The sequence below is a fragment of the Girardinichthys multiradiatus genome, chromosome 4, assembly GCF_021462225.1.
Source record: "Girardinichthys multiradiatus isolate DD_20200921_A chromosome 4, DD_fGirMul_XY1, whole genome shotgun sequence".
In the NCBI taxonomy this organism is placed as follows: Eukaryota; Metazoa; Chordata; class Actinopteri; order Cyprinodontiformes; family Goodeidae; genus Girardinichthys; species Girardinichthys multiradiatus.
This window is the reverse complement of record NC_061797.1, coordinates 44,151,263-44,439,620: the sequence shown is the minus strand read 5'-3', so window position 1 is coordinate 44,439,620 and position 288,358 is coordinate 44,151,263. Positions and strand designations below refer to the sequence as shown.

General features: G+C 40.3%; 1 protein-coding gene, 2 long non-coding RNA genes and 2 other non-coding genes across 5 annotated transcripts; 4 read left to right on the top strand and 1 right to left on the bottom strand.

Moving 5' to 3' along the window:
* Positions 1-42,335: 42,335 nt before the first annotated feature.
* On the bottom strand, positions 42,336-42,932 carry LOC124866518. The gene is made up of 2 exons (XR_007037850.1): positions 42,485-42,932; positions 42,336-42,408 (listed from the first exon to the last, which is right to left on the bottom strand). It is a non-coding gene; the product is annotated as an uncharacterized LOC124866518 (long non-coding RNA).
* A 93,821-nt stretch (positions 42,933-136,753) lies between these two features.
* Positions 136,754-277,089, top strand: lrp4 (low density lipoprotein receptor-related protein 4). The gene is made up of 38 exons (XM_047362906.1): positions 136,754-137,071; positions 197,453-197,599; positions 221,151-221,267; positions 228,949-229,062; positions 229,149-229,265; positions 230,898-231,026; positions 238,562-238,681; positions 238,766-238,891; positions 239,416-239,541; positions 240,641-240,775; positions 241,898-242,023; positions 242,409-242,639; positions 243,630-243,786; positions 244,242-244,459; positions 252,509-252,685; positions 258,880-259,005; positions 260,671-260,879; positions 261,557-261,638; positions 261,742-261,847; positions 261,932-262,133; positions 262,260-262,449; positions 263,161-263,292; positions 263,430-263,570; positions 263,659-263,745; positions 263,823-263,994; positions 264,126-264,288; positions 264,434-264,659; positions 265,028-265,331; positions 265,528-265,746; positions 266,059-266,193; positions 267,260-267,368; positions 267,727-267,871; positions 269,880-269,993; positions 271,255-271,366; positions 271,879-271,940; positions 272,416-272,503; positions 272,607-272,748; positions 274,469-277,089. The coding sequence occupies exons 1-38, from the start codon at positions 137,011-137,013 to the stop codon at positions 274,808-274,810; spliced, it is 5,709 nt and encodes a 1,902-aa protein (XP_047218862.1). The 5' UTR covers positions 136,754-137,010; the 3' UTR covers positions 274,811-277,089.
* A 2,532-nt stretch (positions 277,090-279,621) lies between these two features.
* LOC124866485 lies at positions 279,622-285,637 on the top strand. The gene is made up of 6 exons (XR_007037837.1): positions 279,622-280,650; positions 281,018-281,134; positions 281,961-282,034; positions 282,962-283,060; positions 284,204-284,302; positions 284,437-285,637. It is a non-coding gene; the product is annotated as an uncharacterized LOC124866485 (long non-coding RNA).
* On the top strand, positions 281,196-281,310 carry LOC124867659. The gene has a single exon (XR_007038122.1). It is a non-coding gene; the product is annotated as a small nucleolar RNA SNORD67 (small nucleolar RNA).
* LOC124867660 lies at positions 282,748-282,860 on the top strand. The gene has a single exon (XR_007038123.1). It is a non-coding gene; the product is annotated as a small nucleolar RNA SNORD67 (small nucleolar RNA).
* Positions 285,638-288,358: the final 2,721 nt, after the last annotated feature.

Below are 288,358 nucleotides of genomic sequence, written 5' to 3'. Positions count from 1 at the left end.
CAAATTTAAAGGACACAAAGGAGACACCAAAAAAGAGTGTTTTAACTGCACTCCCTGTGGAGTGGAATACTTTAGAGGAACCGAAAAACTTTCCCTAACTGTTTCACCCGAAGCAGAGACAGAATGAACATAACGACCACTCAGTTTTGGCTGCTCTTTGATACATTTAGCTGATAAAACAGAGTGTGTCGCTCCTGAATCTACAACAAAAGAAATTTCTTCATCCATCACCATCATAGAAAACATAGGCATTCTTTTAAAAGCAGGGTTCTGTGTATGGAGATACGTCCCTGATAAAACTACGGAGGCACCTTCTAAGTGTAATATGGCCTCTGTAAGCAACCTATGTGAATCAGTATCATCATGCAACTGTGTGTGTTTTTGTGAAACCTCACGCTCCTTAAGAGACCCCTCCTCAATACGAGTGACAGCCAGATCCAGGATCCCGTCCTCCCCCCGTCAGTTACCGGTGTCCGGCCACTGCAGTTTCTCTGGACATTCATTCCTCCAGTGTCCCAACTTTCCACAGTTATGGCAAGCATCGGAGCGGGACCACTGTCCCCTTCCCCAACCTCTGCCCCGGCGTCCCCGGCCTCGTTCTCGAGGAAAAGAACCACGTTGATTTGTACTGTAGTACAGGGTCAAGGCAGCATTATGCAAATCAGTCTCTCTTTTGTCCACTTTTTTCTTCTTCCTGTCGTTGATGACATCATCGCTGTGTAAAGCATGTCTTTTCAGCTCCTCAAAATGCACCCCATGTCTCCAACCAACATAAAGAGTCTTAGTTTGTGCTGCGATCTCAGGGAGAAGTCCTTCCATAATATATCCACACAGCATCTTTTCCCAAGGGCCCAAAACAGTAAAGTCAGCGGGGCGCTCCATACCTGAATGTTTATTGAACGCTTCTTCCATCCAGTAAAGAAAATCAGCGACAGTCTCATCAGGACGTTGTTTGACTTGTTGTAGCACGGCACAATCACTCCTCTGTGGAAATTTTGTGATCAAGTCAGTGCACAAATGTTCTATGGCATTATACCATGGCCCATTACGATGATTTAAATCACCATTTTCACCTCCAGTTGTCACGACAAGGCGCACTGCAGGATCTGGTAATCTCAGACCAACTAACTCTCCAGGTTTGATTTTTGTTGCAAGGAGCCGGCGAATTTCTGTGCCGGTAGGTCTCATTTCATGGCATAAAGCTTTAAATTCCGTAGCAAACTTTCTTCCGTCTTCTAAGGGATCTGGAAGTAACGCGGCGCTGGCTTGGATGTCTGCTGCAGTCCACGGTCGAAACACCAACTGAGGCTCATTTGTTCCGGCTACTTCCAACATAGGGCATTGATATTCTCCTTCCTCTTTTTTATCTTCTCCTCGTTGTCTTCCACTTCGTAGCCATGTAAACTCATGAAAGCTAACAGGAGAGGAGAGGAAAGGTATTTTCTGGTCCTTTGATGATCCCAGTTGCTGCTCATCTGTAGGCTGGTGCATAATCACACCTTCCGCTCCGCTGGGGCCGCTGTGCTCGGTGAGGTCAGCCTGCACTGCAGGTGGATGTGAGTTGACTCACGGGCTGATGCTGAAGCGGACTGGCGAGTTGTCTTGGCTGACTTGCGGGCAGATTTGCTGGTTGGCCCGATGCTGGTTGGCCCGCTACTGGAGGAGGACGGGAGTCTAGATCGAGGTCTGCCATCTGGAGGGCCCATAACTCCGTCTGTAAAGATGGATATAGACAGGAGGGTGAAGCATCACTAGGTCTATATGGAGGTGGAAACGTGGGGTCATCAACGGCACGACCAGCATTGTCATACCTGTTTCCCACGTCCCCGGACAAATCTTTTCCCCCTGCCATCTGTTTCAATTCGGACTTTCTTTCCCTACGCATAGCCTCCGTAATCCATTCATTCCAACATTTTACCCATTTTTCTCTCTGGTCGAAATCTTGTTTTTTAATCCTTTTTTTATTTTTTATTTTCTCCCAATCACCATCCATCAACTGTTTTATTTTATTCAACTGATTTACACTCAAACTTCCACCTTGTGGAAAACCAAACTTGTCCTCCCAAATTAAAGCACATTTAACACAATCATCCCCACCTTTTTCTTTCATTATTTTATAAATCGCAGAGTCTGGAAAAGGAGGCACCCCTGATGCCTTTGAGGTTCCAGAACCCATTTTTTTCCTTTTTACCCGTTCAGCGGCACATCTGCCGTCTGGCCTTTCTCCTTTATGAGGTGTAGAAAATTGCAAAAAACCACCCGTAAAACCCTCTGTTCTGCTTTATGTTATTGTTACCAATAACAACCCCCCTGTTATTCCTTAACAGGGTGACCCGGCCCTCAGCTGATGTCCTCCCACTCGCAACTCCGGAACCTAATTAATTAGTTAGGAGATGATGGTTAATGTGTAATAAAAAAAAATTATATACATTATATCATACAGAGCAACTTCTCACCCAGATATATTTGAGACAAAAAGTTCAGATCCAATCGGCCAGAAGCCGCAGGCGGGCACCCGGACTCCACTACCGTAATATGGAGGTGGACTGAGGACAATGTCTCCAGGCTGGCCAGGCGTCCGTGCCCCCCTCCTGCGGTCTCCTCTGGCACGTTGGTGACGCTAAAATTGTTGTGGAATTTTCTTATCAAAGTGGGCAGACATTGACTCACAAGAAAAGAAAATCCGGACTTTGTCTTTATAAGTTTTATTCAAAGGCATTCAGCATTTGAATGACTCTGTCACCGAGCAAGTCAGTTAAGCAGAGCCCCAAACGCCATTTACACACAGTATTTATACCAGAACATGACAGTGTTATCTCAACTTCAAAGAGTCTGTGTTTTATGACCCTAGACCCTTCTCGGGTTCAGAGGTGACAAAGTTACCTAGGAACAACCATCTGCTCTTCCCGAGACATCACCCTAACAAATGGGTTTTAACCATTAAACTTCTGATAATGGCTTTTACAGCTTCCTCCTCTAACACAGATGCTCATAGGAGTGAGGTAACCTAAAGGTCATACACTTTGGAACACTTACAAGAATTTCCATCACATTACCGATCTGTGTATCGGTGTGTGAGTGTTAGGGAGTGTGATTCTGTGAATGTGGCTGTAGTGTAAAGCGCTTTGAGTGGTGAGTATGACTGGAAAGGCGCTATATACAGTACTTCCAGATCTGAGCTAACTCTTGCCTCTTTCTTCAGTGGACCCGAAGTACCTTCCAACCTTCGTTCCAGTAGAACTCTCCTTGTGTGTTTTAAATAAACCTTTGAAACTTGTCTGGTCTCCTGAGTGAGTTTTGTATGTGGGTCAAAATAATTCCTAAAACAATGACAGAAAGTATTTCATTATGGCTGGCTACAAGCAGTTATCAACAGTATCCACACTAATAGAGGCGACTGTGGCTCAGTAGGAAGAGTAGTCATCTTGCAATCGGAATCTTCAACCTCTCCTGGAAGTTATGTAAACATGACGCTCTGCTCCATCTGCCCCCTCCCTTCCCTGAGGACATCTGTGGACCTGCTCAGAACTTTGTGGTCGTTTGATAAACATTCCAACGTATCATCAAGGACAATGGCCTCTGTGACAGTGCTTCATGGACTTACTTGGATACACTCACTTGCACACACACACATGCTCAAGATAAACATATGCACCCCTCACACCACCTTCAACGTTCCCGGCATGATGTTGTTTTGTAAACTTGTTGCTTCTTTGTGCTGAGGTTTTTTGCAATCTCAAACTGTATCCTGCTAAGGATAAAGTGTGAAATATGATTTTTTTCCCTCTACTTACCTAATGTGGCCTCTTTTCTCATCTAACAAGGGCAGCGCCTGTGAGTGGGCAGCAAAGCCTCGGTGACCCGCCCTCCCCTTGTCTTGTGTCATGATGTATGTTTGGATGGGTTGTACTGGAATTCTAATTTCCCCTCGGGGATCAATAAAGTATCTTTGAATTGAATTGAATTGAATTGAATTAAGGTAAATTTGACTGAGCCAGTATATTGAAATATGAGGGTCATCCACAAAAATCGCGCTTGGGTACAATTTGAGGACAGTGACACAATGTGAAACAAACTAACTCTAGCTGCTTTTGTGTTCAGATTAACTGCATTTGGCTGCTAAACAATGTTGACACAAACATTTAATTGGTCTGCCTTTTCTTTTTCTATCATTACTGTGGTTGACTGTGATTGACACAAGGTTTCCAAAGAGCAGACTATAATTTATTAAGTCAGGTCAAGTTCTTATTTTTATTGTGTTCACTATGCTTTGTACTATGGTGTCACCAAAAATGAACAACAATTGCATGTGGTTAAACAAATTACTTCTCCATATGTTGGACCATTTATTTGCTGAATATTGGACCATTTGCACGTTACTGGACGCCACCAGGCCTCCTGGCGTTGTCGGCCATTTTGTATCCAGGACAGTCCGCTCCTACAAATCCCGTCAGACACTACGACTGATATGACGGGGCATCCCAAGTCTGACGTCACAAGATGCTATATAGGAGGGCCTCCATTTTGAACACTCGCCTTCAGCTGGAGACCGTGTCCGGTTACCAACATCTGAAGCATCACCTGGAGAAGAGTCCCGAGTGGATCTCATTTATTTTCTCTCGTTGGCCAACGAACAATTCATAACTGAGGTTTTTGGACTAAGAAGGCCAGAAATTTCACTTTGCCGATCGAAGATGTGAGTTTAACACGTAACTAAAAACACGGAGTTTCGAGGAGACGAACCGCCACCGTGTTTTATCCTAAGTCGACTTTGATGGTCAGATCATATTTTCCCTTTCGCCAAGGAGGCCAGAGGACGAACATTGACCGTTTTTCTTTAAGTTAACTGTGGACGCACAGTAACTTCCAACTCCCCCTCCATTTGCTCTTAACGCCGCTGAGAAAGAAGGCTTCAACAAAGTAATAGACATCCTTTTATTAATTTTATTTCTTTATTAGGAATAGCCGGGCAGGTTAGAGGAGATTTTTAGTGCGATGAGATTCGCTATTTAATCTAATGTGTTCTGAATGATATGTGCATGTAACCTTTTTATTGAAACTTTGATGTGCCGTGTTTGACGTCTGGAGGCCGCTGCGCTCCCCATCTTTGTGTGTGTTTTGCGGGGTTATTGAACACCTGAGAGCAAGCACAGGTGCGCTGTGAGACTGGACTGTTAAAATAACTTCATGGTGAAATTCCCCATTTTCTTTGTCTTCAACTTCACTGCTTGCTAGCTTGCCGCCAAAAGTTTTATAACCCTTTGTCTGCTCACCTCGCAGAGTTGGGGGAAGTTTTATGACTGAGTATAACTGAGTTACAGTGGAACTGCGCCCCAACATCCTCACCACCACCCCCCTTTCGTCATATTATCAATTTTGCCATAACTGCTGGTTTGATCCCATTCGCACCCACTGCTGTTTCGCTTTATGTTTGTTTAGTTAGATATTTTACTCCTTTTGTGTAGAACTTTGCATGTTTGAGTAGGTGAAGATTATTAAATCAGAAGAACGGATTGTATCAGGCTGTGATTTAATAAATATTCACATAGATAAAGAGAAGGCGTTTCTGGTTTTATTTTGTGTAAGAGTGATTCGTCAGTCAAGATAAGGTTAAACGTTCCACACGTTTCGGCAGAAACGGTCGATTAAACAGTGACATCTCCGGTAATAGTTATTAATTATTACTGAGTATTTAATGGTTGTAATTATCAAAGGCGTTGAGCCACAATTACAATACCAGATGACATCTCTGGTCTCGATTCATAAATGAGGATTTTGGTTAAGAAATTAATTTTGTCAAATTATGATTTTTTATTATAATTATTGATAAGGATTAATCAATCAATAATCATACTTCCAACAACATATAAAAACAAATTGCATTTGTGCGTATGAAACTCTAAATTCATTCAATAACTGCATGCTAAAAATGAAGGCCCATACTGAAAACCTTCTGTTTGGATACGTGTACTATTACAGTTCTTTCAATTATATTACAAGATGTATTTTTTTTTTATTTTAAGTAAAAAAAAATCTGCAGTGGAAACAAATGTAGAATGTATGAGAAAATAACCTTAAATTATCTAGTTTATTTTCTAATTCTTAAACACAAACAAGAAAACATGAACACGAATACTTCTCTGAGACCCAAATATAAATGAGACAAATGTAACTTCTTTTATTTTAGTGACTGCTGGCAAACACCACATATATTGTGTATATTAATGGTATACATGAAGCTAAAACAGCCAGGTTGTGCTGCAAGCCACAAATAAAAATTAAAACATAGGCCATATTTCAAGTCAGGTATTGTGTCTAAAAAACAAACAAAAATACAGGACAGTTTTTGTGACTGGAAAAGTCATAATATTAGCAAAAAATAGGTATCCCATATACAATACGTTCACACCACAAAGGCCGGTTTTGGCTAGAGTAGATCGCACAGCAGAATCCAATCTATGCCTTGTCCTGTAAAAGGTGTGTGTGATCAGCTGGCACTTGCCTAAAGGGTTGAATGTACTGAAGTCCATCACATGGTGAGGTATTTATTCACACTTCAGACCATAATCTGTGACATCAGTAACATCAGTATATTTGTCCTGCGGAGACAAAGACAAAACTTTTGGAGAAAAGCTGGAGAAAATTAATAGCCACATGTCCAAATAAAATAGGAGAATTTTAAGTGATTCCCACTATGGATAGTATTTATTAATAATAATTATTAATAAATGTAATTGTGAATGTGAGCAGAAGAGAACTATCTGTGCCAAAAGAAACAATTGGGGTTAAATGTATGTCCTAACCCCAGTTAGACATTGGTGAGAAACTACAGGGTTTTTAGTATTGCTTGAACAAACACATTTAGGAACTAGGAACACAATGTTTACGCACATATTGAAACAATAACAAGCTAAGTATTGCATTATTTCATGGCTAAAATCCACAACTGTGGACTAAATTGTGAATTGTGAAGAAACTTAAACACATTTGGAAAATACTGTATTTTTAAATACTTTTTTAAGACTTGAGCTACATATTAAATGAGATAAATGTGAGATATCTTTTGTATTAGAGACCGCTGTCATACATAACATGCGTAACAGTTACAGGGGTTGGACAATGAAACTGAAACACCTGGTTTTAGACCACAATAATTTATTAGTATGGTGTAGGGCCTCATTTTGCGGCCAATACAGCGTCAATTCATCTTGGGAATGACATATACAACTCCTGCACAGTGGTCAGAGGGATTTTAAGCCATTCTTCTTGCAGGATAGTGGCCAGGTCACTACGTGATACTGGTGGAGGAAAACGTTTCCTGACTCGCTCCTCCAAAACACCCCAAAGTGGCTCAATAATATTTAGATCTGGTGACTGTGCAGGCCATGGGAGATGTTCAACTTCACTTTCATGTTCATCAAACCAATCTTTCACCAGTCTTGCTGTGTGTATTGGTGCACTGTCATCCTGATACACGGCACCCCCTTCAGGATACAATGTTTGAACCATTGGATGAACATGGTCCTCAAGAATGGTCCGGTAGTCCTTGGCAGTGACGCGCCCATCTAGCACAAGTATTGGGCCAAGGGAATGCCACCCCCATGCTTCACTCTGGGCATGCAACAGTCTGGGTGGTACGCTTCTTTGGGGCTTCTCCACACTGTAACTCTCCCGGATGTGGGGAAAACAATAAAGGTGGACTCATCAGAGAACAATACATGTTTCACACTGTCCACAGCCCAAGATTTGCGCTCCTTGCACCATTGAAACCGACATTTGGCATTGGCATGAGTGACCAAAGGTTTGGCTTTAGCAGCCCGGCCGTGTATATTGACCCTGTGGAGCTCCCGACGGACAGTTCTGGTGGAAACAGGAGAGTTGAGGTGCACATTTAATTCTGCCGTGATTTGGTCAGCCGTGGTTTTATGTTTTTTGGATACAATCCGGGTTAGCACCCGAACATCCCTTTCAGACAGCCTCCTCTTGCGTCCACAGTTAATCCTGTTGGATGTGGATCCTTCTTGGTGGTATGCTGACATTACCCTGGATACCGTGGCTCTTGATACATCACAAAGACTTGCTGTTTTGGTCACAGATGCGCCAGCAAGACGTGCACCAACAACTTGTCCTCCTTTGAACTCTGGTATGTTACCCATAATGTTGTGTGCATTTCAATATTTTGAGCAAAACTGTGCTCTTATCCTGCTAATTGAACCTTCACACTCTGCTCTTACTGGTGCAATGTGCAATCAATGAAGACTGGCTACCAGGCTGGTCCAATTTAGCCATAAAACCTCCCACACTAAAATGACAGGTGTTTCAGTTTCATTGTCCAACCCCTGTACATTATTGATATACAATATAGAGTTTATACAGTTAAGTTGTGCTGCCAACCACCAACAAATTTAAAGAATAGGCCACATTTTAAGTCTGTGGAGCATAGATTGTGTTCGACAATGAAGCACTGTTTTTGGTTGTTTTTTTGGTTTAGATATTCTAGAACAGGATAGAACATCCATCCATCCTTCTGTCCGTCCGTCCCACACACCAATTCATACCTAAGGGCAATAAGGAGAGACCTATTAATATAACAGTCATGTTTTTGGACTGTGAGAGGAGGCCGGAGTACCCAAAAAGAGCCCACAAATGCACGGAGAGAACATGCAAACTCCATGCAGAAAGACCCCAGGCTGGAATTCAAACCCAGGACCTTCTTGCTGCAAGGCAATAGTGATACCAATTGTGCCACTGTGCAACCCACCATAGAACATATATTGTATATATCTTCAAATATAGTTTGCTGTTTTCATATTTCTACAGCTTAATTTATATAGCCCTTCTGAGTACCTAAGATATGACACAGTAAAAAAGTAACTGAGATAAGAAAAACTCAGCTAATTTATATTGTGTATTTGTATTGCATAGAGTATTAATGTACAGAAAAATCCAAAGAATTACTAATTAATTAATGGCAATCCCTGCAAACAGAGAGAACAATGGACTTTATAAAGTTTGTGTAGTACATTAACCAAGCTGTCACACCTGTGGCACCATGCATGTTCACAGATGTGGCGGAGAGAACAAACGAGCTGAATTATTACTCTTCATACAGCATGTTGGAGAAACATTAGAAACGTATTTTTGCCTTTTCATATTTGCACAGCTCTTTTTATATGAAGTATAGACAGAGAAATTGGTAAAAACATCATTTGAAGTATAAAACACTCAAATGAGCAGCATAAAATCAAAAACACAGTAAATATGTTTGTTTTTCCATAAGCTCTTGCATCTTTTTGATTTAAATGTAAACCAGAGGAGGAGGGCATCATGTGTTCCGGAGTACACATGAAAAAAAGACCATGAATAATTGTGACAATATAAACTCAAATTGAAATGCATTAATCCAGGTAAACAAAGGTACGACTGTGCCTTTTACAGGAACGAGGGGCCTGCTGAGAAATATTACACCATTTAATTGAGGCACTTGATTTAGGCTGATGATCAGTGTGTCCATATTGGGGCTTAATGGATTCACTTATAATCAAAAGAGCTAACATCGCAAAACAAAGAGGCTCTCAGTTAAAAAGCCTTTACTGTGATGATGTAACGGAGTGCTGTTGATACATAAACCTTTTCAGTACTGGATGCTAATGATATTGGAGCTTTGTGCTTAATCATGTATGACTATTCCTGCATGTAAAGCTGGGATGATGATGAAGTGGCTGCTCACAAAGAGAAGCCTGTCCTAAAGCTAAATTTGAATAAATAATAATCAACCCTAATTCCAATGAAGATGGGACGTTGTGAAAACCTAAATGAAAATAATTAAAAGAATAAAATAATACAATGATAAAAGAATGCAATGATCTGCAAATCCTGTTCAACCTACATGAAATTGAATAAACTACAAAGACAAGATATTTAGTGTTCAAACTGATAATCACTTTCTTTTCTTTTTTTTTGCAAATATTCGCAAATATTCGCATCCACATTTTTAATTTGATGCTAGCAACACATTTCAAAAAACTTGGGACAGGGGCATGTTTACCACTATGTTACATTACCTTTCCTTTTAGCAACATTCAAAAAGCATTTGGAAACTGAGGACACTAATTGTTGAAGCTATGTAGGTGGAATTATTTCCTATACTTGTTCAATATACAGCTTTAGTTGCTCACCAGTTAAGGGTCTCCGTTGTCCTATTTTGCATTTCAAAATGAGCCACACATTTTAAATAGGTGACAGATTTGGACTGCAGGCCTGTCTGAGACCTGAACTCTTTTACTATCAGGCCACACTGGTGTGCAGAATGTGGCTTGGCATTTTCTTGCTGAAATAGGCAGGAACGTCCCTGAATGATACTTTGCTTGCATGGCAGCAAATGTTGCTCCAAAACCTGTATGCACCTTTCAACATTAATGGTGCCTTCACAGATTTGCAGGTTTCCCATGCTATGGGCACTAACACACCCCCATACTATCACAGATTCTGGCTTTGTGCTGATAACAGTCCGGATGGTCCTTTTTCTCCTAGGCCTGGAGGAAAACGTAATCCATGATTTCAAAAACCTACCAGACTGAATTGGTAAGGCATCTTCGTCACTCCCTGTTTTCGCTGTTGCACTTGGTGAATTGTTTGGTGTGTGAAGGCTCTCTCGTTTGATCTGATTTCTGTCTACTATGACATCTCTTACTTGTTCTAATACATAAGCACGTTAAAACACATACTTTCTGTTGCTGTATTTAAGGTTTGGGGACTCTCCGTGTTTTACACGGTTTTTCTAGTAGTGGTAAGGGGTCGCTAGCTCAGTGTTGGCTTTAGCTCCACCATGGGTACCCGTTCTGCTGTTTCTCTCTCTGAGTCTCCTCCTCTCTCCTACTCTCTCTGTCAGATGTTCAGTTACTCCTCTGCCTCCTTTAGTGATAATGGTACGTGTAATATATGTAGCATTTTTGTAGCTTTGAAGGCAAGGGTGTTGGAATTGGAGGCCCGGCTCTGCGATGTTGAAAAACCAGCAGATAGCCGAGGCCCCTTAGCCAGCGCAGAGCCACTGAGGGTAACTCCCCGTAGCAGTCCTTTAGCAGAGCCCGTGCAGCCGGGGCCTCAGGCCGGCTGGGTGACGGTACGTAGAAAGCATAGTCCTAGATCCCAGCCCACAGGTCACTACCAACCCGTCTGCATTTCTAACAGATTTTCTCCGCGCAGCGACACACCCGCTGAGAAGCCAACTCTGGTAATTGGCAGCTCCATAGTCAGAATCGTGGCACTAGAGACACCAGGGACCATAGTCAAATGTCTGCCAGGGGCCAGAACAGGCGACATCAAATCCTACCTGAAACTGCTGGCTAAGGATCAGCGTAAATACAGTAAGATTGTTATTCACGCTGGCAGTAATGACACCCGGTTACGTCAATCGGAGGTCACCAAAGTTAGTGTTGCTTCGGTGTGAAAGTTTGCCAAAACAATGTCGGACTCCGTCCTTTCTCTGGTCCCCTCCCCGATCTGACCACTGACGACATGTTTAGCCACATGCTGTCATTCAACCGCTGGCTGTCTAGGTGGTGTCCAGAAAACAATGTGGGCTACAGTGATAATTGGCAAACATGTTGGGGAAAACCTGGTCTGATCTGGAGAGACGGCATCCATCCCACGTTGGATGGAGTAGCTCTTCTTTCTAGGAATCTGGCCGAATTTATTAGTTCTCCAAACCTCTGACAACCCAGGGTTCAGACCAGGAAGCAGGGTCATAGTTTAACACTCCTCTCTGCAGCTTCTGTACTGCTACCCACCCATTACCCTATTAAGACAGTGTCTCGCCCATGGCCAAAATTGAATATATTAAAAAATAATCTAAAGAGGAAATTAGGAAAATCTCATAAAAATAAACACAACTCAGACCGAAAAGAAAAATAAAACAATTAAATGTGGCCTACTGAACATAAGATCTCTCTCTTCAAAGACATTGCTTGTTAGTGACCTGATTTGTGACAATCAGATTGATTTATTTTGCCCCACAGAAACCTGGCTGCAGCAAGAGGATTATGTTACTATAAATGAGTCAAATCCTACTAATTATTTAAATTTTCACATTTCTCAAAATACTGGGTGAGGAGGAGGAGTAGCAACCATCTTTCAGTCCGATTTATTGATTAGTCCCAGACCAATCAATAGCTACAACTCTTTTGAATATTTAATCCTTAGTTTTCCTCATCCAAATTGCAAAGCACTAAAACCTCTTCTGTTTGTTGTTTTGTACCGTCCACCAGGCCCTTACTCTCAATTTTTAGATCAGTTTTCAGACCTTTCATCTGATTTAGTGTTAAATACAGATAAAGTTATTATAGTGGGGGATTATAACATTCATATTGACACTGAAAGTGATAACTTAAATTTAGCCTTTAATGCTATCTTAGAATCAATTGGCTTTGCTCAAAACATTAAAACACCTACCCACCTTTGTCTTCATTCTGTGGACTTTGTGCTGACATATGGCATTGAGTGTTAAGACATAATATTTTCTCATAACCCTGTCCTGTCTGATCATTTTTTAATAACCTTTGAGTTTGATTTGGCCGAGTGCTCCACACCTGAAAGAAAATTTCATTATTTAGATCATTATCAGACAATGCTGTAACAACCTTTAAAGAATCTGTTCCACTTTTGATTTCCTCATTATCACAGAAAAACAAAGTGGAGGGCAATAATTTGGTTTCTTCCCCTTCACAAATTGATTCTCTTGTTGATAGTGTTTCTTCATCATTGCGTGGTGCATTAGACAATGCAGCCCCGTGAAAAAGAAGGTAATTATTCATAGGAGGCTAACTCCCTGGTTTAATTCAGAGCTGCGTACTTTAAAGCACATTGTTAGAAAATTGGACAGAAAATGGCGCTCTACACACCTAGAGGATTCCTACTTAATCTGGAAAAATAGCCTACTGTTGTATAAAAAGACGCTTCACCAAGCTGGAATAGCTTATTTCTCATCATTAATAGAAGAGAACAAGAATAATCCTAGGTTTCTCTTTAGTACAGTTGCTAACCTTACACAGAGTCATAGCTCTGTTGAGCCATCCATTCCCTTAGCTCTCAGCAGTCATGACTTTATGGGACTCTTCCTAAGTAAAATTGATTCTAAGAAAAAGAAAATCTTTGACATACTCCCGAAGATGATTACTTTATCCTCAGCAAGTGAGACAACATTGGAAGTAACTGTAGAACCTGATCTGTGTTTGGACTGCTTTGATCCTGTGGAGCTTCCTGAGTTATCAGAAATTTTAGCTTCATCTAAACCTTCAACTTGTATGTTAGACCCAATCTCAACTAAATTATTTAAGGAAGTGTTTCCTCTGATTACCAGCCCCATTTTAGATATGATTAATTTATTCTTAGTAAATGGATATGTCCCACAAGCTTTTCAGAATCAGAATCAGAATCAGAATCAGCTTTATTGCCAAGTTCGTACATACAAACAAGGAATTTGCCTCCGGTACACTTTGCTCTTTTGTTCTGTTTTTGCATTACAGAATATACAAATTTACTCGTACTCGTACTCGTCGTCTTCCGCTTATCCGGCAGAGATGCCCAGACGTCCCTCTCTCCAGACACCTCCTCCAGTTCCTCCAGGGGGAGCCCAAGGCGTTCCCAGGCCAGCCGAGAGACATAGTCTCTCCAGCGTGTCCTGGGCCGTCCCCTGGGCCTCCTCCCGGTGGGACGTGCCTGGAACACCTCCCGAGGAATCTATACCGGATGCCTCCAGGAGGCATCCGGTATAGATGCCCGAGCCACCTCAACTGGCTCCTCTCGATGTGGAGGAGCAGCGGCTCTACTCCGAGCCCCTCCCGGATGGCCGAGCTCCTCACCCTATCTCTAAGGGAGTGCCCGGCCACCCTACGGAGGAAGCTCATTTCAGCCGCTTGTATCCGGGATCTCGTTCTTTCGGTCATGACCCAATGTTCATGGCCATAGGTGAGGGTAGGAACGTAGACCAACCAGTAAATTGAGAGCTTTGCTTTTCGGCTCAACTCTCTCTTCACCACAATGGACCGGCACAGCGCCCCCATTACTGTAGCAGCCGCACCGATCCATCTGTCAATCTCCCGCTCCATTCTTCCCTCACTCGTGAACAAGACCCCGAGATACTTAAACTCCTCCACTTGAGGCAGGAACTCCCCTCCAACCTGAAGAGGACAACCCTTTTCCGGTCGAGTACCATGGCCTCGGACTTGGAGGAGCTGATCCTCATCCCAGCCGCTTCACACTCCCCAAACCAGACCCCCTCTGGCCCTTGGCTGCGTCTAGAAATCCTGTCCATAAAAGTTATGAACAGGACCGGTGACAAAGGGCAGCCCTGCCGGAGTCCAACATGCACTGGGAACAGGTCCGACTTAGTGCCGGCAATGCGGACCAAACTCCTGCTCCGCTCGTACAGGGACCGTATGGCCCCTAATAAAGGGCCCCCGATTCCATACTCCTGGAGGACCATATACAATGTACAATGCAATATTCTGCATTACAGAATATACAAATTTACAATTTACAATGTACAATATACACATATCTAATAAAAAAGGTGCGTTTGCAACATCTGTATGCTGTTGTTTGGTACTCTATTCATCAGAGTTACAGCCTGGGGGAAGAAACTGTCTCTGTGGCGGCTGGTTTTAGTAAACAGTGCTCTGTAGCGGCGGCCTGAAGGTAAAACTCTAAACAGTTTATGTGCAGGGTGTGTGGGGTCTGCAGAGATTTTAGCAGCTCTTTTCCTGACCCTAGACCTGTATAAGTCCTGGATGGAGGGAAGGTCAGCCCTGATTATTCTCTCTGCATTCCTGATTATTCATTGCAGTCTGGACCTGTCCTGTTTTGTGGATGAGCCAAACCACGCTGAGATGGATGAAGACAGGACAGACTGAATGATGGCAGTGTAGAAGATGACCAACAGCTCCTGTGGAAGGTTGAACTTCTTGAGTTGCCTCAGGAAGTAAAGTCTCTGCTGGGCCTTCTTTCGAACAGTGTCTATGTGTGAAGACCATCTCAGGTCCTCAGAGATGGTGGTTCCTAAGAACCTGAAGTGGTCCACGGCCGATACAGTGTTGTTGAGGATGGTGAGGGGGGTGTATGGGGGTGGTGTTCTCCGAAAGTCCACCACCATTTCCACAGTCTTTAGTGGGTTCAGTTCAAGGTAGTTCTGACCGCACCAGTGTACCAGCAGATCCACCTGCAGGGGGTCCAGCAGGGGGCCTGTGATGTCTTTCAGGTGCTTCAACACCAGCCGCTCAAAGGGGTTCACGATCACAGACGTCAGGGCTACAGGCCTGTAGTCATTTAATCCTACGATGGTAGCTGTAATTAATCCGTTGCTTAAGAAACCTTCGCTTGATCGAGATGACTTAATAAATTACAGACCTATATCCAATCTTCCATTCTTATCTAAAATTCTTGAGAAAATAGTTGCTAATCAATGTGTGGGCATTTACACAGCAATGACCTGTTCAAAGAGTTTCAGTCAGGCTTCCCAGCTCATCATAGCACTGAAACAGCTCTCCTGAAAGTCACTAATGATATTCTTCTAGCCTCAGATAATGGACTTGTGTCTGTACTTGTCCTGTTAGATCTCAGTGCTGCATTTGATATAGTCGATCACAATATTCCCTTAAAAAGTCTGGAATATGCTGTAGGGATTAGAGGCTGACATTTTTTCGGGAGTCCCACGGGTCACGGGATTCCCACGGGAAACCCGCGGGACGGGAGACAGCATCAGTAAAAATCCCGTGATTGGGACGGTACAGGATAAAAAAATAACGGGAGCGGGAGCTAACTAATAGGAGGGAAAATAAACTAGGATCAATTGTCCTTGGAAATGTAAACTGAGACTTTGTTATAAACTTTAAGAAAAAAAAACTTGAATCGACGCCGCCATTGTGTAGTTTTTTTCCAAGAAGCCTATACTATAATGTGAGTCAAACGAACTACATGACCCACAAGCCAACAGTGCTTCTGATCGATGTTTTCCACCTGCGTTCAGAATGGAGGGAGCAAACGCAGGTGGAGAACTGGACGCGGTAAAATTGGATTTGTAACGTAAAGTCAGAAATAAGGACTTATCTATTAAACTCATAGAGCTGACAGGAAAGTCGCAAATATGACCGAACTTCAGGAGAGTTGAATGTAGCGGTGTTAACCCGCAGTCTGCTGCTTGTAAAACGTGTTTAGTTGTAATCAAGTTCAAAAGTGATTAAGGGACACTTGTAAAACAGATTCTGGATTAAATCAGCCCTGCATCTGTTGGGACCACACAGCCATGGGTTTTCAACACTAAAACTCCGGTACATACTTTCCTGGAACCTTTCAAAATAAAGTGCATTAACCTTCTTCCAGCACAGCCAGGAAAGGGGATAACTGCGGACTTCCTGTGGCGCCAATACCCAAATAAAAGCCCCACCTTTCCACAAGTCTTTCTCTTCCACGCGGCTCTCCATAGGAACCGGATAGGAGGGGAAAGCGCGCAGAATGTCTTTTGCTGGTAAAAAGACATGAATTCAACTGGATCCAAGGACCGATCATTGCAAAAGTTAAGTAGAATGAAATACTGTCTGTGTATCCGGTATTTTCATTCATGAACGGGGAAATTAAGGTGTAAGAGTTGCTTACATTTTCTCTTCGAGGCCCCACAGAAGCAAACGGTGTTCCAAGAGAAGCCGGTGGAGAAGCTGTTTCGACAAGCCGAGTCTGGAGGAAAGACGACGGCCGCAACCGTGTTTACGGTAACGAACAGCTGGTCACCTTCTGATCGGGAGAAACTGAGGAAGTTAGCGGGAAGCTAACCTTTGTTCACAGAACAAACGCACCTTCGGATCGGAAGAAACTGAAGAAGTTAGCGGGAAGCTAACCTTTGTTCACAGAACAAACGCACCTTCGGATCGGAAGAAACTGAAGAAGTTAGCGGGAAGCTAACTCTTAGTTCACGACGGATATCGTCTTCAAACTTCGCCTTTGGACAACATTCCCTCAACAGGTTCAGAGGTTGGGTTTTGGGCAGATTAACAGATTGGTTTAGGATGAAATGATCTAAACGTTTTCATGTTCTGAAGTTTGTTTTGTGGAACTCGGCTATCTTGGTGCTAGCATGCTACCTGTAGCACACAGGCCGGTTCGTGTTCTTTGTATGTTTTGAAGCTAAGATAAACTTTATTTAAAGGGTGGTTTTAACCAGAACATTGCTCATAACGCGCCGTCAGCGCTTATGCATTTTAACCCTGGTATTTTAAAGGTATGTGTTAATTCTGGCGCTAAGCTATCTCTAGCTTAGCACTTTAGCTAGCTTCTTTGTTAGCCCAACGGCCAGCCGGTAAGAACCCGTGTGCTAGCATTAAGGCTAGTCAACAGAAAGGTTGTTAGTTTTCAAGCTAGTGAATAATAGTTCCTGAACATCATTTGAGTTGATAACTAAGTAAACACCATTAAGCCACATTTCTCCAGAAAGATTTGGCTCTTTTCCAAAATAAATAATATTTCTTCAAATATTATTTTAATAAATAAAGGCAGTTAATTAGACACCGTTGAGAATTAGTCATCCAGGAGGTTGGTTTTATTCAGCAGATCATTATTTAAAACATTATTTTATTAAAATAATATTTAATCTGATCTTGCATTGTGAAGGGTTGTCTAAAGGTTGCTGATTATTTTCTAAGTTAGTTCCAAAACTAACTTAACTTCACTTCCAGATTCTTCAAGATAATCCTTGGTTCTCAAACATAAACATTGCATGGTAATGTTGCATCACTCTTTTTGGTCATGATTTCTAATCATCTTTAATCAACTTGTTTATATTGTACATAGTCCATTAGTCTTCATTATTCTTTAATTCTGCTTGGTAGTTTAGTTGGATTGTTTTAGCATAGTAAAGAGTTTGTTGATTGAAATATGTTTGACTTTGAGTTGACTTATTTTTGTTAATAAATTCTTGTATTTTAAGAAATTGTGTGAATTAATTCCATATGTGTGCAGAGTTTATGCTGTTCAATAATGCCTGAGCTCGTCTCACACCTTTCTATTCTGTCCTAATACCATCGCCGTAATGGGGCTGGTATTCACAGGACAATCCTTAAGAGACCGGAATATTATTTGGTAAAATATTAAAATATTAATATTAAATATTAAATAATATTCTCAGATTCATATTTACAACACATCTCTTCATTCATCAAACCAAAAGTACCAACATGTGTCAAGTCTCATCTGACCAACAAAATTGCTGCATGTGCTCTAAAGATTTAAGAGGTAAGGTATGGAAGCCCGTGAGGGGACATGGGGAAATTTATTACTTTTGCGTCTCCACGCAATACTTTTGCATTCGGCATTTTGGAGCAACAGCACAGATGATAAACTGCTCATAAAATAAACACTGATATGTCATTGATATGGTTTATTTGTCATATGCAGGTTAACACGCAGTAAACAATGCGATAAAATGCTTAGGATAAGAAGAACCGCTCAAATCACGATAAAAACAAAAACACTAATGGCGTACAAAAAAAAAGTACACATCATGCAGCAGTAATAAGGAAATAAAGTGTCACAGATGTGGTTTCGTGCAGTTTTATGGTCCAGAGTTCAGTAGTTTGTTTGACAGCTTGTGGATAAAACCTGTCTTTTAGTCTGATTTGGAGATAATTTTATTTAATGCTGATTTCAAAATAAAACTCAATAAATCTCAAAGCGGGTGTAGTGTTTGTTTCAATTTTGCAGTTATCTGGTTTGGAAACTATCCCACAAAGTATTGCGAAATAACGCAAAGACTATTGCGTGGGGACACAAAAGAGAAAAAATTTCCCATGTCCCATCGCGGACCTCGTAGAAAGGCTTCATCAAGGGAAGATATTAAATAAATATGTTGTGAAATAGAAAAAAATTGAATGTACCATTAAATGTACAATTTATTTAATACATCATTAAATATTAAGTGTACCACTAATTACGTCATGTCGTCTTTAAAATTATACTTAATTATTCAGTGGCATATTTAATTGCATTATAGTCCATTTCATGATATAATGGTACATTTATTGTTTCTAATGATGTATTAAATAAATAAATGATACCTTTAATTTAATGGTACATTTAATGTTACATTTCTTTCATGTTACATTTACTTCACTTATGGGACATTCACATCATTTATTTATTTAATGATGATTTTATAGTATTAATTTTGTCCAGTTTGACCCTCCATTCTTGATGCCTGTATAGGAGGTCATGTCAGAATTTAAATCAGGTGTTCTGGAGCAGACACATCTAAAACTTGCAGAGAAGGGGTCCCTGAGGACCAGGGCTGTGAACCATTGAGGTACAGTTTCTAAATTGTGAAGGTAATGCCTTTTTGGCCTTTTGTTCACCAAGTACAGTTGTCTTACTAGGTGCATTTTTCTTTCGTTTCAGCAACTTGAAACATAAAAGTAATGTCATTGTTCAAAGGAAACAGTCACTTAATAAATAAGTAAAATACAACTATGTGCATTTTGTTTATTCAACTAAGATAGGCATGGTCTGTTTCCTTGTTTAATATTTTATTATTTCTTCATTATTATTCTTTTTACTTTAACTGGCCTTTACTACAGCTAAAAACAGGGACCTAACTGGTCCTTCAAAGAAAGAAATTGCCAAAAGACTAAATGAAGAAAACAAAAATGGGAGTTGCACAGGAGTGGGAGTCGTTCTGAATGGGAGCGGGACGGGAGTGGGAGTCAATTTACCAGGAGTGGGACGGGACAGAATTTTTTTTGTTATGCTGGCCTGGGATTGGGATGGGACAAGACATTTTTCTGTGGGAGCGGGATGGGACAGGAGAGAAAATCCACTCCCGTGTCACCCTCTAGTAGGGATCAGGGGAACAGCGCTAGGCTGGTTTAAATCTTATCTGTCTGACAGATTCCGGTTTGTTCATGTAAATGATAAATCATCTTTAAACTCCAGGGTTAATTGTGGAGTACCACAGGGTTCAGTACTTGGGCCAATTCTCTTTTCTATATATATGCTTCCAATAGGTAAAATTATCAGGCAGCATAGAATCAATTTTTACTGTTACACTGATGATACTCAGCTTTACTTATCCATAAATCCTGATGAGCCCAACCAGTTAGATAGACTACAAGTCTGTCTTGAAGACATAAAAACATGGATGAGTTTAAATTTTCTGCTTCTAAATTCAGACAAAACAGAAGTTGTCATCTTTAGACCGGAGTCTTTAAAAAAGAAACTGCTTAGTCAATCACTTAACCTGGATGGTATTAAATTGACCTCTGATAATAAAGTAAAAAACCTTGGTGTTATTTTTGACCAGGACATGTCATTTAAATCCCATATTAAACAGGTTTCTAGGATTTCCTTCTTTCATCTCCTGAACATTGCCAAAATTAGAAATATCCTATCTAGGAGTGACGCCAAAAAACTAGTCCATGCATCTGTTACTTCAAGGCTGGACTATTGTAATTCGTTACTATTAGGATGTCCACAAAATGCAGTTAAAAGCCTTCAGCTGATTCAAAATGCTGCAGCAAGAGTTCTGATGAAAATTAAAAAGAGAGATCATATTTCTCCTATTTTAGCTTCCCTTCATTGGCTTCCTGTTAAATCCAGAATAGAATTTAAAATTCTCCTCCTCACATATAAAGCCCTTAATGATCTAGCTCCATCATACATCAGAGATCTGATTTAGGGATGGCGTGATTATCGATTGGATCGTCTATTGGCGATTGAAGGGTTGGATCATGATTTATTTTTTCAAAGGGCGATCTTTATTAATTAATTTAATGCCCTGGGGATGTAAAATCAATTTTATATGCGTGCTTCTCTGTAATTTAAAATGTTTTAATCATCATCCCCGTGATCTGTGCAATAGAGGGAATAAAATGCATCTTTCTCTTTTTTCCTTTCACTTTTCTCGGAGTAAGCGCCAACGCGACTCCTCTTCGTATCTCCGCTCGTCATCTTCTTGCGCTATACTCTGTGCGCCACAAGTGGTGCCGATAGTGCTGTATTATCACGTATAGTCACAAAACGAATAAACCATGACAGGCATACATTTGAACAAGTAACTTTATTACAAATCGAGAGTTACAGTGTGAAATAAACTGGCTTTAATAAATAATGTGTACAAACAAAAAAGCTTAGTTAATCGGTAGAATTTCTTAAAAAATTTGAATTTTACCACAAAATAAAATCACTTCAAATATGACGCCTACTTAGGTTTGCCTTTCATAAGAATTTATTTCGAACGAACTTAAAGCTTAAAACATTAAACAATAGAACATTGCAGCCTGCGTATGATAAACAAATGAAAATAAATATATGACCTACTTTTACAAATTATTTGACAAAAAAACAAGCATGTTAAATTTATCTGGCTTTAGCAGACTGCGGTACCGGGTTACAACATTCCCTGCTTTACTGAAAATGCGTTCCGATGGCGTGCTGGTCGCAGGAATGCACAAATATTTCTGTGCAATTTTTGCCATTAAGGGTAAGCGGCTTTCGTTCCTTTTCCACCATTCAAGAGCGTTGGTTTCTCCATCAACTACCTCTTCTTGGAGATAATTCGCCATTTCCGCCAGCGCTCGCTGCTCAGGAGTTGCAACAGCAGCAGGTCTTATTGTGCCAAGGAGACTGCCAAGTGTTTTCTTCTTTTTGCTTGGCTGGGACTGGGAGAAAGGAGGTGTATCCTCGTCATCCGTAGAGTCCCGCACAGTCACAGGTGGTCCGGAAGTAGTCTGCTTCCAGAACAGCACCATCTCATCCTCCACCTGGGTTCTGATGTAGTCCAGGTCAATACTGCCCACGTGAGTAGCTTTGTACCATGGGTCAAGGAGGGCAGCTGTGCGCATTAACTGGATGATCTTGTCGTTGTCATATCTACTGTCAAGTTGCTCCAGGATCGTTTGTTTAATGGCTGCAGTCAGTTTGGCATTGGTCTCTTTTTCCTTGAGAGTATCTTTAATCAAGTGAAGCAGAGGCAGCAGCGATGAGATGGTGACGTCACGCTCACTTGACAAGATGTCTGTAAATGCAGATACAGACTTCAGGCCTTCTGTGACAGCCTCCAGCACGCTTACATCTTGCCAGCTAATGGTTGGTAGTGTGCGCCGAGTTCTGTCATCAGCAAAAACCCTTCTGATGTGAGGCAGCAGGGTGAGGATCCTCTCTGTCATGGCATATTTGCTGCCCCACCGCGTTGCACAATCCTGTTTTATAAGAGAAAATATAATGGGCAAAGGGCAGTTATAGGCTGAGTAAAAGCAATGTGGGTATTGTTACTTTCTAAATGCGCTGTCTTCTGTGCGTATGTTTGTATGCAGACACCGATAAAACTAGCCTCCAATCTATGTTATGTTATTATTGGTAATAATACAGTGGCAACACTAAGCTAGTGATGAAATTGTACATTTTTAACAGAAAACATATGATTAAAACTGAGTTTGTTATCGCTTGGTGGGATAACGGATATATGTTAATACTTACAGTTATTAAAGAAAGTGGTTTCTTTATCCCCTGTTGCTCTTGCTCTTTCCTGAGTTGCTGTCGCCTTTGCCAACTGTGTGAAAAGGCTCCATTTATTTGGCGACACACTCCGAAAGCCTGGTCCGTTTTGTTTTTTTCTTTATTCAAGGCATTGTTGACGGCTAAGTTCAAATTATGCCCGAAACAACTGATCCATGGCCACTTCAGATCACGAACAGCTGCAACGATGTTGGCTCCGTTGTCGCTTGTAATGCAGACGACTTTCTCTTCTCCTATTCCCCATACTGGCAACCCATCCTGGAGTGCTTCAGCCAGCACCACCGCGGTGTGACTCTCTGGGGTAAAAGCTGTCTCGAGACATTTGGATTTTAATGTCCAGTCTTTTGAGACATAGTGCGCAGTTATGGACATATAAGGAGACATGTTAATGCTTGACCACATATCCGTAGTCAAAGCAATGAAGTTGGCCTCTTTTAATTCATTAACTATTTCCCCTCTCAGCTGTTCATACAGTTTTGGCACAGCAGTCTCCGAGAAATATTTCCTCCCAGGCGGTTCATACTGCGCATCCAGTGTAGTCAACATTTTTTTGAAACTTTCTCTTTCAACCGCCTGAAATGGGACGCACTCCTTCACCAGAAATCTTGCAACAGCTGTTGTACACTTGGTCCATCTTTTGCTGCCTGGCATGTATTTAGTTGATTTAGCAAAAGCTGCTGATATTGTGGGCTGCCCCCGTGGCTGTCCCCCAGAAGCACCTGCAGCGCTGCTGTGGAGGCAGTTTTGCGGCCTCGGCGGGATGATGGACTCGAATGTGCGCGAATAAATTTGTGGTTTGCCTATCCTTCGCAGGCACACATAATTTGCATAATGTGCAAATAGGCTGTGTTAGGTCTTGAGGCTCACCGTCAGTATTTGGATAGAACCTAAAATATGCCCAAATAACCGACTTAGCATTCTTTTTGGGCACCAAATTGCTGTCTGATTCTGCCATGTTTTCGGCACCAAGATTCTTTTTTTGATGACATAATTGCGCCCGCCCCATCAGCCGATTGGATCGTCTATCGGCGACAGCCAGTGACCTCGATCTTACGATCAGAAAATAAGGCGATTTCCCATCCCTAATCTGATTGTTCCATACGTTCCTAACAGAGCACATCGTTCTCAGACTGCAGGTTTACTGTGGTTCCTAGAGTCTCTAGAAGTAGAATGGGAGGCAGATCCTTTAGTTATCAGGCTCCTCTCCTGTGGAACCAGCTCCCAGTTTTAGTCTGTGAGGCAGACACCCTGTCTACTTTTAAGGCTAGGCTTAAAACTTTCCTTTTTGATAAAGCTTATAGTTAGAGTGGCTTAGGTTATCCTGAGCTATCTTCCTTATTTTCACCTCCGTCTTCTTCCCTCCCTGTTGGATGGAGTAAAGGGGAGTCAGGTTTAGCCTAAACCGGCTCAGTTATGGTTGAGGTGCAAACACACCCTCCATTTCTGCTACCTGTATGACCCCTTCTCTTTTCCAATGGTTATGGTCAATCAGACAGAGAGAGATATCCCAATCGTTGTGGTTTTTAGTATAACAATGGCCATCAGTGGGCTCTAGATGGACAAACTGTCTACTTTTAAGGCTAGGCTTAAAACTTTCCTTTTTGATAAAGCTTATAGTTAGAGTGGCTTAGGTTATCCTGAGCTATCTCTGTAGTTATGTTGCTATAGGCTTAGGATGCTGGAGGACATAATGACCACTTTCACCCTCTTCGCTACATTCTCACACTACTCTCCGATTTTGCATTATTTGCTGTTATTTCAGCTGTAAACTTTGTTCTCTCTTTTCTCTTCCTAGAAGCTACACCTGGCCTGGCTCTGTGTCTACCTGTGACACCTTTCTGGAAAGGGGAATCGTCCGAGCTTCTGCTGGCAACAACTTAATGCTCACCCTCTACCGATGATCCACATGGCCCTGTCTTTTAGTATTTAACCCTTTCTCTCTCCTAGACATGGCGATTGACTGAGCTTAACTGTAACTAACTGTATGTGCTCTCTTTCAGACTCTAACCTTGAAAACTGGCTCAGAGTTTATCGGTTCTTTCTTTCTAGGTGAAACGACTAGGTGAAACGACTAAAGGAGCTACATTTAACATTTAACATTTACTTTTCCTTCCCATAGAACATACTCCTGGATCAGTGCTTCTTTGTTCTCTTTGTGTCTCTGCTCTGTTCTGTCTAACCCCCATTCGGTCGTGGCAGATGGCCGCTCACACTGAGCCCAGTTCTGCTGGAGGTTTTTTCCTGTTAAAAGGGATTTTTTTCCTCTCCACTCTCGCTACATGCATGCTCAGTATGAGGGATTACTGCAAAGTCAACACCAGTGACTGTCCACTGTCTCTACATGCTCATCCAGGAGGAGGGAATGCTACAAGTCTCTGACTAGATGCAATCTGCTGGGTTTCCTTAGATAGAAAAACTGTTTAACCAATATGAATAAATAACTGAATCTGACTGCACTGTTCAATGATTAGGATTAATTGGAATCTATTGTACCTGACTTCAAATCTGTATGATTCGACTGAATTGACTTTGTGAAGTGCCTTGAGACATGTTGTGAACTGGCACTATATAAATAAAACTGAATTGAATTTTAAGAAGATTGAACACTTTAAGATTACTATCACAATTTGGAAACTGTAAACGGTAAAGTGTTTATTTACAACTGGGTGAATAATGCAAGGAACTGGAACCAGGATGCAAACTGTAGAAATAAACAAGAAGATAACTCTGGGCTGAACTCATGAAAATAATAAATGTGTCTTACAAAGAATGGTGGAGGAATCCGCCATGCGGGGAGTGGAGAAACCAAGTGGTTGTTTGCCGGTGAGACTAAAGTTGGTGGATATGGTAAGCCAGGAGAGTTTGTAATCCACGAGGTACGATGGAGGGAGGAGGGTGGACAGGGTTCGCAGATGGAGGTCCGAGGTACGCAGGAATCAGGAGGCTGCCAGCCGGCGTGATCCAACGAAGTCAAGAGAGACTTGAGTCTTTGTTCATGAAACTGGATTGCTTCCTTCCAGAAGACGGTTTATCCAGGCAGGATTCAATGCAAGGCAAAATCAAGTTCAGGAAACCTGCAGGATACAAAGACAAAGTTACGTGGTGAACAAGGCAAGGTCAAAGGCGAAGGTAACGTGGGTGAGTAGTACCACTAAGGGCAACATTCTGGCAGTGAGTTGCTCGCAGCCTCCTCCTTAAATAGTCCTCTGCAGAATAATCAGGGGAATAGCGAACACCTGTCACCTCTCCTCCAGATTCCACGCCATCTAGGGGCTGAGCACAGTAAAACCACCAACAGACACACAAAGCACAGATCCTGACACTCACCCTTTTGGCTGGATGGGACAAGAGGCAATGTAGTGATCTGTGGATCCGCAGTAGATGTATCGATTAGCCTCCCTATGGTGTTGTCATTTGCTCGGGGATAAGACGAGTGCGTCTGATCTGCATGGGTTCTGGAGTAAATGGGTTGGAAAGTGGCTGGGAAGGGTTTGAGTTATTGGCAGGTAACTTTGGTCTCACATTAGGTCTCTCTAGTCTAGCCGTTCTTCTCTCCCTCATTCTGTTATCTATTCTAGTGTCAAGAGCCTTTAGTTCATTTAGAGTCTTACGCTCATCTCTGAGAGCTAGATCATCTTTTAAAGATTCATCAACGGAATGAAAAAATGCAGCCTTAAGGGCACAGGAATCCCAACCTGAGGCGGCTGCTAATGTGTGAAACTCGATTGAAAATTCAGAATCTGATCGATTCCTCTGTCTGAGAGACCACAGACAGCGAGCTATGCTCATCTGACCCTTTTCAGTTGAAAGATTTTGCTTGAATTCTTGCACGAATTCATCATAAGTACAACCAAGCTGGTTATACAGGTCCTTCTCAAAATATTAGCATATTGTGATAAAGTTCATTATTTTCCATAATGTCATGATGAAAATTTAACATTCATATATTTTAGATTCATTGCATACTAACTGGAATATTTCAGGTCTTTCATTGTCGTAATACGGATGATTTTGGCATACAGCTCATGAAAACCCAAAATTCCTATCTCACAAAATTAGCATATTTCATCCGACCAATAAAAGAAAGGTGTTTTTAATACAAAAAACGTCAACCTTCAAATAATCATGTACAGTTATGCACTGAACACTTGGTCGGGAATCCTTTTGCACAAATCACTGCTTCAATGCGGCGTGGCATGGAGGCAATCAGCCTGTGGCACTGAGGTCTTATGGAGGCCCAGGATGCTACGATAGTGGCCTTTAGCTCATCCAGAGTGTTGGGTCTTGAGTCTCTCAACGTTCTCTTCACAATATCCCACAGATTCTCTATGGGGTTCAGGTCAGGAGAGTTGGCAGGCCAATTGAGCACAGTGATACCATGGTCAGTAAACCATTTACCAGTGGTTTTGGCACTGTGAGCAGGTGCCAGGTCGTGCTGAAAAATGAAATCTTCATCTCCATAAAGCTTTTCAGCAGATGGAAGCATGAAGTGCTCCAAAATGTCCTGATAGCTAGCTGCATTGACCCTGCCCTTGATAAAACACAGTGGACCAACACCAGCAGCTGACACGGCACCCCGGACCATCACTGACTGTGGGTACTTGACACTGGACTTCTGGCATTTTGGCATTTCCTTCTCCCCAGTCTTCATCCAGACTCTGGCACCTTGATTTCCGAAAGACATGCAGAATTTGCTTTCATCCGAAAAAAGTACTTTGGACCACAGAGCAACAGTCCAGTGCACCTTCTCTGTAGCCCAGGACTGGGGAATGCGGCACCTGTAGCCCATTTCCTGCACACGCCTGTGCACGGTGGCTCTGGATGTTTCTACTCCAGACTCAGTCCACTGGTTCCGCAGGTCTCCCAAGGTCTGGAATCGGCCCTTCTCCACAATCTTCCTCAGGGTCCAGTCACCTCTTCTCGTTGTGCAGTGTTTTCTGCCACATTTTTTCCTTCCCACAGACTTCCCACTGAGGTGCCTTGATACAGCACTCTGGGAACAGCCTATTCGTTCAGAAATGTCTTTCTGTGTCTTACCCTCTTGCTTGAGGGTGTCAATAGTGGCCTTCTGGACAGCAGTCAGGTCGGCAGTCTTACCCATGATTGGGGTTTTGAGTGATGAACCTTTTGCAGGTGTTCAGAGTTAACTCATTGATTCAGATGATTAGGTTCATAGCTCGTTTAGAGACCCTTTTAATGATATGCTACTTTTGTGAGATAGGAATTTTGGGTTTTTATGAGCTGTATGCCAAAATCATCCGTATTAAGACGATGAAAGACCTGAAATATTTCAGTTAGTGTGCAATGAATCTAAAATATATGAATGTGAAATTTTCATCATTACATTATAGAAAATAATGAACTTTATCACAATATGCTAATTTTTTGAGAAGGACCTGTAATCTGTGAAGCGGGCTTCTGCCCGTTTTAACACTTTGCCAGTTAGCAGACCAAGAATAAATTAAATTTTGACATCATCATGGGGAAAAGATTGAGGTGAGCGATTGAAAACGAGTGAACACTGAAGGAGAAAACCTCCACAACTATCAACCTCACCAGAAAACGTCTGGTGAGGTTGGTGGAAGTGATGCCACGGGAGTGAGAGAGCTGATGTGAGACTGCTGCTGTGAGACCGCTGAAGCTGTAGCGTCAGCTGGAGTAGAGGTGAGTTCGACGGTGAGAGCATGTTGTAGGAGAGAAGCCATCTGTTCAAGATGTTGGTTTGTGTTTCTTTGTTGATCCATTAATGCACACAGGGTGGAGCCATGGGATTGGATCTGATGTCCAAAGTCTGAAATGACCCTCCTGAGTGGCTCTGCTGGGTCAGACATGCCTGAGTGTTCTGTCATAGTTTTTGCTGCTTTGAGCCAAAGCAGAACACACTCAGGAGGCAGAAGAAGGTTTAACAGGTTTATTGTGAGAAAATGTTTGCTGAAATCTGGAACCAGGAACACATCAACTGTGCAGGAAGGAGGACAGGACAGTTAGGACAAGTCTGAGATGATTATGAAGATTTCAATGGATATAGTGCTTACAGTTGATGAGAGGATTAACCACCATGGGGGGAGACGATGTGGGTCTGGGAGTGGAGAGTTAGTCTGAAAGTTGTGATATTGATCCGGAGCTGTCAACTGCTTGCTGGGGGTAAGTGGATTCCAGGAGGGTAATCAGAGCGGCACAGGATGAGGGTCAGTGGTGAGAACAGTGGAGGGTGAGCAGGATTCGCTTACTTGCCCTTGGAGTAAGAGAAGCCAGAATACTGTCAGCTGGAGTCTTGTCCGAGAGGGTGTCTGAATCAGAGAAGGAGGTTTGGAATCAGATGGTGAACTGGAAGAGAATCCAGTACAAACGAGCAACCTCAGGAGGAGCACAAAGAAGGGTAAGAATCTTCTAGATTAAAGTTTGCAGAGTCTCTGAAGACTCTGCAGGGTCTTACCACTGTTGGTTAACACTCAGGCATCATAGTACTGACAGCAGGCTCATCTTATACTGCTCATGAGATGAGGCTTGATAGGAAACACCTGTCACACCTCCAGTACCCGTGTTCTGGTGCCATCTGAAGGACAACAAAGGAAGCAGCAGGCAGAAAGGAGACAGAGTCTCCCAGACCCTGACATTTAGACTTAGGTTGCTTTATATAATTTAGGGGGAACATTTTTTTATGTACAGTTAAAACCAAAACTGTTCATACATCTACCCAATTTAGATATGAAATTATTTTAATTCAGCCAAGAAAAAGAGGGAGGGATCCCTCATAATAGACTAAAATAGTGTAAAATACTTATTCAAACTAAACATATTATTCCAGTAAAAGACAAATTACGATTCAATACAATTTATTTCAGTTAATTTATATAGCACCAATTCACAACACGTCGTCTCAAGACACTTTACAAAGTCAATTCTTTCAAATCATACAGATTTCAAGTCAGGTACTTGCATTCCAATTAATCCTAACAAACAGTCCAGTCGGATTCAGTTTATTATGCATATTGGTCAAAAGGTTTTCTGTCTAAGGTAAGGTAAGGTAAGTTTCTTTATATAGTGCTTTTCAGCAACGAGACACTCAAAGCGCTGTACATAAAATTACAATACAATCACAAAGCAAATAAACACAGATACAGACACAGAAAAACAAATCAAATAATAAAATCAAACAACAGAGGTAATTTAAAAAAGTAAAATAAAATAAAGAGAATAGAATGATGGACAAGAAAATGAAAAGAAAATTGGACTGAAAACGCAACTAATCATGCCTAGATGGCACAGTCAAAAGCCACTATAAACAAATACGTTTTTAATCTTGATTTAAAACAACTTAGGGTTTCAGCGCTTTTACAGTTTTCTGGCAGTTTATTCCAGATTAGTGGAGCATAAGAACTAAAAGCTGCTTCTCCATGTTTGGTTCTGGTTCTGGGTATGCAGAGTAGATTTGAGCGAGGTGACCTGAGAGGTCTGGGTGGTTGATACACAGACAACAAGTCTAAAGTATTTTGGTGCTAAGCCATTCAGTGATTTATAGACTAACAGAAGTATTTTAAAGTCTATTCTCTGAGCTACAGGGAGCCAGTGTAAGGACTTTAGAACCGGGGTGATGTGCTCCACTTTCTTAGTTCTAGTGAGGACGCGGGCAGCAGCGTTCTGGATCAACTGCAGTTGTCTGATCGACTTTTTAGGCAGGCCTGGGAAGACACCGTTGCAGTAATCAATTCTACTGAAGATGAACGCATGAATTAGTTTTTTAAGGTCCTGCTGAGACATTAGTCCTTTAATCCTGGAAATAGTCTTTAGGCGATACAAGGCCGACCTAGTTACTACCTTTAGGTGCCTCTGAAGGTTCAGGTCTGAGTCCATCACTACACCCAGGTTTCGAGCCTGATTGGTGGTTTCTAGCTGTATAAACTGAAGCTGTGTGGTAACTTTTAAACGCTCTTCCTTTCGTCCAAAGATTATTACTTCAGTTTTGTTTTGATTCAGCTGAAGAAAATTTAGGCCCATCCATGCATTGATTTCTTCTAAGCATTTACCCAGCGCTTGAATGGGTTCATAGTCACCTGGTGACATCGTAACGTATAGCTGTGTGTCGCCTGCATAGTTATGATAACTTACGTTGTTGTTTATTTAAATTTGAGTTAGGGGGAGTATGTAGATATTGAATAGGAGGGGCCCTAAGATGGACCCTTGGGGAACGCCACATGTGATTTTTGCACTCTCTGATGTAAAGTTACCTACTGACACACAAAAGTCCCTGTCCTTCAAGTGGGATTTAAACCAGTTGAGTGCTGTACCAGAAAGGCCGACCCAGTTTTCCAAGCGCTCTAATAAAATGGAGTGATCAACAGTGTCGAATGCTGCACTAAGGTCCAATAATACCAGCACTGTGGTTCTTCCACAGTTTGCATTTATACGGATGTCATTGAACACCTTGACAAGAGCAGTCTCTGTACTGTGGTGAGCACGGAAGCCTGACTGGAAGACATCGAAGCCGTTGGTCATTGTTAGGAAGTTGTTTAACTGTTGAAACAAAGCTTTTTCAATTACCTTACTGATGAAGGGGAGGTTTGATATAGGCCTGTAGTTCTGTAGTAGCAGCTTGTCCAAGTTGCTCTTTTTCAATAGAGGTTTGATAATTGCTGTTTTTAGGGCCTGGGGGAAAACACCTGACAAAAGGGACGTGTTTATTATTTGAGTTAAATCAGATGTTATGACAGGCAAAGCTTTCTTAAGGAAAGCTGTGGGTAAAACATCAAGACAGCAGGAAGAAGAGCTTAGTTTCCGTACGATTTCTTCTAAGATTTTGCAGTTTATTTGGTGAAATTGGGAAATTTTGTCAAAATCAGTTCTAGTTGGAGACAACATTGTTACTGGAGTTGATGTGGATGTGCTGACTGCCTCTCTGATCTTTTGGGTTTTTTCAGTAAAGAATTTAGCAAATTCATTGCAGGCCCTGGTAGAGTGGAGTTCAGATGCTACAGTTACAGGAGGGTTTGTTAACCTGTCGACCGTGGCAAATAATGAACGAGCATTGTTAATGTTTTTGCTGATGATCTCAGAAAAGAAAGATTCCCTTGCATTTTTCAGTTGTAGGTTATATCTGTATAGTCTCTCTTTATAGATAATATAGTGAACTTGGAGTCCAGTCTTTCGCCACCTGCGTTCAGCTTTTCGACTCTCCTGTTTTTCACTTCTGACTAGTGGAGCACTTCTCCATGGAGACATTTTGTTTCCCAGAAACGACTTTCACTTTAATTGGAGCAATTGAATCAATGATGTCCGAGATTTTAGAATGAAAGTTATCTACCAGCTCATCTACAGTGTTACAGGGCAAAGTGGAGGTAGAAGAGTAAATCTGGTTGAAGGTTTCAGCAGCACTGTCCTTAAAGATGTGTTTTCTTATCATGACTTTTTGGCAAACTGAGTCATTGCAGATGATGCTTTCAAAAATAACAGAAAAGTGGTCAGATAGAGCAACATCAGTTACAGACACCTTGGAAATGTTTAGACCCTTAGTGATGATCAAGTCCAAAATATGTCCCTGTTTGTGCATTTGCTGTTTAACATGTTGAGTCAAACCAAAATGTCTAAGAGTGTCACATAGATCTATTGCACTTCTGTCTTCAGGTTTGTCCATGTGAATGTTGAAGTCTCCCACAATAATTAAACAGTCATAATCAACACATATCACGGATAAAGGTTCATTAAAATCACTGAAAAAGTTTGTTTTGGACTTAGGAGGCCTGTAAATATTCAAGAACATTGTTCGGACCGGGCTCTTTACCTGGAGAGCCAAATATTCAAAAGAGTCAAATTTGCCCAGAAATACTTTTTTACACTCTAATAAATCTTTAAACAAAGCGGCCACCCCTCCACCTTTTCTTTGCTGTCTGCTCTCACAAAGGAAATTGTAGTTCAGAGGCGTCGCCTCTATCAGAATGGGAGCTTCATTAAATTCATGTAACCATGTTTCTGTTAAAAACATAACATCAAGATTGTGGTCAGTAACGAAGTCATTGATTAAAAATGATTTTCCTGACAGAGATCTGTACAGTGGCGCAGTTGGTAGCACTGTTGCCTTGCAGCAAGAAGGTCCTGGGTTCGATTCCCGGCCTGGGGTCTTTCTGCATGGAGTTTGCATGTTCTCCCTGTGCACGTGTGGGTTCTCACCAGGTACTCTGGCTTCCTCCCACAGTCCAAAGACATGCCTGTTAGGTTAATTGGTCACTCTAAATTTCCCTTAGGTGTATGAATGAGTGTGTGCATGGTTGTTTGTGTGTTGCCCTGCGATGGACTGGCGACCTGTCCAGGGTGTACCCCGCCTCTTGCCCATTGACTGCTGGAGATAGGCACCAGCTCCCTGTGACCCACTATGGAATATACGGTAGAAAATGACTGACTGACTGAGATCTAATTTTCAGTAAAGCCAGTTTATATGACTTAGTTGCTGATATTAAGTCTATGTCTGGTTGTACCTGACAGTTTATGGCTTTCGTTGATTGTTTATTACTGTCTCTTATCCTTTTGGCTTTGTTCTTTCTGTCACGTATAAGCACAGAGATTTTACAACTATCTCCTATTAGGGGCCCAAGTTTTTCCTGGACATGCTCATTTCTGATAGAGTTACCACTGGGGCCCAGACTGTTTCACAGAGAAGTGATTTGAAGGTCCTGATTAGGAGGAGATAGATTATGAGGTGGTGGAGGTCTGTGGCGTTTGGAAGATGTTGGTTTAGTAGCAGGGCCTCGGCCACGGGGGGTGTTGAATGGAGAAGATGTCAGAGCCATTTGGGTCCCGATTTTAAGAGCTCCTTTCATGTTATCAGAATCCAGTAAAGCAAAAAGCGGTCTCAGTGGGGAGATGGGAGAGTTTTGTGGGGTCTGGGGTGAGGGGGGTTTACCAGGGGTGTCGGTCTGGGTCTGGGTTTGGGGGGATGGGGGTATAATGGGGGGGTCCACTTCTCCTGTGGATTTCGACGGGGAGACTGGCTGATTGTTTCTGCTGGAGCTGTTGGAGGCAGCGTTATCATTGTTGTTGATACTCCATGTTCTCTGCTGAAGGTCGAAGCTGCTGGCGGATTATTTACTGAATAGAAGAGATTAGATGTGAGACGTCTGGCTCCTGGCTTGTTCAAACAGAATTCATCTTGCTTGAAGAGTTGTCTTTTTTCCCAAAAAATATTAAAGTTGTCGATGAATTTCACAGATGTGGTGGCACATGTTTTTTTCAACCACTTATTAATCATTAGAAGTCTGGAAAAAATCTCATCTCCATAGAAAATCGGTGCAAAGGGTCCGCTGAGAAACACCTTGATATTGAGACCTCCAACAATATTCAGAAGACGAGTGAAATCCTCCTTCAATCCTTCTGATTTTTTCTTAGCCACGTCATCCATGGCTCCACAGTGTATAATAAGGTTTTCTAGAGACGGGCACTTTTCTGTGATTGCAAGAATATTATCTGAGATATAACACACCACGTTACTGGTACCAGTCATAACTTCTGTGTTTTTCTTGTTGCAGAAGTTTTTAATCCCATCCACAGCTGTGTTGCGCATTATTAGGGTTCTTGGTCTGGTGGGGCGCTTTTTCTCTGGCAATTTAGGAGAAGACTGTTTAGAATGAAGGTTGTTCTCAAACCTTTTATTGTTCTCAGAATATGGATCATTTTCCTGGTTTTCATTCTGTAGTGGAGCAAATCTGTTCTGGAGGGGAATTCCATGATTTCCAGCTGTCTCACTCCTATCAGTTGTTGTGACAGCAGCTCGCTGTCGAAGTCTCCTTTTCCCAGGGGAAACGGGGACATTGCTCTGTAATTCTGGCCATTCTAATTTATTTATTTGCTGAGGTCTTCCAGTGAGTCGTCCACCTTGATTTTTTGGGCATGGGTTAAGGTTAAAACTTGCCAGGGGGGTCTGCCGGTAGGTTTATTCTCAGTGTTCTGATTGCCGGCTGAGTTGTTGAGGTGGCTGTCTCTGTTTGGGATCCCAGGCAGTTCAATCATCGTTGTACCCCATATTCACCTCCACATTCATTTCTAGTCGGTGGATTTTCATTTCCAAAACAGCCAATTTCTGTAAAAGTTTGTCGAAGTCCTCTGTGGTGAAGGGAGGCTTTTTGTGCCGATTAGCTGGCGTCAACTTGTCCTGCTTTCGAGTTCGATTATAAAAACATCAAAGTCCTTAAAAAAAAAAAAAAAAAGGAAACCCAGCAGATTGCATTGAGTCAGTGACTTGCAGCTTTCACTTCTCCTAGATGATCACGTAGCAACAATGGACAGTCGCTTGCATTGACTTTGCAGCAATCCATCATACTGAGCATGCATGTAGCGAAAGTGGAAAGGAGAACTACCTTTTAACAGGAAGAAACCTCCAGCAGAACAAGGCAGAGTGTGAGCAGCCATCTGGCATGGCCAAATTGGGGTTTGAGAGAATGGATCAGACACAAAAAGAGCACAAAAGCACTAACCCAGTACTACTATCTATAGGAAAGTAATTGAAACAATCCTCCTAATTTTGTATTTTATGTAATATGCAAAAGGAAGAAGTACACTTACCGGCCACTTTATTGGGTTCACCTTGCTAGTACCGGGTTGGACCCCCTCTTGCCTTCAGAACTGCCTTAATCCTTCGTGGCATAGATTCAACAAGGTAATGGAAACAGTTTGGTCCATATTGACATGATAGCATCATACAGATGCTGCAGATTTGTTGGCTGCACATCCATAATGCAAATCTCCCATTCCACCACATCCCAAAGATGCTCTATTGGATTGAGATCTGGTGACTGTGGAGGCCATTTGAGTACAGTCAACTCATTGTCATGTTCAATAAACCAGTCTGAGATGATTAGTGCTTTATGATATGGTGCCTTATCCTGGAGGAAGTAACCATCGGAAGATGGGTACACTGTGGTCATAAAGGGATGGACATGGTCAGCAACAATACTCAGGTAGGTTGTGGCATTGACACGATGCTCAATTTGTACTAAGGGGCTCAAAGTGTGCCAAGAAAATATCCCCCACACCATTACACAACCACCACCAGCCTGTACTGTTGGTACAAGGCAGGATGGATCCATGTTTTCATGTTGACGCCAAATTCTGACCCTACCATCCGAATGTTGCAGCAACAATTGGGACTCATCAGACCAGGCAACGTTTTTCTAATCTTCTACTGTCCAATTTTGGTGAGCCTGTGCGAATTGTAGCCTCAGTTTCCTGTTCTTAGCTGACAGGAGTGGCATTCGGTGTGGCCTTCTGCTGTAGCCCATCCACCTCAAGGTACAACGTGTTGTGCGTTCAGAGATGCTCTTCTGCATGCCTTGGTTGTAACGAGTAGTTATTTGAGTTACTGTTGCCTTTCTATCAGCTCGAACCAGTCTGGCCATTCTCCTCTGACCTCTGGCATCAACAAGGCATTTGCGCCCACAGAACTGCCACTCACTGGATATTTTCTCTTTTTCGGACCATTCTTTGTAAACCCTAGAGATGGTAGTGCACGAAAATCCCAGTAGATCAGCAGTTTCTGAAATACTCAGACAACCTTGCCATGTTCAAAGTAACTTAAATCACCTTTCTTCCCCATTCTGATGCTCGGTTTGAACTGCAGCAGATCGTCTTGACCATGTCTTCATGCCTAAATGCATTGAGTTGGTGCCATGTGATTGGCTGATTAGAAATTTGCGTTAACGAGCAGTTGGACAAGTGTACCTAATAAAGTGGCTGGTGAGTGTATATTTCTCAATTGGCTTTCATTACCTGCATACAGTGCCTTGTTGAAGTCATCATACCCCTTAATCATTTTTACGTTTTGCTACTCTACAACCACAGTCTTTAGCATATTTTATTGTGATTTAATTGAAGAAAAAAAAAACAACACAAAGTAATGTATAATAGTAAAGTAATAGAAACACTGTTGGTCAGACAGGAAAGTTGAAATGAACAAGAGACAGGGTAATCCAGAAGAAAACCTGTTGGAGGCTGCAAAAGACTTGAGAATGGAGCAGGGGTTCACTTTCCAGCAGGAAAACAGCAGCAACCATACCACCAGAGCTACAATAGTATCACTTGGATGTGTTAAAGAACACAATTATAGTCCAGTCTTAAATCTAATTGAGAATCTGTGGCAATATGTACAAAATGCTGTTCACAGACACTCACCCATCCGGACTGAGCTTGATCTATTTTGCAATGAAGAATTTAAAAAGATTATCTGTGTGCAGTTTATTTCAATACAGAGTTTATTTCAATACAATGCAACGTTTTGACTCAAGAGGGGTGACTATGAATGCATGCCACACCTTTCAGACTTTAATTTGTAAGACATTTTTAAAACCATGTATCATTTTTTTACTTCTCAGTTGATCATTACTTTGTCAGTCTATCACACCAAAGCACAATAAAATACAAAATATGAAATCATTTATGGTGTGTGAATACATTGGCAAGGCATTGTATAATGTCGGTTCTATGTTGGTGAAGGTGTATAAAACTAATTTAAGATTTTCTAGCAGATGCTTTCCTGTTAAATTTCATTTTCTCTCAAGATAGATAGATGAATTTCATAAAATAAGCTTTTTCCCTTGTCCAAAGTTGGAAAGCTATTTGGTGAATTAAAGCTCCACTGTTCATCAACCCACACACAAGACTGTATATCACACTGTTATCATAAAAGCAAATGTTAAGGACTAAACATAAGACATATATGCATCGATGGAGTGGTGCACTGACTGTATACCCTGAGAAGAAAACTTAAAACCCACACCCTTGGAAGTCACTTATCAGCTGTTTATTTGACTGCAGTACTAATGAGAATATAAAAAAATATGTCCACCCATCAACTGCAGTTCTTTTTTTTGACAATTGCTAAATATCTAAATTATTTCTCTACATCCCCTCTTTTGTCTTTGGATATCCCTTTCTAATGTTTTTTTTTTTCTCTGAGGTTCAGAGTTTTTTAGTAAGGCCTCTCTCAGTAGGTGGTGTTGACAGAATTGAAATGCCCCCTCATTGAGGGTTACTGGCAGTGTCAAGCTGAAAGCCAGAGACTAAAGAGGACTCCAGGTCTCGCATTAGCAACCCTATAGATGCACTCACACACTTTTGTCCCATATGCTCATCACTATTCATCACCAGTTATCTGCATGTCCTCATAAGCTGACAGGAGGTTGGATGAGACAGAAAGAAAGAGAGAACAGGAGGAAGTTCTGAAGTAACAAATATTTTAATGATTTTGTTCTTGGTTGATTTATACCTTATACCTTAATGATTATTTTTATTATTGTGAATAAAAATTCTGAATTTGATACTTTTTAGGATATTTTGTTACATCAAGATGGTGCCACTGATGGCAGCCTCAGAGCTTTGCTCTCTCGTTGACTGATCCCACATTGTGTTCTATTGTAAAGTCAATTGTGTATATATGTACACTAAAAATATATTTTCTATTTTCATTATATGTATTAAAATAAAATCCTTAATGAGAGCAAATTGTACTGGAGTCATTCCTACATTTCAATTGATAAAATGTAAGCAGTCTTGTCTTTTATTATTTCAATTCTTTTGAAGTTGTACAAAAATAACTTGCTTAATGTTGGTATTTAGAAATATTTATTGAATTTGAAATCAGGAACATTTTGCATCAGCAGAAAGTTGATGAAACGGGACAAATAACTAAAAGTAGAGGAAGGTTTTTGAGAAAACTATTATAAACATCATTTGGTTTATTTGCAATCGGTATTTAATTTTTATCATTATTATTATTGAATTGCAGTAGCGCAGTATTAGTAAAAATAGAAGTACTTTTTAGGCTGAGCAACTTGTTTTCCTTATTTCAGATTGATGCTATTCTTTCATAAAGTTTGTCATTGTCTTACAGAAAAAGTAAAACTTCACCTTAAAAAGAATATACCTTACCTTGTCCCATGCCCCAATTTATTGAAACGTTCATAAAATATTTCAGCTTAGGGAATTATTACCAATATTTTCTTTGCAATTTTTAATTAAATAAGGGATAAAAATGTATCAAAATATAATTACTTTCTATCTCTGTTTACATTTCATCATCTAAATGCCTCTTGGAAAATATTTGGGTGCATCTATTTTGATTCACCATTATAGGAGAAATTTGTTTCAGGATGCATGGTTCTTTAATGTTCCTGTTTAATTTAATTAAAATCAACAACTTCATGGATTTCACCTCTTAATTGAGGGGAAAACATATTGTTTCTCTATTTGAGTCAGTCTCAAGCTGTGCTAGAGTGATGATACATTATACCTTCTAGCTGTGTAAACCTTGGACTTAACAAACCTGAGTAAAAAAAAAAAAAAAAAAGGATTCAACAAGTAGTTGTCGTACTTGTTGAACTTTTAGTTGGAGATGGTCAGGCGATCTTTAAATATTGATAAAGACAAAATACTGTGGTACCATGGAAAAAAAATTACGCAGCACAATAGCATGCTGTAAATATTACTTACCTTTCATCTAAATACTCAAACACACATAGTTCACATACATGACAGAACTAGGATCCCCCCAAATTAAGTTTATTTGTTAAGGCTTGGACCCCTGTAAAATTTGATATGCAAAAATATGCTAGCAAGGTAAGAAATAGTATGACAGCAACTTAAGCTTCGCCATATGACTGGATTATGAATGAAAACCTGAAAGTATGCATTATTTAAAGACATGTATTAACAAGATAAGAAAATATTGAGCAATATAAATCACATACAGGTTTTTATTGCTGTATGTTCACCAAGCAACGAGCCAAAGCGAGGTTTCTACAATTTTTTTAAGACTCCCATTTCTCTCTTTTCCCTTTGATGCTTGGGTGATTGGTTACTGGTGGATTACTTTGAACTTAATCCTTTGTGGATCAGTCAACAGATGTTGTGTTGATATGTTCTTATAAAAATATTACTGACTTAAATAGAACCAGCTTCTATTTATGTAGAGCCAATCCTTTTACAATGTAACAGCCACAAAACATCTGATAATAAGCGTAAAAGTGACAAAAAAATGTAAAATGTGAAGTGAAAAACTGACATTAAGAAACAAACAAAAGGAGGAAAATTAGAAAAAGTATTAACTTTTCAACAATTTTATCAATGATGATGTATGCATGACTGTTTACAGTAGGGGATAGGTGATCCTGCTGAAGCTTGCTACTTTACTCATGTCTTTAGCTTTATCTCTCCTCTTTTACCATCGGCAAACAGAGTCTAGTGGACCATAAAATGAATAAAGCAGCAGCCCCATGAATAAAATAAATTTTTTTGAGTGGAGTTTTGTCTTTCACAGAGAAATAGATGGGAAATTGTATACTAAGCCAAGGTTTTTTAGCTTGCTTGACCTGTGTTATGCTTATTTTCAAGAGACCTGCAGTTCTGTTGTCTTGTGTGACTTTAGATACTGTGTGTAAATCAAACTTACTCATGAGCACATATAGTGTTTATGCATGCCCCTGTCTCACTTAAGATTGAAACATCTTGAGTGGTTAAAAAAATAAAAGATTGAAAAATCTCAGAAACATTTAGTGGTTTTGTTTTAAAGGGATCATTTGAAAGTCTAGACTAAAACTGTTTGCTAATACTACTTGGCAATGACAAATGCGCACTGACATAAGTTTTTACTGAATGCATCAATTTGTATATAGCTTAATCTGTTTTGTCAAAAAACAGCTGCAGTAAAAAAAAAAGGCAAGAGTCATCAAGGACATCAAAGCATTCTGAAATGAAAAGGAGGTCAAGTGATGTGAAGGCATGAAAGAAAAACAAGGAACAGCTGTCACTTATTATTATGATAGACATTTATAAGGTGCCTAAAATAAAGGTAGTATGACACCAGGTAGTTGTGCAGAGACATGAAAACAAGTTTAAAACTGTTTGAAAGGATGGGGACATAGAGCAGCTTAACTCCAGTGTGCATAAACTTACTTCAACTGTTCAAGGATGCTGTCAAAAATGGCATTCAATAATTTCTTTAGCATAAAGAAAGGACTGCCCTGTGAAAATATGTTCCTTTTTTGTCTCTTATCAAGGGTTACAAAGCCTTATTAGTCATCCTCAGCACTATCTGGGCACCTTTAGAACTCTCTGATCCTTTGCTTTCTGGCTGTCTTGGCTTTTATTTTCTTTTTAAACTTTGGGCTTTGGTTATGAAGAACCACAACACCTACATAGGTCCACAGAAGCAAGATGTATAGAGTTGGATATAAGCCAAACCATTTGCAGCTCAGAAAAGAAAAAACAAAAAAACAATAGAATTGGTTTACAAGTGATGGAAATCTAGAAGCCCTGCAACTTTTTCACCATTTGTTTAGCATCTTTTGTAAATTAACAAATCTAAAAAAACCAGAAAAAAAACATGTGAAAACGAGAGAGGTTTTAAAACCCATATTTTATTGAAAAAACTAAAAACATCTGAGGTCTATACAGTTGAATGATCAATGCTGTTTTGTTGCTTTTGTTCAAATAGTGACTAAAGATAGTGTTTGGATGTAAAATCAATCACTGCTTAATTTACTGCAGCTGAGCAAGACTAGCAGGGGCCTCACTGAAAAGCCACAGTCTGGAGTGTAACAGCTGAAAGTATCCCCACCACAGTCACCTTCCCCACGCCAGCCTCCCACTGGGCTGCACTTATTATGATAAATTGCTGCATTGATGGGATTGAAATACATCAATACATTTCATAAAATGTCTCCCTTGTGGACTGTTCCTCAGATGCACACCCTCATTCCTAACGTCAGTCACACTACTCTGTCTTGTCTCCACCTACCATCATCCGAGCACTCCCACCCACCACCATCTGCAGTCACCCTTCTTCCATTTCTTCATCTTCCTGTCTGCAGACGGCAGCTTTCCTGAGCTAAAATCAATATTATATAGAGTGTGGCTACATGTCCTCAACTAAAATCTCCTCTATTTAATTTAGCTACAAAAGAAATAGGTAAGTGGTGTGTGCTTTTTTCTGATTGGAGAAAAAGTAAAAGAACCATAATAAAAAAACAAAAAAACCTACATGACTGATACAGATGTTTTGTGACATTAATAATACATATCTATAAGAATCAAATGCACAACAAATCTGAAATGAGAGCAAACTTCGATGAATCAATTATTCTTTGGTTTGTATACAGCAATACACACTCAAATTTTAGTTCAGCTTGATGGATGAAGAACTGCTTTTCAGTGACTGTTAAAAATTTTCACAGAACAAGGAACAACAGAGAGAGCTATAACATAGGCATAATTCTAGGCTACATAAACATTAAAGGGCTCTAACTACAGATGAATGGGAGTTGCTGGAGTCAACAAACATTACATAAATTGTAATGTTTCCTTGGGAACTGTCAAACTAGTTTTTGGACATTTTTTAAAAATTTGTGTCTGATTTATTTAATCATAATCACAATATAAACAAAATAAAAAGATGTCCATTAAACTTATACGTTCAGATCATACAATCATACAACATATGTTGCTTGAGATGGCTATTGAAACACATCAGGTGGTTACTGTGTTTGGTAAAAGTAGTGATAGTAATTAGGACAGAGACACTTGTCTAAAGAATGTCTCACAACAGAAATCTCAATAAAAGACAAGTGATGAAAAAGTTATATTTAAAGTATTTAAAAACACATCAGTCTCCAACAATATAAAATAAACAGAAGTTTCAAACCACCAACAAACTTCTTCTCTCTGTGTTTTGGTTTACTGAACAACATCAATTCATTATCAATGTAAGGGATTACTGTGAGGACCCCGAAATTTCAACAGGACACAACAGGTAAGATTTAAAAGTTTATTAAAAGCTCTGGAGGTTGTCTCTCAGGAAACTATCAACAGCAGACTCAGGAACCTCTGAAGACAGAGAGGTAGGTTAGTGGCTGAGCATAGAACTGAGAGTGACGTAAAACTCAGGGAAAAAGCCACTAACCTTCTCAGAATCCGTAATGGAATCAGGAAGCTGAGTTCTGGTTCCTCACAGTATAGATGGGGTAACAGCTGGAAAGTACCCCACAGATTCTCGGGGTTATAAACCTGATGACTGAGCAGGTTGTGGTGGTAAGGGGACATGAACTGGGTCAGAGTTGTTAGAGCAGACTAGGGCAGCAGGATTCGTGGGCGAAGCTTGTATCTTTGTCCGAGGTACAGAAACGAAGTCTAGCATGGGAAGGCAGATACAGGCTGATAGATCGAGGGGTTAGGCAGGGAGGGTTAGTCAGGAGGCAAAAACAAGTTAATAGTCCAGAAAACAGAAGCCAGTGAGGTATATGATGAGGGCAAGGCAGAGCAGCGAAATCCCTGAGGCAAAAAATGAGATCAGATCAGACAGACAGGCAAAGAAGGAAGGAACCCTGGACACTACTCACACAAAGGCTTTCAAAAATCTGCTGCTGTTTGTCTGTAGACAAGTTGCTTATAAAGCCAGTGGCACAGGTGAAGCGGGTGAGATCTGATTAGGAGCAGGCTGAGAAGGAGCAGGTGAATGTAATCACTGTGATAAGACCAGCAGACAGAGAAGACACAGACAAATAGCCTAGAATAATGACAATTAAGGCATCAAAAATACAAAAGTCATTATTCTGAACTGTGTCAACTTAAATTAATGTTGGAATTATGATTATCAATTAATTAATATTTATCAAGAATTATAATTATCAATCATAATTTGACAAAATTAATTTCTTAACCACAATCCTCATTTATGAATCGAAGACCAGGGATGTCTTCTGGTGTTGTAACTGTGGCTCAACACCTTTGATAATTATAACCATTAAATACTCAGTAATAATTGATAACTCTTACCAGAGATGTCACTGTTTAATCAACCGTTTCTCCCGAAACGTGGGGAACTTTTAACCTTATTTTGACTGACGAATCACTCTTGCACAAAATAAACACAAAACGCCTTCTCTTTATCTATGTGAATATTTATTAAATCACAGCCTGATACAATCCACTCTTCCGATTTAATAATCTTCACCTAATCAAACATGCAAAATTCTACACAAAAAGGGGGTAAAATATCTAACTAAAAAAAATAAAGCAAAACAGCAGTGGAATCAACCAGCAGTTATGGCCAAAGTGATAATATGACAAGGGAATATGGTGTTGAACGAAGCTTTGGGAGCACAGCCCACCAGAAAGTGTAGCTCAGTGAGATGCACAGTCATAAAACATCCCCCAACTCTGGGCGGGGGTGAGCACACAGAGAGTTATACAACTTTTGGTGGCAAGCTAGTAAGCAGTAAAGTTGAAGACAAAGAAAATGGTGAATTTCCCCAAGAGGTTATTATAACAGTCCAGCTTCACAGCGCACCTGCGCGCAGGTGTTTGGCCTCCTTGGCAAAAAGGAAAAATATGATCTGACCATCAGCAGTCGACTAGAACCAAGCAAGGAGGGAAAGTTGCGCCTCCTTGAAACTCCATGGTTTTGCTTACGTGTTAAACTCACGTCTTCGATCGGCAAAGTGAAATTTCTGGCCTTCTTATTCCAGAAACCTCGTTCATGAATTTTTTGTTGGCCAACGAAGGAGTATAAATGAAATCCACTTGGGACTCTTCTCTGGAAATTGATGCGCTTCAGTTGCTGGTCCGGCTTCCAGCATGAAAAGCAAAGCTTCTTTCAAATGTCAGACAGGTCATGGGGGAGCTGGTGCCTATCTCCAGCAGTCTATGGGCGAGAGGCGGGGTACACCCTTGACAGGTCGCCAGTCCATCACAGGGCAACACACAAACAACCATGCACACACTCATTCATACACCTAAGGGCAATTTAGAGTTACCAATTAACCTAACCCACGCATGCACGGGGAGAACATGCAAACTCCATGCAGAAAGACCTCTGGCTGGGAATCAAACCCAGGACCTTCTTGCTGCAAGGCAACAGTGCTACCAACTGCACCACTGTGCAGCCTTCTTTCAAATGTTCCTTCCTTGCCTCCTGTGACATCAGACCTGGGACGGCCCCGTCATATCAGCCACAGTGGCTGCTGGGTTTTGTAGGACAGACTATCCTGCGGTACAAAATGGCCGATGACGTTGGAAAGCCATAGTGGCATCCAGCAACGTGCAAATGGTCCAATATTCAGCAAACAAGTGGTCCAACATTCCCCACTAGGTTCAAAGGGTGAGATGAATCGCAGTTTTTGAAGCTACTGGGACCATTCTGTCCTTTTCTGACCAATCAGTGATCCTTGGCGAAGCAGAACAAAACATACTGTCTCTGTGTTCCTCAAAAACCTATAACTGGGCAGTATAGAGGTTAGCCTGGGCAGGACTAAACTCTGACTAACTCATACCTTTCTAGGTTGTTCAATGAGAAAATACAGGACAATACATTCATATCATCATTACATTCCTCTGGTCATCAGCTTTTGGTAACCCTGAGACAAATGAAACAACAACAAAAGATACAGTACACATATGTATATATATATAAAAAACAAAAACAAATTCATGGTTCATAGCTTATTCGTCCAACTTCCATTAGGCACTGGAACCTGGCTGTGTCATTGGCAAAGGTGGTGCTATGAACAGTGGGGGAATGAATGTGAGGGAATCAATCCTGTCCTGTAAACGCTTAACCTGCCTGTATGCGGTGTGTTATCTTAAAAAAAAAAAAAAAAAAGTTTAAAACAGGTTTAGGCTTAAACCATTAGCTCCTCCAAATGATGATGGGTTTTAATATGACTCCTGTCTCTAAACTATCTAGATGCGAAAAGAGGGAGAAAAAGAATAATTGTATTGCAGTACCTAGGCCATAAGCCAGGTGTGTTTGTGGAGGTTGCAAGGTGTCTGCTGTGGTGGACTTAGGATTTCTCTACTAAGTTCAGCAGAACTAGGCCAATGGGTATCTGTGCCTCGGTGGGACTGTCTACAGATGAACCAACCTCCTTTAATAAGATTTTGCATGAAATCTCTGGCAATGTGTGTGTCCATTACATCATTCTTAATCACTTTTGTGAGGGTCTGCTGTGCATGCAGAGTGTTATGGAAAATTATCGTGCCAACTTACAGTTTAACACTGTGCTCTAGGAGGTAGTTATATTTTTAACTGTTTCTGTTGAAGAAAGTTGTTAGTGATTAGTGCATGTTAGTGTGAGTTTATGAAACATGCACCTGTTTAACCTAGTCCTACGCACTGGTCTCTCCTTTCCTGGACATGGAGACAAACTCTGTTCTTGGGGAGGAGAGTTCGATGTAGAACTCCATCCGGTTTAGCAAAACAGCAGCAGCTGGGATGACGGTGTCAATCATTTCTGACAAGCATCCAACCCACTTAATGAATTTGCATGTCACAGTTAGGAGGAATTTGTTACCTCCTGCGAATTTTGGAGCTGGTTCGACACAGTTGGTCTGAAAATGGAACCAAGGTAATTTAACCCCCCTTCGCTGAAGGGGAGGTTGACTGATTGGCTGGGATGGCTGAAACTGGCAGCAGGTTAAACATCCTTTGAAGTAGACCTGGGTGTCGTGAGACGTTGGAGGCCATTGCGCCATCTGTTGGAGGGTGTGGAGTGTGGCTTTGTAGCTCCCTATGGCCCCCTACAGGAGAGTAATGGGCGTAGGATAATGTGACCCCCCTTTGGTCTGTTGGAACAATGCTCAAAGCATGGGAGAGCTGTTTGATGCCAATCTGCACACTGGAGGTGCACACTCAGGCTGTCTTGAGGAGAGGGCGGAGCCCGTCTGCTAAAAGGTGTGTGTGGCTGTGTTGTGCCTCAGTTAATAGGGGTCTTTTTGGCACAAGCGGTTATACAGCTCTCTACTGGTTGATGAATTTTCCAGCCAGAATGCTAGAAACATTTCTGGTATGAACATGGATTCCAGATGTACACCTTCCAACACTTTGGGGTTGTGTGTTTTCACACCTGGGTTCTTTAAAGAGCAAAGAAATGATGCATGATTGCATCTGGGAGGAGTTTTTTGGGTTGCTCAGTGCAGCTGTGTCCCAGAGGTGCCCATGTCTGGCACCGACGAGGACCTGAGAGGCTCTTTGGGCTCCTCTAAGCTGGTGACCTGATTGGTCACAACAGATAGTTCACTGCTTGCACCCAGTGAGTTTGGCACCTCCGCCTGGACCCAGAGTTGGTCCTGGTGGCAGTCAATGAGTGGGGCCAGCCTGTCCAGCAGGTCCTGGCCACCAAGAAAAAGCTCTTTGTTTAATGTGCACACATAGATGGGGTGCACCAGAGTTATGTCTCTGAGTGTGATGTCCAGCTCCACCCAACTAGTGATACATGGTCGGTTTTGGGTGCGGCTGGTGATGCTTACATCACAAGCATCGGCCTGAAATGGTTCATTGATGGAGAGCATGGCTTTACTCACCTCCTCAAACATGATTGAGCACATCAGGTTGATTTCTGATCCTATTTTAAAATGGAAACTCAGTTGGAAACGTCCTCCTCTCATGACCAGACAGTATAGATGACGTGCATGTCCATTTTGGTTCAGTTTACCTGAGAACCTTGGAAAGATGGTTTGTGGTGTTTCTCCTGGGGAGGTCCCAAGAGGTACTTGGAGTTTCCCAGGTTTGTCTCCGCATCCGATCAGGTAGACTCTGATGGCTGTGGAGACTGGGTCCACGCCTAGTCATGCTGACGGGAAGTTTGGGTCTGGTTTAACTGGAGGGTCGGCTTCCTTTTTCAAGGGTTGTGGGGGTGTGGTGACCTGATGCACCACTTCTGTCACCATCTTACGTAAGGCCTCCTCCATCTCTTTCCCGATAATCCCTTCTGCGTGTCGGTTCCATCCTTTACCATCAGGTTTACCTTTAGGCTTCGCGTGATGGTCAGGTCGTCTGTTCGACCAGAAATGGTCCGGCAACTTTGACTGTGGTTGGTATTCAGTACCACCTCCCCGGTCCAGCTGACCAAACCTACATTGTTCCCTGAACCTGTTCTTACCATGGGTTCTGGTTGAAGGCATTTCCTGATCTTCCAACGCAAGGCTGTTCCTTTCTGCCTGTATCTGTAAAACCCTTGCCTCGCCCTCTGATCCCTTGGTCGGGCGAGCACGTGTTTCCCACGCCATCTGAGCATATTTGCGGACTCTCTTGCATGCTCATGGTCTTTCTTCTGCAATACATAGTAACATCGTATCGCACACTTTAATGAAGGTTGTGGAGGGTCAGGGATTTAAAAGCATGTTCCTCCTCAATGCCGGGCACATTGCGTCCTTGGAAGTAAACGGCTCTCAAGCGCCGGTAATACTCCCTGGGTGCTTCGCTTTTCTTTTGCTGGATAGTGAAAGCACCAAGTGTGGCGGAGGCCCGGTCCATGTACACAGAATATTCTTCCCTTAAAGCTTCGTAAAGGGTTGAATAACGGTCTCAGACTGCAGGGGTCAGGCTCTCCATGAAAACATGGATGTTGTTTTCCAGATAAGCTTCAACTTTTCCCGTGCTGATGGACAGTACAAATCTAAAAGACAGCGTTCAACTTCCCTAAGATAATCATCAATGTCATGATTCTGCATTATTAGGGTCGAAACGCTCTATGTCTTTGGCCAGAGACTCAAGCTGGTGGGTGCGCAATCCCCTCTCAGGGATTGGTCCCAGCCCATCTGAGTCATCATCGGAGAGTTCACTCCGGCTGCACTCAGGGGGTATCAGTGCATCACGCCTCATCCTCGGAGGAGGCAGTGGAGGCTGCTCACGGTACAACGGTGGGCCCTGTGCTTCCCGGACTCGGGTCCTGGGCAGCGGTTGAGGGCGGTAGGAACCACCTGAATCCCAGGGGCGGCTTTCCTGTCGCCTTGGCGGAGGTGAGGGATCATAGAGGACCGTACTGCGAGTCAAGTTTGAAGGCTGCTCCCCTCTAAGCCTTGAACTATTTACACCTGCTGGATCTCCAGCCAGGTATTGTTCATGGCTGCTGATTACTGTGGGGTGGGGCACCGCACCACTGAACCTATTCTGACTACTTACACCTGTTCTTGCCTCGGTGGATGTATGGGGAATCCCATGCGCCTGGAAAGGTAATCTCTGGAGAGCAGCTTCTACATCCTCCAGATCTGACCTGCAGGTTCTCTCAGGGTATTGCAGGTATGGCTCACCTTCAAAGGTTTCAACCTGTGAGGTGGGTTTCTGTTCGCCCCCCCATTCCTCCAGGGATGGGGGAGTGGCCTGGCTACCCTCAATTGTCTCCAACCTATTTCCAACTTCTGTTAGTTCACCTCTAAGGACATCCACCGTCTGCAAAGTATCATTCAGCCCGGACTGCAGTTTAACACGCTGGTCAATTTCCAACATTAACCTTCGCTGATACAACAGAGTGAGCTGTCCTAACACATCTGAGACCCGTCTGTCCTTTGGTGGGTTTTTAATGACTTGGAACAACTCCTGAATCCTGGCTTCACATTGCTCAATGCCATAATCATTGAGACCTTTACGCTGCTCTGGGGACAACAGAATCAACGACCCAATCGCCACTTGTGCCTGCATTCCTATGAGATCCTCTAACCTACATGCATCTCCAGCTGCAGTCTGAGATGTTCCCTCCATCTTTGGCCCAAAATGCACAATGCAAACACCCAAAACTGTTTAGCTATGAACCACCACTAAAGAAATTAGCAGCAACGCAAACAGGCTAAGCTGTTTATTGACCAATGATTGCTAAATTAATTAGCAGCAACCCAAACCGGCTAAGCTGTTCAGCTAGATGTCTGATTCATATATGTATCTTCCAGGTGTATGGGTTTGCTTAAAATGAGCACACGGGTTTGACCGTTCAAACTGTGGCTTACCCAAGTCTATGCTTTAGTGGGAGTAATCAAGCAAACACACACACACAAAGGGAACGAGGGAAGAAGATAAATAATTTTGAAATAACCCAAAACCAAATTCAAAATAAAATTTAAAAAATGGGAAAACGAAACTAAAACATTCAATGCTGTTCTTAGCTTGAGATAAATGTTAGTGCTCTCTACTATGGATCACCTACCTTCTTGTTAGACAACTAAGTTAGTTTTATGAGTCAGATCAAAACATGCTTCACACAATAAAACCCAGCAAAAACGCTTAGATTTTATCCAAAAGTGGTAATGAATGATCTGTAAATTCAACTTTCAAATTTAGGTTATGCCCTTTTGATCATAGTTGATGGAATTATCTGTCTGTGTTAATGAATTGAGTGATTAAAATTAAAGTAGGAAATGCAATTCGCACTAGTGACCACCAGATGGTACCGAGTGCAGGTCTGAAGTTTGGGAAATCCAGCTGCAACTGCAATTCTATTAAATGGCCACCAGATGTAGGTGTTGTTCTCTACCTGACTGGGAGAATGTTGGTCACAACTGTAATTACGCCCAGGAGACACTGGAGGCAGGTCTGCTGCTTATCAGCGCTGGTTTTCTGCAGCTGATGCAGCAGGCTGGCGGCTGGAAATTAACTTTACATTTTCCACAAGTTAAACCAACTTTCACCTTGCATCCACAACAAACACCTCTGAAAGATTATTTTATCCTCTGCAGCAGAACTGAGCAAACTCTAGTCAAAATATCCCCTAATTCACAAACGTTCTGTTCGAAACTCAAAAATCTCACACTAAAACGTCTAGATTCAACGGAGATCACAATTGTTTAGTATGTGCAACAGTGATGTGATGTCTGTATTTTTAAGGCCCGTCAAGGAACGCGATATGTTGGAATTATGATTATCGATTAATTAATATTTATCAAGAATTATAATTAACAATCATAATTTGACAATATTAATTTCTTAACCACAATCCTCATTTATGAATCGAAGACCAAGGATGTCTTCTGGTGTTGTAACTGTGGCTCAACGCCTCTGATAATTACAACTGTTAAATACTCGGTAATAATTGATAACTATTACCAGAGAGGTCACTGTTTAATCAATCGTTTCTACTGAAACGTGGGCAACTTTTAACCTTATTTTGACTGACAAATCACTCTTGCACAAAATAAACACAAAACGCCTTCTCTTTATCTATGTGACTATTTATTAAATCACAGCCTGATACAATCCACTCTTCCGATTTAATAATATTCACCTACTCCAACATGCAAAGTTCTACACAAAAAGGGGGTAAAATATCTAAATAAACAAAAATAAAGAAAAACAGCAGTGGGTGCATATGGAATCAACCAGCAGTTATGGCCAAAGTGATAATATGACAAGGGAATATGGTGTTGAACAAAGCTTTGGGAGCGCAGCCCGCCAGAAAGTGTACCTCAGTGAGATGCACAGTCATAAAACATCCCCCAACTCTGGGTGGGGGTGAGCACACAAAGAGTTATAAAACTTTTGGCGGCAAGCTAGTAAGCAGTAAAGTTGAAGACAAAGAAAATGGTGAATTTCCCCATGAGGTCACTATAACAGTTCACTTTCACAGCGCACCTGCGCGCAGGTGTTTGCACGGTAAAGACACACTTGCGAGACACGGCGGTCTCCAAAAGTACCAGCAAGTTTCAAAACAATGGCATGCACATACAATTCAGAACACATTAGACTGTAAATGGCGACACTAATCGCACTAAAATTTCCTACCCTATCCTGCCCACGCTATCTTTAATAACGAAATAAAAGAGAAATAAAAAAGGATGGGTTTTACTTTGTTGAAGTCTTCCTTCTGAGCAGAGGGAGAGAGGAAGAGGGGGGGAGTTGGAAGTTAATGTGCGTTGTAGAATATAAACTATCTATGTGTGTAACCTGTGTGCAGATATAGGGGAGTCAAGCTTAGGGAGTGAAGCATTGAAAGTCCAAGGTCATAAATTGGTGAATGACAAGGGATTACCGGATGGGGGTGAAGAAGATACGGGAGGACAAGCCCACTAGAAGAAAATAACCAGAAACACTCCTTATTTGGACATGAGGAACGGTTATACTGTTGCTGGGAGACATCCACAGACAGAATGATTGTGTATGTGTACTGCATAGCAGCAAGGGGTATATAAAGGTATTGTGGCGCACCTCCAAAGGAGACAACACACAGACGTTTCCAGGTACCCGTGTAAGTGTGATGTCTCCTCTCTGAATTCAGATTGGTTTTAATAAACTTGTAGAAACGTACAACTGATCTCTGACTGAGGATTGTCCTTTGGGGTGCCAAATAAAAAGAGTCGATGAGAGGTGAGGAGTAATGTAAGAGTTAACGGACGGCCAGTAAAGTTTTCCTACCTCGACAGTTGGTGCCGTGACCCAGATTTGGCACTAACTAAAGGATAATTAATTGACTACAAGGCAGACGTCGTTCTACAACACCACAGGGTCGACCCAAAACAAAAGGTAAGGAGATCTATATTTATTCTCCTTTTGCCTGCTAATAGTATAGGTGGTGTTGTGGAATAGATATCTGTTTTCTCTTAAATTTACAGTCTGGATCAGTTTTGGGTAAAATATTTGTTGGTTGAAATAATGTATTACAGTAAAGAAATGATATAGTGCGTAAAAATATTTGTTGATTGACACAAGATAAATTTTAGCTGAGATACTTGAATGTTGAGGCTGTAACATACTTTTCACTGAAGATACTTGAATGGTGACGGTGTTGAAGTAAATAAGTTCCGGATTTGGCAATCCAAACTCAGTCCTGACGAGGACTGGGGTATTTAGGCTGGGGTTAGTAAGAGCCTCCCCGAGGGACTGAGGACGCCTCAAAGTGGCCAGGGATAGGACCCCGAGACCCTGAATTAGCAGGTGAGGGAAGCCAGTTGAGATACTTAAATGGTGAAACTGTAATAATAAGATTAAGTAAAAGGAATTCCAGGGAGTCAACGGAGGGTTGATTCCTAGGTGTCAAACCGGGTTTAGCATCATCAGACTCTAAACTTGAAAACTGGCTCAGAGTTTATCTGTTCTTTCTTTCTAGGTGAAATGACTAAAGGAGCTACATCCATTAACATTTACTTTTCCTTCCCATAGAAAGTACTTCTGGATCAGTGCTTCTGTGTTCTCTTTGTGTCTCTGCTCTGTTCTCTCAAACCCCCAGTCGGTCGTGGCAGATGGCCGCTCATACTGAGCCTGGTTCTGCTGGAGGTTTCTTCCTGTTAAAAGGGAGTTTTTCCTCTCCGCTGTCGCTACATGCATGCTCAGTATGAGGGATTGCTGCAAAGTCAACGCCAGTGACTGTCCACTGTTTCTACATGTTCATCCGGGAGGAGGGAATGCTGCAAGTCACTGACTGGATGCAATCTGCTGGGTTTCCTTAGATAGAAAAACGTTTTATCCAATTTGAATAAAAAGCTAACTCCGACTGCATGTTCAATTGTTAGGATTAATTGGAATGTATGTACCTGACTGTTGTGAAGTGCCTTGAGACAACATGTGTTGTGAATTGGCGCTATATAAATAAAACTGAATTGAATTGAATTGAATCACAGCGGTTGGACCAGGAGAGATTGAAAAAATCCCGCTGAGTGGAAGGGTTAAAGGCCCTCCGCGCGCGCAAGCTATATATCCTGTTGTGTTTTCATATTTGTCTAACTGGATTTTACTATGTATATGAGTGAGAAGAGAATACAAATGAGTGGCTGCGAATGGCTGCACTTGAGTGTGAGTGACTGTAGAAGCGGTGATTATATTACAAACTTTATTGCCATAGAGTAAAAAAAAAAAAAAGACAAGTTGTTCAACATGGCAGGAGAGATTGATTGTCGAAGGAGGAGTAGGAATGGATGACAAGGAACCGTTAGGTAGATGGTTGAACCGAGAATATAAGAGGTATCTGAAGGATAAAGAAAGTTGGTTGATTAAAGCTGATGAGAAAGGGCGACTTGGTGGAATAAAGTGTAAAGTTGAAGCAAAAGAGCTGAAGTAGGGCCTAAGAGAGACAGAAGCACAAGAAACGCTTAGACTTTTAAGAGGGGTTACACTATTGGAATCAAAAGTGCATGATTTATATGAGAAAGCTTCTCAACAGATGACAGAAAAACAGTTTAAAGATTCTGGAAGAACACACACCATGACTACTCGTAGACAGATCGGTCCATCCAGATTTCAATGTTTGTTGTTGACCTTATCAGTTGGAATGACAAAATATGTCCCTTTTTCATTGGGAGATGTACAGGCATTAGTGGATAAGTTGCCACCTATTGCAGGATGCGGACGTGTCTGGTTACAGGAATTAGATACATTGACTAAAGGCATGACACTGGCCTTGGGTGACTTTAGAGCAATTTTGGGACGATCTGTGCGTCCCTCGGTGGCTAGGGAGATAGAACAGAATGCTGATTGCAGTAAGGACCCTGATGACACACCCCTGACACGTGTAATGACAACCCTAGGGAAGGCCATAAGAAATCAGTATCCGCCCCCGTTGCAGTCCCTCAATTCGATTGGGACCCTAATCAGCATCCTAAAGAGCACATTAGTGCTGCAGTGGACACGTGGATGAGACACACAGGAGTTAATCCTAAGGGTGACGGGACAGGAATGGGACAGCTGTTTAAAAAGCCATATTAAAAGGAGTTCCTGTTGACATGTGTCAAAAGGTGAAAAATAATCCTGATTTGCAGGGAGCAGACTTCACAAAGTAGGAAAAACATTTAATTCACCATTTATATACAGCTCAGGAGGCAGAGAAAAAGAAAAGAGAAAGATAATTTATAGAATCAGCTCCTTAAAATGCTGCTTAAAGAGACCAAAGACAAATTAAATAAGATAAAAATGTATATAACTGAAAAATGTAATGTTAGCTGCAGCTCAAACTGTTCTTCCGGCTGCATCTGCATCTCCTGCTGCACACACCCCAATGTCTGTGACTGATCAGTGGCCAGGAGGGGGATTCCCCCCCCTCCACCATATCCATTTAATAATTACAGGTACAGTGTCCCCGGTCATGGAGGAGGATGGCATATTGGTGGTCAGCTGGTCGTAGTAGATGGTGTTGAGCACCCAGAGGAAGGGGTGGAGCCATCAGGGCACTGGGAGATGTGTGCTACAACTGCAGTCAGTCTGGACATTGGGCACGCACCTGCCCCACCTGGGGGTAACAGCAGGGAGTAACGGTCCCTCCTAATGCATGTATGGCACCTCTACCACCCCAGCAGGGCCAGTATCCACAGATGGGTGGACACCCATCTTACAGCCCATACTGACGCCCCTGAGGAGGACCAAGGCAGCATGGGCACAGCAGACCCCATGTTGCCTGCAAAGGTGGGAGAGAACTGTCTGAATTTTTTAGTGGACACTGGAGCTACTTATTCCACCATAACACAGCAACCTCCTAAACCACACCTCTCTACCAAGTCTGTTTCTGTGATGGGCTTCTCAGGGGCTGCACAAATTCTGCCTGTGACAGTACCATTTCCTGTTCGGATTGGTGGGACTCAGAGAGTAATTTACCCTTTTGTGTGTTCACCCAGCACACCTGTTAATTTGCTGGGCAGAGACTTATTAGTGAAGCTGGGAGCATCAGTGCTGTGTGTTACTGATGGGTTAACGGTAACTTTTCCAGATGGTTCCTCTTTGGCATGTGGACAAATGCTTCAGCATGGACAATATTTTTTACAGCCAGTTGCAGGGGAATATGCTGACATCTACTGGACACTGTTGACCGAACCTCCAAGCAGCATCTTCTCTGTGTATCAGCTGTGGAAACCCTGGATTCAAAGTCTCTGACCCTACACCTCTCCGCCTGACCCGCCCCATGTCACTCTGTTCTACGACCGTTGTCACACTGAATGGTACCAGGATTTGTTTGATGAAACAGTAGAAGGTAGGACATGGTTTATTTCATCCAAAATATTTATGTGGCTCCTGAGGGTGTGGCTGCAACAGTTGATTTAACACCTGACAAAGCAGAATGGTATTTACTGTCAGATGAAGCTGTTCCTCATGTTTCTCTTTCTTTGCTTCCTGAGCATTAAGCTAAGGAATTGGGAGGAGTGGTAAAGCGCCCTATGGCAGGTTACTAGTTTGTTTACCTTATCACTATCTGAAGGATTTCTGTTCTTTATTTGGGTTGTTTCTTTACACAAAGTTTCAGCCATGCTTTAAGTAAAGTTTTAAGGCCATTTTCAAGATACAGCCTTTGTCCCAAGAAAGGGCAGTCATGATTGGGCAAATGTCATTGGTCCTAAGACTATTCTTGATCAGTACTGCAGTTAATTCTTTATCGCACATGAATATACATGCTTGTAATGATAACAACATAGCATGGCCAACAAATACACTATTTATGTGCTTTTACTGTATTTTATTTTATTTGACTTTTACAACAATCTAATTTAGAAAATTGGACATTGGTTCTGGGAAACACGCCTTTTGACTATCCAGCTGAATAATACAGCTGTCAGTGAAGACTGGTGGTTTTACTACAGTGCCTTCAGTGGCAGAGCCAAGTATTACAAGAACACAGAAAAATATGCCTCTCAGTTTTTAACATGTAAAGTCAGAGAAATTATATAGAAAAAGATCATTTGGTCATACTTAGAAAGTAAGCCTTGATTTGTTTTCACTTTTCTTTCGGGGCTTTCGTATACAAGATTTGGCTCTATAGAAGAAAAAAAAACTATCTTCTAAAGGAAAAGAGATGTAAATGCCACAAATGTAATAATACGGTATTTATACAAACAGACACTCTTAGGTGGTTTAAAAGGAAATAATATATCCATTCGTCTATTGTCTGTACACACTCATCCTTGCAGGGCTGGTGCCTATGTGGTGGTCATTGGGTAAGAGGCAGTGCAACACAGAGACACACAGGAAAAACGACTGTGCACACACACTCATATTTAAAGACATTTGGATTGTGGGAGGAAGCAGTAGAAAACCCATACATTCACGGTGAAAGTAAGCAAACTGCATGCAGAAAGAGCCCAGGATGAGATTCAAACCCAGGACCTGTCTTCTGCAAAACAACTGTGCTAACTGCTTTAAAAACCTTGTGCTCTAGTTTGCATTGGGATCTGTTGTTATTTTTGCTTTTATCTGTTTCCAAGCACACTGAGTTTATGCCTGGGGTATGTTTTGTGTCATGCAAATAAATGTAACTTTATTGGGACTTTGCTTCAGGTATGGTTAGGTTAATCACAAAGGCTTTATTGCAATCCTAGATGAATCGCTATGCATCAATGTGATTCTGTATCTTGGGCTGTGTCAATCTTGTTTTGTAACTGGGTTCTCCATAATAAAAACCAAGCATGGTCTGTGTATTAGTCATGTTTTCTCTGGATTCCCAGCTTATTTAGCCTTTGTAAGTTAAATGCTGCAGAACTAAATTCAACAAACCCGACTTATTCCCAAAACTGGCAGATTTATCTGAGTGGAATGTGGTTTCCGTATAAAATTCCAAACCAGAATGAAGTTGTTTACTATGTTTACTAAGTTTACCAATGAAGCACTGAACATAGAAGTAGAAAGTCCAAATAGAACGAAAAACCATCCCGCTGAATGACTCAATGTCCTTATTATCAAAGTTTTAAGATTGTTTTTTTTTACATTTGTAACATTTTTTAAAGTAAAATGAAATGGATTCTGCACAGAGGAGTAAGATTTTGTCACGGAGTGACATTTTGGACTTTGTTTTATGGTTTCTTGTGATGGTTTCTAGATGTTTCTATTAAGTTTATTAGTTTGTTTTGCTCCCTCTACTGCCTCCTGGTGTTTTGTTGTTCTCCTCCCTCATTAAGTTATTTTATGGTTGTTTTCTTATTACTTGGTATGGTTTATTATTATTTTTATTATTGTAATTATTATAGTTCTTGGTCTTCCCTGGATTCTCTACTTTTATTTCTCTTTAGTATCTTTGCATTTAATTGTGTTTTACTATTTGTTCCTTTGCACTCTTCTTGTTTACTAGTTTATTTTATGTTTTCTTTCCAGTTAATTCAGTCAGTGTGATTAGGTTTGTATACTTTTGTATTCAAGTTTTCTTTATGGGTTCTTTGTTTGTTCTCAGGTTGTTATTGTTGTTCCTATGTTCCCTCTAGTTTCTCTGTTTACTTTAGTCATGATTATTCTAGTTTTCTTATTCCCCATTCGATTATTTATCTTTGTCTATAGGTTTGGTTGGTCTGTGTTTCTGTTTATTGTTTATTAGTTACTTTGCCCATCCTCAGCCTTTGTATTTGTTTCACCTGTTCCTTCTGCTTCCCTGCCTCCTTGCCGCACCTGTTCCCTGTTCCGTTGATTATCTGCCTTTGTTATCTCACAGTATATAAGTTAATTTTGTGTCTTTGTTCGTTGCTGGTTCCTTGTGTTTGTCATACTTCGTTCTCGCCCATGTTCATGCTACGCCTTGCCTCGCCTTGGAAAACCTATGCTACATCTTGCCTTGTTACCTGCAGTGATTTTGTGAGTTTTTTTGTAATTGGACTCTGGTTCAGTCCTGCAGTGTTTTTTTTTTTTTGCTACGTTTTTGAATCTTGTAAATAAACCGATGAATCATAAAGATGATCCAGCCGAGCTCTTGTCTGCAATTTGGTCCGATCTAAAACCACTCCGTGACAGATTTCTGTTCAGTAGTTTTGACTCTTGTGGATTTTTCTGCTACTTTCTAATCAACACTAACAGTGAACTATTAAATATTTTATAAACAAAAACATTTTACGAGCAACATAAATTTTTCTTTCTGTCCACATTCATATAAAACTGTTGCTTTAACACAACTGCTTCAAGAGTAATCATTAAAGCCATCCTGTTTTTCCATCCCTCTGTCCCCACAAAGCTTTGGCTTTAATTAAAGTTGATGGAATTACAGTAAAAATATTGATCTGTTGTCACCTGAAACACTGAGCAGGTCTCCATTTGGCTGCCAGCTCTCCCCTGGGTTTAAAGCCTACTTTTTATTGAAAAAGGGAAAGACAGACATTGAGTCAAAATACAATAACATTATACTAAAACACAAAACACTGATACATGACACTCTGATAGCTTGCAGAATAATTTGAATGATTTAAATTTGAATTTTAAAAGCTTAGGTTTAAAAGGAAATTAAATGAGGGCTTTAGTACAAACATAGTTCAACTTTAGATGAACTGATACAAAACATGCAAAATCTAAATTCTTTACACATATTTTAGCCAAAGAACCAGGCTGGCAGGAGGGTATATAGATAAGATTTTGCAGAACATTAATGAGCAAATTGCGTTTCGAAGACCAAGGAACATACCAGACAAGTCGGTAATGAAACAATATCCAAAGGACAATCTCATTAAGCAATTTTAAATCCATCACCGGAAAACACAGCTGCAAACCTTCCAGGACCTATTTGTTTTCAAGCAAAGCAAAGAGAGCATTGATTAGAGAAGCAGCCAAATGCTAAAGGTAACTCTGGAGAAGATGCAGATCCAAAGCTCAGGTAAAAAGCCTGCTTACTGCACTCCACTAATCTGGCCTTTATGGAAGAGTGGCAAGAAGAAAGCCATTTTTGGATAAACCATAAAAGGTCATGTAATCATGTAGGAAATACATTCAACTCAGGCTTGCTCTACTAAGCACGAAACCTGTTTTGTTTCCACTGACCCACTAATGGCTGAAGCTATGGCAGGAAGCCTGACCTCAAGCCGGCAGTGTAGTGTGCTGTGTTGCTATTAACGTTCCTGGTAATGAACAGAAATAAACAAAATACAAAGGTTTGTATTATTGTATATGCAACAATGTCTTGTATATGTTTTTCATATTCAAAATGATCCACTGGGATACAGATCAGCCAGCCTAGCCAGAATAAAATAAGGCTCGGGGGTTTCGGTCTGAGGGAGGGGGTGGTTGGAGAAGCAGTCTGCTGTCTGTACTGGTAAAGCTCCAAAGTTTGTCAAGAAGTTGCAATTTTGGTCTTTATTACAGGTCCTTCTCAAAATATTAGCATATTGTGATGAAGTTCATTATTTTCCATAATGTCATGATGAAAATTTAACATTCATATATTTTAGATTCATTGCACACTAACTGAAATATTTCAGGTCTTTTATTGTCTTAATACGGATGATTTTGGCATACAGCTCATGAAAACCCCAAACTCCTATCTCACAAAATTAGCATATCATTAAAAGGGTCTCTAAATGAGCTATGAACCTAATCATCTGAATCAACGAGTTAACTCTAAACACCTGCAAAAGATTCCTGAGGCCTTTAAAACTCCCAGCCTGGTTCATCACTCAAAACCCCAATCATGGGTAAGACTGCCGACCTGACTGCTGTCCAGAAGGCCACTATTGACACCCTCAAGCAAGAGGTTAAGACACAGAAAGACATTTCTGAACGAATAGGCTGTTCCCAGAGTGCTGTATCAAGGCACCTCAGTGGGAAGTCTGTGGGAAGGAAAAAGTGTGGCAGAAAACGCTGCACAACGAGAAGAGGTGACCGGACCCTGAGGAAGATTGTGGAGAAGGACCGATTCCAGACCTTGGCGGACCTGCGGAAGCAGTGGACTGAGTCTGGAGTAGAAACCTCCAGAGCCACCGTGCACAGGCGTGTGCAGGAAATGGGCTACAGGTGCCGCATTCCCCAGGTCAAGCCACTTTTGAACCAGAAACAGCGGCAGAAGCGTCTGACCTGGGCTCCACAGAAGCAGCACTGGATTGTTGCTCAGTGGTCCAAAGTACTTTTTTCGGATGAAACAAATTCTGCATGTCATTTGGAAATCAAGGTGCCAGAGTCTGGAGGAAGACTGGGGAGAAGGAAATGCCAAAATGCCAGAAGTCCAGTGTCAAGTACCCACAGTCAGTGATGGTCTGGGGTGCTGTGTCAGCTGCTGGTGTTGGTCCACTGTGTTTTATCAAGGGCAGGGTCAATGCAGCTAGCTATCAGGAGATTTTGGAGCACTTCATGCTTCCATCTGCTGAAAAGCTTTATGGAGATGAAGATTTCATTTTTCAGCACGACCTGGCACCTGCTCACAGTGCCAAAACCACTGGTAAATGGTTTACTGACCATGGTATCACTGTGCTCAATTGGCCTGCCAACTCTCCTGACCTGAACCCCATAGAGAATCTGTGGGATATTGTGAAGAGAACGTTGAGAGACTCAAGACCCAAAACTCTGGATGAGCTAAAGGCTGCTATCGAAGCATCCTGGGCCTCCATAAGACCTCAGCAGTGCCACAGGCTGATTGCCTCCATGCCACGCCGCATTGAAGCAGTCATTTCTGCCAAAGGATTCCCGACCAAGTATTGAGTGCATAACTGTACATGATTATTTGAAGGTTGAAGTTTTTTGTATTAAAAACACTTTTTTTTTATTGGTCGGATGAAATATTCTAATTTTGTGAGATAGGAATTTTGGGTTTTCATGAGCTGTATGCCAAAATCATCCGTATTAAGACAATAAAAGACCTGAAATATTTCAGTTAGTGTACAATGAATCTAAAATATATGAATGTTAAATTTTCATCATGACATTATGGAAAATAATTAACTTTATCACAATATGCTAATATTTTGAGAAGGACCTGTAGGACATTTTTGTCTCAGCCATGGCAATAACAAGAACAAGGACTTTAAAGCACAAAACAGCTGACTTTTGACTGCGGCTAAATTAGTTTTAGGTTGGATATTAGATATTTGTGCTTCACAGATTCAGCACAATCTTCCTCTCCTCTGATGCAGGCAGTCTGATTACAGACAGCTGCTTTCTACCTGTTCCCTCTGCATGTAGACGGTGGTTCACTTAGGGATCATCAATAATTTCCAAAGCAAACATGCTGTTTTATGGTGGTATTTTGTGTGTTTTGGGGGAAATGTTTGTGTGTCTGAACTGCTGATTTTATGTGTGATCAGCTGATTTAGGATGTTATTAAATACAGTATGCCCCAGCTGTGTGTAATTCAGAGAGCTGATGTATCCTTTTTTTTCTTTCAGCCTTTAGGCATGGTTTATGACTTGTGAATAATAAAATTACACTTTGATTTGACCCACTTCGGCTATTATTGTCCTATACTTTTATAGTCGCTCGAAAACCTTCTCAGGTCTGGTCTCATGGTCAATCAGGTAGTCCCCACTCAGCACCGCTTGTATCTGCTCAGGAGCAGGGACTAAAACTCTAGGTACCAATGTGGAAAAACAGTAATGGAAACGCTCACAAACCGGGACGATTGGAGAGGAGCCAGGATAAATAGACCCAGCGGAAAAAGGGCATTAGAGGCAGCAAAAAACAAGACCAGGGTGGAAGTTCACCCACCAGTATGACATTAACAATAAACATACAGCCAGAGCTCCAGTTTAATAATGTACTGTAGATCAAAGCATGTTTACATGTTAGATTGGGCCAAAGTACAGATCCAACTCTAATTGAGAATCTTTGGTAAAACTGACAATAGAAGTTAACAAAAACCGACATTATTGCCACCTTTCAGACTGGACTGTGAAACTGTAGAACAAGGAGTCACTCTCCAAGGCATTGTGTTAAACTCATAGGTTCACAGTATCCTCAGAATGGTATTATTATAATGCTTTGTACTGGCAAGGTTTCTTAACTGATGCATAAAAGTGAGTGTGGAGTGTTTGCTGCTTTTCAAAAGAGCTCTGATTATTGTACCTATAAAGTCATTTTATAGTTCCTATAAAAGGAACACACACTGACACATCTCTTGATTGGATATATATTATCTGGGTTTAGAATCTCATTGAATTCAAACTGTTCCAGCAGGTTTTTTTAGGTTTAGCCCAAACTAAGAACTTTTACTGTTGTGAGTGTTCAGTCAGGAGGTTGCTCTTTTCCTTTCTGCCAGTGTGAGACGATATAATTGATTGAGGTATAAAGAAGGGCTTTGTTCATTCGTTGTTCCAGGATACTTTTCTAATCTTCCAGGAGATGAGTCTGGGATCACTTTCTCCCTCTGACTGAACTAATCTGATTGTGTTCTTATCCTGCTGTTTTTAACTCTGTTTCTTTAACTCTGTTTACCGTGATTTTATTTATTTTTTTCTGACATCAAGATTGCTGTCAATTTTCCCTTCAGAAAAATGTTTTGTCTTTCTTTGTTTTACTTTTATAACTACTGAATTCATGGGCTGCATAAATATGAATTATTGATTGTTTATATTATTGCAAAATAAAGCAGTGAAGCAGAAAGGTGCATGCATTTTGAGAAGCAGCTGGCATCCCAGCAGATTTAAAAAGCAGACATCATTGCACAATATAGGTGATGCATTGCATAATACAGTTTGACAATTGTCTGTTAATATCAAAATTAATTTCATGAAATGTTTTTGTGTGGTTATTAGCAAAACATTTCAACGATTAAACTACAATGACTAATGTTGGAGGCTACCACTTCAAGTGCACCAGTTTTTAGTTACCAGTGTGAAGAATTTAGCAGCAATATTAGTCTCTTTAGAATGGAAATTTGCAGAAACCATTGTAGAGACTCGGGTTTTGGAACAGCATCAGTAGAAAAAGGGCCTTTAAAAAACCAGAACTGGTTGGTTCATGGATCACCTGAGTTAATGACTTCAATCATTGCAATCTCAAGTACGAGGTCTTCATTGACCAGGATCAAATGAGTCCTAATGCTGGCTACTGCTAAAAAACTTCACTCACACTACTTTTTGTGCAGTCACAATACAACCTTCGGTCAAAGGGTTGCACCACACGCAGTCAGAGCAGGAGTAGAAGTAGAAGAAAAATAACAATGATGCTTGTTTTTGTAAAACATGGTGTTGCAAGATCTGCTGTTTTCCAATGTGGACCATTTATCAGGGACAACAAATAAACTGAAACTGCAACGATTTGCAGGTAATAAAATCCCTCCATTTTTTCCTTTCAGTTCACTTTCTAATTCCTCACTTCCAAGTAGAAAGTTTACAAACCAGTGCAATTTTAGTCCCTGAACCCACAGCAACAGTGTTTGTTCTTGCCCTTTTGTGAACCAGAACACTTTAGTGAAGGACATTGAACTATGTTATAACACATATTCAACACTAACTACAGTCATGCTTCATGTGATGGGCAATCAGTAATGTGCTTCAAGATCTGGGGTCAGGTGGGCAGACACAGATTGTGCCACTATTTATATAGGAGCACCAAAAGCAGCACATTAGATCTTATGTTAAAACTTGAGCTCATACTGGACATATTTGTTCATATTAATTTGCACACATACAACAGTCTCAACTATGTGACGGAAATATAACTTCATTAAATGGTAAAAGGAAATATCAAAATAAATGTGCTTCCCAAGACTACTCAACAACCACTGTTACATCTCAGAATACTATCTAAAAAGCATAGACACGGGGATGGGTGAGAAATTATAGTTTGCAGAGCTCTATGTAAATGTCCAACACTCTTCCTCTTAACTGATTCCATCTATATATTTCTTGTCTTAATACCTGTTGTGACCAACAAATTCTCACCAGCACACAAAGCAGGCTGCAGCCACTGAGAAAAAAGTTCAAAATTGCCATCACAATGTCCTTCTTTTTCTTTTATGGTCAAGACACTTAAGAGCATGCCGTTTTTTTATTCCTTTTTGAGACTAAGTCTTTTAGAGAATACGCCTGCTGATATTTATAGTGAATTTTTTTGGACCAGAAATAGTTTAGTTGTCCAAGGATATTTTTGACATTTTGTCTTTTGCATCATTTTGCTCAAGCTACAATTTTTAGTGAAGTTACAAAATATCAAAATGATCTCACTGTACAAGCATAGCACCACAAGAACACCATATCCACAGTGAAGAATGGCAGTGGTAGCATCATGATCTGGGCTTACTTTTCCACAGAGAACAGAGGACTGTGGAAAATAGATGTTCTCGCAATGCAGTAGATTTGGGAAATTTTGCAAGGCAGTGCGGGCAAATATTGCAGATTCAAAATGCAGATAGACTTCTACAAAATACAAATGAATGCAGAAATTGAATAAAATTGAGGTTCTACTGAGTATTGTTTTAAGGGTGTGCACACTTACGCAAATGGGTTGCTGCACTTTTTCATTTTGAACACATTGCTTTCTCACAGATTTGTTAGATTTTCAGTTAAATTGATATGTTTAATTGATAAATGCCATTTTTGGGAAGAAAGGTTTTAAAAGGATTTATCATTGTCTGAAGTTTTTTTACATCACTAAAACCTAGTATTTTAACAGGGGTGTGTACACTTTTGAAAGCCACTGTATGCTGAAATTATGTACTTTTAAAAAGTACATAATTGACTGACTTCAACCATGAGGAAATACTATATAAAGAATAATTAAATTCTGGGCTTGCTTTTGGATAAGAAGTTCAGTTTTTTTTTTAGGACCTAATACTAACAATTGTTGCTTATTTTTGTTATATCTTACTGACATATATGCTTTTGAAAGGGTCGTTTGGTATACAACCAGTCACCATAAAGTAACGTCAGCTGAACCAGTCATCATGCACATAGGGTCACAGAGGGTTCTGTTCATGTCGTGTAAACTCTTGCTCTGCTGCAGGAGCGCTCAGAGTTGTTGACATGAAAAAAAGGTTGACATAAAAAGATTCCTTCGGTCCAGAAACACCTCCTTAGAGCAACCTGACCTGGAACAGCAAGATCAAAGAGGACACGCAAGAGCTTGAAACACAAAGAGAAAGATCTTAAGCACATGGAAATTATTCATTTCATTGAATTAATAAAAACACTGGGTATTCATTACACTTGCCCATGACTGAATGAGTCAGAAAAAACAGTGCCTGAGGCAAAAACAATGAGGTAATTCTTGCTTCTGCATCTTCCTTCCACGCTGAGCTATTTGCTGTGGAAGACATCTCACGACCTTCTTTACAATAAAGAAAAAAATTTGCAAAGCAACAGGTGCTTTTCTGGCAATATTTGACTTTTATTGAATGTTCAATTTAATAGGAAAATGTTTATATAGCTTTTATTAATGGCACACAAACAAATCTGAGTACATGATTAGCTACTGGTCAAAGTGTGGATAAATAAAACAACATGTGAACAGCATAATTTGTAAACATTTTTACTGTACTGTGCAAATTCATTTAATTACTTCAGTTTGTGGAATCAATTTAGGCACATGATAGTGATTGTAAATATACAAATATTTTAAGGTAGAATAAGTGTTTCTATATTTTTCCAAAGAGAAAAAAGTGGATTTGATGCAAGACACACATACATACAGTGCAAACTAATTAAACGGCAACAAAGATGAATTTAAAAAATGTTTATTTTGGACTTTAGCAGAGGAATTGGAAACCTCTGAAACTAAAACGTCACAGAATTTTCACCAGTACAGCAGGAATGCATTGTTATTGGGTGCGCCAGTGGAGCAGAGGTAAAGCGTGCAACCCACAGAGGCTACAGTCCTCGACACAACCGTTACGAGTTTGAGTCCTGGCCGATTGAGCTTTGCTGCATGTTTTCTCCTCTCTCTACCCCGTTTCTTGTCACGCAACTTACAAAATAAAGGGTACTTGTAGCACAAAAGGGAAAAATAATAATAATAATTATCTCAAACTGGTTTCTCGAACATAACAATGAGTTTGCTGTATTCCAGTGGCCTCCATTGCCAGCAGATCTCAATCAAATAGAGCACCTATGGGATGTGGTGGAACGAAATATTTGCATTATAGATTTGCAGTTGAAATCTAACCCAACCCAAATGATTTTAGTGCAGACAATTTATATACGCAATCAATATTCATTATTATCATTATCATTATTCTTGTTTTTTTTAATGCTCCCTGTCTAAGCATAGATAGACAATGAGCTCATTTTGTTAGTCCTGATTTAATTTATTATTTCTTATGCAGGTCATTGGTTTATTGTTCCATCCTAATTTTAGCTGACTAAAGGGGTACTAAGTTAGGGAACCTAGACATTGGTCTCTTCTCGAGTCTCTGGCAAAAGCATTTTGCTCTGACCCAGTGAAGAGCTGGTGCTGTATTTGAATGGGTTTTACAGTTAGTGTTTCTGGCAGTGGAAACAGATAAAACTAATGCCAAAGCACTGGCCCTGCATTTGTACAGGCACTGACCAGGTAGCAAAAAACCCCTAAAAGCCCAAGACACATGCACTGCTTTAATATCAGTGAGTACTGGATATTTTGTGGAGGGCTGTACAGTTTTTGATAGTGCTGCTTTGCAGCAACAAGGTTCTGGGTTCAAATCTTACCCTGTGGTCTTTCTGCATTGAGATGCAGGTTATCCCTGTGCATGCATGGGTTCTCTCCAGGTACTCTGGGTATTCTTCTACAGTTCAAAGGTATACATGTTAGGTTAATTTGTCTCTCACTAAGTTCTGGATGGATGGATGGATGGATGTAGATAGATAGATAGAGAGAGAGAGAGAGAGAGAGAGAGAGAGAGGCAGGCAGGCAGGCAGGCAGGCAGACAGACACAGATAGATAGATAGATAGATAGATAGATAGATAGATAGATAGATAGATAGATAGATAGATAGATAGATAGATAGATAGATAGATAGATAGATAGATAGATAGATAGATAGATAGATAGATAGATAGATAGATAGATAGATAGATAGATAGATAGATAGATAGATAGATAGATAGATAGATAGATAGATAGATAGATAGATAGATAGATAGATAGATAGATAGATAGATAGATAGATAGATAGATAGATAGATAGATAGATAGATAGATAGATAGATAGATAGATAGATAGATAGATAGATAGATAGATAGATAGATAGATAGATAGATAGATAGATAGATGGATAGATCAGTTATGACTTGGGGGTAATGCAAAGTTCTAAAAAGATTTAGGGTTTTTCAAATAAATCCTATATAGAGTACAATCAATCACTTTACTCTGATCATACTTCACAAGCTCTAATAATGTTTTTGCCAAGTTCCAGCCACAAATTATGTGAAGACAATAAATCTCATTGTGTTCTTGGGTTTCTGTACATTCCTTCTCTAGAGTTTAGATGAAGTGAAAACTACTATGATGATGTATCCCACCTTTCTTGTGCAACGATGTAGGGCGGAAAATGTACTTTTGTTTTTGTTTTTTCATACTAAATCATACATGCAACTCAAAAAACTAATGCTCAACATCTGGTTAAAGTTTGATAGTACTGTGGAAATTTTTTTTTTGAATCCACACTAGCTTTGTTTAATCTGAAAAGGAGGTTTTTGACTGTCTGAAGGAGATTTTATATGAATTTACCAATAGCATAATTTTTTTTTTGTCTTGTTTAACTATTGTAAACTAAAAGGTGACGTTTTTGTAACCCAGGTTTTTAGGAAAGGTAGGTTTCTATGAGACACAAGTGTACATCATCATCTTGACTTGACATATTTTGTTTCACAGCATCTTATTTTGACACCTTTAAAGCAAATCCTACACGGCAGATATGCACATTTCAGTTTCTGCTATTTCCCTAGTTTGTGTGGAAAACATTCCCTTCAGCGTTTTCCAAATCAAAAAATGTCGTTAACTCTGAGATGGATATTGAAGAGAAATCACTGTGTGAATATGGAGAAACATAGAACTTTTCTTTGGAGGAGAGGGATCTAACTTGACCCACCAATAATAATATAATATTAGTGCAGAACACCTGTTGCTAAGGGCATTATAATAAACTCTCGCAAAATATGTCAAAGTTACTAAACCAAGTGAAAATAAAGTTGTTGAAAGCTGTTATGAGTGAATAAATCAATTTGTACCCTTGAGGGATAATAAGCCACTTTTATAATCACTCAAACTAGCCAAAACTCTTTTAAAATGGTAATTATTTAAATGACCTGATTAGAGAGGCATGGAAAAGATTTCAAGATTTCTACAGTACATGCTATATATTTTAATTTACTTTCTTTTTGCTTTTTTGAAGGTTTTTATTTATTTATTTATTTTTTGTCTTAGTTCAGTCAGTATTGCAGATCAGGCTGTTTTTTTGTTTAAGCAAATTTGGTCTATAGTAATTTTTACTTGTGTCCCATGAAACAGAATGTCAGATTCTCTGCAAACAGAATGAATAAAACATTTTAATTCTGTATTGTACAATATTTTTAACCGAGTGATATTGTACGGTTTTAAGACCAATAAAACAGATGATTTGTGTCTCTTTTCTATCAATCAGTTCCTGTTCAGTTTTGAGTGTTATTTTTTCCGTAAACATGAGTAAAATCAGTAAAGTCAGTCTTGCCCACATTTGCAGCACAAAAGATTCAGCTCTTGAGTACAGCACAATGTTTGCACAGCTCACTACTGAACTAGACAGAACTGCAGCAAGTAAATATGACTGCAGCCAAGTCATTTGACATACACTGATTTCTGATTTTCCTTTTGCAGACAATGGCTAATAGCTTGTGTGGGATTTTCCCAGCTAAGAGGGGCTTTTATCTTTTTATTTGTTGTAGGACTCACTACAGTAAGTTCCTCTGCTTTTTACCACAGTTGCAAACAAACAGACTTGCAAGGTGAAATCAATACCTGCTTCACCATAGTGACTGGTAATGATCCTCACAGCTTTTCTTCTGTCTGCCATACTGCTGACTCGGGGAGCAAGATAACAAATGCATCACACACCTGTCTTGGCCACCACACAATGTATTGTATCGATTTCGGTATTGTGAAACTAGTGTTTTACAGGACTTGCAAGACTCTGTGCCATACAACATATCAGGTTGTCAAAATGACCGTGCTGTTTATAACTCCACCAAAAAGAGAACCCTTTGTTGTCTGCTAGCAATAAATAGTCATAAAGAGGCCACTTGTTTATCTATTGACTGGCAAGGACTGGAGCCAGTGGTACAATTGTTTCTGCTGAAGTCTGGCTGGCACCTGAAAAACCCCTGCCAAGCTACTGGTGATTTGATTATTTATAGAAGAGTAATAATTAGAGAACATTTCCCTTTGAGCTTTTCCTAGTACTAATACCATGTTTATATCTCGTGGATGGTCACAAGAGGCAGACACAGGGGCGGAAAGATGTGCTTGTCTCCAAGCCATGTAACATTTCTTGGAATTCAGCTCAACCACTTTCTACAGATTCAGATGGTTTTGCACACAATTGCTTGCTGGAGGAATGCCTTATGGGAATGCAATTTCTATACTTAGGTTAGAAGTGGATTTTGGGATAGAGAAAATAACGAAATCTGTAGATCATAAGTTAGATCCATACTAGATGACCAAATTTCGTTCAGATTCTGTCTGTTCAAATCACACATAGATATAACTTGGTGTCCTTGAATCCAGCTTTTACAGACACTCAGATGAGAGCACACAACTCTTTTGAAGTGTTACAAGCATGTCATGTCCAAAAAAATGCTAAATAATGATGGTATTGCTGGACCTGAAAGAAAATGTATTGGTTGATTTCAATGAGTCTTACAAACTTATGTTCACAAGTTATACAAATTCAAAATGTTCAGTAGCCTAGACTGCAGTCGACCTACATTTAAAAACCTCCTCTGTCTGCTTCAAATTGTAACAATGTGTTTTACAGTGTAGAAATAATATATTGCTAAATGTAGTCACTCATCCGCCTTCACACACATATGAATTTGAGTGACATCCTATCCTAATCCATAGGATTTGATATGATGATTATCCACCTGATGCAGGTTTAGCTTTCCGGCAAGGAATATCACACGTTTACGGAGTGTGTTTAGGGGAATTTTGACCATTCTTCCATGAGAGTATTTGTGAGGTCAGACACTGATGTTAAAAGAGAAAGCCAGGCTCCCATTATCCTCTGTAATTCATCCTGAATGTGTAGTATCAGGTGAATGTCATCCCTCTGTGGAGGCCATTCAAGTTCTCTCACACCAAACTCACTCATGCATGTCTGTATGGACCTTGATTTGTGTAGTGGTGCACAGTTGGAACAGGGGGGGGGGGCATCCCCAAACATTTCCCACAAAGTTGGAAGCACATACATTAATTGTCCAAAATGTTTTGGTATGTTGAAGAATTAAGAGTTTATTTTACTGTAACTAAAGGGCCTAGCACAACTTTTCAAAAACAGCCCCACACATACCGTCAGGCCAGTAGCATTCTCCTGGCAATTGCCAAACCCAAATTTGTCCATTGAACCCCAGAAAAGACAGCTAAAGGATTCATCAATTACTTGAACACCTCTGCTGTAGAGTCCACTAGGAGCATACTTTACTCCTCTGCATCCTATGCTTTGCATTGCACCTAGGAATGTAAGGCTTGGATGCAGCTACCTGACCAAGGAAATGCATTCCATAAAGCTCGCTGCTTAATCTTGTGCCAGGCTTAGGATCACATGAAGTTTAAGGGCCTGAATATCTTGACTCTGCAAGTAGTTGGCAACCTCAAATCATTACGTGCAGTAGGATCTGTTGACCCTGCTCTCTGACTTTACGTCGCCTAGCACTTTGTGGCTGTGTTGCAGTCATTCCCAGTTGCTTACTCTTTATTATAATATCATTATAATACCAACAGTCCTATCATGGTATCATACTGGAATTCACCGACCTCCTGAGGTTGACCCTGTTATGGTCTATAGGTGTTTTGGTTTCCTTTATGTACCTGTTCTCATCATTTTCTTGTTGTTTATGTTCTTTATGTTATGCTATGTTAAGTTCATTCTTTTGTGTCTAATTTCTCAGTTTGTTCTGTTCTTTTTACATGTGGTATTATTTCTGTTTGAGTTCTGTTAGATTGTTCCCTTTGGTTTGATAGTTTCTTTGTGTCTCAGTTCACAACTATCTATGTTAATTAGTCTCCCTCGCTGAGCATCCCTGCTTTCATTCTGCCTTAGCTGCTCCAAATTTCCCCTGATTAGCTCATCTGGTTCCACTGTCATCTTCCACCCCTGCCTCAGTATTTAAGCTCTTGACTTCTCATTGTTCACTGCCGGATTCTTCCATTAAACTGCCTCATATTCTGTTCCCTCCATTTCTCTGCCTGTTTCTCAATTTGTGCTCCATGTCCCATTTGCCCTGTTGTTTATCTGTAAGTTCTCTGTTGTTTATGAAGAGCAGACTGTTTACCAATTGGGTCCTTCACAACATAGCAAACATCACAGACCCATTCTTTCACAGACGTTTGTAACAGCAATCTGCAAGCCTAGATGATGGATTTTTCCACCCACTTTAATGGCCTGTGTCTATTAAAGTGGATGGAACACCTAAATTCAAAGATTTCAAAATGAGAACAAACACTTTTGGCCACATAGTGTATAACAGCGTATTCCAGTGCAATGGCAAAGACATTGTGTTCTGTATGAGTGTGCATTTTGCCCTACATGCTAACAATTTTTCTGTTCTATCACAGAGCCCTATAATATATCTTAGATATCCCCTCGGAGCAGCGCACAGCTGTGAGTTAAATATATGAAGTATCCTTCATCCTGGACAGGTACTCCGGTCTCTCCTGTGGAACTCCTTCATGGCTACGTTTAGTCACTGTGTTGCCTTTCTGATTAATTCCTCGGTCTGTGAGTTTTAGTGGGCGGCCCTCTGTTGGCAGGTTTGTTGTGGTATAATGTGCTTTCCATTTGAATCAGAATCAGAATCAGCTTTATTGCCAAGTTCGTACATACAAACAAGGAATTTAACTCCAGTACACTTGAAGACAATCGATTTGAGGGTGTTCTGTGTAACTTCAAAGATTTGGAAATTTTTTTGTAACCCCACCCTGACTTGTACTTCTTGTAAGGATTGTGATTATTAATTAATGAATATTTATCAAAAATTATAATTAAAAATCATAATTCAGGAAAATAGTTTTCTCTATCAAAAATCATTGCTTACGAATAGAAATCACAAATGTCCTCTGGTGTTGTGATTATGGGCTCAAAGTATTTAATAATTACAATTTGTTAATTATCATTCTTAATTGGGCTGCACGGTGGCGCAGTTGGTAGCACTGTTGCCTTGCAGCAAGAAGGTCCTGGGTTCGATTCCCAGCCAGGGGTCTTTCTGCATGGAGTTTGCATGTTCTCCCTGTGCATGCGTGGGTTCTCACCAGGTACTCCGGCTTCCTCCCACAGTCCAAAGACATGCCTGTTAGGTTAATTGGTAACTCTAAAATTGCCCTTAGGTGTATGAATGAGTGTGTGCATGGTTGTTTGTGTGTTGCCCTGCGATGGACTGGCGACCTGTCCAGGGTGTACCCCGCCTCTCACCCATAGACTGCTGGAGATAGGCACCAGCTCCCCCACGACCCACTATGGAATAAGTGGTAGACAATGACTGACTGACTGACTCCTTATTTATTGATCATTATGAAACAAAACCATGATAAATGTCTTTTTTTAATCAGCTGCTCCACCAATCGATGTGGGAACTTTGACCTTATTTTGACAGATAAATCACTCTTGCACGAAATTAACACAAATGCTTCTCTTTATATATGTGGACATTTATTGACCACAGAGCAATACAATTACTATTCTGGTCCAAAAATCTTTACCTAACTGACTATGCACTATTCTACAGAATACACAATATTAAAATAAAATATATGCGCATTGAGTGTGTATGAAGATCATACCAGACGTTTTATGGACAAAATGTGCAATTTGGGTTAACTTGTAAAGAGAAGCAGAACCACTGTATAGGGCAGCCTTCTTGGTGCGCTGATGCGGCAATCAGCTGGTAGAACACATGATGTTTTAAAGCCACGCCTCCAGGAGATGTTCCCTTCAGTGGAACGAAAGCAGGTCTGTGGAAATGCAACACACAACATGCAGAGTCGTGCAGGGCTATTCTGGGCTGGCCAAATCGAGCCAGTGGTAAAGGGGCATAAGTGTGAGAACCACTTCAGGTCGTGAAAAAGGGTGGTTCCTAGGAATCGGAAGAAATCCACAGTAGACCCAGCGTTGATGATGATGGGGAGGGGAGGCAGGGTGGAGGGAGTTCTCTGGAGATCCACTGTCATCTTCACAGTCTTGAGCGGGTTAAGCACCGGTTTGTTCCAATGGCACTAGTGGACCAGCCAATCCACCTCCTGTCTGTATGCAGACTCGTCAATGTCCTGGATCAGGCCAAAAACAGTGGAGTCATCTTAAAAACTTCATGTGTTTGGAAACAGGTCCCCTGAGGTGCCGCCATTTGTTTACACAGGGAAGAGGAGTGGAGAGCCAAACATGATAGAGCCAAATACTGTAAAAACTGTCCATAGGCCTCTTGTATAAAACACACACCTGCTACCAAGGTTCTTCCAGAAGCAGGAGGATCAAATGTGACAGGCTTTAAAAAAGGAGAAAGGATGACAAGGGTGTGCAACCACAAGAGAAAACCTTGTTTGTTTACCCAAGTGATGTTTCAGTTTGAGCTGCAGGCCTTAACTTGATTTCTTTCTTCGATTCTTTTAGCTTAAAAAGACTTTTTCTTTTCCCGCAATTGAACCGGGGACCTTAAGACAACATTGACTTTGGCACAAGGGCAATGACTCTGAAAGTGACAGGAATCCTAAAGAAGTTTCCTTCTTCCACAGCATGCAACTCTGATCACTGTTAGCTCACGCTTGACATTCCCAACGAGGAGGCCCACTGGCTTCTGTCCCCTGGCGTCTTTTTGTTATACCGACGAGGTCACTGATCTCTGCAAAGGTCAGAGCTATAAAGCAGAAGAGACTGCCTCCTGAAATCAACACTGAAGAAATCAAACAAGTCTTTAAGAATATGAAGCACAAAGCATTATTTCTAAACATCTTACATTACAATTTCCTATCCCTTTTACAAAATCAAGAAAAGTTGTGGGTTTTATAGCTAATTCTTCAATTTCAAATTATATTATGTTGAAATTTCTATAAATCTAACTTTTTCTATTCATTTTGCAATTACAGAATAACAAAATAAGTCAGAACCTAAATTTTCTCCGGCCTTCATGCTTATAACCTGCTCACTGGAATGTGGTCAAATGGGAGTCCATTCATTAGTCCAGTTTGTTAAATTTGTATCCATTTTTGTTCTAAAAATACACTAATTCATTAAAATTATTGGGCTATCCAGCACTTTACAGTTACTTCCATTGACTTGCATGCATTTTCCTTGATTTCTAGGGCCTAACCCTGACACTAAACTCATCCTAACCCTAACCAGGTCTTACCTAACCTTAACCCTAACTAATATAACTAATTTCATTCCCTAGTCATAAACCTAACCCCTGTCCCAAGAATGGAATTTGGAAAAGTGAGAACCAGGTACTCACTTTTCCAAGGTACTTGGGTGCCAAGGGAATTGATTGAAACTGATTATCTTTGGATATCTGACAATCTGTTCCATCACATTTGGAATCACAACCTTTAATTTGTCTTATCTTGTGGACATTTTGTCCTGAGAGTGCTGCTTGAGGAAATGTAATTTTATCAAGAAAACTTTACATTATTTCTTTGGACATCCAGCTTGGGAGCAATATATATATAATTATTCCTAAGTGTATGCAAAAACATCTGAGTTATTTAGGTTTATTGTTGTCTTAATTTTAATTATGCAATATCTCTGTTGTATTTAAAAAATAATATTTATTGTTTGCAATAAACACTATTACAGTTGTTATTTATTAATTTACTTCATTGGCTATTTTCTACACTTTTTTGTTGTCATTTGTAATTTGATTTGATCTCCAACAACTCCAAAATAAAACACCAGCATTCATAAAGCTGCATGTTCTGGGAAGTATGCCTCAGACCTTTCCATTGTTATTACACATCTTTTTATATCCACCTTTGGGTCATTTCATACTTAGTTTGACAACCAATGACATGTTAAGGATTTGTTATTGTTATTATTATTATTATCTACTCATACAATAATTTGGAAATTTGGTTACCTGACTCTAGTTCATGCTGCAGAAGCTAAATGTAGATAATTTGGTTTGATCAGGGGACAGAATCTTCTATATTTCATGACTCAACTAATCCATTTTGGAATTAGAATAACAATTTATGGAAAATGGTATAATATAACATTTTGAGGAAAAACAAGCAATCAAGTCCAAATTTTAACTTAGAACTGGAAAATCTTCTGATTATGTATCTCCATAATGTATCCCAGAAGAAGAAATTGATGTAAAATGACTACATACATGGCTGTAAAGCAGCTGCTGTTGACTCTGGTGATGTCATTTAATAAAGGGTTTGAAAGGAATTGCTTGTTATTAAAATGCAATAAATTCTATCCCAGGTGGAGTCCGTAGTTTTTGTGGGTACAGGGTATTATTGTTGTTAAGGAACAGTCTTCTGGCAGGATGATTTTTATTATTGTTTCGTTCCTTAAGCGGAGGTCTATTATCACTCAGACACTGCCATCTAGAACAAACTAAAGGAAACCAGCTGATGAGTACCAGACAGTAGAAGCTACTCCCCTGTGGTGAGCAGAGATTGAGGCCTTCACGCAGACTAATCATCCTCTGTCTTTACGGCACCCAAGGGTAAGATTCAATGATGCTAATGGTTGTCTGACTAAACATCCTGCAGCCGTCATCCGTCAGGAGAGCAGCAGGTCACAGGCTTTTGATGGCTGTCTGTGTGACAGAAGAAGTAGAAGTTGTTTGCATGTCCTTTCATACGACTTTGCTGTCTCACTTTTGAATTGGGAATATACAGTAAAATGCCAAAAAGAGGAGTGCTCGGGCTTGAAAATGTCAGAGTTACTGAAGGTTCTTGTAGTAAATCTAAAAGAGATTTGTGTTAGGCAGAATAGGGGCCTTCTTGTAAAAAAATAAAAACAAATAAAAACAAAGCCAATCTAACAGTATGTTAGGGTTTTACGTAGTCTAGCCATCAACATGACCAAGTATTCACTAAAATAGTTCTGTTCCAGTTGTTTCTATACCAATCATCAGGTCTTCACTGATGTTGTCATTTTATTATTTGCTGTACCAGAACCAACTGGTCCAAAGATATTCATACCACTGGAAGATTTAGATTTAAAATAAAAAGAAACACTTTTTTGAAAATGAAAACCCTTTTTTCTTAAAAAAATGTTTGTGTAATTTCCTAACAGAACCAAACTTATTGGCTGAATGAAAATTATTTTACATCTAAATATACCAGGCATGTGATACTTTTCGGCATTAAGGTTTTAAGCTTGTCATTTCCGACCATTGTTCTTGTATTGCTAGGAACCTTACTAGTGCTTTCACGGTCTTGTGATCGAGAGTGGCTAATGCCAACAGACTTAAACTGATCTAAAGGGTCATCTTCTAGAGTGGTATCAATGACTTGAGGATGTTGCCTAAAACTGATTAGGGTTGGTGGTATATCCATAAAAGAAAAACATATTTAAGGCACTAATTTGATTTGGTAAGGATAAAAGTTTAATTGTTGCATGTTGAAACTAGGAGCCTTCAAATCATAACCAAGTGTGCAAGCATGGCTGTGTGAAAAATCCAATTATGCATGTACAGGATGATTTCTCATCCAGGTTGACTCTCAGACAGACATTATCTCCTCCTTTCACAGAATTTTCTCTTGTTTCTGCAGCCCAGTCCAACAAGGTCACTTGGTGTTTTAAAGAAATCCCAACAGCAGCATAAAACTGTAGTACTTGATTTGACTACTTTGTTGTCACAGCACTGATACACTGATTACTGATACAGCCCATTATAGAAGTAATTTATGTATTGAATTGTATCACATCGCTTGAGGAAACGATGCAATAACATAATGTTGCCTCTTGCAGAAATAAAGTTAATAGAAGATCGTGTTATATTGCAATTGTCCAAAATTAGTGGTTGTTATACAATAAATAAAATAAATAGCATATTTACAATTGAAATTATATATCAAAAGTAAACTGATGTTAGAAATCTACAGGTAAGTCTAAAGAAATGTATTGTGACATGTGACATGGAAAACAAAGAAAGTACCTTACTTGTTTTATGCTGAGTGTACAAAATGTTTTGCTTGGAAGAAGGCTTTCCAGCTTTCATATTATTTACCATGTTCTTTGAGGCAAAAAATGTTCCTTATAAGGATGATTTTCTTGACACAGAGTCTGCTTAGAGCACTCATATCTCATGGTTGCACCTGGTGTTCATGGATGAAGCATCAGAGACTAATTAAACACAACGAAATTGGGTCCCCATGCCTGAGAGAGCTGCTAATCCTGATGTTTTGCAAGTCTACATTATGATTAGCATTTTAAGGTGCCACAAATGTCCAGAAAAACTTTCAGACAAGCCGTTGTTACTTTTGTTAAGATTCTGATCCATAGTATGTATTATCTTTATTTTCCGTTTTCCAAATCTAACACTGAAAACTATAGTACATATACATATTTTGGATCTGTCTCCTTGCTGTCTTCTTCCATTACAAGGTTGGTGTCCTGGACTCAAGGCTAATTCATTCAATGTTTTGAAGGGGGCAGAGGCATTGAAGGGTGACAGACCTTCCAAAGTAAGCCAACCTTGGGGAAGAGGACAAAGATGGTTGACACATCACAGCACCAATGAATATGAATGCTCTGTGACTGCAGGAGCTTCTTTCCAAGAAGCCAGAAAAAACACTGACTGAAGGTCATACAGATGATTTAGTTTGTATGAATATATGCTATAAATATATATAAAACATTCTAATAATGTATTCAGTTTCAATTCAATTCATTTTATTTATATAGCGCCAATTCACAACACATGTCGTCTCAAGGCACTTCACAAAGGTAAGGTACATACATTCCAATTAATCCTAATCATTGAACAGTGCAGTCAGATTCAGTTATTTATTCAAATTGGAAAAAACGTTTTTCTATCTAAGGAAACCCAGCAGATTGCATCCAGTCAGTGACTTCCAGCATTCCCTCCTCCCAGATGAGCATGTAGAGACAGTGGACAGTCACTGGCGTTGACTTTGCAGCAATCCCTCATACTGAGCATGCATGTAGCGACAGTGGAGAGGAAAAACTCCCTTTTAACAGGAAGAAACCTCCAGCAGAACCAGGCTCAGTGTGAGCGGCCATCTGCCATGACCGACTGGGTGTTTGAGAGAACAGAGCAGAGACACACAAAGAATACAGAAGCACTGATCTATGAGTACTTTCTATGGGAAGGAAAAGTAAATGTTAATGGATGTAGCTCCTTTAGTCATTTCACCTAGAAAGAAAGAACAGATAAACTCTGAGCCAGTTTTCAAGGTTAGAGTCTGAAAGAGAGCACATAGAGTTAGTTACAGTAGAAGCTCAGTCAATCGCCATGTCTAGGAGAGAGAAAGGGTTAAACACTGAAAGACAGGGCCATGTGGATCATCGGTAGAGGGTGAGCATTAAGTTGTTGCCAGCAGAAGCTTGGACGATGCCCCTCTCCAGAAAGGTGTCATAGGTAGACACAGAGCCAGGCCAGGTGTAGCTTCTAGGAAGAGAAAAGACAGAGAACATAAAGTTAAAAACTGAAATAACAGCAAATAATGCAAAATTGGAGAGTAGTGTGAGAATGTAGCGAAGAGGGGGAAAGTGGTCATTATGTCCTCCAGCAGCCTACGCCTATAGCAACATAACTACAGAGATAGCTCAGGATAACCTAAGCCACTCTAACTATAAGCTTTATCAAAAAGGAACGTTTTAAGCCTAGCCTTAAAAGTAGACAGTTTGTCCATCTAGAGCTCACTGATGGCCATTGTTATACTAAAAGCCACAACGATTGGGATACCTCTCTCTGGCACATTGACCATAACCATTGGAAAAGAGAGGGGGTCATACAGGTAGCAGAAATGGAGGGTGTGTTTGCACCTCAAGCTTAACTGAGCTGGTTTAGGCTAAACCTGACTCCCCCTATAAATGGCATTCATTAAAATTGGCTTTTTTAACCCTCTTATAGGAGAATGTTTTACATGCATGAATGTTTTGAAAAAAAATAATTAAATGAAATTAATTAAATTGTGACTAAGTAGAGGTTTGCACGAATATTTAACTGAACTTAAAAATGCATCTATTATTAGCATTTGACATGCTCAGGTAAACACAATCGCATTTACATGAAGAGCTGCTCTGGCAGAGGTTATGTTAATGAATCAAAATCAGATCAGTTCTGTGTTCCATAGAGGTTTTTTCTTTTGATGTGAAGTGTGTGCATCAACCCCAGAACATAAGCAAAAGACCTTGTGAAAACGCTAAATGCAGAGAGTTTCAATATCCACAATGTAACAAGTCCTAAAAGGCCATTCAGTGAGGAAGAAGCCATTATTTGAAAATCAAAAAAAAAAAAGCCAAATTATACTCTCTGCACATGCTCACAGGGAGAAAGAGTTTAAAACATGGATACATGTAATAAGGTTAAGATGAAACTGAAACTTAAATGTTTGGCCATTACAACCATGATATGAAGCTTAGCTCCTTTTAATGTTTGCAGCAAGATTTTGCAGATCTTCTATTAGACTGCTGTGGTGAGAGCAACCTGTTCTACAGTCATTTGGGGGGTAGAAACATTATACTCTGGTGACTGCTCTAGTCTCCAGAAATGTTGCTGCTAAGAAGGATGCATCATAAAATGAAAAACATAATTGACAGCAATGAACATCCTCTTCATGAGAGTTTAATACAACAACAGAGTGTCTTCAGTCTGAGGCTTCTTCATATCTGCTGTTGATAAAGACCGCTACAAGAGATCCTTCCTGTCCGCAGCCCTCACCATCTACAGTGACTCTCTGAAGAAACTTCTGTGGTTCAAGTTAAAACAAAATGTAATTATCCTTTTGGATTAATGAAGTATTTTTGAATTGAGTTGAACTGAATTACATCTGAAGGAAATGATTCAAAACATCCACCAGGAAGTTAAAGCTTTAGCACAAATAGGTTTCCAAATTGAAAATAGTCCTAATAAAACTGCTATATTAGTTACAAAATGGTGTAAGTACAACAAAGTCAACGTTAAAGAGTCGCATTTGGAAAGCCCTGATCTCAGTCCTATAAAATCTTTGTGGGCAGAGATAAAACCATGACTCAATCACATTAGTTCTGTCAGAAACAATGGACCAAAATTTCAGGAAACTATTGGGAGAAGCTTGCAAAAGGATATCCAAAGCATTACCCAAAACAATTTTCTAAATTTGAAAAAAATATTAGCAAAACCTTTAGAATTACCTTCTCAAGTAAAATTTTGACACTGTTCTAGGTGATGGTTTTTCATGTTGAATCCAGTTCAATGTGATCTGTACTATTTATTATAAGAATTCTGAAGAATATAAGAAAAAAACTCACACTTGAAGACGAATTGTTCTTGGAATGCCCTGTCTGTGTATTATGCAATTTGAACAGGTTTTAGTAGTATTAATGTGAAAATATATCACAATGATTTTATAGTAATGACTGGAGCACAATTCAAATGTTTTAAACCAGTCCACTTAGACAGGAAGGTCTAAGTGGACCTCAGGGATTCAGTCTATATCAAACTGACATTTATTTATTAATGTTTTTTTGCCTTTTGAAATCCCTAGAATATAAACTAGGACTGATCAATTTCATTCCTGGAAATACTTTCCTCCGTAATGTTTGTCCTGAACTTAAAGGCAGACTGAGAAGGGGCAGGTTAATTAAGTTTCATCAAAATTTGTCTATATAATTTCACAGTAAACCACCAGACTCAACCTCTGCCTTTGTTCAGTTTTATCTCCTCAGGTGCCTAACACTCTCCTTCTTACCCTGACCAAATCATCTCCTTGCTCATTTTTCTATGTCTGATAGCAGAAGACTATTAGCTGTGACTGGTTACAGTTTACAGCCATGAAATGATCCTTGGAGCAAAAACATCTAAACCTAAAAAAACCTCATTTTGGGGATAAATCTGGACAGTAACAGGAACGTTATCTGATGGAATCACATCAAGCCTCACAAAAATCTTTGCTATATTTGCTGTCTGGAACCAAGGTGGTATGGGCGAGAAATTAATTGAAAATAGCCATCCTGGACAGAGCATGTATCACATCAAGTGTTGTTGGGGGAAAAAATTAACTCATTTTCAGTGAGTTGTCTGAAGCTTTGTTACAATGATTAGGTCAGCAGTTTTGCAAAAAATTAAGTCAAGGCCATATGTATAGCAAATACACAAAATAATTAAAAGGGATTTACAGAAAAAAGAAAATGGTCATGATGTAGGGTTGTTTGGTTTTTGGTTTCGGGGTTTTTTCCTTATGTTTTTTACTGTTCAAGTTTTGAATCATGTTTCTGTTTATTTTCCAGGTTATGCTTTTGTTTTGTCGTCTTGTTCATGTTTTGTCAAGTTTGGTTTTCGGATCTGGTTATGCTTTTGCTTCATGTTTTTCTAGTTTGTGTTCAAGAGTCTCTGTTTTGCTCCAGTCACGTTTTGTTCTGTTAATTAAGTTTATTCAGTTCACCTGCTTCAAGTTAATCTGTCTCCTTACTCCACCTGGTTTTCACGCCATATATTCACACCTGTTCTGTTAGTCTTCACGGAAACATCTTTCATTTTCATGCTCATGTCTTGTTCTAAAACCAAGTCTTGTCTTTTTGATCTTGCCATGCCTGTCTTGCCTGCCCGTTTGTTTTGTTCCTACCTCCTGCTGTGACTGAGTTTTTGTTATTAAACCTTTTTTTTCACTTACCATCACGCTGCCTGCTCGTCTGCATTCTGGGGTCCAATATCAAGTAAACCGTGACAAAAATACTTCAAAAGGAAACAATTCATTGAAATACATCTAATGAAATACAGTACATTGATACTGAATATTATTGATTTGAAATCCATTTCTAACATACATTACTGTAATAATTGTCCTGATGGGAATACATGTAGTCTTATAATGTTATCAAATGGTAGAAGGTTGATTAAATAACAGAGTTTAAGTGATTGATAGGATTCTCTGTAGTTTATAGTCTCATTGAATCTATTTGATTGTAATTATTTCTGTCTTTTCTGCTTTAAATTGGAAAAGATTCAGCCCTATTCACTCATTGACATCATGGAAACATTTTCTCATTGACTGTGAACTAGGACTGATCACACAGTTGTCTGTAATCAGCATAGGAATGGTAAGAGATGTTGTAAAACTGTAAAATCTGAGCTAGGTGGACCTTTTATTGTATATTAAGTAAAAATAAAGCCTTGAGGAACTCCACATGTGATCTTTGCTTACTCAGAATTTTTAATTGACACAAATAAGTCTAAGACTGCACAGTAAGACAACTTTGCCAAGTACGATTTGACCCAATTTAGAACAGTAGCGGAAAACCCCACCAACTTTTCACCTCTTTCAAACAATAAATGAAATTTAAAAGTCTAAGAATTATGCAAAATGTTTTTCCGTTACTGTTTCCTAATTTCTAATGTGAAGTGTTAGTCAGGGAATGACAAGAGCAGAGGCAGGGCAGGCTGACCTCTGGAGGGCATGTTTGCTGTAGTATCTTAACAATCAGAAACATGTGGGAAGACATTTAAAGACACAGGAAACTTAAATAACTATAAGTCTGTTTTAAGAGTGAGCAAAAAAACATAAACAAAAGTTGAAAATAGTTTTCGGCCACAAAATGTGTTAGTTGTTTAATATAAAAGATATAAAAACATTTTTTTTTTATTAGAACTGTTCCAGCCCTGACCTTGACAATACTGCCTTTTTCTTCTAGTTTAAAGTCCTAAAAGCCAATAAAAAAAGTATTTTAGCAAATTGATTTTAACTTCTTTTATGACACCACTCACTGAGCTATCTGTATAACGGATATTCTGAATTTGTATCTATTTTAAATTGTATGTCCCCTGTACTCACGGTTTAATCTGTGTGTGTAAATTAAATACGGAATGTTTATGAGTAAAAGAGAGCATGCAATCACTCCTGAGGGCGGAGTGCCAGTTTTCCTAAGGCTCAAAGCTCTTAGCAGAAGTGGGTTACGGTCACAAACACACACTCTCACACACACCTAAAACTCACACAACCACAACTGAATTTCTCAGCGCCTACAGAGCACCGATAATAAAATGCAGACTGAAAAGCATTTGATGTGAGAACCTGGCAATTATATTCACTCACACCTACTGTACATTTACAAGCCCATGTGCTGTAAATTTACTGTATGCAGCCTTTCTAGTTGTGGAATATCACAAGCAGATCATGGCATGCCCTAGACTAAAAAAGGCAGAGCTAACAGTGATGACAAATTTACTGGAGTGAAAGGATGCTTAACTTTTCCACTCTAAGTATCTGTTAGTGCCTTCATATCCTCCTCCCTCAGGAACTAATCTCCTATGTGTTTCCATCTGTAATCACTGAAACAACAGTGCCAGTGGTCTTCTTGGCCTTTTGAGGGGAAAATCCATAAACACGAATGTCTACAACTGAGTTTCATAGGAGCAAATGTTCCATGTTTTGAAATGTTTGTGGTGAAGTTAATGTCAAGCTGGCTTTTCAGATGATCTGTGCATGTGTCACTTTTAAGTTGAAGGACTTTACCACTACAGGTTGTAGGCTGGTGCTGTAGCATGCAATTAGCTATTTTAAATAGCACATACAGACATATTTTCATCACCTTTGTTATTTGTGTGGTCCAAAACCCTTCAGTTTTTCCTGGTTTGATTTAGACGTAGGTGTATGATTTCTTCATGCTGTCTTTACCTATGTAAGTAAAGCATCACCAAGCCCTCTGATCAACCACTAATAATAAAGTTTTTGAAATGTCATTTTCAAAGAGAAAAACTGAGGTGTGGTCTTGTTTTTGTTCTTTTGATTACTGCTCATTCACTAATGTGATCAGGCTCTGGATAACATTGTAAACACAAAAGCAATGCATCAATGAATGATGCATTGCTTTTTTGCTTGTCCAGTCAATTAGGAGTGGAGGCCCCTGTCATGAGCTCAATGTAATACCTGTAACAAAACATTGCTGCACTCCTCGGATGCTTCATTATGCTGAAGTTAGCATCTAATTCAAAGCTTACAACTCTGCACTAAATTAAATTGCTATTTCACTCTTTTAAGAAATTCTACCTTTGCTTGTCTTGACTTAAATAGAGCCCTTAGGTATGAGTGTGTGCCCATGGTTGCTTGTCATGTCTGTGTCTGTGTTGCCCTGTGATAGACTAATGACCTGTCCAGGATGTACCCTGCCTCTCGCTGAATGGCCACTGTAGACAGAAACCCGCCCACATGCGACTCTCCAACAACAAGCGGGTATAAACAGTGGATGGATGGAAGAACTGTTCAATCAGATTCAATTATTTATTCAAATTGGTTAAAAAGTTTAGCGACAGTGAATAGTAATCTGTGTGGACTTTGCAGCAATCCCTCATTCTGAGCATGCATGTAGCGACAGTGGAGAGGAAAAACTCCCTTTTAACAGGAAAAAACCTCCAGCAGAACCTAATGGATGACTTTAATGCATATTACTGCTTAGTTGGGTCATATTAAAAAAAGAATTTACCCCCAACACAAGATCAAGCTTAATGGATCTATTGATATGGTGGTTTAGTCCGAGGTTTGGTCCGATTAACAGACATAACTTCTAGGCCAATCAGCAGTGTTGCTTTGTGAGACACGTATTAAAGTAGAACCTTGTCACATAAAGTAGCTGGTGGAAAATCACCTTCAGGTTATGTTTTTCAATTAGAGCCCAGATGTAAAGTAGGGCAAAAAAAAATGTACTCTTAACTATATCCTTTGTAATTTAAACTACTGGTAAAATATTATTGTATAGTGCAAAACGCACAAATATTCCAATAATTTGTAGACTTTTCAGATAACTGGAGACAGACCCATCACGGACATGGGGCTGCTGATGTAAAACATGTAATAGACGGCATTCATAGAACACTTTTCATAGAACACTTTTCTACTCTCTTTGGACCTTTTAAGCACCAAACACTGCAAGCCAAATTCATCCATCAACACCCATTCAGTTCAGGGCTTTTTATGGTGTGCATTAGGCATATCTCTCTGTCATAGACACACTCACACACCAATGAACACAGTGGGGTCATCTGCAGGAAATACATCAACATCTTTCCAATTAGTAGATGATCTGCTCTGCTATCCATGCCATAGCCCTTCATACACTCACCCCCTTCATCACCACTACGTATATTGGGCAAGAGTAAAATGAATATCTCCACATAAAGCAATAAAAAGCTACTTTTGTTGAAATATGGACTCTGTTCTGTTTTTAGCGCTGGATGTGGTTTCTTCTACATCTCAGTGTTATGAGAATAAACACAATTGTGAAATATTTCAGTTTAAATATTGGCTGCCATTCTCCTACTGGTAATTTAAAGTAATTTCCTGTAGACAACTCTCCAAAGTAGACTCAGTCTTGACTTGCTGTAGAATTTATACATTATACCACGGATAGGCCTAGAATTGCAGCGACTTGTGTTAGATGAAAACACATTGTCAAATTTAAAATAATCATAATAACTTATTTAAAAGTGTTCAAGAGAGTATAGTAAAACACATTTCTAAATGTTACCTTGAACACATTACCTGAGCTTGTAGAAGGTCTCCTAACCATATATAAAAACAATAATAATAATAATAACATACTACACAAAATACTACAACAGATAAAATTGTTTACGTACGTTTATTAACACCATCTTTATAGGGAAAAATGTTAGTGCATTAGTCTGCTTTCCACTTGACACAGCTGTTAGTGTTCCACATAATATAAAAATAAACAAAAAACATAGAGGAATAAGATATCTCTGTGGAGAAGTACAAAGTAAGTTGCTGGCCCTTGTCATTTTGATTAAAAGCAGCTCGTTGTGTCAGGTAAAATCCCACCTAATACAACATGCTGACATCCAGTAAAATGGTCTGTGACAGATAATGGCTGTAGATGAGATTAAACTGCATTTGATGTAATTTATTAAGCTTTAAAGTGCATTAAAGAGTACATAATTGAACAGATCAAGGGATGACCGCTTCTTGCTTCTTTGATGTTCCTCCCCACCTCTCCTCACAATGTGGATTTATGAATCCCGAAGACTGGGAAGAAAAGCTTAATATCTCTTTATTGTCTCTCTGACTATTCGTCTTTTACAAGAAAATGCCTACTTTGAGGCAGGTTCAGGCTCGGGTCTGGTGTAGCCTCCAGCAGGGTTGGCTCTTGTGTGTGGGGCAATCAACTGACTATGAGGGGGGTTGGATGGCATGGGAGAATGCTCATAAATGTGTGCGTGCAGAGTCGTGGGAGTGGGGAACTGGTTGTTCTAGACATTGCAATGTGTAATTCATCAGTGGTAGAAGAAAATGAGCCTGCAGGGTTTGTAAGATTTCAATAAATTTATACATTTCAACAAAAGGCAATAGCAGCAAACCTAATCATACACCAACATTGCAAAATGAGTAGAAAGCAGCAATTAAAAATGACAAGAATAAAAGTATCTCTTCACATGTGGCAGACATCTGAGTAATCCTGGGTAATGCTATTAAAGTAACTGAACCTTCTCATTATTTAGACATGAGGATGTTACAGGTTGGGCCAAGTCACAATTATATTTATTTATTTAAAAACATTTTGATAAGGTCAGTCTCAAAACACTCACCATAAGATAAGAAAATATGAATTAGAAAAGAAGATTTGTCAGAATTTGTCAAGAATTTTGCAATGACTTAATTTCGACAGGTATACTTAATATCAACAAGAATGAAAGCCAAATAAATTTGTTCTACAATGAAGTTCTACTTATGAAGTTTGCTTTTCATCTACTAATCAACAATTTTCAGACAATTATATTTTTGTTTATATGCACAAGGCTCCATATTTGTCAAGTCCAATCCTTTTTTAGCTTAAAAGGGAAGTTAGATAAATATCATTTAAATTTCTGTTTTTATGTTTTTTAACAGAATCCGCAATTTTTTCTAGAAATATATTGAATCTCATTTTTAAATTTTTTAAGTGGTATATGTTTGAAACCAATACACATTATTATAAATAAAATTCCTATTAAAATATTATATATTGCAAGCTAGCAGATAAACTGTTGGAGGGTTTAATACCTAGGAAATTTTAATATGAGATTTATCTTCATCTTCAAAGATGCATTTAGAAAAGCCCATTTGCATGCAATACGTAAACATGAGGCTAAATCAATCAGATTCAAATGCCAAGAATATTGTTTGTTCTCTTTGTAGCACTTGCTTGAAATGTTTTGCAAATGTGCTTTTTGGTCTTTAAATTGCATGGCAGACATTTTTTCACCTCTGGAGATTTTCTAAGTATTAGTCTTCTTTCTAGAGCCACCATGAGGTCACAACCTGAGCTGTTTATAAAGAAAACTGTCAAATTAATTGTAATTGCAACCCAGAGAAGGTTCAAAACTGTCAGCTAAATAAATATAGGAAGAGGTTCAACATGAGGAGGCAATCAGCAAAGCAACAAAACAAGTATCGACCTCTGGTAATGGCAACACCCCCAAAGAACCGCCAAAACATGCCCAACCTCCTCCAGATGGGGACAGGGGTTGTTGGGGGTTGGGTTTGGAGCGGGGTTCGGGGTCTGGGCCAGGGTAGTTTGGCTTCAGGCGGGGTTGTTGTTGTCTCGGCTGTGGTCCTTCTGAGGTTCCCATGTTCTGGGGGGCCTTTGAATGTCTGTGGCTCAGATCTCTTCTTTGTCTGTCTCAAGTCTAGGGGGGGCAGGTCTGTGGCTCCTCACACCCACTTTTGCATATTTTTATGGATAAACCTTATATACACAACCACGATCACACTTTTCAATTTCCTTTTAAACACTACAGCAGCTTTTCTAAGAATTTTTAAATATATATATTAAGTATATTTTTGTAAATCACCGTGCTTGAAACCTCACCAAGTTAAATAAAACACGAGGTTGACATTCACAGGAGGTGCCTGAAGCAAGAAATAATTCCTCCCCCAGCTTACATTGCCCTATTATTTTTAACAAATAATGGGCACTCTTATGTGGTCCTTTAAAAACACAAAGCTCGAACACCCTAATGAGCTATGAGTCCTAATATGCTGCTATCTGTAGCTATTTCAACACTGTAGACAGAGCAGCTGGACAAGAGACCCCAAGTCAGCTGGTTCTCAGAGTCGCCTTTGCCTCACCAATCAGCCCAATTTGTAGGCATTCATTTCCTCCAATCTGTCAGGGTGTCGTAGTGGGAGCAAGGCCGAGCTGTTAGGAAAAATAATGCCAAATGAGACTCTGGGGAATTGGAGACAGCAGAGGAGCTTGCTGTGGCCCTGTCTTTTCCAAAATTGGTTTCTATAACATTCTCCTTTTACTTTCCAAGATAAGCATTCAAACACTAATAGCTGTGCCCTTGAGATCTGCAGGGCTAACCAACACTCCTGTAGGCAAAGCTGAGCTTGTTCTTCTCTTTCTTTTTGTTTCAGAGGCCACATACTCTAGAGACATCGTTAGGAGTATTGGGTGTTGCTGAATATGTCGCTGGCTTTGTTTCTAATAAATGTGCCCTCCAACAGGAATAGTGAAACTCTGGAAATGTTTTGTGAACTCACAAAATGCTGTCGTGATATGCAAACATTTGATTAACCCCATCTGTTTCATTTGAAATTAATAGTAATATTAATTTCTAGATGAATAAAAAAAATCAGCAAAACATTTATCTTACTTACCAATGTCCTGAAGAATTTACCCTCAAATCAATTTTATTTTTCCTCTGCTGGAAATGTTTCTCAAGCTACCAGCTGCTCTACAAACTGAAAGCAAAATCAATATGTTCCCAGCTTGTTTAAGTTGTCCTTTGGAGCAACAATTACAGTGCACTGCCTAAGCATTCATATTTCTTAGACTTTTTCACATGTCACAATACAACCGCAAACATAATTTAATTGTATTGAGATTTTATGTACTATACAACACAGTCCACAACTCTGAAGTGTATTGTACATGTTTTTGAAAGTTTTTTTGCAAATAAAATGCCAAAAAGTGTGGCACACATTTGTAATCCAGCCCAGCAAAAGCCACATTAATATTGAAGAGAATTCACCCCACATGAACACAATCATGGTAAAGCAGGAGAATTGTCTGCATCATGCTGTGGGAATTCTTTTCATCAGCAGGGACAGGGATGCTGGTCAGAGTAGATGGGAAGACAAAACGAACTACAGACAGACAAATCCCGATAGAAAACTTGTTACAGGTTGGAAAGGACTCAAGACTGGGGCAAAGGTTCACCTTCAAGCTATACAATGACCCTAAATATACAACCACAGGTAAAAATGGAATGGTTTAGATCAAAGCATATCAGTCTGTCAGACTGGCCCAAGTCCAGACTGAAATCTTATTTAAAAATCTATGGCAAGACTTAAAAACTGCTACGCACAAATGCCCTCTGTCCAGTCTGGCTGCACTGGAACTATTTTAAAAAGAAAAATGGGCTAACCTTTAGGGTTTAGATGTGCAAAACCTGTAGAGACATACCATGAAAAACATGCTGCATTCATTTTTATTATCTTGATGGGTTTTTGTGTGTGAGTGTTTTTGTGTGGAGTCAGAGTTCTCTCCAGAAATGAGGATCTTTTGCTGGTGAGAGTGACTGCACGCTCCTAAAAACACATCTCATCTAATCTTGGCTGCTGGAGATTTAAGGAGCTGTTTGCCAACTAGGCTTCGCCCGATGGTCAATCCTGCTGGTAGACTCAAGCCTTCGATTCCTTGGACAAAACAAACAGCTCCTCCTTCCTCAGCCACAACCTGCCTGTCCACTCTCAGACTCTGTGCAAGAAACACATGAAACTCAAAAGACCACTTGGCTCCCACACCTTCAAACACACTAATCAATTACCACCAGGATCATTAGTCTCCCTTTCAGCCTTAGCCTGCCCCTGAACAGATTACTCTTGGGGACTGAATAAAGATGCATGCCACACTTTTCAGATTTTTCGTTTGTAGAAGCTTACAAAAACCTTGCACAATTTTATTTCTATTTAACAATTCTATCAATCTTTACATAAAATCATAATAAAATACATTCAACATTTATGATGATCAAGACTAACATATTCATAGCATCTTAATATTTATCTAACTTGGAACTTGGTCACTCTTCTACAGTGCTCAGAGTTTAGGTCAAAAAGATTTTGACCTATGTTGCAGGAACCTTTTCAGGAATTCTAGAATTGCGCCGCTCAAGGTGGCCGCAGGTTGGAGTAGCTCTGTTACTTTTGATTCTGATTGATTCTTTTTTGGGAACTCTTCCTCTTGTGGTGGATACAGTTGGTGCTGTCTACTCCAGTGTCGGATGTTGTGCAGCATGGAGGATTTTTCCTAATACTTTTCTACTTTTGGACATTTGTTATGCTTCACTGCCATGGCAACGGGGTTGTTTCTTACAACCGGGAGCAGCTGATTAATATCTCAAAAGCTCAAATAATTCTTCAACTACAACCCCAAATCCCTGATGAGTTGAAAAGGAGACGCCATGAATGCAGAGCAGGAGCAAAGAGAAGAGAGAGAAGGAGGAAGTTCAAACCATCTCTTCTATCGATTATGATGGGCAATGTGAGATCGTTGGGAAACAAGTTGGATGAACTCCAAGCCCAACAAAGGACCTAGCCAGAGTACTGAGAATGCAGTATTATGTGTTTTACTGAGACATGGCTGCAGGATTATATCCCCAACTCCAGCGTCTCTCTGCGGGGCTTTTTAACCATACGAGCAGACAGAGATTTAAAGAGGAGTGGCAAATGTAAAGGAGGTGGATTGGCAGTACTTGTGAACAACAGATGGTGTCATCCAAGAAATGTTACTGTGAAGTGTAGTCTCTGAAGTCCAGATATTGAACTGTTGGCAGTAAGTTTTTGCCCTTATTATTTACCCAAAGAGTTCACCAGTGTTATTTTGGCAACAGTTTACGTTCCACCTTCCGCTGTTGCCAGCACTGCATGTGATGCCATCAGCTCAGATGTTGCTAAGCTACAGACAATTTCAGAAAAGCTACAGACGTTTGTGACAATATCTGGTGATTTTGACCATGCCTCACTCTCAGCTACACTTCCAACGTTTCAACAGTTTGTCAGCTGCTCTAACAGAGAAAACAAAATGTTGTTTGTTTTATGCAAATGTCAAGGACTCATACATCTCTACAGCAAGACCTCCTCTAAGCAAATCAGATCAGAATTCTGTTTTTCTCTGCTCAAAATATCAGAATCAGAATCAGCTTTATTGCCAAGTTCATACATACAAACAAGGAATTTGTCTCCGGTACACTTTGCTCTTTTGTTTTGTTTTTGCATTACAGAATATACATATTTACAATGTACAATATACACATCTATAATAAAAAGGTGCATTTGCAACATCTGTATGCTGTTGTTTTGTACTCTATTGAATGTTCAACAGAGAAACAGCCTGGGGGAAGAAACTGTCTCTCGGGTGGCTCGTTTTAGTGAACAGTGCTCTGTAGCGGCGGCCTGAAGGTAAAGCTCTGAACAGTTTATGTGCAGGGTGTGTGGGGTCTGCAGAGATTTAAGCAGCTCCTTTCCTGACCCTAGACCTGTATAAGTCCTCGATGGAGGGAAGGTCAGCCCTGATTATTCTCTCTGCATTCCTGATTATTCGTTGCAGTCTGCACTTGTCCTGTTTTGTGGATGAGCCAAACCACACTGAGATGGATGAAGACAGGACAGATTGAATGATGGCAGTGTAGAAGATGACCAGCAGCTCCTGTGGAAGGTTGTACTTCTTGAGTTGCCTCAGGAAGTACAGTCTCTGCTGGGCCTTCTTTCGAACAGTGTCTATGTGTGAAGACCATCTCAGGTCCTCAGAGATGGTGGTTCCTAAGAACCTGAAGTGGTCCACGGCCGATACAGTGTTGTTGAGGATGGTGAGGGGGGTGTATGGGGGTGGTGTTCTCCGAAAGTCCACCACCATTTCCACAGTCTTGAGTGGGTTCAGTTCAAGGTAGTTCTGACTGCACCAGTGTACCAGCCGATCCACCTGCTGTCTGTATGCAAACTCATCACAGTCCTGGATCAGTCCAATGACAGCGGTGTCATCTGCAAACTTCAGGAGTTTCACGGATGAGTCCGATGAGGTGCAGTCATTTGTGTACAGGGAGAAGAGGAGTGGGGATAGAACACACCCGTGGGGGGCACCAGTACTTATTGATCTGGATCGGGAGAAGATGCTCCCCAGTCTCACCTGCTGCTGTTGGTCCGTCAGGAAGCTGTTGATCCACTGACAGATGGAGGCTGGGACGTTGAGCTGGGTGAGCTTCTGGTGGAGGATGTCTGGTATGATGGTGTTGAAGGCCGAGCTGAAGTCTACAAACAGGATCCTGGCGTACGTCCCTGGGTGGTCGATGTGTTGCAGGATGAAGTGTAGACCTAAGTTAACAGGATCATCTGCTGACCTGTTTGCTCGGTAAGCAAATTGCAGGGGATCCAGCAGGGGGCCTGTGATATCTTTCAGGTGCTTCAACACCAGCCGCTCAAAGGATTTCATGACCACAGACGTCAGGGCTACAGGCCTGTAGTCATTTAATCCTAGGATGGTGGGTTTCTTGGGAACCGGGATGATGGTGGATCATTTGAGGCAGGAGGGGACCTCACATTTCTCCAGTGATTTCTTGAAGATCCTTGTGAAGATTGGAGCGAGTTGATTTGCACAGGGTTTCAGGCATGACGGGGAGACGTTATCAGGTCCTCCAGCTTTCTTTGTTTTCATGCGCTGAAAGAGCCTGTTTACATCTTCCTCTGAGATCTTTAGTGCAGGCAGAGGATCTATAAGCCCCTTGTTCAGAGACAACCTGTAATAAACAGGACTGTGAAATGTAAAATGGTCACAGGAAGCTGAAGAAGCCCTGCAAGGTTGCTTTGAGGCTACAGACTGGGACGCACTTTGCCAGCCACAGGGAGTGGACATCAATGCCATGACTGAATGTGTAACCGACTATATAAACGTCTGTGTGGATAACATCATCCCCACCAGAACCCTGAGATGCTTCTCCAATAACAAACCCTGGATCACCGGTGACTTGAAGGACCTGCTTGACAAGAAAAAAAGAGCCTTCAGAGAGGGAGACAGGGAATTATTGAGGAGTTTACAGAAGCAACTTAAAGTCAAAATAAGAGACAGCAAGGAGGTGTACAAGAGTAAGCTGGAGAGCAAGCTCCAGCAAAACAATATCAGAGATGTGTGGTCAGGGATGAAGAAGATCATGGGCTTCAAGCAGAAGGTTGATTAGACTGATGGATGTCTGGACAGAGCCAATGAACTGAACACATTCTTCAATAGGTTCAGTTCAGAAACAAGCTCAGCATCCTCCTCCCCTGCTCACAGCCAAACAGACATCCCACCCTCCTTTGACCCACAGGACCCACAGCTGTCCAGTAACACCTCAAATATTTTATCTTCCACCTCAGCCATGGACCCTTCTGCTTCTACATGTTTACCTTCAACCATATCAGAAGATGCTGATGCTCCCTTTGCCTCCCCTTTCCACCTGTGTGTCTCAAGAAGTCAGTTGAAGATGCAACTGGAGAGACTGAATCGGAATAAGACTGCAGGTCCAGATCATGTCAGCCCTAGAGTCCTGAAGGCCTGTGCAGAGCAGCTCTGTGGGATTCTGCAGCACCTCTTCAATCTTAGCCTGGCCCAGAAGAAGGTTCCAGTGTTGTGGAAGACCTCCTGTCTTGTTCCGGTACCAAACAAAACTCACCCATCAGTCCTCAATGACTATAGATCTGTTGTCCTGACATCCCATATCATGAAGGTCCTAGAGAGACTCCTGTTGGCCCACCTGAGTAAGCAAACAATAAACTATCAGGACTCCCTTCAGTTTGCTTCTCGCTGTGGAGTTGGAGTTGAAGATGCCATCATACACCTGCTTCAACGAACCCACTGTCATCTGGACAAAGCCAGCAGCACTGTGAGGATCATGTTCTTTGATTTCTCCAGTGCATTTAACAAAATCCAACCTGATCTGCATTGTCAGAGACTCCAGGAGACTCAGGTGGAGGCATCAACAATCTCCTGGATCAAAGACTACCTGACAAACAGACCACAGTTTATGAGACTGAAGGGTTGTGTGTCTAACCAGGTAGTCAGCAGCACAGGAGCTCCACAGGGGACTGTACTCTCACCATTCCTTTTCATTCTGTACAGCTCAGACTTCCAGTACAAGACACACTCCTGTCATCTGCAGAAATACTTGGATGATTCTGCAGTCGTGGGGTGGATCAGAGATGGACAAGAAGATGAGTACAGGAAGGTGGTGGACCGCTGTGTGGCATGGTGAATCATCTCATCTTGAACGTGACTAAAACAAAGGAGATTATTGTAGATTTTAAGAGAAACAGGAATAAGTCAAAAACTATTTCCATCATTGGAGAAGAGGTGGAGGTGGTGGAGGAGTATAAATACCTCGGTGTTCACCTGGACAACAGACTGGAGTGGAGATGCAACTGTGAAGCCGTCTACAAGAAGGGACAGAGCAGACTGTACTTCTTGAGGAAACTTAGGTCTTTCGGTGTTTGCAGCAAGATGCTGCATATCTTCTATAAGTCTGTTGTGGAAAGTGTGATCTCTTCTGCCATCATCTGCTGGGGAAGCAGCATCAGAGCCAGGGACTTAAAAAAGCTCAACAAGCTGATAAAGAAGGCTGGCTCTGTTCTGGGGATTCCTCTAAAACCTCTGTAGATCATTATGCAAAGACGGATTCTTGATAAAATGAAGAACATTATGGAGAACCCTGAACATCCTCTTCATCAAACTGTCCTACAACAACGGAGTTTCTTCAGTCAGAGGCTTTTTCAGGAGTGCTATAGGAGATCCTTCCTCCCCACCTCCATCAGCATCTACAACGGCTCTTTGAAGAAACCTATATAATATGAGCTACAACAACATTTAATTTCCCTTTGGGATTAATAAAGTATTTTTGAAAGCAAAGTATGACATCTTTACATTTGGTGTATTTAAAGGAATATAAGAACAGGATGTTTTAACTCTATGTCCATGTGACTGACAGCTAACCCCCAACATGCTCCCTCAGTTGGGATGCATCAACCTAATGAAACATGAAGCTCTGCCAGCTACAGTTTTGCTTCTTGTGCTTCTCTGCAGATTCCGAGAAATTCCTGAGAGGAAAATTTAAAGTAATTACACACTGTCTGCAATGTCTAATACTGCAAATTGGTTCACTAAATACCTGAACGTTTCATCAGCATGCACTCTGGCCTGCAGCATTTGTCTAGCCTGTTGCATTTAATGTGGAATTATTAAAGCTAATCTGTGTCGAGCACTCCGGACCAATACAGTCATGTTTTCAAATTTGAAGTGTGGTAAGGGTCTGCCGAACTGTCTGGCGCCATCATCTTTCTAAGCATGTCATTACTGTAACCACGAGAACAGCACATCGCAACCCTCCATACAAACACACCCGTACAAACATGCTCACATATCTGAGCTACCAGTCAATCCTGCCACTTTACTGAAACAAGAAATATGTTAATATAAGCTATGTGAAGCTGACATATGTGTAATGAATAGTTTTTATCATACCAATCTGTATCATACAAGTCAGCAAGGATGCAAATTGTTGTTACACATTGCAAAGACATGAAAAGGATTGTCCCTCTTTGTAGCCCGTACTATAAAAATGTGTTTTGTTTTCACTGGGTTTGACTGAACATTTATCTGTTGTGCTCTTCCTCTGTCTGCTCTTTACGCCAAAGGATGAAGTATGACATTAAGCCACACCAGCCTAATATGTATACTGTACCAACTCAGTGGCTAGAATTGGTGCCAGAACATCAACAATATCTTTACTGGCTATTAGGTTATTTGTCTTAGTTTAAAAAAAAGAAACATCAATAAAACTTAAGGTGAATTTTCACATAGCCTTTTAGAATATTTCACTTTCCTATATATGTGTCATTCACTTATACAGCTAAAGAAGAAAGGATTATTATTGTACCCAAAAGGGTTCCAATGATTGCTTTCTATCCAAGTTAAGAAAACTTAAGCATTATCATTACAGTAATTATCTTTAGTTTCACCATTTAGGTATTTTTTACATATTATGTTTTCTGTACAAAGGGGAAAAGTTCATATAATAAAAGAGAACATTTTTAAATCAATAATGTCTTTGTGCAAATCTGAATATTTTTGTAAGAACTCAATAAACTGACAAGATAGGTTAAGAAATATGAAAGGTTATTGCCACAACTACCATGAACAATATGGCAACCCCTGCTGGTCATCTTATACTGTGGTTAGATGCTCTGGAAGAATGCTTCACATTTCTGACAAGGCAACATAAAAGGCAGACAAAGATGTGTACTTTGAGAGCAATATTAAAAGCCAGAAAAGAAAAGTCTTTCCTTTATTCAGTAAGACACCTGCCAACCATATTCTGCACACGCTGACACATGGCTGAATGAAAAAAAATTATTCAAGCCTGAGAGCAGTCCAGTCCTGAATACTGTATGAAAAACGTCATCATATACACATTATTACATTTTTTGCTTTTACGACAATAACTTTCTCCTACCCTGGAATCAAATCAGGGTCTTTTCAAAATAACTTTGTATTATAATGGCAAACATCATGGGGGCATTTCACAAGTGAAAGATTCCTGTCAGTTTTCCTCACCTCCGTTCTCCAATATTTTAATATCATAAGAGCATGACATGTTGGAACAATGTAATACTTGCTTTTATTGCCGAAACTAAATATAGTTCATTTTATATTTTGCTAATTTAATGCAACAACGTCCCTAATATACTACGGTAGATGAAAAAAGCTATTAAATTAAAAATTTTCTTTAAATCTTAAAACGTATATGGTTACACATGTTGAGATAACGTTATTTTAAAAAAGTTGTGGATATGACTTTATAAAGTAAACCTTTTCAACATCCGCATGGATTGTTGAATGTTCTTCTTCTTCCACTACCGTTCCGATCAAACCATGAGTACCAGAGATAAGACTTTAGAGAAATCACTGGGTCCTTTCTCACCAAACAGGTGTTCCTCATCACTCAACTCGTGCACATACACACCTTCACACCAAGCGCTGTCCACGCCTCCCTCTCCAAGCGCAGGTGTCGTTCTTTATAGAAAGAGCAAAGTGTAAACAGGTTGGTCTTTTAAACTAAAGGAGAACATAAAAGGCAGTTTGCAGGCTTTTGAGGCTGCTTTAGGTTTGCTTGGTAGCCTATTGACACAGCTGCTGGCCCCACCCTCTGCCCGTATCGCCTAAAGAAAAGAAGCTTGCATGGCAGCCTACATGCTCTGCAATCTGTTATTCTGAAAGCTAAAAGAAAACCCTGACGTGCAGAAAATGTTGTTAAGAAACCAAACAAAACCCTGACAAGCCTTTATAAGCTCCAGAGGATTCTGTGCTTTTGTTAGTCGAAAAATTGGGATTCTGTGTGTTCACATGCATGCCCGGGCAGATTCTTACATACATGCTGATGTATATACTGTAGCTGTGTGGTTTCGATTTTGTGTGTGATCTTTGAGTGTGCTGTCACTGCCCAGCTGTTTAAAAAAAAAAAGGTTGTTGCCCCAGAAAAGAAGTGGCACACAATTACAAGTTCTAGTTGGAGGAGCACAAAGAGACGGCAGCGGCAGATTGGCCGATAAAAAGGACCCTATTTATAGGGAACTCCTGGGCATTTCAGAGATGGCCAGCTTTGTGTTTGTGATGGAACATGTACATGAAGGAAATTGTCATATAATTACACCCTGTTAAGTATGTGACCTATCATTTTGTTGGAAAGTGGAAGGCTTGATTTGGTTAGAGCTTTGTTGTAAAGATTACAGAGATTTTCAAAAAGAAAGAAAAGAGGGTTTGAATCAAATGCATGTCAATCAGTGTGTGTTAGTGGGTGAGCATTTCTGAACAAAAAAGATGGAATCTGAAGTGCGTAAAAAAAAGTCAATGGAGGTATAAAATTGATCTCAAACCCACAAAGAGATTGGCCCTCTTAAACCTTTCCATATTTTCTTATGCCATAACGACACAATTATATGCATATTATTGAGATTTTATTTGATAAACCAACACATACTATTGTTTAACCGGGTAGTGGAAGGAAAATTCAGTGCAGCCAACAGAAGTTACTTAGGCCGTAAATAAGTTCAAATGTTTAATTTGATTTCTGTATAAGTACAGCATTTTGTAAAGGTGTCAGAGAGTGAGAGAACATTAGTGAACAAATAACGTCATGAAGACCCAGAAACACCCCAGCGTGGTCAGGAATAAAGTTGTGGAGAAGTTTGAAGCATAGTTCAATTACAGTCTCTGTTCAGTCCATAATCCAAAAAAAGAGTATGGTACAACCGCAAACCTACGAAGACATGGCCGTCCATTTAAACTGAATGGCTTGGCAGAGAGAGCATTCATTAGACGCTGCCAAGAGGCCCATGGTAACTCTGGAGGAGCTACAGTGATCCTCAGTTTACCGCAAGCTGTGTAGACAACGCAAACATGTGGAAGAAGGTGCTTTGATCAGATGAAACCGAAATCAACTATTTTGATATGCAAAATGTAAACATCAACCTGAGAACACCATCCATGTGGTGAAACATGGTAGTAGTGGCATCAAAACATGGGAATTATTTTCTTCACCAGGGACAGGAGAGCTGATCAGAGTTGAATGGAAGGTGGAGTTAAATGTAGGACAATCCTGGAATAAAACCTGTTAGAGGCTGCAATCGAGTTGAAACTAGGGTGGAGGTTCACCTCACAATAGGTACAGCCCCCTAAATGTAGAGCAAGATCAAAGCATTTTCATGAGTCAGAATAGCCTTGACATAAATCTAATGGAGAATATGTGGTAAGACTTAAAACTACTGTCCAGAGAGGCTCTCTATGTACTCTAAATGAAATGCAGCTTTTTTAGCAAAGAATGGACCAGTTTTGGACCAGTTTTGTCTGATTTGGTGAAATTGGGAGAGACACACTCCAAGACAAGTGCAGCTGTGATTATACCAAAAGGTGGTCTTGGGAATAACGACTTAATAGGGTTAAATTCAAATGCACACGAAAGTTTTTAGATTTTTATTTAAAAAACATGAAAAAACTCACTTTGTGTTGATCCATCAAATGTATCCCAATATAATATATTGTTGTAAAGTTGGTGCTTTCATGTTACAAAATGCGAAGACATTTACGAGGTGCGAATGCTTTTGCAAGGCAATGTACTGTAGATTAAAAACAAATCTTTTTTCTCTCTGCTGAACTCAGCTTTCATTTACACATAAATTAATCATAAAACACATTAAATTAAGTGGTGCATCATGTGAACACACATTCTGTAACAAAAGGAAAAACTTTTTCACAAACTGGCAAGAGAGAAAAGCAGAGAAAATGTTTTTAAAGGCCCTTTCTTTTAACTCTAAGAATTTTGATGCTTCACAGCTCAATATTAGTAAGATATAATGGATATCACATTCAAGTAGGTCTGACACCATCACACAATAAAAGGTTTGTGAAAATAAGTTTCGCTTTTGGTTAAGTTGAAGTGATAAGTGATAGGATGCTGAAAGTCTAACTTAATAATAAAAGAAGTATGATTTTTAGCAGTGTGGTAATTAAAATGTCAAAATTCAATAAAATGCTGTACATTGACTTTCTAAATTACAGCTGAATCTGTCCTGATTTGTGCTCATTTATGGTTAATATTCTGTTGTATTTCTGCAGTCAAAGAGCTGAGCTCATTGAAGTGTTAAGGCTTGTGAGATATGGGATCCCAGAATGCAGACAACAAAGCAGCATGATGGTAAGTGCAAAAAGGTTTAATAACAAATATTCACTCACAGCAGGAGGCAGGAACAAAACAACAAAAGGGCAGGCGAGACAGGCATGGCATTATCAAAAACCAACAAGACTTGGTTTGAGAAACGTTTCCGCGCCGAATGACAGAACAGGTGTGTATTTATGGAGTGTAAACCAGGTGGAGCTAGGAGACAGATTAACTTTGAGTAGGTGAACCAAATAAACTTAATTGACAGACAGAACAAAACGTGGCTGAGGCAAAAACAGAGACTCTAATATACAAACTAACAGAAACTAGAAAAACATGAAGCAAAAGCGTAACCAGATCCGAAAACCAAACTTGACAAAACATGAACAAGATGACAAAACTAAAGCATGACCAGGAAAATAAACAGAAACATGATTCAAAACTTGAACTGTGAAAAACATAAGAAAAAACCCAAAACCAAAAATCAAACAACCCCAAATCATAACATGAAGTTAGTTTCAGTGTTGTGCGTCATAGCATTTACATTTACATCACATTCAAATCTTTAGTAAATTTGACTGAATCAAGAATTCGTACTCGTACTCGTCGTCTTCCGCTTTATCCGGGACCGGGTCGCGGAGGCAACAGACTCAGCAGAGACGCCCAGACGTCCCTCTCCCCAGACACCTCCTCCAGCTCCTCCGGGGGGAGCCCAAGGCGTTCCCAGGCCAGCCGAGAGACATAGTCCCTCCAGCGTGTCCTGGGCTGTCCCCTGGGCCTCCTCCCGGTGGGACGTGCCTGGAACACCTCCCGAGGAAGGCGTCCAGGAGGCATCCGGTATAGATGCCCGAGCCAGCTCAACTGGCTCCTCTCGATGTGGAGGAGTAGCGGCCCTACTCCGATCCCCTCCCGGATGGCCGAGCTCCTCACCCTATCTCTAAGGGACTGCCACCCTACAGAAGAATCTCATTTCAGCCGCTTGTATCCGGGATCTCGTTCTTTCAGTCATGACCCAAAGTTCATGGCCATAGGTGAGGGTAGGAACGTAGACCGACCGGTAAATCGAGAGCTTTGCTTTTCAGCTCAGCTCTCTCTGTTATGATTCTGGCACGTCTGTTCTACCGTCTCCCTGGCTGCAATCAGCAGATTAGATGCACCTGGTGGCTGATGCGGTGTAGTGCAATCTGTGGAATCGCCAAGCACCTGTGTCTTCCCTGATATATACTGACTCTGACAAGCAGATGGTGCCAGATTTTTGAAAGCCATTGTGTGAGTAGATATCCAGCGTTCCTTCCTGTCTGATCATTTGTTCTTGACCTTGCCTTGCCTTTTGGATTTATACCTCTGCCTGCTTCCTGTCAGACTATTTCGATTTTGGTTGTCAACCTTGTTTCCTGCATCTGGTTTATGCCTCTGCTTGCCCCTTGCCTGACGCCTCTTGTTCCGATCGTTGACCCTGTTTCTGTCCTTGGATTATTGAGCCAGCCTAGCCCTCGGATTATTCAGCCAGGAGTCACTTCTTACCTGTGCTGTGGAGATCACCGCCTGCCGCCCACTGAGGTTTCCCCTCTGGGTTTCAAGTTCCACTCAAGACAAAAGCAGGTTAGTGACTTTTCTGATCCCTGCAAAATCTGGAGAGACTACAAGTCACTAATCTCTCTTTCTGCCTCAGTGATTCCTGGAAGCTGTGAGGAGTGTTACCTGTGTGACGTTTTCCTGTGGCTGAATAAACCTTTTAAACTTTCAGTACTGTGTCTGGCTGAATCTTGGGTCCGCCTTTTTCTGATTCATAGCAGAAAAATCTGGCCAAAAATGGACCCATCGCCAGCACAACAGTGGCGTATCCACGTTGATGAAACCCTTTCCTGGTTGGGTTCCGGCATGGAGGAAATAATTTCCATATTATGTTCTGGCAATCTTGTCTTCGAGCCGCCACCGTCACAAAGAAACCACGCCGAAGTAACATGGGCAACAGCAGAGGTAAGGGAGCCACGCCTCTCTCCGCCTGAGATGTTCAGGGAGACTCAGACCAATGTCGAGCTTTTCTAACTCAGTGTGAAATTCATTTTGAGCTTCAGCCGTCATCCTTTCCCACTGAACGTTCCAAGGTGGCGTTTGTTATATCTCTGCTGGCAGGAAAGGCAAAACAGTGGGGAACTGCTGAATGGCATAACAGGTGTGCATCTTGTAATATTTCTGAAACTTTTTCCAAGGAACTCATTCGAGTTTTTGACCCAGTCATTCCACGTCTTGAGGCCGCAAGAGGATTTTTGTCCCTCAAACGGGGTGATCAGCCTGTCTCGACCTATATAATTGACTTTTATTTGTTGGCTGCAGAGAGCCGTTGGAATGAGGCAGCACAAATGGATGCATTCCTGAAAGGATTAAACGAAGAAATCAAGGATGAGCTAGCGAACCGTGACTATCCTTCTTCCCTGAAACAACTCGAGGATTTGGCTGCTCGCATTGATATTCGGCTGGCAGAGAGAAGGAAGGAGAAGCGCCATGAGAAGGGTCACTCATCATTAACTCAGGTTTCTGCACACCGGTATGAGAGAAGGAGTCGGTCACCTCTCACTGAGGAAAATGATAATTGTGAGTCCAATGGGGACAATGGGGCAGAACCAAGATTACCCCTGAGGAGAAAGATTGTCGGAGAAGATTCAAGCTCTGTTTTTATTGTGGAGAGAAGGGACATTTAGCACTCAAGTGTCCACTAAAAGGACAGGCTCATCAGAGGAAGGGAGGTCTCCACTGAGCCGAAGTCAACTATCTGCCTCCTCCTTCTTGTTTCCTGCCCATTTTCAAACCTCTTCTTTGTCTCTCCAGGGGGCCGTGTTTATTGATTCAGGAGCAGATACTGAATTCATGGACGAAACATTTGCAAATAAGAACGGCATAAAACTTATTTCGTCAGCTGACACAAGAAACGTGCTAGCTTTGGATGGTCACAGCATGAACAATTCACATCTCAGGACGGAGGAGATTACCTTAACAGTTGGAAGTACTCATCAAGAAAAAGTAACTTTCATGATCATTAATTCACCTGAACGTCCTGTAGTCCTAGGGGCCTCCTGGTTGCAGAAACACAACCCTCACATCAACTGGAAGAAAAAAGAAGTTCTGGGTTGGTCTGAGTCATGTTCCGCTGACTGTCTTTTGTCTGCTGCTACGGAGGTCAGAGATCAGACCTATCCGGATTTATCCAAGGTACCGCAAGAATGCCATGATTTAAAGGAGGTTTTTAATAAAATCAAGGCCACAGCTCTGCCACCCCATAGACCTTATGATTGTGCTATTGATTTGCTTCCTGGCACATCACCCCCTAAAGGCAGAACCTATTCATTGTCTGGTCCAGAGCACAGGGCCATGTAGAGTTATGTTGATGAGGCATTAAAGGCAGGGCACATTCAACCCTCTTCCTCTCCTGCAGGTGCTGGTTTCTTTTTTGTTGGGAAGAAGGATGGTTCATTGAGACCATGCATTGATTATAGAGGCCTTAATGAGATAACAGTTAAAAATCGATATCCCTTACCACTCATGAACACAGCTTTTTATCAGATCCAGGGAGCCAAGATATTTTCTAAACTGGATCTAAGGAATGCATATCATCTGGTCCGAATCAGAGAAGGAGATGAGTGGAAAACGGCTTTCAACACGCCTACGAGCCATTATGAATACAAGGTCATGCCATTTGGACTTACTAATGCTCCTGCAGTTTTTCAGTCATTGGTCAATGACGTTCTAAGAGACATGGTGGGTCAATTCGTATTTGTTTATCTTGATGACATACTGATTTATTCTCAAGATCTGGAAACCCACAGAAAACATGTCAGAGCTGTTCTCCTGCGTCTTCTCCAAAACCAGTTGTTCGTCAAGGCAGAGAAATGTGAGTTCCACATAACTACCACTTCCTTTTTGGGCTTCATCATTTCCCCAGATCAAGTGCTTGTCGACCCCTCCAAAGTTAAGGCCGTATTGGAATGGCCTGTTCCAACTGATCGCAAGCAGCTTCAAAGATTTCTGGGCTTCGCAAACTTCTATAGGTGGTTTATTAGAAATTACAGCCTGGTTGCTACTCCCCTAAACTCTCTTACCTCTTCCAAGGTGAAATTTGTGTGGAATAAGGATGCAGAGAAGGCCTTCAATAGGTTAAAGGAACTCTTCACGTCAGCTCCAGTGTTACGGTCTCCTGACCCAGAGAGACAGTTTATTGTGGAGGTGGATGCCTCAAGCACTGGGGTCGGAGCTGTATTAAGCCAAAGAGGTGAGGATGATCGTGTTCACCCATGTGCCTTCTTTTCAAGGACTCTGTCACAGGCTGAGCGGAATTACGACGTGGGAGACAGAGAGTTATTGGCCGTCAAGTTGCCATTGACAGAGTGGAGACATTGGCTGGAGGGGACTAAGGAGCCGTTTATGGTGTGGACTGACCATAAGAACTCGGAGATCCTGAAATCAGCAAAACGGCTAAACCCCAGACAGGCTAGGTGGGCTCTGTTTTTCGGTCGTTTTAATTTCTCCCTGTCTTACAGGCCAGGGAGTAAAAATGGCAAACCTAATGCCCTATCCCGGATTCAAGAGCCTGAAGAATCTCAGTCTGCGGGTGAAGAGTTTATTCTTCCTGAAACCGTCAGGTTGTCTGTGGAGGTGGAGGTGGAAAGGGAGGTCCAGGAAGCCATTAGGGATCTGCCTATCCCACCATCATGTCCACCTGACCGCTGTTTTTTCCCTGAACGCCTTGTGCCTAAGGTACTGGAGTCTTGTCATTGCTCTCGTTTAGTTGTCATCCAGGAATCAGCAGAACCATTCAGACAGTTCGAACTCAGTTTTGGTGGCCATCGCAGGTCAAGGATGTCAAAGACTTTGTTGCTGAATGCACTCAATGTTGTCGAGCCAAGCCTTCTCGTCACCCCCCTGCGGGGTTGTTGCACCCTTTGCCAATTCCCCCTTGCCCATGGTCACACATTGCGATGGATTTTGTGACAGTTCTACCGGTTTCTAATGGTCACTCTGTACTACTAACCGTAATTGACAGATTTTCTAAGATGGTTCATCTGGTGCCGTTGGAGAAGCTTCCATCTGCTAAGGAGATGGGTGAGATATTGACCCGAGAAGTTTTCAGGCTCCATGGAATCACAAATGACATTGTTTCCGATAGAGGACCCCAATTTGTGTCACGTTTCTGGAAGGAGTTTTGTTCTTTGTTGGGAATTTCTGTTAGTCTTTCCTCAGGGTTTCATCCTCAGTCTGATGGCCAAACCGAGAGAGCCAACCAAGAAGCTGAAACCAAACTTCGTATCTTATGTGAGTCTGACCCAACCAAGTGGTCACAAAATTGGCCCTGGGTTGAATACGCCGTGAACTCTATGCAATCAAGTGCCACTGGTTTGTCCCCTTTTCATGTTGTGTTTGGTTTCCAGCCACCCGTGTTTTCAGTTTAGGACAGAGAAGCTAATGTTCCGTCCGCCCAAGCAGCTGCCCTAAAGTGCCAAAGAATATGGAGAAAGGCCAGGATATCGATGATCAGAATGTCACTGGTTCAGTCAAGAACAGCCAACCGGAGACGGATCCCTGCCCCTAAGTACCAGGTGGGGCAGAAAGTTTGGCTCTCCGCCAAGGACCTCCCATTAAGGGTAGAATCCCTGAAATTGGCACCCCGATTTGATGGACTTTTCCCGATCTCTAAGATCATCAACCCTGTCGCTGTACGACTGAGATTATCCAACTCCATGAGGATTCACCCCACGTTCCACGTTTCTCAGGTCAAGCCCTTCGTGGAGCCCCGACTTGGCTGCGCCTAGAAATCCTGTCCATAAAAGTTATGAACAGGACCGGTGACAAAGGGCAGCCCTGCCGGACGGAGTCCAACATGCACCGGGAACAGGTCCGACATAGTGCCGGCAATGCGAACCAAACTCCTGCTCCGCTTATACAGAGATCGGATGGCCCCTAGTAAAGGGCCCCCAATTCCATACTCCTGGAACATTCCCCAAAGGGCATCACGAGGGACACAGTCGAATGCTTTCTCCAGGTCCACAAAACACATGTGGACGGGTTGGGCAAACTCCCGTGAACCCTCGAGTACCCTGTAGAGGGTATAGAGCTGGTCCAGTGTTCCACGGCCGGGACAAAAACCACACTGTGAGAGTTGAATACATCCCTGGCCAAAGGGTCCGCCAGACGTTCCCAGCAGACCCTCACAATGCGCTTGGGCCTGCCAAGTCTGTCCGGCTTTTTCCTCCCCCAGCGGATCCAACTCACCACCAGGTGGTGATCAGTGGACAGCTCAGCCCATCTCTTCACCCAAGTGTCCAAAACATGCGGCCAAAGGTCTGATGATACGACAACAAAGTCGATCATTGACCTCCTGCCTAGGGTATCCTGGTGCCAAGTGCACTGATGGACACCCTTATGTTTGAACATGGTGTTCATTATGGACAATCCGGGACTAGCACAGAAGTCCAATAACAAAACACCGCTCGGATTCAGATCGGGGAGGCCATTCCTCCCTATCACGCCTCTCGAGGTGTCACTGTCATTTCCCACGTGGGCGTTGAAGTCCCCCAGCAGAATAATGGAGTCCCCGGGAGGGGCACTATCCAGCACCCCCGACAGGGACGCCAAGAAGGTCGGGTACTCCGCACTACCACTTGGCCCGTAGGCTGAAATGATAGTCAGAGACCTCTCCCCAACCCGAAGGCGCAGGGATGCGACCCTCTCATCCACTGGGGTAAACCCCTACACGAGACGGCTGAGCTGGGGGGCGACAAGGAAATCCACCCCAGCCTGCCGCCTCTTCCCGTCGGCCACTCCAGAGTAGAAGAGAGTCCAACCCCTCTCGAGGAGATGGGTTCCAGAGCCCACGCTGTGTGTGGAGGCGAGCCCGACTATTTCTAGTCGATATCTCGCGACCTCCCGCACCAGCTCAGGCTCCTTGCCCCCAGCGAGGTGACATTCCACGTCCCTAGAGCCAGCCTAAGCATCCGGGGATCGGGCAGCCGAGGTCTCCACCTTCGTCCGCTGCCCAATCCTCTTTGCACCGGTCCCTGACGGTTCCTCCTGCAGGTGGTGAAACCACTGGGGGATGGTCTCGCGTGTCTCGTTCGGGCTTGGCCCGGCCGGGTCCCGCGAGGAGCAACCCAGCCACCAGGCGCTCTCCGACGAGTCCCGACCCCAGGCCTGGCTCCAGGGTGGGACCCCGGCTCCGCCGTACCAGGCAACGTCACATGCCTCGATTTTGTAGTCGTCATGAGAGTTCTTGAACCACTCTTTGCCTGACCCGTCACCTAGAGCCTGTTTGCCATGGGAGACCCTACCAGGGGCATTTAAGCCCCAGACAACATAGCCTCTAGGATCATTCGGGCACTCAAACCCCTCCACCACGTTAAGGTGGCTGTTCAATCATTTTTAGAGCTCTTCTAATTGTGAAATTCTTGGCAGAATAATGTGTTTTGCATCTATGACTATTGTTTGATGAGTTCTGAAAATTTTGCTAAAAAAGAGAGATGACTTTTAAATCATAATTGTACTTTAGTAATTTTGCAGTAATTACTAGATTTTCTATTTTGTATTTAATGTTACAGATGTTCTGCCAGATTTAGTTCCAGACTTATTTCTTTTTTACCAGGAAACTCTTCATCTCTAACTAGCAGACGCCTGACAGTGTTGTGTAATGGTCTTTGGAACTGCTCCCTAATTGACACATTTACATTTACATAAACCCTAAGTGCATCTGAAGAAAAATAACCCCACATCACGATGGTGTCACCAGTGTGTTTACCTGGGTATCTGGGGAGCTTTTTTCATGATGCATAGTTTCTGTGCCAAACATACCTTTTGTAATTGTGGCCCAAAGGTTTCAGTTTGGTTTCATCTGAGCAAAACAGATTCTTCCATAAGGTACTAGGACATTTTATCCAAGCCTGATTGTTTTCCTTTAAAGAAAAGGCTTCTGTCTTGAAACATTTCTCCTTAGTGCAGACATATGGAGAATAAAGCAAATCAATGTCACAACACAACTAGTAAATGTTGGGAATTTGCTTCAACTCCCTCAGCGTTGTTATCAAGCTCTTGGAAGCATTTCGGGATGGTTTCTGTCTGAGGTTTTCATGACTTTTTGAAAAACAGATGGTTTTTGTTATTGTAGTTTCATATTTTCAGCAAGCAACATTGACTGTCTTCATTGTTCAATGGAGTGCTAAATGAATAAAGCTGAGTATTTCCTTGTATTCTTCTGCTGAGTAACAGCTTTGGACCATGAGATCATTGTAATCTTTGGAATCTCTCTGCAACCTGTGACTTTATGTAAAGAATATACAGAGGTTGGACAATGAAACTGAAACACCTAGTTTTAGACTACAATAATTTATTAGTATGGTGTAGGGCCTCCTTTTGCGGCCAATACAGCGTCAATTCGTCTTGGGAATGACATATACAAGTCCTGCACAGTGGTCAGAGGGATTTTAAGCCATTCTTCTTGCAGGATAGTGGCCAGGTCACTACGTGATACTGGTGGAGGAAAACGTTTCCTGACTCGCTCCTCCAAAACACCCCAAAGTGGCTCAATAATATTTAGATTTAGCAAAACTGTGCTCTTACCCTGCTAATTGAACCTTCACACTCTGCTCTTACTGGTGCAATGTGCAATGAATGAAGACTGGCTACCAGGCTGGTCCAATTTAGCCATGAAACCTGCCACACTAAAATGACAGGTGTTTCAGTTTCATTGTCCAACCCCTGTAAATGACCAAATGTCAGGACAGTCCTACTTAAATAGCAGACCTTTATTTTTAGGGTTAATTACTTACTACAATCAACAGCAGGTGTGAACTCAAGAAGATTGAACACTAAAATTAAATCAAAATAGGTTTTAACAGAGTATTAGTTTCAGGGCATACTTACTCAGCTAGGTTATTGCATCACAAAACAAAACGAAACAAAGCGAAACGAATGAAACGTACATGATTTACATCACAATTGATGTGGAAAAAGTTTTTCATTTATCTTGATCTAAAGTTTTAGGTCTCAAAGCCTTGAAATTCTAGCAGGGGTACACTTTTGAGACCCACTGTAAATCATAAAACTTTATATGTCACAAAGGTGCTTTAAAATATACACTTTGATCAGCATCTAGGTTGTGAAATGAATCATTGTAAAGATTGATACAGGGTTTTTGGCTTCCATGGGGGAACCCAGTGGTTCTGGTAAACATGAGAGTTCTGTAGCAGCTCTGGCTCACAGTATGGGATGTTAATATTTGGTACCATTCCCTGTGGTCAGGACTGCGATGCATTCATACCGAGTTGGATTTGAAATGCAGCTCCTCACAGAACCTCCAATCAGCAGAAAAATAAACTGCTGTGCTGTGCCTAAATACACATTTCAAGAACAAACAATCATTATCATCTTATTGTTTCAGAACAGCTATTCTGAAAATGGTTATGTGCCAAACTTTTATCTTTGTTATCTGTAGAAAACTGGGTTAGCATATGTTGGAAACATTTAAAATACTTAATAGGGTCTGAATTGCTATGCTCAAGTTATGTTTAATAATGTGTGAAATAAAATGTATTGTGTAACTTAGTGGCCTGGCTAACAGGCCTCTATGTGTGTTTGACTTAGATATAATTTGCCCGGCAACAGTGAAGATATGGAAACAGACAGTTCAACTGACATCTGATAAAGTGTATGTTTTTTCTTTGCATGTACACACCTTGCTTTTGAATAAAAACTGCTGAAGCTGGGGAGGAGAGCAGAAGCGTTTGTGGTGAGCAGCAACGGGGCTGCAGCGTTTCTCCTGGCTGGCCAGAAAAACTTGACTGCGCAGTCTTTGTGTTTTTATTTTTACTATGAAGTATAGGATAGCTTTTGCAAAACAAACCAACACGCAGGAATTCTAGGTGACAAACTCCAACAATTTGGTGACCCCGACGTGATCTTGGGAAAAGCAGAGAGATTCGGATAAAACAGAGATCCACCAACGAACATCTGACACCGGGTGCCCATCTAAACTACAAAATAAGGTAAGCAGAACCTGTTTAATCAAACTCTGCTTTTGGCATTTTTCGATAGGCCTAAATTAAATGGTGTCTTATGTCCAAGTAAGTGGAAAACTCTGCTAAATTTATTAATAAGAGGAAATGTAACAAAAAGTGAATGAGGTCAATAATAACAATAATGTTCTAAAAGAGGTTGAAGATTTTTTCCTGAGTTTGGCAACTCCACAAGTTTTTTGACGAAAATTCACGATTGTGCTGGGTCTGAGGCCCGTAGTCTGGGAAGCTACAAATGCTGTGTGAAATATAAGTCAAGATTATACGCTGAGACCAGGCAAAAACAAAAGGGTGTGAATGCTGTGTTTTATGCGAGTTCTGCCTCGATAAAACCAGATTACAGATGTAAAAATACCCAAAGCACATACTATAAGTCCTGTGAAGCGATGAATTACTGTGAACAGATCATATGAATCTGTGAGACCAGTAATAGTGAGAGCATGACTGTGAGTTATAAATGACATTTATAACAAGACCAGCATAAGAGAACTATGAGCTGAAAATAGGATGATTCAGTAAGACTAGTCATAACTGGACGGCATTTAGTGCATTCCAGAAAAAATAGAAGTTTCACAAAACACAAACACATAAAAATACATGAGCTGTTCACGGAAAATATAATCTGTGATACGGACGTTGTCAGGAGAAGTGAGTGAGAAATAGTGTGAGTGGAGAGGAGCGCTCCGGTCAGCAAAACTCTCATAAGCAGGTGACTGAATGCAGCTGTCTGTCTGGCAACCTCACGGTGTTAACAAGGACAGATAACTGATTGCTGTTTTGTATGAATGACTGAAACACTTGTGGTGTCTTGAGAATTGATTAGAATAATTCTCAATTAGACCGGAAACTCGGGACATAGCGTGCCATACGTTCCGGTTGGCCACAAGTGTGTGAAAGATGGACGGAGAGTTTGACAGGGAGATTGATGACTCAGGTTGGGGTGCAGAGGCACCGGTTTGGAAAACGTTTAAGGAACAGGTGTATGTTGTCAGGCAGCTGGTGCAGCAGACTCAGGAGGAAAAACAGGCTGAAAAGTTAATTAAGAAAATGAACCAGAAAATACAGGAGGAAGTGGAGAGAGATGGCACAGATAAAAAGAGTAGAAAGAGTGTGGGAAGATGGTTTTGGCTGAACATGAAGAAAGCTAAAAAAAGAAAAGGAGTTGGTAGAAAAGAAACGCAAGGAAAGTAGATGGTTTAAAGGCAAGTGGAAAGATTTAAGAGACAAAGCAGCAAAAGATGATACTTTCTGGTCTCAGATGGTGTTAATATGGCAGGGAGGAAAACATGCAATGTTTGATAAACCTGACACCACACATACAGAACCACACACTGACAGGAATAAGGAAGTAGCTGACAAGCCACCACCCTATGCACCTCCCACTGGTTCTGCCCAGTCTCCTCCCCCTCCTACATCTCCTCCCACAGGGCTGTACTCTGTACTTGATGTCAAATAAGGGCATGTAACTGTTCGTGGCTTGCCCAGCCCACAGACTGCTCTCACCGACTGTCCCGCCCCTACAGCTCCACAAGAGGAACAAAAGGACTTAATTTCTTTCTTATCTGAATCACAAGACTCTCTGTCTGTAACTGACCCAGCTTGCTCTGAAACACTCTCTGTTGGCTCTTATACTCCAATAAGCCCAGATGGGTTTAAGCTAAGAAAAATGCGAGAAATCTTGGATGGTGTAACAATTCCCATCCCAACTTTAACTCCATCTCAGCACCATCCCTCACCCCATTCACCCTGCACAGATTATTCACCCCAAAGCATGACCATGGCAACACCTGCCCCATCTAAGCAAGTAGGCTCAGTGACTGTTGCTGTGTATGGTGACTGGCGGCCTGATACCACACTTCCTCATAGATTACTTACCACGGACATCTACTCCTTGGGCTCCACCCACTCCTAGTGTAGAATGTGAGGCTTAGGAAAATGATGAAGCCGTCTCAACCCTGCATGAACCACCAGAAGACACACCTGAGCGCAGTGCCCCCCAACCAGAAACTCAAACCATGCAACCACGCGTCCTCCGTAAGGTGGCATCAAGAGGGGAGCCTGGGTTCTTTAAAAAGCAGCTGCCCCTCCTTCATCAACCTGGTTCAGGGGGGCAGCGGAAATATAAAACCTTTTTCCTGGGGGATCTTACCACACTCTGCGACAAGCTCCCACCCGTAACTGAGGGTGCTTCTATTTGGTTACAAACATTAGATTCTCTTACTGCAGGCACCACTTTAGTTCTAGGGGATAACCGGGCTATTGCAGCGCATTGTATGAAACCACACAGCTGTAGAGAGGTTGAAGCGAGTGCTCGCTCCCTTCTCTTCCCAGACACAGATAATTTCTCTCTCCATGCCCAAGACATAGGGGATGCGCTGAGGGAGCTATACCCTGTAACCAGGGGGCGCACCATTCCTAAGTTCGAATGGAATCCCAACACTAACCCCAGAGAATATTTGGACCAATGTAAATCCATGTGGCAAACGCAAACAGGAACCAATCCAGATAGAGAAGGGTCACAGAGAGATTGGTTTAGGGATGCTAAGCCACTCAGGTTAAAACCAACATGGAAGATAATCCTGACTTGCCAGGATCTGACACTGGAACGTGGGACCGTCATTTAATTCACCATTTATCTAAAATAAGAGAGGAAAATAAGAAAGATGAGGAAGAGCTCAAAACATTACAAACTCAATTACTAAAAATGCAGCTAGCAGAGGCTAAGCAGAAAGCAGGAGACAAGAAAAAGAAAATAAACCTACCAAAATAATGTATGAAGGTGCTGTGTCTCACCCACCCCAAGCTCCTCCATTTCCTGGACATCAGGACACGTTTGCACAGTGGCCACTGGCCTCTGGTCCTCCTCAGGGACATGCTGGTCGCTTCCGGGGGCGGGGTAGGCCCAGGGGACGTGGATTCCAGCGAGGACCACGACGGAGGTCAAGTAATGCTGATGTATGTTATTACTGCGAGGAACCAGGTCATTGGGCTCGCAAATGTCCTTACAGGACTCCTCAGGGCAGACATGGACAGCTCGCCCTTACAGAGGGAGAGGTGGTCAACCACGTGGAGGTCAGCAGCAGCAGCCTTCACTCCAACTGCCAGCCTGGGAGGAACCCGGTGTCTGGCCGGACCACCACTGAGGGTCCCCACAGAACCCCCGGACAGAGGGACTGAGGACCCCTTACTGTCCATGACGGTGTATGGACAAAGTCTTCCTTTTGTAGTGGACACTGGGGCTACATGCTCAACCATCAAACAAGCCCCTCCCAACACTCTTTCCACAAGGACTACCACTGTCATGGGGTTTTCTGGGGCTAAACAGGTCCTACCTTACACCAAGCCCCTAAGAACTGAAATAGGAGGGCAAAATTTGAACCACAGTTACTTAGTGTCTGCAGACACACCAGTAAATTTACTGGGCAGAGACATATTGATCAAAATGGGCGCAACTATTCTGTGTGGTTCTGATGGACTACAGGTGAACTTCCCTAATGGCACCCAACTTTCCTGTGGCAGCAGCACCTCCTTCTCATCTGGACAGTATTTAATCCAGCCCTTGCCCGATCCTATGGCTGACATTTACTGGGTCCTGTTACACCCAGAATCCACAGCATGCAGAGGCGTTCTCTCTTCTTTCCTTCGGTGGAAATCCTGGATCTCCACCCTGGCACCCTACATCCCTCCTCCTGACCCCCCACATGTCACCCTGTTTTATGACAGAAATAACTGCGAATGCTACCAGGAAAGCTTTGCTGACGAGCTGGAGTGTAAGATGTGGGACATTGTCACCACTGACATTTATGTAGCTCCAGAGGGCATTGTCGCCTCTGTAAAGTTATCCAAAGAACAGGGAGGGTGGTTTAAAATGTGGTCTGATGGTGTTCCGCACGTTTCTTTAGCCCTTCATCCAGGACATGAAGCACGTGAGTTAGGGGGGGTGTTAAAACGCTCCCTCTCGCTACAGGATTGGCACCTCTCTTCCACTCCTAACCTCTCCTATTCACCTTCAGGGAACACTTATCGCATTCTTAATCATTCCACAGAAGTAGGCACCCTGGAACATGTACAGTTAGACAGACATCATGGTAGAGAAAAATCAGATCACCCACTGGCAGTTGCAGTTGTACAAAACATGTCCTCCATACTCTGGGCACAAGGTCCCACGGACGTGGGCCTCATATACTGTACTCCCATTACTTTTCAGCTTACTTCTGATCAACCAATCTGGAGGTCCCAATACCCTCATAAACCCGCTGCTGAACTGGGCATCAAGGACACAATTGAGGGTCTGTGTAATGCCGGTGTATTAGAGTCGGCTGACTCCTCCCCGTGGAATACACCTATTTTACCAGTTGAGAAAAAAGGAACAGGGAAATCAGAATCAGAATCAGAAAAGCTTTATTGCCAAGTACGTTTTTGGACATACAAGGAATTTGTTTTGGTGTAGTCAGTGCAATACAATACAAATTAAACAGTATAAACATATCTACAATATAATATAAATATATGTGCACAGGTTTAAGTGAGTGAGAGTAAATATAGAGCATTATTGGATGTTAGAGCAATACAACAGTGCAGGTGATCATTGTGCAAGTATGGCATTGCCAGTAAAGCAAGAGTCCAAGCTGAGCGTTAATGTAACGCATAGAGTTACAAGTTACAAGTGTCCTGTCAGCAAAAAAGGGGGGGTGTGGGGGAAAGGGAGAATGTCAAGGTGGTTTCCGGGCTTTGTTAACAATGGAGAATGGCACACGATTTGAGGGCCGTTAATGCAGCACTGTCCACTCCTGCTGTTCCTCTTCCAAATCCTTTTGTTGTTCTCACTAATCTTACTCCTGAACATGCATGGTTTACATGCATTGACCTGGCAAATGCTTTCTTTCTCCTGCCTTTAGCTGAAGAATGCAGGGATATTTTTGCTTTCACCTATAGATCACATAGGTACCGATACACTCGTTTGCCATGGGGTTTTGCTCTCTCCCCAGGAATCTTTAACCAAGTTCTTAAAGACTCCTTACAGGACTGCCCACTTCCACCGCATACTACACTCATCCAGTATGTTGATGACGTTCTTTTGGCCACACCTACTGTAACTGAATGTTTGGAGGCTACTGCTGTTGTTCTTTCACATTTGGCCAAGACAGGCTATAAAGTCAGTAAAGCTAAACTTCAAATCTGCAGAAGACAGGTGGACTTCTTGGGCAGGGTGGTCTCCCAGCCAGGGACCGGTATGTCCCCTGCACATCAATCTGCAGTACTTTCTCATCCCAAACCATTACTCGTGAAAAACATGCTGTCATTTCTGGGCCTTACGGGTTACAGCAGATCATTTGTCCCCAGTTACACTGATCTCACAGCTCCCCTTAGAGACCTAGTGAAAAAACAGGGCATGAGAAATCTCACTGCCCCCTTGGAATGGACCAGAGAAGCTGAAGAAGCTTTTATCACTCTCAAAACAAGCTTATCCCAAGCTGCACACTTGGCACACCCTGACTACATGTTGCCATTTTATTTGGATGTTTCTGTAACAGCACACACAGCCAATGGGGTGCTGTTTCAGGAAAAAGGGGGTAGTAGGACTGTCCTTATGTACATAAATTTAATGCTGGACAACATGGAACAAAGACATCATGAATGCACCAGACATGCAGCAGGGATGGCTAAAATAATCCAGAAAACAGCCCATGTAGTTATGGGACACTCTCTTCATATTCTCACATCACATGGAGTAGTGGCTTTTGTGAACTCAAAAACATTCATACTATCACCACTGAGACAACAGAGACTGAGTAAGCTGCTGGAAGCTCCTAACATCACATACACACATGAAGGCATAAACATGGCAGACAGAATGACGTCAGGAGAACCACATGTCTGTGCAGAAAAAGTTGAGTTTAATGAAAAAATCAGACCAGACCTACAAAGCACATCTCTGACAGATGCTAGAAATCTGTATACAGATGGTTGCTGTTTCAGACATGACACAGAAGGACTTAAAGCAGCTTATGCAGTGGTGCAGGACACAGGGTCGGACTTTGTGACAGTGAAAGCGGAAAGACTGACACACACACAATCAGCACAGAGCAGAAGTTTTGGCAGTGATAGCGGCCCTAGAATTAGGAGAAGGACAGAAAGTAAACATTTACACAGAATCAGCATATGCCACAGGAGCAGTGCATGTGGAACTAAAGCAATGGTTGAGAACAGGGTTTAGAACAGCAGGACAGAAACCCATCAAGCATGATCAAGAAATGAGAAGGTTGGCTGAAGCATTGTTACTACCACAGGAGGTGGCGGTTATTAAATGCAAAGGACACGACAATAGTAACACCAGAATAGCACAGGGCAACCAGACGGCAAAGCAGTGTGCTGGTTACCAACCTAGAAACATATTGTTGTGTTCAGAGGTAGGGTGGACACCAGAACCCACCCTGGAGGAAGTGGGGAAACTACAAAAGGGGGCCTCACCAGAAGAAAAGTCAGTTTGGAAGGCGAGAGGAGGCAGTGAGGACCAAAATGGACTTTGGAGGAGTCCAGACGGACGTCCAATCCTGCCACCAGGGCTCACTACAGCAGCCTTGGAAGAAGCCCATGGCATGGGGCATGTAGGGACCACACAAATGATAAAAAATCTCGAACACTGGTGGCATCCTTATTTAAAACCAATGGCAGTGCATTGGATAAACTCATGTGAAATTTGCAGACAGTTCAGTGCCAAACCTACCCTAAAGCCAGCGCCAGGGAAATTCCCAGGGAATCCTATTGCAGGGAAAGAAATCATCATTGACTATACAGATATGACTGCAAGAGTGAATGGGTTCAGATATCTGTTGGTGTGTGTGGATGCATTTACAGGCTGGTCAGAAGCCTGGTCCACAAAGAAAGAAGACAGCAAGTCTGTGGTAAAGTGTTTGATAAATCATTACATTCCCAGACATGGTTTTTCCGCCAAGATAAGATCAGACAATGGCACCCACTTTAAAAACGAGGAGCTCAGAGAAGTGGAAATGTTTTTGGGGCTCAAACATTCCTTTGGGACGGTGTATCATCCACAGTCCCAGGGAAAGGTGGAAAGAATGAATCAAATGCTCAAAACCAAATTGGCTAAAATCTGTGCACAGACCAAAATGAAGCTCTGTGAATCAGAGGCATGGTCTGAATCCACATGAACTGCAGACAGGGAGACCATTTCCAGGTCCCCAAACCAGGCTACCTTTTCTAAATGAATGTGAACAGTCTATGTTTCATCGTGATTATTACAGATCTCTCCACAGTCTTGTTGCAGCATTCTCCAAACAGATTCCAGCGGAACCAGAGACCAGAGCCGGCACCACCACATCAGAAGCTGAGTGGGTCCTGCTGAAGGTGATCAAAAGGAAGTGGTCGGAACCCAGGTGGACCGGTCCATTCCAGGTCACAGAAAGAACCTCACACGCGGTGAGACTCAAGGGTAAAGGTGACACCTGGTACCACTGGAGTCAGTGTGCGACAACAGAAGCTCCACAGAGATCCCTCGCTGAGGTCCAGGAAAACCTAAGAGAAAACACCGGGAAGGAAGATCAAATTTCTCACACAACAGAAGGGGCAGAATAATCCCCAGGTGTGAGAACGCAAAACTCTAGGTCAGTCTAACCTGAGAGCTGAAGAGAAGAAAGAACATCAGGAGAAGAGGTGGTAGTGATTGAGTTTCCCTCTCACTGACAGTGGTAGAGTTTTCCCTCCCACTTGTAAAATACTGAATTAAAAAAAAAACTGAACTAAAACTTTTGTATCTCTATTAATTTCTTTTTTACAGGTATCAAAGATTATATTACTCACAAGTATTACCAGGAATAATCGTGAGGAGCAGGAAGGCATGTTGAAGATTTAAAGTTGCTTAAAATATAATCTGCGGGCATTTTAGGGTGAAGTCTTATTAAGACTTCAAAAGGGGGTAATGTTGGAAACATTTAAATAGGATCTGAATTGCTATGCTCAAGTTATGTTTAATAATGTGTGAAATAAAATGTATTGTGTAACTTAGTGGCCTAGCCAACCGGCCTCTATGTGTGTTTGACTTAGATATAATTTGCCCGGCAACAGTGAAGATATGGAAACAGACAGTTCAACTGACATCTGATAAAGTGTATGTTTTTTCTTTGCATGTACACACCTTGCTTTTGAATAAAAACTGCTGAAGCTGGGGAGGAGAACAGAAGCGTTTGTGGTGAGCAGCAACGGGGCTGCAGCGTTTCTCCTGGCTGGCTAGAAAAACTTGACTGCACAGTCTTTGTGTTTTTATTTTTACTATAAAGTATAGGATAGCTTTTCCAAAACAAACCAACCAAGGAGTTCTAGATGACAAACTCCAACACATATTAAGCATATTAGCTAAGGGAAAATTCAGTCTGAGGTCTATTATGTAAAACACACTTACATTTAGTTTCCCAAAGACATACAGTGGAAAATATAATTTCAGTACACTAGATAAGGCTTTCTGGAACCTGTTTAACTCTTTACTTTTAATATAAATGTTTTATTGCGCTGAACTCTCAACAAACATTTAAGCAAGTGGAAATGTAAAGTTTCTCAAAAAGAATGCAAAACTAGTTGTTAGCTTTGGATTTTACCAATATGTGGGTGGTTCTATGTGGAAACCAGGAAGAACTCCGATTTCTACATCTCACCAGATTTTATTTTTTGTTTAATCATAGACAGGCAAGAGACAAAAATTTGATATGATCATGACTTTGAGATGAAAAGCTGCTACGTTCATATTTTTAGGTCCAAGTTATACATGCATTCGTTCATTTTCAGCTAGTAAAGCCCAATTGTTATTTTATGCCTAGCATGTTGCAAAAATACTCCAGCTGAACAGAGCAAGGTGAGAAAAGCAGCCCCAGAAACTCATGCAAAAAGTAAAACACGGGCTCAGATGAGACTTTCTCCTAAATACATTGACATACCACTAATCCCATGTTGCTAAATGCTGTTGGTTGATCATCAATAAATGGAAACTCTGAAAAGAGGGCCTTGCCATGCTAGTTAAATGAGTAGAGCACTTTAAATCTGAAGTTTTTAGACTGATTGGTTCAGAGAACTTCAAGGTTTTAAAACTTTTACATTGAAATGAATCATGTTTTGCAAAAACATGGCTGTAATAATACATACACCAAATCCTATTATAACTATCTGCCTAACAGTGGTTTGCTCTTGCTGCCAATACAGCTCTAATGTACTGTATCGTGGTCTAGGCACAGTGGCATGGTCTAGGCATCTGAAGATAGGTACCAGGTTCTTAACAGCACATACCTCAGATCCGGTAAAGTGATATGTGGGGTCTCCATGGTTCAGCATATCTAACAGATGCTTGATTAGATCAAGATCTGTGGAATTTTGAGGCCTAGCCTACACCCCAAATTGTTTTGTGTGCTCCTCAAACCACCCCAGGCATCTGTTCAACGCCTCACGTGGTTATTCTTGACCACAAGGGCCACCCTTTGCTCCTCCTGTGCATTAGTGAGCCTAGGCCACCAATGGCCATGTCAACAATTCACCACTGTTTCCCTCTTGGAATACCTTGACAGATAATTACTACTGCAAATCACAAAAGCTGCCATTTTGGAGATAGTCTGACCCAGTCTACTAGCCAATACAATTTCACCTTTTTCAAACACAATCAGATCGTCTAACACATCAACTTTAGGGACAAAATGTTCACTTGATGTTTATTATCCCCTACCCACTAACATATGTCATGATAAGGACAAAATCTGTGTAATTAATCTAACCGGTCATAATGTTATGCCCAATCAGTGTCTATGATAATGTTTTATTTACATCTAAATTGATATAAACCCAAAATCGCATCACTGCTAGCCCACAAAGGTTTTTGAGTTTCTTAAATTTCATTAAGCTCTGTAATTTTTAGCTAATGCTCATCTGTTGTATACAGTGTAAATCATTTGCCGAAGAAGGAAAATCTATTCAAAATATTTTGGGGAATTTTCTGTTGATCATAGTTTTGTGTAGAAATACTTCTTGTTCACTAGAATAAAGTTGCTGCTGTTTAAATTATGGCATTATTAAAATAATAACTGATTTCAGTACATTGATTTAAAAAGTTTAGCATGGCTTCATGACACAAATGTCACACATGAGATTAATGTCACAATGCTACAAAGCATTTATTTATGCTAATGATGATGATTAAAGACAGCTAATGAAAATTCCAAATTCAGTTTCTCAGAAAACTGAAAAATTTCATCAGACCATTAAATCAAACTTATTCTTAATAAAGCAATGTTGCGCTATGGCATTTTATGGCCTATACATTCATTGGGAAGACTGCTGACTTGACAGATGTTCAGCAGACACTCACCGACATTATACCAAGGCTAAGTGACAAAAGCTTATTGCTAAAGCAGCTGCCTGTTTAAAGAGTGCTGTACCCATGCATATTGTCAGAAAGTTGGGTGGAAGAAAAAACTCTAGCAGAATGAGTTTGACACATAACAGCCTTCAAAAGCCCATTGAAGAGTTTGGGGAGATTCTCAAGGCTACAGCTAGAGTCAGAGCCACCATACACAGAAGTATCCAGGAAATGGGCTGCACTCTTGTAGTCATTTTGTTAATCTACTTCGAAGCAACAGACAATATCAACAGTGTCTTGCCTGGGATATAGAACAAAAAGACTGAACTATTACTCAGTTGTCCAAAGTAATGTGACTGCACTGTTTGACAGTTAGGATTAATTGGAAGGTATGTACCTGACATGAAATCTGTATGATTCGATTGAACTGACTTTATAAAGAGCCTTGAGACGACCTGTGTTGTGAATTGACGCTATATAAATAAACCTGAATTTAAGTAAATTAATCTCTTCAAATGAACCTAAATGTTGTATTTCATTCGGACATCAAAGTTTTAGAGTCTGGAGGAAGTGTGGAGAGCCACAGAATCCAGGTTGTTTGACCTACAATGTGAAGTTTCCAAAGTCACTGATGATTTCAGATTCCATGTCATCTGCCGTTGTGGATGATACTGGTTTTATCAAGGCCATGCAGACTGCTACCTTTAACTTTAAGGTAGAAAAAATTGGACCAAAAAAGCACAGAGTGCATCAATGAATTGGGGTCGTTCAGCCCTAAAATATAAAAATGTATATATTTTAGTGTGTAGTCCAACTTTTCTTTACCTTTTACTGTCCATCATGCAACTTCAATGCATGTTTTATGTTTTTCTTTTTCTGTCACTGTGAAGTATTTTTTTCATAATGCAAAGCACCTTGAATTGTCTTGTTGCTGAAATGTGTTATATAAATAAACTTGCCTTGCCTTGCCTTGCCTGTAAATTTTGAGCTGGAGTTGGTATCTGCCTAAAATACCAATGCCTGTTTTAATAGGCATTGTCATTGATTGGCTGGCAAACTCTCCTGACTGAAACCCCACATAGATTCTGAGAATCATTGTCAAAAGAAAACAAGAGACACCAGAGCCAACAAACAATCCAGACAAGCTGAAGCCTGTTATTAAAGCAATGGGGGCTTCCTTAACATCTCAGCAGTGCCACAGGCTGGTTGCCTCTATGCCCAAAGCTGCTGACACAGTAATTCATGCAAAAGGAGACCTGATCAAGCATTGAGTGGATATAAAGTACAGCTTACAGACAAGCTTTTCTTTGGTCCGACATTTCTGTTTTAAAAATCATCTTTTATTGGTCTTATGTAGCTTTCCAATCCTCTAAGAAACTAAGTTTTTGGTATTTATCATCTCTAAGTCATAATCAACTAAATTAACAGAACAACCTGGGAAATATATCATTTTGCGTGTACTGAATCTGTAATAATATTTGAGTTGCACATTCTGAATTGAATTACCGAAATAAATGAACTTTCATTGATATTCTAATTTATTGAGATGCATCTTTATGTCTTCTGGTTGATCGAACACATTTTAAATGTGGTATAAAAAAAATTTTAAAAAGAACTTTCAAATCTCCAGTGGAAGCAGTTTGTTGGTAAAAAGAAATCTGTAACCACATCCAAGTTGCTTTTATGCTTGAACATAATCCGTTGCTGAAAACATGTACACAACCACAATACCTAATTTAAATTCATAAATAAAATAGTTTAAAAAAAAACTCCAACTGAGATACAGTATAAATGAGGTAGTCATAGACAAAAAGCATATCAAATATCAAAGCATGGTATTATTTATTAATGAGGCCAAATTAAAAAAGAAAACCCAACATGCTTGCATCAGCTGATTAAACTACCTCCTCAGTATGTCATTAAGTTCTGCAGAGGCCTGAGGTAATGAGGTAATCTGTTCATCTGATTCAGATGTACTGGAACAAGGATACATCTAACAATTGCAGGACAGTAACACTGCCCTATCAAAATCATTGGGTCAAGGCAGAATTTTCTCTACAACATTCTCTCAACATTTCTTAACCTGGTGTTTAAAACTTTCATCCGTTTAAATATCAAACCTAAGAACTGTCGTTGTAGTTCGCATGCCTCTGGAATCATATATTATAAGTACTTTGATTCTTGTCTTTAATAACTTTACTTCTAAATGGTATCCAGAGCACATCATGTGTGCATGCGTGTGCGCTTTGAATAGCAGTAGGATGATTAGCACCATCCCAGTCCAAAGCCACACAAGTTTCAGCCTCACCCACTCCACCATACACAGGTCTAAATGCATGCCCTTCAGCATTTGAGTGTTAAAGACTCTATGGTAGTATCTGGGCCTCCACTTTCTGAATTATATAGAAGATTTGACGGCTTTTGTATCAGGATTTAAAACAGGCCAGGTGTGTCCGCCAATGTACGTTGGTTTGCAGGTGTGTGTGGATTTTGCAAGAATGTGCATGTATTTACTTGAGCATCACCAAAGAGATCATCTCTCATGTACACCTGCAGGAACAAGTGTCTGTGTTTGCTCGAGTACTAGAGGTGATGAATGTAAACCAACATGTTTAAATCTCTCAAGCAACAACTGATAATATTAATGACCGATAACTCATGCTGAAATATTAAGAGTAATCCTGTTGCCATGAGAAAAAATCTGTTTTCTGTTTGCTTAAAACTCAGTTAAAACCATCCAAACTTATGCAAGAGATGTTTTAAAAGGTTAAAGTAAAGCTTCAAGTAAGTGGGCGACTGTGATATTGGGTTTACTTTTTATCACTGGAGGTTTAGTCCAGTACTTTGTAGAATCCCCTTATCTGTGTATTTACAGCGACAGTAATTGTGGCATAAATTCACTTAATTTATATAGCAATTTTCTAGTCATACGGATCGGATCACTCAGACTCTTTATACTAGAGCCACTTTCACCCAGTCACACTCACAGCTACAGTACACACACATTCACGCATCATTACACAGATCAGTAGGCAACATGGTGTTTAGCAACTTTCCCAGGGGAACATCAACATGTGGCAGGAAAGGATGGTAGTAACCGACAACCTGGTTCTATCCACCAATCCAAAGCAGCTCCATTTCTCTCTTTGCACATCTACAGACTGACAGTGTCACCTGCTCTTGTTTGCCAATTCATTCGAGGTTTTGAATAAATTTGATATTTGGATTTACAGATATTTATTTGAATTTTCATCTGGACTTTGACTAGGCCGTTGTAAAACATTAACATGCTTTGATCAAAAAATTCCATTGTAGCTCTGGTTATAAGCGGTCGGTGTCATACTGGAAGGTGAACCTACTTTTGCAGGTTTTCTTCCATTACTGCTGTGGATTCATGATCACCATAACTTTCACTAGCTTCCTTGCTCCTGCTGAAGAAAATAATCTTCACAGCATGAAGCTGCCACCATAATTTTCCCTAAGAGTCCAATGGTAAAGGTGGTGTGCGGTGTTTTGCATATTTGCCAAAATAATCAATATTGGTCTAATTTGAACAGAGTATGTTCATCCGCATGTTTGCTTTGTCCCCTACCTGACTTACTGCAACCTTTAAACAGACATTCATATGTCTTACTTTCAACAATTGCTCTGTTCTCGTCAGCCTTCCAAGAAGACCAGATTTGTGGAGTGCAAAACAAATATTTGTCCTTGTTTCTTGTCATCAGCTTATTCTACCTTAGTTTGGATCTCTGCAGTTCCTCTTGTCTGATTAGCATACTTTCTGTCAGTTTAGGTGGATGGCCATGCCTTTGCAGGTTTAGAGTTGCAGTATACTCTTTCCATTTATACATGATAGATTGAACAGTGGTCTATGTGATGTTGGGATATTGTTTTAAACCTTAACTTTGCTTTTCACGTCTCCACAACTCTGACCTGTCTGCTGTGTTTGTTGGTCTCCATGATGCTGTATGCATACTAAAGTTCCCTAAAAAACATCTGGGGCCTAGGTTGCACTAACTTTATATTCATATTTGTAAAAGAAATGATTGAATATACCTTTTTAATAAAAGATATAAAAAAGGAGCAACCACCAAAAACGTAACCTGATTACCAGCTTGATTCTTTAAAACCAGACAGTTGGTGATTGGACCTAAAATTACAGTGAATTCCCTTTTAGGAAAGAAGACCTTCCTCTTTGGAAATTGTGGTCAAAACCCAAGTCTCCACACTATGAAAGGTCAACAGCAATGCAAATGCCTACATGTGTAGAGCCCATTGTACAAGAAGAACAAGAAGAGAGCAGAGCATCCACAAAAATAAACCATACACAGAAAAGCCCTGTAGTTATCCAGGCCACAGAACAGGCTGCTAGGCTCCAAACCACACCGCAGCAGGATGGAGTGTGTGTGTGTGTGTGTGTGTGTGTGTGTGTGTGTTTGTGTGTGTGTGGTGCAGCAGTCCCAGCCATGTGCACTATGGTGTGGTTGGGTTCCCCAGCTGAATTTAATAAGGGTGCCTCTGGTTACATCATGACCAGAAAAACCAAAAGATAGAGAAAGAAAGTGGGGAAAAGAATCCCTTCATCAACTCTGACATTTGTGAAGAACCACTCGGTGTATTTAAAAGTTCCAGCTGCAGACTAAAGCTGCGATCATCTGTTTCAGTCTCTCATGGGTAAAAAACAACGCTTTGTTCACAAAGGCTTTTTAGATATTGCATCTTCTCTGGATAAATAACATTGATTTCTTGTTTATCAGAGACAACAATGTCTATTTGCTCTCTTTTTCATGAAACTCAGTGAATTTTGTGGCAGTTTTAGTGCTGTCCTCTTCGCAAGGAGGAATCAATTTTAGCTACTTTAACTCCAGAGCAAGTACATCAAATCTTCCCAGATTATCCTACCAGGTTCCCAAGCCAGGATAATCTCTTTTAAATACAGTTTGTTTCCAGCTGCACACTTCATGAACTACGGGAGTGGAAAAAAAGTGAAAGGAATATGTGTAATATCTAAGGACTGTCACAATATCTCAATGAGTTAAGACTAACACCATGCATCCTGCTAACAGGGACTGGTTGCATGTGAGAGTCACACCCTGCTGAGCTATCTAGAAGAAAGTTTTATGGTATATTAACCAAAACAGCCAAAAGTAACTTGGAGGAGCACTATCAGTCAAGACAGTTTGATGACACATCCAGAAGCCTCTTTGGATAATATGCAAAGAGTGCATGCAAGGAAAAATACATTGACAAATCATTTTGATAGTCATTCTAAAGAGTCTAGCTTGTAATTACCTAATAACTGTGCAATATAATCAAACTAAACACTGCTTTTTGTGTGCTTTGGATAAGAACTCGCTTTGCAAACTGATAGAAATATAACGCACAGGGGTCATAACCTGACCTCAGAGAACTGGTGGGATTTTGCCAGTGTGAATGTGCTGTACATTTGTTTAGACATGTGATACCTTGTTTAATTTACCCATCCACATTCATTATCTTGATAGGCATATGTGAAAGAGGGAATGTTTGTGAGAGCAGGAAAAATGATACTCAGAAAATTAATCAAATCATGTGTCAATCTCATTTGATCAGGTAAGTGGTGAGGGAAGATCATGCCTTTGTTCCAAACTCCTCCCCCCCCCCCCCCCCCCCCCCACACACACACACACACACATACACACACACATGCACACAGTACATTTACTTTGATAACCATATTTTGCACTGGCCAAAGGGTGTCAGAGCCCAGCAGTGTCCTAATGTTACAGAGAATACACAAGTTGTGATAGAAAATTACCCAGGTCAGCAAATGAGAGCATTATTTCACAAAAAGTTTCTAGCCCAAGTTGTTTATTTTTAATAACATTGCTCAAATTTATTTACAATGTAATGGCACATTAGACAGCAATGTTGACATATTTTTATAATATGTGCTTTCACGCTGTGCTTATTTGGTTATGCAGTGATTAGGCAATTTGATATCTCTATGCCTTAAAATAGGCTCTTGCTCCTTCATTCAGAATTAGTTGATTCTCACTACTTCAGCTTTAATGTTAAAGTGACTATGGGCAGTACACACAGTGGAGGGCTGCACACATCTGCTATCTCTGCAGTACCTTAAATTGACTTACTGTGAGCAGTAGGGCTTTGAAAAGCTCAATCAGCAGCTCTACCATATGAAGTACCAAATATCTAATTTGGTCATTGCAGCATCCAAACCAGTGCAGAAACCAAGCATTCTTTAAGAAAATGATTTGTCTGACATTAGCTTATATTAAAGAAAATCTGAAAAATAAAAAAAACAAAATGTAAGACCAAAAATGTGATTGCTTACCTGCAACAGGCTGCAGCATCAGTATGAAACCGACCTGACAGTTTATTTCAGCAAACCGGTTTAATGCAAAGTGTAATTTTCCAAGCTATGGACTGAAAATTCCACGAAAAACATTTTAGGCTGAATTTGTCTTATACATTTGGTCTGCTGTAAACGGTTGTGTTTATATACACTGCTCAAAAAATAAAGGGAACACTCAAATACATCCTAGATCTGAATGAATGAAATATTCTCATTGAATACTTTGTTCTGTACAAAGTGCTGACAACAAAATCACACAACAATCATCTATGGAAATCAAATTTATTAACCAATGGAGGCCTGGATTTGGAGTCACACACAAAATTAAAGTGGAAAAACACACTACAGGCTGATCCAACATTGATGTAATGTCTTTAAAACTAGTCAAAATGAGGCTCAGTATTGTGTGTGGCCTCCACGTGCCTGTATGACTTCCCTACAACACCTGGGCATGCTCCTGATGAGATGGCGGACAGTCTGTGGTGCAACGTGACGTTGGTGGATGGAGCGAGACATGATGTCCCAGATGTCCTCAATCGGATTCAGGTCTGGGGAACGGGCGGGCCAGTCCATAGCTTCAATGTCTTCATCTTGCAGGAACTGCTGACACACTCCAGCCACATGAGGTCTAGCATTGTCCTGCATTAGGAGGAACCCAGGGCCAACCGCACCAGCATATGGTCTCACAAGGGGTCTGAGGATCTCATCTCGGTTCGTAATGGCAGTCAGGCTACCTCTGGCGAGCACATGGAGGGCCGTATGGCCCTCCAAAGAAATGCCACCCCACACCATTACTGACCCACTGCCAAACCGGTCATGCTGAAGGATGTTGCAGGCAGCAGATCGCTCTCCACGGTGTCTCCAGACTCTGTCACGTCTGTCACATGTGCTCAATGTGAACCTGCTTTCATCTGTGAAGAACACAGGGCGCCAGTGACGAATTTGCCAATCCTGGTGTTCTCTGGCAAATGCCAAGTGTCCTGCACGGTGTTGGGCTGTGAGCACAAGCCCCATTTGTGGACGTCGGGCCCTCATACCATCCTCATGGAGTTGATTTCTAACTGTTTGTGCAGACACTTGCATATTTGTGGCCTGCTGGAGGTCATTTTGCCAGGCTCTGGCAGTGCTCCTCCTGTTCCTCCTTGCATAAAGGCGGAGGTAGCGGTCCTGCTGCTGGGTTGTTGCCCTCCTACAGCCTCCTCCACGTCTCCTGGTGTACTGGCCTGTCTCCTGGTAGCGCCTCCAGGCTCTGGACACTGGACTACCTGAGCCATTTGTGTGGGTTGTAGAGTCCGTCTCATGCTACCACGAGTGTGAAAGCAACACCAACATTCAAAAGTGACCAAAACATCAACCAGAAAACATAAGTACTGAGAAGTGGTCTGTGGTCCCCACCTGCAGAACCACTCCTTTATTGAGTGTGTCTTGCTAATCGCCAAAGATTTCCCCCTGTTCCATTTGCACAACAGGATGTAAAATTGATTGTCAATCAGTGTTGCTTCCTAAGTGGACAGTTTGATTTCACAGAAGTTTGATTTACTTGGAGTTATATTGTGTTGTTTAAGTGTTCCCTTTATTTTTTTGAGCATTGTATATTCGTTCTGGTTTATACTTAAGTAAAGTTATCTAAAATCTCATCTTCTGTGTCCACAGCAAGTCTCTTCTTTTTATTAGCAGAGGATTAATTATTTATTTTACAGATAAACCTATTCACTTCAGACACCATAGACAGCAAGGACCAGTCTACAAACAGTTTATTGGACTGTAGAATAGTATACAATTTAATACAATATTAATTAAATTTGGACTTACTATTCCATTTCTCAAACTGAAAAATAAACTGTTACAAAATGTTCTATGAAGCTCTGGAACAGAAGGTCTTATTGCTCATCATTATTTAAGCAAAACATGCCTGGTGTGCGTTTTTTAATTGGCCACATTTTAACTTGACAGCTGGATGGAAACTCAGCTAAAGAGTGAAGTTTCCACATGTAGATCCTCATTGTCACTCTCTTGCACAGTAATCTTTCTGCAACAAATAACGCTGAGCTGCATGTCTTAATTATAATAGAGTAATATTGTGCGGCTCTGCAAGGTGAAAAATATGCTGTTGCAGTCATTTTCAGAGAAATTGAGCAAAATGAAGCAAAAATGAAGCAAAAAGTTTTAAAAAACATGCTTTATGAAGCATAAATTAAAGCTGAATCCTACACTCACTAAAGAGCAAAAATCAGATAGAAAAGTTCTTGATTTTTTTTATATTGAACTTGAATAGAAACTACTATAGCTTTAAATTTCAGTATATTTGAGTGATGATAGAAGACAATTAAATTGATTTTTCTCTTTCCAGCAATTAAGCAAACAACCCCCCTCTCAGAAAAACAACAAAACAATATTTTGCACTGTATGTGATTAGGTTCTTCTTGTCTCTAAATGATATAAAAGCAAATCTGTCACGGTGTGGTTTTGGATCGGACCAAAGTGCAGACAAGAGCTCGGCAGGATCATCTTTGTAATTCAAAGATTTATTTATAAGGTCAAAAACGTAACAAAATCACTGCAGGTTTCCCAAGGCAAGACGTGGCAAAAAACAAAGCATAATCATGGACGAGAACGAGGTGTGACGAACACAAGGAACCAGCACCGAACAAAGACACAAAACCAACTTATATACTGTGAGATAACAAAGGCAGATAATCAACGGAACAGGGAACAGGTGTGACAAGGAGGCAGGGAAGCAGAAGGAACAGGTGAAACAAATACAAAGACTGAGGATGGGCAAAGTAACTAATAAACAGAAACACAGACCAAGCAAACCTATAGACAAAGATAAATAATTCAATTCAATTCAGTTTTATTTATATAGCGCTAATTCACAACACATGTTGTCTCAAGGCACTTCACAACAGTCATATCAATAATCAAATGGGGATTAAGAAAACTAGAATAATCATGACTAAAGTAAACAGAGAAACTAGAGGGAACATAGGAACAACAATAACAACCTGAGAACAAACAAAGAACCCATAAAGAAAACCTGAATACAAAAGTATACAAACCTAACCACACTGACTGAATTAACTGGAAAGGAAACAGAAAATAAACTAGTAAACAAGAAGAGTGCAAAGGAACAAATAAAACACAATTAACCACAAAGATACTAAAGAGAAATAAAACTAGAGAATCCAGGGAAGACCAAGAACTATAATAATTACAATAATAATAAACCATACAAAGTAATAAGAAAACAACCATAAAATAACTTAAGTAGTAAACACTAGGAGGCGGAAGAGGGAGAAAAGAAAAACATGATACAAAAACCAAAATAGAAAAATCAAAGCAAAAGGTGAACAAACACAAAGCCACAGAGTCCAAAAATGTCACTCCGTGACAAAATCCCACAATTGCTCCTTTGATTTTGTTGAGGAAGACTATATCCCTTTGGTCATGGCACTGTTCGTTAGAATGCTCTGCATTCAATGTGGAATATGTGCCGGCACAGACCACTTCTGTTGGGATGAAATGTAATTCTCTGATGGATGCTCCAAAGGAAAGTGGAGGAGAGGCGTGTGCGGAATGATGATGGCATGTTTAGGATCGTGGAAGCTCATGTCCCAGCTAAAGCTGGCCTATAATTAGATAGTGGGGTCTATGGCTTTCTTTCCACTGAAAAAGAAAAGCAGGAATACGTAGACTGTGGACTGTACATGTTTTATATAAAGTATAAACAATGTAGGCCTCACTCAGAGTTACCACACTGAAGTTATTCACCATTATTTTTAAAGATTTCCAGAGATAAAATTACAACACAGTTTTTGTTTTCAGATTTTTGGAAAACCGTGAAAAAATAAAGTGGGAAAAATAACAATGTAAAGCAAAATACATGAAAACGTACTTTACGGATTTAGTTTACACTTTTGAAAAGGAGTTGAAAAAGTGTATACTTATTTAATCCCATTCCTTCTCCATAAATCATCAGTTTTTATATTAATTAAAGATGATTCATTTCAAAATTGTGTTAAGCTCAGTTTAACACTGTAAATGTATAAAATGTGAGCCAAATGTATTTCTGCAGTTATTATACCAGACCTTTGAGCAATGGTAAAACAGGTTAGCCATCTCATACTTAAATAGGGCAATGTCTAAGAAACTGATAAAACAAATGGTCAGTATTTACTCGTACTCGTCGTCTTCCGCTTTATCCGGGACCGGGTCGCGGGGGCAGCAGACTCAGCAGAGATGCCCAGACGTCCCTCTCCCCAGACACCTCCTCCAGCTCCTCCGGAGCCCAAGGTGTTCCCAGGCCAGCCGAGAGACATAGTCCCTCCAGCGTGTCCTGGGCCGTCCCGTGGTCCTCCTCCCGGTGGAACGTGCCTGGAACACCTCCCAGGAGGCATCCGGTATAGATGCCCGAGCCACCTCAAATGGCTCCTCTCGATGTGGAGGAGTAGCGGCTCTACTCCGAGCCCCTCCTGGATGGCCGAGCTCCTCACCCTATCTCTAAGGGAGTGCCCGGCCACCCTACGGAGAAAACTCATTTCCGCCGCTTGTATCCAGGATCTCGTTCTTTCGGTCATGACCCAAAGTTCATGGCCATAGGTGAGGGTAGGAACGTAGACCGACCGGTAAATCGGGAGCTTCGCTTTGCGGCTCAGCTCTCTCTTCACCACAACGGACTGGCACAGCGCCCCCACTACTGTGGCAGCCGCACCGATCCATCTGTCGATCTCCCGCTCCATTCTTCCCTCACTTGTGAACAAGACCCCGAGATACTTAAACTCCTCCACTTGAGGCAGGAACTCCCCTCCAACCTGAAGAGGACAAGCCACCCTTTTCCGGTCGAGAACCATGGCCTCGGACTTGGAGGAGCTGATCTTCATCCCAGCCGCTTCACACTCGGCTGCGAACCGCCACAGTGCATGCTGTAGGTCTTGGCTAGAGGGGGCCAGCAGGACCACGTCATCTGCAAAAAGAAGAGACGAAATCCTCTGGTCCCCAAACCAGACCCCCTCCGGCCATTGGCTGCGCCTAGAAATCCTGTCCATAAAAGTTATGAACAGGACCGGTGACAAAGGGCAGCCCTGCCGGAGTCCAACATGCACCGGGAACAGGTCCGACTTAGTGCCGGCAATGCAAAGCAAACTCCTGCTCTGCTTGTACAGAGATCGGATGGCCCCTAGCTGGTTTAAATCTTATCTGTCTGACAGATTCCAGTTTGTTCATGTAAATTATAAATCATCTTTAAACTCCAGGGTTAATTGTGGAGTACCACAGGGTTCAGTACTTGGGCCAATTCTCTTTACTATATATATACTTCCAATAGGTCAAATTATCAGGCAGCATGGGATACATTTTCACTGTTACGCTGATGATACTCAGCTTTACTTGTCCATAAATCCTGATGAGCCCAACCAGTTAGATAGACTACAAGCATGTCTTGAAGATATAAAAACTTGGATGACGTTAAATTTTTTGCTTCTAAATTCAGACAAGACAGAAGTTGTCGTCTGTGGACCGGAGTCTTTAAAAAAGAAACTGCTTAGTCAATCACTTAACCTGGATGGCATTAAATTGACCTCTGATAACAAAGTAAAAAACCTTGGTGTTATTTTGACCAGGACATGTCATTTAAATCCCATATTAAACAGGTTTCTAGGATGTCCTTCTTTCATCTCCGGAACATTGCCAAAATTAGAAATATCCTATCCAGGAGTGACGCTGAAAAACTAGTCCATGCATTTGTTACTTCAAGGCTGGACTATTGTAATTCGTTACTATCAGGATGTCCACAAAATGCAGTTAAAAGCCTTCAGCTGATTCAAAATGCTGCAGCAAGAGTTCCAGCATCGACAATAGATGCGGAGAACATGGTCCACTCGGACTCTATGTCTCCAACATCCCTCGGAATCTGGTCAAAGCTCTCCCGGAGGTGAGAGTTGAATACATCCCTGGCCAAGGGGTCCGCCAGACGTTCCCAGCAGACCCTCACTATGCGCTTGGGCCTGCCAAGTCTGTCCGGCTTTCTCCTCCCCCAGCGAATCCAACTCACCACCAGGTGGTGATCAGTGGACAGCTCAGCCCCTCTCTTCACCCGAGTGTCCAAAACATGTGGCCGAAGGTCTGATGATACGACAACAAAGTCGATCATTGACCTCCTGCCTAGGGTATCCTGGTGCCAAGTGCACTGATGGACACCCTTATGTTTGAACATGGTGTTCATTATGGACAATACGTGACTAGCACAGAAGTCCAATAACAAAGCACCACTCGAATTCAGATCGGGGAGGCCATTCCTCCCGATCACGCCTCTCCAGGTGTCACTGTCGTTTCCCACGTGGGCGTTGAGGTCCCCCAGCAGAATAATGGAGTCCCCAAGAGGGGCACTATCCAGCACCCCCGACAGGGACGCCAAGAAGGTCGGTTACTCCGTACTACCACTTGGCCCATAGGCTGAAATTATAGTCAGAGACCTCTCCCCAACCCGAAGGCGCAGGGATGCGACCCTCTCATCCACTGGGGTAAACCCCAACGCGAGACGGCTGAGCTGGGGGGCGACAAGCAAATCCACCCCTGCCCGCCGCCTCTTCCCGTGGGCCACTCCAGAGTAGAAGAGAGTCCGACCCCTCTCGAGGAGATGGGTTCCAGAGCCCACGCTGTGTGTGGAGGCGAGCCCGACTATTTCTAGTCAATATCTCTCGACCTCCCGTACCAGCTCAGGCTCCTTGCCCCCAGCGAGGTGACATTCCATGTCCCTAGAGCCAGCCTAAACATCCGGGGATCGGGCAGCCGAGGTCTCCACCTTCGTCCGCCGCCCAATCCTCTTTGCACCGGTCCCTCACGGTTCCTCCTACAGGTGGTGAGCCCACTGGGGGATGGTCTCGCGTGTCTCGTTCGGGCTTGGCCCGGCCGGGTCCCGCGAGGAGCAACCCAGCCACCAGGCGCTCTCCGACGAGTCCCGACCCCAGGCCTGGCTCCAGGGTGGGACCCCGGGCTCCGCCGTACCGGGCGACGTCACGTGCCTCGATTTTGTGGTTGTCATGAGGGGTTCTTGAACCGCTCTTTGTCTGACCTGTCACCTAGAGCCTGTTTGCCATGGGAGACCCTACCAGGGGCATTTAAGCTCCAGACAATAGCCTCTAGGATCATTCGAGCACTCAAACCCCTCCACCATGTTAAGGTGGCAGTTCAAGGAGGGTATTTAATCAATGCAATTTGTAGAACGGTCTAACATTTCATTTGGAGAGATTTTGATCATTATGTTTTGAGTAGAATATTCCAATTGTTTGCCAGCTTAAAGACACCTAAACAAATCAGTTACATTTTAACCGATGTTAAATTGTACTTCCTGAGTTAAATTAGCAGAATTCTAAAAATTCTAGGGTCAGTTTGGCGATCTGGTTCATGCTGCTATGTTAAAAGAAAAGAAAACATAAGAATTTGTTTTTGATGAAGGTTAAAAAATTTTATGAAAATGAAATACGTTTTTGAAATCTATTCTTACAATATGGCATGTCAACCCTGACAACCACAGTTAACATGTGCTGTACATTTGTGTACCATCTCATCAAACTCAGGTTGCGAGCAAGTTTTACTTTACCTTTAGCTCTGACACTAAACCAGTTAAAGCTGGATACAAGCTCAAATTCTTGCTCCAACACTGAAACGTGCTCAATCACAAGTTAAAGTACAGCTCTTAACTTTTTCTGTGTTGACGCATGCATACATAATATAACCCATATACAGTTGGAAAAAAATGCATTTCTTTATTACACTTATGCACATGACTCAGATCATCAAACAAATTTCAGTATCAGACAGAGATAAAATGAGTTAATATAAAATGTAGCTTTCAACTAAACATTTAATTTACCAAGGGGAAAAAGTCATTCAAACCAATCTGGTCCTGAAGTAGCAAAGCAGATCAGTACACACTCACCACTATGTTTTACTGTTGGTATATTGTTCTTTTTCAGGATTATTGTGTCCATTTAAAATAAAGCACCAAATATTTCCCAAAGGTTTGGGATATTATCAACTAGTTTTTTTTATGTGAGACAGGCTTGTGTTCTTTTGAGTCAGCAGAGATTTTTGCCTTTCTTTCTTTTTGTTGAAATACAAACACTAACCTTAACTTAGGCAAGTGAAGCTTGTTGTTTTAGACGTTGATCAGAGACCTCCTGGATGAGTTACTGGTTCACTCTCGTTATTTTGATAGGCCAGTCTTTCCTTGGGACCACCACTTTCATGTTCTCTCCATTTGTAAATAATGGCTTACAGGGTGGTTTGTTGGAGTGCCAAAACCTCAGAAATGCTTTTATTGCCCTTATAAGACAGAAAGATGTCAGTGAGTAAGAGAGCAAACAATCTTTCCACGCACTGCAACTTTATCCTTGATTACTTTTGATTTACCAGCTCATCTATGTTTCAGTGCTTATCTATGATCAAGACATATGTATTGTGAGATCCTGGACATAAGCAGCTGAAATCCATTGTAGGGTGGCTGTGCCCAACCTTAGAGATCGGGTGAGGAGCTCCAGGGAGCTCAGAGTAGAGCTGCTGTACCTCCACATGGAAAGAAGTCAGTTTAGATAATTTGGAAGTCTAACCAGGATGTCTTCCGTTGGATTTATTGGTTAATTGGGCACACCAGTAATGGGAGAAGACCGCAGGGCAGACCTAGAACTCAGTGGAGGGACTATAGGGCTCTTTATGTCTAGGAATGACAAAGGATCCACCAGAATGAGCTGGAAATTTTAGTTGGGGAAAAAAGATGGCTGGATTTCCCTTCTGGACCTGGTCCCCTCTTGAACTGCTTTCAGGTAAGTGATGATGCAGGGATGGGAGGATGTTGGAATTTAACCATTACTAAATAATACATTCACAAACTAATATGCCTAACTGAAATTCCAATTAATCAAAGGCCAATGCATGATATGAGCTGCAAGGTGGCACCCTTTGTAGTACTGTTACCTCGCAGAAAGATCATGGGTTTGAATTCCAGCCTGGAGTCTTTCTGTGTGGAGTTTGCATGCTTTTGCTATGCCTGTGTGATTGCTCTCTAGGTAGTCTGGCCTTCTATCGACATCTAAAAACATTCCTGTTATTTGGTCTCACTAAATTGCCCTTTGCTATGAATGGGTGCATAGTTGTTTGTTTTGGGTGTCTCTGTGTTGCCCTCTAAAGGACTAGTGACCTGTCCAGGGTGTGCCCTGCCTCTCGCCCAATGACTGCTGGATATAGGTACCAGCTCCAGCCTCAAACTTACTTACATGGGAGCTTTTAGTATGATGGATTCACTGATTTGAAGCAGAGTGTGCAGCACGATCTTCTGGACCTCATTGTCAGGCACAGATTTGTGGTACAATTATGTAATTCTCATCCTATGGAAAGTTGAGAAATTCTAGGAAAGCAAACCAAGCATCTGCTACAACATTGTTGGAATTAAATAGATTTCAATTTTATCATACGATCCCTTAAGTAGCTTTCTGTAAATCTGTGGGATTAATGACTGTGTAATGACCTCATCTTTCGGTCATTATTCTCCACTATTAAAACCGCCACTCTGTCATTTGATTCCAAGTACTTAAGTGAGAACAGAAAAGTTTTTTATGCTGTACTTCTTCTCCTCTTCAACCTTCGCTGCGTAAAACAAGAACGTTTTTACTTGCAGGACGGAAAGGCTGATTATTCGTGCCTCTGATGTTGCGCTGTTTTCTGCGAACCACCAGCCGTTTAAAAGACGTAATTTAACAAATGACACACGAGCAGAGATTTTGGACGAGCCCATTTACGAAGGCATAGGGGAAAACAGACAGGCATGAGAAGCGACACGATGTAGAAAAATATTACACTAAGCAACGTTCACATATATTCCTCTATTTCACAACATTTAAAAGGTAACCACTCCCTACTGTTGCCAATTTATCCCAATGTTAACTTGTATTTACTGCATTAGATATTGCAACAACCCTCCCAGCTCCACTGTGGAACAGCCCTCGGCTCCTATTGGTATCCACACCATCAGGAGCTGCTGCACAACATGCTGGAGACCGTGTCTGTGTTGCTCCTCTTAGAGTTAACTTTTTAATCCCGGTTTTGTTGCTTTATCACCAGAGAGGAGGAGGCGGAGGACGTCGGGGAGAAAAAGTCAGTCATGCCAAGAGGTTAGGGTGAGAGCCGGGTGAGCGTCTTCTTGTAAAAGAAGCCCGTCGGTATTTGTTTGTGTTGAGGGGGAGAATAAAGACAGGAGGGGAAAACAGGGGGTTGAAAAGCCCGGAGAAGAGCGAGAGAAAAGTGTGGTGCAAGATGCAGCTGGCCGCGGTGCTGTGGGGCGTCCTGGCAACTTTGTCACTCAGCCAGAGTCCAGGTAAGAGCAAGACTGAGAGACGACGCAGCGAGTCGGGGTTGAAACTGCATGTGAGCGTGTTTTGGAAGAAGTGGAAAGAAATTGATATTTTTAAAACGATCAATATTTGCCCGTTTGAATTGGATTGTTTGAGACACTTTCAGACAAGTAGACCCAACAACAGCTAACTTTCCTCCTTACTGGGGACACTGGGTTGGTGATTAAGACTGTGGTGACAGATGGCTTTAATTTCCCTTTATAAACAAATTTTAAAAACATCCCTACACAAAGCTTAAGGTCGGTGGTCTGATCAGCGTATTTTGGTTTATGAAACTTGCAAGCCTTTGATCTATTGTAACGTTTTTGCCTAGATGCTGCCTGCTCTGTAACGTTAGACTCCAAGTTTGCACCGAATTTCATGTGAGCGCCTTATAGAGTGATAAAATCTGTTCAAGTGTGTCAAGACTGCATTTAGACTACTTCACCATGGGAGGTGTGTGCATATGCCAGTGTGCTGTCAGAACTTCGCCTTCAGGCTGATTTTCACCAGCACAAGCTGATGTAGGAATAAACAATCCGTCCCTAAATCGGACCAAATGCCTTTGCTTGTCTTACTTCCATAGATGTTGGAAAGGAGGCGTCAGATGCATGAAATCTCAGATTTTTGTTTTGTGTTTCTATAAGCTAGGAAGTTCTAAGCTCTACAATGAAAAACCTTCTCCATGCGGTTTGGGGGCCAACTCACGGGGTCTCAGAAAGAAATTGCAGGATTAATCTCTTCACATGAAGCCTTTTGTGCTGTCATTGCAGGTGGAGAGAGGTGTTTATCAATGATAGCTAAGATCCTGTGCCCCCACCCCGATCCCCTTCAGCAGCACTTGTCATAAGTATGAGGGTTTTCCACCACCCCTGGTCCAATGTTTCACCAACACCTTGTGTTTACAACATGTTGGAACAGCCGCTGGAATGTGAAGACTCACTGAAGCCTTTCCCAAACACACACACACATACACACGCACAGACGGGGCTTAGCATTATTATACACATGGATGCCCAGTGCCGTGCTCTCCGACATGTCTTCAAGATTTACCTGACAGCTAAGTCAAAATTACATCTGTAATTATCTGGTCGGATCGCAAAGGGAGGTTGGTGCAAGTGTGACATCTAAATGTCACCAGAAGGCTGTCTTCAAAATGTCACCCAGATTTGAGTCAATATCTCTACTTAAAACAAAAGCCACAATGGATGATCCACATCCTATTAATGGTAGGGCTTTTCATATGTAGCTATCACCCCCCCCCCAACAGATCCCCACACACCCACCGACCCCTTGTTATCTGGTGCTGGGGGCCATAATGGTTTGATAACGGACTTGTTCTGTCATAAAGCAATTAAGTCTGCTGGGCATGTGTCATGTCTAAAACACATCTTTGCCTGCTGTCTCTGATTGCAATAGGCCACCACTGGCATTTTAAGTGGAGGATGGAGGATAAATTGTATGGCTCTACTAAATGTCTTTGTACGTGTGATCATGCTGCTGACGGATGGTGTTCACCTTTAATTTTCAAATTAGGATCTTGAAATTTGACACGTTTATCCGCCAGGTTATACACATTGTTTTTCTTTAGTATGAGGTACTTTCTACGTATTTAACCTAATAAGGAAAATGTTGTGTTTGGTTGAAAGGATGAAGAACAAGGGTAATGCCATAATTTTAGAGTCGCCTTCCCTAAATGGCACCATTAAAGTCAGCTGCTGGTTCCATTTGACTGGAGGTAGCCTGGGGCTATAATGTATTAAACTCTGTTTATGTGTGTGTGTTTGTGTGGTGTTCATGTTTAATATGTGTGTGAGGTCAAAATGCCTTCTCAGCCAAGTCCACTGGCCTTGAAGTAATAGGCTGAGTTGGACTAATGGCATGTTGGCAAGTGTGTTACACAGTTTAATGGTGTGGTGTGGGACGGCACTTCTCTTCACTCATTCCTGCAATTCCCACAGGGGCCCCTTTTCATTCACTGATCAGCTATTGATTAGAAGTGCAGGTTGTTTTTGTCCCAAAGAAGACATTCCATTCTTAGCAAAAAGCCCGATGGGAATTACTTTTGATTTCTTGGGAAAGGTAACGAAGGTTCAATTTGCACCATAATGTTTCAACCGTAGAAGAAGACTCCTGTATGATTGACAGCTGTTAAAACATCCAAAATTGATTTTTTTCAGTGAGGGTGATTGTTCTTTGCAGCTGTTGTCAAACAAAAAAGAAAAATAAGAAAAATAGAAATGTGCTGTTTATTTTAAATGCAAAATTTATCTCTCACTGATCTAAGGGTTATTGGAATAGGACATTTGGCAAGTCCAAACGCAGCTCACCATAAAAAAGAACATCTTTGCATAAAACATTTTTGTTAATGTCCTCTTACAGAACTTTCTGCTGAACATTTTGGCAGTGATTGCTGGTTACCAGCAAGACCCAGAGTCTTTTTGTAAGGTCAAAAATGGCTAGGTTTCTAAAGAACAGGTTACCAGTTCACTCAAGGAAACATAACTTGCATGAAAGGATGCAAGTTAAGTTAAATGGGATGGAGAAACTGATTTGATATATTTTGCAACCATTTCTACACTAGATCTCAATTAACTTTAGTGAAAAAGATGTGACAAGTTTAAAGCAGGGGACACTGACAGTTTGATCTTAGGTTCAGGTTGCTTCCACCCACTGTGTCTTTTCCTACTTCTTATATCCCCCTCATTGGACTGATTTGTCCCCTGTCAATAGATATTTTAAAACAGACTCTCACCAATGGTTTTTACAGGACTTCCAGGCATGGTGGTGCATACCCAGCATAGTGGTGGTGCATACCCAGCATAGTGGTGCTGCATACTTCAGAATGTAAATTTATGATATTGTCTTGCAGAACTGCTCCAAACCACATTTAATTAGGTGTCCCAGAGTAATTGTGTTGATATTAATAGTGTTGCAAGGTTGATTTTTATGACAAACCCAGCCCACAGATATTTGTGGCACTCTGTGTTGTTTTTGGTCCAGATTCCTCTTCAGGATCATCTGGAGGATGTGGCAATGGATTGTTTCTATAAAACAAGACTTCATTTTTTATTTAGTTGTATGTATTATTTATTTTTTGCTTAATTCTGATTGTTTTGGCACATGTACACATTTACCTTTTGTTCCTGTTCTATAGTCTATTTTAAAGGCTTTTGGGCAGTTGCGGTTCCATGCAATATTTTCCAGTGCGGCCAGTAGTTTTTTTTATGGGGGCACAGAAAAAAGAATGAAACAAAATAGGGCAATATTTCTTAAAGGAGATGAATCCATACCATACAGTCCACACAGTGGTTTGAAAGTGTCTGTCCCCTTCCTGATTCTTATTTCTCATAAGTGTTTCAGATAATCACACTAATAAAATATTAGTCAAACACAACACAGGGAAACACAAAATGCAGTTTTTAAATGAAGATTTATATTATTATGGGAGAAAGAAAATCAAGCCTACATGGCCCTCTGTGAAAAAGAGATCCCCCCCCCCCCCCCCTTAATAAGAGTATTAAGGTCTAAATTATTCTAGAAAACATCTTGACGATCCCCAAGACTTTTAGTGAAATACTCTGTGGACTGTTGAGACCATAGTTGAACTTGTTGGACGGTGTGTGTCCCATTACATCTGCCGTAAAAATTACACCACATTTTAGAAAAGAACATCATACCAACAGTAAAATATGGTGGTGGCACTGTCATGGTCTGGGGCTGTTTTGCTGCTTCAGGACCTGGAAGACTTTATGTGATAAATGGAGTCCTGCTGTCTACCAAAACATCCTGAGGGAGAATTTCTCTGGCCATCTGTTTATGATCTCTAGCTGAAAATTGGGTTCTGCAGCAAGACAGTGATCCAAGACATACCAGCAAGTCCACCTCTGAAGAAAACCAAATGGTCTAGTCTAGTGGTCTAGTCAAAGTCCTGACATGAATCCTGTTGAGAAGCTATTGCATGATCTTAAAAAGGTCGTTTATGCTCACAAACCCTCCAGTGTGGCTGAATTACAAAAATTCTGCAAAGCTCTTTTCATGACCACTGATGTTCCCAGTGCTGCGAGATAGTAATTGATAAGGTGTAATAGGTGAAAACTATGATCCTATCTCAATATGGCTAAGGCTAAAAGTGGAACAACTTCATCTTTAATTTCCTGTTAAAATAATATGAAGGAGAAAAAAATGAAATCATTTCCTAACCCTGTAAGAACTGGATTAAGCGCATGTTAAAACAATGAACCAGGATTTCATTGCAGTAAACAACAACAGTAACGTGCGACTACAGGTCCTTCTCAAAATATTAGCATATTGTGATCAAGTTCATTATTTTCCATAATGTCATGATGAAAATTTAACATTCATATATTTTAGATTCATTGCACACTAACTGAAATATCTAACTGAAATATTTCAGGTCTTTTATTGTCTTAATACGGATGATTGTGGCATACAGCTCATGAAAATCCAAAATTCCTATCTCACAAAATTAGCATATTTCATCCAACCAATAAAAGAAAAGTGTTTTTAATACAAAAAACGTCAACCTTCAAATAATCATGTACAGTTATGCACTCAATACTTGGTCGGGAATCCTTTTGCACAAATGACTGTTTCAATGCGGCGTGGCATGGAGGCAATCAGCCTGTGGCACTGCTGAGGTCTTATGGAGGCCCAGGATGCTTCGATAGCGGCCTTTAGCTCATCCAGAGTGTTGGGTCTTGAGTCTCTCAACGTTCTCTTCACAATATCCCACAGATTCTCTATGGGGTTCAGGTCAGGAGAGTTGGCAGGCCAATTGAGCACAGTGATACCATGGTCAGTAAACCATTTACCAGTGGTTTTGGCACTGTGAGCAGGTGCCAGGTCGTGCTGAAAAATGAAATCTTCATCTCCATAAAGCTTTTCAGCAGATGGAAGCATGAAGTGCTCCAAAATCTCCTGATAGCTAGCTGCATTGACCCTGCCCTTGATAAAACACAGTGGACCAACACCAGCAGCCGACACGGCACCCCAGACCATCACTGACTGTGGGTACTTGACACTGGACTTCTGGCATTTTGGCATTTCCTTTTCCCCAGTCTTCCTCCAGACTCTGGCACCTTGATTTCCGAATGACATGCAGAATTTGCTTTCATCCGAAAAAAGTACTTTGGACCACTGAGCAACAGTCCAGTGCTGCTTCTCTGTAGCCCAGGTCAGGCGCTTCTGCCGCTGTTTCTGGTTCAAAAGTGGCTTGACCTGGGGAATGCGGCACCTGTAGCCCATTTCCTGCACACGCCTGTGCACAATGGCTCTGGATGTTTCTACTCCAGATTCAGTCCACTGCTTCCGCAGGTCCGCCAAGGTCTGGAATCGGCCCTTCTCCACAATCTTCCTCAGGGTCCGGTCACCTCTTCTCGTTGTGCAGCGTTTTCTGCCACACTTTTTCCTTCCCACAGACTTCCCACTGAGGTGCCTTGATACAGCACTCTGGGAACAGCCTATCCGTTCAGAAATTTCTTTCTGTGTCTTACCCTCTTGCTTGAGGGTGTCAATAGTGGCCTTCTGGACAGCAGTCAGGTCGGCAGTCTTACCCATGATTGGGGTTCTGAGTGATGAACCAGGCTAGGAGTTTTAAAGGCCTCAGGAATCTTTTGCTGGTGTTTAGAGTTAACTCGTTGATTCAGATGATTAGGTTCATAGCTCGTTTAGAGACCCTTTTAATGATATGCTAATTTTGTGAGATAGGAATTTTGGGTTTTCATGAGCTGTATGCCAAAATCATCCGTATTAAGACAATAAAAGACCTGAAATATTTCAGTTAGTGTGCAATGAAACTAAAATATATGAATGTTAAATTTTCATCATGACATTATGGGAAATAATGAACTTTATCACAATATGCTAATATTTTGAGAAGGACCTGTATATGCCACACATTGCCATCGTGAAAAGAAATCATATTGCTTACCTCAGTCTCTTTATGTCTTTTCCATTAGTTGTCTTTAACAATTTGTAGTGGTGGTCTTTTTTACCCTTTCTCCCTCTTCTTATTCAGAATGCGCCGGCTAAACAGCTCAGTTCAATAAGTGAGCATACAGCGCTCTAAAGACTACATGTGCGACGGTGCAGTGTAGTAGTTGCAGTTTCCGTGTCAACGCGTATGAAATTACGAAATTATCTCTTCAGCACAGGGACAACGGACTAGGGCCAGTTCTACAGGGGCTCTGGCTCCTGTGTAAAACCGCCCATGCTTTTGGGAGATTTAGGAGGTGGAAAGAACTCTAAGAATTATTGCCATGTCTAAGACTAAAGCTCCTGTGTTGGGTGAGTGCATATGTTTTGTACTCTCCTCAAGTCAAGATGGTTACCCCCCCCTTGCTTGGGGTGTCACTTCAGAAGGAATAGAATTGCACCTCCAAGGTAAAAATGAAGATAACCAATGTTTACTTGATTTCCAACACCCCTTTATCCAGCATTCTTTGGTGGATAATTGCCAGACCTCAGACCTCTGCTGTACTTGTGTTTCTCTAAATCACCTGGAAGTCAGGCCTCTGTAAGAGACCCCTGGGTGTGATTTCGTCTTCTGGATTGTTTCTGGTTTCAGAACATAAGTCTGCGGCCCCAGGGCATATTTAAATTATGTTCATTGCTCTAATATATGTTACAGATGCACACAGACAAAGACAACCACCATTGGTTTGTAGTGTGGAGAACAGTTGTTCTCATTGTAACAGCAGATATGAGCCACTAGTGAAAATGCATGCCAAAGTTTAATTTTATCATCCTCCTTAGGCTAGTTACAACAAAAATGAAAACATGTTTTTTCCTATTTATTCTGCCTTCCATGGTAATTATATGTGAAGGGAAATTTAAAATGTTAAGCTTCTTAATCTTTGTCAAAAGTAAGTCATGGTGTGTTTTTAAATGGCTGTTTAGGGGCAACAAATGAAAACGACTCCCCTGGGAAATCCCATTATTATTTTTTCCTTAGATTACATGAAATTTTGTTCATTGGTCATTCTAGCTGAGGTTATTTGGTAGGTTGCAGTTGCTCCAAGAGGTGGTTCAAGTGTGCATGACAGACAATGTGATGCATGGGTGTCTTTGAGCTTGTTAAACCAACAACATAATTCGTGTTAGAGTCTTCATTTAAACTTAAGTTTTGGATTAATTAAAACAAGGTAAAGGTTTCACATAATTCCTATGGTTTACTAGTTGTCATCCAGCATACTGGTGGCCAATCAAAGGATTGGTACTGAAGGAGACTCCTGCCCTTTTTCCACACCAAGCACTGTGACTCTGAGCTCCTTGGGGGTTGCAGATTATTGGAAACTGTAATAAACTCTGGTTCTCTGTCTCAGCGGGGGCCTGCTGTGGAGGACAGAAAGATAAGCAGGCCTGGAGACTCACTGTCTGAGTACACCAGCAAAGGGGGGAGGGGGAAGCAGGGACACAAAGGCATTTTGAAGGACACAGTCAGGTAGAGGTCTATAGTAACTTAATTGTTCATTAGGTTTTCTTCTCACCTATGTCTAAGGAGAAAAGCTTCTGCTGGGACATTTCTTAAAATCGGGCCATATCTGGTAGAAGACATATTTGGGGGGGCTGATCAGGGGATTGTTAAAATAAAGGGCCTCTATCCATCCCCACTGTCAATTTTATTTATTAAAAAATAAGCCACAGTTTGTCTATATTTGAAATAAAGACATCACCGGAACGTCCTTCCAGACCATGATGAGACAGTTGTTTAATGCCAGTGTCTGAATGGTTTCAGTTTTTACTGAAGGACAAGGGAAATTTGCAACATACTCAACTTTTGCTTTTAGAGATGACTTATGTTGGCAACAGAAACTTAAGAATATTACTTTTGTTTGCATTTGGGTAGAGACAGTTTATTTTCCTGTTTTGGGGATCACTGTTTACAATACTACCTTTTTTGTAAGTAAATAAACATTTGACTTTTTCTGTAACAATGCAGAAAAATTGTTTGGTATGCCCTATGTCTTGAAATGTCCTTTCAGTACGGATACGTTAAGGGAAACAATCAAGTGTTTCTAATTTTTTTTTTTTTTACATTATTCAGAAGTGAACAACATATACAAAAACGTTTTTTAATTATATAAAAGCTGTCTGAACATAAATATTCTCAAATAAAAAAAAAAACATCTCTGGTGAGAGAGCACATTTGGAACAAAAGGCCTACCTGACCAATACTGCTCTTTTATCAGAGTATCTTTGCCATTAGTAGTACAGTGCAGAAGCTTTGAACACCTCATTAGCAAGTTCAAATTTGTTGGTATCCCAATGGTGAAACATGGTGATGACGGCATCATTCTGTGGGGATGCTTCTCCTTATCTGTTGCAGGGTAACTGGTCAGAGTTGACAGGAAGATGGGTGGCGATAAATATAGCTTGCAAACAGACTGCCAATAGACGGACTCTCTTTGCAGAGAGGGTATCAGATTATTTTCTGCTAATTAATGTCAGAACTGTTGCTCTAGTTTTTGTTTATCTGAAGATCATTACACTTAGCCTTACGATTAGTAGTTGGGGCTATGGGATTTTTAAAACTGCTTTAATATTCTGGCTCAAATGCTGTCAAGATGGGACTACCCAAATGACTCCATTTTGTTCAGCATTTGCTGAAAGCCAGTGTTTTTGACTGTGAAACATGGTTTCATGTCTGCTGCTATAAAGACTCCTGTGGAGTTTTTTTTTTACCCATTCTGAATTGCTAGCAAGGAACTCCTTCAATGCCACACAGAGCTGAGTTGCATTTTAGCTTATTTTTTCTTGAATCAAGTTATGTTTAAGTTTGATGCACTGCCAGCTATGTAACTTAAAACCTTTAAACAATGGTGATATAATTTTAGTTTGATATGCCTATTTTTCTCTATAATATCTGTAGTCATCATAAAAACCGTAATATCCCTAAAACGCAGAGTTTAGAGATTGTTTGGGATCTTCAAGCTCTTTGCTCTCCATCCTGACTTGCTTTGGTATGCCTTCATGTGTTGCCCTTTTAAAAGCTGTGAATTGGAATATGAAGGTGTTCTCTTCAATGCTGCACATCAACCTTCTGCCGTTTGTAAGTGTAAAATAACGCTCCAAACCAAAAGGCCCGTACCCCCACTTTTTGTTATGAACACATGTACTTTAATCTAATAAAGTTTTGTTCTGCCTAGTTCACTTCAGCACATTTATTGCATTTCAAAATCATGACCTTTAAAAAAAGAAAAAAGAACATCATCATAATGCAAAGCCAGAATTCCCAATTCCCTAAAGGGTTTTGTGAATATAATAATAATAATAATAATACATTTTATTTAATAGGCGCCTTTCTGGCACTCAATGTCACCTTACAATGAATACAAATCAATATTAAAAACAAGAACAAATAAAAAATAAAATAAAAATATAAACACAGCGATCAAGCAGTTAAGATGTAACAGTGCGAAACAATCAAGTGCAGAAGGTAGTCCTAAACAAGTGAGTCTTTAGTGAAGATTTGAATTGAGAAAGTGAATTTATTTTCCTTAAATCGGTCGGTAGAGAGTTCCAGAGCCGAGGAGCAGAGCGGCTGAAAGCTCTACCCCCCATGGTGGTGAGACGGGCAAAGGGAACAATCAGGTGAATAGACGAGGACGATCTGAGAGTGCGAGAGGGAGTAGCAATGTTGAGAAGATGGGATAGATAAGGTGGAGCTAGATTATGGACAACCTTGAAAGTGAGAAGAATGATTTTAAAGTCTATACGGAACTTGATGGGGAGTCAGCGGAGCTCTGACAGAACAGGAGTGATGTGATGGAAAGAAGGGGTTCTAGAGATGATACGGGCAGCTGAGTTTTGAACTAGTTGAAGCTTATGAAGAGATTTGTGTGGAAGACCGAACAGGAAGGAATTGCAGTAATCAAGACGGGAAGTGACAAGGCTATGAACGAGGATGGCAGTAGTATGTGAAGTGAGGGAGGGGCGAAGACGACTGATATTTCGCAGATGAAAATAGGCGGACCGGGTCATGTTATTGATGTGAGATTGGAAAGAGAGAGTGCTGTCGAGGATGACACCCAAACTCTTTACCTGAGGCGAAGGGGAAACAGAGCATTTGTCAATATCAATGGGAAAACGGTTTGTTTTGGATAATGTGGTTTTTGTGCCAATTAGGAGAACCTCAGTTTTTTCACTGTTTAATTTGAGTAGATTGGTGGAAAACCATGATTTTATTTCAGCCATCCAGTCAGTAAGGGAGATTAAGGGAATGTTGGGAATGGGTTTGCAGGAAAAATAGAGCTGGGGATCATCTGCGTAACAGTGGAAACTAATATAGTGTTTCTGAAAGATATGGCCTAGGGGGAGGAGATAGATTATGAAAAGAAGGGGACCCAGGACAGAGCCTTGGGGCACACCGGAAATGACAGAAGAAGGCTGAGAAGAAAGCTGAAGAAATTGAGAGCGATGGGAAAGATATGATTTAAACCACTTTAGAGGGGTCTGAGTAATACCAATAGAGGAAAGTCTATTGAGGAGGGTGGCGTGTCAAATGTTGCACTTAGGTCAAGGAGGATAAGGATGGAAAGTAAGCCTGAGTCAGCTGCCATGAGGAGGTCATTGGTGACTTTTATGAGAGCAGTTTCTGTACTATGGAGAAGGCAGAAACCAGATTGGAACTGTTCATACAGGTTATTATGAGATAAGTATGTGTGAAATTGAGTTGCTACTACTTTTTCTAGAATTGTGGAGATGAAGGGTAGATGAGAAATTGGTCGAAGATTATTGAAGTTAGTGGGATCTGCACCAGGTTTTTTCAGAATAGGACTGATCACTGCAGTTTTGAATGAAGCAGGAACAGTTCCAGTGGAAAGAGAGGAATTTTTAATAGTAGAAAGGATAGAAACCAATGAGGGAAGACAGGCTTTAACTAGCACTGAGGGGAGAGGGTCTAACTGACAGGTGGATGGTTTAAGCTTCTGGATGATATCTGAGATTCCTGGGATGGAAGGGAGATGAAAGAAAGAAATGAAATAAGTGGGAGGAAAGTTTAGAGGTAACTTTGGAAGTTGGTTGTAAACTAAGATGATGGTGAATTTTCTGGATTTTTTCATTAAAACGTTAGTTGAGTACAGATGAGGAGGAAAAAAGTCTGGGGCTTGAGTCATATAATCACACTTAGTTTTGGAAAATGTTATTTTAGCACCACTAACTCTTTACCTGAGAGGTAAATTGCTGCTAAATCTTACAGGCACAATTTTTCTAAAATATTCAAAAATCACAGCTTTTAACATGTTATTGCAAATAAGCACAAGTACATTAAAGATATATAAAAAATGTTCAGTGGTTTTGGTAAATTCATGGTGGAGAGAGAGTATGGGGAGACTAGATCCTCTTCACTATAAAAGCAAAAGACAAGCAACATTTGCTAAATCTGCTGGCACTGTTTGCTGTTAACGACTTTGTTCTCATCCCAGATTGTCAAGTGTTGACAGAAACAGATTTGCAGAGAGTTCAAGATTCAAATAACTGCAGTCAGAGAAAGACTCATTTCTTTCATTAATTTGATAAAGTTTCATTCTGTACACTGAGGTCATAGAAAAAATGTGTTTGTATGTGTGCATACATGTTTTTTCTTACCTTGCATGGCACCTTGCAAACAGCCTGCCATTAGTGAAGCCTCGTTGGAGGGAGGAGATTAGGCTTTTTTCTGCTAATTAATGTCAGATCTGTTAGTCTGTTTTTTGTTTGTTTCCAGAAGAGTCTTCCTAAACCCACCAATGCTGAATTAATACCACACACATAAACATGTTCTGGCCTCTGTGTAAATGATAATCTATACTTAAGTGGCTCACACCTAAGCATGTGATCATGCCAAAAAGGCATCAAAAGAATGAGTCAGACCAATTTTAGCATCTGTTCCAAAGAAAATATTTAACAATGTTCAAGGGTTACTCACACTTTTTACTTGATAAACCTTGAGATGTGGTGTGGAGTGTTTTTGGGTTCAGGGTAGCTGATATGAGTCAGCTGAGTGTTTTTCTTCTGAATTTTGAGTGTTGTGACTCATAGGAAAAGCCATTCTCAGTGGAGCTCGGATGCTACACACAGTTCACCATGGCAACTGGTGAGGAAAAGAAGGTCGTCCTACTTCAGCCTGCTAGTGTTAGAAGTTGTGATACATGCTTATGGCGAGTATCATCACAGTTTCCAAAGGAGGGAGGAATAAGGGGGAATTGAAGCAAGAAGGCTGGCGTGGCAAATTAAAGACTTTTGATGTGGCAACGAGCTGCATCCCAAGTTTGAAATCAGTGGTCTATTTATAAAACATTTACCCAACTGGCCTTTGCTTGGGATTCTACCGCACTCTGGTTTTAAACATACTTGATGATTGTGACTAAGGCCTAAAATCTGCTCTAAACATCGAAGACATAGCTTTAGTTTTGTTATGCATTTGCATGTCTAATTGGCACAGTAAGAGATAACCAAACACATCTTTAAGTTGTTTACATGAAGTTGGGTTGACTATAAAATAATGAATAAGGTAATACAAGAGAGCCCTTGACAACAGAACAGGACAGATCTTAACAATGCTAAACAGTGTCCCTGTTCCTGCAGTTTTCTTGCAACTTTCCCACATTTTGGCACTATTTTATTTGCTTTTTATGTAATAGACCTTCACAAAGTAGCACATAGTTGTGAAGTGAAAGAATCTCACCACCAGTCGAATATTTGTTCCTGAAGTTTGGACACATTTTCTCATTTAATTCAATTTGTAGTGTACAAAGGTTGTTAACCTTTTTTATTGTACAAGTGTGGAATGCAGTTGTTACAGCATATTGAAATGCACACAACATTATGGGTGACATACCAGAGTTCAAAAGAGGACAAATTGTTGGTGCACGTCTTGCTGGCGCATCTGTGACCAAGACAGCAAGTCTTTGTGATGTATCAAGAGCCACGGTATCCAGGGTAATGTCAACATACCATCAAGAAGGACGAACCACATCCAACAGGATTAACTGTGGACGCAAGAGGAAGCTGTATGAAAGCGATGTTCGGGTGCTAACCCGGATTGTATCCAAAAAACATAAAACCACGGCTGCCCAAATCACGGGAGAATTAAATGTGCACCTCAACTCTCCTGTTTCCACCAGAACTGTCCATCGGGAGCTCCACAGGGTCAATATACACGGCCGGGCTGCTATAGTCAAACCTTTGGTCACTCATGCCAATGCCAAACGTCGGTTTCAATGGTGCAAGGAGTGCAAATCTTGGGCTGTGGACAATGTGAAACATGTATTGTTCTCTGATGAGTCCACCTTTACTGTTTTCCCCACATCTGGGAGAGTTACGGTGTGGAGAAGCCCCAAAGAAGCGTACCACCCAGACTGTTGGATGCCCAGAGTGAAACATGGGGGTGGATCATTGATGGTTTGGGCTGCCATATCATGGCATTCCCTTGGCCTAATACTTGTGCTAGATGGGCGCGTCACTGCCAAGGACTACCGAACCATTCTTGAGGACCATGTGCATCCAATGGTTCAAACATTGTATCCTGAAGGCGGTGCCGTGTATCAGGATGACAATGCACCAATACACACAGCAAGACTGGTGAAAGATTGGTTTGATGAACATGAAAGTGAAGTTGAACATCTCCCATGGCCTGCACAGTCACCAGATCTAAATATTATTGAGCCACTTTGGGGTGTTTTGGAGGAGCGAGTCAGGAAACGTTTTCCTCCACCAGTATCACGTAGTGACCTGGCCACTATCCTGCAAGAAGAATGGCTTAAAATCCCTCTGACCACTGTGCAGGACTTGTATATGTCATTCCCAAGACGAATTGATGCTGTATTGGCCGCAAAAGGAGGCCCTACACCATACTAATAAATTATTGTGGTCTAAAATCAGGTGTTTCAGTTTCATTGTCCAACACCTGTATGTTAGACGATCACTGCTAAGGTTCAGACATAAATCCAGGTTCATTGTTAAAAATAATTTGATTCCCCCTCTATAACATAAGACATGTTATATCTTTTTAAATGTAATAAACTCTGGTTTCAAAAAACCTTCTTTGTAAACAGCTTTTCGTATTTTGTTAATGTTGACCCACAAACTCAGATTGTCTTGCTGTCTGTGGAAATCAATGCCTAATTGTGGAACATTTTTTTCATGCAGCCGCTCCTACTCTTTACAGGTTTTTGTTTTATTTTCACAATCTCTTTCCTCTTCTGCTCAGCTCTTTAAACCTTTATATATCAGTCGAGGTGGCCTTCTTAAACCAGCCAGGCCACCTTCTCTGATCAGTGGGGGTCTTTCACATTGCAGCTGTCTCCTAGATTACCTCCAAAAGGTGACTGAATGACGGCTTTCAACATGCCTGCATGAACAAACAGCCTGCGCAGCCACAGGCCAGGGTTAGGAACACATACTCACAGCTTCCATCTCGAGCTCCAGATAAGATTAGAATGTGATATGATTTGAAAGAGACCCCACACACTCTTGGATTTCTGCACTTGCTTGCAAGCACACGTGAGCCTCAAGCCTTGCACTAAATTAAATAACTGTCTGTGTGCGCCGTAGCATGAAATGAATTTTCCTTGTTGTCCTATATATACAAATCTGTTAGGTCAGAATGTTTAAGAAAAAACAAGATCAAATTTAATTCTAATCTGATGTTAAGCTGCTAATACTTTTTTTTTTTTTTTTTTTTGGTGCATTGCACAGCTCTCATGCAACAGCTGAAAGGACTTGGGGGGACTTTTTGATCTTTGTCTGTGTGTGTTGGATCAGTGTCAAGTTTCCCTCCTACACCTCACCAGGGTTCTACAACTGCAGGGAAGCACCTGTTGGAGATCTGATGTCCCCCTGGCTGTTGAAACCAGTAGGAGGTATGCTGGAGCACTGTAGAATTAAATTCACATCACCGAAATGTAATATCATGCCCACAAACATATTCCTGAATGTGACTGATGTCCAAAGGTTACAGTGTCTCTTGTACATGTTTGGCAATGCTGATAACAACGTTGGAGAGGATAACCGAGAACTTTTAGTTATAATTTAGCCCAGATGTTGTTCAGCATTCCTAAGTACAACGGCAGATCAGTTGTATGTAATGCATTCATTATGTTGCCACAAAAATTTACAATGTATGTTTAAAGCCTGTAGTTGACATTTTATCTTCTATATTATTTTGAAATTGAATGACTTTTTTTCATTTAATATCACTCAAACAAATGGATGTAAGTAAAGTATGGTGTGCTGGTTGATGATTGTACAAATGTCTTGGATTCAGTTACTGCTCAAATGGGGTATTGTCTAAACAGAGATCGCTGATTTTGATTTTTCTTATTTGGTTCTGTCCTTTTGCTTATTGCTGTCAATTCAAATCATTTCCACTCTACAGACATTTCTAATTGTAAATTGCCTCTTTTCTAATGAAAAAGTGAATTTGCTTCTTTATGATAAAATAATCAATTTGTAGCGCATTTTTAATGGTCTCACAAAAAGAAATAAATTGGCATCTTGGACAAAAAACCTCCACTAGCATCACCATAAGGACACATGCGGGAATATTGGAGAAAGCCAGTATTAAAATGGTTATTAAAGAAGTGTAGGGTGATTTTTCAAATACAGTTTCAAATTGAATCGATGGACTGGACCCCTAACAGATACCAAATAGCAAAGGAGCCCAAATTGTCTAAATTATCTGTTCACAGACTGCCGAACATTTCACACATTTATAAAGGGAACTACTTGTTTTTGTAGGGATGTCCTAAAATACACCAAACCACTCTTCCTCCAGGAAATATGACTGTAACAGTCATTAAGACTAACCAGATATGGAATGATATGAGCAGAGGTTGACATGGGGTTTAATCATTTGAATCCTCTCTTGTGCAATTTTATGACAGCCAGATAGGCTTCATTTTAATAATTGTTCAGATTTGGGATTGTGACTCTCCTCTCGCTGTCTTTGATTGACACAGTTTAAAACTTCTCAGAAACATAATTTGGCTTATAAAAAAACAAAAACCTCTGTGGTATCGCTCCAGTACTGGTGTCTTGTTATCACTCTGTTTTGCATGTCCTCTGTAGCGGCAGACTAAGTTTTCTGATGCACTTTTGGTTACTGATCATAACAGATTTAATTATACGCACATTTGCTTTCATGCAAGGTGTGTGGCTGCCAGTCTTGGTGTGCTTGACATATAGGGGTTGGACAATGAAACTGAAACACCTGTCATTTTAGTGTGGGAGGTTTCATGGCTAAATTGGACCAGCCTGGTAGCCAGTCTTCATTGATTGCACATTGCACCAGTATGAGCAGTGTGTGAAGATTCAATTAGCAGGGTAAGAGCACAGTTTTGCTCAAAATATTGAAATGCACACAACATTATGGGTGACATACCAGAGTTCAAAAGAGGACAAATTGTTGGTGCACATCTTGCTGGCACATCTGTGACCAAGACAGCAAGTCTTTGTGATGTATCAAGAGCCACGGTATCTAGGGTAATGTCAGCATACCACCAAGAAGGACGAACCACATCCAACAGGATTAACTGTGGACGCAAGAGGAGGCTGTCTGAAAGGGATGTTCGGGTGCTAACCCGGATTGTATCCAAAAAACATAAAACCACGGCTGCCCAAATCACGGCAGAATTAAATGTGCACCTCAACTCTCCTGTTTCCACCAGAACTGTCCATCGGGAGCTCCACAGGGTCAATATACACGGCCGGGCTGCTATAGTCAAACCTTTGGTCACTCATGCCAATGCCAAACGTCGGTTTCAATGGTGCAAGGAGTGCAAATCTTGGGCTGTGGACAATGTGAAACATGTATTGTTCTCTGATGAGTCCACCTTTACTGTTTTCCCCACATCTGGGAGAGTTACGGTGTGGAGAAGCCCCAAAGAAGCGTACCACCCAGACTGTTGGATGCCCAGAGTGAAACATGAGGGTGGATCAGTGATGGTTTGGGCTGCCATATCATGGCATTCCTTTGGCCCAATACTTGTGCTAGATGGGCGTGTCACTGCCAAGGACTACCGAGCCATTCTTGAGGACCATGTGCATCCAATGGTTCAAACATTGTATCCTGAAGTCGGTGCCGTGTATCAGGATGACAATGCACCAATACACACAGCAAGACTGGTGAAAGATTGGTTTGATGAACATGAAAGTGAAGTTGAACATCTCCCATGGCCTGCACAGTCACCAGATCTAAATATTATTGAGCCACTTTGGGGTGTTTTGGAGGAGCGAGTCAGGAAACGTTTTCCTCCACCAGTATCACGTAGTGACCTGGCCACTATCCTGCAAGAAGAATGGCTTAAAATCCCTCTGACCACTGTGCAGGACTTGTATATGTCATTCCCAAGACGAACTGATGCTGTATTGGCCGCAAAAGGAGGCCCTACACCATACTAATAAATTATTGTGGTCTAAAACCAGGTTTTTCAGTTTCATTGTCCAACCCCTGTATTTTCATGATCGGCTCCTATTTTTCAGAGATGGGTATACCAAAATCTACTTATGAATTACTAAATATGTGTTTAGCATTTTAAAGTATTGGTCCTGTGTTAAATGTTGTGACAAACTCACGTTTTTTGAGTAGCATGAAATGGATTTCATCAATAGGCTGTTCATAACCCTCATACATTCATTTCACAACTTGGTTTTTATAGTTACCCTAAACAAATAACAGTAGGATACACTACAAATGTATAAAAGTCATCCATTTTACTTTCTCACTGTAGAAATTTCCATTTAGATCAGGACACACATTGAAGCAGCTGAGCAATGCTTGGGGCTTTATGATCTTTTGGCCTTCTAGAGTGTCATCTCCTACTGACGTGCAATGATGTCATCTGAAAGTGTGAGAGCTGAAACCTGACTCTTCCCATACACACTCTGGATTCAGAGCTTCACTGTTGTATTTTTATGTTGTATTATCTCACTAGTGTATCACTTAACATTCTTTTTTGTGGTTCTTTACCTGCCTTATGCTTTGCAAGTCCACATTTCATCACATTTTGGTGCCAGGAAACCTACAAATTTTGATAACACTTGCATACATGCAGGGTTTCTCAAAAATGTACACATTCCTGTTAAAATTCCAAGTTTGTGTGACGTTTTTCTTTTTTTAAATAGCTTTTTGCAGCTCTAGTGGCCTTTATTTGTTATTCATTTTTATAGTAGGACCACAAAGCTCAGATGTCTGTGTCGAGGACTGAGCCCTCCATATATAAGTTGCATGCTCTACCACTACTACTTCTACATTCAAAGGTAAAATATTTAAATGTACTAGGCCATTGGGTTATCTCAGCACTGTTTCTTTGTGTTCTCTACTGTTCGTTTCATTATCCTCAATCAGTGTCCCCATACCCACGAGGCTGTAACTCATGTACTTCTGCAATGAGGGAAGTGAAGTTGGTGGTTGTGGAGGTGGTGGGGGTACTTATTAAACAAACAGTAAAGAGCTTTGGAGGCCCCATTGAGGCCTGGAGCTGGAATGAGGACGCAGCTGAAAGCGCTGTACTTTCTAATGAACTTGAGTGGCCCATAGAAGCAGGGCCCTTTCACCAAAGCCAAGGAGGACAAAGTGTCAAAACAAGCCCAGCCCCTCTTCGTTCAGCGGGGCTAAACGCCGCCTTTTGACTCTGTGGAGTGTGGGCATCTTAAGGGGAGGCCATGAGGAAAAAGGAGGGAGGCAGAATGTACTTGTTGAAACAATGGCCTCTTAAATCAAGCACCCCTCCTTGCCTCTCTTCTTGCCTTTAGCTCCTCTGCTCCCTCCTCCCTAAACAATCCTTGTATTGGCTCGGCTTCCAATTAGACCAAGTCTTGCACAAGCAGTTGAAAGCCCCATATATTGCAAGGCTTGAAAGGAGATGTTTTGGAGTTGTGTCTCTGTTGCCTCCATGAAAGGTTTTAGTATTCAGAAGAGATTCCTGTTTGGGTTTCTCAAAGCTCTCTCTGCCACTGGGGGACTTGTTGTACCATCATGTCCTCTCCGTTCACTGCCTTTTTTCCTCCTCCCTTTTTTTCTTTGTTCTGTTTCTGTTCCGTCTCATTCTCAGCCAAAACTCTTTCTTCTGTTTGTGACCCCTCTATTCCTCCTCCATGCTTGGCTGCTCGCAGGGCCCGGGACAGGAGTTGTGCATGGCCGGGCCCAAGCGCTTGCTGCCTACCTCCTGTTCGTTGTTTAGCCACGGGTGAAAAGCGGAGACAAATATGTCTGTGGTTCAAAGTCCATCCCAGCAATTACAGCGAATGATTAAAGAGCTGGCCTACTCACAGGCAGCTATGTATAATACTACAGCTCCCACTCAATGTTTCATAACGGAACCTTCAGAATAGATCTGAGCTCAGAGCCTGATAGTGGCCCATGTTGGGCTGAATACACTATTTACAGTGCAGTTATCAAGAGTAGAAGCCATAAAACCCCACATTTATGGTTTGAATTTATTATAAGTAGCAGATCAGAAAATTGATAAACTAGTATTAGAAGGAAAGTCAGAAGTGATTTTAAGACTAAACAAATTAAAGTCCATACATTGAAAAATAAATATGATCTTTTATATTCATGCTGTTGAATTTGGATCGTCAGTGGGATATGTCATGCTACATGCCCATTTGTTGCACTAATTGTTAAGTTTACATCCATCATTACATTCCAAATAGCCACATAATTCTTGCAGCACAGAAGCCATATTGTAACAGAAGCTGGATTGTGTAGGGCTGTTTATTTGCAGGTTTTACTGTGATTTATCTTGGACTCTGCTGCCATAGTCACATGTACAAACAGCCGTACATGCAGGAAAGTACAATTAAGGCTGTTCTTTAATTAGCCGGATTAGGGTTTCTAAAGACAAACACTATTGCCTTTTATTCAAAATGTTTGAATCCAGTCATGCTGATTAATTACTTCTAAAGTTAAACTTTGTTGATTATTGGGATATATTATTGATTTGGCTTTCAACTTTCAGAGATGAATACATGCAGCATTTGTCCCCTGACTGTTACTCCTATCACTTTTCCAGAAAATGTCCCCGCATTTCAAGTCTCCCACATAACAAAATTGTTTATTGGTTTGCTTTTTAGTAATTGAAATACAAAGAACACATGGAACTAAATTCTGGTTCCTTTATAGGCCTTAACACACCTTTCCATGTCTTTGTACACAAGCCACTTTCACCTTGCAGACGTATCTGTATTGATATTATTTTAAGCTGAGATGAACCCATGCAGAGATTTAGTTTTCATTAAATTAAATAGGGGGGGATAAAGTGGTGAACTGTATGCCATCTGGGCAAAAGATGGGAAGAGGAAGGAATAAAGTGGCTCCACACCACTATCTCGCTGCGGCTTTTGTGTCCTTTTTGTTCTTAAGACAAAAATGATCCACATTTGAGAAAACAGCAAATCTCACCAGACTCTGTTTCTTGAAAACAAGATTTTTTTCTGTTAACTATCTGCTTTCTTTTCTGTTGTGTGACTGGTGCCACCCTTTGAAGTATTATTGTCACTGTCTGAGTGCACAGTTACCACGATCACAAAGACCTAGGCTGAATGTGGTGTCTTTGTTAGTGCTGCACGATATATTGTCATCGCAATATCCTTGTGTGCAATATTCACATTGCAAAGGACTGTTTGTAGTGCAATACAAGTTGGCTAATATATTCCAGGTGTTATGAACCTGCATTTTACATGCTAATCTAATATTTAGCCAGTTGGACAGAGTCTTAGGGCAGGAGATGCTCACACCAGCCACAAAGGCCCAAAATGCAATAGGCCACAGAGTAATATAAGCACAGATGAGAAAGAGAGGAAAGAAGAAAACAGACATACATTCCAACTGAAATCGCAATAACATTTACCAATGTTATCACCATTGCAAAATTTTCTCATATCATGTGGCCCTAGTCCTAGCAAAACCTAGAAGGCGGATACAGATGAAAAAATTTAACGCCTAACAGGAGTTGTAGTCAAGTGGACATTATAGTCTGCTAGGAGGTATGAATTGAGCCTTAACGTTGGTTGACAGTGCCATAAAATATAGTTCTGGTTACTTTCTGGTGCTAGAATTTCAAATGACTCTTAATCGGGTAAGAATCAGGTCCTTGGTGGGTAGTGTCATGCATGTTTTAAATATCTTTATGCTTGACCAGGCCTGATTAAAATGAATGGTTCATTAGCAGGTTTCTGCACAACTTACTGAAATGGTGATGAGATAATTCAAATAATAGATTTGGTTGTGGTGCAGCTGGAAAACAACTAAAACGTTCAGTTAAACTTTTCGATGAATTGCCTATCTCAGCTTTATATGTTAACATGCAAACTAAACTAAATCAAGCCAATGTCAAGGTCTTGGTTATGGAGAATTGGTTTAAGGCTCTATGTGGATAGAAGGACATGTGAAATATACAGTAATGGTAATGTTTGAAAGGAGGATGATTTTGCAAGAAAATGTGGGTGTTGCCAATTCTAAATGTTTGAAGTAAGCAAAACATGCAGAGCTAATACTACAGTTCAGGGTTCCATAAATGCATTGCATTATAGTTAAACTGTTGTAAGAAAACCAAAGATGATTTATCCTACATTGCAACAGCTTCTTACCCAACAACTTTGGCTCTGCATTTTCTTTGGTCTTTTGTTATAAACCTGTCAAGCTGGATATAAATTGGATATAATGGAAATTGGAAAGCCAAGGACTTGCACACAGAGAAATATATTTCCAATTCATTAAAGCAACTGAAACAAGTAAAATTTTAGAATTTAAGAGATAGTTTCATTTTTTAAGTGGTAAGGAAACTGAAAGAAAGGAGAGAATACAACAGTAAAGAGGACAAATGAGTGTTTCAGTGACTGTCTCAGAACTGTCGCAGCCATTCCCAGAGGAGAAATTTATGCGTCGGGCCTAGAGGCAAAACTGAAGGAAGACAATGATATTGACAACATAATTCAACAAAGGAACCAGGAGACCCATCTCCATGGTCCGAAGTAAATTGAAGTTGGCAACAACAATATTCTGCTAAGAGCCTAATTAGGTCAGCATAATTTTCCTCTTTTGTTGCTTGGTGGTTGATCCATGAGGTTTCTATTCTAAGAAGCACCTAGTTAAGTTATTGCATTGGCCATCTAGAGACAAATCCAACTATGCTGGGCAGTGTTCACTGCTTCATGTCGCCCTAATTTTAATTTATTTTAGAGAACTTGATTTAGATCAGTAGTGGCCCATAGAGGATACTCTAAAAGACGCTCACCTCATATTTTTATGTATAGGTGACTCTGAAAGCATAATTCCATTTGGAGACAATTATTGTAATTGATGGGGGATTTGTGGTTTTCTTAAACACAGAGCTACACTACTTCTGCATTAAAGACATTGTTTTGTTGCTGACTTTTAGATAAGCTTCTTCAATAACTGTGCATCATGCCCTTGTTTAACAATGCTCAGATGTAACAGCAGAATAAATCCATAATGTATTTAAGGCAGCTTTTTGGCTGAGTTAGAAGTTGATTAGGAGAGAGCATGCATTGATGTTTTGTCCAGCACAAAACATCAATGCATGCTGGTAGCTGGTGTCGCTTATATATCTTGTCCGTGTGTTAGCCTTGGAGGGAAAGGAAATCTGGAGAGCAGTTTAACCCTTTTGGTTATGATCATTTGTTAAAAATAGCTAGCCGGAATGGGCCACTGTAATCTACAAACATTCTTTGTTGAAAACCATTGCATTGTTTCTCTGGCTGTATGTTTATGTTAGTTATTCTGTTGGAAAGTAAATCTCTGCACCAATCTCAAGTCTTTTGCAGGCACTAACAGGTTTCCTTTCAGGATTGCCCTGTATTTTACTCAGCTTTATCCATCTTCCTATCAACCTTAATCATCTTCCCTATTTCCAACAAAAGAAACCATCTCCACAACATGATGCTGCCACCATTTCTATGGTGTGTTTATGATGATATGCATTGGTACTTTGCTGGTGCGTGTAGACTTAATGTCTTGCTATGTGTTACATATGTGACGATCACTTTCTATTTTCTGACAAATGGATTGAACAATACTTTGTGATGTGCACTTCATTTACTAATCAGAAGAAGTCCATAGGTAATTGGTTGCATGGGGGTGTAAGAGTATAGGGGACAGAATATAATGCAAACCCTACTTTTCTGTATAAACTTTGAAAATCATGTATAATTTTTCCTCCATTTGACAACTGTGCTTTATTTTGTGTTGCTCTATTACACATAACATACAGTTTGTGGTTGTAGCTTGAAAAAAGGTAAAGTTTAAAGGCTAGGAACAGTTTTGCAATGCTTTATATCAGAATACAATTTAAAGAACAATAGGACCCTATGGAATTTTACCACACAGTTTGCACTGAACATCAAACTGTATTCGGAGCATAGTGGTTATGGCGCTCTTAATTTATAATTTAATGGCCTTTCTGACTACATGTCTTTCTGCATATTGTCTCAGACTGATTGCTCTAACCGTGGCAGCTAGAGAGAAGGCAGGGAGACACTCTTATAAAGCTTAGTTGCTTCTGGTGTTACTCATTTAACCAGGAAGCTGTGTGGGCTCAGTTAAGAGAGCTGTTAAAGTGGCTCAAGGCTTTTTCCTCCTCCTCATGTCTTTTCATTATTCACTTTAACAATATGCTTACCTTTAGGGTCATAGTTAGGCTTGAATAGATTTTTCTAACCTCCCTTCCTCTCTCTTCTTGCAATAAATCCGATTGAGGGTCATCTGTCAGGTGCGATGCATTAATTCACTACTGCCTTTAGTTAATGTGCAGAATGAGAGATGAGTTTTCATTCGAGGACTGGAAAGAAAAGGTCATGACTCACAACTTCCTGATATTCGATGTGTCTCCTTCTTATACTTTCACAGTAAGTCATACTAAATCTCTGACAGGTGTTTGGGCTTAAAGTGTCCCTTTCATGTTCCATGCATTTGCTTTGCTTCTGTTGTGTGTGTCTTTTATGTTGTGGGTGTGTGTATCTATGTCAGACAGGTGCCAGGATACTGTCAAGTTGCCCAGCAGTTGCGGCAGAAGTCAGAAATAAAAAAAGGTTCGTCTGGCGCCTGTAACAGCCTATCGTGCTGTACTCAGATATGAGCCTCTGGCATCGTGCCATAAACCCAGCACACACACACAGAGCATGACTTACCACTCAACTGACCCTGCTGATTGTAACAAATGCACACATGCTCTTCAAAGGAAGTACAAAGGCATCTTCCTCTGCTGTTTTCTTTCCTCTTTTCTGACACTTGAAGCTGGCACCACTGGCACTGCTGTCTTTCCCCGAGGGTTAAGGTAGACGCTGTCATCAAAGTAATCGGTGCCAGGCGTTGTCTAATTGGATTTAATGTTTACACTTTGGCTGGGCAAAATTGATTCATGAGTAAGACCTGGCAGTCCAGCCAGCTCTGCGCTGCACAGGCTGCTTTGTTCTGCTGTTTGCTTCCCCTCTCTTCTTAACACTACTGTAAGTATCTGTAAATACTCTTAGAATTATGTGTCTGTTTCAGATTTTACGGCCCCTCTAAGTCCAATAAGCTTATTAAAAGTCAGTCTTTCAAGTATTTTATTGACTTGACTTGACTGTTTTTTGGACATTGCATGTTCTGTTTATTCTATGTAACTCATTCACTATTTTAAAGAGGAATTTAAACCATCTTGAGGTTACCTTTAAAGCAGAACTATTTGAAAAAATTCTTGAACACCATTCTAGTGTTTTCTCTCAAAACTGAAGGTCAGTGATGGCAACCAACTTAGAAACTCCCCCAACCTTTTTCTCAGTCTTGGGTGTAGAGTGTCCTTCCCTGCCTTCTCCACTCATCAGCAGGGCTTTTATGACGGCTATTCTTAGCTGAGGTCTGTGTGTGTTTATTACTACACCCCTTCTCTGGTCTTCTTAAACACATTCATCCCCCGCATCAAGTGACTTGTTGCCCCTCAGAGAAGGACACAGAGGTCACGTGAATTCAGCATGCACCAACACCTGTCTGGCTATTTAGACAGCATGGAAGCAGCTTTGGAATGCAAACATATCTACCCCGTTACCTGTGAACGGCATCTGAACTCATTTTTGTGTTTAGGAACGGAGTATTGGTTGGTGTAATGGGTGGATGGGTGTTGCACTCGTTAGAGAATACTGAATGAGCATTAATAAGAAAAGTAGCCAGGAGGCTCGTAGTAGCTCCTAGAGGAGCTGCAGAGGAGCACAGCTCAGGTGAAAGAACCTGGTGCTCGGCAACTATTTGTTCTGCCTTTGATGCATGAGTGAGATCAAAGTTAAGGTGTTGGCCCTACATGCAAAATGCAGTGTGTAAGTGAAAATTAGCACAGTACATCACCTTGAGCACACAATCCCCACAGTAAAACATGGTGAAAATGGTCACAGTGAAAAGGAAGATGAATGGAGCTAAATACAGGACAATCCTGGAACAAAGAAGCAGACTTGAAACTGGGGCAGAGGTTCACCTCCCAGCAGAAAAACAACCCTAAACATACAGTCATAGCAGCGCTGGAATGGTTTAGATTAGTAATGGCCTAGTCATAGTCCAGATATAAAGCCAGTTGTAAATCATTGGCTTTTTGTATTTTTATTTGTAAAACAAAAAATATAATCAAATTTGTAACATGACAAAAGGTGAAAATGTTTAAGACACCCGTATACGTTTGCAACGCACTGGTGATTTGCTTGACAGCAGTTTGTCCCAACATCAAAATATAATGTTGTAGACAAATGGGATACTTGGGGAAAAATATGCACTTAGTAATGTTCTTTAAGAGTTGATAAAAAAAAAAAATGCTTTTCTGTCTTTTCATCAAGGGAAATTTCTTAGTAGTTTCTGTTTGTGCCCAAAAATTATGCTTTAACGTTTGAAACTTTATCTGAAGCCCACAAGGATGGAAAAGCCCCTTTTTAAAGTTTACTAAAACACTATCTATCTTTCCATTTCATCTACAGCCTTTTTATCCAGACAACAGAAATGAACTTGATCGGTGAACAGCTGATTGCTCTAAGGTTCAGACTTCTAGAAGTCCTGAATCAACCTCATTTATACCTCCGGGATTTCCTTCAACTCTTCAGCCTCTGGAAGCTACTGTCTTCTGAGATATATGACAACAAAGTTTCTGTTTGATCATCGAAACCTAGAGCGTCAGTACCTGTCCACTTAGAGGAAGAAAACTGAAGATTAAGCTGTCTTTCCTTCAAGAAATCGCTCGTTGTTACCAGAAGAAACATCCCCATCGGGTGCATGGATGAGGCTCTGTCTTCAAAGCCTCTCCAAACTCACTAGTTTCAGCGTCAGGGAAAGACAGGTTGAGATAATTGATTCATTACTATTATTGAAATTATAATATGTTGCTGAATTTAAGCTGTTACTGACCCCTGCAATAGCGTTACTAATTAAATAAAGCATATAAAATTCTAGATAAACAGTGGACATTAAATTGAGTCACCTAAGTTTTGGTTGTAAAAAGTCTTGTTGCCTGGTTCTAAGAGATTTTAGGAGGTTTTTATAGGTTGCCTTAGGCAAGCTTGTTAAAACAGCGCCCTTGGGGCTCATGCCGAGTCACTAAAATTAACCTAACCCATATACCAAGAGGCAGTTGTGATATTAGGGAATGAGCAGCCGTTAACAGAATTGACTGTCGAGGAGTGAATGACTGCTGTGGGCTACTTGGTCGTCCTGATCTCCAGTTGAAGAAGGCAAGACTTCTGGATGTAGGCTGTTAGAGGTTAGGCGTGTCATTTCCCGACACCAGCTTACACAGAACGTTCAGTAAACCTGCTTAGTAAGATCTTTCAGGTTTAGGGAAGTCCGGACCCGTTGGATGGAGAGCTGGATTGAGCAATCCCTTTAGACATAGGGAAGTAGGAGGGAGGGGTTAGCTCATCGGATAACGAAAATGGGAAATCAAGTGCTAATCTCGTGGTCCATATCAGTCAGACAGCTTTTAGCACACAGTTTCAACACAGAGCCACCATTCAGTGTAGCAACAGGCCGCTGAGCGTAGACTCAACACATGATGCACTTTTGAACCATCTTAATTTGTTAAAATTTACTTCAAATGTACCTGATTATACAAGGGTCATGAACCCGGTAAAAGTTCACAACAGTAGGATCCGTAAAAAAATAAAAAGGTTGTTTTTACATAACATTTTATTTTTATTTTTTTAAATATGGTAACTTGAACGTGAAGAAAAATGTAAATCTGAAATGTGGAAACAGTTGAAAAGTTGTCCAAAATGTATATATTTTTATTTTCCCTAGAAGTTAGGGTCACTCTGAGATTGGTTTCAGTCTTTCATGTTTTTCATTTGCTTTGATCTTTCCTTTCCAAAAAGCATCAGTCATGTGATCAATCATATGAATGCCATTTTTGGGAATGGAAAATGGGGGAAAAAAACATTTCCATTCCTCTCTGGCTTTGTTTTGCAAAAAGGAGAACAATCACTTTCTTGATGACTACACATTTTGCCTACAGTTCTGTAAAAAAGGTATTTGTCCCCTTACAGATTTCTTGTGTTTCTGCTTTTTTGCCAATGGGAAAAACATTTTGACATTGCTGTGAAGCAATATTGCCCTACCCTGTTTAAGGTCATGCCACAGTATCTCAGTCGATTTTAAGTCCATGTTCTGACTAGGCCACTCCACTTCTTGAGCCTAAGTTCGCAAACTAATGGCCAGACAATTTCCTTCAAAATTTTCTACTAGAGAGCAGATTTGATATATCAAATTAATTACAGCAAGTCGTCCAGATCCGGAGGACACAAAGCAGCCCCAGATCATCACACTACCACCATTATGTTTGATTGTTGGTCTGATGCATAATGGGACACACACCTAAAAAGTTAATTTTCATTGTCTGTTTTCCAAAAGTGCTGCCACATATACTTTCACATAGGGCCAGATTGCTTTGGAGAGCATTCTTCAGTATTTAAAGGATTTTGTTTTTTTTTATCAAGGTGAAGGGCAAAAGGCCACATGACCTATGTTTCAAAGGTCATACATGCATGGAGTTTTTTATTGCATTTTAAAGGAAAGCCAGCTGGATAAAGTAACAGTTTTTCAGATCCACATCATCAGTTCTTTATTTCTCTCATTGCTTTTGTGTTTTCATTGTCTCAGTTTGACCTTTTCAGATTTATATTTTGGGCTGAAGTCCAACCTAGAAAGTCATCACAGGTCAGCGAGAACAAAGAATAGTAACAAATGTTCTTTGTAGAAAAGCTTGATGGACTTATTTTCACATGAAAGCAGACACACCTTTGAATAGGCTTCCCATTCTGGAATTAATTTCCTTTATTTATTTCCCTCAAAGACAAGTTGCTCTTGTTAAAGGCAGCAGCCCGTGGATTTCTGTGCCACTCATGAGTCGTGGGTGACTTAATAGTGTTGTGCCCTGTTTACGGTGTTTACAGTGCCCTTGCAGATATTTCCACTCCTTTGGGAGAGCGAAGCACTTCTTATCTGCAGAGCAGTGCCACTGGAAAGAAGTGGATTGAGAACGAGAGATGCAGGCAGAGGGGAGGAGTAGGGGAGAACATCAACAGGGGCAGATGCTAAATATACTCATCCCGTTTTTGGCTCTTCATGTGCATCTGTATCTCACAGTGTGGGCCTGATGAGAGGAGGTTGAGCAAAGAATGTGTAACTGATTAATTCTGCTGAGAGGAGCTTGACATAGAAATGCACTTTCCATCTGATGCCTTTTTATCTGGAAATTGATTTCTTATTCAGATATATAACACTGCTATATGCAAATGGATGAGTGAAAACCTAAATGCAAAGCAAATGGCGCGAAACGTAATCTCACTTTACCCATAAATGTAAACAATCATATTTACTCTCTCCTTTACATACATTCTTTTCAGGCATTACATTACTAATATATTTCCTGCACACACCCATGTTTTTATTACACTGTTGACTTTCCCAAAGGCTAATCTTTACCATTGGCAAGCTCCAACCTTTAGTGACATTGAGGTGACGTTGTTGATTGAGCTGCATGAATGTTATCTGCCACACTGAACTTTGGATTGAGCAATGTACAGATTTGGGTTGCAGTTTACAGGTCCTTCTCAAAATATTAGCATATTGTGATAAAGTTCATTATTTTCCATAATGTCATGATGAAAATTTAACATTCATATATTTTAGATTCATTGCACACTAACTGAAATATTTCAGGTATTTTATTGTCTTAATACAGATGTTTTTGGCATACAGCTCATGAAAACCCAAAATCCCTATCTCACAAAATTAGCATATCATTAAAAGGGTTTCTAAACGAGCTATGAACCTAATCATCTGAATCAACGAGTTAACTCTAAACACCTGCAAAAGATTCCTGAGGCCTTTAAAACTTCCAGCCTGGTTCATCACTCAAAACCCCAATCATGGCTAAGACTGCCGACCTGACTGCTGTCCAGAAGGCCACTATTGACACCCTCAAGCAAGAGGGTAAGACACAGAAAGAAATTTCTGAACGAATAGGCTGTTCCCAGAGTCCTGTATCAAGGCACCTCAGTGGGAAGTCTGTGGGAAGGAAAAAGTGTGGCAGAAAACGCTGCACAACGAGAAGAGGTGACCGGACCCTGAGGAAGATTGTGGAGAAGGGCCGATTCCAGACCTTGGGGGACCTGCGGAAGCAGTGGACTGAATCTGGAGTAGAAACATCCAGAGCCACCGTGCACAGGCGTGTGCAGGAAATGGGCTATAGGTGCCACATTCCCCAGGTCAGGCCACTTTTGAAGCAGAAACAGCGGCAGAAGCGCCTGACCTGGGCTACAGAGAAGCAGCACTGGACTGTTGCTCAGTGGTCCAAAGTACTTTTTTCGGATGAAAGCAAATTCTGCATGTCATTTGGAAATCAAGGTGCCAGAGTCTAGAGGAAGACTGGGGAGAAGGAAATGCCAAAATGCCAGAAGTCCAGTGTCAAGTACCCACAGTCAGTGATGGTCTGGGTGCTGTGTCAGCTGCTGGTGTTGGTCCACTGTGTTTTATCAAGGGCAGGGTCAATGCAGCTAGCTATCAGGAGATTTTGGAGCACTTCATGCTTCCATCTGCTGAAAATCTTTATGGAGATGAAGATTTCATTTTTCAGCACGACCTGGCACCTGCTCACAGTGCCAAAACCACTGGTAAATGGTTTACTGACCATGGTATCACTGTGCTCAATTGGCCTGCCAACTCTCCTGACCTGAACCCCATAGAGAATCTGTGGGATATTGTGAAGAGAACGTTGAGAGACTCAAGACCCAACACTCTGGATGAGCTAAAGGCCGCTATCGAAGCATCCTGGGCCTCCATAAGACCTCAGCAGTGCCACAGGCTGATTGCCTCCATGCCACGCCACATTGAAGCAGTCATTTCTGCAAAAGGAATCCCGACCAAGTATTGAGTGCATAACTGTACATGATTATTTGAAGGTTGATGTTTTTTGTATTAAAAACACTTTTCTTTTATCGGTCGGATGAAATATGCTAATTTTGTGAGATAGGAATTTTGGATTTTCATGAGCTGTATGCCACAATCATCCGTATTAAGACAATAAAAGACCTGAAATATTTCAGTTAGTGTGCAATGAATCTAAAATATATGAATGTTAAATTTTCATCATGACATTATGGAAAATAATGAACTTTATCACAATATGCTAATATTTTGAGAAGGACCTGTATATCATGATGAAAACCCAACTGGAAGCTTTCCAGACTCTCCCTTCCTCAGTAAACTCTGGGTGTTTGGCCTTTGATGTGACCTAGGCTGCATTGAAGATTGCGACACAGATTAACCTCAAGTTCTTCATCTGTACAGTGTCAAGACCAACAGGCCAGACTGTCGCACTCTGGTCAGAGCCTCTTTCTCCAAAATGTTTTTATCTCATGGCTTATGGGAACTGATGGCGAGCTATGGAACTGTAGGTGTTTATAGCTGACCTTCAGTGGTTTGAAGGCAGCAACTTACAGTAGATGTGAAGGTGATGACTGGAAAACCATTGGTTGATGGTTGTTGAAGATTTTAGTGCAGTGTCATGATTTTTTTTTATTGTCATTAAATTAATTTCTGTTATCTGCCATTATCATCATGCACACTTTTCACACCGCTGCAGGCTCTTCCAGCTTGACTCTGTTTTTAACTTGCTGGAAAACCAGAAAGAACCCATGTCACTTTCCTCTTTTGTGTGCAGCCAGCTTTTTATAGACTTTCTTTGCCTTAGCCTGTAGGCTTGTCAGGGGCCTGTTTTTTTGTTTTTGTTTGTTTGTTTGTTTTCCTCAGTGCCAATTCTGTTTTAGCAATCAGATCCGTTGAGTTTGACCTCTCCAAAACAGCTCTGGCCATTGTACTAGCAGTTAATGATTCTACCCCTCCATTCTCGCACTCAGTCTCTTTCAGTTCCGCTGCTTCTTTTTATAGAGCCAGGAAATAACTTCCCCAAATGGACGTAACTTCCAGGTCATTGGACTTAGGGTGAGGGGTCATGGTTGGGTGGTGGCAGTCATAAATGGAATGTGTGGAAAAACCTTGGATGTTTTTGATGTTTCTAAAACCTTTTCATTATCATTCAATTTAAGATTCATACACAGATGTGTTTGGCATGTTCTTTTCATATGTAAGATATACTTCATAGTTTTCATGGTTTTCCATCTGTCTCAATTCAATACATTTTCCATTTTCCACTTATTCTTGTTTTTCTCCTGCTCATGTTTCTTTTTAGTTTTTAGCGTTCTTTTATCCATCTCATTGCCTAAGGAACAATGACAGCTGTGACAGATCTGCAGTTATGCTCACAGTGTCACATCTGACTTCGGCCAACCCCCTACACATAAATGCAACGCACATATACACGTACACACATGCTATACAGCCAAGTGCCTGCTGGTTTGTAGTTTATGATGCTGAACCCCCTACCCTGCCTTGCAAAAGACTCTCTAGTCAGCACCCCCATCCTGAGATGACAGGAGGGAAGCGTCCAGCTGGATGGAACTGTTGTATTCCTCTCCTGAGGGCTTTGATCTTTTGCCCTTCATCCCCCCAAATCAGAGGCTGCTCTGCCAGCCTGGAAAGGGGCTGGATTGCTGTTTGATTTAGCACTTTCCTTTTCTCCAATGGAACACAGGCCCATGTAGGCCTTAGCGTTGGATAGATAGCTGGGCGACAGCTGGGCAAAGTTAGAGCTTTTCTCTATCAGCCTTCCCCCTGTGCACCAACTCCCTGCCTTCCTGGCTTAACTTCCCCTGAGCCGGCACTTACTCCTAGCTCCGCTTAGCTCCATGGCACAGACTTATCGTCTCTAGGGCTGATTTTGTCTCTGGGGAGTGGAGGGAGAAGGCTGAAGCTCTGTTGCTATCCCCTCCTTTGGTACCCCCTGATCCGGGCCCCATTTTTTTAAGGCTTTAAGACTGACCTGTCAGCCACTCTCTCTTCCCCAGAGTCATTGCGGCCCGTCCCCCTTAAAGACCCATCCGCATCAGCCTTCTGTTTGAACAGGCCCCACCAAAAGAACTCTTGTGCTTTCTTTTGTGTGCGCATAAATAAGATCAGAGTTAAAGTCCCTGTGCTCTTGTGTCCACAGACGGGCCCTCTGGGCTTGGAGGACTAATGCTTCTTGGCAGGCCTATTGATGCCAAAGCTCCTCATAGAACGTTCACCAGCTCTGTAACTGCCCTGATGCTCTTGCTAGACACAAAGATCCAACAAATTTCTCACATCTATAGTCAGTAGATACATATTTATTAAGTTTGGCTTTGTGACCATACAGTTTTTAGTTCGGAAATGCATCAGTGTAATTCATAATTTTGTTCTTAAACATGTGGTGACTCATTTAAAACACAAATTTATAGCTGTTAATATTCTGTTTTTCACCACTTAAAAATGCAGAAGAGATTATGACTTTAAATTTGGTGAAATTAAGGTAGGCCAGTTGGCCAGAAGTAGGTGATTAGGAGAAATTGTAATTTTCCTCCATGGAAATCAGTTGCAGTTGAGTCTATCTTGGAATACTTCTGGAAACTGAGTGTAATCTAATTTGTTAATGTTCCAGCTATGCTGCAGATGGTTAAAATATGTGTTCCAGATTTTGGTAGATTTGAATGGAAATGATTCAAAATAACAAAATAGTTTATGGGTTATTTCATAGTAAATTGGTTGAGTTAATTTATAGAGATGTCTGATCCTTGGTTTGTTGTCTTCGTTATAAATAACAATTCAGCCATGTTTCGGGCTGTTTAGTGGCAACATACTGTGCAATGATCTTTCTTTAATCTTTCTTCAATTTTCTTCAAAAATGGGAATGATATGAGAAATGATAAAAAAAGAACGACGGATGTGCTCCAACTTTTTGACTCACTGGGTCCAGCTCAGTCTCCATGATGTTCCTGGTTTTAAACACCATGGATGGCAGAAGTGGTGATCTTAACTGCTATATCTGGAATACTATGTTTTATAGCGTGTAAGCACTTGTGAATGATAAGGAAAAATGCCTCAGTTAAGCAAAATGAGTATTAGATTTTAACTGGCTTAACCACAGAGTAAATTCATTGTGAAATATACATGAATGAAGATTACAACTAAACTGTTCAAACAGAAAATATTCTCATATATTTTTTTTTCAAATTACATTTTGATATCTAAACTCTATATAGGACCCTGTTAGAAAGGTTTTCCTACTTATCCCATTTAAAGACAACATCTTGAAGATAAACCCTGGTCATACCATCAAAACCCATCAAATCTCATTGTATCCCTGCACCCTTGGCCTCATCCAGGAAAATGTCTTTACAGTCTAAATCAGCTCAGATTTATAGCAGGGCCTGGTTGGAGTAGAGCTCTGCTTAAACAATCATCTGTCTTGTAACTTAAGAAGCAAATATTCTCCTGTCCTGGCGTCGGGATGGGTTTTCTTTGAGCTGGAGACCACCACATGTCTGGAGGGGGGGGGGGGCATACAGTGCATGTTGTAAAACTTTGGTCCTTTCTTTGGGATAAAAGATGTGGAGCAGTGAAGGGTCAGGTAAGGAAGAACGAGTAGAGAATGGGCTTAATACCATTTTAATGAAATTGTGATACAGTGTTTGCCGTATTAAAAACCAAAAGTTCTACAAATAAAATCTCTGAAATAATTTTGCACCTTTGCAGGATTTAAAATATCACTTTTGTCATAAATTTTAATTTCTTCCTTGCTTTTGATCTTTTCACAGAGGTTCCACCTGTTTTGCATGGCTATGTGCCTTATTAACATGTACTTTAATTAGTGGACTATACAAAAGTTCCCCTAGAGCACCTTTATCTCACTTCAGAACGATTACATAAACCAATGCTAACAATTGTCTGCAGAAAAGACTTCAAAGTACCAAGTTTTTCAGGTTTTATCTGTTTCATTCAAAAAATGCAAACCCTACAATATTCAGACACTCAAAAAAGTATTCTATTGCTTCCCCATGTTGTTGATAAAAGGGATGATGTCACAAGGAACTATGTATTTTGGTGTGTTTTGTACTAATAATCCATCTGTCTAAATGGTAATATGCATGCCCATCCATCTGAAGTCACCTGTTTTCATTTAATCAAGAATGGACAGGGAGCATGGCGTTGGGCAGCAGTGATTAGTGGTTGCCATTTTTGAAATTGAGGACACAACGTATTCCAGATAACAGTGCATCTTTAGCATCTTGCTAATAGGGTGATACATAATTGTAAGCATTAGAGTACCCCTTAAAGACAAACAAATGTCATCTTGAAAGGGATACACATTTTACATACTTTACACCAGCTTGGATTTTGCCCTCGGGTTGATTCACTGTACAGGCTTAAAACACGTAAAGAATACCTCCAAGTTCTTTCAGGTTCTTAGGAGTCAGGTAACAGGCCTTTTAAATGATATCAACATCAAAATGTATGTTATGGGGGTGATCTGGTAGACCTTTAGCTGTAGAAACTCTTCAAAAGAAAACTGCTTTATTTCAGAGTTCCTCTAACTAGGGTCAGCCTTTCTCTTTAAGTATTTGTGAAGGAGGCTGAAAAAAGTGTCTCTTAATGAGTGTGACTAGTCATCATTAGCTGCCTCTGTAATTTATTTGGAACTCCCCTATTTCCCTCAGCCTCTAATCAATCATCTAGCCCCCTTTTCCTCGCTACCTTCTGTTTTGCGTCATCTCTTTTCTGCTGGTAGAAGTCTTTTTTTCCCCCTTCTGAACCTCCATAAAGTGAATGGGGGACGCTGCTGGTGTTTGTGGGGATTCAGTTAAAAAAGAGGAAAACTGAGTGAATTGCAGAAGGAAATAAGCACACAAAGAAGAGAAAGAGTTCTGCCAGTGTTTCTTAAACATGGCGAACTTTGATCCAGGCTTCCTGGGGGCTTGTGTTTGGAACGTGATGATCCCCACTGGGCATTGTTGAGGCTGCATAAAGCAAATTTATGTAACCATTTGCCAAAAGAAGCTACTTTTTTTTACTGTGCAAGAGATTTAATACAACCCTGAGCTCACATTAGTATGCCAATTTCGTAAAAGTGACGTCTAATATCTTAAATGCCATATGTATCATTTATTGCTTCACCAATATATCAAAGCTTTTAGCCATTCAGAAATTGATCTGTTTTTGCCTTAATGGTGCCCACAGCATGTGATATAATTTATGATTTGGACAAGATTGAACAGCTCACCATGTGAGAAAAATCACCTTGTCACATTTTTCTTTCATCATGTCATACCAGGTAATATTATTGTCAAGCATCCTATTCTTATGAAACATACAGACAGTGAATGGGTACTACTTTAAGCTTCTTAGCTTCTTGGAAGGTCATTTTTGCTTAGGTGGTTTTAATTGTGTGCTATGTTTCATAGATGCTTTCAACCCTCTGATTTTTCTTTCACCCTATCACAGCTTTCCTTTGTCACAAACACAGGATATGGCATGACAAACTTTCAACAACCATTTTAAAATTACATATCCTTTATACAAGGTTAAAAATAATTTTGTTTTTGCAATATTAAGTTCTGTTAAACACAACAGGAACTGTTAAAATTTGGTCTTATCAAATGCTTGAAGAAGCAGTCATTAAATTGGACTTGCAGTTGTTTGACTTCCCTTGTCATAAGTGCTGCATACTGTAACAATCTAACAGTCCTCTGAGGCCTTTACAGGACATCTGTTTTTATATTTGATACATTTACATATAGATGGGTTCTATTTACCAACTCCCTGAGTTCAAAAGACATTTTGTAGCATTTAGTTGAAAGTTTATTTAATTTTCATTTTTAACTCTTAAGAAAAAAAAAAAGGTTTTTAATTATTTTCTTTCCACTAAACAGTTATGCACTACTATGTACTGATCTATTACTTAAAGCACATTTGTGGGTGTAGCATGATTGATTATAAAATAAATTCAAGTGGTATGCATACTTTTGCAAGGCACAACAGACATACATCAGCCATGTTCGGTTCCCTTTATGGATAGGGTCAAGTGTTATTCGGAAAAAGTTGATTTTACACTTGAATGTACTTTGTGCAATTTGAGTTTTGAAAGGAGAAGACTGGCACTTTTTGGTTGTCAAAGTGATAAGGGCTTATTGAGGGAAGCCATGATTTGCCCTCGACTCGTAAAAAATGAGAGTAACTAGGAAGCAGCATAAGATGAGAAAAGCTCCATGGTTAGATCTTTATTCAATGCAAGTGGCCTGTGTCTCGATTGGAGGGAAAAAACTGCATTGATGAATGAAATTGCTCTGCTTTGTTGCTTAGATTTAGCATGGAGGAACCTTACTTACACAAAAACAATGTTCTAATAAAACAAATGACGAAATATCGCTGTCTCAGCACAGGTGCAGGTGATGTTTTGATATAGCAAGAATGAGATGGATGATGTAGGTGTTGTCCCACTTCAGACCTGCAGGGCTTTAATGTCTTGGTGGAAGCAGAATGGAGGAAGTATTACACTGCAAGGGAACTTGGCTATTGATTTCTACCTTCTTCTTTCTGTTTGTATTATTCTCACACTGACATCTGCACACCCTCAAAGTGGCCATGCTGTTAACTCGAGTTCAAGTTTGTAGTGGTCGAGTTGCACACGATAACGGTATTTAAGGGTTCGATTGGGGGGGCCTAAAAAGGAGCAATAATTAAACCGCCTTTGGAGAGGGGCCCCTGTTCTCTCTTCTATGCTTTTCAACCCCTCCCCCATCCCCATAATCCCCACAGGAATAAACAAATTGGTCTTTTCAGCCTGCAAAATGGGCATGGGGGCTCTTGTAATGGGTTGGACTTAAATTATATGTGTGTCCTGCAAAAGAAGATTTTGTGTGTGAGATATGAGAAAGAGAACATGTGTTACAGGGCCACTTATGTGTAAGAAATGTGTGTAAAGTGCTGTAATTGGCTAATTGCTCTCAGCTCAGGGGTGAAGTGTGTGAACAGCCAAAGAGACCTCAGCCTCATTTGCTTAATCCACATGTTAAGTATCTGAGCCAGATTACAATGTGATACCCCTTCAACAGCTGAGCACCCTAGTGCCTTTTTCACACAGAAACTTTTGATGACCTGCCAGGTTATTGCCTGAATTTACCCTTTCACATATTTATGAGATAATGATACATCTTGAACGCCAAGTTGTACTTTCAAATATCTGCAGGGTTTGCAGGGTTTGGACCTAAACTAATTTAAGAGTTTAATGGTCTGTAGAGCGGCTGGTATTTTGGACACTCAATCTTGCTGTGTGAAGTTGACATTATAACAAAAGATGTGGGACTGAGAAAACAAGTTTAAATAGTTTTGTGTATATGGACGTTTTCACTTCCAGAGTAGCTCCAAGGAGGTGCACTCTTTAGCATTTTTTGTCCAATTTCCAGTCACCAGGTTTTGACCAGCTGATTCTGATTTTAGCTGATTACAATTTCTGGTTTAGAAGTACAATTTCAGATTATATAAAATAGTGTTTTTTGTTGTTTTTCCACACAGCCTGTGGGAAAGAGCAGTCTCTGTAAAAAATGGTTTTCCATTTATTTTTAAATTAAGACAAAGGAGACCTAAGGAGAGGAGATTTGGAGATCAGCACAAAAGATGAACGGTGAAAATATCAGTGGAAACATGTAAAGGTCTATGGCAATATAGATTTTCTACTGATTTTAGAAGGGAATAATTTTTGACATGCCGTTTTGTAATAATCGTAATTTTGAGATTTTTCTTTTTGAGTAGCAAGAGCTCCTCATTTTGTTTGTCATACATCACTTATTGTAATTTAAATTATTGCTTGTTTTAAAGAAATTTTTTTTTACACATTTGTTTTGTACACTCCATCAGTTTAATAGCTTTGACCAGCCATTCTTTTATCTTCAGAAAGGCTTTTATATAATGTATAACCATAAAACTTGTCATTCTTTAATCACTTCTTTTTTTATTGCTTTCTTTTGACCTCATTATTCAGTTGTTCTAACTCATGTTTGATGTCAATCTTATTTGTATTTACCTTAAATGTAACATTTTGGAACAACATTTCTTTTTTTCAATATTTACAAATGTACATTTACATCATCTACATCATGGATCCTCAGCTGCTTCTAATCTAAATCTGTTTCAGCTATGCCTTATGCTTTCAAATGTCCTAATCAGATCAGAATCCCAGGAGTGTAATGTTTGGCCAGCAGATGTAATGGACATCAGAAAGGGAAGAAATCCACATTTTCATCCTGAAGCTTTAACGTGTTTTACTGCATTTGCATGTCTTCAGCTTTAATAAGCACAAACGGTCTTGGAGTTTTAAGATGGTGGCCAACACTCTGTCTAAATGGTCGCCGTTGATCACTATTGCGGTGTGTGTGTGTCTTGGTAAGTAGTGGCACATTAACTAAATTCAAACTCTCTTTTCCTAATGAGCCTCAAGCCCATCTCATTTAACTTGCAGGCAAAGCACCTTCCTCTTCACTTCTAGTACTTTCTTCTACTTGTGAGTGTTTGGCCATGAAAAGAAGCCAATGATTTACTCTGTCTTTTAATCATTATGTGAGGTTTTATTTTACCTTTCTCATTTGAAGGTCAGCCGCACTGTATTTTTCTCCTGCAGGTGTCTACAGTAGAGTTAAGATGTTTGAGCATTTCACCCGGCAGATCTAATGGAGGTTTAGAGGTTGTTTATAAAAGGTCTAGTAAAGGCAGGTGTTCTTCAGTAGACAGTAGAGACATTGATGAGACTTAGAAGGGTTTTTTCTACTGTGACACTGAAGCTAGCATCCTGTTGAAGATTACAGCTCTGTATCAAAGCTGCCTTCAGTTTAAAAAAAAAAAAAGCTCAGGAAAACCTTTTCAGAGAGGAAATGGGATAATCTCAGAAAGAAAGCAAGTTTGATTACGTCACTGTCCTTGTTTTACCGTCTTTATTGCTGGCATCCTCCTCCATTCAGCTGCTCCAGATGCTGTGACATTGAATAAATCAGATCTCCCAGCTCATTGTTGAATTATCAAAAGATTTCTTTTGCAGTATGTACGTGCCTCCTCTTCATTCACTTCCTCTATGTTAAATAAAAATGACAAGGATGGGAGCTGGTTGCATAAAAGGAGTAGAATTAAAATGCAAGACACTGGATTTGCTGTGATCCCTTAATCAAAGTCTAAAATATTCTATCAGTAGCAACGTGTTTCTGTCTTGATGCTACTCTTTCTGCTTCACATTCCAGTTTTTTATTGTTCTTTTTTTTTTTTTTGCAAAGCAAGTGGGTTTACAATTCTTCTAACCCTTATCTTGTGTTTTTCCCTCTTTCATTTTATGTCTTAAATGGGCTGCATCTGTGAGCCTGTGAGGATGTGCTTGGAAATAAATCATTGTGCCTTTATTTTCCAAATGATGAACTGATTTGTGAGGATTTTGTCTTTTAGGGATAGTTTAATAACTCTACACACCTGCTTAAAATTAAATGTGTTACTGGATTTAAAGACTCACTGTAGTCCCTGTGATTGTCAGTGCTACAGATGTAAGTCAATTCACTAAAGCTGTGTTGTTGTAAACCATTCAGGCATCTTCAAAGAGAGCCGCTGCCAATGATTTACCCAAAATTCCTTTAATCATTAAAGGTTTTATTCGTCTGACATTTCTGGAGGTCATTTTCTTTTATTTTTAAAACACTAAAGCTCTGTTATTATTAGATAGGTTACAGCTAGAAGATGAATTGAGCAGAGAAAAGTTTTTGTGCCCTATATCCAACCGTAAGTGGATTGTAACAGTTTCGCTCATGAAAGTATTTAAGCCATCCTCGCATCAATGATGGCAGCACAGAAGGTCTCTTGGCAACATTTGTGTGAATCCTTATTTCTTTTTTTTGCCAGGAGACAGGTCTGAGCAGGCCTGGTGCTATGATCTGACCTCAGGTAGTCTCTTGTCTGTGTTGTTTACAGTCTAAGCCCTTATCAAGCTTCCCGCATGGCGTTTTTATGTTTGGTTGGTTGGTTCTTTTAATCAAAATGGGCTTAAATCAGACAGGCAGGATCTCGGTGTTGCAGTCGAGAAGGGTAGGGCTGTTACTTGACTTCAAGAAACAGAATCACTCACTTAAAACTGTGCACATTTATTTATATCATATTGTAGATATGTTTATACTGTTTAATTTGTATTGTACTGCACCGACTATGCCAAAACAAATTCCTTGTATGTCCAAAAACGTACTTGGCAATAAAGCTTTTCTGATTCTGATTCTGATTCTGAGGATATATACACAAAATTCAGCAGATAACTCAGGAGAGTGATTCAGTCCATGTTTTCACCCTGTTAGTCAATTTGTTCATAGACGGATGGTCTTGAGAAACAGAATTAAAACAAAGTTACCCATTTAAAGATGTGTTGACTAAAATGTTGCCATACGTACAATTAGGATGCAATGAGTAAGATACTAAGGTCTTGACTACCTTGAATAAATATACCTAAAGAAAAAGTATAACAGTGTTTTTTTCAAATAGAAAATCAATTCAAATTTCTACAAATACTGAATTAATTTTCACAGGGTAATTAGCCAGGCTACCTGCTCAGGTTCAGCTTTTAGTCAGCTTCCTAATGGAAATGTGACTTGTAGCTTGCCAACTGTAGTTTCAAAACACTATTACCTAAGGGAATGGTGGGTACTTAATTTAGTTTCCATGCCAGTTAAATATACTCTGAAGGAGCAATAAATGTGTGTTGTCATTTGATAGGTTCATTTTGGAATAGCACTATTCTTTTCCAAACATTTATGGTCATGTTATTGTTCCCTCTTTCATCCCATTGGATTTGTTTTTTGCAACCGGGTTCGTTATTAGTCTTTCCACTGTTTGTAAAGTGGTGAGCTCCGTTTCTTTATTACTGATGAAGTAATGACTCTGTCACTCTGCTGTCTCACATGGGTTATTTGGTGTGTGGGGGCAGGGTGTTGGATTGAGGCTACATTACAAATGATGTCTTTATACCTTGAAACGCCCTGGGCCAATTAACATTCATTCAGTTACATCCAGATTTTCTTTTTATGAGAGTCTAAAATAGGGCTGTGTTATTGCAGGGTGAATTGAAACAAGAGATAATGGTTTGGGACAAGAAAGCTGACAATCATAAGCACAACCTTAATTGTTTTTGACTTTCAAGTTGATTAAGGTTGGCAGCTTAACTAGAAAATTATTATTTTGTAATTCAGTGATTGCAACGTCTACAAATTAAACTTTGCTGAGTGTCATGTTTCCACCTCCGTCTGGCAGTTGATGATCTTTTAAGAGTAATTATGGTAGAGGATAGTTGTTTGTCAGCCTGAGGGGATACATAACTTTATCTTCGGTGCAACTTAAAGTATTGCACCATAACAAATGTATTTGTTCTCTCTTTAGATTGAGGGTTTATTATGGAAAGCAGAGCCAGCTCTTGTCATTTTTGCTTGTTGAGGTGTAAAGAAACAAAGCATCTCATGCTTTAATCTTTCTTGTGTTTCATTGCAGCCAAGCACATATCAGTAACTACATTAGGGGACAGAAGCTCATATAAGTGCCTCATTTGCAGACATTTAACAATATCAGCTTCAAACTGTGCACAGCCGCCTCTACACTTGTTGGCACCCCTGGTAAGGATTAATCTTTTTATGCAGTGGCATAATCTCACGCAAAAAAACTATTGTTTTTTTATTTGAATCCATTTATTTAAATAGACCCTCTTCTCTTATCCACTTTAATAAATGGGAAGACAACACAATTTGTCATTCCAGCAAGGTAGACATTTGTTGATCTTCATATGTCAGGAAACGGCTTCAAGAAAGTAATTGCCCTCTTAAGCTTGCTCCCATCTACAATCACAAGAACAATAAAACAAATTCGAAAAACTGGAATTGTTAAATGAGGCTGGGTTTCAAGTTCATCTTGAAACCATGAACAGTAAGGAGGATTTTTGAAGTAGGTGCAAAAAATATAATCTCTAGTACAGAACTGTAGCCAACAGTGGCATCTCTGGGTCACCAAGTCTCCATAACAACAACTTATTTTAAGGCCCTTGTACACATCTTTTCTAGGGTGTGCCAATTATTGCGGAGCATGCTGTATGCATCTTTTAGTTTTCATTTTCTAATATCCAAGAGTCATCAAACACTGGTGCTGAATTTCTTTGCACCATAGCAACCGAACTAAAGACTTTGGAAATGGTCTATAATTAGCTTAAGTGAAGCTGTACCTCTCCAACCTACACACACACCAGGGAAAATGGAAAAAAAAAAGTATGTTTAGTGGGAGTTTTGATTTGGTATCTAGTTAGAAAGCTGTTAAATTACTGTGCATTTATCTATAATCTCCTACAGAATGGAGATAAATGGCTGCTACTATGCAAGTTAGCTGTATATATAAGTAAGCTGTTTTTGTCACCTTACTGAAGACAGTTATTCTGTATGTAAAGCAAACAAAAAGGTGTGCATTTATTGAATATTATTTGTGTGTATGGCTATGAATTTTGGAAACTGTTTTTGTGCATGTTATTCCAAAGACAAGAAACAGGTAATGTTACCTATATTTAAACTTTAGATTAGATGTAGAGGGTTTTAAGCAACACATCACATCCTGGCTCTAACATTCTTTGCATTTTATCTTATCTCCTACCTCAAACAGACATTTGGTCTCTATTGACTTGCCCTACAAAATTCCCAAGATGACTCATCTGCCTGCTCCTAGAATCCTTCTTCATGAGGAAAAGCTTTCTTCCCCTTTCTTTTTTTTTTTGGTAATGCTTGTCAAGGTGAAAGTCTCCTCTGGGGCTTGACGCACAGAATGGTTCCTCACGATGGTAGGTGGGGAAGATTTATAGTGTATTCATTCTCTAACAGGAGTAACAACATCTTTAGTGGGGCTAAGGCTGGCAAGAGGTGTGCTGTAGCACCCCTGAGGAGAATCTGGCCCTTCTTGACTGTTTTGTAAGCGTTTGACAGGTGAAATAGTGTGGGAACTGCAGGGATTGTTGCTTTAAAACGCTTTTTGTTGTGCTTGTCGGGGATGTGGAGGTGCCGTCTGAATGCTCAATAGCTCTGTAGGAGCCGCTGGTGAATGGTTGAGGGAAAAATGGCTTCCCGAGATTGTTTCTTAGGTTCTTTCGGCATGGAATCTGTCCACATCTCTTTTTCTTCCAGTGATGATTCCCACACACGATAGCGTAATTGTTTTTTTGTCTGATCGGATTGAGTCATATTTTCCCTGTTTCTCAGCTAGAGCCAATTGGTCGCCATATGAACCTGCCACATAATCAGCTTGCTGTAAAACATGTTCTGCCCAGGTAATAAATGTCCTGTGTACCTTACTATAATGGCATAAAGCTGTCTCACTGTCAAAAAGAATTTTTTTTTGTTTTTACGATCGTGAACAATGCATTTTTGCATTGTTCAGAGTCAGTTGCAATTTTGACCCTGACTTATATGCTATCAATCAAATCAACAGCAGTTTTGCTCACTTGTTCTCCGAGTTTGGTCCAGGCCCTTTTAGGCAGATGAAATGATTGGGTTGATACTTGATGATGGAGTGTGTCACACATGGTTTGAAAAAAAGGGCATTTGGAGGGTTAAATGGGGTCCTGAGAACCTTGAAAAATGTGTTGCTCTTCTTGTTTTGCATTTTGAATCAGAATGTTCATCTTGTTGTCTAAAGGAAACATGAGAAAAGTTAAGGCCAACAAACCCCCGATGAAAAATCTTGTACATATTTTCATGTTCAGAGGAAGAAGAGGATTGAAAAGAAACTGCTGAAGAATATGGCTTCTGATGGGAAGTATTGAATGGGCTAGGGAATGTAGGTTTTACAGAAATAACTTGTGGTTGGTTTTTGGGATAAGGAAAGTGAGACAGAGTGAAGCAGGGAAAGGAATTGCTCAGAGCCACTGCCTGGCGAGGGCCATTGTTCATCCTTCTCTTTAGAGCTGAAGGAGACAGGAGAGTTTCACACGCCACTCGAAGGCATCCCGCTGGGCAGCCCCGGAAGGGGGCTATTGCAGCTGGTAAAGAAGGCCTGGCTATAGGGATAAATTACTCTGAATGGAAGGGTCTGTGTTTGCAGTTTTCTTCTCTTTTACTAAAGAAGCCAGAGAGGGAAAGAATTCAACCCCAACCACAGGTTGTCCGCTTCGTTTCTGGAAAGCTATGTCTTCCAAGTCACCAATTTAACATCTCTCCACCCCCAACGCCTTGAAAATCTCTCCCCTCCCACCATCGCTGGAATACTCCAGGGTTTTATTGTAATATAGGGATCAGGGTGGCTGTCTTAGAGAGTATCATAACTTTAAAATGTAAATGTATTCTTATATTTTGGAAACGTATTCTAGGAAAATGTCTCTAAAATTTTGTTCTTTCAGTTACTTTAAGTCATCCCTTAAAAAAATATACAAATGGTTCTCTTTCAACAGGATATTATTTTTTTTTACACGTTCTGTCCAGAAGTCCGCTGATCTGTTTTTTTTAATGGTCAATATTAGTTTTTTTTTTTTTGTGGCCTGATATGTTGATTTAGGTTTTGGCCTGTTCCAGTTTTCTTTCTTAGGACGTACCATCTAATTTATTTAAACTGTGTTTTAATTCTACTATTGAAAGCAACAAACATGAACCATTAAAGAACATTCTACAGGTTTAAATGTAGAAGTGTTAAAACCAACTTAAAATGAAGGAGTTACAAGGCTGTCAGATCAAAGCATTTCCCTCAACTCACCCAAACCTTTATCTGATTTTATTTATTTATTTGTTTTCCCCAAACTAAAAGACAAAGTCTATCAAATACCATTCCGTTTCTTCTTGGGTTTACAGGCAATACATGGTTTGTGTGATGCATTTAATAACCAAGGAAAAAAAAATAAAGTGAATTCCCTGTGATTGCTGGTGCATGACAAATCTTTAGAAATGAAATAATCCAGCCTTTTCTGGACAGTTCTGATTTATGGTGGAAATAGTCTGAAATGGCAATTCAGATTTGTACTTTTTTCTTATTTGTTTAAAAAAAAAAATTCAGTATTTGTGTTTATGGCCAGAAAGTATGAGGAATTCTTAGTTTTGATGCTATTATTATTATTATTATTATTATTATTGTTGTTATTAGTAGTAGCAGTAGTAGTAGTACACTGCTCAAAAAAATAAAGGGAACACTCAAATAACACATCCTAGATCTGACTGAATGAAAAATTCTCATTGAATACTTTGTTCTGTACAAAGTTGAATGTGCTGACAACAAAATCACACGAAAATCATCAATGGAAATCAAATTTATTAACCAATGGAGGCTTGGATTCGGATTCACACACAAAATTAAAGTGAAAAAACACACTACAGGCTGATCCAACTTTGATGTAATGTCCTTAAAACAAGTCAAAATGAGGCTCATTATTGTGTGTGGCCTCCACATGCCTGTATGACCTCCCTACAACGCCTGGTCATGCTCCTGATGAGATGGTGGATGGTCTCCTGAGGGATCTCCTCCCAGACCTGGACTAAAGCATCCACCAACTCCTGGACAGTCTGTGGATGGAGCGAGACATGATGTCCCAGATGTGCTCAATCAGATTCAGGTCTGGGGAACGGGCGGGCCAGTCCATAGCTTCAATGTCTTCATCTTGCTGGAACTGCTGACACACGGCAGCCACATGAGGTCTAGCATTGTCCTGGATTAGGAGGAACCCAGTGCCAACCACACCAGCATATGGTTTCACAAGGGGTCTGAGCATCTCATCTCGGTACCTAATGGTAGTCAGGCTACCTCTGGCGAGCACATGAAATGCCACCCCACACCATTACTGACCCACTGCCAAACCGGTCATGCTGAAGGATGTTGCAGGCAACAGATCGCTCTCCACGGTGTCTCCAGACTCTGTCACGTCTGTCACATGTGCTCAGTGTGAACCTGCTTTCATCTGTGAAGAGCACAGGGCACCAGTGGCGAATTTGCCAATCCTGGTGTTCTCTGGCAAATGCCAAGCATCCTGCACGGTGTTGGGCTGTGAGCACAACCCCCATTTGTGGACGTCGGGCCCTCATACCATCCTCATGGAGTCAGTTTCTAACCGTTTGTGCAGACACATGCACATTTGTGGCCTGCTGGAGGTCATTTTGCAAGGCTCTGGCAGTGCTCCTCCTGTTCCTCCTTGCATAAAGGCGGAGGTAGTGGTCCTGCCAAAGATTTCCCCCTGTTCCATTTGCACAACAGCTGTGAAATTGTCAATCAGTGTTGCTTCCTCAGTGGACAGTTTGATTTCACAGAAGTTTGATTTACTTGGAGTTATATTGTGTTGTTTAAGTGTTCCCTTTATTTTTTTTGAGCAGTGTAGTAGTAGTAATAGCTTTTTCAGTGTTTGACTTGCTTTTCCACCCCAATGAATGTTTGTTCTGTCTGAATAATTTGTCACAATTGAGATGGGTGTTAAAATCTTTCTGCCTTCAAATTCTGTTCTCTGGCCACAAGTTTCTTTGTTTTAAATCGGCAGATCGAAGTATAGTTTTACATGCATCTGCCAGTGCCCTCTTTACATAGTTGACTGCAAGACTGATGTAAGAAAAAGGGTGGGGGGGTCACTTATGTGGAGCTGGCATAACCTCTTTGAGACATCTGAAATGTACAAGTCTGGTTTTTGCCCTAATTTCCACATGCTACGATCATTGGGAGTCTTGTCGTGAACCAGAGAAGGGAAAAGCTGTGGAGCATGCTGTGTCAGTTTATTACTATATGTTACAGAGCCGGACCCCAGTGCCTGCTCTCCTCATCCAGTCAAAACCCATAAAGTGAGTTACTGCTTGCCCGCATGGAATAATCTCCTCTTATTACGCTTATCCCTTCACTGTGGGTTCACCCTCACAGACATGAGCTAAATTACACTGCTAATACTCCTCTGGCATATGAGGCCTGTTCAGGACCACTGTTCCTGTTTGGCTTCAGATTTATAATATTAGAGAATTATACCATTAGGGATGTGGTAGTCAGTAAAGTTCAGTTCACCAGCAACTATATTTGGTACACCTTGCTAATAGAGCTGCACAGTATATTTAACCACAATCAGTATAGCAAGTTAAGTGTCTAATATCCCAATCACAAAGCACTGCTTGGATGCAGTATTTGGTGGGTTATTTTGCTTTGGTCATCCAATCAAGCTCTGCTTGTGAATAATATACTTGGCCTATTGCATGGTCTTTCATCTTCCCCTTTCTCAAAATGCTTCAAGGTGGGATTAAGGCAATTTTTTGCTGTCTCCTTGTGTGAAAGAACTAAAACAGCGAAGGGTGTAAAAGTCAGTGCGCCTCTTAGGCTCTGCACTCACCCAGCGAGGTATTCACAGGCCCACATCAGCTGACTTGTATAGGGGCAAGCCTGCTTTGCAGCCCGAGGGAGTGGTGCAGTGTTGATGTATGAAATGTGCGACCGGTCAACAGCAAGATTTAAAATTGTAAGCAAGAGTCAAATTATTTCTGATGAGAAGAGTAAGGTGAGACATGCTCAATCACCAGTGATCGCCACACTGATTTTATCTACCATTTATTGTTTGAAAAGAATTGTTACGCTCTAAAGACAGTGGAGATGGTTGTGAACTTCAGGCAGAACCCAGCCCCACCTGCCCCCATCACCCTCTGTGACTCCACAATTGACACTGTGGAATCTTTCCGCTTCCTGGGAACCATCATCTCCCAGGATCTCAAGTGGGAGCCAAACATCAGCTCCCTCATCAAGAAAGCCCAGCAGAGGATGTTCTTCCTGCGGCAGCTGAAGAAATTCAACCTGCCAAAGACTATGATGGTGCACTTCTACACAGCCATCATTGAGTCCATCCTCACCTCCTCCATCACCATCTGGTACGCCGCTGCTACAGCCAAGGATAAGGGCAGGCTGCAGCGTGTCATTCGGTCTGCTGAGAAGGTGATTGGCTGCAGTCTACTGTCGCTCCAGGAACTGTACACCTCCAGGACCCTGAAGCGGGCAGGGAAGATTCTGGCTGATCCCTCCCACCCCGGTCACAGACTCTTTGAGACTCTCCCCTCTGGCAGGAGGCTGCGGTCCATCCGGACCAAAACCTCACGCCACAAGAACAGTTTTTTCCCATCTGCCACCAGCCTGGTTAACAAAGCCCGGAAACCACCCTGACATTCCCCCTTTCCCCCACACCCCCCCTTTTTTTGCTGACAGGACACCTGTAACCTGTAACTCTATGCGTTACATTAACGCTCAGCTTGGACTCCTGCTTACTTGCACTGCTTTACTTGCACAATGATCACCTGCACTGTTGTATTGCTCTTGCATCTTATACTGCTCTATATTTACTCTCACTCACTTAAAACTGTGCACTTATATTATATTATATTGTAGATATGTTTGTACTGTTTAACTTGTATTGTATTGCACCGACTACGCCAAAACAAATTCCTTGTATGTCCAAAAACGTACTTGGCAATAAAGCTTTTCTGATTCTGATTCTGATTCTGATTATAGGAGATATCCGGCAGATCTTATGATTTGTGCTGATGTCGATACAACACTACAGCTCCTGTTGTCCTAAACTGAAAATGCACAGCTGCGTAGGATATCTTGGTTTCAACTTGTAATTTATAAATGGCCAGAAGGAGTTGAGAAGTTTCTTGGGATTTCAAAGGATAAAAACAGCTAGAATTAATAATTATTAATTATGATACTTAAGACTGAAAATGGAAATTGTATTCACTGATCATCAACAAATAATAGATTAGCTTTGCTGACAGTTTGGCCTTTTTAGTGACTCAGTCCATTGCACATCTGTCTCCTTATTGGTCACTTAGGCCATGCTTAGTAATTGTTCAGAAAGAAGTTATGCAATAAATTAGCTAATGATCAAAATCGGCAAAAAATAATACTGAACAATCAGATATTTGCTGTTTTTATTTTTTTTTTTACATGTTTATCAAATAAAGCAAAACTGCAAGCTCATCAATTCCTTGATGCACTTTGTGTCGAGGCTTTTAAAAATCAGATAAGTTAGGGACAAATTCAGTTATTTGATGCATCACTGTTGATCACCTTATAATCCCTTCATTTTCATTTGCATTCAAAATTACTACCTGCTTCAAAAAAACCACAGCACATGTAGTTTATTGTCAAAGCTGGGTGGTTTTAATTGTTAATCCTGAAAAACAATTTAATCAGGATCAGCCCAAGACGGCATGAACAACTTAAAAGTTCAGTGTGATCTGGATGTGAGCTCTTGTTTGAGTAGAACATTGAGCTGTGGAGGCTTTGGCCCATAACAGAGGCCTAGGCTGATGGAATTTAGGTTTTAAAGCCGGGATGGTGGAAAGTCGTATGCGTATGTCTTTGCTTATGTATGTGTGTTGGGGAGTCGATTGGCCAATGAGTCAATCTGTGGATTAGAGAGAACTCGGACACCAAGTGCTCACTCAGCACATTGTGCAGCAAGTCTAGTGTTCACAGCCAGAGGCAGAGCTTAGAGCTCTGCTGTGTTTACATTGTGGGGTTTGACGCATGCTTGCATGCACCCTCTTGCACACAGACACCCACACACACAAAAAACAATCCCATCCATACCAAAACCAATACATCCCTATATGCTCCAAATGTCTCTGAATTCTGGCAGATCTGCAGTGACACTTTACAATCTATAATAATGTGTAAATATACAGCATGTGTGAAACGTGTGTTGAAGTTTAATATTTAAACATTTTCTTAGTTATAGTTTTGATACTCATACATTTTCTCCCACTAGAAGGATCTTCTTCATCTTAGTGTTTCATTTCAAATAGCTATTTAAATAACTAGCCAATCTCTCACTCTTCTTGTCTCTTTTTCCCACCCCATAGAACTCTGGTTCTTTTCAGTTTCTCACCCACACCTTGTAAAACCATCACTGAATTCCTCCCAGTCTGGCTTATGACTGTAGACCTGAAGCTCTTGCCTCTGCAGAATGTGTTGAACCTTCATTATCTGCATCTAAACTGCCATCCAGTCTCTCTTGTGATGAGAAACTCCATGTCGTACAGAGAAGGCACAAATGGAAGCAGTTATGATATGTCTATTTTGTGAATTTTCACCCTTTGATCATAAATGCATAGTATTTATTGTGTCATTCAATTTGGGTATATAGCACAGACACACATGGAAGTCCCAGAGCCACAAAAGTACAGTGGGCAGCTGCCAGAGCCATCACAAAAGGCTGACAGCATAGGAAAATAAAATTCTTTAGTAGTGCATGTTTGCACCTCTCCCTCCTCCCGTATCACTGCACTGGCTGCTGGTCCACATGCTTATCCAGCAGCCATTCAGTCAACCCCGGCCAACTAAGTGCTACCTTTGAAGTGAGTTCAGAGAGAATGCGGCTATGGCAATGGAAGACTCAAAGTGTGTGTGTGTGTGTGTGTGTTTGTGTTTGTGCTAACTTGTATACAACTCCTGTTTATGGGTCTTTAATTTCTAACCCTCAGCAGCAAGATAATGATACATCACCATGTTTGTAATTATGTTGTTTTGGCTTATTTCAAGTGAACAAAGTGTAGCAGCCCTCATACCTCTGACTTGCACTTGGGTTAATAGGCAGTGATTTGTTTAAGGGCATGTGTCATTATTTTTGTTAATCGAGCTCTGTGGATCTTTTTCCATTACGGTTATAGATGTGTTACCATGGTCTGGCCTAGAAAGGCAAGCCAACAGCACACACATACACACGCACGGTCATGTTCTCCTGCTGAGTTATGTTGTAAGGAAGTGATTGAGTCCTGCAGTATGATAAGGCTGAAGTTTTAATGAAAGTCTGAGATGAGCAGGCGTGAAAAGAATCCTGCTGCTGGATCGACTCCTTCACATATTGGATGCTGGTGTGTGCGTGCGTGCGTGTGCGTACATGACTGAGCACATCAGGAGGGATGAGGTTGTCATGGCAAGGCAGCAAAGGAATTTTTTGCGGTACTTTCAAGATTTGGTATCAGATCTAAACTTGTTTGACCGGTTCTTTGTTTATGCCCTCTTTATGGTTTTAAGTTGTATTTTTTTCTGCTCAGTGGAGGGGACTGGCAGGAAGGATGAGCTGTTTAGCAACTTCGTGTCAGGTCAGCATAACCTGAAGACATCATGACTACAGGGAGCTTGGTGACTGGACAATGTGGGTTTTGGAATCAGCTTGGTTTAATTTTGATTTAAAATAAAAAGGGGATGAGGAGTGGCTTTAGTTTTTTACACCATGACTATCCATGTTTGTGTTAATTTAAGTGTTTCTAAAAAGTGAAATTAGATTTTTGATTGGTTGGCACTAAGAAGCTCTATGCATCATACAGCTAGGGAATGATATGGTTGAAACTTTTACTGGTTTTAAAACTTAACTTTTCAATATCTAGGTATAACTTGATACAAGTAATTGGCCATGCCTGGTTTGGACAACTGTTTCCAAAACAAAATAAAAAATAAATAATTCTAGAAATCTCCAAAAAGGGCCAGGCAGATCTGTATATTGAATTTATTTGCTTTTAGTGTAACAAATAGAGCTGAAAATAATAAATTGTTATTCCACATTCCAATTGCACCAGAACATTCTTTTGCAACAAAACAATTTTAGAAGACCTAGTTTACAGTTGTAATTGAGATTTTAATCCAATTTTATCCTATATAACATTGAGCAAAATCCAATACCTGTAAAAGTATATGTTTTATATCAAATCATTCTTTCTGCTGTCTTATCTCTTCTGCTATGCCTTTACTTGTGTGTCTCCTTTTGCAGTAACATCAGAATTGTTATTATTGATTGTATTAAAGATGACACCTTTAGGTTGTTTAAATAAATTAAATATGATTGCTGTTTGATTCTTGTAAGAGCTAGATATGAAATGCTTTGTTTTTTTCTAGACTTTTGTGATGTCTTGCAATATCAATTCTAAAGAAATGACAAAGAAAATCTTAAATCTTAATTGTGTGAATACTGTTATTACTAAGTAATCAGCATTTACGTCAGCACACACTACCTTAATATCAGGCTGAGAGATCTTAAACATTTAATTTCCCTGACTCATTATGGTTTTTGAGTGACAGTTACTGCAGGTGAGCGGCCTTCTTGTAAACATGCTCAGCCATCCGTCACGTTTTGCAAGCACACCCATGCTGCGATAAGTGACGAATGTTGAACACTGTTGCCTGACAGAGACATAGGACACCAGTTGTGTCTATTCTAAGTGTGCAGTGCTGCGCGACGTTGTGCTGTGAGGCTGAATGCAGCTGGTTTGGGACAGTGAGGTCCAAGCAGTTGCTGACATGCTGAGATGCAGCGGTCTCTTGCTGAAGCTACGCCTCTACAGCTCAATACCAGCAGAGGATGGAGGACAGACAAAAGGGTTGACTCATTCCTTCCATGCTCCTGTCCTTGCCTTCTCATTCGCTCTGATGCAGAAATTTCCCTCTTATCGCTTTTTCATGGGAGCATTTTCACACACTGTCAGAGAGATGCAGCTCCGACCCTCCAGGTAGTCTCCTGGGAGGTCCACGCCTAATTAACTGGCAGCCTTTAGACATCATTTAAAGCGTGTGGCCACCCGCTCTCTGGGCTCAGTTACAGTTTTTTGGCCCCTCTGCTCCCCCCTCAACCATTCACACTTTTTATTTAACCATTTAACCAGAGCAAATAAAGAAATGGTGCAAGAGACCTTGGGTACCACTTGGTTAGATCCCCTACATCGTGGCAGCTTCTGGTTGTTCTCAGTCAATTAACATTGGCTCTTCCTGTTGGTGGGTAAGGTTAAAGTGCGGTGTCCTCTTGGGTTTGTGGGTTCATCTTTTGTATTTACCTTGGGGGACCACCTGTCTTGTTCTACACCAGGCCTATTCAGACAGCTTAGGGTGTTGGGAAGCAGATGTGAATGATCATTGGTGGTCTTTGAGTTCTTTTTCACCTCTGGATGTTCTCTTGAACTTAAAGAACACCCACTCGGCTCTGCCCGCAGCGGATGAAGACACTTTGGTTGTGTCTCATTCATGTTTTCAATTCAGTAACAATTGGCAAATTGCCGGAAGTTAGCATTGGGCTTTACTGTCCAGCTGCTGGGCTCAACAGAGGGGGGGGGGGGTTTAGAGATATCAGGGTAATACATCACTGGGCTCACCTTCTTGGTGGTTACTTCTTTTTGAAAACGAATGTTTACAGTCATCATTTTTTAAAATTTGCTTGGCATGCAGGTGGTGCATGTTACTTAGCAGAAGCAAACCTTATGTTCTGTAATTAAAATGAAACAAAATCTTGCGGAATCCTGAAACAATCATACATACTTTCCTTTAATCCTTTATTAATCCTCAAAAATAAGAACCATGAAACTGTTTCATTTCACCACTTAAAGAGTTCTGGCATTTAAAGCTGAAAAGGTGTTGCCCTTTGTTTTTGCCCCTTTACAGATTTCTTCTGTTTTTGTCATGCTTAAAAGTTTAAGATCATCAAACAAATTTTAATATCAGACAATGATGACAAGTCAAAACAAAACACATTTTTCTTTTCATTTTTTGAGTGCTTTTCAATAGTTTGGCATTTGACCAGGGCCAGTGTCATTACTGGTAGCAGGATGGCACATCGATACGTCCCATTGCCCGAGGGTTTGCTGTGTCTCCCAGCACAATCTCAAGAGCATGGAGGAGATTCCAGGAGACGGCCAGTTAGCTTGAGACAGCCCTGTCCAGCCAGAGAGTTGGACAGGACTGTCTGAGGTCCTTAACTCATCATCAGGATCAGTACCTGCTCCTTTGTGTAAGGAGGAACAGGATGAGTACTGCCATTGCCTTACAGAGTAACCATCAGCGGGCCACTGGTCTGAATGTCTCTGACCAGACCATTATAAATTGACTTCATGAGGGTGGCCTGACGTCCTCTAGTAGGACCTGTTCTCATTGCTCGGCACTACCTGACTGGTAAATCAAGAACTTCGCTTTTCGGCTCAGCTCTCTCTTCACCACAACGGACCGGCATAGCGTTCCCTCCTTGAACCGCCACCTTAACGTGGTGGAGGGGTTTGAGTGCTCGAATGATTCTAGAGGATATGTTGTCTGGGGCTTAAATGCCTGGTAGGATCTACAATGGCAACCAGGCTCTAGGTGACGGGACAGAGAGAGCGGTTCAAGACACCTTCATGAGGATGGCGGAGCTGGGGTCCCATCCTGGAGCCAGGCCTGGAGTCAGGACTCGATGGAGAGCGGCTGGTGGCTGGGTTGCTCCTCGCGGGACCCGGCCGAACAAGAGACGCGAGGCCATCCCCCAGTGGGCACACCACCTGCAGGGGGAACCATGAGGAACCGGTGCAAAGAGGATTGGGCAGCGGACGAAGGTGAAGACCTTGGCGGCCCGATCTCCAGATGCTTAGGCTGGCTCTAGGGACGTGGCCTAGTTAAAGTCTGAATTTAAATCTGAAAAGCTGGACTTCGACGACTGGCAGTTATTAAAGAAACCATGAGTTCTGCTCTCTACCATAATATCCTGAAAAACAACATTTGGCTGTTAGTTCACAAGGACTAATATTATCCAAAGCATGCTAGCAAGTAAATGGTAAATTGACTGAAGGTATAGAGCTCCTTTCCAGTCATACCGACTCATCAAAGATCTTTACACTAGAGACACATTCATTAAATTCCCATTTACAAACATGCACACATTCATACTCTGATACACAAACAATTCTGCAAAGAAGAAAAAAAAACAAAAAAAGTACAGGTTTTAAACTGCCCCTATGGTGCTGTCTCTGTGTGATCCTTACTTTCAGTTTTACCAACTCACCTTTCTTTGTTGAAAGAAATCCAAACATCACATCAGCAAACAGCTATGGCAATTTTTCTGTTCATACATGAACAGCCTTTGATATATAGATATTTTGTCGCTAAACCTGTATTTACAGCTCAAAGTGACCTACTGTGTCAACATAAAAAGCCTTTGTTGTGATCTGTTATCTTTGTGATGCATCAGAGGCTTGTCACGCTGCCGCTCTACAAAGGCGCTGGGCTGCCAGGCCTGGCTGCTGCATAGTCTGTCTGCAGCCTTACGTAACAAACTAGTGTGCACTGATGATCTCTCTGTTTTTTTTTTTGGTATCAGTAAAAAAGATAATAGTTTGTCTGTCTCATTTAGGCATACATTCATACATTCAGATCCTAAACTAATATTTGTGTGAGCTTTCTCTTGCCATCAGTCTTAGCAGATAGTATTCTGATCTTTTTTTATTTCATATTTATTTATTTTTTTACTTGTGATTATTGCTAATTAAGTTTCAAAATTGGAGTAGGACTTAGATACTTGCAGTCATTGTGCCATTTGTTTTGGACTTGTAAAAGTTTTTTTTTTCTATTTTTTCACAAAATAAGCTCTCAGTAAAGTATTTTACCCTTACAAAAAGATCAGTATTGAACTTGGATTTTTCTGTTCATCTCAACATCCTATGATTAGCCTTAATGAGACAATAGTATAATTTCATCTTTACATGTGATACAATACTGATGTCACTCCTAGATTAGACTTTGACCTACCTCTGTCCTATGTCTGTCAAATATTGGCTGTTTTTACTGTAAGTTTAACCTTACAGCCAAACACTTGTTGCATATTTAGATTGGTATGTATTGTAGTTCTGTTAATTAAATATCTACAGGTATATTTGTCAGATTTAACTGATTAATTAATGTTTATTCATACAAAATGAGATGTTAGCTTTCTCAGCCTGGCCTTTTTTAGATATGTTCTATTGATACTTGGAGTCAACACTGAGCAATGTCAAAGAGCCTCATATACAACAGATGGGGTAATTTAATAAAGGAAAGTTGCTTTTTTTTTATTGTTGTATGCATTAAACCATGGGGTATGTAAGATTTAAAAATGGTTGAGAGAAGATAGATTATATTTATAATCTAGAAAATACACAAATCAGCTGTTTCATTAGTAAAACTACTTTAATCAGTTAATGGCAATGTTTAATATATATTTAAAACTTTATAATAATGTCTCCATACTAGGTCCTTGAGTTGTCACCAAACTAGGAAACACTAATTTTATTCAGATCAAGAACAGTGCAGAAAATGTATGTAATGTTAAGATGAACTTCTTCAGAGTGGCTGTTGCCCGTTTGCTTCAACATTTGAAATGTTTTGTGTTCAGAAAAGGTATTCTGTATTCCATGTTTGCAAGAATTGGTTTCTTGAACTACTCTAGCTTTTTTAGTATTCATGCCTTTTCTTCTGGTACTATTCTCTGTTAACCCAACAGCTGGTTGTGCATGACAATCCTGGGAAATGTTTCATAAATAATCAGACTACCCTGTCTAGCACCAACAACCATGCCTTGTTAATCCACTTAAATTTAATTTCCTAATTTTTCTGATGCTTTGTTTTTAAATTAGGCAAGCTATCTCCACCACTTTGCCATGTGATTGGCCATTTGGCTTAATAGGCATACCTATTAAAGTGGCCAGTGTGTGTTTGTTGGCACTAGGTGTTAGATTTAATGTGTGATGTATTCAAAACATTATTTATTTTCTCTGTCCTGTGATGGACTGGTAACCTGTCCAGGGTGTTCCCTGCCTCTCACCCAATGACTGCTGGAGATGGACACCAGCCCTCCGCTATCCTGCAGAGATAAGTGGTTATAGACAACAATGGATGGAATTATTTATTTTCTCTGGTATTGAACTGGCTTTGGTTTTATATAATCAACAAAATTAATTTTTGTTGTTAAGATTTAGAGTAAGAAAATGTGAATATGTAAGGATCTTTCTGACCCCTATTATTTATCAGCCATGCAACTTTAAATGCCTCAGAAGATATTAACAACGATTAAGTTGGTATTGGCTTCAACGACTGCTGTTGAAAGTTCTAATCAAAAGCAACAATAAATATTCAATGAAAAGTACTTTGTTTCAGCAAATACCATGATCGGTTGTGCTTTAAAGTCTGATATCAGGATCAGCATCTAAAGAAACTGTATCGAATCATCTCATATTTTCTCTTATGTTTTGTGCTCGAGACACATCTGTTAGTTTTGTTTGTGGATATGTTTTACTTTTACTGTTGGATATCCTCATCATTAACAGTAACCCCCATTATTGTTGTGAGAAAAAGTGCTTCAGGTTGCAATTTTCCTTGTTGAAAATATTTAAACAGTTTTCCCTCTGGCAGGTGGTATCCTGTAATCAAACCACAATTATTCCATCTGCCTGTTTAGATTGGTGGTACAGGGTTTCATCTACACTGCTTTAGAATAATTTATGGACGTTTTCAGCATGGTGTGGTTGGTGGCTTTCTACTATTCTCTGTAAGTTTCTTTGGCTCTGGTCAGAGCTAGTGACCTCCGCTTTTTAAAGCATGTTTGACAAATGGAAGCCCTGTGATGTGGCTACATGGTGACAAGACTTCTGCTCCAGCTCACAGACTCTAATTTAGCGCTATGCAAACCCACACACATCTGAGTGAAACACACATTGGCTCAAGGTTACAAATTGAGCAGAGCTTACGACGCAACAGCCTAAGTTAAATAGGCTGTGCTGATGAGTACCAAGAATCTGTTGCAGATTTTTTTAGACTGTGTGATTGTCCTCTGTTGTCTCTCAGAGGGTAAATGCCACACCCCGAGGGTTGGAGACACGAGGAATTACAGACTGTGCTAGAAAATTAGAAAGACAAGTTTAAAGGCAGGAAGACTCGGATGACGCCATCCCCGTTTTACTCCTATTAGTGAGGAGCTCTGGAAACAAGGGAACAGGAAGAGGGGGTAAAGCAGGGAAGAGGAGAAAAGAAGAGAGGCAACTTAGGGGGGGAAATGTAAAGAAAGGATGGTGGAAACAGAAAGAGATGAAGAGAGGGAAATGAATAGAAAGAGGCCATTAATTTAGTGCTGTGGGAGGGATCTGAAGGTTACTGAGCTCTCCCTGCCAGGCCCTCCTGGGTTGACTGATGCCTTTGTGAAGAAGCCAGGAACCACACACACACACACACACACATACACACACACACACACACCCTCCAAGAAACTTTGGGTTGTGGCAGGCCTGTTTCAGCTAAACTGACACACAAACACACACAGATGGTCATTAATGGACTTCAAAGTGAGAGCTAAACGGGGAAACCTTTATTTGTTCCATCTCATAGTCTTGCATCGCTGTCATGTGCTGCCTTTTTTTTTTTTTACTGTGGTTAAGTCTTGGAGATCCGTGAATGTATTTTGTGTGTATTTGACGTATGATTTTGGAGATAACCATTTATTTTTTGCACATGCAAAGCTGGTATAAGATAGAATGTATATTCATATTAACACACTTCCTGTCGTTTTATTTTCAAATAGGTTTGCTGTGCATGGAAATAAACTATAAAGTAAATAGATTCCCTCTTACTTGATTGATGGCGGTTTCTAGATTTTCCAATGATGACTTTTGACTAAAGCCCAAGTGAATGATAAAACAAAAGATGAGGAAAGGGGATCATAGCATAAAAAATTTAAATGTATCTAAAAATTAAAATTCCTCCTGATTTTGCACACTGAAAACATTCTTTTATGCTGTTTCACTCATCTGTAATTTATATACTGTCATGTCTGTGACATGTAAGCTGATTTGGTTAGGAATTTGAGACACTAAATGCTGATTAATGGCTATTAAATAAATCAATGACAGCCATTCATAATGTGTACCATTTCTTTTTTGCTTTGTAATGACTACGCTTAAGGAGAATCACCAAGTGCCGTCTCAGAAAGCACGTCATCTGGAAATGTGTCAGGATGAGCCTGGAACATTCACATGTATTGTTAATATTGTCATATTGTTATTGTCACAGTGCTTACAAATCAATCACATGGTGTCTGTTAAAGTTAGTTTTTTTCCTACCGTGTACACCAAATACTTTCATGCAAAACTTTAGAAGTGGGGGAGGCTTCTTCTAACATAGTGTTGATTGCCAGCCTCACTAGAAGTCTTTATACTCGACTGTCAATGTTTACAAGGCAAGTCAAAAACAGCTTCCTTATTTTCTTTAAAATAACAGTCTCAACAACAGGCTGTCAAGTTTAAAGCATTCACTTTCATATTTGGGGCTTGTATTGATAGCTTCCACCTATTTCACAATGATGTCACATCCTGGCAGCAATTGGATAGCGAGACAAACTTTACTCTGACAAGAAATATTGCACCGTTTTATTATTACAAGATCTCTGGCCACAATATCTTGCTACACCCTTAATTCCAATAAAACAAATTCTTTTGCTGCTATACTTGTGTTGGAGACTTTTTCCTGTAACTGGATTCCGATTTAACTCTCAACAATTAATACTTACAGTTTGACTCCCTGAGGGTTTTCACAAGCAACAGTGACCCCTCTCTAAGGACATTTCTGTAGGCAACAAAAAGCTGTGGTTATTCAGCGTATCTATTTACAGTATTTATCTCTTAAACTAAAGGAAAACAAAACATATTTCAAACATTTCATTTGATATATTGATTTCGTTGATAAGGTAAAATTGGTTAAAGCAAGGTATTGTTGCTCATCTGTCGGAATGCCAGGTGAAGAAATGCAGAAATGTCTGCAAGTTCAAGGTTTTTTCAGCTGTAATGCAGGAACTCCTAAATGTACCAATGGTGCCAATGCTTTAGAAATTTCTAAATGTAGATGTCATAAATCAGCGTGTTATTAACCTCCACAAGGAGTTAATAGTATGTTGATGCTGATAGAAATAAGTTGCATGATGGGGTTAAATTCAATGTTTTCAGTCTCAGTTTAATTAAATTATTCTGCCATCTCTTCTGCAAACTTCCTCAACATCTGATGCTTTCTGCGTCTCTTTTGCTAAATGTTGTCTACTTTATGGTTTATAGAGAGGTGTCGAACTGTTTATAAATGGTCACTAAGACAACCGGTTCATGCCAGATGAGTTCTAACCTCCTTTCCTTCTGTTCATTTGCAGGTGTTCAGGGCAGTGCTGACTGTTCGTGTGGAAGGAACCACTTCACATGTGCGGTCAGTGCATTCGGGGAGTGTACCTGCATTCCGGCCCAATGGCAGTGCGACGGAGACAATGATTGCGGAGACCACAGCGATGAGGATGGATGCAGTGAGTTTTTGCTTGTGTTAGAATCATATCCTGTTCAGCTTCGGCTATCATAGTCCTACTGTTGGCCTAAAGCATTAAAGATAATCTGCATTTTAAACTTCAAAATGTGCAAATATGAACTTTTTTTATGCAGTTACAGTGAAGAAAACAAGCAAATTTATATATATTTTTTTCCTGCAATTGATTATTGTTTTACTATCCTGTGGTCTGGGATGTACAACTACTCTCACCAGATGAGACTGGAGATATTTCTTTTTGTTGTAGATTTTTGGTTCTCTCCTTGAAGTAAGAAAGGCTTGTTTCTCAGTAGAAAAAGATGAATTAGAAAATCTTGCGATGGCAATAACATGACGATGGATGTGATATATGCCTCTCTTTCTGTGCTTCCTTGATCTGTGACCTTTTAGCATTTTTAGCAATTCTGTCCAACTGCATTACATTTACATTATGTTAGCATGTAAAATGCATGCTCATAACACTTGGAATATATTAGCCAGCAATAATTGCGCTCCAAACAGTCTGTTGCGGCATAAATATTGCACACACTTATATTGTGTTGACGATATATTCCCGATATATTGTGCAGCCCTGGCTGTGATCATTCTTGCAGCCCTTACTGCAGCACCCACAACATAAAATGGTGAAGTTGAATGAGGTGGTTATAGATTGGACTGAAATGCAACAAAAGGCCACGCTAGTTCATTTTGGCTAGTTTAGCTTTGGGTTTTGTATTAAAATGAATTATGTATTTTCTTTGTCAAAATGTACTGCATAACCTGCCCTGAAGATATTTAATATTTATTGGGACAGATACTTTATAGACAAATCAATTTTCCTATTTAGTTTGTGGCCAATCAGTAGATAGGGGACACATTTCCAGTGTACCTTTCTTTTTGACATTGCAGAAATAAAATGATGAGACTAATAATTTCAGACCTTTTATTCCTTTGGAGATGTTATAGACCACCTACAACCCTACAGCTTGGCACAAATCTTGAACCAGCTGAGACATTTTGGGTTTTAAGTACTAAACTAAAGCTTCTATCCTTGTATTACTTCTACATTATTCCCACCTTAAACGCATATCCCCTGAGACACTTTCACGTTTTCAGTGCAACAAGTAAACAACTGCACCAACTGCAGTCCTTCTAATTTTTTTGGCAAGAAATATCTGAATATTAAAATGTGAAATTTTTGTCTAAATAAATCAGAAATGAGGGAAAACAAATCTGCCAGACTGTTTAGATTGTTTATTACCAGGCAATTTATGATCATTATATTACGCAAATAAACAATAAACCACAGTACAATTGTGACAATAGGGAAGCATTTAAAATGTTTTTTTCTTTAATACTAAACTCACTTAATATTAATATTTGGCATAATTTGACTTCAAGTTTGAAATATTTACAATTTGAACTGCAATTTTCTTTTTAACATTACATACTGGGCCCTTGAGCAAGGCATAAAACTGCCTCCACACAGCCTAAACCTGGCTGTTCTTGGCAGCTGTATCCTGTATTATATAATTGCATGAAATTTGTTATAGATGTGAAAGTGTGCTCAGTTACTTTTCCTACATAATGTTGGGGGAAAAAAATAGGATTCACAAAAATATGGTAATTGACCTCATATGGATTCCATCTTACCGCAGTAAAACATTGAATAGCTGACTGGTTAGGAGGGTACTATTTCCCAGGGAGAACCTGTATGCCCAAAACGCACACAAAAAAATGCTTCAGCAACTTCTGGCATCAGATGGATTTTGGCTGGAGGGAAGTCTTGGCAGCAGAGACAGACATGAGTATTTTCCTGCAGAGCATGTCAGTTTGTCAAGTGAAGGAGATCTTCGCTGCTCTTCTTTTTCTCTTCTGTTTATCGATGAGAAACGTCAATGTGAGGGCCTTTTTATTCTCGCCACTGCTTGCTCTTTGAGCAAAGAAGCAAATGCTGCCCTTTTTTAGGGCATTTTCTCAGCCTCTTGCAGAGGTTTGTTTATCTGTATTCCTTCTCCATCACTCTTCTTCTGTCATATTAAGCTTGTTAGGACTTAGGAGAGAGAATGCTAAGTGTTATTGATCTCTGGCCAGTTGGATGTTTAGTGAGTCAGATTGCCATGTATTGATTCGCAGTACGTTACTTATTTAAAGAGACACAAGGAAGCAGCTGACAGATATCAGAGCATCTACCTAGACCTTCCTAATCCATTAGTACTGTATGATCGATTCTCTGCTTTATCACTCTGTGGCTGGACGATTGCTCGCTTGGACACGCTCCAGTCAGTCTTGTAACAGTCATCCTCATGTCAAAGGGATCCATTCTGTTTCACAGTAATGCTATTTGCTCACAGCAGTATGCCCATCACAATTTATTACATTTATTGTTTCAGCTGTAAAACTGAAAAATGTTTAAATAAGTTATGCTTGCCAAAATTGCAAAAGAACTGAATAAATTAGTGAAGGCTGTTTTGATTCTAATCGTCTAGACTTTTCTTTTTCGTGAACAAAATATTGTGAAGACATTCACACTGGAACCAGTAGTAGTTTCCATTTTAATGCTCAATTTACCTAAAAAAAAACTACCAAACGGTCTTCTGTAAGTTGCTTGCAGGTATAGGTTTCTTTCTTTGTTAATTGCACTTTGAGTATTTACTCAAAGTATTATAGGGTTCTTAGCTTTAGATCCAACATTTGTTAAAGATTAATTTAAATACCATTACATGTGTAATGGTATTTAAATAATCTTTAAATTCATGAATTGCACATCTTAACATTTTCCCTAAATTTGTGTATAATTGCAGATAAATGATCTTTTAAGTGCCTCCCATGTGATCAATTTATTTTTATACAAACTGAAAGATTATATGAATAAGTTGACCAGTTGAGAAATTGTTTGTATATAGGTAGAGAAAACATTGTCCAGCACAGAAATAGCCAGTGTTGTTGAGGTAAAACACTTATAGCACTGACTGAATAAACTTGAGTCCAATCATAGAAGGGAAGAGTTAAATATTATGGTTTTCAGGCATGTTCGTTAGAAGCAGAAGAAGCAGGAGAATTGAATTTTCAGAAGCACAGCTTCAGCTCTCGGAGGACTGAGAATGGTTTTCCTCAAGTCTGATTGGCAAACTTGTGTGAGCATGAGAATATCCAATCACAATGGGCACACAGAGAAACACAGAGGACCGTGTCTTTCTGCTGAATTGAGGCAGTGTAGTGTGTGGCATCCAGACTTTTTTTGAACTTTAATGTGTTTATCATTTATACCAATTTACCAATTGCCAGACAAAGCACAACTGTCTTGAAACACAGCGGAGGAATGTTTATGAGTGTGTGTGAAACTGGGGAGGAGTGGAGCCGTGGCCGACCGTCTCTATAAAGCGATCTAATTACAATGTGGAAATCATGTGGAAATAGTGCAGTTAAAGACGTGGTTTGTGTGCGTATGTGTGTGTGTGTGTGTTTGTGTTCTACCAGATAAAATTTCATAGCTGTAGAGAGACCGAAGCGGGATTGGAAAAGAGGTGATGAGGGACTAAGAGGACCATTTAAAAGTGTTCATCATGTTGGTGTGTGTGTACTTTAAGTATAGTGATCTGGAACAGCGATCATTAGCATACCGTATCTCACTCAGTTAGAGCTGCTAGTGGGTGAAGAGGAAATGGACTTTACAGCCATGCGTTCTCCTCTTAAACCTCCTGTAAGATCGGCCCCATTTGTACTGAACCACACTGACTGCAGAGGTCTGAGCTTGGCGATCATAAATTTACCCTTTCAGGCAGAACATTTAAAGTTAAGGGTCCATACCGATGTGTTTCCAGGGTGTGCTCCTCAGATACAATTGTTTATTGTTTTGAAAAGAAGAGAAAAATTATTTTTTGTTTTAAATACTTGGAGGCTCTCTTCTTGCTGACATTATGTTTGTTCAATTCAATTCAGTTTATTTATATAGCGCCAATTCACAACACATGTTGTCTCAAGGCACTTCGCAACAGTCAGGTACATACATTCCAATTAATACTAACAATTGAACAGTGCAGTCGGCGTTAGCTTTTTATTCAAATTGGATAAAATGTTTTTCTATCTAAGGAATCCCAGCAGATTGCATCCAGTCAGTGACTTGCAGCATTCACTCCTCCTAGATGAGCATGTAGAGACAGTGGACAGTCACTGGCGTTGACTTTGCAGCAATCCCTCATACTGAGCATGCATGTAGCGACAGCGGAGAGGAAAAACTCCCTTTTAACAGGAAGAAACCTCCAGCAGAACCAGGCTCAGTGTGAGCGGCCATCTGCCACGACCGACTGGGGGTTTGAGAGAAGTGAGCAGAGACCCAAAAAGAACACAGCAGCACTGATCCAGGAGTACTTTCTATGGGAAGGAAAAGTAAATGTTAATGGATGTAGCTCCTTTAGTTGTTTCACCTAGAAAGAAAGAACAGATAAACTCTGAGCCAGTTTTCAAGGTTAGAGTCTGAAAGAGAGCACATAGAGTTTGTTACAGTTAAGCTCAGTCAATCGCCATGTCTAGGAGAGAGAAAGGGTTAAACACTAAAAGACAGGGCTATGTGGATCATTGGTAGAGGGTGAGCATTAAGTTGTTGCCAGCAGAAGCTCGGACGATTCCCCTCTCCAGAAAGGTGTCACAGGCAGACACAGAGCCAGGCCAGGTGTAGCTTATAGGAAGAGAACAGAGAGAACAAAGTTAAAAGCTGAAATAACAGCAAATAATGCAAAATTGGAGAGTAGTGTGAGAATGTAGCGAAGAGGGTGAAAGTGGTCATTATGTCCTCCAGCAACCTAAGCCTATAGCAGCATAACTACAGAGATAGTTTCAGTTCAGATTATTTAGTTAAACGGCACTTATTTACAACAATGTCGTCTCAAGGCACTCCACAAAGGGTCCCACTGATGGTCATTGTTATACTAAAAACCACAAGGATTGGTATACCTCTCTCTGTCAGACTGATTACAACCATCGGAATTGAGAAGGGGTCACACAGGTAGCAGAAATGGAGGGTGTGTTTGCACCTCAACCATAACTTTAGGCTAAACCTGACTCCCCCTTACTCCATCCAACAGGGAGGGAGGAAGGGTCCCTTCCTGATAACCTAAGCCACTCTAACTATAAGCTTTATCAAAAAGGAAAGTTTTAAGCCTAGCCTTAAAAGTAGACAGGGTGCCTGCCTCATGGACTAAAACTGGGAGCTGGTTCCACAGTAGAGGAGCCTGATAACTAAAGGATCTGCCTCCCATTCTACTTCTAGAGACTCTAGGAACCACCAGTAAACCTGCAGTCTGAGAACAAAGTGCCCTGTTAGGAACATAAGGAACAATCAGATCTCTGATGTATGATGGAGCTAGATCATTAAGGGCTTTATATGTGAGGAGGAGAAATTTAAATTCTATTCTGGATTTAACAGGGAGCCAATGAAGGGAAGCTAAAATAGGAGAAATATGATCTCTCTTTTTAATTTTCATCAGAGCTCTTGCTGCAGCATTTTGAATTAGCTGAAAGCTTTTAACTGCATTTTGTGGACATCCTGACAGTAACGAATTACAATAGTCCAGCCTTGAAGTAACAAATGCATGGGCTAGTTTTTCAGCGTCACTCCTGGATAGGATATTTCTAATTTTGGCAATGTTCCGGAGGTGAAAGAAGGAAATCCTAGAAACCTGTTTAATATGGGATTTAAATGACATGTCCCGGTCAAAAATAACACCAAGGTTTTTTACTTTATTACTGGAGGTCAATTTAATGCCATCCAGGTTAAGTGATTGACTAAGCAGTTTCTTTTTTAAAGACTCCGGTCCAAAGACGACAACTTCTGTCTTGTCTGAATTTAGAAGCAAAAAATGTAAAGTCATCCAAGTTTTTATATCTTCAAGACATGCTTGTAGTCTATCTAACTGGTTGGGTTCATCAGGATTTATGGATAAGTAAAGCTGAGTTTCATCAGCGTAACAGTGAAAATTTATCCCATGCTGCCTGATAATTTGATCTATTGGAAACATGTATATATAGTAAAGAGAATTGGCCCAAGTACTGATCCTGTGGTATTCCACAATTAACCCTGGAGCTTAAAGATGATTTATCATTTACATGAACAAACTGGAATCTGTCAGACAGATAAGATTTAAACCAGCCTAGCGCTGTTCCCCTGATCCCTACAGCATATTCCAGCCTTTTTAAGAGAATATTATGGTCGACTATATCAAATGCAGCAGGGTGGAGTAAATCTATTGGTATTGGGTTTATGCTTTTGTTAGGCCGTTTTTCAGTTAAAGAAAGGAGTGCTATAAACCTATGATAAACAACAACAAAACATTACAATAACTAATGAGGGAGGCATCACGCCACATTAAAGCAAAAGATACTAAACATTTATTTTAACTTAAAGTGAACTCAAATAAACATAAAGTATGTAAGTCAATAAATCAGTAGTGTTTAAGTGAAGCCATGAGTGAACCAATGATAAGCGAAAATAAAGTTGCTCCTAAAAATGTTTTGTTGAAAAAAGCGAGTTAAAATATTCCTGTTGCTCTGTCCTCTTTAAGTTCATCATGGGAAAGTGTAGTGTTGGGGTCCCATAAAAACCAGTTTGCCTTTTTTTTTTATTTCAAATTAAAATTTTTTCTATTTAGATTATTTTTTTTTTAGGTTTCTAAAAAACTAAAATATGGTTGCAGAGAAACGGCTCCAAAATTGGACTACAAAAACAGACATGCAGCAAAATTAATTCAACTTGGCTGGATGTCTTTACACCTCTCTCTGTGCATTTCCTGTGTGCTCATTAAATATAAAGGCTGCTAGCACCACAAAAATATATAAATAAAGCTCTTTAAGTAATAAGTAGTAAGGTCTTTTTCTTTTATCTTGTTTTTTGACAGAACTTTCCCCACTGGAGTTTCTGTTGCGTAGTCTTTTCAACTCCAACTGGATCTTAGAAAGCTGTTCTAATGTTCCAACAACACCTCACCCGGACTCGACTCTAACTTGACACACAGGGCTACAGTCTTCAGTAAATATGCATCTTGCTTCTGCTGTGATTCTTTTGCTATAAAAAGTCTTTGATAATGCATGTCACGCCTCTGCTAATGATCATTGCATAGATAAGCAATGATTTTACTCATTAATAATTTGGCTAATTTTTCTTCTGCCAGTTCCAGTTAATAAAACAGAATTGCTCACCAGCCTCATTAACTAAGCGCTACGCTTTAAACACCCTCCTTCCTAATGACAAATGCAGAGCAGACTGAAGCGCTCTGGTCAGATCTCTGCTAGACAGCCGAGCCCATCACATTACACAGACAGAGAACAGCAGCCTCTTTTAGGGACTCTTTCACTGTGAAACATCAGTGTAAATGGTGGAAACCCTTACATTGTTTTTAACATTTCTCTGACTATGAAAATATATTTGAGTTTCCAGACTTCATTTCCTATTCTGTTATCTCAAAGATAAAGATGGTCTGAATGTCTAAACAGTAAAGTTTTTTATTTGGTTTATATTTAATTTACATCATTTTATCTTCAAATTACCACATATCAACTGGATTTTTATTGGTCAAAGAACCCACAGCTAAACACTAAGAATTTTTAAAGAGTTAATTTTGCTGCTCTTTTGGAATCTGGACATTCTTAGATCATGATTTCAGACTGACCCTGTGTGAGGTTTTAAAACTGGATCTGGTTTTGGGGTCAAAGCAATAAGACTTCAAATTTGTATCGGTTAAATTTTGACATCTTTGTTAAGCTTTTAACTTTAAAGAATCTTTAACAAATCTAAGTGTTACAGGTTTCAAACTGTAGCTGTTTGAACTTTTAAGTATGGGATTTTGAAAACATGTTGGAGGCCTGCTTTCTAAAGAGGTAGATGACATGCTATCTATCTATCATGCTATCTATATTTTCATTGATACTTTACAGTGAAAATTATAATCTCATTTTGGAAACAGGCAAGTGCCTATTAACTCTCCTCATTGCTGCGATGTCATCAGACTTCTCATTCTCATTTTCGTGATAGGCCAGTTTGTGTCTGAACAGAGCCATAGACGGCCTGAAACACTTTCAGACTTCAGGTATTTGTTTTGTCACCTTGTTCCAACAATCCGGAATCCATTTTGGTATTTAAGGATGTGAAGATCAACCAAGATTGAAATATTGGGGAATGGTGAGAGAAAAAAAACCCAGCACTTAATAAAACAAAAGGATACATATGTTTATGACTACAGTTAGTTAATCGAAGTGTTTGGATCTCTTTGTCTAACTGGTTGAAGCTCCACATCTCAAGGATAGGAGACTAATTAGCTTGGATGGTATTTAATGAAGACATAACTCGCGCAATTCATCAAACTAATAAGGCCTTGGCATTTTTTCTTCATTTTTCTACAGATACAGCTGTCTGAGCTCTGGATGGCATACAGGGGTGCCTTTTTATTTTTGATGGTAGGCCAAACACATACGCTTTGAGAAACTCTGCCCTGAAGCTTTTCTCAATTAGAGGAGGACATGTTTATGTTCTTGGCAGTATGTTCAACATCCATAAACCCCCATAAGGTGAATGAAGACTGCCTGCTGCTTGTGTGTGTCTGGTTATCTTATGGAATTACAGTAAGGGCTCTGGAGGCACAGGGAAGAGGAAAGAGAATGATAAAGGACAGAACGTTGTCTGCTTCATGTTATGGTTAGTGCTCTCAGCTAAATGCTTTATTTTGTGATTGCTCAAACTGTCACTGCTTTGGGTTGAAAGAGGACTCATGGAAACATGGATTTAAATGGGATTGGCTGAATTCATCTTTTTATCTTACCGTTCCATGTTCAGCAGACATACTGATGATTTCAGTTTAACTTACCAGATATTCGTTTAGGTAAATGGGCCAGCTTTTGCCCTGTGCATCTGCATGGGCTGGAAGAGATGACTGCAGAATTCTGACTAGTTGTTTACTTCACACTGGCAATCCCATAAACTCTGCCACTCTCAGTGGATGGTGAAGGGTATTGGTGCAGCCTACTCGAGGATTGATTGTTCTTCAAACGCCCTGTATTGGGTTTTTCCATCATGGCTGTTCCATTGTTTATGGATATACACATTATTTTCTGATGCTTCACCTTCTCTTTCTTTTCAGGAAATCCATGAGGTCATCCATTTATTTTTCACAGTGCTTTTCATTTCCAGTGATGTAACCATTTGGACACTTAAACACTTCCTCACACTTTTAGCGTCTGTACCCATTTTTACATGAGGTAAAATAATTTAATCCTTGAAAACTTCATGTGCTTTTAACTCAGCGGGACTTTAACTGGGTGCCACTGTGGAAATGAGATGAAATGGAAAAGGGAGTTCTCTGTCTTGTGTGATTTATATTTTTTATTTTATTATTATTATTATTAGTTTTTTTAAAACACCACGTGAGGTTTGGTTTTCTGTCGGCTCATGGACATAAGTGAGCTTTGGGAATTAAGTGTGTATTGAAGTCACATAAATACCTCACAGGTATATTGGGATAGACATTATTCTAAAATCGTAATTAAAGCCCTAGCCTAACTTTTAAACCATAATCAGATTTAAAGGTAGTTTAAGGGAAAAATCACTGAAGAATTGCCAACTCTGTTCATTTAGCAAATTTTCAAAGTTAAAACGGATTCTCACAGGTTCACACTTCAATGTGAACCACCAGAAAAGAAGTATACCATCTGTCTTTTAATATGCCATGCTGCTCCATGGCAGCCAATCAGAAAGCAGATGGGACCACAGGAGCTCAGCTGATCTAATAGCAGGAGCGGAGAAGATTAGGACCCCATTCGCTCCTTCTCCAAGTGTAGTTTCATCTTTTCCTCCTTCTGCCCTTGCATCTGTCTTTTCTTTGCCCTCAGACCACAGGAAACCTGCACAACCAAATCATGTTTTTCTTCCCCAAGACTTCCTCATTTATTTCACACTGAGTGCTTGAATTTCTTCCTTCTTTTGATGTGTTCTTTCTTGTGCCTATTTCTCCTTTTTGTGTTTCTCTTTTTGTTGCAAGATTCGGCGTAGTTGTTTGGACACATTAGCATAATCCTCCCCCCTGTGTTTCCCCATCTAAAGGTTGCTCAGTGGTTTCCTCGATCTTCTTCCTAAATATTTACTTCCTTCTCACAAAATTAGCTGGGCATGCTTGTTCACACAGAAGAGGACATAAGAGGTTGATGGAGGACAGACAAAGTGACAAAGACAAAAGGAGAACCAGGAGTCCCTTGTCTTGACCGGTCTTTTTTACCCATAACCAGTTATGTATATACTTATTTAATTAGGTTTCTAATGTGGTCTAAATGAATAAAACAGAAAGGAGTAAATACATTGCCAGGTTATGTCTTTTTAGAAGAAACCTGGGTTGATTTCTGGACTTTAGATAATCATCAAAATGTTGTGAAGATACAATATGTTAGACATTACCATTTGAATCTTGGCTGAATCTCATATCTGAGGCCTGCACACTCCTACCCCTCTTTTTCACCAACACCCCCACCCCTACTGCTTGGTGCTTCGTTCAGGAAAGGGTTCAAATACCCCGCAGAGAAATAAGCATGTGCACAACAAAGGTTGTAGTAATTACCTATTTTCTTGGACTGTCTACCCAGTTAGCGAGCCAGCAGCCAGCTGCTTTACAGATATGTCACTTGGGAGTTTGCAACTGTTAAACCTTTGCATTAATCTAAATGATGTTTTTTTTTTTCCATGACCAGAAATATTTCCAAACAAATTTACATTTCTGGAAGCAACAAAAAATTGTTTCATTCTTTCAGCCAGCTACTGGCAGTGCAAAGCAAAAGGTGAGGGAGGGCTGCGTTGCTCTGTGAACTCTGATCACTCCTACACCTCTTCTGGCATCTAATTTAAAGAGCTTTAAAATGTAGGAACAATATGACAGAGCACTTTGTCTTTTTGAAACTATACCAAAAAATACTGTAACAAGCTCATGCCAACTAAGCACTAGAGAATTACTTTGAGAAGAAACACAATTTATGCCCCGCTGGATTCTTAAACAGATTTAAAGAAATACATTTTCTCGACATTTCAGTTGGTATTGTGCCACAGTAAACATGTCAGCAGAGACAACAATTACATTTGTAAATGTACCTCTTTGTTTCCAAAACGTTGATTGTAAAGGGTTGTAAGCTTTGCGCCTTTGTCTTCCCTCTGACAACACTGACAGGATTGGGATGCCCTACCCCTTACTGCAACAGATGAAATGTAGAGTAACAGCTAAAAATGAGGGAGAATGGATACATTTGATTTGACCGAGTTGCCATGCAAGGTGGGGGTTACCAGTTGCGTGCTGCTAGTCAGGTGCATTTTATTAAAAAACAAACACCTGTCAAAAAATGTAAGCTTTGTTTTACTGAAGAAAGAAAAAGTTTAATAAGAAAAGAAAAAAAAAAGGCACTAGTCTTCCCATAACTTACTTTTTGCCACAACAGTAGAGAGGTGGGACTCTGTACCTCTGTACTGTTACACCACCAACAGTTTTGTTGATTTTCTGTTTCAGCAGCAGTGGAGCTCTCTTTCTTTCTGCGACTAAATGAACTTGTTTACTTTCATGACACGGATTAATATGTTGGCTTTGCAGAACTCTGAAGAAGGCCAGCTCTTTCATCTGATGTCTCACAACAATACAGACAACCACAGCTGTGTTTGCTTCAGTTGAATTGGTTTTAGTTTGACCAGAGTTCACGTTTGTTTGCCTGTTTATTATTTGCTTGCGCTCTTTTTAACTTGACCTTTTGTCTGAAATCAAAGATGAACTTGAACACAGGTTAAGTATTTTCAGCTTTGTGGGCTGAGGGATGATTATGCACACATAAAATGACATATTTAGCACTCCTAAATAGATAAGCAAACATTTGAAATAAAAAAAAAACGATTGCCTAAGATTGTTTGTTGATTTTGATTCTGTTTGGTCATAAATTTACTGTATCTTTCCTGTATCTTGTCAAAAATGTACTGAATCTTATAAATAGAATGTTCAAACTAACTGCTAAGGTTAATTATCCAACAGAAAAATTTGATTTTGAAAAATATATACCATAGGTTTTTACTCAAGCCACAGTCAGGATAGGATTTTTGCTGTAGGTCTCACCTAACAGAAAACCATTGTGGCGATGAATTTGTCCTGGGGGGATTTTTGAGTGTATTGGGTCGTTTTTACTTAGTTCCTCAAGATATTGAATTATTCTTGGCTAATAAGGGGGCAGACACTGCACGTAATATATGTATTCATTACCATCTGTAGGTGGGTTTGCATTAGCACAGAAACCTATTGCTGAAGAAATAATTACCTTATGTCAGTCTTGACAGATAATCCTAATAATATTATAATGTAATGATCACAGTATTTCCTGTCATTTAACTTTCTAACAAGTGTGCGTGGGTGGGCTGTGTAGATCACAGCACTTACGTGCTACTCCTTGAGGTCCCTCAGCAAAGATTTGTCATGGCAACAAGCAAATCCTTCATCTTTAATCTGTTACCATATACAGAAAACTTCTTGGAAGATGATTCTGTTTTCTAATATTTCAGATGATCGAGGGATTCAGATGATGACAAAAAAAATAGAGATCACGTTTCCGAGTTCACAGAAAAAAGTTTATTAATTTGTGGCAAGCATTTGAAACATATTATTGGTTGCAGCTTCTGTTTTTGTTGTGCTTCTAGTCGCTGCATAGCTCACTTATTTATTAGTCATATTGGTCAACAACACAAAACACAGCAGTTTGTGCTCTTTATGATTTAGGGTTCTTGCCATGTCACAAGAAAGGTACCCCACACTCCCTACACTGCCATGTCCCATTTTCTATGCATAGATTGATTCCCTAAAGATGGGATCAACCGAAACACTGGCAGACTGAGGATGAACCATATTCTCCCATCCTCACCGAGGTGGAATGACGAGTTAAAGTTGCGCCTCTAAGTGGGGCGGAGCAAGTGGGACAATATTATAACCAGCAGAACTGCATTCAAACCTGTGCCTCAGCTGCTGAGTCTATTTTAAAAATGCATATTGTAGCATGATTATCCCAGTTATATAAATCCACTAGAGTGAAGTCTATGGGGTTAAAGAGCGACTCATTTTAGGGTCATGTGATGCATTCTTGTTGAACTGGGAAGCTTGTATTTCCGAGTTTCAAGTGGAAAAACATGAAGGACTAGCCCCCCTGTTGTATTAATTTTGACTTGTAAAGTCAGATTCAGATTGAATATGGCTGCTGCACATATAAATAGCTGTAAAGGTTATATAAGTAAACTGTTGAATTGTCTTTCTTGCATGTTTTATAACATTAGCACATCTTGCTACCTATGCAGGTATCACTATTGTATTTAAATTGGAGGGTAAGACAGTGACATTATTCCCCAGAGGACTGTTGACGTCTGGTATGCTTTGGCCAGCTTATGTGCTAAAGGTATAATGGGTGTACTATTCCTAAAAATGTTGATGACTCCACTATCCTGCAAGAAGAATGGCTTAAAATCCCTCTGACCACTGTGCAGGACTTGTATATGTCATTCCCAAGACAAATTGACGCTGTATTGGCCGCAAAAGGAGGCTCTACACCATATAACCAGGTGTTTCAGTTTCATTGTCCAACCGCTGTAATTATACTAGCAATATTCAATATTAACTATAGAGTTATGACTTAGGGAGAGAAAAAGGTTTACTTATCATTGATTTGAAAGACAAAGAAGTGAGCCCATTACAAAGCTGCTACTGGACACAATGCCAAGAAAAACTGCCGTCACAACCCCTTTACTCTGACGGAGCGAAATATGTGCTGACTACTGACCAGAGCTGCACAGGATCAGATAAGCCATCCCTGTCTGGATCAGCTATGAGAGGGAAATAAGAAGGGAGTGGAGGAAAAGAGACTGGGGAGAATGGAGGGATTAGGGGAATTAGTATGAGTTTGAGGTGAAACAAAAAAGATATTTTAAAAAGAACAAAAATAGGAATTTTTACAGGCTTAATCCATAAGTATTTCACATTTATTGTGTTTTGTAGTGTCCAGATTGGAAAAGAACTACATACAAGTGCCTTAATTGCATTTCTGTGTCCAGTTATTAATAATGTCCAATTAAGAACTGTTTATAACAGAACGCTTCCATTTTAAAATTCTCCAACATTGGAAACAATTATCACTTCTTTATATATTCAAAGATCTCTTTTCATCCCCTAAGGTTGCATTTCTTTATAATCTCTTTCTCGCCATCTCTGATCCATCCATCTGTCCATACATCTTGCAAGTGTGTTAAGCGATGCCTAGTCAGATATATTAGTCCCATTAGGGCCACTTGATTCAGTGGCTCAGCAGTAAAGGCGAGGCCATTAACTCTGTTGTCCAAGGCCACTTAAAGATGAGAACATTCATCTTTCTTAAGACCGACATGCACAAGCATATGTGCATCGAACATGCAGAAATCTTAATCAGTTGATTGTAAAAAGCCAGCAATGAAGATGTTAAACCATTTGCAAATGTATTATTCCAAAAATGCGCCAAAACATTTATATGTGAAGAAAATTTATGTAAAGGTAATAAACCTAACCATTGAACATTTTTGCATGGTAACAAAAAAGACCCACAGCAGTTTCTTTCTGGTTGCAACGTCTCTTTGTATTTTATTGTACTGGGAAAAAGTCTAAAACATTTAAAAGAAAACATTGTTTGTGAAAATCCAACCAACCAAAACTGTCCGAATGGTTCTAAAGATTCAGCAGAGTTGTATGTTCAATGTTGATAATGTTTATGTTGCAAGAAAACTCTGCTGGATTTATTCCTTGTTCAAAAATGTCTGTTTATACCCGTACTTTATTGAAATGTTAAACACACCTTATAAAACTTTTATAGTAACTCGTACTCGTCGTCTTCCACTTTATCCGGGACCGGGTCGCAGGGGTAGATGCCCAGACGTCCCTCTCCCCAGACACCTCCTCCAGCTCCTCCGGGGGAGCCCAAGGCGTTCCCAGGCCAGCCGAGAGACATAGTCCCTCCAGCGTGTCCTGGGCCGTCCCCTGGGCCTCCTCCCGGTGGGACGTGCCTGGAACACCTCCCGAGGAAGGCGTCCAGGAGGCATCCGGTATAGATGCCCGAGCCACCTCAACTGGCTCCTCTCGATGTGGAGGAGCAGCGGCTCTCCTCCGAGCCCCTCCCGGATGGCTGAGCTTCTCACCCTATCTCTAAGGGAGTGCCCGGCCACCCTACGGAGGAAGCTCATTTCAGCCGCTTGTATCCGGGATCTCGTTCTTTTGGTCATGACCCAAAGTTCATGGCCATAGGTGAGGGTAGGAACGTAGACCTGGTCCAGTGTTCCACGGCCGGGACGAAAACCACACTGCTCCTCCTGAAGCCGGGGTTCGACTATCGGCCAGATTCTCCTCTCCAATACCTTGGCGTAGGCCTTACCAGGGAGGCTGCGGAGTGTGATCCCCCTGTAGTTGGAACACACCCTCCGGTCACCCTTCTTATGTAGGGTGACCACCACCCCAGTCTGCCAATCCAGAGGCACTGTCCCCGTCCGCTACGCAATGTTGAAGAGGCGTGTCAACCATGACAGCCCCACAACATCCAAAGACTTGAAGTACTCAGGGCAGATCTCATCCAACCCCGAAGCCCTGCCACCGTGGAGCTTTTTAACCACCTCTGTGACTTCAGCCTGGGTGATGAAAGAGTCCAACCCCGAGTCCCCAGCCTCTGTTTCCACCAGGGAATGCGTGATGGCAGGATTGAGGAGATCTTCAAAGTACTCCTTCCACCGCCCGATAATGTCCCCAGTCGAGGTCAGCGGCTCCCCACCCCCACTGTAAACAGTGTTGGCGAAGCACTGCTTCCCCCTCCTGAGGCGCCGGACGGTTTGCCAGAATCGCTTCGGGGCCAACCGGTAGTCCTTCTCCATGGCCTCACCGAACTCCTGCCAGGTCCGAGTTTTTGCCTCTGCCATCACCCGGACCGCGGCACGCTTGGCCCCACGATACCCGTTGGCCTCCTCAGGAGTCCCACAAGCCAACCACAGCCGATAGGACCCCTTCTTCAGCTTGACAGCGTCCCTTACTGCCGGTGTCCACCACCGGGTTCGGGGATTGCCGCCGCGACAAGCACCGCAGACCTTACGGCCGCAGCTACGGGCAGCAGCATCGACAATAGATGCGGAGAACATGGTCCACTCGGACTCTATCTCTCCAACATCCCTCGGAATCTGGTCAAAGCTCTCCCGGAGGTGAGAGTTGAATACATCCCTGGCAAAGGGGTCTGCCAGATGTTCCCAGCAGACCCTCACTATGCACTTGGGCCTGCCAAGTCTGTTCGGCTTTCTTCTCCCCCAGCGGATCCAACTCACCACCAGGTGGTGATCAGTGGACAGCTCAGCCCCTCTCTTCACCCGAGTGTCCAAAACATGCGGCCGAAGGTCTGATGATATGACAACAAAGTTGATCATTGACCTCCTGCCTAGGGTGTCCTGGTGCCAAGTGCACTGATGGACACCCTTATGTTTGAACATGGACACCCTAGCACAGAAGTCCAATAACAAAACACCGCTCGGATTCAAATCGGGGAGGCCATTCCTCCCGATCACGCCTCTCCAAGTGTCACTGTCGTTTCCCACGTGGGCGTTGAAGTCCCCCAGCAGAATAATGGAGTCCCCGGAAGGGGCACTATCCAGCGCCCCCGACAGGGAAGCCAAGAAGGCCGGGTACTCCGCACTACCACCCGGCCCGTAGGCGGAAATGATAGTCAGAGACCTCTCCCCATCCCGAAGGCGCAGGAATGCGACCCTCTCATCCACTGGGGTAAACCCCAACACTAGACGGCTGAGCTGGGAGGCGACAAGCAAACCCACCGCCGCCTCTCCCCGTGGGCCACTCCAGAGTAGAAGAGAGTCCAGCACCTCTCAAGGAGATGGGTTCCAGAGCCCACGCTGTGCGTGGAGGCGAGCCTGACTATTTATAGTCGATATCTCTCGACCTCCCGCACCAGCTCAGGCTCCTTCCCCCCCAGTGAGGTGACATTCAACGTCCCTAGAGCCAGCCTAAGCATCCGGGGATCGGGCTGCCGAGGTCGCCACCTTCGTCCGCCACCCAATCCTCTTTGCACCGGTCCCTCACGGTTCCCCCTGCAGGTGGTGGGCCCACTGGGGGATGGTCTCGCGTCTCTCGTTCGGGCTTGGCCCGGCCGGGTTCCGCGAGGAGCAACCCGGCCACCAGGCGTTCTCCGACGAGTCCCAACCCCAGGCCTGCCTCCAGGGTGGGACCCCGGCTCCGCCGTACCGGGCGACGTCACGTGCCTCGATTTCGTAGTCGTCATGATGGTTCTTAAACCGCTCTTTTTCTGACTTGTCACCTAGAGCCTGTTTGCCATGGGAGACGCTTCCAGGGGCATTTAAGCCCCAGACAACATAGCCTCTAGGATCATTCGAGCACTCAAACCCCTCCACCACGTTAAGGTGGCAGTTCAAGGAGGTTACTTTTATAGTAACGTTAACCAAAAAGGTTTATAATCATTATGACAAAAAAATAACTTTGTCACAATTTTACTCTAATGTCCTATCAGGTTTGAAAGCTGCAAAAGACAGAACAATCATCTTTTTATATAAGGCTTTCTTGTACAAATGCATTTACACACTCGCCACCCATTTTACTAAGTACACTTGTGTGAATCATCCGATCACATTGCAGCCACTTGTTGCCCTGAGGCATCTTGACGAGTTGCTGAACTTTAAGCCAAGCATCAGATTGTGCAAGAAAAGGCATTTAAGTGTCTTTAAACATTGCATGGAACTTTTTGTCAGACGGGCTTGTCAAGTAGTTCAAGTAACTGCTGATCTACTTTTTTTCACACACTGCTGTCTTTTGAGTTTCAGAGAATGGTGACAGAAAAGCAAAACAGTAGCTCAGTTAACAACTCATTACAGTCAAGGTGTGCCAGAATACCACACCTGGTGCCTCTTCTGTCACTTAAGAGAAAACTGAGACACTGCTTTGCAGAGGCCGTATAAATTTATTTCTGCATAATTACTTGATCATACGAGTTTGCAATCATGGTTAGTTGTTTCTGCTTGCACAATTTTCAGTAACAACCAAGGTATTTCCGGCTTTTTCAGAGCCTGTCTGGTTTCTTTCTTGTGTGCCGAGTGTAGATCAGATAAGAGAGACTTGTGATGATGGGACTTGCAGGTGTCTGCGTCTGTTTCTGTGGGAAATGCCATGGAATGCATGTGGGAATTCTGTAGCTCAGATGAGAAAAGCCCACTGATGAAGGTCAGTGTGTTTTTAGAATGTGTGTGTGTTCTAACACATGTGAGCCCAGCAGATCTCAGGGGACAATTGTTCACAGGAAGTGTCTTGGAAAGGCCACGGAGTGTGACGAGGAAAAACATTTTTGTTACTGCATCACTTCAGTGTCATTCTAAACAGTGAATGAACTAGAACATCTGCTTCTGATGTTGGTGTGATCTTACAAGAACCTGGATGATAACACTGTCTGATTAAGTGAGAATCACAGGGGCAGGAAATGAAACAGCTCTGTGCTTATACACCTGCTGTGCAGGTTTGTTGAGGCTTTATTCTGTTAATGTTTTATTTGAGACCGTTAACATCTCTCAATAAAATATTAGTCAGTTTGCTCTGTTACATAGGTAAAGTTGGTAAATAAAGAAATGAGGGAGGTGGAGTGTGTAAGAGTATTAAGGGACTGTTGGATGTGCTGAGCAGGACACAAAGGATAAGGTTAGTGTTTGTATGGCTCTTGTGAGTGAGGTTTATCTCAGACGTAAAGGAATACAGGAGTAGTGAGAAGAGCAGTGCTGAGCTGACCAGAATATGTGTGATAACAGAGGTCAAAGCGCCCAGAGACCTCATCAGCCTTCCCAGCTTGCTTCCTGCTGATCCACCTGATATCAGCAACAAACCAAACACTTGGTGTATCTGTGTGTATCTGAAGTAGTAAAATATTTATTTCCTTTGCATTTCTTTGTCTCTATGCTTAAGCAGTTCTGTTCTAGATTAGTCTGAGCCTGCAGCAACATTTTTGTATGTATATTTGTGGAAATAGCTGTGTATGTGTCTATGCATCTTCATACAACACTCTCTTCTCCAGCAGATAAGCTGAATTATTTATTGAAATGTTGAGTAGTAGCATTTCCCTGGTTTTGTTGGCTAAGGGCATCATATTGCTGAATATCGTGGGCTGCTTCAGTTTATCCAGAGGTGAATGTAAGTGTTGGGACTTCACCCCTAGATTTAGAGAGCATCTCGGCACAATTTCATGCTGAGGATATTAAATCAGCAAATTTTACTTCTTTTTGAGTACTACAAACATCTCTGGCAAGCATGCCCAGCAACTATGAAATTTATTATTCTGAGCTTTTCAAAGGGAATGTTTTGTCCCTTTGGAGTACCTTTTGTAATGCATTAAACAAAAACTACAAAAATAATTTTGACATTTAATTGTGAAAGCAAATCGATCTATTAAAAATTTCAACACATATTAGCTGGAATTAATAGAACCATGGAACCCAAATATATTCACTATATTATCAGGGAAGGTTGATACAGATTTAAATATTTAAGTTTTAATAACTAAATTCAGATATCTCAGCACATAATTAAAAAAATACTGAAATCACTTTTAAATTGTTGGTGTTTACCTGCAGATCAAGACAGTAAAAGTGTAGAAAATTGCTAAACTTTTTGGCAAATTAATTTCTTTAGAGTGATGCTGCCAAAAATAATGTTTGAGATTAAATAACATTGCGAGATGATGAAACATGATTTTGTTCCCTCTCGTGATGATTTTTTTTATAGCCCTTTACTTTTTTCTACTGAAACCTGACCCGATTGAGACAGGTCTAAAATAAAGTTTTTTCCCAACGCCAAAGATGCACTTGTAATTTTTGCTGGCTAATAAAACTGTTTGATTTTCTCTGAGGTCTAACCGGCCATTCCAATTTTGGACTATTTCAGCTGTTTTTGACACCATAAACAGGAAGAGAAAAAAGCTCATTTGATATAGTTTTGAATCCAACAGAAAATTAAGGAATTATAGGATTATGCTCGTCTCTGCTTCATCTTTCCTACACTAAAAACTCAAAGGTCAAAATGAGGTGGGAAAAAACTACATACAACATAAATCTCTTAGTGATCGTTAATGTAAATTACCATCAGCCTTTCTGCAAATTATATTTCTGTTTTGGTTTAGAGCGAGACAAAATATAGATATCGAGACAAAGGAATAGGGTATGCAGCGTAACATTTGTCTATTTGTGCATTGGTTTTGTAGCTTTAAAATCACTGGCAGTTTATTTTATCAGTATTGTCATCTAAGTATCATCTGTATGTACTGGTTAGTGAAAGATATAATGCTCAAAACGACAGCTTACATTTTTTTGAAGTGAGGTTCTGTTAAAAAGTTATGAACAATCAATACCTTACTTTCTGTAGATAACTGACTAATCTGGTTCATGTTGATGAAACCAAGATTAATCTGACAGTTTAAGACTAAACTAGACATTAGACTAGACTAATGGGCTGAGACAAAAACTGGTTTCTGTCATCCTGAAACAACCGCAGTCCAAACAATGGAAATCTGTCAGATTGAAGGGAAGGGATTACAGCAACATTGTGTACTTAATGTTACATATTAAATTCAAATTATGCCTTAGTCTCACTCACCACACTTAAAGAAACATCTAAACTCTCCCCTTTGAACCCTATTTGGGACATTTCAGTACTATGAGAAAGATGCTTGCATCAAGTCATTAATTCTTAGAAGACTTGAGCATCACTGAATGAACTGTTTCACAATTTTCAAAACTCTTAGATTGAGATAGGCCACCCGCTATCTCTGAGAATTCATATCTAAATTAATGTTGGCTCTTGTAGAGAGTGTATTTCAGATTTCTAATGGTTGACCTTTAGGAATGAAATTAATCACCAAGCTGCTTGAAACTAAAGGAAAAGACTGTATTAATAGGATAAAATGCTTTCATGCTTGCTTAGCCAAAGTGTCATTGTGGCCATTGGACAGACATCTTTAACAGAGAATTTCTGACTTGGATCAGTTTTGTGAACAAAAACAAAAGAACATTGTTTGGTCATATCTGATTGATTTTGTTTCTCTTGTACTGATGTCATATCCATTCAGGGTTATGTGGGTAAGTGGGGCTTTACTGTTCCTGAAGACTGGAGCCACAGCCTAACACTCACACACTAGACATACACTCACATACAGTTAATTCAGTCCCGTCTGTCTGCTGTACTGGTTAACTCTCTGCATGACATCATACATTTTTCATAAAGTCTTCAATGTTTGGTCAATATTTCATATGGGCTATCGACAGGCAAGTGAGAGTATACTGTGAAGGGGGGTGTTCTCCTCTCCTTCTCCCTTCCCTGTTTCCCGGTCCCTCTCTGGCCTGTAATTTAATTAGCTCTGTCTGCAAATGACAAAGGGCCAGTTATTCGAGGTCAGTTTAGATAGCGAGTAGCTGCACTTCGAGCGAACACAAAGTTAGGCAGGAATGCGCTGAGCAAACTGCTGCTCACTGCGTAAAAAAAAAAAAAGGAAGAGGTTAAGATGCATGGGCCCAATTCAGACTTTGGTTCTCAAAGAGCTGAGGTTAGACAGAATGAACCCTACTGCATTTTAGACTGTAGGTGTACTTTGACCTTTTAAGGCAGTCAGTGGTCAAATAAGGCAGCTGGCTGGTTAGTTGCTGCTACTGACTGCTTGCCTGGACAAATTAGTTTATTTTTGTCTATGAAGAAGAATATAATCTTTAGCAATAATCATTAATTAAATTTGTCTGCATTTTGTTATAGAAACGGTTTGGTGTAGATGATTGGTCTCATTGCACTTGATGCCCATTGGCTTCCAAAAGTATTCATATTCCTTAAATGTTTTTCCATGTTATCAAGTTACAACCGTAGATTTTAAATTAAATAAATTTTATTGGGATTATGTGTGATAAATCAGCACAAAGTAGTGCATATTTTTGAAGTAAAAAGGTTAGTTTAACACTATTTTTATCCTAGACATAGCTAATGACTGAGCTTTTACTGTGACTAACTCTTTCATACTCTAAACTTGAGTTTTTCTGTTTTTTTTTTCTTCCTAGATGAAGCCACTAAAGGAGCTACATCCATTAACCTTTTACTTTTCCTTCCCATAGAAAGGACTCCTGGATCAGTGCTTCTTTGTTCTCTTTGTGTCTCTGCTCTGTTCTCTCTAACCCCCAGTCGGTTGTGGCAGATGGCCGCTCACGCTGAGCCTGGTTCTGGTTCTGCTGGAGGTTTCTTCCTGTTAAAAGGGAGTTTTTCCTCTCCAGTGTCGCTACATGCATGCTCAGTATGAGGGATTGCTGCAAAGTCAACGCCAGTGACTGTCCACTGTCTCTACATGCTCATCCAGGAGGAGGGAATGCTGCAAGTCTCTGACTAGATGCAATCTGCTGGGTTTCCTTAGACAGAAAAATGTTTTATCCAATTTGAATAAATAACTGAATCTGACTGCACTGTTTGATAGTTAGGATTAATTGGAATGTATGTACCTGACTTGAAATCTGTATGATTTGATTGAATTGACTTTGTGAAGTGACTTGAGATGACATGTGTTGTGAACTGGCACTATATAAATAAAACTGAATTGAATTGAAATAAATGATCCATATTTGTTTTACATTTCTTTTGTTAAAATTGTGAACATTTGGCATTTATTATTTATTTGTGTTCAGCTCACCAGAGTCAATATTTTGTAGATTCTCCTTGTGCTGAAGATACTTTAGGGATTTGTCCTTACTTGTTATGTACATTTAATATCTAGGAATATGTTGTCAGTTTTTCTTTCCAAAGTTTATCAAGCTTAGTCAGATCAGATAAAGAGCATCTGTGATCAGCAAGTTCCCAAGTCCTGCCACAGATTCTTAATTGGATATACAGTAGGTCTGGACTTTGACAGGGCAATGCTTACACATGAATAAGCTTTGATCGTGCTGTGTTTAGCTCCATTTATCTTCTTATTAACTCAAACCAGTTTCCTTTAACTGCTGAAGAAAAGCAACCCCTCAGCTACCTGCATGATGTGTCCACTACTATTTATCATCATGGGGATAGTGTGTTCAGAGTAATGTGCCTTGTTTTCGACCTTACATTATGTTTAACATGTTGGCCAAAAATATCAGTTATGGTTTCATCTAGAGAAAGCAACTTCTTTCACATGTCTGCTATGTCCCCTACATGGCTTATGGGGAACTGAAAATTAAACTTCCTGTATTCTTCTTTCAACATCTGTCTTCTTGCCAGTCCTCAGATGACCCACCTGAGCTGTGAATTTCTGCAACTCCTCCAGAGCTACTCTGGGGTTCTTTTGTGATAAAAATGAAAGAACCCCAGTGAGTTTTAACATTCAGTGTGCTTTTATGTTGAGGAAACTTGTGTATTGCAGACGGCAGCTTGTCTGTGTCTTTTCACCAGATTTGTTTGTTGTTTCGCATCTTGCTCACAGTCTTGTTCTTTGTACTTGTGTGCTTTCAGTGCTCCCCACCTGCTCACCTCTGGACTTTCACTGTGACAACGGGAAATGTATCCGTCGCTCCTGGGTTTGTGATGGAGACAACGACTGCGAAGACGACTCAGATGAACAAGACTGCCGTGAGTACAGTTCCTTTTCAGTGACCACACATGCAAACTGTTCCTTTTACATACTGTAGACTCTGTGTGTAGTCACACATTCATACACACAGTTGTATTTTTAGCAGTCCTTTGAGTTCAAAGCAGGAGTTATTGAAGTGGACAAATTAAGACAGCCACGTCTAAAACATTTGTCACGATGTACGTTTTAAAGTCAAATGAATTGCCTTTATGCTTTACACATTAGTGCGAATCCAGCAGTTTATCACCCCGAACACATAGTACTTTTAAATCCTTGTCATTAAGTTCTTATTTTGACATGGTGTGTTTTGTGTGTGCATAAGTTTAAACAAAAATATACCCCAGCTGTCGGGCAGGCAAAATGTGGACTCCAAAGGGTGAAGTCAGCTCTGTGTCTATTTCTGAAATTGATATTTATGTATCAGTGCATTGCTGCCTGGAGACTGTGTGCTGCTACATTTCCATCCTTATGAGCATTCTTTCAAGATCTTTTTGAGAAGTTAGACATTGCCAAAATTATTTCAAGAGAATTTGTAGACATTAAAGTTACAATGAAAACGTTTGCACCCAACCTAGAGACACCAGCTGTGGGATCACAAATGAAGTATTAGAATGCATTCAGTGTTGGCAACGTTGTTGTTAGGATTTTGCCGTGATCAAGAGAAAAGCTGCTGTTTAAAAAAAAAAAAAAATTGACATCTTCAAGCTGGACTAAAGTTTTTAGCTTCACACATGGACCTGCCACATTAAAGGTTTTATTAGATGAGACAGAAATTATCTCCTTGGTCACATAAAATGAAGTCTGTATGGAGAACTCAAATTGAGGCTTTTAAACCTAAGAGCACAGTATGTATTGTAAAACATGCTGTGGGGCTGTTTTGCTGCCAGTGGTACTGGCACAAGGATGAAACTGGATGGAACTATAAATGTGAACCACATCAAAATTCTTCAAATTCATATCAAATCCATTGCTAGATTGTTAAATCTTGGACACGTGTTCAAACAGGAAAGTGATCTTAAACACACATGTAAACTCGTTTTGGAATAGAGAAAGCAGGGTTACATTAAGCTTCTGAAATAGCCACCCGGACCTCAAAACTTTTGAAAATTTATTGACTTGGCCAGGTCACCAGTAGGAAACCCATCTGTTTGAATAAAATGCCATGAAAAATGGTTGAATATCCTGCCAGGAAAAGCCAGAAGATTGTTGATGTGGTTTATGTGAAACTTTTCTAATCTGAAAATATCTATATATGTATTCGTATATGTATGCCAAACCTTTCTTTTAGCTAACTCCTATTTCAGAACCATGTGCAATGTGAGTTATCTGGCAATAGCTGCCTAAGGCTTCTGTCTACAAGCTCAGAACAATTTGTCTTGCTTACTTCGACGACACTGAATTTGAGAAGATCACAAAATCTTAAAATGAGGAGGTGGCTTTTCAGAGCTGCAGCCATTAGGTCAGTTGTGACTGTTGTGGCTGTAACCCAAGAACCTGCTGGTGGCTGCTGCTGGAAGAAGCCATTAAGCAAAATAATGAAGCGTTTTGTGTTTGATTTACTCAGGAGTGACAGGGTGACATTTTGACCTGATAAGGAGCACTTAACGAAGACTCAGAGATCATCAGCGTCATTAGGATTTATTCTCTGGTTACCAAAAACATCTGAAATGAACTTTATGGCAGTATAATGTTTGCTTATATATTTTACTTTGACCTATATCTGAGCTGACACATAGCTACTGCAATCCTTTAAGTTAAACCTGAGAATGGCACAATGAATGCATTAGTCAGAATCAGCTTTATTTGCCAAGTTTGTGCACACAAACAAATAAAAAAACAGCTTCAGTCATTAAGAGTAAAATTAAATGCAGCAGACACCCCTACAACTCAGTGTTTTCAGCAGTACGTCTAGTTGTTTTTTTACAGCAGGTACAGGCTACCTCTTTGTCCTCTGAAAGCTGTTTCTTATCCATCATCCAGCGATATCTCCCCCACTCCTGACCCACATACTGTATCAGCAGCCAGACACTGAATCACTTCCTGATGGGGGGTCTGTCTGCTTCTGGCAAAGCTGGCTATGAATTTTTCATTCTCATGCCCAGTAAATTCACCCCTTATTTTTGCTCTCCCTCTCCACAACGAATCGGCTTTATTTCATTATTTAGAGACGGGGAGACGATCCTCCACGCTTGGCTGGAGATAAAGCAGTTTTCAAGATTCCAGACAAAAACAGAGTCTGAGGTGTGTTTCTGTTGTGAGGTGTATGTTCCTACTTGAGATATTCTGGATACATAAAGTTTAAAAGACATTTCCCAAAATGGAAAAAAAAAAAACCAGAAAAAAACCACTATTTCGTGACACACACACATACACACACACGTGTTGGGGGACCTTGTAATGACTCCTAGTGGCCTTTGGCCTTTGACGTTTGGTTGCTGTGTGAGTGATGAACATCTCCAGGGTTTGTTGACCTCTGACCTCCCTCTGTTTACCTCATGGATAAAGGAGAGGGATGATTGGAAAGACAGAAGAAGAAGGAGCAATGAATCTGTTATTGTCTTGCACCCTGAATAATAGATTAAATGAGAGTATTTGTCAATTGTGTTGGGGAAATGAAATTTTAATTTGGACCTACCCATTGATGTCTGTGCTTTGAAATGTTTTCATTTTTAATGGGGGAGATCCTTCAGGGTAGTAGGGGTTGGGGTTTGCCAAGTCTATTGTAAAGCACAACTTCAGAAAGAATAAATTCATGCAGAATATTAACTTGATTTTTAAGAATATTAGAATGTATATGTTGCTGTTGATACTTAATGTCATAACAATTGCCTAAAAACATTTTCCTGCTATCTGCATAGCATGTTTTTTATAACCCAGTTTTAGGTATTCTTTTATTGATCTACACTATATTGCCAAAAGTGTCAGGTCACAGCACCAAATCAATGAATTCTGGTGTTCCAATCACTTCCTTGGCTGCAAGTGTATAATGTTTGGTGTGGAAAAACTTGACTGGCCTACAAAGAGTCCTGACCTCAACCTTCTTCATACCTTTGGGAGGAATTGGAGCAGAGGCTACAATTCTTGGTTTCTCATCTAACTATGAACACACTCCTTAAACTTATGAAAGGAGAAAGTTGCTATTGCTGGCAACGGTGGACCCATCAACTAATTGGACCTTATACATTAAGCATTGGATGTCATCAAAGTTCATGGAGTAGACAGAAAAAATTTATTTTGGTAATATACAGGGGTTGGACAATAAAACTGAAACACCTGTCATTTTAGTGTGGGAGGTTTCATGGCTAAATTGGACCAGCCTGGTAGCCAGTCTTCATTGATTGCACATTGCACCAGTAAGAGCAGAGTGTGAAGGCTCAATTAGCAGGGTAAGAGCACAGTTTTGATCAAAATATTGAAATGCACACAACATTATGGGTGACATACCAGAGTTCAAAAGAGGACAAATTGTTGGTGCACGTCTTGCTGGCGCATCTGTGACCAAGACAGCAAGTCTTTGTGATGTATCAAGAGCCACGGTATCCAGGGTAATGTCAGCATACCACCAAGAAGGACGAACCACATCCAACAGGATTAACTGTGGACGCAAGAGGAAGCTGTCTGAAAGGGATGTTCGGGTGCTAACCCGGATTGTATTCAAAAAACATAAAACCACGGCTGCCCAAATCACGGCAGAATTAAATGTGCACCTCAACTCTCCTGTTTCCACCAGAACTGTCCGTCGGGAGCTCCACAGGGTCAATATACACGGCCGGGCTGCTATAGCCAAACCTTTGGTCACTCATGCCAATGCCAAACGTCGGTTTCAATGGTGCAAGGAGCGCAAATCTTGGGCTGTGGACAATGTGAAACATGTATTGTTCTCTGATGAGTCCACCTTTACTGTTTTCCCCACATCCGGGAGAGTTACGGTGTGGAGAAGCCCCAAAGAAGCGTACCACCCAGACTGTTGCATGCCCATAGTGAAGCATGGGGGTGGATCAGTGATGGTTTGGGCTGCCATATCATGGCATTCCCTTGGCCCAATACTTGTGCTAGATGGGCGCGTCACTGCCAAGGACTACCGAACCATTCTTGAGGACTATGTGCATCCAATGGTTCAAACATTGTATCCTGAAGGCAGTGCCGTGTATCAGGATGACAATGCACCAATACACACAGCAAGACTGGTGAAAGATTGGTTTGATGAACATGAAAGTGAAGTTGAACATCTCCCATGGCCTGCACAGTCACCAGATCTAACTATTATTGAGCCACTTTGTGGTGTTTTGGAGGAGTGAGTCAGGAAACGTTTTCCTCCACCAGTATCACGTAGTGACCTGGCCACTATCCTGCAAGAAGAATGGCTTAAAATCCCTCTGACCACTGTGCAGGACTTGTATATGTCATTCCCAAGATGAATTGACGCTGTATTGTCCACAAAAGGAGGCCCTACACCATACTAATAAATTATTGTGGTCTAAAACCGGGTGTTTCAGTTTAATTGTCCAACCCCTGTAGTGTATGTGGAAAATAGATCACAATACTTATATGTAGTATTTGATTTTATTCTCTCAGTGCAAATTTAGGTATCAGAGTGGCTATAGGCCTTTAACAAAGAACAAGAAAATGTTTTTTTTTTTTTTCTTATTGTGGATCGAATCATAGCATACTTTTCAAGATCCACAAAGTATAAAATTGCACCAGACTTTTCTTTTACTTTGAACATGAATTTCTGAAAAGGTATTTATAATAATCTGGGCATATAAAACATAAATAGAATCTGCAATGTAGTGTACATTCTCTAAAATAAAAATAGAAAATCAATCACAAAATATATTAAACATAATTTTGCATTAATTCTAAATATAAAACAAATAACTAAATATATATGACAAAATATTTTAATTTACTTCCATTAAGGGATCACTGGATAATACGGCAAAATATTCCTGGTCACAGTGAAGTGTGTCTCACCAAGTGCTATCTAGTTGCTATGTTGGCCTGACTTTTTCTGGTCAAATAATTTAAAATAAAAGTGTATTGCACACTTACAACAGTTGACCGAAGTCCCACACAAATTATAACATCAGATGTATCTTAAACTGTAAACTACAAAGGAATAAATTATCAAATAAAAGCAGACAAAAAAGCCAACAAATTCTCTGCTTAACAAAAATTAAAAGGTATGTTTTTAAACAGCTCTTATAGCATCAACAGTGTATGCAGCTTTAATGTGCAATAGCAGATTGTTCATATCAATTCGGAGCCACTCACTTTAAAGGAGTGTCTTAACAACTGCTGGAGAAGGGGATGGTAGGGTATCCTCACTTTTTCCTTAGTTTTTCTTGTTTTTTGATTCAATGATTAAAATGAAGTTACTTCTTGGTATATTTTCTGTAAAAACAAAAAAAATGTAACTTATAATTAAATATACATTTCTTTTCCATGGGTAAATAAAAATAAGATTAGACATCAATGTTTGAACATTTCTTTTAAAGTACAAAAACATTTTAGGTTGTCATATGCCTTCACGTGACTGTAAAATATAATACTTTTTAAAAGGGTTTAATCATAACATGTAGAAAATATCCACAGTATATCCATAAGGACCGAATAAATAAATAAAATGTTAACATGTAGTTTGGCTGTCAGCCGGCCTGTTTTGTCTTTGATCTCAAAAGTCCAGTGCATCAGTGCTTCTCAGGACTGCTGATACGGTGTTCCAACACACCAGAGGATAAAATGAAACATGGAACAGGATTAAAGAACTTTACCCTCTCAATTTGTTCCTCCAATCTGTTGGTATCCTGCTGTTTTAGTCTCTTCCAGGCCTTCTCCGTTTGTCTCAGTCGTCTCTTATGCACACAGTTGTGCTAAATAATAGATTACCTTCTACTTGTCATCCATCATTGGTTTTCCTTGACGAACCTGTTAACTTTGCTCTTGGCGTGCCACCAAGTAGCTTTTGCCGTCAGTTGTGGTGGCACTGATTTCAGACCTGCTGACTTAAGCACTTAGAGCAAGATTGGTAATGGAAATCCTTAATATAGTATTTCTTTTCTAAATGTTTTGTATTGGATTGAATTTGGACTTTTTATTGGAAAACCTCTTAGCATATATCCTCACATATAACATGATTAATAAAGACAAGAAAACAAACTGTTGGAGTTTTTGTATTAGAGTTAAGTGGTCCTTAATTCAAAGTGGTTTAAAACTGAATTGGTGCATTGATATACTGAGCTCATGAGATGAGACTATTCAATACATTTCATTGGTATTATAAAAATTAGTGTTGTTGTGCCTCAAGAGCTTGTTGTATCTCTCCTTTTACTCTATTGATGAGAGATCTTAAACTCAGATTATCCTAGAGAACAGTATTTAACATTTGAAATGATCATCTTTTTAACAGGTTCTAATTATCTAATTTTTACCTCGTGTACAAAAACATGCAGCACAGATTCCGCACTGGTATGTATTGAAAAAAATGAAGCTAAAACAGAAAGGTTAGTGACAAAGTACAACCCAAGAACCTACAAAATGTACATCAAATCCAATAAGTTAATTTATTGAGAAGGGTACAGTTGCTTAAAATGTAGCAGATCAGTTTTGCAGCTCTGGTTAATAACTCTGGTTTTTGTGAAGCTTTGACCTGAGGATATGATTAAAACCAAATCCAATTTTTGTTTACGAACTACAATAAACGGCATTAAAATAACATTAGAAAAAGTAGAAAAATTTGAAAAACATGATTATGAAAAGTAAAAAAAATTGATTATGAAGTTCATATTTTAGACTGTGTCATATGAGCAATTTGCACAATTTCCACAGTTAACATTATTAACTATGAGGAAAAAGGATTAATCAGAGCAGCTTTGCTGGAATACATTCAGCTTTCCTGTCTGCTAAAGTCTTGCTGTGTAAGTTGCCTGAATGAATATCGAACTGACTTGACATATAGAAAATACTGTCACTTCTGTTCTTCCTCTAACTTCATTTTTAAACTTTGCTGATACCAAAAGCAGCTAACCTGAAGTATTTCTCACTTGGTGGCGACTTCTACTCTGAAGAGGGTTGTTTTCAGCAACATCTACTTTTAAATTTTCTTTCTGGTTGTCACTTTTCTGGCTTGGTCTCACTAACAATCGTGATATTCTGGTCACAAGTTGTTGACCATCTGTTGTTTTTGCTCAGAGATGACATATTGCTTTGTTTTTGACACTAGTTTGTATAACACTAAAGTCAAATCACCTTATGTTAACTTTTTGTCAACAACTCAAAAGAACAGCCTTGGTATGTCACCCTCACTGCTTTGCATGGCTGATATTTAGGTTCTGTTCAGAATTACCTTTTCCACTGTTTTTTGCCCCTCTTTTTAAAACTTTTATTCAGTCTTCCTGTACAGCATTTGTCAATAATTCTCGGTAATTGCTTTATGAACGAATGTATTTTAAAGGTCAGTGACTTTGAAGGAAATCCATTTAGTCTTCTTTCTGAACACTTTGAGGTCAGCTTCCATTGGAAGTCTTTTTTGAGAGGCCCAAGCCGCAATATAGTCTGGCATCATTTGGAAACCTCTGTGTGTTTTTTGGGGGAAAATATATTTCCTCTTCAAAGTCAGCAGAATTGTGTATCCATACTTTTTATTCTTTTAAAACTATTTATTTCCTTACCCTCATGCAGCTCCCAGAGAGTGTGAGGAGGATGAGTTCCAGTGCCAAAATGGCTATTGCATCCGTAGCCTTTGGCACTGTGACGGCGACAATGACTGTGGTGACAATAGTGACGAGCAGTGTGGTAAGTACACAGTAGACATGTTGTAATACATGCAGAAATTAATTTGTGCTGGCCTCATTTGTAACACACATTCTTTTCCATGTCAGATATGCGTAAATGTTCAGACAAAGAGTTCCGGTGCACAGACGGAAGCTGCATTGCTGAGCACTGGTACTGTGACGGAGACACGGACTGTAAAGATGGATCAGATGAGGAAAATTGCCGTAAGTAAAAGAAAATAAAAAAAAATAAACAACTGTATTTTGTAGATTTAACAATAAGAAACAAAATTCCATCTAGAGATCAACATGGCTGATCTCACATATGAATAGGGAAGTAGGAGTGGGATGTTTTCATTTTCCGGTGGTTCGATGTTTTGTCCAATATTATTCTAGCTTTTCCTGGATAAAATCTCTGGTTTTGGATAACATCGTAACATTTAACATAAATATCCATTGCTACTCTGAACCAGCTTAATTTATCCATGAGACAATAAATCTCTGATCAGCTGTTTTGGGAACCTTTTTGTAGACATAAAATCTTAGATGACGAGCAGTTTTTTACTTTTGAATTCTAACAAACTGGAGGGTCCTAAAAACTTCTATGATTCTGTAAGTAACCAAATAATCCCATTTCGCAGCCTTACCATAGAATTGCGTGCCACTGGCATTGTGTCAGTTTTGACCAAGACCCTTTCTTTTAGCTAGGGATGCACTGATGTGAAATATATAGGCCAGTATGGATATCTGATATTAATATTGCTGTTTTGGCCGATAACTGAGATTTAATTATATCATTTACATCATACATATTTTCCTACTCTTTCAACACAATGCAAAAATGGCCACACTGCCAACATTGCTTCTCTGCTTCTGTCAAACACCCCACAATAGTAGTCTATTGTACTTGTTCGCCTAAGGTCCATCAGTTGATCCATGATGTTGCAGCAACGATGTCTCCTTTATTCACATCATTATACTTGATCCCTCTGAAATTCAGGATTCAATTCAAAATCTTTCCTGTGACATAAAAATAGGGGTGCAATTTTCACAGTTTGAACTATTCAATGGGATGGATGAATGAAATGAACAGAATGTTTTGGGAATAAACTGCAAATATTTGGAAGACTCTCAAAGGACAAATTGCACTCTTAGCTGGGTACAGAGGCAACGTTCTACAATTCTGGACAGTGACAATGAAGAGGAGGAGTTGGATGTTGAGGAAGTGGATTTGCAGGATGCTGACGAGTCTCAGGAAGAGGACATTATTTGAAAGGCTTGGCTAAAATCCAGCAGTTTGGCTTGAAGAGTTTGAGGAAAGATTGTTTTTTTGATTCATATGTTATTTAGGTGTGATCTTGAGAGTGATATTGTACCCAACAATCATGTTATTGTTGAATGAAAACAATTATTGTAAAAGCATGTTACTGTCAAATATTGCTTTAATAAAAGGATAAAAAGATGAATTGTGAATATTTAATTATAAAGCTTCTAATTAATCTAAAAAAATGGTTCATCGGATCCCAGCACTGGATAGTTATTTTAAATTATGTCAAATTTTCAGTTAATTATCCATAAAATCCCATAATTCAGTTGCAAAGTCTTTGGTTTGACTCCCCAGGGAAACTTGCTGGAAATTGCCCACTGCTTGCAACCCTAGAAAGTGTGATCACACAGTAAAAACTTTCATGTCTTGCATATGAACAATAGCTCAGCAGAGACGTGATTCTCCTTCATTTCATCTTCAGTTTGACAGCACAAGCAGAGTGAAGTCAGAGCTTCAAAGAGTTGTCGACAGCAAACTGCTGCAGCTCCTTTTCCAGCATCTGTTTAATGTGCCGTTTTGTGCCTGTGCAGCCTCAGATGTGATGACGGCCACCTGCAGCGTGGAAGAGTTCCAGTGTGCATATGGACGCTGTATCCTGGATATCTACCACTGTGACGGAGACGACGACTGTGGAGACTGGTCAGACGAGTCAGACTGCTGTGAGTTGTCACTCAGATTCCTAAACACTTCCAGCCTTAAATGGTTCAGTATTATATAGATGCACACTTCTAAAGAAAGCTGTTTTACCCAGACGCATTTCATTCACTGTAGATTAATATGTCAGGTTAATTCTAGTGTTTCCTCTCAATCTTAACTTTGGTCAGAATTAACTAAACAGTGCATTTTTATCATAATTGATCATTTCTCTACTTTCTCCAAGCCTGCCTGGTAGAAATCAAAACATGCAATTTGCAGTGATCTGTTACACACACACACACACACACACACACACACACACACACACACACACACATACACATTATTAAACTGATTACAGTCCTGCTGGCTCTAACCCCTAATTCACAATTCATCTGTGCATTTTGCTGTCCGTCACAAATAGAAACCATTCTAGTCAATGCAGTAGATCACACTGGCTCTGTGGCGCTGCGTCTTGACCTACAGTCTTCCTCCGTCGTCTGTCAGAGAAACGGATCCAGCCTATTTTTGACGGTAGATGGAGCACAGTCATACATTTCTAAAGACCAGATCAAGCCATCCAGGAAATCAGACACAGGAAAAGTAAAGAGCATAACAAGTCCAGATGGGAAACCCAGAAATCCCTCTTCCCAGCGGCATTCTCCAGCTCATTTTGGAGGATCTCAAGGCATTCCCAGGCCAGAAGGGATCTACAGTCTCTGCAGTGAGTTCTGGGTCTCCTCCCAGTGGAATGTGCCTTGAAAACCCCCAGGATCAGGAGGTGCCCTGATAACAGAGCTCCTCACCCTATCTCTAGGGATGAACCCAGCCACCCTTTGGAGGCTTTTTTCATCCACTTGTATCCGGGATCTTGAAGAGTTCAGTAGCTGAAATAACTCTATTAAGTGCAACATGTGTGAATCCCTACAGTGTTAGTATCTGCACAAGGATTTACTGAAGTTGACTTAATGTGATTAAACAGTAACTTTAATAGAGTTGTTGATGGTGTTGTTGACATCCCACTCAGTGGTGTGACTCTGTAACTGTGGTCTGTACATTCAAGGTGAATTTTAATGCCAGCTGTGAAACTTTCAGTTTTAATCTGTGTAATTTAATCCAAATCACCCAAGACACTTGTTAGCATCCGGTGTGAAGAGGGCTTTTGATTCCTTTAAAGAAAATAGAGACATGAGAGGTTTTTAACTTGCTTTGATTGCTGCATATGCATTATTGTACCAAAGAGGGCAAACAAGTGGATTCAAGGGCCAGTAACAGTTATTGGGGTTTAATCAGGCCCTTCTGGGCCCAGGAGCCAAAGACCAGTTTGACAAACACTCTGGGTGGCTTTCTAAAAATATCAGGGCAAGATGACAGATCAACAGTGTGTGACCTGATGTTGTGTTTTCCCAAACATGGCCCTTAAGGCACACCATTCTGCATGTGTTTGATGATTATTTGCTCCAATACACACAATTTAAAGGAATAGAATGACCTCAACAGCTTCTTCTGTGGTTATGTAGAGCCCCGTCATTTCCAAATCCACTGATATTAGATTTGTTACAATAAAAGTCTCATAATAAATAGGTATTAAAGCACCTAAAGGTTAATCATTATTTTTCCGGTCCGTACGTAAATATACCTTTTTTTTATAGTAAGACAGTCATGTGTGTACTTGCTGTAAGTTTCAGTTGTCTCCTGTATGAGGTTGCAATTATTTCCTGCTGCAGTGCACCAGTTGCTCACGGTCCCACTCTATTTAAAAACAGCTGCTACCCTAGGATGCTGTATCTCTTGAATAAAGACAAATATTGCAACATTCCCTGTTATTTATTTATTTACTATTATTTTAATCAGTAGGAGGCCTGTTCCAAAAGCAGTGATGGGACAAGAACAAGTTTCAAGGGGCTCTTTGAAACCCCAAACTAATAACATCCCAATGGCACATACAGGACCTTCTCAAGTGTTTTGGATAAAGTGGTTCACTGCTACTTTTTAGGTTGCAATAATTATTAGCCTGCATTTGCACGAAAAGCCCGCTCTTCAGGGACGGACTTGGAAAGTAGAGCTAGAGCTTAGTAGAGAGGGAGGGAAAGGCCGCAAACTTCATTTGTTCAGAATTCAAATTGACCATTTGAGATTTCTAACGTCTGCATTCAAACATCTGCTAACTGCGGCTGCTTTCTTTTTTTACATGTTGACACATTCTGAAGCATCCCATTTCTGTCACTTTAGGGGGGGAACAGATGAAAAAGCAGCTTGTCAGCAAGTGAAGCTTAAGAACAGCAGCTACTAAATTGTCAGGGTCATGATACACAGTGTTTTATTCTCCTTACCACAGAGACAAATCATCCTACAAGAGTGTATTATGATCTCTGTTTTTGATCTTACATGTGTGATATTTTATGCTCCTGTTGTTCACCCAAGGTCTAACGCTGCTCCACCTTATCTAATACATACACATGCACACTCCAACACAGGGGCTTCCAAGCCGTTGATAATTTTATCAGCTGCGTGATAACCGCAGGTTCAAGGTTTTTTACTACCATTTGATCATCCAAAAGGACAGTCAAGCTGCTCTCAACATAACTAGAGACACACATTGATCAGCCAGAAATCCCTGGATCTGCTTTGACTGTAGATCAGCAGGTCAGTTAGTAGAACAAATTATTTTTCTTTAATATGTATGTTGTTGCATTTTTTTTATTATTTAAAAACAATTGTATAAAAGTCAGAGATAGTCCCACCACAGAGTGTTCACACACTATTTCCACTTTTTGTTACATTGCATATCTACTCTAAAATAGAAAAAAATCACACACAAAATACTGCCTAGTGACAAAGTAAAAACATGTTTCCAGGTAATTCTTTTTATCAAAAATGTAAATATTAAAACATAAATGGTACATAAGTATTCAGCCCCTTCGCTATGACACTGAAAACTGAGATCAGGACCAACAATTTCTGCTGATCACCCATGAGATGCTTTTTCAACTTGATTGGAAACCTCCTGTGGTTAATTCAGTGGGCTCAACAACATTTGGAATGGAGCATACTTGTCTTTTTTAGAAGATCTAATAGTTATTGTGTATCACAGCAGAAATCCAGCAGTGGAGTCCTAGGTATTGTCTCTAATAAAGACAGTAAAAACCTGATTGGTACACGCTTAAATATTGCCATCTGAAACTCAGCAAAGCACATACAAAAATTGTGGTTAGAATAACATTTCAGCATCCTGGTCGCAGATTGTAGGTCTTGACAATTGCTCTCTCTGGTAATTTTCTGCTGTCCTTCACTCTCAGTCGGCCCACTTTATTTTTGTTACATTTATTTCTGGCCCGTATTCATTTATAGGGAGGACTTCCAGTGAGTTCTGTTTCATATTTTGTGGACACACACCCCTCGTTTCACACACTGACACCCTCAGAGGAGGCATTCCTCAGAGGCATAAGACAGCCCATCCTCAGACAGCATTCCTTGGCATAGAGAAGTGTCTCCAGACACATGAAGGGCGCTTTGTGTCAAGAGAACCCACCCCCCAACATCCTCCACCCCCTTTGGGTTATGTGAATCTTCACACACACACCAACATCGCTGTACTCAAAAATACTCCAGCTGCATCATTACCACACAGGGACAGCTTTTGGCTTCATCGCTGAGCACATGAACAAGAATTGTTTCTATGTGTTCTTGTTGGTGAGAGATAAAGTTGCGGATGAATCATTTGGGCGTAAGAGTGGGCGTGCGTGTGTTTTTCCTCGGCATCCCACACTGCTTTACTCGCTTTTCCATCTCTGTCTCTGTCTGCTGGTTTCTCTGCGGGGAAAATCACCTCCTGTTTTGATCATCCTTCTCTTCTCCTGCCCAGCTGATAGCCATGCACATGGAAGCTTCAAGCTCAACATCCATTTTTTTCCCTCTACATTTCCTTGCTTGTCATTTCGTTCCTTTTCCATCACGCTCCCGCTGACGCTTCAGTGCGAGCTCACTCCCGCTGTCAGGAGGAAACATGTCAAAGGCGTACGCACACACACAAGCTCACACACGCTGAAGATGTGAGATGCTTATGTTTGATTCAGCTTTAATCTTTTCATCCACCTACATCCTTTTTTGCTGCCATTTTAGGCTTCACTTTGATCTGATCACACGTAATGAGATGGTGTGAGATTTAAAGTTTAAAGAACTAGTATCTGCTTTAAGATATTCATGCAAAAAGCTAGATTAAACAGGAATAATTAATGCTGATGAAAAGGAAGTATTGCTGGTTTTAGAAACTACTCTTAAACTATGAAAGCTAAGGGTAGCATTTAGAGGCAGCTGAGACTAAAGCTTTGCAAAGGAAGACATCTCTCCAACCTCATGGGAAACGTTTCTAAATCATATGTACATAAAATACTTTTAAATATATTAATTTGCCTTTAGTTTTCAAATTGATCAAGTTGACCAATCACTGATGGGACACAAACATTGTGTGGACATTTTGCCTGGTCCACACAATGGATTTTGTGGGTTAATGGTTAGCTTTAGTACTATGGTACGAATTGAATTTAGGTTAGGTTTAGAGAAAGGTTTTTAATGGTAGGGGTTAGGGTTAGGGTTAGGCTATAGCAATGAATGGAAGTCAATGGAAGATCCCTATGAGAATATGAAAACGCTACGTGTGTGTGTGGCTGGGTGGTTGAGCATAAGTGTAGAGATACGTGTATTTGTGTTAAAGTTTGTTTCTTATTGGAAATGAGACAGACAGCTTTGAATATATAATATATAAATCTCTGATCATAATAAAAACATTTTAATTTAGAAAAAAAATTACTTTTCAGTTGCATCTTATTAAAATTCAGCATTTAAAATTTGTTTTTATCCTTTTCAATAATTATTGGAAAACTACTTACATTACAATATTCTAGCCTTATTAGTAATTTCTGACATTGCATTTGTCTAAAATATATAAATCACCAGAGGACAGCTTCTGTTCTGATTCCACAAGATTCACAGTCATGTTGCCCCTGACTTAGTTCTGCCATTTTTAATTGTCCATTATACGAATAAGAAGAAAACAAAGTACATTGATATACACTGTTTAAATTAGTCTAGTCTTGAAACTTGTCTCATGCTTAGTTCTTAAAGTCCTTATTGGCCCCTTACTATTCTTTACACAACCTCCTCTTAGCGGGACTACAGTGCTTTATCTTCTTTAGCTTTTTGGTTGGAACACATGTAAGTGGTAGGTTTAGCCATTCCTCAGTGCACAGTCTCTCCAGATTCTCAAGAATCCCTGGTCCCTTTTTCCTGTCTTCTCTTCAGCTCACTTAACAGTTGTTATGTTTGGGGAGTGAGATGATAATTAAATAAGATTGAAGTGTTTATTGGCTCTTTTATTTTGAGCCATTATCCTGCAGAAACAGCAGATGAGGTTTTCTGTCAGAGGCCACCCGATACATGTGGAGGAGGCTGAAACTGGCAATATGTTTTATTTATAATATCAAGTTTAACTTGTTTTACTGATTAGCTTTAAATTGTTAGATGTTGCTAAATTATTAAACAAGTTTTCTACTCCTATGTTGCTGTTTCTGCTTTCTCTCTGGTTTATTTAATAGTAAGTGTAGGGTACAAATGATTTTGAAGATGTTTCTGGCTGTGTCCATGACAAAGCAGCTGTTAAAGTTGCAGTTGTTTTGAATTTTTGTAGTACTGAAGTGTTTTAATAGACAACTGGAACTAACTCCTCCAGTTATTTAAACAATGAGACAGTTGAATAAACAGAAATAACAATGCAATGAAAAGCTTCCAAATATGGAACTTTTAGCATTTTTAAAATCTTAGGGAATAATAATAGTCTGAAGGAAAACTATATAATTTTCATCCTTAACCTATAAAATCTTAAATATGTAACCTGAATAGTACAGGTCCTTCTCAAAATATTAGCATATTGTGATAAAGTTCATTATTTTCCATAATGTAATGATGAAAATTTAACATTCATATATTTTAGATTCATTTACACACTAACAGAAATATTTCAGGTCTTTTATTGTCTTAATACGGATGATTTTGGCATACAGCTCATGAAAACCCAAAATTCCTATCTCACAAAATTAGCATATCATTAAAAGGGTCTCTAGACGAGCTATGAACCTAATCATCTGAATCAACGAGTTAACTCTAAACACCTGCAAAAGATTCCTGAGGCCTTTAAAACTCCCAGCCTGGTTCATCACTCAAAACCCCAATCATGGGTAAGACTGCCGACCTGACTGCTGTCCAGAAGGCCACTATTGACACCCCCAAGCAAGAGGGTAAGACACAGAAAGACATTTCTGAACGAATAGGCTGTTCCCAGAGTGCTGTATCAAGGCACCTCAGTGGGAAGTCTGTGGGAAGGAAAAAGTGTGGCAGAAAACGCTGCACAACGAGAAGAGGTGAGGAAGATTGTGGCCGATTCCAGACCTTGGGGGACCTGCGGAAGCAGTGGACTGAGTCTGGAGTACAAACATCCAGAGCCACCGTGCACAGGCGTGTGAAGGAAATGGGCTACAGGTGCCGCATTCCCCAGGTCAAGCCACTTTTGAACCAGAAACAGCGGCAGAAGCGCCTGACCTGGGCTACAGAGAAGCAGCACTGGACTGTTGCTCAGTGGTCCAAAGTACTTTTTTCGGATGAAAGCAAATTCTGCATGTCATTCGGAAATCAAGGTGCCAGAGTCTAGAGGAAGACTGGGGAGAAGGAAATGCCAAAATGCCAGAAGTCTAGTGTCAAGTACCCACAGTCAGTGATGGTCTGGGGTGCCGTGTCAGCTGCTGGTGTTGGTCCACTGTGTTTTATCAAGGGCAGGGTCAATGCAGCTAGCTATCAGGACATTTTGGAGCACTTCATGCTTCCATCTGCTGAAAAGCTTTATGGAGATGAAGATTTCATTTTTCAGCACAACCTGGCACCTGCTCACAGTGCCAAAACCACTGGTAAATGGTTTACTGACCATGGTATCACTGTGCTCAATTGGCCTGCCAACTCTCCTGACCTGAACCCCATAGAGAATCTGTGGGATATTGTGAAGAGAACGTTGAGAGACTCAAGACCCAACACTCTGGATGAGCTAAAGGCTGCTATCGAAGCATCCTGGGCCTCCATAAGACCTCAGCAGTGCCACAGGCTGATTGCCTCCATGCCACGCCGCATTGAAGCAGTCATTTCTGCCAAAGGATTCCCGACCAAGTATTGAGTGCATAACTGTACATGATTATTTGAAGGTTGAAGTTTTTTGTATTAAAAACACATTTCTTTTATTGGTCGGATGAAATATTCTAATTTTGTGAGATAGGAATTTTGGGTTTTCATGAGCTGTATGCCACAATCATCCGTATTAAGACAATAAAAGACCTGAAATATTTCAGTTAGTGTGCAATGAATCTAAAATATATGAATGTTAAATTTTCATCATGACATTATGGAAAATAATGAACTTTATCACAATATGCTAATATTTTGAGAAGGACCTGTATTCCTTCTGGCAAAGACCTGAACCTTAGAGCTAAAACTTAACAAACTCTCTCTATATGTGCAGCTTCCCATCAGCCCTGCAGATCAGTCGAATTTATGTGCAGTAGTGGGATGTGCATCAACGCTGGCTGGAGGTGCGACGGTGAATACGACTGTGACGACCAGTCGGATGAAAAGAACTGCAGTAAGTATCTGTTAGTCCAAACTTTCCTAAATAAGTCCTAAGTCCTGTTAGAAATACCCTAAAAATGTGTTGTTTTTCCTGTAGCTTCGTCAATGTGCACAGCTGACCAGTTCCGGTGTGGAACAGGACGTTGTGTGCGGTTGTCATGGAGATGTGACGGTGAGGACGATTGTTCGGATCGGAGTGATGAAGAGGGCTGTGAGAAAACTGGTAAGACTTGTTGTTTTGTTTTTAGAGGCTAAATATAACATGCGCTTTAAAATGTAGTCATGACAACGGCTCTGAAGAGCCATTCTGTACTGAGAAAATCTTTTTTTTTGTTTTGGGTGAGAAATTCAGTTGTTTTTGACTTCATGTTGGTGTGAAATGAACACTGCTCCTTGAGACACAATTTGAACAATTTACAAGTATTGTTAAAATACACAGGAAATTCTCTTTCTTAATCTCAGAAACAGTTTTTAATTTAATGGTGCCCTCCTCCGGTCCTGGAGAGCTATTATGATGCAGCTTTTGGATGCATCTCTTCTACAACACACCTCAATCAAATGAAATGCTTGTTACCAGGCCTCTTCAGAGCTGAGTCCCTGAATGCTTAGGAGGAAATGCTGTGTTGGAGCAGAGACACATCTGAAAGTTGCAGTATAGTAGCTCTTGCAGACTGAAGTTGGGTAGCTCTGTTTAAACTTTGATATGGAGCTTTCTCTTATGGCCTGTATTGTCACATCCCCTCTCAGACAGTCCTCCATGTGCTCCTGATCAGTTCCAGTGTGGGAATGGCCGTTGTATAGGACAGAGAAAAGTGTGTAACGAGGTTAACGACTGCGGTGATGGAACAGATGAGCAACCACACCATGACTGCAGTAAGTGTTTCAAGAAACTAAATGAGCATCTTTACTTGCAATTAGGCACATTTTCACCACATTCGGTTTATTGTTTAGTCTGCAATTCCTCAGTCACTTCAGTGTATGTAACAGATGTTTTCAGATGTGTGCAGAGTTGCCTATAAAATATTTTCCTTTCAACGGGAAAGTTTTCACTTTGTCTTGTCTTTTAGTCTGTATTGAAGACTTATTTGAAAAGAAACTCTTTAAGGCCCTGTTCACACCAGATTAAGACCATTCTATGCCCTCCAGGTCCTCGAACACCATTCCAACGTTACAACGGTCCTCAGCACATTGGTTTTTTCCTGTCTTTTTTTTCATCACAAAAAAGCACCAGAGGTATTCCATCTGTAGGTAGTCTAGGTAGTTTGCTCCCATTAGAATATATAAAAAAATACTGGAGACAAGCAAGACCGCTCATCCCTCAAATTCACTGATTACAAAGTGATGTCGGTACACCTGTTTAGCTGATATATGGATAAGTTACCATTGTTACTACCAGGTTTCTCCACACTGTATACAGAACCCAAATTAGCTGCCTCCATGAAGATGAATTCATCATGATGTCATCACAATTTTTTGCAAGCTCACAAAGAGCAGGGAACTTGCACTTTCCACCACGCTTAATGGATAGTACACTGCATTACTGATGGACCCCTGAGGACCTCTCCAAGACCCCACCATAACCATAGATGTTCTGCCTGAATTTGTAGGGATATGGTCCATTCTTCACCTGTTTTTTAGTTCCAGTTTTTCACCACTGAAAAAACTCAGATCTTGAAAGTGATTCCAAAAAATTCTGTAATTTGCTTTGAAAGCCCAAAAAAGTCCAGCAAAGGTGAGATTCGGAGTTTCTCATAACAAAAGAAAGGTCATGGTGTCAGCAGAGTTTAAATATTTTTGAAGGAGCATGTTCTGTTTTTGTTGAGAGACTTCAGTATCCTGAGGCTTCATTACTGAAGTATTTCCAGACTCTACATCAAATGTGCCAGATGTTTTTTACCCAGACTGTGTTTATTTTTATACTGAATCAGCAAGCTGTGTTTATGTCCCTGTAATCTTAACGCATCACCTGTAGGACCGCGCTCCAGTGAGGGCAACTGTAACCAGAATAATGGAGGCTGCTCACAGAAGTGTCAGATGGTCAGAGGACTGGTCCAGTGCACCTGTCACACCGGATACCGACTGACAGACGACAGCAGAACATGCCAGGGTAATACTGTCTTTGTGTGTGTTTGGATGTGGGCGCATAGATTACAATATGACAGAATTTACTGATAAAAGTGAGTGAGCAAGGGTATTAATATTAATGACATCTGCAGAGGCTGACAACTTGCCAAGTGCTGGATGTTGTCTTGACTGACTTCCACAGTGTGACATTAGTCCAAGATTATTCTGAATGAGGTATGATGCCACTCTTATCTGGAGCTTATAAAATCTTCTTTTATATCCTCAAGAGGGTCTTGACAAAGTTTAAGAGCATTAATAAGTAAATGACTAAAAGAGTTAATGTTTTTTACCAAAAACCAAAATGTTATTATAGAGATGTGATCCTTAAACTGAAGACAGTGGCTGTCCAATGCTAAATATACATTCCAAATAAAACACAAACACCAAACAAAACCAAAAATAGAATGAATAAATTCAAAATGTTTTAAACCATGGTGGCTTTAGAGATCATGGGATCAAACTATGCCAAGGGCAACCATCAGTGAGGTGGGTGGGTGATAGGTTGGGGTGAGCAAATGGAAGGTAAATGATGCTATGCTGGTCCATTTTAGGTGTTTGTGCACCAGGGCATTGTAATGGAAACTATTCTTGAAGAAAAAACATTATATGGATATACAGAGTCAAATGGCTAACCTGAGAGATGGCCTTGTGACTGAGCTTGAAGCCCTAGACCAGTGTTGTCCAAAGCCAGTGTCAAGGATGTTTTAGACGTTTCACAGGTTCAACACGCCTGAATCAAATAAATTGGTCATTAGTAGGCCCTTGCACAATGGAGCACCTTTGGGATGTTGTCAAATGGAGGATTCGCATCATGGTTGTGCAGCCAGTGTGATGGTATCATGTCAATTTGTTATTTTAGTATCATGCTGTTTCCCAAAAGTAGTACATTCTTCCTTAAGTCAAATGTTTGCATACTTGAAATAAATTAATTCAACAATCCACTTGAGAGACTATTTGTCCTAAAACTGTTACGTTTTCCTTTTTCCTTTAACTACTTTTAGGCAACTTGTGTCTCCCATTTATTTTTAACCCTGACGGAAATTATTTCTCAAGATGATTTTGGTTTCCTTCTCCCAAACGTTTTCTCCTTCTGTGGTCTTTACAGACGTGGATGAGTGTGCTGAAGAGGGTTACTGTAGCCAGGGCTGTACCAACACAGAGGGGAGTTTCCTGTGCCGCTGTGTTCACGGCTACGAGCTTCGGCCTGACAAGCGCAGCTGCAAAGCTCTAGGTAAAACTCATCATTCTACTTTTCTTCTCTGACATGCCACCACAGGGGCTCAGCAAGGTTTGATCTCCAATAAAGGTTTGGTTGCACAGTGTTTATACATCTTTTAGGTTATAACTTTATCCACTCAGCTTCTCTAGGATCTTGGGCTCATTCTGAGGCTTCTGAGGTAGATTTAGAGGTGCTCCAGAGGTAGAGTGCAGGTCTAGTGCAGCAGCCCATCAATCTGCTGCAGATCAGAGTTAAATCCAGATCAGCAGTGTCTGCCAGGCAGCTGCCACAACTCATGCCCTCAGCTCAGCTCAAATTATTGCCTGCTGTTAAGTGTCTTTTGGTCTTACCTCATTGTTTTTTTCTTTTAGCTACTAATTACCAAACCTTCCTTTAGGTCCAGAGCCAGTGCTGTTGTTTGCAAACCGCATCGACATCCGTCAAGTTTTGCCACACCGCTCAGAATACACCCTCCTGCTCAACAACTTGGAAAACGCCATTGCGCTGGACTTCCATCACAGCCGAGAGCTTGTCTTCTGGTCGGACGTGACGCTCGACCGCATCATGAAGGCCAACCTCAACGGCTCAAACGTGGAGGAGGTCATCTCCACTGGTCTGGAGAGCCCAGGTGGGTGCGGTAGCTAATGGGACGTGGGTTCATTTGAGGGACAAAAGGATCATTCGTCATTTATCCAATTTATTCAAGTCTGCTTTCCTTCGTCTGACTATGCTCTGCACTGCATCATTTTATGCATCAATAAAATGACCCATCAATCACCTCATTCATTTAGGAGCTGTGTCAATTATACTAACATGCCAGAATTAAGATTTTTCCTTTACTTATTGTTTTTTTTTTTTTGTCAGGCCTCTTTATGCTTCTTTAATACAGTCTATTTTTTTCTGTTCACTACTCTTCTTATACCGACTAGTATTTCACTCTATGGAAGCCAGTGATTTTTTTTTTTTTTCATATAGCATTATGAGTTCATGTTAGAAAATCTCTTTGGGAGAGATGAGAACTGATAGGATCAGAAATGAGTACATCAGAGGGACAGCTCATGTTGGATGTGTTGGAGATAAAGCCAGAGAGGCCAGACTGAGAGGGTTTGGACATGTAAAAAGGATGGGTAGTGATGCTGAGGCTGGGAATGCCAGGCTGGAAGCCTAGGGGAAGACCAAAGAGATTTATGGATGGAGTGAAAGAGGACATAAACGTAGTAAGTGTGAAAGAAGAAAATGCAGAAGGTAGAGTTCGATGGAGACCGATACCTCGCTGTGACGATGCCTGAAAGGAAGAAGCTGAAAGAAAAAGAAGATTGTAATTTCAAGTTAAGATCCATTTACATCAACTGCCTGTAGAATGAGACAATCTGCTGATTCTTATGGTCATAATGATGAACACTGATTCCAGCGGGTTAAAAGAAAAATATGTCTGTTTGTGCAGCTAGTAATACAGGATGTGAGCTCCACACTCAATTATAAAAATAGGCCTATAATTAGATTTTCTTCTACTTTTAAGATTTTTTAATTCTCAGAATATGTGGTTGGCAATACATTTCCCCAAAATCCTACAAAGTAATTTTAATTAAGATAAACTATTTGTTTTTCTCTCCTTTAGGGGGATTGGCTATAGACTGGATCCATGATAAGCTTTACTGGACGGACTCTGGGACGTCCCGTATTGAGGTGGCCAATCTGGACGGGACACACCGCAAAGTGTTGCTGTGGCAGAATATGGAGAAGCCCAGAGCAATTGCCCTGCACCCCATAGAGGGGTACGAGTCAACATACACACATGCACACACTCCATAATTCACCGCAGATGCTTTCAAATGTACACACTTTCATACATGCATGTCCCCTCCGGATGTGTCCCAGTTGTAGTGTAGCAGCAGAGCAGCGATTAAAATTTGGCAGCACAGCATTACCCACGGGCGAGCATCTGTGTGGAACAAGAATTTCACAAAAGAAGCAGCAGCTAACTGTGTTCTCCTGCAGCTTATTAGAGAGCTCATTAGCACGGGATAATTATAAAATGAAGGGAAAAAGTCTCTTAGGTAGCACATAACAGATGAGTGAGGAGGAGGAGGACATGCGTGTTGAAGGCAAAGAAAACTTGTTTGGTAAATCAGACATCTGCTGTGTCTGAAATCCTGACAACAATCTGTTGTATGCCAGCTTCAGCTGTAACACCTTAAACTCACCACGAGTGTCCAATTTTCTTCTTCAGTAAGATTTACTGGACAGACTGGGGGAACACGCCACGCATCGAATACACTAACATGGACGGCTCAAACCGACGGGTCATTGCAGACACACACCTGTTCTGGCCCAACGGCCTCACCATCGATTACGCCAGTCGCCACATATACTGGGTGGACGCCAAGCATCACGTCATTGAGAGAGCTGACCTGGATGGACGCAACCGCAAGGCTGTCATCAGCCAAGGTAAGCTGAGCTGAGCTGCTATTTGTTTTTTCAGGCTTATGGATGATGTTAGACAGAGTTCTGAGCCAGAGTGAAAGGTAGAATACTGACATTTATTTTTAAGACTGAAATAGAAATTGAATACCTTTCGTTCCACCTTGCTTGATGACTAAATATTTTTATGTGTGACTAGACCTGATTCATAAAATTCACAGAAATAATACAGGGAAGTGTACAGTGTCTTTGATATACAGATGCAGACACATCTGTTGGCACCACTGGTAAAGATGGATACAAAGTCCTAAAATAAATCCAACTTTTATTGTAGTGGAAGAAGTCACAGTAATGAAGAAATTAGAAAAATCCAACCTAGTTTTTGTACATTTATTCAATGAGGCAAAGATCTGTTGTTAAGAAATGTTATTTTGCTTCTTACAAAATCACCAGTGCCACAATTATTGGCAAGCAAGTTAATCACATTTTCTAGAACCTTCAAAGTAGCAATTTGTGACTTTCTCTTTCCTTGAGATAGAAATATGATGTAACACAGGAACATGTTTCTCCTAGCCATGCTGCCTCACTGGAAAAAAACACCATTTTACATAGTTTTGGCAGCAGAGGTGCCAGTAATTATAAGACCAATTATTTTGGGGAAAAAAAGGTGATTTTTGTCAATGTCTTTATATGGAAAACATTTGTCCCTCTCTGCTGTGCTTGAGCAGAAAGCCTGTTATACTGTATATGAACAGGCTATTACTCAAGGATTTCTGTAATCCTGTCTTCCTTTGGACATAAAGGTTTTTTAACTGCAAAAGCTAAATGAATGCTCAGTAGAAAAGTGCAGCTATAAACACTTTACACAACCTGAGCTGAAGGTGTGATTATAGAAACTAATACTAGGGGTGTGAGAGTAAGTGCAAGCCATGCTTCAGTACATACCTCAATTCTGGGGTTATGGCTCACCACAGCAGCAAATAAAAACAAATGGTGAAAGAAACCTTGTATCTTTTCAATTTTAAACTGAATTAAATAGCAAGTTAATTTACAGCAAGACAGAATATCTGCGCTGATTAATTCACTTTACAATACATTATTATAAAAATACATCATGTCTGTTTCAATTTGTGCTTAAATTCATGCAAAATTAAAAGAAATGCAGGACTAAACCTTCAACAACAGAGATAATTTCACTGTCATATGTAGGAATTGTTTCTTCACTTATTTTTTAAAGGTTTGTCGCAGCATACACCACATGTTTTCAGTCCTTTGTCAAAGAACCTAAAACAGATGAAGTTATTTAATTTCAATCTGATTACAAGGTTGAAAAGAGGTCAGACTAGAGTTCAGTTTCTCCGTCAATTATCACAAATGATCCCACTCAGATGCAAAGAAGCGCACGTACACACATTCACAGATTATGTACCACAATGTCACTGCCATACTCCTCCATGTGGATTTCATTAGGGCCATATTTCTGTTAAAGAGCATGCATGTGTCTACCAGGGAAATGTACAGGCACAAAAACCATAAATAATAACAAAGAGCAAAGTGTATGCCTCTGTTTATGTTGCTTTGTCCTACAGAGAAATGTGTTGGTCTACATCAAAGTACCGATTGTTTTTTTCAGAAAGCAGGGCACTGATGTGACACTCACTCACTCAAAGAATTGAAGAAAACAGATATTTGTTTCTTGGGTTTTGGTGATGTTAATTGTTTTTCCCTGGTATGTTTGTGTTCTTTATGTTTCTCAATCAGCAAACTTGCAGCCAAGCAGAACACTCTGATCACAGTGGGTTGATAGTGAGACTGTTGAATTCTACAGTGATACTGGACCTGAGCGTAATGGCACAGAACTAGATAGCTAAACTCCTTTTTTACAAGAGAAGCAGAAAATGAGCTTTAAGTAGAGATCACGATTTTGTTACTTTCTGGTCTCTGTTTTTTTAAAGCTTTGACCTGCTGATGCAGATTTTGGATGATTCATATTTCTCTTGAAGAACTCCATTTTAATGTATAGGAGCATCATTAAAAATGTTGTTGAAACCTTGTTGAATATTTGTGAGCAGTAGCTGTAAAACAGTACTGTAATATTTAAAATATCAACAAAATGATAAGAATTGACATAAAACCGCTGTACCTGATCGGAGCTTTTCTTTTTCCTTTTTAGTCAGAACTCAGGATCAGGGCTGTTCCTTTAAAATCCATTCTACCTATGCATTGCCACAGTTTGGAGTAGCTGTCCATAGTTTTTTTTTTTTTTTTTTTTAACCACTAATACTTTAAAACAATCAGAGATTAATCCTGTTTTGGTCTGTTTAAAATCAAATTCTGAACTCTGCTGTTGTAGTGGGTGGAGATCTGTGTCCCCAGATCACAGCAGCACTCCTGCAGGAGAAGAACTGCTCAGATTTACGGATTTACGTAAACGGCTCAATTTTCGGACCTCAACGCACAAAAAAACTAGCCTATGTAGACAAAAAGGTTCCAGGAAATTAGGTTCCAAAGAAAAAATTATTAGAAACCCATTGATGACACAAACCTTTCATAGCTCTTCATCAGTGAGCTTAAACATCTCATTATTGCTGAAAAAGGGCCAATCAACTAGTCAACTGCCAATTTGTTGGTGCATCTCTAAGACTGTAACTGGAGAAATTTCAGAGTTCTGTTTCCAATTTCAGTTTAGTAAACTATTCCTGCCAAAATATGAATAATTATAGTCCAATTTGCATCAGTAAAAGTTTATTCTCTCTGTGTGCATGTCAAAAAATTAATTGGTCAAGCTCAGATGATCAGACCCATGCTTTATCTTGGTTTTTTTTTGTGCTTGTTTTTAACTGTGCTTTTAACTGTGATACTGCCCTGTGTAGACAAATGTAATAAATCTGTTTTTAAAGTAATAAAATCCATCCATGCATCATGTGAAATATTAAATTTGTGAGTTATACTCTTATCAAGAAATGTGAAGTGAACTGTTACTTACTATCTACCAGAATGGTCTCCAGCTTTGGAGTGTTTTTCTGATGAAGTGAAAAGACAGCAGAAGCCTATCAGTGATGATCAGGAGGGTTAAATAGTGGGAAGAAAGAGAAGGACAGGGGAAATGTTTGATGTGGGTGTGTTTGCAGAGCATCATTCCTGTGAACTCTCCTTAATGATGTGTGCTCCGAGGATAAAAGGCTGTAATTGGCCCTGTCCTTCCTCCACAGCTTGTGTTTGCTCAGACAACACAAAGGACAAATGGGACGTTCTCTTTTTTGTGGGTCTGTGTGCAGGAGGGTGTGTGCACGGTTATATTCTGAGCTCCTGCGCCCAGGAATGTTAACGAGCACTCATCCCCCAACACCTATAGATCTGCATGTGGGTTTGGATGTGTGTGTGCGTTAGAGTTGGCTGGATGAGGGCCCAGCCACCCGTGGTGGGTGTCACGGATGGTGGTGCTATCCAGCCTGCACACCTGTTCAGCTAAATGTGGTACGACAGGACAGGACGGGAAAGGACAGCCTGGTTGTCTCTGTTAGTTTTTCGGAGTGATTTATTAATTCATTTAGTTATTTTGTGCACAGTCATGATGAAACAGTAAATCTGCCAGAGAGCAAATGTTTGTCTCTCAAATTTATCTTTTTGGGTCATTCACTTTTGCTCTTATAGGAATTTATCCTTATTTTTTGTGTTTTATTTTTTATATTTGACTTCTGTTGTTTTGTGTTTTCATAAGTGTGTTATGATGCAGTTAAGAATTGGTTCTCTGCTAATGCCTGGTTCACATGATAGGATTTTTATGCTGTTTTTTGCCCCGATCGTCCCCTTCCGACATGCCCCGATCATTGGGATGGCTCTTAAGATAATCTTATGAGATAATCCTGCCATGTGTGCTGTGTTAAGAGTGATCTAGTCTGCTCAGAAGGATCGGGAACGCTCCGACCTTAAATCGGGGATATTCAACATGTTGGATTGACTCGGCCCGATATCCTACCATGTAGGGTGTTCCTTGAGGACAAACGAGCTTGCAGTCTGGTGAATGTGACGTGTAGCTAATCAGAAAGCGACGTGACAGAAACACAGAAGGGAACCAGGCAGAAGTTGTTTGTTTTGTGTACCCACAAAAGTAGTTAAGCTGAAGACTTTTTAATGTTTGATTCATAGAGGAGTAACAAATGCCATTAGAAACAAAATATTCCTCTGAACATGTAACCTTAAACTAAAAAATAAAACTGAACTAAACTTAAAAAATAGAAAAACCTAAAGGATCTATGGCAAAACTCAGATAAATCACAGGACATAACTAACTAATTTGAAGACATTTATGAATAACTTTGATTTATTTCATTAAAATAATATTTGTGTTCTTTTTTTGTCACTTTATTTTTTATTGACGACTCCTCCTTTACAGTAAGGATAATACAAACTATAGCAGTTAAGTACAAACATAATCATAAAAAACAAAGGTCGCCACATGGAAGCTACAAAGACGTTTGTGTTCTTTAACTCACTCAAGTTTGAGTTCTTTGTCACTGTTCTGTTCTGTATATTGTCTAATTTGTCCATTTTTCTTTGTGCTGTGCTTCCTGTAGCCTTAAGTGGTGTGTATTATTTTTTATAATGTGGATTTTGGATTTTCTTTTGTTTTTACAACTAAACTGTAATTTATGGCACAGTGCCACTCAGCATCTCCAACACGTTTGGCATCCATGGTAAAAAGAATTGTGTGACAAACCCTAAAATTAAATTTTATCTTTTACTGAAGTAGCATAGTCTCTCACTGAAATATTTAGAAAAATCTATCCTTCAAGTTAATTTATTCCATGGGGGAATAAATGGATTAAAGATATAATTTTTTAACATAGTTGTGCCACCATGTTGTGCTTTAGTGCTGTTAATAATTTGCACAACCCTGTTGGCCAATAGGACACTGTTTTTTCCCATAACATTTCAGTTTAAGCATGAGTGGAATCTTTGACCATTGCTTATTGCAGAATGCCTGTATTGAGTCCTAGGTCCTCTATAACGCTCTTCTCTTCAGCTCATCTCATGTTTTTCTATACGATTCATACCTAGGGACTAGGATGGCTGAGGAAGAAAGTTAACTCCATTGTTAAACAGAATCAATATCCTGAAACTGGTCTTTGTGTTATGTCATATTTATGTCAAATGTCATGGATTACTTATTAAAAGTCTTGCAACACTTATATCAATTTTAAACAAAGTGTGCAATAAAAAATGGTGTTCACGTTTAGAGATGCCAATAAATGGTACAAAAATGCATAAGAACATGTTGCAGGTTTCATTACTCTGATTTTGTTACATTTTTGGTGCCATTTTTTTCATCTTTATCTCCCGTTTTGCAAGTAAAATAAGGCTAAAATCAAGAGTAATTTATTGTAATACACTGGGGTACATGGGCAGGACAGTTGGCTGTGGATGTTTCTCTTAAGTCACCTCACATCAGAGGAAATTCATCTCAAAGAGAAAAGAAATTCAGAAATAAAAAATTCAACAAAGATGAATCCAGCCTTTCTATCCAAGCCGTCTTCAGTCCAGCTGGAGGCGATGCTGTGTTGCTGATCAGCTCCTAAACCATAGTGCGACAGATTTTGTTGATGTGTTGGAGGACAGCGATGTGGCACATGTAGGTTAAAGGGGACATATCTGTGAAGGCCTGGTGGAACGTTTGATGCCCCTGTCCACATGCAGCTGCTCCTCCAGCTGTCCTGGAATAGCAGCGCGTGGAGAGGATAAGAAACAAGGTGACTGTGTCAAAACCAGGTGCCTTCATAGATGCTAATTACTTAGCAGGAGGAATGAGGGTGCGCTGCTCTCTGCTTTATGCTGCAATAAGATCAGAAAATAAACACTTTGCACATGCACCTGGACCTGTTTGAGGAGGTTAGGGGAGCAAAATGTATTGATGCGCTTTTGTTACCTTTGCTCACTTGACTCATTGATTTAAAAATAACTTTTTTTTTTATTTAAACCTGCTTACAAAGACTTTTGAAGCAAAGGTATTTTGTTGTAATCTGGAAGTTAATTAGGTACATGCATGTGTATTGTTGGTGGATAAATTAGAGTTTGTACTACAAAAACATGCCAAGTGAAACAATAAAACTGTTGTCTTGCTAAGCTTACACTCGAGTACACACAGTAATTCTGTTACTTGTTGCTCATTATCATTGCTGTCTTCCTCTCATTTAGCCATTTACCAATTGACATTTATGTTGTGTTGTAAAACACTGTAATTAAACAAGCAGTGTTGTTTTGAAAAGTCAAGCACCAGCCCACCTCAATCACCGCAGCAGCTCTATGAAGCAGAAATCACTGTTTCCATCCATCTAGCAATCTCATCCAACTCCTTCACCTGCAGTTCTGGAGGAGAATTAGGATGGAGAAGAAAAACAGTGTTTCACTATGGAATTGGTGTTTTGCATGTTTACCAAAAAGTTAAATTTTGCTCTCATCTGGCCAGAGTACCTTTGTCGACATGTTTGCTGTCCCTCCCTATATAGCTTTAGGTAAACTGCAAACAGGATTTCTTTTTAGCAATAGCTTTGGTAAAGGTTTATAGGGGCACACGTGCTTTTGAAAGCCACTGTATGTGTAAACAATAATGGACTGAAAATACTGATGGTTTACATGCCTTAACTAGCACCTAGACCAGGGGTCCCCAACTAAAATAGTAGGAGGTCAACTACCTCCATCATCCAAACACTTTGGGGTCTGAAGATTTCAAATCAACCGACAAAAATATTTTCTGTCATTTTTATTTGACATTTAATTAACACTAGAGTTTTTGCTTTTTAACTATTGATCAATTATTCATATGCCCATGAAATCATCTGCTGAACAGAAAATGCAATCCAATTAAAATACCAATTTTAAACGCCCTTTGAATGGCACAATCGAGTTGGGTCTGTACATCTTGGTAGAAGAATTCTGCTTTTCTTGTTGTGCTTGTGGCAGACATAGCAAGTTGCTTAACCTTTGCCTTAAGTTGTTGTCCTTCTTTTCCGCCCAAGTGTTTCTGCCACAGCTTCCAAGCACGCATTGATGATTTCCCAGTCAGTGAGAGGCATTTTGTGTTTTCCTAAAATCCACTGAACTCGCAGCGTACTCTCGTATGCTTGGTGTTGTGCTGTAGGAGACTGTTATCAGCCGTGTAGCTCGCTCATGCTGTCCACTCAGTTCATTTACTCTCCCTGTCCTACCGTCAGACCCAGGCAGATAGCTTTGGTTGAAGTTCTTATGTTCAGTTTCATAATGTCTCTTTAGATTTCCACTCTTTATAAGTCCAACTGATTCAGAACATATAACACAGACTGGCCTTACACACCACCCAACAATGTCTATATCTACATAGTAAACAAGAAAATGCTTTGCAGTCTGGACAAAATGCTCACTGGGTCTTGATTCAGTCCGGGGTTTGTGGACCCATGATGTAGACCATCATCTGGCCCAAATAACCCAACTTACTGGACCACATGTGTCTGTTCCATGATGGAAACCTGAATCAAATGTATGCATTTCTTGTAGACTGTGGAGAAAATCTGGGATCTATTGCTTTGGGGTTAAGTCCTTCTATAAGACTGCACTAGCAGAATTAGAAAAAAACTGGCCATTATTTGTCTTATTGTGTTAATTTTAATGTTTCTTTTAATCTTGCTGTCAGATTTTGGACAGAGAAGTCGTATTATGCATGGAAAATGATATGAGTGCCCTTTGTTTTTGGATCCATTGGCCACGACGAAACCAGCTGTTGGCCAGATGAGAAGAGTATATTGGCCAGATGAGTAATTGAAAGCAGTTCTATGAACAGCATCACCTCAGTGAAAACAGCAGCACTTATTAGGGGAATATTTAGTGTTTTAATGGAAACAGCCAAGTGTAGCATTATTCTGTTTTGTGCTAAGCCAACCCAAATAATTATTTTTACCCCTTAAGAATGTGTCATTCTTAATGTTTGCGTTTGTGTACTTTTATGAATAACTTTTTACAAATGTCCTTCTTTATTAGAAAATGTGCTTCGATGGTTGTTGCTTCTTTCATTAGCAATTTTAACTTAATCTTTTTTCCATTTAGGCCTTCCCCATCCATTTGCCATCACAGTTTTTGAGGACAGCCTCTACTGGACTGACTGGCACACCAAGAGCATCAACAGTGCCAACAAGTTCACTGGCAAAAACCTGGAGGTCATTCGCAATAAGCTCCACTTCCCCATGGATATCCACACACTGCACCCGCAAAGGCAGCCTGCCGGTCAGTACACAGCTTAACACAGATGTTTGCATGTGTGTCTTTTAACAGGTTGCATAATAAAACACAGGGAGATCAAGTCAGCTAGATTAAGGTGCTGTTTGCATTGATGGAACCCGTTTAATTTTGAAACAGGGACTGTTTGTGATTTGCACTATAGCTGCAATAAGAAATGTGAATTCTATAATGAAAAGCACCAAGAAATTGCAAAAACATCCAGAATGACTGTTATATTTTTCCTTTTCGGTCAATAACGTTTTACATTGCTTTAAGGTCAGATATAAGTATTTATTAATTAACATACAGTACAGACCAAAGCTTTGGACACACCTTCTAATTCAAAGAGTTGTTTTTATTTTCAGAATCAGAATCAGCTTTATTGCCAAGTTTGTACATACAAACAAGGAATTTGACTCCGGTACACTTTGCTCTTTGGTTTTGTTTTTGTATTACAGAATATACATATTTACAATGTACAATATACACATATATAATAAAAAGGTGCATTTGCAACATCTGTATGCTGTTGTTTTGTACTCTATTAAATGTTCAACAGAGAAACAGCCTGGGGGAAGAAACTGTCTCTGTGGCGGCTGGTTTTAGTGAACAGTGCTATGTAACGGCGGCCTGAAGGTAAAGCTCTGAACAGTTTTCATGACTATGAATATTGTAGATTCACACTGAAGGCATCAAAACTATGAATTAACACATGTGGAATTATATACTGAACAAAAAAGTGTGAAACAACTGAAAATATGTCTTATATTCTAGGTTCTTCAAAGTAGCCACCTATTGCTTTGATTACTGCTACGCACACTCTTGGCATTCTGTTGATGAGCTTCAAGAGGTAGTCACCTGTAATGGTTTTCCAACAGTCTTGAAGGAGTTCCCAGAGATGCTTAGCACTTGTTGGCCCTTTTGCCTTCACTCTGCGGTCCAGCTCACCCCAAACCATCTCGATTGGGTTCAGGTCTGTTGACTGTGGAGGCCAGGTCATCTGGCGCAGCACCCCATCACTCTCCTTCTTGGTCAAATAGCCCTTACACAGCCTGGAGGTGTGTTTGGGGTCATTGTCCTGTTGAAAAATAAATGATGGTCCAACTAAATGCAAACCGGATGGAATAGCATGCCGCTGCAAGATGCTGTGGTAGCCATGCTAGTTCAGTATGCCTTCAATTTTGAATAAATCCCCAACAGTGTCACCAGCAAAGCACCCCCACACCATCACACCTCCTCCTCCATGCTTCATGGTGGGAACCAGGCATGTAGAGTCCATCCGTTCACCTCTTCTGCGCCACACAAAGACACGGTGGTTGGAACCAAAGATGTCAAACTCATCAGACCAAAGCACAGATTTCCACTGGTCTAATGTCCATTCCTTGTGTTCTTTAGCCCAAACAAGTCTCTTCTGCTTGTTGCCTGTCCTCAGCAGTGGTTTCCTAGCAGCTATTTTACCATGAAGGCCTGATTCACACAGTCTCCTCTTAACAGTTGTTCTAGAGATGTGTCTGCTGCTAGAACTCTGTGTGGCATTGACCTGTTCTCTAATCTGAGCTGCTGTTAACCTGCGATTTCTGAGGCTGGTGACTCGGATGAACATATCGTCCACAGCAGAGGTGACTCTTGGTCTTCCTTTCCTGGGGCGGTCCTCATGTGAGCCAGTTTCTTTGTAGCGCTTGATGGTTTTTGCGACTGCACTTGGGGACACTTTCAAAGTTTTCCTAATTGTTCGGACTGACAGACCTTTATTTCTTAAAGTAATGATGGCCACTCGTTTTTCTTTACTTAGCTGCTTTTTTCTTGCCATAATACAAATTCTAACAGTCTATTCAGTAGGACTATCAGCTGTGTACTATATCCACCTCCTGCACAACACAACTGATGGTCCCAACCCCATTTATAAGGCTTGAAATCCCACTTATTAAACCTGACAGGGCACACCTGTGAAGTGTAAACCATTTCAGGTGACTACCTCTTGAAGCTCATCAACAGAATGCCAAGAGTGTGCGTAGCAGTAATCAAAGCAAAAGGTGGCTACTTTGAAGAACCTAGAATATAATTTTCAGTTGTTTCACACTTTTTTGTTCAGTATATAATTCCACATGTGTTAATTCATAGTTTTGATGCCTTCAGTGTGAAGCTACAATATTCATAGTCATGAAAATAAAGACAACTCTTTGACTGAGAAGGTGTGTCCAAACTTTTGGTCTGTACTGTATGTTCACAATATGAACAAACAGCTTTAACTTGCAACTTGAAGAGAAGTCAGATTTATTAATGAGATTAGAAGGGAGCAATTTGTGACCCCACACTGCTGGTTTAAAAGTATATATTGCCATTTTTAGACTTGTTAATTGTTTTTTGACTTGTTCGTCATCATAGTGAAACTGGTTTCAAAATTAATAATCAAGAAATACAGTATGTTAAACAGCATAAAATTATAAAAGGGAGCTCAAGGCAGCCGAGAGGTCAACTGGAAGTTGTGGGGAGAGTGAAGATGTTTTGCAACACCAAATCCAGACGTTGACCACCACCGACAAAGAATGTATTGATAGCAAAGCCTACAACTGAAATTAATTTCCTATAGTGAAGATTTACATGCTTGTTTATCCCTTGACAAGGAGGAACACAGCCAAAATGTTTTTTTAGAGCGCAATCTTGGAGACCTAACCAACCAGTTCCCTATACCCAGGAATTTAAAAGTGATGTTATGAACACTTGTAAAGCACACTGTCATTTAAAAAGTCAAAATCTGGCAGCATTCAGGTTAACCTTTACATATTTTGGTCCAATTCTGACAAGCATTGTTTTACTGATATTCTAAAGTGTCAGTTCATCAATTTCTCCCCACAGGGGAAGCTATCCAGGGATTTTGGAAGTTTTGCTTTTCTTACATGATCTGTCATTGTTGTAATAACATGCCACTCAGTCTCTGAGTTTTCCTGTAACATGGCTTTAAAAACTCGCTTAAAGCTAATGATAAACATGGGGGTTTAGAGGCAGAGTTAAAATACTCAGCTGTTGTCAAACATTGACCCTTCATTTGGCTCAAACTCAGAGAAAACCCTATTCTGCTGCAGCTGATTATCACAGGTAGAAATTCCGGAATGTTTGAAGAAAGCAGTTATTGATTCATTTTATAAGGGGATAAAACGGTTAAACGTCAGCAGGAGCCTTATATCGACAGAGGGAACATAAAATGTAAACCTCCTTGTAAAACACAGCATTTTATTACATGATAAATCTTATGTCCGCATCCCACACACGCGATTGTGTCGGTGGACTGATTGTTGACTCCCGGCAAGAGCCTTCTGTCATAGCCATGGCATAAATAGTTTTGTTCTTCCCTTAAATCCAAGATACCAATTGTTAAATAATCGTGGGCAAAAAGTGTTTTCAACAGAGAGATTGTTTCTGGTGGGTGAGGAAGAATCTGTCCTCTTCACCTGTTCAATGGATCTTATCCAAGTTTTCTGCAAATGTGTTCACTTGGCCTTTTTCTGTCACCAACAAGCGGCCACACCCCCTTTCAATATATTCCCCCTTAAAATGTAACAATCTCTCTTCTGTTTACAGCCAGCGTGTGTTAGGTTTCCAGATGGGGTGGTAACATTATATCATCATCATGACAGTGACTTCCTATTTTAGACAACATGACTAAAATGTGGCGTTTGTGTCAGAAAAGCAAATTTTTTTATTTCTTATTTGCTTTAAAAAACAATGCAATGGATGATTGAGATTTATTTACGTTTCATGATTTAATTGTTTTTTGGTTCTAAAATATGATGTTTGGTCTTGAATATTTTGTGACTGTTTTTATTTAAAGCATAAATGTATTACAATTTCAACCATAACAAACTGGGAAAACCAGATACTTATGATGTAAAAATAGGTATTTTTATGACATTACTAATGCTGGAAAACACAGTCACTGCCTCCTTTCTATAGAAATTCAAGCTTGCGTGCTTTGTGTTGTGACAGCCGATCTGGATGTGCTTGCATTTTACTGCATGTGAGTCAGCTACTCTTAAAGACTAACAAATGTTTTATTTAAAATAACTGGAGAGATACATTTGATGCCTTCCATAAAGAAACGGAGAAGAGCAGAGTCAAGTAAAGACTAGATGTTATTTATTCAGCAAAACCCAGTTGTTTGCCAAGTTTGAATGCTGCACCTTTTAATGAATTTAAGTTAAAAGCATTATTTCATTTTTACAGAGATCCCTATTTACAATTTTAAACATGATATGAAGCAAATGTATTGTAATTCAGAGTATGGAAATTGAAAAATAACAATATATGAAGCATCTTCCATCCACAGAAACAAGTCGTGGGGTATTGTTGCACAGATGACAAACCTCGTCTTATTCGTTTAAAATAAACATTTTCTGCAGTAGGATTAGATTATGTGGTGAACTGGTCGGTTGAGAAGTTTTCATCAACATAACAGCAAAGACTTGTGTTCTTTGATAACAAACCATGTTGCATTTGACATGCAGCCAAGAGAAAATTTTTGCTTTTGTTCTGATAACAACGCTGTTATAGTCTGCCTCTGAAATGAACTGTAAGCTGCCTCTATATCGCCACGGGGAGGTCAGGAACTGATGTTTTTGTTTTAGATGATGATCTGTCAGTCATTTCAGCTCATGTTAGTGTAGAACTTAAAGACTGAATATACAGGGGTTGGACAATGAAACTGAAACACCTGGTTTTAGACCACAATAATTTATTAGTATGGTGTAGGGCCTCCTTTTGCGGCCAATACAACATCAATTCATCTTGGGAATGACATATACAAGTCCTGCACAGTGGTCAGAGGGATTTTAAGCCATTCTTCTTGCAGGATAGTGGCCAGGTCACTACGTGATACTGGCGGAGGAAAACGTTTCCTGACTCGCTCCTCCAAAACACCCCAAAGTGGCTCAATAATATTTAGATCTGGTGACTGTGCAGGCCATGGGAGATGTTCAACTTCACTTTCATGTTCATCAAACCAATCTTTCACCAGTCTTGCTGTGTGTATTGGTGCATTGTCATCCTGATACACGGCACCCCCTTCAGGATACAATGTTTGAACCATTGGATGAACATGGTCCTCAAGAATGGTCCGGTAGTCCTTGGCAGTGACGCGCCCATCTAGCACAAGTATTGGGCCAAGGGAATGTCATGATATGGCAGCCCAAACCATCACTGATCCACCCCCATGCTTCACTCTGGGCATGCAACAGTCCGGGTGGTATGCTTCTTTGGGGCTTCTCCACACCATAACTCTCCCAGATGTGGGGAAAACAGTAAAGGTGGACTCATCAGAGAACAATACATGTTTCACATTGTCCACAGCCCAAGATTTGCGCTCCTTGCACCATTGAAACCGACGTTTGGCATTGGCATGAGTGACCAAAGGTTTGGCTATAGCAGCCCGGCCGTGTATATTGACCCTGTGGAGCTCCCAACAGACAGTTCTGGTGGAAACAGGAGAGTTGAGGTGCACATTTAATTCTCCCGTGATTTGGGCAGCCGTGGTTTTATGTTTTTTGGATACAATCTGGGTTAGCACCCAAACATCCCTTTCAGACAGCTTCCTCTTGCATCCACAGTTAATCCTGTTGGATGTGGTTTGTCCTTCTTGGTGGTATGCTGACATTACCCTGGATACCGTGGCTCTTGATACATCACAAAGACTTGCTGTCTGGGTCACAGATGCGCCAGCAAGACGTGCACCAACAATTTGTCCTCTTTTGAACTCTGGTATGTCACCCATAATGTTGTGTGCATTTCAATATTTTGAGCAAAACTGTTCTCTTACCGTGATAATTGAACCTTCACACTCTGATTGCACATTGCACCAGTAAGAGCAATGAAGACTGGCTACCAGGCTGGTCCAATTTAGCCATGAAATCTCCCACACTAAAATGACGGGGGTTTCAGTTTCATTGTCCAACCCCTGTAGATCAGACAATGTGAAGCTCCAATGGAATCCAGATGCACAACATCATTCAGAAAGGAACTAGTCTTTGACATTTTTCAGTTATGGTACATTAGGTGTAAAGCAAAGACATTATCGCAAAGTATACTATTTGTTTGCTGCCAATAGGTAGATTTGCATCAATCATAATACCACAACAGGAAACTGTGAGTGGTTTTGGTAAATTTCAGAAAATTGTAATAGGACCTTTGTATGATTTCTTGTCCTGTAGGTGGCAGAAATCGCTGCGGATCCAACAATGGAGGCTGCAGCCACCTGTGTCTCCCTAGCAACAAAACCTACACCTGCGCCTGTCCCACTGGCTTCAAAAAAGTGGACAACTACAAATGTGCTGACAGTGAGTTAATTAACAACTATATGTTTTGCACAACTTCCTGTTCTATTGTTACAGCTTCTTAATCTCACTGAAAATTGTGGAAAAAGCCAAACATTAACTTGAGTACAGTTAAATAGCAGGAAAACCTGTCCCATATTAGGAAATAATTGACAGTTCCAATAACACCAGCAACACGTTTACTTGTACTCCGATCACTTCCTAGAAAATAAATGTAATAAAAGCATTTGATATGTAATAATTTACTTTTTTTAAGATGGTCAGTGAGTCAAGGAACATTTATTTAATAATCCTGGGACTTCTACTTATGTAAAATAAAGGCCAACCTCTCTAATCCCTATTTAAAATAGGAAACACAAAAGGAAATGTCATTCCAGTTAGGCAAAAGTTTGTTTAACTTTATCAGAAAATAGCTACACCCTTAAAGCCAAGTCTAGAAGAGGTCCCAAGTTTATCTATTATCTATAAAGGTCATTGTTGGTGAACTGCAGCATAAATTGCCTCTTGCAGGATACCAAGTCCCCATCTTTTGACCCATAGATTTCTAATATCTATGGTCAAAACAATTTGAGCCTTTTTTTGTCAATCACTCCAGGTAGGCCTGATGGATAATACAAGATGCATACTGTATGTAGAAAAGAACCTGCTGCCCACTGTTAAGTATGGTGGGGGATGCGTGATGCTATGACCACATTGCTCTTCCTTTCTTACATAGCATCAAGAATAATTAAAAATACCATAATGGGTTTAATAATAAATCTGGTTGCTCTGCAAGAAAACTGATAATAGGTCATTATTAGGTCTTTCAGCAGGAAAATGATCCAAAATATATGGTCAGATAAACACGGAAAAGCAAAAAAACAAAAATTGTGAAACGTATCATTATGAAAATTAAATACATTTAATTAAAGGTTGATTTTTCTTTTTCTCTATTTTTTTTTCAGTGTGAGATTTTGTTACTTTCATAAAAATTAATTTTACACATCTTTGCTAGGGCTACCAATAATTGTGGAATGTGCTTCATATGATTTTGAATTTTACCAGTAACTATTTTATAACCACCAAAATCTACATTTTCTAAACCTAAAACTAGATTGTGTTCAAATTGATGAATTTACCCAGGAAATATTTAATCTTAAATGGAAGGGGACAAATAATAACAATAAGATTCACCATAGCTGTTGCAGTCTTTTGCCGCCTCTGCCTCCTGACACTTTTGTAATAAAACAGTCAACACTCTGAATCTAAATAAGAAGATGAGAGGTAATCCGATAACATAAGTGAATCAGCCTGAGAGCTGAGGTGTGAGCTGCTTCAAGAAATGAAATTTCAGAGAACAAATGAGCATGCACAAAATAAGATATCTACTTATTTCAGCCTATGATAAACATTTTATATTTCAATGTAGGCCAATAACTGCTGACCTGAAATACATTTTACTTAAATAAGCTTCTGTTTTCTATTACCCAGTTTCCCAACTTGAATGAGAAACATCTTATGTAATTTTTCTGTAATTATATTATGATTTGTGCTATTAATCAGTTTATTTCATTTAATCTTACTGTTAAGAGCTGCTATATGTCTATGTGGCAATGCTGTTGTTATGTGTATTGTTGACCTCACTGTTAAACCTAGAAGACTGACAGAAGACCTTTGGTCTTTAATCAGGTCTTGACAAGTTCCTGCTTTTTGCCCGAAGGACGGACATCCGACGCGTCAGCTTTGATACCGAAGACATGTCCGATGATGTCATCCCCCTGGCCGACGTGCGCAATGCCGTGGCGGTGGACTGGGATGACAAAGACGGCTACATTTACTGGACAGACGTCACTACCGACTCCATCAACAGAGCTCTGTGGAATGGCAACAAGCAGGAGGTCAGTGACATCTACAGTCTGACTGAACTCTCCACATGTGTCTCTCGCTCTTAACAATACAGTCAATGAGAGCAGCTCCAGAAGATAACTGCATTAAATGTATGCAATACTGCCATCTGCTGGAGGTGTTCTGACATTACATCAACTGACCCAAATTGTGGCTGTGATATTAAGATTTAATTTTACCTGAAGTATAATGTTTAAGTCTAGACAAAAGAATATTTCATGTTGGATTTTAATACCTAATTTTAATCTGTAGGCCAAGTTTATGGTTAATACATAGTCTAGAATTACCTGTCTGGGTAAAAAAGTAAAAAAGTGCGTAGAAAAATAATTATTCCAGAAAAAGTTATATCCATCCATCCTTGCATCCATCCCGCCGTTCATCCATTCACCTGCCATCTATCCATCCAAATGTCCATCTATCTGGTCATATGTCCATCTGTTTGGCCATCGATCCATCCTTGAGGTCCCACAGTTTAATTTAGACCAGTTTAGAAATATCTGTCATACATTTTTATTGAACGTTTGTGTTTACAGTTTAAAGAGGGGCTACACAAGGAAAGGGAACGCTAGAAAGTCTAGTCTGGAAAAGAATAAAATTTTTTGATATGGAAAATGTGTTGCAACACTTCAAGTAGAAGGAAAAATTCAGACTTTTGTTTCCTCTTTTTTAGGTGGTGGTGGATACAAGCCTGGAAAGCCCTGCAGGCTTGGCAATTGACTGGGTGACGAATAAACTTTATTGGACTGACGCCGGTAAAATGCCTCATGTAGCAGATAATTTCTCATGTAATATGTAGAAGCAGTAGCATTAGTGTGCATTCTATGGAAAAAAATATTGTGCTCGTTTTGGTGCCAGGTACGGATCGTATCGAAGTTTCTAATGCCGATGGCAGCATGCGAACTGTGCTGATCTGGGAGAACCTGGACCGACCAAGAGACATTGTAGTTGACCCAACTGGAGGGTAAGAACATTAACCAGGTTTTAAAACATTTCATTTTAGCTCAGATATCATATAGACCTCCTAAATGTTTTTCTGTCTGGTTAGTTTCATGTACTGGACAGACTGGGGAGCCAACCCAAAGATCGAGCGTGCAGGAATGGATGCCTCCAATCGGATTGTCATAATCTCATCCAACCTGACATGGCCCAATGGACTCGCTATCGACTACGAGACCAAACGTTTGTACTGGGCCGATGCGGGCATGAAAACTATTGAATATGGCAACTTTGATGGTTCTGACAGACAGGTAACATATGTCTTTTTCAGAAAATGTATAATTTCATATAATTTTATTACATAAGTTATTTTACTATCATTAGTAATGTCAGTAGTTTGGCCTGTTTGGAAAGTTTTAAGCCCCACATGTTTTCAGGTTTTGATAGGCAGCCAACTGCCTCACCCATTTGGGCTAACTGTACATGAGGACAAGCTGTACTGGACAGACTGGCAGTCCAAGAGCATCCAGACTGCTGATAAACTCACTGGACTGGGGCGCCACACACTGGCTGAAAACCTGGAAAATCTTATGGATATTCACATGTTCCACCGGAACCGGGAACCGGGTCAGTCTGTCTATCTGGAGGGGAAGTCAACTATGTCATTTCTGCATGATGCTATTAAGGAATCTTATTATTTTGCCTCTTTAATAACAATTGCTGCAAAGTTAGGGTGTGAGTTGAAGCTGTGTTAAATGGCTTGTTAGCCTTTCGGGATCGTCAGTGTTGGAGCAACAGTTAAAGAACAATCTGTTAAAAACTATTAGACTCAATATTTTGGGCAGTTCTCTCTTTTTCGATGATTTTTTTATTTTAATAATCACTTTTGCCAATTTTACCTGTGACCAGAGAAAATAAAAACATTTTTTCAGGAAGGTTCCTGCTTATAATTCAGACTTTGAATGGCATAATGACACATTCTGTTGTGTTGTCTTGTTTTTTTATTAATTTGTGCTGTGCTCTTATCCAAATTCCCTGCTTGTGAATTAAATCAAATTCAGTTTATTTATGCAGCGCCAATTAACAACACGTCGCCTCAAGGCACTTTGCAAAAAATTCAAATTCCAAGCAAACTTAAAGAACAATACATTACTGGTATTAACCTCTCTAATGTGTGATTGTGTCTAATATTTCCAAAAGAAGACCACTGCAGACCAGAAGAGGTTTGAAATAAAGTTGTCCTGGAGTTATCACCGCAATTCAAGTTTTTTTTTCTGCTGAGAATGCATAACAAGTAGGTCAGTGGGTGATCAGAGTCGTCTTGTGTGTTTTCTGTAGTGCATAATCCATGTGCAGTGAATAATGGAGGATGTAGCCACCTCTGCCTCCTGGCGCCTGCTCCCAAAGCTTCCAGCTGTGCCTGTCCCACCGGGATCAATTTACAGAGCGACGGGAAGACCTGCACACCTGGTACAGAAAACCTTCTGTTTACATTCTAAAAAGGACATATAATAAATATGTTATTTTTTTCACAACTTATGACTTTTTAGATAAAACTCTGTCAGCCCTGTTAGTGTGTAGATATCAGAACTGCCATGTGTGTGCAGGTATGAGTAGCTTCCTGATCTTTGCTCGGAGGACGGACATCAGGATGGTTTCTCTTGACATTCCATATTTTGCTGATGTGGTTCTGGCTGTCAATAGCTCAATGAAAAACACTATTGCTATTGGCGTCGACCCCAAAGAAGGTTCGCACATCCTCCTAATTTTTCCAAATACTTAATCACCTGCTGAGTGGGGCAGAAATTGGAGTGTTTTATGTGTTGTCTTTTGCAGGGAAAGTCTATTGGTCTGACAGCACGCTGAAGAAAATTAGCAGAACCAACATTAATGGAACAGCCCATGAAGACATCATATCTACAGGTTTAGGCGGACAGCATACATTACGGTGTAACTCCACTCTGTCATGTTGTGGTTACTCAAGCTTTGTCTCTCTGCAGGGTTGATGACGACTGATGGATTGGCGGTGGATGCTGTTGGCAGGAAGATTTACTGGACCGACACTGGAATCAACCGTATTGAAGTGGCCAACCTGGATGGCTCAATGAGAAAAGTTCTTGTGTGGCAGAACCTTGACAGCCCCCGAGCGATAGCCCTCTACCATGAGATGGGGTGAGATGGCTAGACTATTAACTGTTCTGCAGTTGCTGTTGCATTTACTCATTTTTGTTGGAATTTTTGATGGTGATATAAATTTATGCTTTTAATTTTGTCTTGCCCATCTATTTGTTTTTGCTTTTCAGTTACATGTACTGGACGGACTGGGGAGAGCATGCTAAGCTAGAACGCTCAGCTATGGATGGATCGGACCGCGTGGTCCTCATAAGTAACAACCTGGGTTGGCCTAATGGCCTGGCTATTGACACGGCTGGATCACAGTTACTGTGGGCCGACGCTCACACTGAGGTCAGTACTAACTGCACTACCATTTTTGTACAAGTCTTGTGTTTTATCACCCAGGTCACATTTCTGATGATTTCTCATGATATACTAAATTGAATTGATTGTGTTCTTTCTGATGTATCAGTGTTAATCCATCTTCTCACTGTAGCGTATTGAGGCAGCTGACCTAAATGGGCAAAATCGACACACCCTTGTGACTCCTGTCCAGCACCCCTATGGTTTGACCCTTCTGGGCTCTCATATCTACTGGACCGACTGGCAGAGCCGCAGCATCCAGAGAGCTGACAAGAACAACGGGGCCAACACCATTACGGTCCGAGGAAATCTGCCAGGCCTGATGGACATCCAAGCCGTGGACAGAGAGAGGCCACTTGGTGAGAATGAGGATAAGAAGTGGATTGATTTCCTATTATTAGAAGGGTTTGTGTGATAAAGCTCAGATGAATGCTTTCCATCTCCACCTGTTTTATCCATCCATCCACCATTTTGTCCAGTCTGGTTTTTTTTTTCCACAGCATATTTAAAATTTGACCTTTTAAAGAAACATCTGCAACAAATTCATTGTCATTTATTTTTGTTATACTTTTATAATGGTCCAGAAAACGTCTGGAATTTTAAAATGGAAATAAGCAGGAAAACGGGAATAATAAGATGCAAGCATGCAAGTTATGTTGTACGTCTGATTTATTATAGGGTGCGCCTTTGTCTTTTTTCTGAGCTGTTCTTTCTGTGGCTTTTTTAGGTTTTAACAAATGCGCCCAGAGAAATGGAGGGTGCACTCACCTCTGCCTGCCTCGTCCTAATGGTACTTCCTGTGCGTGTCCTACTGGAATTCAGCTCAAGGGAGATGGCAGGTCATGCGACAACTCTCCAGAGACCTACCTGATCTTCTCCAACCGTGTCAGTGTCCGCAGAATCTCCCTGGACACCAGCGACCACACCGATGTGCATGTACCAGTTCCCGAGCTGCACAATGTCATCTCACTAGACTATGACAGTGTTGATGGAAAACTTTATTACACCGATGTCACCCTGGATGTTATCAGGTGAAAAATGCACTAAGTTCTGTAAGAAAAGCTTCATTATGGTTTGGTTTAAATATTAATTGCTAATTTCTTTCTGTTTTTTTATTTAACAACTAACTGAGAATTAAATGGAGAAGTGAGATGTGTTGCTGTAGCTCAGTCATTAATGGTTTATTTGCTAATTACAGTTTACAGAACATGTTTGTTTCTTCTTTAGGAGGGCTAATCTAGACGGCAGTGGCATGGAAACAGTTATCAGCCAGGGCCTTAAGACCACAGATGGATTGGCTGTGGACTGGGTGGCCAGAAACATGTACTGGACTGACACGGGGCGCAACACCATTGAGGTGGCGCGCCTGGACGGGACATGCCGCAAAGTCCTGGTGAACAACAGCTTGGATGAACCACGAGCGATTGCAGTGTTCCCAAGCAAAGGGTAAGAGTGGAGACTTACCGGGGCTTCACTTTCAAATAAAAAAGAGAAAGTAGGTGGTACATAGTATAGTAATGACAATGTTTTTGATCAAAGCACAAAAATTGAAATGCATTTGTTCATTTGCAAAGATCCCATAGCTAACACTTCTTGCTCCACCCCCATGTTGCTACAATCTTATTGCTGACAGAGAATTTCAAAGAAGAGAAAATATGAATGACTGACATGGATGCAGGTTTACTGCATTATATTTGGGCTATTCTATCTCTAAAATTACTTATTTATCACAAAATGAAGTTCTACCGTTGTTTGCAGGTTTCTCTTTTGGACTGACTGGGGGCACATTGCGAAGATTGAGAGATCACATCTTGATGGATCCGATCGAAAGGTTCTAATCAATACTGACCTGGGATGGCCCAATGGTCTCACGCTAGACTATGACACAAGAAGGTTAGAAAAAAAAATATGGATAAAATACTTTTATGGTAGTCTTTAGTCCAGGCATGCTTTCATTGAGAAGATATCAAGACCATTGTGTTTTGACAGGATAAGGTTTTACTTATAGTTTATTTGGTTTAGAGCTTGGAGACTAAATTCACCCAGCTGTAAAGGTTTTATCAAAGGGTGGAAGAGTGGTGTAACTGAAGACAGAAATTCACTGATAGATATATTAACTCATTGTGCCATGGCCAATAGTTTTGTCCATTGAACGAATTAAACATACTGATCAGGCATATCATCTTGATGAGTGATAAGTTAGTTGAGTAACACTAATCATCTCTTCCTCATGTGTGCCTAACATATCCTATGAGATATGTTAGGCACACATGAGGCAGCATGTGAACATTTTGTCATGAAAAGTGGGTGTGTTTAAAAACATGAAAAATGGGCGAACATAGGATTTGAGGAGTTTGACAAGGGCTAAATTGTATTTGGTCAGAGCATCTCAAAAACAGCAGCTTTGTTGGGTGGTGCTGGTCTGTCGTGGTCTTTGCCTATCTAAGTGATGGAGACTGGAGCCAAAACTGACCCTTGTGTTCCAGTTCAACAGACGAGATACTTCTTCAACACTTGGTGTGTTAGAGAAGTTAATGCTGGTTCTGATAGAAAGGTGGCAGAATGCATTGCAGTTTATTGCAAATGGGGCTATGGTGGATAAATGTATTTTCTCCTTAATTTCTAGTTAATAGTATTTGTGGAATGCAGCAATGCTATTAAAGCTAGTGTCATGTAACAGCACTGTGTGTGACCTGTAATTATTTATCAAACAAATCTGTTTAGTAGATCTGTAGTCAGATGATGTTACATACTAATGTTAACAAACTAATGGTTAATTCTAATAAATAAAGATCCATTAAACATTTAATTTAGTGTTCAAGACATTTTTATTGTATGAATATGTATTTTATGATGCAGCGTAACTATGTTCTGGAGCTCATATTTTTATTGTAGGTATTTGCTCATACAGAAGAAATGAGCCATGGTGTCCCTTATGACTCTTTAATTTTCTTCGTAGAATCTTCTGGGTGGATGCCCACTTGGACAGGATTGAGAGCTCAGACCTGACTGGAAAGCTGCGTCAGATCCTCGTTAGTCCCGTGTTGCACCCTTTCGCCCTCACACAGGTACTCTCCTTAACCCACTCAGCTCAGCTAAGAATCACAGGGCTGACCCTCCCTCGTGGCTGCCTCCTCTATTCACCTGCTCTCTTTGACTCATCGGCTCACCGTGTGATTCTCATTGTCGCCTCTCCGTCCTCCAGCTCATATCGAACTCATTCAACTTAACCATTTCGCCTACTTTCCTTCCACTCATTTTTCTTCCTCCTCTTTCTCTCCCACCCTCTTTCCCCCCTTTCCCTTCCCTTTCTTCTCTCACCTCCCTTGCTCCTTGTCTGTGTTTTTCCTCTTCTCTTCTTCTCCCCCGTTTCCCCAGTCGAAGCCGGTGTCCTCCCCTCTAACTCCTTTCTCCCGACTCTCGCAGCAAGACCGCTGGATCTACTGGACGGACTGGCAGACTAAGTCCATCCAGCGAGTGGATAAACACACTGGCCGAAATAAGGAAACTGTGCTGGCCAATGTGGAGGGCCTGATGGATATAATAGTGGTATCTCCAAACAGACAGACAGGTAAGGCATTTCTCTTGATCTCCTGGGAAACATCAAAGCTATCTTTCTGTTCAGTTGGTTTGTCTAAAGTGATGAAGCAGCAGAGAATATAACACGAATGTAGCGCCATCTACTGGTGAGGGAGTATGACCACTGACAACCCAGGTTAGTACAGGTCCTTCTCAAAATATTAGCATATTGTGATAAAGTTCATTATTTTCCATAATGTCATGATGAAAATTTAACATTCATATATTTTAGATTCATTGCACACTAACTGAAATATTTCAGGTCTTTTATTGTCTTAATACGGATGATTTTGGCATACAGCTCATGAAAACCCAAAATTCCTATCTCACAAAATTAGCATATCATTAAAAGGGTCTCTAAACGAGCTATGAACCTAATCATCTGAATCAACGAGTTAACTCTAAACACCTGCAAAAGATTCCTGAGGCCTTTAAAACTCCCAGCCTGGTTCATCACTCAAAACCCCAATCATGGGTAAGACTGCCGACCTGACTGCTGTCCAGAAGGCCACTATTGACACCCCCAAGCAAGAGGGTAAGACACAGAAAGACATTTCTGAACGAATAGGCTGTTCCCAGAGTGCTGTATCAAGGCACCTCAGTGGGAAGTGTGTGGGAAGGAAAAAGTGTGGCAGAAAACGCTGCACAACGAGAAGAGGTGACCGGACCCTGAGGAAGATTGTGGAGAAGGGCCGATTCCAGACCTTGGGGGACCTGCGGAAGCAGTGGACTGAGTCTGGAGTAGAAACATCCAGAGCCACCGTGCACAGGCGTGTGCAGGAAATGGGCTACAGGTGCCGCATTCCCCAGGTCAAGCCACTTTTGAACCAGAAACAGCGGCAGAAGCGCCTGACCTGGGCTACAGAGAAGCAGCACTGGACTGTTGCTCAGTGGTCCAAAGTACTTTTTTCGGATGAAAGCAAATTCTGCATGTCATTCGGAAATCAAGGTGCCAGAGTCTGGAGGAAGACTGGGGAGAAGGAAATGCCAAAATGCCAGAAGTCCAGTGTCAAGTACCCACAGTCAGTGATGGTCTGGGGTGCCGTGTCAGCTGCTGGTGTTGGTCCACTGTGTTTTATCAAGGGCAGGGTCAATGCAGCTAGCTATCAGGACATTTTGGAGCACTTCATGCTTCCATCTGCTGAAAAGCTTTATGGAGATGAAGATTTCATTTTTCAGCACAACCTGGCACCTGCTCACAGTGCCAAAACCACTGGTAAATGGTTTACTGACCATGGTATCACTGTGCTCAATTGGCCTGCCAACTCTCCTGACCTGAACCCCATAGAGAATCTGTGGGATATTGTGAAGAGAACGTTGAGAGACTCAAGACCCAACACTCTGGATGAGCTAAAGGCCGCTATCGAAGCATCCTGGGCCTCCATAAGACCTCAGCAGTGCCACAGGCTGATTGCCTCCATGCCACGCCGCATTGAAGCAGTCATTTCTGCCAAAGGATTCCCGACCAAGAATTGAGTGCATAACTGTACATGATTATTTGAAGGTTGACGTTTTTTGTATTAAAAACACTTTTCTTTTATTGGTCGGATGAAATATGCTAATTTTGTGAGATAGGAATTTTGGGTTTTCATGAGCTGTATGCCAAAATCATTCGTATTAAGACAATAAAAGACCTGAAATATTTCAGTTAGTGTGCAATGAATCTAAAATATATGAATGTTAAATTTTCATCATTACATTATAGAAAATAATTAACTTTATCACAATATGCTAATTTTTTGAGAAGGACCTGTATTATATTATATTATATTATATAATATTATATTATATTTTGGTTTTAGTTTAAAATAATGTCACTTCTCTTGTCTACTTAGATCTTATATATAGAGATCTTCTTGTATCCTAGGGGTTATAGTTTGTTCCAATAAAAACAAAGCAAACTGCAGTGTCCTCATAAAGGGAGCTAAACCAAGACATTTTATTTTTAAATAACCCAATCCAACTCTTTCATGCCCCTTGTTCTCCTTCCTGTCAATTAGGTACTAACCTGTGTGGAATAAATAATGGAGGCTGCACTCATCTTTGCTTTGCCAAGACCAACAGTTTTGTTTGCGCTTGCCCAGATGAACCAGATGGGGGACCCTGTTCTACTGGTTAGTGTTCTCTGTTAACACTTCATGGGACTGAATCCTCACATAAACAGCAGTGACTTATACATATGATTGTAGGTTAGGATTTTCTTATCCACGGATTTGAGAAAATTTGGAGGAAAAATGTTTTTACACTTAATGTAGTATTATCTAGAAGTCCGTTACAGCAAATTTTTTGTGGTTCTTTAGTATCAGTGTGTTGCTTAGAAGCATGTTTCCATAACTTTAGCATTGATTTTTATTATTTAAAAAAAGTAAATTATAATAAAAGTATTTTTCAACACCATCAGGCAACCAGATCCACCGAACAGTTTGCCTAACCTGTGAGGACAGGACAATAGGACAAAGTCCACAGTTTTATATTAAAAATATTACAAAAACATTAAGATAAATTAATGTTTGGCCATCACTGTACAGGGTTCCTATGTAATCTGAGAAGTATGTAATTTAATGTAAGTGTGTACTATGTTAGTATTGAAAAAGAAAAAAGTACTGAGAAAAGTATTTTATCATCAGCCATTATTTCCTATCCCACTATCTGAAAGTTTCCATCCAACTTATTGTCAGTGGTTTTTGCTGATTCCATATTGAAATCAGAATCAGAATAACAATATTTGCACTGACCGATGTTTTGCGTCACCATTGCACAGCATTCTAGAACTGAGAGTCTTGAAAAGCATATGTAATTTTGTCATGAACAGTTGTTTGGATCTTTGATAAGAGCAGTAGAAATCATATCTCAATTCTACAACGGCAATAGAAGGAATATTTTAGCATTTGACATAACCTTCTCAAAAAAAGTTGAAAAATACCATCAATCGGATAAACAAAAATGCAGCAATATGAATTCATATTCTGGATTTAATGTGGCAATTCCTCATTATTTAAGTTAACCCCCTGTTGCTCACATTATACCAAGTTCAATAATAAGCAGTTTCACTGTATTTTAGTTTTTATCCTTCCCCCCAAAGAATTATGTAATGTAATTTTCTTTATGTAAATAACCATTACTATCTTCGTAATGTTTTGCCAGGAAGATTTTGTTGTTCATGATGTTTTGCAGGAAGCTCTTATTGCCCAATCCTAATATAAAGCAAGCAGCAATTAATACATAACTTTCTTGAAGAAGACTTAAAGATGCCAGGTGTAAAAGTTTCAAAATCTCTGGTTATAGTTTTTAAATAACCAAAAGATACAAAAAAAAGAACATAACTTCAAGTTGACTTCTGTATACTCAGATTCTTACTCATATGTGTTGGTTCAGTTCCAGGTTACATCCCCACTTCTCCCACCAAAAGTGCCAACAGCACTCCTGTTCCCAAAAAGATCCCCAACGTACCAACAGAACCGCCACACAGGGGACCCTCACTGATCAAGTATGTTTGTTTATATGTTTGTTTGAAAATGAAATTAAACATTAAATGTTGTGAAAGATAGCATAGTTGGTATAGCAGTATGGCATTTAAAGGCATAAAAACAAGATTGTATTATGAATTTGAATGCATTATATATAAATTGAAATTAATCTAACCAGTTTCAGCTTTGAAATTACACTAGGTGGCAATCAGGGCTCTATAAAAAAATTGAAGTGAAAGTATTTGATAATAGCTGCATTGGGTCAAAATCACTTTTGCTGAATTTTCTGATGTATAGGAAAGAGAATATACATCATTTTTTATAGACTGGTTTTGGTCTAAAATAAGCTGCTCATTTGGTTTTAAGCTGTTTTGAAGTGCTTGGGGAATTGTCACAGTCCCATTAAGGACATCATAAAACTTACAGAGCTGAAACACAGTTGTGAAAGGTTTCCACAGAAAAACCTCCTCATTGCCTTTTTTGTGACAACACAAGATTACGACAAGCAGAGCTGTCTTCTTATTTTTCCCAGCTGCACTGACAAGGATTTAAACGCCGTGGGCTGCATGAACACAGTGGTGACAGCCCCTCATGGTGAGTACACAGACAAGACACACTTCTGATCTTTGCACGCTGGTAGTAATCTACAAACAATACTCTCATTTTTATTCTCCTGTTTGTGATACTGAGTATAACAGCAAAAGAACACCTAATAGATTTTCTGTACATAAATCCATGACTGTTTATAACTTTTAAGATACCTTTTTCTTTCTTTAGGCCTCATTTTTTACTTGTATAAAATGTGCTCTAAAAATATGTCAGAAATGATTTTTTTGGTACAAATGTTGGCAAGTGGAAAAACTAGATTTGACTGGGAAAGTTTGCACACCTGAACAAACTCTGGCCTGTGTTCTTGAATATTTAAAGTCACAGTTGTGTAGTGAATTAAGTGCTTCGTTCTTATCCATTTATAAATAACAGATATGGTAAATCACTTAATTTATTGCTGAACACTAAAACACCTCAGTGCTAATGTAAAATATTTGCATTTTTAATATGTCTGTTTTAGGAGAAGGACTTCATATCAGCTATGTGATTGGTGGGGTTCTCACCATCCTGGCGATTCTGATCCTTATAGCTGCTTTTATCATTTACAGGTCAGTCTTCTGCTAATTGCTCAACTTATGCATATGCATAAACTAAATATAATTTTGATTCTCAACAAATATTCATGGTATTTTTTTGGTTTTTGCCCAACAGACACAAAAAGTCTAAATTTGCTGAACCCGGTGTGAGCAATCTGACCTACAGCAACCCCTCATACCGAACATCCACACAAGAGGTCAAGATCGAAACATCACAGAAGCCTCCGATATACAACCAGCTTCGATATAAGAAGGAGGTAAAGGCCATGTTAACAGTGGAGTCATTGCAAGGAAAACTGAGACCCCATGAGTTTTGAGGGATTTATCAGAGATAGCTTTAACTTTTATCTCTGTTCAGATTCCCTGTTCTGAATATTGCAGGTTGTGACTTTCACGGCCCACAGACACCAGCGCTCACCTTCTCCCCATTTTTTTCTTCACCGCTACAGCTCTCTCATCCCTACAATTCTCTCTCTCCCTTTATCTTTTGACCCACTTGTTCCAAGGAGAGGTAGCTGCACGGCATGAAAGACTGGTGTCCCAGTGGTGTCAGATGTTATTTCTTTAGTTTGTTACTGCATGAAATCTGCTGTCCAAAAATTGCTAACACCTCTGTTTTTTAAGATTGGATAGATAAAAATGCTCAAAAAGCTCAGATAGCATTGAGGCACGCAAAACAATCTTTTCTTAAAATCTTCCTGTGTTTAAGTTTAGATGATGCAATTCCACACACCACAGACTAAACATGTAGCACCTAACTTTAAAAGGTAAAAACTAACAGAAGGCAAGCACATCATTACTGAAAATTATCCACCTTAAGCCCTTAGTTGTGACTGATACTTTGTTTTGGAGTGATAAACTGCCTGGTTTTTAATTAATCGATCTAGTGATGCCTGCTTTTAACATACTGAAGATGAAATGTTTCGTAATGTTGCATATTTTTATTTCAACTAGAATTAACTGTTAACAGGTGTAAATTACAGAGAAACTAAAAAACCTTTCCAACACACAGCATTTTCTGTTTTTGGCTGATGAATACAAAGTTAAAGACAATGAAGACCAATTTAAGAGACAGGTTTCCCAGGTTTTTAACTAATTATAAACTGGAAAATTTGGTCTGCCCCATCCCTTTATTGTGATATCCCCAAATAAGATCCAGTGCAGGTAATTGCATCCAATACTCACCTGTTTAGTAAATGGAGTTAAAGAACAATAGAGAACTAACCACGTGATAAAGACCAGTGAGTACAGGGTGGGGATTTAGGTTACAAAAATAGATCTCAAACTTTAAACATCATACAGAGAACTATTCAGTGCAGCAAACATGTTGAAGAAAATGCTTATGTCAGATGATACAAAATTTTATTTTTCTGGCCTACATCATCCTGAACATGCCATGCCAACTATGAAACATGGTAGTGGCAGCATCATGATTTTCTTTAGCAGAGACGGCTACCCTGCTCAGAGCTGAATACAACTTGGATGAAAACATATTGGAGCAGAACAGTAACCTTAAACATAAAGCCAGAACTACAATAGAATGGCTTAAGTTTAAGCAGAGTCATGTGCTAGAATATTCCAGACATCGATCCAATTGAAAAAAAAAAAAAAAAAAAAAGTCATGATGTGTGTTTGGATGGGTTGTACTGGAATTCTAATTTCCCCTCGGGGATCAATAAAGTATCTTTGAATTTGAATTGAATTGAATTGAATTCAGTCTGACTGAGCTTAAAGCTATTTAGCAAAGAAGAAACTCTAGTTCTACAAAGCCAGTAGATTCCAGATTTGTATTTGTCAAAACAGTTGAAAACCATGTAGCATTTTCCTTCTACTTCACAATTATGCACTAATTTGTGTTGGTCTATCACATAAAATCCTGAATAAATATTTTGTAACAAAATGTAAAAGTGTAAGGGTATGAGTACTTTTTGAAGACACTTTGCCAACCACATTAATCAACAATTTCTTCTTATCCAGGGTGGAGTTGATGGAGGCTACATGAAGGAGAAGATCCGCATAGTGGAGGGGGTGTGTCTCCTGTCCAACGACGAGCTTTACTGGGATGACCTCAAGCAAATCAAGCCATCTCGAGGCGGCCTGCACACCTGCATGCGCACCGACACCGTGTCCCTGCAGGCCAGCAGCGCTTCGCTCGACGACGGCGAGAGGGAGCAGCTCCTGCAGGAGGAGGCGTCCGAATGCTCCTCCATAACCACGCTGACCCCATCGGCCATCACCCCACAACGCCACACCCAGCACAACCTGCCCGACACCGGCTGGGCTACCATACGCAAACCCTCGACCGAGAGCGAAGTGTGAGAGAGATTCCATCTGCCCTTCATCTCAACCATTCATCACATAATACACACACACACATGCAGACACCCGTGTTCAGAGCTGGTACAAATTCAAAGATTAACTGAAACTTATGTAAAGTAATAGTTCATATGAATCTGGTTAGACACAAAAAACATCTCCTGTCTTTGAAACTGGAGCTCCGTCCTGCTTAAACACATACACACAGAACAGCAGTACTCCAAGTGTCGCTTCCTCCAGGCAAAGTGATAAACTAAAGGAGCATGCTGGTTTAAGAAAGTAAAGGACTCCAGGGAGAATGTAAACAGAGACGCTGAGACTATCTGGAGCCGTTTTAAAGGACGGAGACTCAAAAAGACGAATGCATCTCTGTACCTCAAGTCTATTTTTGGGACAAAGCTAAACCAACATATATTACATGGATGATTCAACAACAGTGCTCGCTCACATGCCAGTCATGTCTATATGAACTCTATTTATAAACTTTTTCTTTTTTTACTTGAGTGGGTTTTTGATGAGTGTCGTGTGAGCAGTTGTGCAGCAGGACTCAGTTTTGTTTTATGACAGTGCCAAAGGGCGAGACTTCACACGGTCTCCATGTTTCCCTCTCCGCCTTCTCTTGCATTTGAGATTCATAATAATCCCGGGACATTTTTTTGCTTCTTCACTTGCAGGTTGTAAACCTCTCTTCTGAATTTTTCTTCTGATTCTGATACAGCCTCCAAACAGGAAAAATAGGAGCTACTCTTAGAAGGTCTGTGTATTGTCTGCAAACATAGCTGAAAAAGTCTTTTTTAGTTGATATTTCAGAGCATGTATATCTTTGAACATAGCAAACAAGCTTTGAGGGTGCAAATCCCAAGTGTGAAACACTTTAATCTTTCTCCTTCAGTTGTATATTTAATATCATATTAATTATAAAATGTTAATGACATTTTTCTTACTTAGCTGTTTAGCCTTGCAGATTGATGGAAACATTTCAACGCAACTTGGTCATTTAAATTTAGCATATCTTTCATAATCTTCCCCTAAAAAAGTTAAATATTACCTATAGTAGCACTTACTTTTAGAATGTAAAGCTCCTTAATGCTAACTAACTCAGTACTTCACTGTATAGCAGGGTAAAACGAACTCCTCAGACTTCTGTTTATTTAATTTCCCCTTTTAAATGTATAATGCATTGGCTTTTACATGGTACTCATGTCTGTGATAACCTTTCAGTTTTGGTTTGGAGATAATCATAATAAACCTCGTGTTAGCAACATGATTACAGTTCAATTTGGCTTTCTGCTTTTGTGGCATACTGTTTAGAGGCAACCGGATCACAAATCTGGCACAAAGGTATTTACTTAGTCAAATGCTGTTTAGTTAAATGAGAACATTTTTCACTTTGCAACTTGATTTTAACAATCTGCATTGTTAAAGCAGTGGTCAACAAACAGTACAGCTGGCAAGCCTCACCTCAGACAGTGAGGATTCTCCTGTAGAAATGTCTCTGACATCATACTCTGCAACGTATTCTGGGTATTGCTTTTACATTATTTACTACAGTTCTTGCTGTTTAAATGCAGTACAAAATAATATATCGCTATACAGACAAATATATCTTTTTGATGCAATAGAGCCGTGTATTTTGAAGTATCTGCTACAAGCTCAGCAACTTGCTGATTTGCTGCTAGACTAAGCACTGAGGCCAATGGAAGAGGGTCTTGGCAGCTACATAACTACAGTCTCTGAGGTTTAGTTGACAGTAGGCCTTCGGTGCATCGTGACAGCCCAGTATTACAGTAATTTATCCCAGCTCACAGTCTGTCCAACTCTGCTGCAGGAAATGCTAAAAACTGTACAGATTTTACCATATGGATTTAACCAAATGTTTCTGTTTATATTGTGTTAATGGATTTTTAGTCTTTTGTACAAAGGGATTTCATGACCGTTTTTAGACTTGTATTAATTTTACTCACTGGAGATAAAAAAAAGTGTTTTGTTTTTGCTGGATTATTTTAACCACTGTGTTTTTAAGCTTTGTAAATGATAGGGAATGTGCCAGTTATTTAATAGTGCTCTTTTATCTTATGAAATACTGGTCACATACAGTTGTAAAGTTAACAAAAAGAGGTATTTATAAAAAACATTTTTTCTTTTTGGTTGTCACTTATGTGTAAATATGAAAAGACTGTATATGTATTTCCCTGGCAGTACTGACAAGCTGTGTTGTGTGATATAGTGAATTATTCCTTTGCTATCTTTTAATATAAAATGGCATTTGCATTTCATTGAAACCTTTGACTTACTCATCTTTGCAGTTTTTGCTACTATATATAGTTCACATTAGGTTTAATAATTCAGAAATAAAGGGAGAAGAGGATCAGCTATAACGTAGAAGTCAAAATGGAGCTCATCTCTTTGTGTTTTATTAACAACAAGAAATTATGCTACAAATTCATGTTTTGATCTCTAAGTTAAATTATTCATTTGAAAATGAAATGTCCCTCTAAACATAAGCAATCCACATGATTTGCTCTACTTGAATCCTTTAGATAAAAGATAATTTTCAACAGGGGAAATACTTTAAAAGAGCTACCCTCTTTGACAGGCAAAGGAAAAAGGCTGCATTGCAAACTAAGCATAGCAAGCTTACAATTAACTGACGTTTATAACAAAGGTGTTAGCAATGCAGTTCTTTAGACCCTCCAGAGTGGCTCTTAAAAATCTATGACTAAAAATAATATAATATGGTAATAATATTATAAGGTATGAGCAGTGATTATTATGTATAAATACAATAGAAATTACTACTTGGAGGAATCTTTTGTCTAATTGTCAGACAATTCCCTAAACAGAAGGAAACTTAGCAGTACAAGGTCTCTATTTTCCAGTCATTTCCAGTCATGGGTAACGCCATGGTCATTGAACCAGATTTGGGTACCTTTGGCAGTGTGGGCTGGTGCCAAGTCCTGCTGTAAAATGAAAGGAAAGCATCTCAATAAAGCTTGGGGACCAAAAACAAAATGGACCGACACCATAAGACGACCTGGCATCCCAAATCACTGAGCCAACAGTCCAGTTCTTTCTTCTTCTTAGTCCAAGTAAGACGCTTCTGATGTCTCTGGCTCAGGAATGGCTTGACACAAGGAATGTGACATTTGGAGCCCATGTGTAGGATTCATCTGTGTGTAGTGGCTCTGACTCCAGCCTCAGTCCACTCCTTGTAAAGCTCTCTCAAATTCTTGAATGGATTTTGCTTGACAATCCTCTCAAGGCTGCAGTTATGCCTGGTGCCAATGCAGCTTTTCTTTCCACACGTTTTCCTTCCACTCAATTTCCTTTGAGTATGCTATAGCTTTTCCCAATATTCTAATTTTCTGAGACACTGCATTTTGGGATTTAATTTTTTTATAGACCATAATCATCAATATTACAAAATATAAAGGCTTGAAATATTTACTCTGTGGGGAATGAAGCTGTATGAGTTTTACTATGTGAAATTAGCACCAAAAGATATTGAACTGAACCTGTCCTAATATTCAGTTTTGGGTTTTGCTGTACTTGTATTTCTCAGCCTCGGTGTGAATACAACCATATGTCAAACTCAGCAAAAGCAGAACTTGACCAGCAGAGAATTAAAGTTTTAGAATGGTTTAGCAAGAGTTTAAAAGTAAGTGTGAAAAAATATGTGTAGGGTTACCTGAAGAGGCTGGGGTTTTTTCATAATCTCCCCTCCCCTGAGAAATTGTTGTACTAAAAGGTACAAGAATGTTTAAACGTATTTATAACAGTGTCATTTTTTATTACAAAAAATCCTGCCATTATGACAGGGATGTTTTACACTTTTGATATCCAATATGCATGCAACTGAAAAATGTGTCTTTTTAATTGGTCAAATAGCTTTTCTGTTCTAAAAAATGTGTATCTTGTGGAAACAAATCCAAAAACTGCACTTTGCATTGTAATAGTTCATTTTATATTATACCCCTGGTATAAAATAATATGAAGTATAGTTCAAGAGTAGACAATTTGTGGTGTTTCTGGGCCCTGATGGTAAAATGGGCAAAAAGGGAAAATATATAAGTTACAATAAAAATGTAGACTCGATATCAGAGGTTTCCAAAGTGCGGCCAGGGGAATAATTCTGTGTGGTCATCGACCACCATATTTCAAAAATGGCACAAATGTGGCCCTCCAGCAAAAAGGAGCTGATGCAGATGCAATGTTTGTAATTTATTAGGATGAGATTTTCACTGAAATGTATATCTTCTCAAATGAACAGTGTTGTGTACAGCACAAATAACTTTTCATTTTCCATGTTTCTTTGCTTATATTTTAATAACACAGTAAGTAGGGCCAAAAACATTCAGGAACGTTTTACTCAAAAGCAGACTTGAGCACACCCATTAATTAAACCTGGCTAAAAACGGGAAAGGCTTTTGAAGAACGTCCTCGCTTTATTGCTGGAAATAGAATAAATAAATTTTGTACACCAACAAAATAGAAAAAACATTTGACCAAAAAAGTTAGGAAACTGTATACCTTTCTTTTATTTTAAGGCAAATGTTTGAGACCCTTTTTGGACTTAAAATAAGTTGCTTTTTTCTACTTTTTTTTTTCTTGCAATATTGCATATTTTATTTATTGTTGAGCAAAGAAAAATAAAATAATTCACAATTACTTTATTTTTAATTTGAGAAAAAGGAAAAAGTTATGCCCCCTGTGTGCTTTTAAGTTAGCAATGTTGGCCAGTGGTGTGAAAAGTTTGAACACATACCAAAAGAAGAAAAGCAGTGTTTATAAGATTATATTTGGTTTAAGAAAGTTTAAAAAGACAAAAACAGATTTGGTGTCTTACATAAGGTTTTAACCAGTATAATATTTGGATACTGAATAAGGGAAAATATGATGAAGCTCAAATGTTACACCTTGCAAGATAATCAGTCCTAAAATCACCTTGCTGTAAAGTATCTTGCTGTTACTAGTTAGCTGTAATACCCAAGTGATCAAAAAAATGTTTCCTGTTATAAGAATTCTTGTGAGCAAGACTGCCATGCAACTTTACAGTAACCTTGAGCAAATCAGAAGCAAGAAGCATAATTCAACAAAACCTGAAGGACAAGTGGCAGAAAGAAGCAATCATAAGATTCAAAGGAAGGTTGGAGAAGGAGAAACAAGAGAAAAGAGAAAGATTTGGACAACCTGGTCTCAACAAAACACTATTCAGAATACGTCAACATGATGTCAACGTTGTGGTGACAGTGAGCCAACATGTAATTTTAGTATGTCAGAGACATGGGAGAGAGAGATGTATAGAAGAAGAATTTAGAAAAAATAAAGTAACATTTAACGTGATAAATATACTGCAAAAAAAAAAAAAAAAAAAAATCAGGAAGTAAAATGATCAAAATTCTTATTAAGTTCTATTAGTAGGGTATGATTATCAAGAGTACATTCACAAATAAACATTTTGTTCCACACCAGTAAGTGGCGGTAATGCACACTGTCTGAATTTACCACCCCCCCAAAAAAAGAAGAAGAAGAAACCCGCGAAGCAGCGTTTGAAATTTCGCAATGGCTTTTCAAAACGTCCAATTAACGGCCTCCATATTCAAACGTTTGACCCAAAATACGGCTTGCTGCTGGAGAATTTAGGCGATTTTGTGTTAAAGTTCCGCGTAGATGTTTTGGAAAGCGGTTAAAATCCCCTTTAAGCCACAGTTGTAAACACAAGGTGGCGGTAATACACCTCAAAGCTGTTTGACAACGGTCCTTAAGGGAAAGAAGAAGACTCGCGCTGGTAAATCAACCAGCCACGTGTTTTGAAATGAAAAAATCTGTTACTCGAAAAGCAGGTAAAGTTTATGGTTGTTTTGACTTAATATTTACTGTATGAGGCCAACAGACTCGTTAGTACAAGATAAAGTGGATATCTTAAGTTTTAACTTACGTAGGTTTTTAACAACTGTTTAGGTGAATGCTTGATTCTACCTTCATTAGATTGCTAGCACTTAAGCTAATTTGGCTAGCTCATTTTTTTTTTTTTTTATTCCTCTGGATTTTATAACGATTAGGAATATTGTAGCATTTATTGCAGAGCTCATACGTCAGTTTATTTCCTCGTTCAACGTCTGGCATGTGGCATAAATTATTAAAGATGTATTGGCTTTGTTCCTCATAATTTGCCAAAATGCTTTGTTTTCGCTCCCTTTGTGTCCACAGACCTCAGTAACTACAAGGAACTTCTCTCAAAGGAGTAGAAAAATGCGTTTACTAGCAGCCATGGTGGATTTCGCTGAATGGATTATGCACCCCTTCGGTTTCAACTTGGAGTGCAAGGTACAAAATAAAAAAGACTAAAAATATACCCAGTACAAGCTCAGATCAACTGGATGGTGGGTGTGAGAGTGATGAGTTGCACTTAACAGTTGGGTTGTCTGCTGCAGTGGCATCATCAGCCCAATCCGATCCGATCTGAGGAGAGAAAATGTGCGCTGGGGCCATCTGACTACACCTCCATCCCCCCAAAAACATAGCTAACTATTAGCTTTACAAATATTTGAGAGCATGTCACATTGATTAGTCGTGTTAACCTGGGTAAATTTTGTCATAATTTATTTACGATTGTTTGATCATTTGCAGAATGTCTTTAAAAACGTTATCAAAGAAAGGTTGCTCTGTGCTACATTGTTAGTATCTATTGCTTCTGTCTCTTCATGAAATCCCAGCCTGCTTTATTATAGTTCAGATCAGTGCTCTCTGTGGGCCTTAAGCGTCCATTACAGAAAGCCACTTGTCCATTCATTTGTGTAGTGTTTTATGGTAAGCCGTTCTGGTCAGAGACTGAGGCTTCAAAGTGCTGCTGCATGCTCCCCCAGAGGTTTAAGGCAAGGGATTTTTTTCACCTCAGAAGCATCTCCTGCGTCTTTTAATTGTCAAGTATCTTCACATGTTTCAAGAATTTGCACAGTTCATTTCCTTATTGTGCTGGAAAGCACTTTAATTGATTGATTTGAAGCGCTAGTTAGAATGAATGTAAAGAGGAAAACAAAAGCATTGTTGTGACATACCATTTGAAGTTCTTTCAATATACTGAACTAAACTGGTTGTTTTTAAACTTTCCTGGAACAATCTATTCAGCCTGATTTCTTCTTGTGTTATAAAGTCTAGAGCCTGGAAGCGAAAGAAAAATCTGTGAAGATTCAAAGGCGTGAACTGGAATGTCTTCATCTCCAAAGGGTCTGTAGGAGTTAAATATTCTCTTTTTACCAGAGAGGTAAATCAGAAGGGTGAAGTGTGTAACATCCTCAAGACTGAAGCAAGTCAAAATACCTCGAGTCCCTTTGTTTTTTTTAACCTAGATGTGCCGTTCCCTTTATGAATGGAAAAATTTAGCTAGACTGCTTTAGGGCATTGTCTTTAAATTGAAAAAAAATCCCTGTGAATTATATCAGCTTTAAACATTTTAAAATGCATGGATTTTCTGTAATTTGCTGCTCTGGTTTCTGTTTTTTTTTTTTTTTTGCCAATTGCTTTTACCAATGTCAACTCATTTTTAACCATATACAAATGTTGGTTAAACAAGTCTGTTAAGACGCATCAGACATTACACGTGCTCAGCCAATGAGCGGTTTTAACTGTTTTCTGAGTATGAAATCACTACCTTTTTGTGGCTCAGAAACAACTGTGTTAATTGTAAATGAGCCTTGTGACTGACGTTCTAGGACATTTTCTTGAACTTCTTGAGGAAAACATTTCTTAGAAATGTGCAGCCTTAAATTCTTCTGCAGGGTGTATCACTGTTTGAAAAGTTGCATCTGAAAACCACTCTTTAGTTTAAAATTAGTGAAGTTGGTTGTATTAGACTTTTTTTTGTTGTTGTTGCTGTTTTTGGTTTAACTAAAATGTGCTAAATTCACAAGTGTCTCTGTGTCTTGAAGAGCTTTTGTAGAGGTGACAGTGATGAGTTGCACTATTAGCCAGGTTGCTGTTTGCAGTTGCACAGCAGGCCTGTCCTGACTCTGTGTGTTGACACCCATTGTGCACAGGGGCCATCTGAGTCACCGCTCTGTCAGAGAAAAATAGAAAATAACCTGTTATGTTCTGGTGTTAAATTAAATTTAATTTCTTTGTATTTGATTCATTGTTGTTGTTTTTTTTTCCCAGACACAAGATTGAAGGTAACACTGGGAACAGGATGTTTTTAGTCCAGAATGCATCCTGCTCACAAGTGTTCATAGATTGGGTTAAAGAAGTCCATTGCTGGTAAGCATGAAGATACTTCTCCAATATTTAAGTAATTCCTAAATATTAGAGAATTATTTTTAAAGTAGTCCATTATATTGAAAAATCTCAGCTTTGAACTTTTTCTCCTTTTTAAAAAAAGTTCTGCCATTTAAATGGGTGCATTAAACTAGTATAGCAGCACTTAGCATGGTAGCATTTAAAAAGTAGAAAGCACTCTTGTTGCATGTTGTTTTTTTCTATCTTTATTTTGATCAAGAAATATTACAGGACAGTGCAACATTTGCAAAAAGAGACGATAACAAAAAAAACCAATGGTAGGGAATCATGTTATTGAATGTCTTTCATGGTTTGTAGCTTTTCAAGGGCAGACATGGCTTTGGTTGACTTTGTGTTGGAGTGTTGTTACATGTAGCGCTCACTGAGTTCTTGATATAATTCAATATAACAAGGGAAATACTGCTGTATGTTAAGTTCAGAGTTCATTGGGCCTTCCCCTGCTATTGAATTCTGGGAAGTCAATAAAGCCTAAATATATTCATACCTCAAGCAGATTTCTTTAAAATAATATTTTAATTTTACCAATATGTTTCTTCTATTTGGAAAGTAACGCACTAATGACTTGATTGCAATAGAGAATCTGTGTAGGGAGTTAAAGCTGATATTTATTTTACGTTGTTTTATCTTTTGAAAGATGCCAGTCCCGCCAGCCAATAACAAATGTCTTGGTGGAAGGTTTTAAATCTAAATCTGCCCTGGGTATGAAAGATTTGGGCTTTTAACTAAATGTTCAGTATGTCCTCGTAATGGCTTTGCATTCTGACGGTACAGAATTTTTGTTACATAAATTGTGTTCTGAGCCTTTTATAATTAAGGTTCTATTGTAAATTGCAAATGTTTTGTCTTTTGCCTTAACCATAATTGGCAACCTGATTACTACTACTGGACTGAATTAATCTAATGGGCTTTGAATGGTAAAACTAAATCATCTAATTTAAATGATCGACAGTGTCATGTCAGTGAAGTTATATTTGATCTCCCATCTTACCGGATTCTGACAAATAATGCTTTTTATTGTTGTAACTCTAAGTCCTATTAGAAGTTAACTTTATTTATTTATTTTTTTTTGCAAAATTCATTATTTTCTCTTTTCTCTCTGTTTAGAGTCCTCCTGTTTCCTGCAGGCTTCCAGCCTTCCTTTTAAATCCTGCCATCTGTGAGCAGTTCATATAGCCCAGGTGACTGGACCACCATGCTGCACAGGTGAGATAGCGATCACTTCCAAACCAGCTTAAAATATTTCCTTTACAAATAGTTGGTGGACAGACAAGTGCAGCTGTTTTTTTTTTCGTTTTGTTTTTCACTGTGTTTATTCCTCCACTTCTGTTCCCTGGCAGATGTTGAAGTCGTGATTCAGAGCAACGTATCTGAGGTTCTGGTCAACATGAACGACTTCAGGAAGATTCAAGCTCAATACTTTTCAGCTTTGCTGCATTTTTTGTTTAGTTTTTTTGTTTGTGTCCTGTGTCAAATCTGTCGCTTCTATAACAAGACATTTTCTGAAGGTAATAAACAGTAATACATTTGCTAAATACCATGTTGGCAACAGCTTTTGTTAATGTGACATTGTAATCCTTTGAGCCCCACCAGTCGCATCTCGCTGTTCTTCTCTTGGTGTTTTTGTGGCGGTGACAGTTTGTCAGAGGGGATTGCAGGTTCAGGGGATTGTCTTGCATCAGCGACCACTGCATTTAAACGTTTGCATTTTGCTTTTGTCAGCCAGACAGGTTTCATAATGCAGGAATGCTTTTGGTTGGGAGTATATTGGGATTGTGATGAATGCACTTCACAAGAAATGCTGCAAGCAAAAATAATGTTGCAGGGTGATAAAACAATTTAAATATTTTAGTGAGGAACAAAAAATGACAAAATCAATGATAGACATGTTTTAAAATTCAATAAGACAGTATGTAGGTCCACCATTTTTACAAGATGGAGAAGAAATTTCGATGAATAAACTGGATTTTTCTTGAACAGAAGAGCAAATGGGTTTGTACAACAATATATTGCTACTAGAGAAGGAATCATTTTTACTTCTTCACATGTAATCCATAATGTCCCACAATGCTTAACAGAACAGTGTTTATGGCAAGTTTTATAAAATGAAATCTCTGTTATTAAGTTTTAATTCTTTCAGTTTGTATTGAAACATATTCTATATTTGAAACTGTATCGTGATATTTATTAAATTCAATTAATACATTGAAAAAAAAATCTTTTCTCCCTATCAGCCAGCTCTAATTCCACTTCTTACCTGCAAGAACACATGCACTGTGTCGTTACTAAGAAAACCTGAAGAAACCAATAAAAGGCGACAGATTATTTTTGTAACCGAAACACTTTTTTTTTTTTTTTCGGTTCTGATGTGATGACACAGTTGCGAGGTTCCTGGGATAATTAGATTTTCTTTGTAAAATGTGCATGTCTCTCCTAAGGCCCATTTTTATAACACTTTAATGACATGTTTTTGGCTAGTTTCTAGATCTATAACCAATGAGATGAACTCTGGAAATTGTAATAAACTCCTTCAGACATCTAGTCTCTGTTGTATTCTGCTTTTAACCACTAGGTGGCAAGTGTACATCATTGTTTTCCCACTGCTGTCTGGACTCATGTCAAGGGACTACTAAGGCAAACATTAGAAGTGTGATTTAATCCCGTTTAAAACCGATTTCCCATTGACATATTCCCTTGCAATACCTGCAGTTTTCTGTCAAATTTGTCAATCACCAATTCAGGTTTTGCTGCAGTTAACGTTTTCCTCCCACATAAAGCTCTCTCTGGATTACAGATGATTCACACCTGCCCTCAATGGAGAGTAGAGTACATTAAGCTTGGATTTTTAAGCAGTTGGTGTTTTCAACTGCTTTTGGTGCAATTGTGAAATCAGGTATTTTCTCCTAGAGTATGAGCTCTCTTTAAACACCATGAATTTAAACTTCAGGGTGTAGCTCTACCAATGAAGGGTACATTAAGAACATTCAGGTTGAATGAAAGGAACTCAGCTTTGAGGTACAAGACATGGATATATTATTCATCTTAATAGTGAGCTGAAACAGAATTTATAAAAGCAATGTCAGATAGGCAGTGTTCTTTTTCCAGACCACCCAGTTGTCATTTTTCATTTGAACTCTGTTTTAATTGCCTGTCTGAGCTGTTACCAAACAGAACCATGCAGTCCTCTTGGGCCCTTTTTCCCCCTGTTCAAGTGAAAATTACTGCACTGGACTTGAGGCTGACACACTGGCTATTGAAGAGAAGTTGTACATTATTCCTTGGAAGAGGAGAATGATGTTTTGTAAGCCGGTGTGGACTTTTCATACGTTTTCGACATTAGAGGTGTGATGTGGAATTATATGCTCTGCTTACTGTCTGTATGAAGGTAGAACTACCCTTACCTTTATGTCCTTGTTTGCTGCAGTCAAGAAGTAATTTGGTGATGGTTTTCTTTAAAGACTAACATTTTGTTTTGAGCTTTTTGGTTAAAAAAACAAAAGCAGCAGTCATGGATTATACAGCGAATATCATCAAGATCTTTTTTTCAACAATGTAGTGTTCCACTTTTTCAAGCCAAAACAACCCTGTGTCATTAAGGAATGGACTTGTGGTCTGCTGTTCTATGTGTTACCAGGATCTAGCAGATCGTTTAAGTCCTCCATGTTAGATGTTGGTCATACTTGTCTAGCACATGCTAGAGTCAAATGGATTTAGATCAGGAAAATTTGGAGGCTGGGTCTGCACCTCAGACCTGCTAGCCTCAAACCATTCCACAATCATTTCTATGTAACAGCACTCATCCTACTGAAAGCGGCAACATCCATCTGTAAATACAGTTTTCATCCCAACTCTTTAGCAATGCAGCAACAAATTGTGACTATACACTGTCTTCTGGCACCTTGCCATCAGAACTAGTTTAAACGTCAACAGCGTGAGCTCCAGTGTTTTATCTGCTGGATTGATGATCCTGTCATGGGTTACAACACATTAATGTTAAGGACAGAACGTTCACTTGCTACATATTACTAACCAGCCTCTTAATAAGTGCTGCCTTGCTACAGGTCCTTCTCAAAAAATTAGCATATTGTGATAAAGTTCATTATTTTCCATAATGTCATGATGAAAATTTAACATTCATATATTTTAGATTCATTGCACACTAACTGAAATATTTCAGGTCTTTTATTGTCTTAATACGGATGATTTTGGCATACAGCTCATGAAAACCCAAAATTCCTATCTCACAAAATTAGCATATCATTGAAAGGGTCTCTAAACGAGCTATGAACCTAATCATCTGAATCAACGAGTTAACTCTAAACACCTGCAAAAGATTCCTGAGGCCTTTAAAACTCCCAGCCTGGTTCATCACTCAAAACCCCAATCATGAGTAAGACTGCCGACCTGACTGCTGTCCAGAAGGCCACTATTGACACCCTCAAGCAAGAGGTTAAGACACAGAAAGAAATTTCTGAACGAATAGGCTGTTCCCAGAGTGCTGTATCAAGGCACCTCAGTGGGAAGTTTGTGGGAAGGAAAAAGTGTGGCAGAAAACGCTGCACAACGAGAAGAGGTGACTGGACCCTGAGGAAGATTGTGGAGAAGGGCCGATTCCAGACCTTGGGGGACCTGCGGAAGCAGTGGACTGAGTCTAGAGTAGAAACATCCAGAGCCACCGTGCACAGGCGTGTGCAGAAAATGGGCTACAGGTGCCGCATTCCCCAGACCTGGGCTACAGAGAAGCAGCACTGGACTGTTGCTCAGTGGTCCAAAGTACTTTTTTCGGATGAAAGCAAATTCTGCATGTCATTCAGAAATCAAGGTGCCAGAGTCTGGAGGAAGACTGGGGAGAAGGAAATGCCAAAATGCCAGAAGTCCAGTGTCAAGTTCCCACAGTCAGTGATGGTCTGGGGTGCCGTGTCAGCTGCTGGTGTTGGTCCACTGTGTTTTATCAAGGGCAGGGTCAATGCAGCTAGCTATCAGGAGATTTTGGAGCACTTCATGCTTCCATCTGCTGAAAAGCTTTATGGAGATGAAGATTTCATTTTTCAGCACAACCTGGCACCTGCTCACAGTGCCAAAACCACTGGTAAATGGTTTACTGACCTTGGTATCACTGTGCTCAATTGGCCTGCCAACTCTCCTGACCTGAACCCCATAGATAATCTGTGGGATATTGTGAAGAGAACGTTGAGAGACTCAAGACCCAACACTCTGGATGAGCTAAAGGCTGCTATTGAAGCATCCTGGGCCTCCATAAGA

Bases quoted from the DNA above. Each gene is read 5' to 3' on its own strand.
- lrp4 (XM_047362906.1), top strand. From the start codon at position 137,011: ATGCAGCTGGCCGCGGTGCTGTGGGGCGTCCTGGCAACTTTGTCACTC. The intron at 231,027-238,561 runs GTGAGTTGTCAC...CTATATGTGCAG, and splicing joins GTCAGACGAGTCAGACTGCT to CTTCCCATCAGCCCTGCAGA. The intron at 261,639-261,741 runs GTAAAATGCCTC...TTTTGGTGCCAG, and splicing joins ACTTTATTGGACTGACGCCG to GTACGGATCGTATCGAAGTT.